Raw genomic sequence first — 263,418 nt, forward strand, 5'->3', positions numbered from 1 at the left:
GGTTCTCTCAGGCGCTCCACCAGGCTCCCAGAGGTGTTGTGTGGGGCTCTCCCAGGCGTTACTCGGGGCTCTCCCAGGCGCTCCACCGGGCTCCCCTAGGTGTTGTGTGGCGCTCTCCCGGGCCATGCGCTGGGCTCTCTCAGGCGCTCCACCGGGCTCCCCTAGGTGTTGTGTGGGGCTCTCCCAGGCGATGCAAGGGGCTCTCTCAGGCGATCCACCAGAATCCCCTAGGTATTGTGTGGGGCTCTCCCAGGAGATGCGCGGGGCTCTCTCAGGCGATCCACCAGGCTCCCCTAGGTGTTGTGTGTGCTTCTCCAAGGCGATGTGCGGGGCTCTCTCAGGCGATCCACCAGAATCCCCTAGGTATTGTGTGGGGCTCTCCCAGGAGATGCGCGGGTCTCTCTCAGGTGCTCCACAGGGCTCCCCTAGGTGCTGTGTGGGGCTCTCCCATGCGATGCACGGGGCTCTCTCAGGCGATCCACCAGGCTCCCCTAGGTATTGTGTGGGGCTCTCCCAGGAGATGCACGGGGCTCTCTCAGGCGATCCACCAGGCTCCCCTAGGTGTTGTGTGTGCTTCTCCAAGGCGATGTGCGGGGCTCTCTCAGGCGCTCGACCGGGCTCCACTACGTGTTGTGTGGGCCTCTCCATGGCTTTGCGCGGGGCTCTCTCAGGCACTCGACCGGGCTCCCCTAGGTGTTGTGTGGGCCTCTCCATGGCTATGCGCGGGGTTCGCTCAGGCGCTCCACCGGGCTCTCATAGGTGTTGTGGGGGCCTCTCCAAGGTGATGTGCGGGGCACTCTCGGGCGCTCCACCAGGCTCCCCTAGGTGTTGTGCGGGCCTCTCCAAGGTGATGTGCGGGGCACTCTCGGGCGCTCCACCGGGCTCCCCTAGGTGTTGTGTAGGGCTCTCCCAGGCGTTACGCGGGGCTCTCTCAGGGGCTCCACCAGGCTCACCTAGGTGTTCTGTGGCGCTCTCCCAAGTGATGCGCGGGGCTCTCTCAGGTGCTCCACCGGGCTCCCCTAGGTGTTGTGTGGGGCTCTCCCAACTGTTGCGCAACTGTCTCAGGTTCTTCACAGGGCTCCCCTCTGTGTTGTGTGTGCTTCTGCAAGGCGATGCGCTAGGCTCTCTCAGGAGCTCGACCGGGCTCTACTAAGTTTTGTGTGGGCCTCTCCATGGCTATGCACGGTGCTCTCTCAGGCGCTGGACCGGACTCCCCTAGGTGTTGTGTGGGCCTCTCCATGGCTATGCGCGGGGTTCTCTCAGGCGCTCCACCAGGCTCCCAGAGGTGTTGTGTGGGGCTCTCCCAGGCGTTACTCGGGGCTCTCCCAGGCGCTCCACCGGGCTCCCCTAGGTGTTGTGTGGCGCTCTCCCGGGCCATGCGCTGGGCTCTCTCAGGCGCTGCACCGGGCTCCCCTAGGTGTTGTGTGGGGCTCTCCCAGGCGATGCACGGGGCTCTCTCAGGCGATCCACCAGAATCCCCTAGGTATTGTGTGGGGCTCTCCCAGGAGATGCGCGGGGCTCTCTCAGGTGCTCCACAGGGCTCCCCTAGGTGCTGTGTGGGGCTCTCCCATGCGATGCACGGGGCTCTCTCAGGCGATCCACCAGGCTCCCCTAGGTATTGTGTGGGGCTCTCCCAGGAGATGCACGGGGCTCTCTCAGGCGATCCACCAGGCTCCCCTAGGTGTTGTGTGTGCTTCTCCAAGGCGATGTGCGGGGCTCTCTCAGGCGCTCGACCGGGCTCCACTACGTGTTGTGTGGGCCTCTCCATGGCTTTGCGCGGGGCTCTCTCAGGCACTCGACCGGGCTCCCCTAGGTGTTGTGTGGGCCTCTCCATGGCTATGCGCGGGGTTCGCTCAGGCGCTCCACCGGGCTCTCATAGGTGTTGTGGGGGCCTCTCCAAGGTGATGTGCGGGGCACTCTCGGGCGCTCCACCGGGCTCCCCTAGGTGTTGTGAGGGCCTCTCCAAGGTGATGTGCGGGGCACTCTCGGGCGCTCCACCGGGCTCCCCTAGGTGTTGTGTAGGGCTCTCCCAGGCGTTACGCGGGGCTCTCTCAGGGCCTCCACCAGGCTCACCTAGGTGTTCTGTGGCGCTCTTCCAGGCGATGCGCGGGGCTCTCCAAGGCAATATGCGGGGCTCTCTCAGTATCTACACCGGGATCCCCTAGATGTTGTATGTGCTTCTCCAAGGCAATGCGCGGGGTTCTCTCAGGCGATCGACCGGGCTCCCCTACGTGTTGTGTGGACCTCTCCATGGCTATGCATGGTGGTCTCTCAGGCGCTCAACCGGGCTCCCCTAGGTGTTGTGTGGGCCTCTCCATGGCTATGCGCGGTGTTCTCTCAGGCCCTCCCCCCGGCTTCTATAGGTGTTGTGTTGGCCTCTCCCAGGCGTTACGCGGGGCTCTCTCAGGAGATCCTCCGGGCTCCCCTAGGTGTTGTGTCCGGCTCTCTCAGACGATGCACGAGGCTCTCCGAGGCAATGTGCGCGGCTCTCTCAGGTTCTCCACCGGGCTCCCTTGGTGTGTTGTGTGCTTCTCCAAGGCGATGCGCGGTGCTCTTACAGGCGCTCGAACGGGCTCCCCAATGTGTTGTGTCGGCCTCTCCATGGCTATGCACGGTGCTCTCTCAGGCGCTCGACCGGACTCCCCTAGGTGTTGTGTGGGCCTCTCCATGGCTATGCGCGGGGTTCTCTCAGGCGCTCAACCGGGCTCCCATAGGTGTTGTGTTGGGCTCTCTCAACTGTTGCGCAGAGCTCTCTCAGGTTCTTCACCGGGCTCCCCTAGGTGTTGTGTGTGCTTCTCCAAGGCGAAGCGCAGGGCTTTCTCAGGTGCTCCAACGGGCTCCCCTAGGTGTGTGTGGGGCTTTCCCAACTGTTGCGCAGGGCTCTCTTAGGCGCTCCACTGGGCTCCCCTAGGTGTTGTGTGGGTCTCTCCCAGGCGTTGCGCAGGGCTCTCTCAGGAGATCCTCCAGGCTCCCCAAGGTGTTGTGTCGGGCTCTCCCAGGCGATGCACGGGGCTCTCCGAGGCAATGTGCACGGCTCTCTCAATTTCTCCACTGGGCTCCCCTAGGTTTTGTGTGTGCTTCTCCAAGGCGATGCGCGGGGCTCTCTCAGGCGCTTGACCGGGCTCCCCTACGTGTTGTGTGGGCCTCTCCATGGCTATGCGCGGGGTTCTCTCAGGTGCTCCACTGGGCTCCCATAGGTGTTGTGTGGGTCTCTCCCAGGCGTTGCGCAGGGCTCTCTCAGGAGATCCTCCGGGCTCCCCTAGGTGTTGTGTCGGGCTCTCCCAGGCGATGCACAGGGCTCTGCGAGGCAATGTGCGCGGCTCTCTCAGGTTCTCGACCGGGCTCCCCTAGGTTTTGTGTGTGCTTCTCCAAGGCGATGCGCGGGGCTCTCTCAGGCGCTTGACCGGGCTCCCCTACGTGTTGTGTGGGCCTCTCCATGGCTGTGCACGGTGCTCTCTCAGGCGCTTGACCGGGCTCCCCTACGTGTTGTGTGGGCCTCTCCATGGCTGTGCACGGTGCTCTCTCAGGCGCTCGACCGGACTCCCCTAGGTGTTGTGTGGGCCTCTCCATGGCTATGCGCGGGGTTCTCTCAGGCGCTCCACTGGGGTCCCATAGGTGTTGTGCTGGCTCTCCCAGGCGTTGCGCGGGGCTCTCTCAGGAGATCCTCCGGGCTCCCCTAGGTGTTGTGTCCGGCTCTCCCAGACGATGCACGAGGATATCCGAGGCAATGTGCGCGGCTCTCTCAGGTTCTCCTCCGGGCTCCCTTAGGTGTTGTGTGTACTTCTCCAAGGCAATGCGCAGGGCTCTTACAGGCGCTCGACCGAGCTCCCCTATGTGTTGTGTGGGCCTCTCCATGGCTATGCGCGGTGCTCTCTCAGGCGCTGGACCGGACTCCCCTAGGTGTTGTGTAGGGCTCTCCCAAGCGATGCGCGGGGCTCTCCGGGGCGATGTGCGGGGCTTTCTCAGGTGCTCCAACGGGCTCCCCTAGGTGTGTGTGGGGCTTTCCCCACTGTAGCGCAGGGCTCTCTTAGGCGCTCCACTGGGCTCCCCTAGGTGTAGTGTGGGTCTCTCCCAGGCGTTGCGCAGGGCTCTCTCAGGAGATCTTCCGGGCTCCCCTAGGTGTTGTGTCGGGCTCTCCCAGGCGATGCACAGGGCTCTGCGAGGCAATGTGCGCGGCTCTCTCAGGTTCTCAACCGGGCTCCCCTAGGTTTTGTGTGTGCTTCTCCAAGGCGATGCGCGGGGCTCTCTCAGGCGCTTGACCGGGCTCCCCTACGTGTTGTGTGGGCCTCTCCATGGCTATGCGTGGTGGTCTCTCAGGCGCTCAACCGGGCTCCCCTAGGTGTTGTGTGGGCCTCTCCATGGCTATGCGCGGGGTTCTCTCAGGCGATCGACCGGACTCCCCTACGTGTTGTGTGGGCCTCTCCATGGCTATGCGTGGTGGTCTCACAGGCGCTCAACCGGGCTCCCCTACGTGTTGTGTGGGCCTCTCCATGGCTATGCGCGGGGTTCTCTCAGGCCCTCCACCCGGCTTCCATAGGTGTTGTGTTGGCCTCTCCCAGGCGTTACGCGGGGCTCTCTCAGGAGCTCCACCAGGCACCCCTAGGTGTTCTGTGGCGCTCTCCCAAGTGATGCGCGGGGCTCTCTCAGGTGCTCCACCGGGCTCCCCTAGGTGTTGTGTGGGGCTCTCCCAGGCGATGCACAGGGCTCTGCGAGGCAATGTGCGCGGCTCTCTCACCCTGGGGATGCTCTCTCTCTCTCTGAGCTCTGTCCTCTACACTGAGTCAACACCAGGGATCATCTCCCGCTCCCAACTCCTCACCCCATTCACCTTCCATTCTTAAGATGTCCACCCCACCAGCCACCCAACGCACACTTCCTCTTTCGTTCTCTGTGAGGCTCACTGCTTCGGTGTCCTGGATAAAGTGCAGAAGCTTACACAGGAGGGTCAGCCCTTACCTGTGGTGGACGCAGAGTGCACCGGAATTCATGGAGTAGCCAGGAGGCCCGAGGGTGTGAGGACGTAGACCTGGACCAGTACAGGTTCTCCACTGATCAAGGGGTTCATCTGTGTTGCCCAACAAAGAAGAGTGGGTGTAATAAGAACTTCTGAAAAACACTATAGTCTTTCAATGTGTAGCTCAGGTTGGCTCTCCCCAAGCCCCTGCCAGGTTCTTGCTATGGGAGCCTGTCCCCCATGACAGAGCTTCCAGGTCAACCCTTCCGTGGCTGACGGGGGTTGCAGGTCTGAGGTCCTCCCGGAGAGGCTGTGCTCTATTGTGCCCAGGAGACACCTGCCGTTGTGCCTCAGTTGTGTGCCTCAGAGTGGCTGAGGATTGAGGATGGCGTCCTTCTCTGTGTCCTCACGTGTTCGTCCCTCTGTCCTAATCTTCTCTTCTCAAAGGGATGCCGGTCACATGGATAAGGACCCACCCTAAGGACCTCATCCTAACTCGATCTTCCACAAAGACCTGTTTCTGAGTAAGGTGCATCGCAGGTGGGGAGGGTCAGGGCTGCAAGTTCTGTTGGGGACTCCGTTCAGCCCCTAACGGCGGGTTTGCCTATGTGCCAGATTATAACCCGTTATCTTCATTGTCTTTTGACCCGTATCTCAGCGCTGTTTGGGCCCCGAGCCTTTGTCCAGTGGTCGTGCTGAACTCCTATCTGCTTTATGGCCCAGCAAGGATTTCGGGTCACCTGTACTTCCTGGCAACACCTGGCGTGGACATACCCCTCCTCTCGGAGCTCAGGGTTTAGTCTGTGCTGCTCGTCCCCACTGGCCATACGACGTGGACATGGGATGGGTTCCCTGGCTCCCCAGGGCCCTGGCTGCCTTTGGAACACACTTGTCAGTCCACTTTTCCACCCTAGGAACCCCGCACCAGCGACACCCTGGAGGGAAGAGAGCAGGTGACTATGGGCCCTGCTCTCTGCCTCCTGCCGCTGCCACCAGGAGGAGAGGCTATCAGTGCGAGGAGGGCCTGGCCTGGCCTGGCCTGGGGCCCTCTGCACTGTCTGTTTGCCAACATGGGTTATTGCAAGGGGACCTTCCAGCCTGTTCTCAGAACAGCTCCTGCAAACACTAAGGACTAGTTGGTGGCTCCCGATTTGTAATCAAAGGGTAACCAGGAGCACCCTTCCTTTTCCTGTTTATGATTGCCCCTGAAAGTAATAGCAAGGAACTTGAGGCTGTGGCAGCTACAACGTAGCCCTTCCATTCCAAGGACTCAGCACCACCCCCCCTCAGTGAAGGTCACTGAGTGAGACCAGCCAGGTCATTTTGGGGAAAACGTGACCAAATTTCTCTCAGTAATCACTGCTGTGGGTGACCAGTGAGTGGAGCAACTGGCTTGGACCTGATTGAGTGCTGAGAGCCGGCCGAGGCATTTGGTCAAACAAGCAGACATGTTTGTGTCCAAGGGAGCTATGGAACAGTTTAGTCCACTTCATGTGGGTGAGACACAACCCCCAAATCCTAGGATCTTTTCCCCTGGAAGCCTCACCCACTTGTTCCAGAGAAACCAGTTCCAGGAGATGGCATATCCATAGCCCTGCACTTTTGAAAGGGCTTGGGAAATTGGCCATAGGTAGCTCTGCAGAGCTTACCAGGTAGGCCCAGGTCAGGTGCCCTGGCATTGCCAATTTTAAGTTGAGTGTCTAAGTGTGTAGAATGCTATCTCCTCAGTCCCTGGCAGTGTTCTAGTTTTGCAGCCAAGTATAGGTGCTTTTACTCTCTCTCTCTCTCTCTCTCTCTCTCTTCTGAAAGATTTTACTTATTTATTTTTCAGAGAGAAGGAAGGAAATCGAGCACTTACAATGACATGGATGAACCTAGAAGACATGCTAAGTGAACTCAGACACAGAAGGACAAATACTGCATGATGTATATGCACATGCTCAAACTCATCAAGTTATACATATTAAAGATGTGCAGGTTTTGCATATCAATTATACTTCAATAAAGCTGTAAGAAGTTTATGAAAGAGATTTACAGGCACCCTGTGGGAAAGGAATACTTTCCCCCATGTGCTGAAATAAAAGGAAGTTTTATCTGCAGAGAGATGTCTGACCTAGAGAGAGATCTGGGAATACTTAGTGATATAAAGTCAAGCGCACAGATGGGAGCATTCAGAAAAACGTGTGAAGTGGGAGTAGTGCTGTGTGAAGGAAGAGATGAGGGAAGACTCTTTAAGAAAAGTGAAGAGGGAAAAATTTGCAGAAGCATCTGAGAACAACTGGAGAGGCAGATGGAGGATCCTGGAAGAAGCCGTGTCAGAAAGTAAGGTGACAAGAGGGTTTGGCTTTGGGTGGTGGGCACACAGTGCAATACACAGGTCTTGTATCATTGAAATGTACACGCGAAGCCTATATGATCCTATTTACTAGTGTTACCCCAGTAAATTTAATAAAAGTAAAAATGAAATAAAGTAAAAATTCAGTAAGGTGTAGGCAAAACAAGAGACTGCATGAGAATAGAGTTAGTGATGAACCAGTTCACACCAGAGGCCTGTGAGGGAAACTTCTGGGTTGGGTCCTGTGGCAGGGCAGGACACTGCGTAAAATCTACCACCCGAAACCGTCTGTCACCAAGGGCAAAGGAGACCCCAACAGGCCGAGGGACAAGATGTCCTCATATGCCTTCATTATACAAACTCACTGGGAAGAGCACACGGAGAAACAACACCCAGGCTCCTCCAGGAATTTCGCTGAATTCTCCAAGAAGTGTTCAGAGACATGGAAGACCATGTGTGCAAAAGAAAAGTCAAAGTTGGAAGATATGGCAAAGAGTGACAAAGCACACTGCGACAGGGAGAGGACAGATTTCTATCCTCCCCCAGTTGATACGGGGGAAAAAAGATCCCAGTGCTCTTACAAGGCCTCTATCTGCCTTCTTTCTAGTTTTCTGTGAGTATCACCTAGAGATAAAAGGTGGATTATCCAATGGAAATAATGAAAAAGAATTGGTTGAAATGTGGTCTGAGCAGTCAGCCAAAGATAAGCAGCTGTAAGAACAAAGCAGCTAAGCTGCAGGAGAAAATGTGAAAAGGATATTGCCGCACACCATGCCAAGGGCCAAAGTGAAGTGGGAATGAAGGGCCCTGGCAGACCCACAGGTTTAAAGAAGAAGGAACCAGAGGATGAAGCGAAGTAAGAAGAGAAAGATGATGGAAAGGATGAAGATGAAGAATAAATGACTGTCCTGTACAGATGTGCCTGGAGTATTATGTGTTTTCTCAGGCAATTGTTTTGCTGAGAATGTAAAATCAAGCACAGCTTCATATTAGTTTCAGTAGAAAACCTGCATAAATTTTGGTATAGCTTGTAAGATTATTTGTAGGGGAAAGACATTTGAAAAAAATGCAGGTTGCACCCTGTCTGGTGTGGCTTAGTGGATTGAGCACTGGCCTGCAAACTGAAAGGTCACCTGTTCGATTCGCAGTCGAGGCACATGCCTGGGTTGTGGGCCAGGTCCCCCATTGGGGGTGTGCGAGAGGCAAAGGATCAATGTTTCTCTCACCCATTGGTGTTTTCCTGCCCCTCATTCTTCCTCCCTTCCCCTCTCTCTACAATAAACAAATCAATATAATCTTTAAAATAACAAAAATGCAGATTATAGCTTTCTGAGGGACTATTAAATACAGTTAGATTTTAAGGCTTCTGATGTTAATTTAAGTGTTTCCAATTATTGAGTGTTTTTTCTAATTTCTTTTTTCTTTACTTTTAAAATTATATTTTATTGTTTATGCTATTACAGTTCTCCCAAATTTTTGCCACCTGTCCCCTCCACCCCACCACACAGACTCCTTCAGAAAATCCCCACACTGTTGTCCAAGTCCATTGGTCCCACATACATCTTCTTTAGTTACTCTATTTCCTGTGCTATACTTTATATGTCCATGACTGTTCTGTAACTACCAATTTGCACTTCATAATTCCCTCACCTTTTCCAGCCAACACCCATAATGCCCCCACCCCCTTTCCATCCCTTCCATCTGGCAACCATCAAAACGTTCTCTCTATCTATGTTCTCTTTCTGTTCTGCTTGTTTGCTTACTTTGTTTCTTAGGTTCAATTGTTGATAGATATGTTGTTATTGTTTCTTTTTTCTTCTTGCTGTTCTGATGGTGTGTTTGTGTGTGTGTGTGTGTTTATTTGTTTGGCTTTTGCTTCCTTGCATTCCAAATCATTGATTTGATCTCAGCTTCATCCACTCAACTGTTGCTTCAATGTAAATTGTTCTTTGTTTCAATTAGTGTATCCTTCAGTCCCGACTGGATCTTTTCTACGCTGTTGAGGTTTTCACTAAGCTCCTTGAGCCTCCTTATAACCAACGTTTTGAATTCTGCACCTGATAGACTGCTTTTCTCTATTTAGTTTCGTTTTCCTTTTCCTCGAGTTTTGTCCTCTTCTTTCATTTGGGGCACGTTTCTTTGTCTGTTCTTTTTGGCAGCTTTCCTGTGTTTGTTTTTATGTGTTAGGCATAGCTACTATGTCTCCCAGGCTTGATGGAGTGGCTTAATATAGTAGGTGTCCTATTGGGTCCAGTGGCACGTCCTCCCCTATTACCCAAGCTGGGTACTCAAGGTACATCCACTGTGTGGGCTGTGTACACCCTACTGTTGTAGTTGAACGTTGATTGGTGTTGGCACGTCCAGCGTCAGCCACTGCCTGTGTTCTGTCTGGGGCCACACAACACTTGCCACAAAGTGATCTGCAGATGGTTGCTACTTGTGCTGGGCTTGGAGGTGACCAGTGGAGGCCAAGCAGTGAACAAAGGCTGACTGTTGCTAATGCCGGGCCTGGGGCAACTTAGCAAGAGGTATGGGGCTCACTGAGGCCAGATGCTGCTTGTTTGAGAGAATATAAAAAAGTCTGAAGCGTGAGCCAAGATAAGCCACTCATAAGGGCAAGCCATTGGAGACAGCTTGGTGGGCCTAAAAGTTGGGTGGTGCAGGTCCTCACAGAACAACCAGTGCGGGGCGACAGTGTTAGCCAGGCTGGTGGAGTCTCAGATATGGTCCCCATCTGCCAGCTCTGTCACTCTGTTGGGGGAGGGTTCAGAAAAGAAAAAAACAGCCTCCGCCAGTACTTTTGTGTGGGAGGAAGCTGACTCCCGCTCTCACCCTGACGCTGGATAATTCTATTCCTTCCCATATGTCTCTGATGCCTTTCAATCTGCTGAAGGTCAGAGGGAGGAAGTTCGAGTAAGTCTGTGCATGGGTCATTTAGGAGGAACTTCCTGGGACTCCAGAAGTTTCTCTCTTCCACACCTCAATCCCTGCTGGTTTTTACAGCCAGAGTCACAGGGACTTTGCTTCTTGACACTGGAATCCAGGGCCAGGGCAGGGGGACTGGTTTGGCGCTAGGACCCCTTGTTCCTGAGATATCCCTCCCAATTCTTATCTGCTACATGTGGATGTGGAATTAGCCTGTTCCTGGTTTGTTACCCTTGCTACCAGTCTTGATGTGATTTCTTCTTTAATTTCATAATTGTAGGACTTCCACTCAGCTCAATTTCTGATGGTTGTGAATGATGGTTGTTCTATAGTTTAGTTGTAATTTTGATGTACTTTGGATGTGATTGTGAGAGGAGGCAAACCAGTTTCTCTCCATTGCCATCTTGACCACATTTCATCTTTGTTCTTCCTGTAACATCAACAGAGCTGCTCCAGTTACAATGACTCTTCTCACGCTATCCATAGCACTTCAGGATGAGGTTTCCAGCTATGTGCTTGTCTCGAAACTTATGTTTGACTGCTTTTTGGAACATGCCCATCTTCTTTAATTTCTTGATTTGAGTATAGGGGCACAGTAAATTCATAGGAATTAGTATCAATGGTAAGTTTTGGGCTTTTTAGAATGTTGCATTGTGTTTAAAAAATGGTAATAAAATTATGTATATTAGCCCTGACCGATGTGGCTCAGTGGGTGGGCAATGTTCTGAAAAGTGGAAGGTTGCCAATGCCATTCCTGGTCAAGACACACGCCTAGGTTGTGGGTTCAGTCACTGGCCAGTGCGTGTACAAGATGCAACCTATTGATGTTTCTCTCTCACACCAATATTTCTTTCCCTCTCTTTGTCCTTCCCTTCCTCCCTCTCTCTATAAATATATATATATATATATATGTACATATATATTTTATAAAATAATATACATAAAAAAGAAAGGTGTATAGCAAGTTTCAAGGTGAGAAAGTGCCAATGGTACTCGAGGCTGCAGAGATCCCAAGGCGAAAGCCTAAATAGAATCTATTGAAGGATTAGCTGTAAAGTTAATTATGGTGATGACTGCACATTTCCGTGAATTCACTAGAATCATTGACTTGTGCACTGGAAATGGGTGAATTTAATTCATTTTATGGTATGTAATTTATACCTCCAAAAAGTTGCTTAATGTCATTTTTAATTTAAAAAACTTGCAAATTCTGTAGCACTTTAATAACTACATGGAAAAAATGTCTCCGAACACATAATGCATTCTGTTAAACTGATAACCTAAAAATATACAGGCAAAATATAAACGCCTTTAGAATATGATATAGGAGAACAACTTCACGCCCTCAGGTTCAGAAAAGCATAATTATCTAGCAAGGAACAACCTCATAATCGTGTTTCTTCAACTAGGGAGAAGAAATGGAGCAAAGGCCACAAACAAATCATTCCCGGCGAAGGAAAATAAATGTGATAGGATTCCCAGTTTACACAGAACGTGGAGTGAAACAAAGTCCCTCTGTGTGGCCTCACCAGAAGCAAAAGCTGGTCTTCATCCGCAACAACAGATTCACAGTGGAGACCACAGACTACAGCTAAGTAATATAGACACTGTGCCTTTGTAGAACATCCTCATCTATATAGTCAAAGCTTAACAGGTGTCAACATCTGAACTCTTTACTGGTGGCTTTAAGGCAAAATGGGTAAGATGGGTCTCAAAATCTACCAAAGGAAGGACACATTGCCCTGAATAACTAAATCATAATAAATTCTAAAATTATCCTAACAGAAGTAACAAACAACAACCTTGCAAGAGTAAGATTGGAAGAAAGCTCACTTCAATAAGTGGCGGGCAGTGATGGGGTAAAAAGAACAGAGCAAACAATCTGAGTAAATCTCAGAGAAGGAAGTTCAGAAGGTTGTTGGTCTAGAAGCATGGCTGAAGGAAAAGGTGGAAGGATGTGGAAGGAGCTAAGAAGGAAAAGATAAGCGCCAACGAAGGAGCAGGGTACTCAGTTTGCACTTCACTTTCATAAGCAGTACTGCAAGCAGAGGTTAGAAATGCCTCTGTGAATACACACAGGCTGTCTTTTCAGAGTAAGACATACTTACTGGCCCTTGTCTACTAATCAAAGTCTACGTACCTTAAAATCTCAAGTCCAAGTTTAAAATCCCTGACCTCTCCAGGCAGAGCTCGGCTCCTCCCCACACAGCTAGGCAAACTTTGAAATATCACGATTAGCCTTCATCACATCACACTGAATGAACTTTATGTGTTTATGTCTCTTCTCCTACTAGACTGGAAGCTCCTTCTGACAAGGACAGTATATCATTTCACGCTAGCATCTATTACAGACCCCAGCACAAAGGAGGTGCTCAGGAAATACTTGCTGCACGAATGACCGGGACTACACTGAGAAATGGTGGCTATAACAGGCAGCAGAGAGCAGTCAGAGGAAAAATCAAACAGAGTGAAACCATTGAGGAAACTGCTACAAAATTCCAGGGTAGAAGTAATGAGGAGCTGACCCCAGACAATGACTGGAAAACAAGAAAAGTGACTCAAAGACATGGATGACAACAAAGAGAAGTAGATGATGATGACAAGGGTCAAAGTCTTTGTTCCTGGAAAACCACTTATTCAAAATTTGTTGGGAATTTCCTTGGTGTAATATACTATAATAGGCATTAGGAATGCACTAATACTTGAAAGTAAAATTTAAAATGACCTCGATTTTTTAAATAGTATTGCCAATCAGGTCTCTAAGGAATTAAATTTAGAAGAAAAAGTAGTGGGATATTTTAAAGGAAATGAGCTTTGCACAGCAAACTATGGTCACTGATTATTAAAGTAACCAGAAATTGAAGTAACTCTCAGCCTTTGAGAAACTGACTAATGGTACATGTCTCCTAAGCTTCCCTACTCAGACTCATGGAGTCTCTGGCAGCTGGGCTATAGCATGGGGAGATATGACACCCCAACTGCCCAGGACACTAGCTAATTTTCTCTGCCCAAGAACGCTGCAGCTGCCTACTGTAGGCTTTCCATGTAGGAGTAGAACTTCCAGGCACACCTCTGGGCGGGTGTGACCGACCCCTGCGGCCCCTTGACCGACTGTCTGTGTCATTGAGGTGCATAGGTGTGAAACCGTGATGGTCCTCACATGTAAACGTGTATACAAGCATATGCCAGATATATCGTGGTTTTGTACCGTGGCAGCCACATACAGTGAACGTCACAATAAAGTGAGTGACCTACATTTTTTCATTTCTAGGTGCTTATAAAAATTATATTTACAATATGCTGTAGTTTGCTAAGTGTCAAATAACAGTGTGTCTAAGAGTGATGTATATGCCTTAGTATAAATATGCTTTATTGCAAAAAATGCTAACCACCATCCGAGCCTTCAGCAAGTCATAATCTTTTTGATGGTGGAGGCTCTTTCTTTGACGTTGATGGCTGCTGGCTGATCAGGTGGTGACTGCTGAAGGCCGCGGTGGCTATAGAAGTTTCTTAAGATACAACCATAACGTTCTTCTCTGCATCCACTGACTCTTCCTTTCGTGAACAGTTTCCCTGTAGCGTAAGATTCTGTTTCACAGTGTTTTACCCACAAGAGAACTTCTTTGAACATGAGTCAATCCTCTCAAACCTGCTGCTGCTTTATTCGCTAAGTTGGTGTAATATTCTAACATCCTTGCCTTCATTTCAGCAATCTTCACAGCCTCTTCACTAGTAGATTCCATCTCAAGAATAGAAACTCTTTGCTAATCTATAAGAAAGAACTCCTCGTCTGTTGAAGTTTTATCATGAAATTGTAGCAATTCACTCACATCTTTAGGCCTGACTTCTGGTTGTAATTCTCTTGCTGTTTCCACCACACTTGCAGTTACGTCCTCCACTGAAGTGCTGAACCCTCAAAGTCACCCGAGAGTCTTAGAATCAAGTTCTCCCAAACTCCTGTTAATGTTGCTATTTTGACTTCTTTTCTTGAACCATGAAGGTTCTTAATGACAGCTAGAATGGTGAATTTTGTCCAGAAGGTTTCGATTGACTTTGCCGAGACCCGTCAGAGGTATCCTATGGCAGCTAAAGCCTTACGAAATCTGTTTGTGAAATACTAAGACTTGAGAGTTGAAATTGCTCCTTGACCCATGGGTACAGAATGGGTGTTGTGTTAGTAGGCATGAAGACGACATTCCTAAGAGCTTTTGGATGACCAGGTGCACTTTCAATAAAAGAAATATTTTCTCCTGAGCTGTAGTTCTCAACATGGGCTTGAGAAAGATGTGCTCTCATTCAGGCTTTATTGGTCATCTATAGAGCACAGGTGAAGTAGATTTAGCATATTCTCAAGGGCCCGAGGATTTTCCAAATGGTAGATGATCAAAGCTTGGACTTAAAGTCACTGGCTACATGAGCCCCTAATAAGAGGCTCAGCCTATACTTGGAAGCTTTGAAGCCAGGCATTGATCTTCTCCTGTCTAGCTATAAAAGTCCCAATATAGAGCCTATTTGATCTCCACCAAAAATCTATTGTTTAACATAATCCCCTTCCATGGTTATCTTAAAGACCCCAAACAGCCACAGCAATCTTGAGGAAGAAGAATACAGGAGGAGGAATCACAATACTTGATATCAAACTATACTACAAGGCCATGGTAATCAGAATAGTTCTGGTGCTGGTGTACGAACAGACATATAGATCAATGGATCAGAATAGAGAGCCCAGAATTAAACCCAGGTCTATATGGTCAACTAATATCTGACAAAGGGGGAAGGAACATACGATGGGGTGAAAAGAGCCTCTTCAACAACTGGTGCTGGGAGAACTGGACGGGGACATGCAAAAAAATGAAACTAGACCACCAACTTACACCATACACCAGAATCAACTCAAGATGGATCAAAGACTTAAATGCAAGCTGTGACACCGTACAAGTCCTAGAGGAAAACATAGGCAGGAAAAATTTAGATATCCCACATAGCAATATGTTCACCAATAGATCTCCTAAGGCAAGGGAAATAAAGAAAAGAATAAACAAATGGGATTACATCAAACTAAAGAGTTTCTGCTCAGCAAGAGAAAACATCAGCAAGACGAAAAGGGAACCAACTGTATGGGAAAACATACAGCAATTCAAAAGAACCTATGCACCCCTGTGGTCATAGCAGCACTATTTACAATAGCCAAGTGCTGGAAACCACCTAAGTGCCCATCTGTAGGTGAATGGATCAGAAATCTGTGGTACATTTACACAACGGAATACTATGCAGCAGAAAGAAAGAACTCCCACCATTTGCTACAACATGGGAGAGATTAGAGAGGATTATGCTTAGCGAAATAAGCCAGGCAACGAAAGACAAATACCGTAGGGATATCACCTGATACAGGAGACTAATGAACAACACAAACAAGAGAGCAAACTAGAGCCAGAGCCGAGTAAACGAGGAGCTGACTAACAGTTACAAGGTGGGAAGGGGGAGGGAGAAAAGGAGGGTAAGAACGGGAAGGGTCTAGTTGAGGAACATGTCGAAATGACCCACGGACATGTACAACGAGGTGGTGATGGACTGTGGGAGAAGGGGCGGGCCTGGGGGAAGCAATGGGGAAAAAAGTGGGACAACTGTAATATAAAGCAATTTAAAAAGACGATTGTTTAAAAATAATAAATAAATAAAACAGTGGTCTTAGCTGGATAACCTACTACAGCTCCTGGCTGCTTCAATGTGCACTTTGATGTTAAGGAGACGGCTTCTTTCCTTAAACCTGATGAGCCAAACTCTGCTAGCTTCTGCCTTTCTTCTGAAGCTTCATTGAAGGTAATTTGGGCTCTGCTCTGGGTTAGGCTTTGGCTTAAGAGAATGTTGTGGCTAGTTTGATCTTCAGGCCATCATAACTTTCTCCTTATCAGCAATAAGGCTGTTTTGCTTTCTTATCATTTGTGTGTTCACTGGGGTAGCACTTTTCCTTTTCCTCGAGAACTTCTGCTTTGCCTTCACAGCTTGGCTAATTTTTTGGTGGAGGAGGCCTAGCATTTAGCCTGTCTTGGCTTTTGACATGCCTTTTTTGCTAAGGTCAATTAATCCGAGCTTCTGATTTCAGCTAAGAGACCTGTCACTCTCTCTTTCGTTCGAACACTTAGACGTCATTGTCAGGTTATTTATTGGCATAAATTCAACATTGCTGTGTCTTGGGAAGTAACGAGGCTAAACATGGGACAGTCGGTGAAACAGTCAGAACACACACAACATTTATCAAGTAAGTGTGTGGTTTTATATGAGTAGAGTTTGTGGCCCTGAAAGAATTACAGTAGTTACCTCAGAGATCACTGATTACAGATCACAATAACAAATACAGTAACTATGAAAACATTTGAAATAGTGTGTGAGCAATATGTGATGCAGAGACAAAAAGTGAGCAAATGCTATTGGAAAAACAGTGCTGAGAGACTTGCTCAGGACACAAGTTTGCCACACTCTTTCACTTTATACAGAAAAATGCAGTATCTGTGAAGGTCAATAAAGCAGAGTGCAATGAGATGAGGTGATGTCTGCACTTAATTTCAGTTTGAACGCCAGGGTTCTTGGAACTGCACAGTAATGATTTTAACGTTGATGAGGAAAAATCAATATGTGAAGAAACTGTCACAATAAAATAAAAAATCTTCAGAGGTGGGGCTCGCCTACCAGATATCCAAGGTAGCTGAATAAAGCCCTGTCACCCAAACAGCACTGTGCTGCTGTGGGACATGGAGAGCTGAGACAGACACCTGTGTCTGGAGGCAGAAGTGAGCCAGGTGTCACCAGGAACTGGGAGTGTCAGGAGGGGTGGCCTTTCATTTTACAAGGAAGGCCAACATGCTGGCCAATAGTGATGTTGCGACCCTATAACCTTAGCTCCTAGCTCAGTGAATGAGAAAATAAATTCAAGATGACTTGGAAATAAAAATATAAAGAAAGCAAATAAGAATGTTGAACTCAGCAAGGACTATGGAGGTTATTTGTATAACCTTGGAGTAAGAAACACTGTTCAAAGGAAGATGTGAAGTATGGAGGTATTTTTCTCATCTCAGAGTAAGAAAGACTATTTAAAGCAAGGCAGTTTAGGAAGAGAATAGAGCTAATTCCCAAATAAAAGAACTCTGGTAGTGTTACAATTGCCCTACATGCAGATGACGTCGGGCTGTGATCTGTTTACTGTGAAGACAAATGAAATACAAAAGATTAATAGAAGTTGTTGACATTGAGCTTGTGTTACCCGAAATTCCAGTCCATTGGTAGCTGATTTTGAACAGTACCTCAGAGGCTCCTGGGCCCAGGGAAAGGACCTCACTGTGGGGACAGCACGCATCCCCCCAACTCTGGTGCCCTGTGCTCCTGTGTTTTCCCATCTCCCTTCTGCAAACAACTGGCAGTGGGATTGCTGGTTCATGGGCTTTCCAGGTGGGGTAATTTTACTTTCCCACTAGCAATGTGGGAGGCTTCCAATCTCCCAGAGCTTCGCCAACGCTTGGTACTGTTGGCCCTTTTGATTTGAGCCTCTCCTGGTCTATAGTGGCACCGCCCGCTGTCCATCTGCATCCCCCTCGTGCAAGGTCATTGGTCATCCTTTCACGTGCTCATTAGCCACCCACAGCAGTGAACAGTCTGTTCAAATCTTCTGCCCATGTCAAAAACGTGGTCATTTTTCTCACAATTGAGTTTAGAAACTTCTTTATGTGTTCTGGATACCAGTATAGATTGGTAACTACTTTATTTCTGTCTGTGGCTTCTGTTTTCATTTTTCTAAGGGGAACCTTTGGCGGGGCCTGTGTTTGTAGCGTTGATGAGGAGCAGCTCAAGCAACGGACCTCAGGGAGTCAGCCCTGCTGGCATGACCCCAAGCAGCGTGAGTGTAGAAATGATGCAACACAAGCATGCTCATCTCACACACCGACAGAGACATGCACGGCATCACACACATACCGTGTTCATTTACACACACAGAGGACCATGCCCACACAGAAGCAAAATTCTCTGACTGAGTGGTCCTAGCCACAAGGTGACCTTGGGATTGAATAACAGGAAGGAGGCAGCACGGGGGCATCAGTACCTGTGGTTTTCCTTGTTGTAAGGGACCTCACAGTGCTCCTCTGTGAGGCACCTGGCCTCTGTTGTTCACGGCCTGTGTGTCGTACTCATAGGTGCTCAACCCTTTTGACACTAAAAAGGAGAAAGAAGACAAAGCGCAGTTACAAACCATCCACTGTGCCCATGACTCAGCCCCTCAAGGCTCCACCTCAGGGTGTCAGGGGATGGATCCTCATCCACAATACTGGGGAGCTGCTGGATGGCTACTCCAGGGCCCACCTGGCCCTGGGGCAGCAGCCAGCAGCTGCTCACACACAGCCGAGGCTTGTTCCGCCCATTCCCTCAGGGGCCGCACTGCCTAGCTCACAGCCCATGAAGTGAACATGGACCTCTGACTAGTGCTGTGCGCCGCATGCTATTTATTGAGCTGAGACGCTGGCACCACCGTGCGGCAGGGATGCTCGCCCAGGTCCGGGAGCTCCATGGAGCTGAACCTCAACCTCTTCCCTGGGCAGTCTTCATAAGTGCTTTGGCTTGGGTTGTGTTTGGACCTGACTTATCTTTCTCCGTTAACTCCATTGGCTCTCAGTGCGTTCTTCCGCATTGACGCTGAACGTGAGTCACTGTGGCAGGATATATGCTTGCACTTGTGTATATTCCAGTGGAAATATTCATCCCTTTGCGTGGGTTTCCCCAATTACCATCAAAATCAGCTTGTAGGCATGCCCTGTGTGTCTCCCAGAGCTCACACTTATTGGGAGTATGTTTTACGTAAAACATTTAACTCTGACATAATGATAAAGTAGGGAAGGCGCAGCACAGAACTTGAAACTTCACAGGTGAGGACCTTAGAAGCCAGAGTGCGAAGTGCTTGCATTAAAAGGAGGCCCACCAGTTTTTTCCTCCAACATCAGCTAGAGGTAATTTATAGAATCCTGCTCTTCCTCAATATCGCCCATGACGCTTCCTCTTCCATTTTCCATGAACGAGGTTTTCTTGACACCTCTGCCTGGGCACTCTCCACGTCGCCCACATCCCTAGGGGTTCTCAGCCTCGCCAACAATTTCATTCACTCCCACTTATGTTCTGAAGGTTCATCAGGATGTTCCTGTCAGAAACTTCAAAATGAGCATCCAACTGCCAACAGCTTCCCACGTGTTCCCAGGAGTGCCCACCGCCGGGCATCCTTCCTTGCCTTGTGTACTCCATCCTCGTCCTTCGGAGTGGGGCTTGTCCTAGCGACTTTCAGAAAAGGCAATGGGCCGTCCCTTCCATGATTGGGCCAGAGGGGCTTCTTCCGTCCTGCTGCCCTCTCTCTCAGCCTCATTTGGTCACTGCCATGTTCCCAGATTCTCGACATGTGGGGACAGGCACGGGACAAGGATCGGATGGAAGCCACTGGCCAACAACTCACAAGGGCTGACCCTGCCGACAACCTGATGGTGAGCCCTGAGTGGGTCCTACCCAGGCAGATGCGACCAGAGGCCCCACTAGCACCATGACAGAGCCTCACCAACCATCCATGGCCAAAGGACCCAGCTCAGCTCTGCTGGACTCCTGACTCACAGCACTGGGAGGTAATAATGTGTGTGTTTTTCGGTGGCTGCGATTTACTGTAAATAATGTCCCAGCTCTCCTGGGTGCCCCACTTGCAATGAGCGTGGCACCAATACCCTCTTGGCTACTCAAACTGAAGTCCCCAGGTGGCCATCCTGTACATGTTCAGTTCTCTTGTCCCTGTAAACTAATCACCTGTGTCCTGAATGGCTGCTGCAGGTGCCAGGCGTAGCTTGCCTGCCCAGTGTGTACCTCCAGGCTACTGCACACCCTGCTAAGGGGCGCTCTTTTCAAAATGTGTCCTTGACCCCATCCCCCATCTGCTCTACCCACCCCCACCAGTGCGCTCCGCAGCGTTGGGAAGAGCCTTGGCCAACAGCGCTTCGGGCACTGTCTCTGTGCACTCCTCTGTCTCAGCTGGGGTTGTCCCCGCACTCGAGCTCCTTCTCTCAGAGGCTACAGGCAATAACCATCCCGATTTCCCAAGAAAGGCTTCACAGTGTCAGGGAAGCCATGCCCTTCCCTATTCAAGGATACGATGGAGCCTGCCACATGCCCCTGCCGTGTGGACATGAAAAAACTAACAGGTCTCCTGAAGAGAGTCTGGCTAGTGGTACCTTGTCATGGTGTGGAATGTTTTCATTGTTAGGATTGCTGATCAGCGCTTTTCTCAATCACCCTGCTCTCTTTCCATGGTCTTCTCATCTTGCTTCATAGGTCTTTGTTATCCCTCTGAACATGTTAACCCGCTACTGTTTAATGTCTGTCATGTTTTCTGCAGTTCTGGGAACAGAACTTGCCCTGCCACCACTCAGGATGTCGGTTTGTCCTTTGGGCATGGAGCTCATTTCTGGCCATCTGAGGGACAGCCTGCCTCAGGACACATGTAAACGTGAGGGGGCAAAGACTGGGCAACGTGGACTAGGGGCTTGGGGGCACGTACCTAGGTAAAGGTGCAGAATGAACAGCCTCCCTATTGGCAGGAGGATGATGAGGTCCAACACTAGCACGATCGCCCCAATTATAGCCAACACTATGGTCTTGGCCTTTGGATGAAAAGAGAGCAGAAACCACAGCCACGTGTTCTGACTGCCAACGTCTGTGGAGACAAGAAAGACATACAGAATTTGCACTGGTTGTTATGGCAGGACCTCCCTTCACGTAAGCACCATGGGATAGAGCTGGTAGGGTGAAGGGAATGCCAGCCTGACAGACCACCTTCCTGCCCAGGTGGGTACCTACCTGCCCAGGTGATTACCTCCCTGCCCAGTGACCACATCCCTGCCCAGGTGAGTACCTGCCTGCTCCAGTGACCACCTCTCTGCCCAGATGATCCCTTTCTCTTTTCCCAGACCACATCTTTACTGAGGTGACAAGCTTCCTGGCCAGGTAAGCTTCTTCTCCTCACCCACATGACCACCTCCTTACGAAGGTGAGCACCTCTCTACCTACATGAGCATCTCTCCAAAGAGGTGAGCCCTTCCTCCTCACCCAGGTGTGTGCCATGCCACCTAAATGCCTTTGCACACCCTTCTCTCAGCAGTGCTATCATGATCACTCTCTATGGATCCAGTAGGTGAGGCTGGGAGAGGGTGACTCTGTCTAGGTCACATAGACTGACCCTCTGTCTGAGCCCCAACACCCTCCTGGTCCTGCAAGCCTACAAGCCTGCAGCACCCAGGCCCCGTCCATTCTGCCCCAGCCACTCTCAAGTAGCACTGGAAGGCTGTCATCACCACCCACGAACATTTCTATCATATGGTCCTCTGTGATGCTCCTGACCACACTGCTTCCAAAAATTAAGTGTGAGAAAAATCTTGAAGGCTCATGTGGGTGAAGTAGTGAAGACTGATTCCAGGAGAAGTAGGCTGGAGGGAGAGGCTAAGACACACGAGAAACCAGAGGGGAAGCAAACCAGAAAGAAGCGGCACGCACTTCCATAGTGGGGGTCTGTGTGGAGCATACCTGGGTTCACAAGTTGGTGGATAAAAGAGCCCAAGACTATTGCCACCATGCACAGCAACCAGGCTACTGTGGAGAGAAGAAGACTGAAGAACCACCTGTGGGAAGGGCAGACATGGCTCAGAGCTGGTGACAGTGGCCCTGAGAGCACAGTGACCGGCGCCTGTACGTCCTCACGAAGTAAGGGGCCCGGCCTCCCAGGACAAGTACCTAAGCATCCCTAAGGCACGGGCTACCCTGAGTACCCTGAATGCTGCTCTGGGTGCGTGGCATAGCTCAGGCCTTGGTTCTCCTGCTCTCTGTCCTTTGAGCATTTTCCCCAGCGCTCTAGAGGACATCACTGGTGCATGGCCACTGAGGACCACACCTGCAGTCTTATATCGCCTCACGGCATGGAACCAGGATCCCATTGAATCCCCACAAGGGAGCTGCAAGGAGGGGGCCACCCCCAGCTCACAAAGCTAAACTGACTCAGAGATGGGTGTTATCTCCCAAGCTGCCTGGGCCCACCAAGAACTTTGGCTCAAGATTCCACGGTGTCCCCAGCCCCCTGCCCACGGCCAGTTTGCTTTTCCCTGCTCCCACTTATTCCTGCCAGGACAGCCTTGGTCCCCACCTCACCCCTCTTCAGCTCTGGAATTATGCGAAAGGAGCCTTTGGGGCTCAGCCTGGACTCAGGTGGGGACCACTGCGGTGGAACAGATTCCCTGTGAGAACAGCAGTGATCCTATCAGGGGCCCGGGAGGGACTTGAAAGCCAGGGCAGTGCCATGGAGGGCAGCCAGCCGGTGCGCGGCCTCCCCAGCTGCTCTCAGTCCCAGCAGGCCAGCCCGCAAACCTGCACGCTCTGTGCCTGCCAACGGCACATGCTTGGGAGGCTCATGTACGCATCAGGGCCCTGCGCTCTGACCTCACAGAGGAAGCCCCTCCTGCCCATGGCTGCTTGCTCCTGGCACGCACCCCGGCCCACATCCTCTGTGCTCGGGGCCTGGTCGCCCCGGCGGGCAGAGAGCAGGGGGACCCAGGCCAGCTGGTCAAAACTCAACAACCCAGTCTGTGTTATGTGTACAGAGGCCGCTCCTGTACATTCCTAAGGAGGGTCGCCAGCTATATACTTTGCGAGGACACATTCACAGCATGTCCAAGGTCTGCACCATAAAACATGTTTTGGAAGACAAGGAGACAGGGAGACCCTGAGGGCATCCATGCTGAACAATGAAACACAGCCCACTGTTGCCCTTGGTGCCCACTCTAACCCACCAGGCCCCCAGCCCACAGACCTCTGCCCTTCAGGACCCTCCTTTGCCTACCCTTTCACCCCCTCCCAGCCATTCACCAGTAATTCCTGCTCCCGATGCAGGTGTTCATCCACTCGCAGTGATGGTCAAACCCAGCGATGCATTTCTTGCAGGCAAAGCAGTGTTGGGCTTTTGCGCTCCTGGAAGGAAAAATTTGGGAGAAGCAGCCTGTCAGCAACCTGTGCAGATAAAGGAGGGGCTCAGAGCCCCCTCAGTCTAGAGTGACAGGAAGACGCAGCAGCAGCCCCAGAGAGAACCAGTGCCCCTGGGGTGGGGGCGCCGTCCCTCAGCCACCCCTGCCACACTGAGCCAGGGTTTGAGGCCTGGAGTCTAAGCTAGGATCCCGCCCTGAGCCACTGGGCCTCCCTCTCATGCCACCCACTATGTCCCCAAAGCCCCTAAGCACCCCAGGTAGTTCACCAGGCCTGTGATCTGGTGGGGACAGGCACTCCTCTGAGACACCCCAAGAAAACAAGTGCTCTTCTGCTCCTAGATCCGCTGGGGGCGGGGGAGGGGGTCTGTGTGCCTGAGGGTCACATCAGCAGTCAGCTGCATGAAAGCAGCCCCTGCTTCTAGGGAAACAGCACCACAGTGTCCCCCACAAGTGGCTGGAGAGTTAAATTTGGTAACCCACCCAGTGGGTACAGGCCCCACGTCCAGCACTCACACTTTCACTTGACACATGGCGCAGTACAGTCCTTCGATGTCATGACTGTGTTTTTTTCTATCAAACACGGGGAGCAATTCTTTAGAGATGTTTTTTTTTCCTTGCTGCCTCTTCTGCGGGATCGGTGGAAACACAGATGACGTATGTCGTCACATAGCACAAGAAAATTGTGCCAGTAACCTTCGGGCGGGTGGGTCAAGGAATAACAGCCCTGGACTTGGTCACTACCTCAAAAGTGGTCCTGGCTCTGGTGTTAGTCCTGAAGATGTGGGCCGAGCCGGTGGCAGGTACCGAGGACAGCCTCTCTTGCCCCTCATTCTCCCTCCAGGAAGGACAAGGCAGAGCCTGCTAGTGGGGCTTTCCAATGGAGCCCTAGTCCCCCAAGAGGCATCAGTTTGGTACCTGTTGCTGTGGCTCCCAGCGCTTCAGGAAGGGAAAGGCCTGGGTGCACAGATGGGTACCAAGCTGCAATCTGGAGGCTGTGTAGGTGCGTTATGGGTGCATGAACAGGTGGGTTGCTAGAAGGGGCCTGCTCCTGGGCAGCAGGTGAGGCTGGGACTGAGCCGTGTGGCCCAAACCTTTGCTCCAGTGTCTATACTTAGCTCCCAAACCAGAACACTACCAGGGACTGAGGAGACAGTGTTCCACACACTCAGACCCTCAACTTAAAATTGGCACCTGGCCTGGGCCTGCCAGGTAAGCTCTGCAGAGTTACCTGTGGCCAATTTCCCAAACCCTTCCAAAACTGCAAGGCTACGGACTTGCTATCTCCTGGAACTAGTCCTTTTGGAACCAGCAGGTGAGGCTTCCAGGGGGAAAAGATTCTAGGAGTTTTGGGTATTGTCCCAACCACATGAAGTGGACTAAACTGAGCATAGCCCCCTTGGACATGAAGATGTCTGCCTGTTTGGCCAAATGCCTTGGCCGGTACTCAGCACTCGATCACGTCCAAGTCAGTCCCTCCACTCGCTGGTCACCCACAGCAAGGACTGCTGAGAGAAATTTGGTCACGTTTTCCCCAAAATGACCTGGCTGGTCTCACTCAGTAACCTTCACTGAGGGGGGCTGAGGCCCTGAAATGGAAAGGCTACATCGTAGCTGCCACAGCCTCAAGTTCCCTGCTATTACTTTCAGGGGCAATCATAAACAGGAAAAGGAAGGGGGCTCCTGGTCACCCTTCGATTACACATCAGGAGCCGCCTGGCAAGTCCTTAGTGTTTGCAGGAGCTGTTCTGAGAACAGGCTGGAAGGTCCCCTTGCAATAATCCGTGTTGGCAAACAGACAGTGCAGAGGGTCCCAGGCCAGGCCAGGCCCTCCTCGCACTGTTAGCCTCTCCTCCTGGTGGCAGCAGCAGGAGGCAGAGAGCAGGGCCCATAGTCACCTGCTCTCTTCCCTCCAGGGTGTCGCTGGTGTGGGGTTCCCAGGGTGGAAAAGTGGACCGACACGTGTGTTCCAAAGGCAGCCGGGGCCCCGGACAGCCAGGAAACGCATCCTGTATCGTCCTCATAGGACCAGTGGGGACGGGCAGCACAGACTGAGCCCTGAGCTCCCAGGGGTGGGGGATGGTCACGGCAGGTGTGGGCAGGGAGTGCAGGTGACCCGAAATCCTTGCTGGACCATAAAGCAGATAGGACAAAGACTCGGAGCCCAAACAGGGCTGAGGTATGAGTCAAAAGAGAATGAGGATAATGGCCTCTAATCTGGCACATAGGCAAACCCACAGTTCGGGGCTGAACTGAGTCCCCAACAGAGCTTGCAGCCATGATCCTCTGGGCCTCGATGCATCTAATTCAGAAACAGGTCTTTGTGGAAGTTCAAGCTAGGGCGAGGCCCTTAGCGTGGGTCGTTATCCAAGTGAATTGTGTCCTTTTGAGAAGAGAAGACTAGCACAGAGGGATGAATGAAAGAATATGTGGGGACACAGAGAAGGACGCCGTCCTCAAGCCAAGAGACACCTGAGGCCACTAGGGCTGGGAATGAGGAGCTGGTCCTCCCCTGGAGGCCTCAGAGGGTTGTGGCCCTGCCCACACCTTGATTTCAGACTCCGGTGGGGCCACTTCTGGGGAACTGACAGAATACACTTATTTGTTTAAGCGGCTCAGTCTGCGGTACTTGTTCCAGCAGCAGCCAGGGGAAACTCACACACGGTCCATTGTGCTGCTAAGGGGGAGGGTGGGGAGGCATGCTGGCACCCACAGGCCTAGCTGGGATGGAGCTGGTGCTGCAAGAGCATCACGCAAGACACACAAGAAAACCTCAGGCCGCCCTGAGACAAGAAGTACAAAGGCAGGAGTGTCCTGGGCACAATAACACAGCCTCTCCTGGAGGACCTCAGACCTGCAACCCCCGTCAGCCAGGGGAGGGCTGGCCTGGAAGCTCTGTCATGGGGGACAGGCTCCCATAGCAAGCACCTGGCAGGGCCTTAGGGAGAGCAAACTTGAACTGTACCTTAAAAGGCTACAGTGTTTTGTTTTGTTTTTTAAGTTCTTATTAAACCCACTCTTCTTAGTTGGGCAACACAGATTGATCCCTTGATCATCGAGAAAGCAGCGGTGGGTCAGTTCCCGCCTCCTTCCTGTGTCTGAAGCTCTCTACCCACCTCACAGGGGCACCCTTGCTTCCCCGTGAAGCAAAGCTAGGTGTGCTCTCTCTGCACCCACTGTGGGTGAGAGCTGACACTCCTATGTGAGCACGAGCACTTGCACTTTATCCAGGACACAGAAATACTGAGCCTCACAGAGAATAAAAGGGAAGGTGAATGTTAGGTAGCTGATGAAGGGGACATCTTGAGAATGGGCGGTGAATGGGGTGAGAAGTTGGGAGTGGGAGACTACCGCTGGGGTTGACTCAGCATAGAAGACAGAGCTCAGAGGGAGAGCATCTTCAGGATATACCTGGAGCCCCCTCTGCTGGAGGAGTCCTTGTGAAGCCCCTTCCCACTCAGGACAACAGGCATGTGCTGCCCCAGTAAAAGGATACTCCGCAGGTGATGTACTTCCACTGACTAGGCAGCAAGGGAATAAAAATGCAATACATCGCCAAGGCCAAGATCAGGGACATGGCCCAAGATAACACCTGGTATTTGTTGAGGGGCTTCGACCAGCCGTTCACTCTGGACAAGCGAGGTGGCATTGTCTGCTTTGCCCTGCTGGTCACAGGTTCTGGGAGGACCGGTCTCTGGCTCCTGCCACAGCAGTGCATCTGCAAGACCAAAAGGGGGAGCATGGCAGTCCGTGGACCTCCTTCGAAGGGGCACCCACATGCCTGAACCCTTGGTGTGGGCAAGAGCCAGTTCCTCATGGCCTGTGGCAGCCTGCACTGATGCCGAGGATGGCTAAAGCCTAGATCCACAGCGTGGCCCAGGGCATGGCCTGCTAGGAGGGGCTGAATAAACATGTCTGGGGCTTGCTTATAATGCACATGGACTCGTCAGAAGACCTATCGGTCTGGGGGTGGGGGGGGATGGTGGGTCAGCACCGGGCCCTCACCCTTGAAAAATACGGATAATGTAAGAAAAGCAAACTGCAGGTGTGATGAGGGGATGCTCTTATTTGAATGAAATCCTCCCTGAGAATTCTCCCTGTTGGTAACTGTTAAAACAGAACCAGAGACCACGTTTCCAGAGAGTTCTGTGTTAATTATTCTGTGGGGACAGGCAAAGCCTGTGATCTCTGGCTACCCTGCTATCTTCCAGGGAGAGCAGCTGGGAGCAAACAGTGGCTCCTTCTGGCCAGTGAGGTGGCAAGGGTCACCTGTTGATGAGGAAACTGCAGAGCATTAGAGGGTGTGGGAGAGGGGGTGAGTGATATCCAGAGCTGCTACAGGTAGACTTTTAGGAAACTTGGCCTGGCCACATTATGTTGTCCAGAGCCCTTCATAGTCCATTCAGAATAAAGTGCACAGGAAATGTAATTGATACTGAAAAAAATTCTAAGAGTCTTTTTTATGAGTTGTGAAATCCCTTAGGAATTTCCTAACAGCTCATACTGGCTGCTGTCCACTGCTTTGGTCACCCACTCTGGTTCTCCGGGTGTGACACCAGGTGGACATTGGGCCACAGTGGTCCCGAACTTACTCATCTGTAGGGTCCAATGGGGCAATGAACAGGATGCAAGAGAAGAAACAAAGAAAAACGTGAAGAAAGTGTGTCTGTACTTCAAGTAGATTTAAGATTTCTACACAAAGTGTGTTCCGGGAGCTGGACAAGAATGAGATTGCTTACAATAGATGGATAGCTATAAGTTGTAACTGATCTGCGTTTTTGTACAATTTAAAACAGAGTAGTTCTTCAAGTTCTGAGAGTCTTTAGATCCTAAAGTAGAAGCAGCGAAACTATCACTAAAGCATGAGAGCAAACTGAAAGATCTTGAAATATATGAGGCTGAAAGTGCCCAGAAAAGGTTCATGCCAACGAATCTGAAGACTGGCCACAGGAGTGAGCAAATGAATCTACAGGTCTGTCTGAATCAAATCTCTGAGAAAAGTCGGAACAATGCCTGTTGACAGAGCTCTGAGTCTGGCCAACTGTCAGCAGGCACCTTGGTCAGCAAGGTGACACAGGCCGGGGGCCAGGCATACACTTACCCATGGATGTTTACGACACGTATCTGCAAGCACAGACAGAAGTCCAAAGCTCTCCCAGGCGATGCGCGGGGCTCTCTCAGGCGCTTCACGGGGCTCCCCAAGATTTTGTGTGGGGCTCTCCCAGGCGATGCGCGGGGCTCTCTCAGGCGCTTCACCGGGCTCCCCAAGGTTTTGTGTGGGGCTCTCCCAGGCGATGCGCGGGGCTCTCTCAGGCGCTTCACGGGGCTCCCCAAGGTTTTGTGTGGGGCTCTCCCAGGCGATGCGCGGGGCTCTCTCAGGCGCTTCACGGGGCTCCCCAAGATTTTGTGTGGGGCTCTCCCAGGCGATGCGCGGGGCTCTCTCAGGCGCTTCACGGGGCTCCCCAAGGTTTTGTGTGGGGCTCTCCCAGGCGATGCGCGGGGCTCTCTCAGGCGCTCCACCCGGCTCCCCAAGGTTTTGTGTGGGGCTCTCCCAGGCGATGCGCGGGGCTCTCTCAGGCGCTCCACCCGGCTCCCCAAGGTTTTGTGTGGGGCTCTCCCAGGCGATGCGCGGGGCTCTCTCAGGCGCTCCACCGGGCTCCCCAAGCTGTTGTGTGGGGCTCTCCCAGGCGATGCGTGGGGCTCTCTCAGGCGCTGCACCGGGCTCCCCAAGATTTTGTGTGGGGCTCTCCCAGGCATTGCGCGGGGCTCTCTCAGGCGCTCCACCGGGCTCCCCAAGCTGTTGTGTGGGGCTCTCCCAGGCTTTGCGCGAGGCTCTCCCAGGCGCTCCTCCGGGCTCCTTAAAGTCTGGAGTGGGGCTCTGGAAGGTACTGGGTATGGCTTCGCACAGTGCTGTCTGGGGCTCTTCCTGGCACTGCTCAGATCTCTCTGGGGTGTTGGGCGGGGCTCTCCCAGGTGCTGCTTCTAGCTCCGGATTGCATTGCCTGGGGCTCTGGCAGGCACTACTGGGTTCTCTCACAGGTTGCATGGTGGTATCCGGTGCTCACACAGGGGGCCGGGTCGTCCCAAGCTGCTCCAGCTCTCCCAGGTGCTGTGCTGGGATTTCCCGGGTTCTGCAGAGGGCCATGGGGTCTAAAAGGGTTCTTTCGGATAAAGGGGCTGGATTGCCCTCCCCTGCCCTAAGGAAGGTGCTGCACACCCTCACCTCACTCCTCCCCTTTCAGCAGGGTCTGCACTCATCTCCATTAGTAAAGACCAAGTGCTGTTCTCACCCAGTTTTTAAACATCTGTGCAAAAGGGAACGTGTGCATTACCTAGTCCAAATTCTCACCTTTGGGGAGATCGGTTACAAAACAACAACCGGTACCAAATACCTGGCTGTCGAGAAATGTGGCACTTCCTGCTTCCTTCTGGGTTGGAATGGGCACAATTAAAGTGGGCTACCTGTGAGCACCCCCACTGTCTCCCTGTGTGGGCAACGTGCTTCGTCTGGGGACACCCCATCCCACAACCAAAGGGAGTCCCTCCAGGGGTAACAGAGACATCCACCTCCAGCCACCCACCCACCCATCCCATTGTGAGGACCATCTGCTCGGGGCCAGGCCTTCTGGGAAATATCACTTCCCATTGGAGATTCGGCTGTCCCCCAGCAGCTCCACACTTAAGAGAAGTGAAACAATAGTGCTATCCCATCTGCCAATGGCACACAGTTCTTCACGCTTCTTAAGGGGAGGTGTGCTGCTGAGGACCCCACGGCTGAGACAGACCAGGTTCCCTCACCCAGCCAGAAAGCAGATGCCAACAGGCTCATTCCCTGTCACTGAGTCCTCTTCCCAGCACCACCGTGCAGCCAAACTGGTCAGACGCCAGCAGTGAAAGCCAGCGAAAGCGCTCTCCTCCCCTGTTCCACCTGACACATGGCTTTAATGCTGCCGTCGGCTGTGAACACACACACACACACACACACACACACACACACACATTACACCACACCCACATCACAAGCACAACACACAACCCATGCACAGCACACACTGACATCCCCCCACACCACATGTCACACACATGCACAAAACACAGCTGCACAGGCACTACACGCATACACACCACACACCACTCCTTGGCACCCTTACGACACCATGACCTGTGTGCAAACATTACTAAACTGTCGTCAGACACAGACCCTGATGTATATGAATCATGATTTGGCTCCGTGTCCTGCTGGGTCTTTCCAGACCTCCAGCGCCAAACCTCCTAGTCCCCTGCTGAGAAGAGAAGAAGTGAAGCTCCTACCTCCACACTCTTCTTTTTTCAGCTATCAAAGATGTCCTGACTGAACAAAAAAGCATACACACTCTCGCTCAGCACAGGCCAAACTGAGGAGGATCCGTGCAACCAGGACCTCAGAACCTCCCTGGTTGACACGGCAACAACAAAGCCCCAGGTACCTCATAATGTCCAGTCTTCTGGACACGCCCATTGGCAGCTGAGTTGGGGGATGGTGATCTGAAGCAGACCCCGCGGAGACCCCGAGGATGATGTGCAAGGGTGGGCTGGTGGGCAACACCAGCCTTCACCATCTGCCCGTGGGTCCATTTTACGTGGTCCTCACTTTTACCTAGAATGCTTCTTATCATGATACAGCCCCTCGGTGACACAAAGGTCAGCTCATGGCCCTCCCTGACCTCCTTGCTTTAACAGCTCAGTGTGGCCAAGGGGTCAATCCCAACTCTCCTCATCACACTTGACCCAGTCAGTTCTTTGTGCTCCAGAAGCCAAGACTCACATCCTTGCCAGGGTGTGGGCGCCTCTGGGTCAGACCTGGGGACTGCGGCACAAGCACAGCTGCCTGAGCCTGATGGCCCTGCAGGCTGCCTTCTTTGTGGCCACACAAGTGCCATGGCAGAAGGACAAAGGTCAGGGAGTGAGGGACACATGAACGCCAGGTGCCGACTGGGGAGTCAGGTGCCAGGGAGGCCTTTCAATGGCAACCAAAAGGCCCCTGGGAACCAGCTTGTCCCTAGCCACGTTTTCTCCTGGCTGGTTGAACTGCCTTCACTTGAATAGCAAGATTCCAGTAATAGGTCCACAAACATTGCTGAGTGCCTCTTGTGCAGCAGGTCCTGTTGTTCCTCTTTTCCCTAGTGCCCAGATTCCCCTGCAGGCCCAAGTTGCCACCTGGCCCAGTTCTGTGGATGTGGCCCATCTTCTGAGCCCTTTTCAAAAGAGCCAGGATGTGTGAATGCTTCTGGGAGCCTATGAAGGAGAAAAGGTTTTCCTTAGAAGAACTTCTTTAGCAGTTGAGTGCTAAAGCTACCGCACGTGCTCTGCATGCCACAAGAACTTTTCTCTGCTTAGGAGACCGTCTCATGGCTCCTGTGGAGAGGGTCGGGGGCTTGACACACGGTCTCCACCTGGGAGCTCTGACAGGTAGTATGCTTGCAGAATTCTCTTTTCTGCCCACTGTTAACCCTCCTGCCCTACCGGTATACTAGGCAAAAACGGCCTCGGTTTTCTCAACTGGAAGGTGGTAATAACAGCGACCTCATAAGTGATGCTATGAGAATTAAAGGAGGTCACGTTTCAAAGAGCTGAGCACAGTGTTGACACACGGGAAGGTCTCACTAGATGTCAGCTTTTATTATGCTGTGGGTGATGATCAGGATGAAAGGCATGGGCTGGCCCACAGAGACTTAAGAAGAAAAGTTGATCATCTCAGTGAAATAACTGATTGATCGAGTAAGGGGAAACACATCAGCTCAGGCGGTTATCTGAACGAGTATAGATCAGAAAGAAGCCTGCACTTTGACATTTTAGCTTGTCGGCCTGCGGTGGCTTGTTTTACAGACTGAACGGTTGATGGGAAGGTCGTCTGCCCCACACAGAGGAGCACAGTGTACCCCTCTACAAAGCCCACACTTAGCCACCAATAAGGACAGAAAGTGATGACAGTGCCTAGTCCACTGACCCACTCAGATGGAAGGAGGATTCTTGCACAAATCACTGTAATTCCTCAAGCTGGAAATTTGACCAAGGAGTCAGAAGATTCCGGAAGGGCCTCTGCTTCTCAGCCCATGGCAGCCAGGTTGGATTTCACACAGGGTACCAGTCTAAGCTTCTGCCGTGGCACAGGCTGACACGTTGCTCCTGTCCCAATTCAGGGAACCATTCGTGACTCCTGATGCACCAGCCCCTCTCCCTGCAGCGTCTTGGTACGAGTTCCCTCCCCCCAGGGCTAGCCAACGAAAAACGTATAACCAACAGTTATTAAACGTGCACTAGGTGTCAGTTGCTGTGTTATACATCATGGCAGCGCCCCTGTGAGGCACATATATTTATTATCCTTCTTTTCTCTCTGTTTTACACAGAAGGAGGCCAGGCAGTGATATTTGGGTAAATTGTCCAAGATCCCATTTTGTAAGTGAGAAAATGCAAACCCAAGCTCCATGGCTCCAAAAGCCACATTCCTCACTGCTGGATAATGGAGAATCAGCAGAACTCAGTCCACATACTTCTCTTAGGGTTAGGATCCGTATTATAGTTAACAGATTAAATAAGTGCCTGTGTGGTATGACTTGAAAGATAGAAATGGCTCTTTATGTGAAATAAATAAACAACAACTGATATGTGCATATTTCCTACAGTACCTATATTGCTCATTTCTTTAGATCAACATCTTAAGATGCTTTGCAATGCCATCTGCTCAGGAAGGGAATGAGATCTATCAAACATGCACTAGGTGTCAGGTAACTGTGCCAAGGGTTCTCTGGTGATTCTTGAGCACATCAGAGTTTGAGAATTTCTGCCTTAGGGGATGTCTCCATACTCTCTGCTTCGGCCACCTTGCCTTGTAAATGACCCAAACACAATCTGTTCTTGTTGTGGAACAAGTGCGAGAACCAAACGGTCGGAGACAACCAAATTAGAATTTAAAGAGCCTTTATTAGCTGGCCAGTGACTGCCCACCCGTCCACAAGCCGGACTTAGGTGGACAGCCCCGACCTTAGGCATTGGGGGGCTTACAAAGCATTTCAGGTGCATTCTTGTTCCTGCAGGTGCAGAATCTTGGACAGAAATACAGCTTGTATAGACAAAAATTTTCCACTATTCCCCACGTTATTGCTCAAAGGAATAGGTCACTGCTCAAAGGAATAACAGTTAGCCTAAGTTCCTTGTTCTGCTTGGTCGGAGCATGCAACCGCGGGGGTCTGGTTCCCAGGACCCAAGTTCAGCTGATTACCCTACTGGCTGGACATCTAAGAAATACCCTTTAACAGTTCTCATTCCTGAATTAAATACTCACTCTTACGCTAGCTCTAACACAGCAATTTTACACCAGTATGCCATGTTGCACAGTGGTGTGCCACAAGGATTTTTAAAATATGCAATACCTGACTCTTTAGTCAGGGGTCTGACCTCTTCCCTTTTTGGTAGTCAAATTAAAAAAAAAAATGACAGGAGCCAACACAACAAGAGCCATTCAGTGTAAATGAATCAAAATTATACTTAGATTTTGTCAGATGAGCAAAAATAGGTTTTGGTGTGCCACACGATTTTCCTAAGTATGTATACCATGAGATGAAAAAGGTTGAAAATCACTGCTCTAGCCAGCAGCCTCAAAATTTAAAAAAAAAGTTTTTCAATCCAAACCAGACTACCTCTGACTGCTTTATTCTAGTCAGCATTAGCACTGTCTCTCTATCACTTGGATTGGAAAACACAGTCACCGTGAATGCACCCTTCGACTTGAGAGAACCAATTAAGTCTTGTCGATTCTGCCTTTGGAATGCTCCCGCAACAGCCTTCCTCTGCTTTCCCCTACTGTGGTTTCATCTTTGTTCAAGAGCTCATCCCAACACCTTTGTTCCCCACCCTGCCCACCACCAGCACCACTGGGGCTGGGGCGGGCTCTTGTCTGGTCTCCCAGTCTCTCCTTTTCTTTGCCCCTCTCCACAGCACTACAGCTCCGATCACACCGTTGCTCTGAAGGTAGGAAGGCAGCCCTCCCCCCAAGTGCTCTGTCCCTGAGGCCGTCCACAGCGTGGCTCTAACTTCCCCCTATACCATCTTCTCTGACTCCCAGGGAAGCCCTGACTCTTCTTTTCCCCATCAAAGCTCATGCAGTTCTCTCCTTTTGGAATGTTCTTTCCATTCTTTTCACATACACATGTGAAACCTTCCCAAAGGCACACTTTCACCAGGGTTCTTGTTGATCACACTTCAGCAGCTCTGTGCCAGGACAGAAAGCAGGCAGGCTTGGGGACAGGGCATCTAAACCTGAACCTAAGCATCCACTTAGCAGCAGATGAGTAGTAACTAAGAAGCCAACTCTCCTTGTTAAAATGGAGTGGTAGGTAACAATACGGAAAATGGGTATTGGGCTGACTCGGGGGCCAGAGAGACGGGTGTTTGAATGTCAGCTCTGCCTTTTGCTGGGGACATGACCAGTCAGAGTCTCTGGACTCTGACTTGATTTTCTCATCTGCAAAAATGGAAATAATATTTCTTCGGGAGAATTTTAGTGAGCAGCAGAATTAACAAATATAAAGTGCTCAGTACATGACCCTTGACAATGGTATTGATTATTGTGTATTTAGGAGCTCTTCCCATCCTATGAAACATTATACAAATCAGCCTTTTGCACCTCCCTTAATGAGTCATTTGTTTACTTATTTATTTGTGCCTTTCTCCCGACTTACTGGACGATTGTCTTTTTTCTTGACTAGGATAATGTCTGTGATACAGACGTAAGCACAGTTTCCTCTCATAAAAAGGCAAAAACACTAGTAAAGAAAAAATGGACAATCGTACTTCATCAAAGTTAAACTCATTTGCTCTAGAATGTCACCATTACAAAACATAAAAACATAAGTCACAGGCTGGATTAACATATTAGCAAAGTGTTCTTGTATGCAGAGTACAGAAGAAACTTTCAAAATTTAACAATAAAGAGAAACAACCTGATTTCTGAAATGGGGATAAAATCTGAACAAACACTTCACCAGAAACTATAACTGGATAGGCAAATAGCACAGGAAAGGATGTTCAGATCGTTGGACATTAATTAGGTAAACACGAAGTCAAACCACAATAGTTACAACTGCACACGCACTGGAATGGCTCCTACCAAAACGATGACCAACACCGGCTGTTCCAAACATGGAAGAACTAGAAGTCCTCATTGGAACAAAGTTTGGCGCTTCCTCAAAAAATGAAATAGATATTTATCAATACACCAGCAACCCCATTCCTGATTCATTGCAAAGAGTGAAAATAAAGGTACAGATGTCACCAGAGTTGGGAGAACGGGGGCTGTCCCCAAACTGAGGTCCCTTTCCAGGACACAGGACACTCGGAAGTACCAGTGCTCCAAATCAACTAAAAATTGGCTTGCGCTTAGGTAAGATATGCCCAGTGTCAACGACTTCCTTTCCAATTTGGTGAATGATCACTTACTCCCCCTCCCGCATACATGAAAGAAATGAGAAGCCCAGTTTACCAACACCGTGAAAAGTTTGTTAGCTTACCACGCCATGATCTACCTCCCCACCACTATCTGGGTAATCCTAAAAATCTCCTCCCTGCCAAACACAGGCCCTCTCTGGCCTTGGTCTGCTCCTGACCTACAGAGTCCCATGGCAGCACCCTCCCTGCCCCTTCTTGTTCAGACGTCTCTCACTGTTTACTGACCCCCCTGTCAGGGTGAGGCTCCTGGCGATATGTGGCCAAGGCTTAAAATGGGACTTGAGTCTACTTCCGGGTAGCTGATTCAGCAGCTGAGTTCTGGTAACAGACTCAGCAGTATAACCAGTGACATAACTACTTCTGGTGACTGATGTCATGTTAGGCTAGAAGCCACCTTTGTGTATGTAACAAGTGGATACTCATGGCACTCTAGAGTAGGTGCGACAGTGGGCCGCCAGCACTCTTGGCCACGCCACACCAATAAAGCATACAAAACCTCCCAAAGCCTCCACGGAAGGTTTGATTCACAGCCGGACCAGAGCCCACCTAGCTGCTATTGAGGGGCGTCGGACCCGACAGACACCTGGTGACATTCCTAATTCTCATGTCCTCTATTGAATTATGTCTGACATGAAAATGCAAATAAGTTCATCAACAAATAATTTTTTGACCCCCCGTTCTGTGCTAGGTTCTTGGCTAAATGCGGAGAAAACACAGGGAATGACATATGTATGCTCCCAACAGAAGAAAGTAGGAAGAGAGGAGGAACAAAAGAAAGGAAGGATGAATTCGATGGCAATATTTCTGTTCTTTACTTGCCTTCTTTGCTCCCTTCAGTCATTTTCAGGACTCATCATGGAGGATGGAAATAGCACAGACTTATGCTTCGTATTTGTATTTGATGTGTCCACGGGCATAAAGAGGATCACTGGCCTTAATGGCAGTTCATTTCAGTAAATGAAAATCCAGTTGAAACAATGATGGGACCAAGCTGCTAAATAAGCTAGCAGGGATTAATGCTGTTCCCCATTTGCAGAAACAAAGTGTCTGATCCAAGTAGGTATAGTTTTACCATTGCATACTTTATAGGATATTACTGAAAGATCTCGAGTATTTAGGCTGAAGTAAGACAGTTAAGATACACTTGGAAACTTTATTCAGACCTTTGGTCCTCTGTTTATAGATGACAAACTTGCAAGAATGAATGAAAGCTACAGACATGGTCTTACTGTTAAGAACTTTCGAGCAACCAAAGTTATAGAAAGAAGAAATAGGTTGGCCTGGTGATTGGAGTAAATCCAATGACCTCTATCATTGGAAGTGATGAAGAAGAGGATCGACAGACACACCTGTCAAGGATGATCTGGAAGCAATAATTCTATTGGCTGGCAGGTGAATTAGATGACACTTGGTAATTTACTCAAGCTCAAGAGTCCCATACCATTGGATTCCGATAAGTATTAGACGGTTTCCCTGCACATGGGTAGACATTTCAATGATAAATTATTAAAACTTTGAAAAACATGTCTAATCACAGCGTTACATAAAAAATAAACTCAGAATTTATTTTAAAAGTATGCACTTTGGTAGAGTATTTAACAGACACCAAATTTTCATTGTAATTCACATATTACATGGTAGAAACACCAAAAAAAATTCATAAGTCGAATTATTTTAACCACAGAAAAGTAACACACGTGCTTTCTATGGCTGTTGAATACTATCTCTTTCACTGCATTCCATCCTGCCTCCATTATTCTTTTGTTTCTTTTTTGTTTTATTTCCTAAAACTATTTTCATTATAAGTAAGTACAATGATAACTTTTGTTAAAGTCTTGCTTTTCAGCACTTGGAATTTGAGTGCTTGTTCTGATGCACTCCAAGGAACTCTTTCATTCATCTTTACTTCCTGTCTTTCACTGTTGCTAATAAAAGCTTAAGGCTAAAATAGTCTTCCTTCAGAGATGCACATGAACATACTTAATGTGGTTTTTGTCCCTAAAAGTAAGTGGGTAATCAAAATGATGTGATATAAATTTTGTGCATGTACCTCTCCATATTATTTCCCCCCCACAATGACTTTTCAACTATTTAAAGTTTTGAATTTAAGAGCTTATGAGACTATTTTTATCATAGATATTAATTTGTTAATAAAATGTCTTGTATGTAATATAAATGTCATTGGAATCCCATAAAAAGTATGGCTAGCTTTCCACTTAATGCTGTAAGTAAAATTAATTTAATTTTCAGGGGTGGGAGGGTTGATTCCTGGCATCTTTCATCCTCCCTGGCTAGCTACCTGTTTCTGTGATACCTGTGGCCTGTCCGTTTCTTTCTTTATGCAGGTGTGCCAGAGCAAATGACCACTAAAATCCCCCAGTGGATATCCTGGTAGTAGACCTGAATAGCCTCCAAAGGCTTTTCCTGGATTGAGCCATGATGAGGATCCAATGACCCAAGCAGGCTTCCTACTATTTAATCCTCTCCCTCTCTACCTGCAGCCATTTTTTCTTACTTTTGAATTACTGTCCAGGCTCTCTCAAAACCCTGCTGCTTAGATTCAGTGACTGAAGCTTCATTTGGAAAGATATATGTAGAACTTACGTGTCATGGTAAAAGAACAAAACATTGATTTATTTTATTTTATTTTGTTTCTTGCATTTTCAGCTTTCTTATTTCTGAGACACGTGAATTATTACACATTCAACAAGTTAAGCTTACTTTTTAAGAAAGTACATTTATTTTTTTAACTTAAATAACATTTTCTTTTATCCTTGGGTCTCCGATAAAAATATTACTATTTTCCAAGGAAACAGACTGCCACTAATTTCAGAGTGTTTTAGAATTATAGATTAAAAATAATATAAATATGTGATTTGTATTTACTAACAGGTTAAGCCAACAGAGAACAGCTTTTTCAAACACTGCAAAGTAGATTTCCTTACAATGTGATTTTGTTTTCTCTTTTTCTCTCTTCCTTACTAATTAAGGACTCAGCCAAAGCACTTTACCAAGAGAAAAAGAACATATTCAAAAAGGTTTCGTTGACATACACAAGCAGGATGAATGGTCTCTATTAATTCCTGAAAGGTTTTAAAAGCTTTCTTCTTTCACTGGTACACAGTGGGGTTTATCAGCTCAGTTATATTTTTTATTACTTTTATGATCTTCACCCGATGATAAGTTGATTTTTGAGACAGAGAGAGAGAGAGAGAGAGAGAGAGAGAGAGAGAGAGAAAGAGAGAGAGAGAGAGAGAGAGAGAGAGAGAGAGGGAGACATCAATGTGACAGAGAAGAGAGAAACACAGATCGGTTGCCTCCCATACAGGCACCCGGATAAGTGTTCGAGCCTGCAACTTACGTATGTGCCTGACCCGGGATAGAACTCACAACATTGTGATGTAGGCATGATGCTCCAACCAACTGAGCTACCCGGCCAGGGCTATCAGCTCAGTTATTGACAGTCTTCCCCTCAGTCTTCGCATGAAATACACAGGATTGTCTTGAAAAGTCCAAGCCCAGTTGAGAAACTCAGAAATGTAGGAAATTCCTGCCCTTTGGGTGGAAGGCTTCATTGTTTCTTTCAACTCTCACTTCTCCTTAAAAATATTTTTTTCTAAGTAGGAAGTTGGCTCATGTGATTTTCACTTAAGTTTCTGGGATGTTTATCTCTACAGTGATGCTCATTCTGAGTACTACATGAAATGGCAATAATTATATGTATTTTTTTCTAGCTTGGGATACGAGGTGTCTTACATTTTTGGTGTATGACTCTTCAAGTCAGGATTCTCTCACTTCGAATGAAGAGCTCTATTTCAGAGCACTGTTGGAATGTAGACAACCATCCGGGGATTGTCAGTTAGGCACCCTGGTAATTAGCTCTCTTGTTATTTTCCATGGGATAAAAAGGCAACATGAAAGAGTATTTTTGCTACCAGCATCTGTCTTTTTGCAGCTACCCTTGAACCTGTGATGGGGAAGGGAAGAGCAATGCAGATTGCAAGGTGAAACTCAGAGAAGATTCCAAATCACTGTGGACAGTAGACAGAGGCACCACAGTGTTGCTATTAAGAATAGACCTTGGAGGCCAGGATCTTGGATTCAAGTTTAAATAATGCTCAGTAACTGTATGACTTGGGAAGTTGCATAACATCTTTGCACTTCAGGTTCACTGTCCCCATCTAGAAAAGAAAGGTTGTTTGAGGTTTATGTAAATGAGGGTTGTGTGTGGGTATATATATCTACATAGATGTAAAATATCCAATTAGTGTTTTTTAAGTAACAAAGACCAAAGAAAGGACGGGACATATTTTTCTAAGCTGTGTTTTGCTGAGCTGAAATATGAAATATCAGATATTTATAAATGACAGCCTTGGTTCCCACACCGTCCCCCCTCCACCTACCTGCTTGCAGCTGCCTTGGGTGCATCAACCCAAGCTCTGTTTGGCTTTGATCAGCCCTCAGACTCACAGCTGCGAGATAACGACTGAATTCAATAGTTTCTTTTTTCTTCCCCCTATAAAACAGCCCCCTCCTTCCCTAGGACCCCGGAGTCGGGCCATTCGCAGCACGGCTTCCTCCCCGCTTGCTAATTTCCCTCAGTAAACTTCTTTTCTTCTGCTCGCTGCGTCCTCATGGTTCTCTCAGTGCCATCATTCTTACAATAATAAAATGTGGAAAGTTCATTACACTGAGTCACTGAAATGTTGAAATGAGTTATCAACCTTACCGTAGCCTTTGAATAACAGGAACTTCTGTATGCACTGTTAACATGAAAAACTAAGAAAGTTGTATTTTTCTTTGGATTAATATATATGTATCACCTTAAGATATATATGAATACAAGGAACTAGTATAAATAACCCATGGACATGGACAACAGGGTAGGGGGGAGCAATAGGGGGAGAATTGGACAACTGTAATAGAACAACAATACAAATATTTTAAAAAATGATTTGTATAGACATATTTACTTAAGATTCTATCTCTCTACTTAAGATATATTTGATATATGATTATTCAAGATATATATGGATCGTCGTCGGCAGCCGTCCGTCTCGAGAGACGATGGTGTAGCTTCTTGAGAGTCTATCTGCACTGCCGAGAATGGCTGTGCAGTCCGATTCGGGAGTGACAATCCCTGCCGCACTTGGTACAGGTGAAGGCAGATGGCTGTTGTTGCTGCTGCTGACGCTGCTTCCGCCTCGATCTTTTCTGGACCGCCTCCTCGTTGCGCGCAGCCTCTGCACGTGATGTACCTTGCCTGACCGCGAGCCTCCAGGCTAGGCGGTCGTCTGCTTGAACTTCCCATGTGTTGAGATTGATGGAGCATTGTGTCATGTCCTTTTTGCAGATGTCTTTGAACCGCAGTTTTGGGCGCCCTGTCATCCTCTTGCCTTCTGCTAGCTCGCCGTAGAGGAGGTCTTTGGGGATACGGCCTGCATCCATTCTTTTGACATGGCCGAGCCACCTGAGGCGTCTCTCGCTAAGAACTGCATGCAAACTGCTCATATTGGCTCGCTTCAGCACCTCGGTGTTGGGGACCTTATCCTGCCAGGCGACATGCAGGACGCGTCGCAGGCACCTCATGTGGAAGCTGTTGAGTTTCCTTTCGTGCCTTGCGTAGGTGGTCCACGTCTCGCTGCCATAGAGGAGAGTGCTGAGTACACAGGCTTGGTAGATGTGCAGTCTGGTTTTCTCAGTGAGGCTGGAATTGTTCCACGCTCGCCGGTTCAGCCTGGCCATAACTGTGGCTGCCCTGGCGATTCTCCGGTTGACCTCCAAGTCGACTGACAGAGAGCTCGAGATGGTGGACCCGAGGTAAGTGAAGTCGTTGACAACCTCCAGGGTGTATCCGTCGATGGTGATGCATGGGGGAGTCCCCATGCCTTGAGCCATAACATTTGTCTTCGTCAGGCTGATGGCTAGTCCAAACTCCTTGCATGCGTGGGAAAGGCAAGTGACTAGCTGCTGGAGTCCCTCTTCGGAGTGTGATGTCAAAGCTGCGTCGTCGGCGAAGAGCATCTCACGGATGAGCACCTCTTTGACTTTGGTCTTGGCTCGTAGATGGGCCAGGTTGTAGAGCTTGCCATCGGATCTGGTGTGAATGAAGACACCCTCGCTGCAGTCCTTAAAGGCGTATTGGAGGAGCATGGAGAAGAAGATTCCGAACAGCGTAGGCGCGAGGACGCAGCCCTGCTTTACTCCGCTGCTGACTGGGAAGGCCTCAGAGGTTGCGCCGTTGTAGGACACCGTGCTGTGCATGTTGTCGTGAAAGAACATGACCACAGCAAGCAGATGTGGTGGACAGCCAATCTTCCGTAGCAAGCTGAAGAGTCCGCTTCGACTGACCAGATCAAACGCCTTCGTGAGGTCAATAAAGGCGAGGTAGAGTGGTTTATGCTGCTCGTGACACTTCTCCTGCAGCTGGCGTAGGGAGAAGATCATGTCCACTGTTGAGCGGCCAGCTCTGAAGCCACACTGGGACTCTGGGTAGACGCGGGAAGCAAGGGTCTGCAGGCGGGCAAGAGCGACCCGGGCGAATACTTTGCTGACGACGCTGAGGAGAGAGATGCCCCGGTAGTTGTTGCAGTCGCTGCGGTCTCCTTTGTTCTTGTACATGGTGATAATGTTGGCGTCTCTCATATCCTGGGGGATGTAACCCTCCTTCCAGCAGAGACAGAGTAGATGGTGGAGCGGCTGTAGCAGGACTGGTTTCCCGCTCTTTAGGATTTCTGGAGGGATTCCATCGCTTCCTGGTGCTTTCCCGCAAGCGAGGCGGTCGATGGCTTTGCCGAGCTCTGCCGCAGTAGGTGGGGTGTCTAGCTCCTCCATGACTGGTAGGTCTGGGATGGCTTTAAGAGCAGTGTCTGTTACGGTGTTCTTCGTTGCGTACAGCTCGAGGTAGTGCTCGGTCCACCGCCGCATTTGCTGTTCCTGGTCAGTGATGACCTCACCTGTCTTGGACTTAAGGGGGGCGATCTTGGAGGGGATTGGGCCTGTTGCCTTCTTGATACCCTCATACATTCCTCGTGCGTTGCCTATATCGGCGGCTTCCTGAATGCTTCTGCACAGGTTTAGCCAATAGGTGTTGGCACAGTGGCGCGCGGTCTTCTGGACTTTGTTCCTGGCAGCCCGTAGAGCTTGAAGTGTACTGGGAGTGGGCGTGACCTTGTAAGCCAGTAGGGCCTTCCTCTTAGCCTCGATCACGGGTTCCATTTCTTCCCAGTGAGCCTCGTACCAGTCAGCGTTCTTCCGCTCTTTCTTCCCGTAAGCAATAATGGCGGAGTTGTATATGGCGTCGCGGAGACGTGGCCAATTGGATTCGATAATGTCATCTGCCGCCACTCCCTCGCCGAGTGCATCTTCCATCTTGTTGATGAATTGCTGGGTCTTAACTGGGTTGCTGGCACAACTGGTGTTGATGCGTGGGCGACCCTTCATCTTGGAGTGGTGCAACCTCTTCGGCATTATGCGCACCTTGCTTACCACGAGGGCATGGTCCGTGTCGCAGTCTGCACTGTGGTAGCTGCGGGTGAGGAGGGTGCTGCCAATATCCGTTCTTCTGGTGATGACGAGGTCAAGCTGGTGCCAATGACGGGAGCGGGGGTGCCTCCATGACACCTGGTGGATCTCTTTGCACTTGAAGAATGTGTTTGTCACGCACAGGCCGTGGTGACACAAAAGCTCAAGCAGTCGCTGACCATTCTCATTGATCTTTCCTCTCCCAAAGTTTCCAAGGCAGGTGGGCCAGGCCATGTGGTCGGCTCCTACTCTTGCGTTGAAGTCTCCAAGGAGATAGAGAGCGTTACTTCTGGGAATCTTGGATAACGCTTCGTCCAGTGCATGGTAGAACTGTTCTTTCTCTTCGGTGGTGGCGCAGAGGGTTGGGGCATACGCGCTAAGAATGCTGACTGGGCCGAAAGTTGTTGACAATCGGAGGGTAAGTAATCTCTCTGTGCCTCCTGTGGGTGGCTCTATGGAGTTAACAAGCGTGTTCTTCACAGCGAACCCAACACCGTGCTGTCTTGGTTGGTCCGGAGACTTCCCTTGCCAGTAGAAGGTGTAGTTGGTTTCTCTGATAGTTCCGTTGTCGGCCAACCGGGTCTCCTGTAGAGCCGCAATGTCGATGTTTAGTCGTGCCAGTTCCCTATCGATGACAGCGGTTTTCCTGGCACCCTTGATCCACGGAAGGTCTGCAGTAAGTCCGGGGCACATGGTCCTGATGTTCCAGCTAGCGAGGCGAAGAGCCGGAGGCTTCTTTCTTGTTGTTTGCTTGGAATTAACTGGTGCGGGTGTTTTGTGGCCCACTTTTCGAGAGGCGCCTCTCTGATCCCCACGCACCCAGTGGGGCAGGCGAGCCATGACGAGACGGTAGCTGTCCAATGAGGTGCGATGACCTCTCCCACCGTCAGAGGAGACCCCTGGCGCTCGTTTCCTTCGCCAATCGGATGAGCTTATAACCGGTATCTGTCTCCTCCCGTGTTGAGTCGACATCTTGCGATGACGCTGGAGTGTCCTCTCAAGTGAAACTGAAGCTACAGAGCCTGGGCAGGGTGATATGGAGGGTCTGCTGTTGCCCATGCAGCAGACCCCCCCTCTCTTCGCAGCTGAAGGGTCCAAGGGAAAGACAAAGTCAATACAGCTTGGCTTCAGGTGCGCCGCAGGAGTTGCCGGTGTTGACTACAATGTCAAACCGCCTTAGGGACTCCGGCTCCGGATTTTCTGTCGGTGTTTACTCCCTTAGCCTTTCCCCTGAAGAGGTATGCCGCAAGGCAGCGGAGGTTTTTTGGGGTCAGAGTTTTCCTTCTCTGATTTTAGAGATGTCCTTCCTCTTTCCTCCTTTACAGTCTTGAGGGCAGCATTTACAGGCTAAAATAGAAAACTGGCAGTGTAACCTTCTAAGCAGATACTACCAATACCCTGCTTGGGTATACTCACCCAACAATAAACATCTCTTAAATGTCCTCCAAGTGCCATGCCTCGAATTAGTAAATGGCAGTGCAATGGCAGCCAAACATTTGGATCAGTTTCACTAAGTAAACCACCAACACAAGTAGGTTTTTAAAACAATAGAATAGTGTCTCATTTTATTAAAAATAATAACTATTTTTAAGCAACTTACCAGCAACACTGAATAAAAACATGACTGTGTTTCCCACTGTTTCAACTGCTCCTCAGCTGGCTTTAACACAGCAGTATCCTGACTGGTGGCCTGAGTTAAGACTTGAAGAACAACAGTGCTGGCACTATTGAGATCCATGGAAACCAATTGGCTCAGTCCGAATAGCCCGGCTCTCCAGCTTCCACTGTCCAACACGAAGTGGCGTCGGTTGGTCCCGCGCCCCACGCTTGCAAGTCCACGCGCCGCCGCCCACTGATGCCGAAAGCGGCTTCTAGGAACGCGCCATGTTCTGAGTCGCAGCTCTAAACGATGCGGACGCTAGAATATCGCGTCACAGACATCCACAGCAATAAAAAAGATCAAAATACTGATACACAAAACAACACAAATGAATCTCAAAAAGCATTACGCTAAGTGAAAGAAGCAAAGCATAAAAGTCTACATGAAGTTCTAGAAAATGCAAAATTATAGAGACAGAAAGTAGATCACTGGTTGCCTTGGGCTATGGGGCTAGAGGAAAGGATGATACAACAAGACACAGGATAATTTTTAGGGAGATGGAAATGCTTTAATCTTGATTCAATAGTAGTTATGCTACCGAAAAGCAATTTGGGGTCCTGCTGCCTGCCGCCACCCTCTAGGCAAAATTCCAGAAGCAAAGGTTTGGTGATAAAGAAAGTCTATCCAGTCACAGCTTCAATTACTTAAGCCTATCAATTAAGGCTAAACTCTAACACCTGGGCCCTGCTATCATTTCCCCCTGTTTTAATCACCTTATTTCTATAGGGCTAGTTACAAACTAAAACAGCATAAAATACAAAAACTACACAACTTTGGAAGAATGACAGGCTTCTGCCTCATAGCCTGTTCCCTCTAGAACACCCAAAGAATAAACCAGGGACCCTCTGCCAGGCCAGCCCAATCCTTTAGAAAAATAGGAAGCCCCACACTTTGTTCTTCCACAGAGACACGAACTTAACAATATACTGTCTAAAACGCTTTAAGAGAACTCCAGAAACCAGTTAAAAAGTCATAATATCCCAGGAAAGTGCAAAGCCAAAACCAGCTACATTAAAATGGTTAAAAAAATTATTTCACCCATGAGAGCCCCTCCCCTAAGCCAGCACAGAAACAACCTTAAAGAAATGAAGACCTAATAATTATGAGACAAAAATAAAAATGACCATCTTAAATAAGTTCAATGAACTTCGAGAGAAAACAGACAACTAAGGAAAATCAGGAAAATGATGCATGAACAAAATGAAAATATCTTAAAAAACAGAACTTCAGGAATTGAAGAATATAATAATTCAATTAAAATATTCACTAGGAGGACTTCTGGCCAAGATGGAGGCATAGACAGACATGCGGCGTCTCCCTCCACAGCTAAGAAGGAATACAATTACCTCAAAACTAGAAACAACCATAAGTTCCAGAAAATCAAAGTGCATGGAAGTCCAGCAAACAAAGATATAACCTGCAACCAGGACCACCCTATTCAGCTGCACATTTTAGAAGGAATCAACAGCAAGTTAAATGAAGCAGATGATCAAATCAATGAATTAGAGGACAAGATAACAGTAAGCACTCAAGCACTTTGCTTGATATATGGATACAGACATATATTTCCTTCATATTTTACCTATAATATTATAGAGTAGTTCTTGGAAGGTGGTGCTACTTGTGTATAACCTTTTATTAGAGCATCTTACTGTTTCTATATCTGAACTACTAATGAGTACTTAAATTGATTGATCTGATGGCTCTTTCTTTTCCTGCTTTGTCTTTGAAGGTTCAAAGTTATAACAAAACCTCCCTTGTAAGAGGTTGAGTAAACACAAAATGAGAAGCCCTAAAGCAAGGTGCTGAGTTAACAGACAGGATCATCACTCCTGGAATATACATACAAGCTCTCTGTAGAACTTGCAGAGGGACTTACGGGCTTTTGTTTTAGAGTGATATTCTAGGGACTGGCCGGATGAAAGCCCTCATAACAACTGCCTCTCACAGCCTACTACTAAAACAGTGGTCTTGTAAATACACGTAATCTCTTATAAATCAAAACGCTAGAACGTGAGCTTCATAAGGACACAGGATTTGTCTGCCTTGGGTCACTACCATATCTGCAGAGTGTAGGCGAGTGCCTAGCAAATAGGTGCTCAGTAACCAGTTCCTGAATGAACTGAGCAAATGGAAACCTTGACCTTTCCTTTAAATACGATTATCCCTAAGAGTTAAACAAACAAGCAAAAAGTAGCGGGCTTTTCCACTTCCCTACAGATTTCTGACCCTGAGGATGCTGGTAAGCAGGGTTGGAGAGCAGCCAGTGAAGAGCATGAGTGCCAACAGGCACAGGTAGCCGGTATTTCAGGAGTCATGGATTTGGTTAAGGACTCACAGGAAATGTGTGGTGTGGAGCGGTGCTGTGCTTAACTCAGAGTCATGCCCACGTGTCACATCTGCATTACAGATATTTTGTTCAGCATCTGCCTAATGTTAGTGTCTGTACTTACACTTTTGTCTCCCCACGGTTTATAGGAATCTTTTACCCATGACCAAGTACCACAAAGTGACACTTTTACTCTCTGCAAACATTTTAGCTTACTATTAACAGCTTTGACTGACTGAACAAATCAGGTGGGGTTGATTATATAGCATTATGTATCATTATAACTTAGCTCATACCCTGAGATAGTGGATTAAAATAATATAGTATTCACACAATTATATCTGACCGAAAACTAAAAACATACCTGTTGCTATTGCTATAGCAAACATCTTTTAGAGAAAAGAAGGAAGTTCCCTTTTATAGCACAGGGAAGCTAATAATTCATTTGTACACACTGTATGTTTTCCTAATTATCTTTATGTGAAAGCTGAGAAGTTATTAGTCATCCTTGGCTGAGCAAGACTCAATTCTATTTGTCTTTATACATTTCATAACAACAGCAAACAACCTTGAAGCATAGGCATTGATTAGACATACTTTCTTAAAATGGTCCACGTTGTCTCATTTAATTTTGGAGCTTCCGGGAATTAATAAGGAGTCATCAAAAAGCTATCAGTGATTTATAATTGGAATTACACATCAGGCTTGGCCCAAGAACTCCGTGTGAGCCCAAAAGGAAAAAGAAAAATGTTTATAAGCGAGCCATGGCAAAAAGACATGGAAAACACGTGTCTGTATTCACAGAAAATAATTCGGGCTAATACAAATAGGATGAACACTCAAGTTCACTTTATTCCAAGGAACTGTTTTTACTCTTGAAGCTCCATGTAGAAAGGGCCATTAGGATTAAGACACTTGTGAGGATGGTATGATTTTGCTTGGCCCTTGGACATGTGAGGCAAACATTTTACATTATTACACAGTATCAAGCATTTAGAGCCATAGACTGACACGGACACTTGGCATTTAAGGCTAACCCACTTTGGAAAGCGATCATTTCCAGGATGGAGATCAAGTACTTTACATAGTGTCACCTGTCAGAATTGCTCGAAAAGATTTATTTAAAAATTGATTCACAGAATAGTTTCACATTTGTCAGTTTCTTTTTACTTCGTGTGCTAGATGGGAGGCACTTTAAGTGTTGGTAACTGTAGTTTCAGAGGTACAAGACACTGACTCTCAGCAGGCATTGATAAATATAGCAAGGAGCTGAAGTGAAATTGGATTCAAAAACAAGTAAACACACTATTAAACCAGGAAATTGCACTAAACCTTGTACAAGTCACAGGTCTCTGATTTGAAGAATTTTCTCACAGGGTGAAATAAAATAGCAGCTATCACCCCCCTGCCCCCGTCACATTACCCCCATGCCCAAATGAGGTACTCCCACGGTTCTTCGATGTTAAGATAGAATGGTTTTGCTGCTCTTTGGGCTTGCAAGGCTTTTAAAATACTGGCCACTTGGGATTTTCAGTTGTGTTTCAAGTATATTTCAAAGTATTATATGATGCATAGGTTCCAAATAGTCAGAAAAACTAAAATATCGAATGAAATATGTGTGTTGGAAGAGTTTAGTGGAACATAAAAATTAAAATGCTAAAAGATAAATAAGCCACTCCATTTGTAATGTGTAAAAATAAATTGCATTGTTGGTGGGAATCCGGAGACTTTTTTTTCTTTTCCTTTTTCCTTTTAGTCCATTGGTATGTACTTCACCCACAACAACACGTTGGGAGAGTAGGTCCTGGTACACACTAAGGAATATCCAGCCAGGTAAATACATCAGGGTGATGAGGCCCATGAAATTGAGCGGGTAGTGAGAATAGTCCCAGGGACAAGCGCCTCACGTGCTCTCCCACAGTATGTGAAGGTCCCATAGATAGGCACCCACTTGCAGGTGCTCCAGCCTCACTGTAGTGAAGGTGCAAATAGAGCTTTTCCGCCACGAAGCTGCAGCCGCCATACATAAAGAATGACCAGAGCGATGTGTGGCCACTGGTTGCCCCCTCCCTCTTCCCTAGCAAGTTAAACAAGGTGAAGAAAATCTCATCCATAAAGCCGTGCATTCCGTAAAAAAGAAAGTAGAGCAGGTCTGGCAGACCCTTGCTGGGGGCTCCTTCGCTGCAGGGGGAAGGGGGCGCTAACGTTTTTCTTGTTGTTGTTTGTTTTTACCGCCGGCGCTCTGCCCCAGGGACTCGGGTGCCAGGAGGGGCGGGCGAGGGCCGCGCCCAGTCGCTGCTCCTGCAGCTGCCGTCCCTACCGCAAATGCAGAAAGCGCTTCAGGAACACTTGGGAATGGTAGAGCGCCACTGTGGACCGCAACAGCAGGTCCAGCACCCCTGGCGCCACGGGGCCCCGCAGCCCGTTGCACAGACTGAGCAGCAGCGCTTGGCCCGCCAGGGTCTGCAGAACCACGTGCGCTGAGGGTTGGAGGAGGAAAGGGAAGACCAAGGCGCTGCGGCAGTGCCGCTGCTGTAGGTACACCCTCTCCGGAGTGAGGAGGGTGAGCAAGTGCAGAAGGCAGCGGTGGGGGGAGAACAGGCCCAGCATTTGTAGCGCGGGGCTCCCAGCGAAGAGTCGCGCGGAGGACAGGAGCGCCTCCAGGGTGATTGTGTGCTTCCCGCATTAGTACAGTCGCACCCAGGCAGGCATCTCCGCGCCCTCCACCGCAGCCTCAGCCATGGACAGCGGCTGGGGGCGGTGGGCCCCAGGCTCGCCTTCCGCCCGCTGGAGGCCGCCGGCCGCCGCAGCGCGCCGCTCACGTGTGCAAGACCCTCGCAGTCCGCGTCGCCGCCCGCCGAGGGCTCCGACACTCACCGCGGCGCCCGACGCCACGCCTCCGCCGCCGGGAGCGCAGAGCTGCGCAGCCGAGGAGCCCAGGAGTCCAGCCCCGTGCCGCCTCCCAGCCGCTGCCGGGGTGCGTGCACATAGTCCCGTGTGCTCCTCACCTTAAAGGTGAAGGAGAATTTCAGAGAGGTGCAGGGCCGCCTGTAGTCACATGTACGTGACTCTGCCACTCCCAATCCTCAGAGCACTGCATGCTGCCTGCAGTCAGAAAAAGAGGGTGGTGGTGAAGCAAACACAGGGAGAAGAGAGTGACATTGTGCCCTATCCCGGGGAAGTCAGGGGAGGGCAGACAGGCAGGAGCTGAGAAGGAGACAGGGAGGCAAGAGGCAGCTCTGGGCAGCTGTCCAGGACCAGCTGCTTCCCACTCTTGGCCAGGCAGCTGGAGCTGGCTCTCGGGCCAGCTTGAGGCCTTGAGCAGGCTGAGGCTCCTGGGCCAGGGGTGGGCCCTGAGTCAATCCTTCCTGGCTGTGTGAGGTTGTGAGAAGCTGCTTTTTCTCCCTGAGTCTGTGTCCTCGACTGTCACACAGGAAGGTGCCTTGCCTCACTGCCCCACTAGACTGAGGAGCTAAGTGCAATCGATGACTTAGGGACAATGTTCTGAAAAGAGAAATTCTGGTTTGGACACCAGCTCTTCCAAATCCAGTTCTTCCTCCTCAACTTCAGGAGTGCTCCACGCCATACTTGACAAGGCTCCACACCTCCTGCCCAGAGTTCAGACACTTTGGCTCGGCACTTGGGGCTCCTGGAAGGGTGGACCCACTTCTCTCCATGACCCAATTTCCCAGCACCCACCCTCATCTACGGGAGCACGTATTGTCAGTGGGGGTCAATGGGGTAACACAGTCTACCCTTGGTGTTTCAGAGTGGGGGCTTCTTGAGGGCCAGTTCCACACTGCCACATCTGACAACCTGTTCTGGGACACAAAAGTTAAACCCGAGGGAGGACAACCCACTCAGGATCACACATGCTGATGTTGCCCTGACAAAGGTGGTGGCGCACTGGGCAGACCGGCACTGGGCTGGGAATCCGGCTGTGTTCTTGGGGTGTGCCCCATCCCTCCGGGAACATGAGGCTGAGCAGGCGAGGGCCATGCCCGTGAGGCCAAACCCTCCTGCCTCCTCTGGCAGCACTCTGAATCTCTGACCTCAGAGTGAGCTTCCTTTTGCAGCTCCCCTCCCCAAGGTAAAGGAGGGCCAGATTCAGCCCTGGGCAAGGTCACCAAATTCAGCCCTATAGAGTGCCTAGTCATTTCTAGTGCTATGCCCCTGCCTTTTGTTTTCTAAAGAAATGAAACTACTGAACCTATATGTGTCAGCCACTAGGTTAGTCATATCATCTCAGCTGAAGCCTCAGAATCTACTATAATTGATGTTCTACTTACTGTTACAAAACTGAGGTTCAGGGGGGTCTAATGGCTTGCTCAAGGTCACAGTGCAGAGAAGCGGCAGTGCCAGAACTTGAACTCCTGTCTGACTACAAAGTTCAGGATTTTTTCCTGTGTTGTGCTATTTATGGTAAGGTGGCAGGCCTTCCTCAACTAGACACTCTTCCCTGGCCCCAAATGCCCTGCATGCCAGGCCAGTGACTTTTAATGCCATGGAGTGCTGAGCATGGTGCAGAGATGAGGAGACAAGAGTCCTGCCTAGTCATGTCTGATGCTGCTGGGTGCTGGGCCTGGGCCACCAGCCTTTTTCAGGATAGCCGTGCCCATGCAACGCCCTTGACCTGGCTTGTCTGTAGGCTCTTGTCTGTGATCCCAAGGGCTCAGCCACGATATAGTAGGGAAGAAGGAGGGTGGGAACACTTCCCTGAGGGCCCTTGGAGGACACATGGTAGAATGAGGCTGGCAATGGAGCCAGGCCCCCTATCCACCAGCTGGTGCCCTCAAGAAGGTTGTAGATGTCCTGCTGATGTTCTTACAGCTCTGGCTCCAGGATGAAAGAGGTGTTCCCCATTGCGCCTTCCCTAACCTCAGCTCCTCAAGGCTCCAAATCTACCCTCCTGGTATTTGCAGGGAGGTGCAGACAGGTGCAGGGCCAATGGCATGCCAGAGAGAGCCAGACAGAGCTAGATGAGCCCTTAAGGACCACCTGGCACAGGGATGGCAGGACTGTGGCATGCTGGACACCACCCCCACCTCTTGCACCCATGGCAGGTGTGGCTAATCAATCGCCACACTTCCTGCTGAGTCTGGACATGCCTTGCCCGTCCTCCACACATACTTCTGCGCAGCCATTCTGAATCGCCTGTTATGGACACATGAGAAGAAAACTTCTGGGCAGCCCTTCTTGGAAAGGGGAGTAAATAGAGGCCCAGAGAGGAGAGGGCTTAGCCTCAGGTCATCAGCCAGTCAAGGTCTAAGCAGAGATTTGCATGCAGACTTCCCAACTTCTGACTTTGTGCTCATTCCCCTGAATGTCACTCAGAGCCAGGCTCCTCGAGTTGAGAGCCCACATACGGACCACTCAGGCGAGCCAGCCATGCCGTAACAACGTCATGTCACAGCCTGACAGCAGCTTGCAGACAAGTTTGCAGACGAGAAAACGGGCTCAGAGTGCGTGGTGCTTTCTTTATGTGGAACCCAGGGCAGCAGCCGTTTCTCCTGAGTCTGGGCTTTTATTTTTGCTAACTGGGTTTTTGCCTTCTCCATTAGTTAATTGCTATGAACTGTCAGATCTTTAAAACATTTCTCAAAACAATAAAAAATTAGAGAAACAAAAAAGATCAGAGAGTAGACAAGCTAAAAGTGGAAGATGAAAATACACAGTTTTCATGGCTTTGATCTGGAAGGGACCTGCGGATGTGCTTAGGTCTGTTTACAGACGAGGAAACAGAGGATCGGGGCAAGGGTGGGGTGGCTGGAGACCAGAGTGCTGAAGTCCCCATTGTCGGTCAGAGGTGGGGGGAGAGGCGCTGGGTAGGCAGTGAGGTGGGGGGACGTGAGGGTCCACACTCCAGCTGCCTTGAACTTCTCTGCTCTCTCTGCCACTAATTGCATCTAGACACACAGTGCAGATGCCTGCCCAGGCTAGCCTGTGGCCACAGACAGCAAGATGCAGCGGGCCTGCCCTGGGGAGCTCCCAGAAGCCTGGAGGTCGGAGTGGGGGTGGAGGGTGTAGCACAGGGTGACTGTGGCAAGGGTGCCAAGCATGATAGGTGTAGGGGCTCTGCTCCCGCTGGGAAACCTCTGCCATTGCCCTTGTAGAAGTCTTACGAGGTCCCCGTGGATGTGTGCGGAGATTTTCACCATCTCAGCTGGGCTCAGGCAGGCGCACTGACCCCACTAGCCTCACCATCCTTTCTCCGGAAGCTCCTCTGTGCAGGGGTGGGGTGGGGGGTGTTCAGGTGGATCTGTTGCTCATCACCCTGCCTATCATCTGGTCTGCACTGGGAAAGTCTCTGGATGTGAGGTTACGCGGGGACTGAGTTACCCCTATTCCAGGCTCAGAGTGGACGTCTCATTCCTGAAAACCTCCAGGGATAAGCTAGGCACCCCACAGGCAACCTGAAAATACTTCCTGATGTCTAGGAAGACAAAAGTTCACACTAGGTGCTCCAGAGCCACATGCTGACTTGGTGCTCTAACTGTGCAAAGCATTTCACAGTTTAGAAAGCACATAACCTCATTTGACCCTTTATCACCTCATTTTACACAGGCAGTATGGCTTAGCGGTTAAGGATACCAGGCTCCCTGGCTTCAAATTCTGACTCTGCTACTTGCCAGCTTCTGTACTTGGGATAAAACGCTGCCCTCTGCATGCCTCAGGCCCCGCATACGTAAACCACTAAGTGAGGCAGTGAATGGGAGGTATTCATTGGCTCTATACAGGACCCAGGCGGGCCTTATCATCTCCATCACAGGCAGGAGGAAACTGGGCAGAGAGGAGCTGGTGCTTGTTGAAGGGAGAGGAAGGGACTTAAAAGCAACCATCTAGACACTAAGATCTTTAACCTTTTAAAGAAAAAAAGACTATATCTAAAACTTATTTTTTTAAACAGTGCAACAACATCTTAGGCAGAAGCTCCATTTATCAGCAATGAAAGGGGCCATGAGGCTGCCTGTTGCACTCACCCTCACACAGGTGCCTCTGGGCTCAATGCCAGGCCTCTGAGGCCTTGGGTGGCTGAGGCAGGGGTTCTGTACCCAGCAGCCAGAGTGCCAGGTTGAGGAGCTGGAGGGAGTTGTCCTGGTGGCAAAGGACTACCGTGGAAAGTTCCAGAAGGAAGGAGGGCTAAGGTTGGAGCTTCAGGATGTGTGATCTGAGCTATGCTCCTCCAGTGCAGCAGCCTGGATGCCCAGTGATGTCTATCCAGGTGGGCAGTGTCACTGATGAAGGCTGGGAGACCAGACAGGAACCATTGCCCCTTGTGGGCAAAAGGACGGCAATGGCCGGGACATCCCGGAAGAGGCTGCCTGAGGTTAGATCCTCCCTCAACAAAGGCATCTCTGGTCAGATCTGTTGGGGGAAAGCTGCAGATTCTACTCTTCTCCTGGAGATTACTAAAGTACCCTCACCTGTGAAGGGCCTTAAAGAATCCAGTTTTCCCTCCAAAGTTAATCGATCGCAAAACACTTTTCCCCCACCACTGAACACATTTTAAATCCCATAGAACTAGTTTTCCCAAAATTCATTTGGAGAAATTCAGACCTAAGGGGAACAGCTACAGGGTGGAGAGGCTGGACATCAGGGAGAGAGGCGCAGAGGAAGCTGGGCTGGCTGGCAGGCTGGGACAGGGCTCCCAGGCAGGGTGGGGGGCCAGACACTGAAGTGTCTGCAGGAAGAGAAGCCACAGGGCACCCTCACGAACATCTGAAAACCCTTCCGACCGGGATTGGGGCTCTGGATTCTGAATCCAATATCATGGCCAGCTTCATGAAGCCACCTAGATATACCTGCCCAGCCAGGAGGAGCCTACCTGCCTGAGGGCCCCCTCAGCTTTGTGCCCCAAGCAGGGCTTGCCCAGGCCACTTGCTGAAAAGGCAAAGACCAGAGTTGGAAGGTCCAATGAGCTGCTTGAGGCACAGACTGGGTTAGAATCACTTCAAAGGCCCACCCAGCTTGAGGCAGGACTAGAAGAGGCTGCAGGGGAGGGACTCCTGCCAGACCCAGGTCACTGAGTGATCATGGCACTCAGCCCCTCTACTCTCTGGCCCTGGTGAAATGAGAGGCTGGGTCAGATGATTCCTAAGGCATTTTCTAGCTTTAATGCTCTGGCAGGAGGCTGGGGGAGAAAGGATTAAACAAAAATGTAAGATGACAACCCTGACTTCCAGAAGCCTGAAATCCAGGTGACAAGCTGTTCCAATGCACCTGTTGGCAGTGTCCACCACGGGGCTAGACCGGGGCTGGGCTGAGGACATCCCCACAGACTTTCTGGAGGAGGAGGGGTGGAGTCAGGCCCTGAACCGGGAGGTTTGGCCCCAGGGATGGTGTGGCTAGGCAGAGGGCCAACACTTGGGAATGGGCTGGGATGGGGCAGGGAATGTCAGGCTTATTTTGGAAATAAAACTACATGCCCAGGGCGCTTCTGACCAGTCCTGGCCAATCAGCCTGGCAGGGTGGCATTAGGGTCTTTCTTAAAGGAGAAGGTATTGAAGTGAAGCAGAATGTTCACAATCCATCTGCCTTTTAATTAACTTGCCCTGCTGTCTTAAGTGATTCCCTGCTTAGGCTCATTCTTTTGAAAATTCCAAGGTGCTATTTCTGACCTGTGATGTACTATTGCCCTACGTCTCTATAAGCAGTGTTTTAGCTTAAGGGGCAGTTGCATATTAATTACAAAGTTAATTATGTGCTGTATAATCATGTTGTAATTCATTAGTTTACTCTACACTCTGAGAGCCTCATGCTAATAACAGGATCTGACAGAGGGTCTCAGGAATCACCAAGAAATTTCCATTGACAGTCCAGAATGAGGTTGAAAAGGACTTGAGACCCCATCAAGATACTTCCTTGGAACCCATTTGCTTGACCTGAGGCCAGGTCCTTGTGCCCCTCAGGCTGTCAGGGTGCTGGACCCCAGCTGCCTGGGGCTCTAACAGCACACAGCCTGGAGCACGAGCTGCCTGCAAACCCTGGTCTACTGAGGACAGTGGAAAACCCAGCTGGGTCTTGTTTTTTCCCCCACTGAAGTTCAGGGACAGGAACAGAATTTGTTTAAAATTACTTACGGAACAGAGAGTCAGTTCTAGGTGAAAAATAACTGCTCATATCACTAACATGGATGGCCCTGGGAACACTGACCGAGTGGCAGACCTGGAAGGGGCCTCAAGAAGATGCAGGTCTGAGGCTGTTCAGATGAGGAGACCCAGGCCCAAGGGAGGGGGAAGGGCGTATCTAGGATTTAGATCAAAGTCTCTTTACATTCTTTTCCTTCTCTATTTCATCCCCCGAAGCATCCAGGGATCTGAAAGGGAACACTGGTCATGTTTCTCTCCCCTCTTTCCTGTTTTGTTTTGTCTCCTAACAAAATAACCCATGGGACAATCTCCTTAGATTAACTAACTCCTTAGATTAAATACAGTAAGTCCTTAGACAATCTCAGCCCCACTGAGGCCAAGCGGCCTGGTCTGTGAACTGAGGTGAGAGCTCCCTCCCTCCTTGCGCAGCATCAGATGATGGATGGGAAGGAAATGCAGGTACTCCAGACTCTGCCCACATCTGGAGTGCCCAGGGGATTCTTTCCTAGAATCATCTCTTTCTTCCCAGGCTATATGTTGTCAGCCACTGAGGAATCCCCTATGAGCCTGCAATGGCACTTAAAAGTCAGTGTGAGTCCAGACAGGCTTGCTGCAAACTCCCTCCTGTTACTCTGCAAATCTGTGGGTCCAATTTCAAGCCTTCATTGTGTGAGGGGATACAAAGGCTGTAACCTACTCCTGGACGTAACGATATGATGGCTGAGACCCTCTGCTTTCCAAATATAAACCTGCTTGTCTTATTTCTGCTGACAGCTGAATGAAAAAAAAAATTGTGGAAGTCCTTCCCCTTCTGACTCTAGTCAACAAGAGGAGAGAAGGACTCAGAGCCCCAGCTGGCATGGGAGGAAGATAAATAAGAAAAAAACAAAACATGTCCTTGTGCTACAGTGGAATGTTTAAAAAAGAGGTGGAAAGCACAAGGTCAGGGGCAGATTTCATTTTCTATAATTTCAGCAGGCTCAGGGAGGAGGCAGGATGCTGCCGACTCAACAGTTTCAGGGGAATCACTTTTGGAGGGAACTCATTTTGGGGGGAGGGGGTGCTTCTTAACAGCCAAACACTGTGGTTTCTTTCCTGGGAACACTTTGGTTTCCCTGGCAACAGAGAAGTCCAGCCTCCAAAGTTCTGCTCAAAGACCAAGGCCTGGCCTGGGATGCTCCCAACAATTAACCATGGCCAAGGCTTCACCATCCTGCTCGCACAGGCAGTGAGCTGGGGGGAAGAGGTGCAAAAATGTCGGCTCTGCAAAAATATGGGCACCGGTCCCTGTCTCTTCCCCCTCACTGCCCCCCGCTCCACTTGTGCAAGCAGCTACTCATTCCCAGATCACCATTTTGCAGGGCTTTATGGTTGAGCAGGTAAAAATGCCAGACAACACCTTGGAAGCAAGTCTGTGTCTGACAGCACCTGAGGACCCTAAGGGAGCAGGAAAGGCTCTGGCTTAGGGAGCTGATGGACTAGCAAGGCCCGGTCTCGTGTCCAGTATGCTTCAGCCTTGTATGGCTAGCATAGGGGAACTTTATCGGGTGAGAGCAGGTCTGAATTTCTGAAGTCATCTTCCTCCGTCCAGCCTTGCTCCAGAAGTGCCTTTTTAGAGCCCATTTTTTTTAAAAAAAGATCTTATTTATTTTTAGAGGGTAAGAAAGTGAGGGAGAAAGACAGGAGAGAGAAACTGATGTGTGAGACACCTAGATCGGTTGCCTCTCGTGAGCCCCCAACTGGGGATCTGGCCCATAACCCAGGCAAGTGCCCTGACTTGGAATCAAACCGAATAACTTTCTGTTTGCAGGTCAGCACTCGATCCACTGAGCCACACTAGCCAGGGCTTGAGCCCATTTTTCCAAAGAGAAATATTTAAATGTCTGGGAAGATACCTTTTATGCATCAGGTATGGGAGGAAATGGGAAAAAGAGAGCAGAGGGGATAAAGCGCAGACCCGCGATGGCATGTGCAGAGCACTTACCTGGCACTGGGCACTGTGCTACATGCTCTGCAGACATTATCTCATTTAACTTGCTCTCTAGTTGCCAGCTGCAGCAGGGGCCATTATCCCTTGCTGGATGGAGTTGAGGGGTTAAGTGACCCACCCAAGGTTATCCAGTAAGGGAGTGGCAGAGCTGTGAGCCACACTTGCCAGTCTCAGAGCCCTGTTCTGAGAGGGGTAAAAGGAGTGACAGAGTCAGGAAGAGGAGAAATGGACTGGAAAGTCGTTTACTTCCCTAGTAGCAAAAGGGAGACCGAGGTTCCCGGAAATTCCCCTCCACAGAGCTCCCCATCTAAACATTCCCGAGGAAGACAGGCTGTAGAGCAGAGCTACCTGGAGGCTCCCAACCAGAGGCACATAGAGCTCTGGCTGATGTGCCCTGGGGGTCTGATACTGCATCCTTTATGAGCTTTATCTCCTTTAAAGCCCAGAACAGCCCTCCAAAGTAGGTAGTAATAATACATTTTACAGATGAACAACTGGGGGCTCAGCAGCATGTCCAAGTTCACACAACTAGCAAGAGGCAGAGCTGGGCCTCAGTCTTATGCCAAAGTCTGCGTAGTCTTAAATAATGATGATGATAGGCAAACCTTCCCGAGCTCTAAGTGCCTGTATTATTTTCAGCACACTTTGCATATTAACTTACTTTGTTCTCTCAACCATTCTATGATGTAATGCTATAATTAACTCCATTTTACAAAAGGGGAAACTGAGGCACAGAGCTCTGTAAGCAATATGGCCAAGGGCACACAGCTAGTATACTCTAGGGCCAAGTTTGGGCCCAGGCAGGCAAGCACTTGAGCCATACTTATAACCCGTAGGATGAGCTACTTCTTTAATTACTAGGACAGCCTGCCTCCCAGGCTTGAGTCCTTGATTCCGGATGGCTCTGGAGTCCCATCAGTTGGGTTTTTCCCTTCCTTGAGCTCAGGAAGAGCCCTGGGGAGCTCCCTCTCCCTCCATGGAAAACATCAGGTAGGCCCTAGACTGCATTTCCATGGGTGTGTGTGTGTATGAGTGTGCCAGTGTGCACGCCTTAGGCCTATGCTGCATCCGGAGTGTGTGTGCAGCTGATTTATAACCCTTAGAGAAAACAGAATTGCAAATCTCACCCACAAATCTTCCCTGTCAAGGTACTTTTGACAGGCAGACATGCTGTGAATTCCCACGAGCAGGCAGGCCTCCACTCAGCCTTGGCTCCCTCACGCTCCCGCCTCCAGGACTGAGCCGTGGGGACCAGGCCACGCATGGCTCTGCTGAGGTCCTCTCGTGATCAGCAGCCTGGCCAGCTCAGCCCAGGAAGTGGCTACCAACTTAGGGGGTACTGGTCCTGTTCATCAGAAATGCTGGCTCCTGAGTGACCGGGCCCTGGGGAAATTCATGAGACACAGGTAACCCATCCCTCCCCAAGGGTCCCACCACACTGCTAGCCCCACATTTCGGTCCTCACTGCTCAGCTGGTGGGGAACAGGGCCCGTTGCCATCTACAGAACTGAACAGGAGGACACTAGCAAATATCTATTGCACATGTGCAGTGTACCTCGTCTATACTCAATATTTTAGTTTGTCTCATGTCATCAGCATGTCAGTGCTCAGAAGCAAGACTTAAGAAAGATTATGTTCCTGGGGCCCTGGATCTGAACATGGGCAGCATGATTATAGAGCCCGGGCTGGGGACTACTCTACCCTTAAATCCTCAAACTCCACCGAGGGACCTTCAGCCCCGTTCCTCACACACACACACACACACACACACACACACGCACGCACGCACGCACGCACGCACACTAACTCCCTTTCCCTGAGAAGGCACAATGGGAAGGCCCTTTTGGGTGTGGTTGGGGCCACTCCATCTCAATTTCCACAGCTGTGAACATGGGAGATGTTTCTGGTTTCTGAAGACTTAGAACCAGTGCTGCCATGCTGAGGCTGGTTCGCACCATCCCTGCCAAACCCAGCCTCAGGGGGTGCTGTGATGACAGAGCAGGAAAGGGACATGTGCTCTCTCCCCCAAACCTCACCCTGAAGGGCCTTCCCAGCACCTGGTGTAGTGGCTGTACCACACCCTCTGGAAAGCGGCACCCAGCACCGAGGTCCTCTTGGAGGTCTGTGATAGCCAAGCCAATTCCCCTGCTGCCCCATTTCTTTAGATGGGAGGGTGGGTGAGGGCAGGGCAAGAAGGAGGCTGACACTCTGGGAAGTGACAAGGGCAGCACTAGGCCACAGTCTAGGCTCTGCCCTAACCTGCTGTGTGAGCCAGGCCAGTCCACTGCCCTTCCTGGGTTGTCTTTTCTTTCTAGAAAATAGATTGGGCTTGACGGCAGGATTATTGAGAGGACTGAGTTAAATGAGCACAAGAGAGCCCTCAACCCTTCTGAGAGGTGTGCACATGCACACACACACACACACACACAGCATGTGTACACAGGCACACACATATACTTGCACACACAGAGCTGGGATGGCATCAGGTCACAGGAGACCCCCAGAGTACTCGGCACCATGCTGCACTTCCCACGAGGTATCTCTCTGGCCTGGCATCAGGGTCAGAGTCCTGCTTCCCCCTCCTCCAGCTCAGACTCCCTCAGCCCCAAACCTATAATCACAGGCAGGGAAAATGACACCTTGACCAGCAGCCACCCCCAGCTGATGGGCGGTGAGCTGGGCGGTGGCTATGGCGGTGACTGGAAGTCAGGCCTGGGACACAGAGCTGCCGAGTCAGGGGAGGTCAATGGCGGGGGACAGAAGCATGAGGACTGTGGGCTTTGGGGTGGGCAGACGATGAATGAGAGGGAAGAGGGGAGGGGTGGGCATGAGGGCCAGGGCTGGTCTGAGGCTGGCTCTCTGCAGGACAAGTCCCAGAGAGGGTCAGCAAGGGTCATGACCCTGGAACCAGAAGCACAGGGCCCGAGACCCTGAGACAGGCTGGCCTGGCCCCTGGAGGAAGTGGGACAAGCACTGCCCTCAGTTTGCGGTTTGGGAAGCTGCAAATACACTGAGTCCAGGGAGACTGGGGCAGGGCCTGGGCCTCTGCATTTTAGTTTCGTTTCGTTTAGTTTAGTTCTTTAATTTTAGGGAGAGGGGAAGGGAGGGAGAAAAAGGGAGAGAAACATCAATGTGAGAGAAACATCCATTGGTTGCTTCTTGTACGTCCCCTGATGACAGGCCGAACCAGCAACCCGGGCATGAGCCCTGGCCGGGAGTTGAATGGGGCAGGGCAGGGACTCTGTACTTTAGAATGAGCCCAGGGCATGGTAGGTGGCTGCTGGGGATGGCAGGAAGGCGCTGGGGTTTCTCCCACCTGTGCTGCTGTCCCCTCAGCCCCACCTCCATTTGGCATGAGGGCAAGGCCATGGCAGCGCCATGGACACTCTGACCACATCTGCCAAGCTCTGCTGCTCACTGTTGGTCTCCTCAGAGGCACATGGCCCATTGGTGGGTGGGGCTGCAGGTCTGCCCCTGTTTACTAAGGCCGGGTCAGCAAGGCTAGGGGTAGCCTGTGAGCACTCCTCCTGGGCCCTCCCCACCAAGGGCAGCTGAGTAGGAGCTAAAACCCACCCCTGAACTTCCTGGGCTCTCCATCCAGGGCCACGTGGACCCTCGGCCCATCTCAGTGGGGAAATAAAGGCATGGTCTCCTGGCAAAGGGACATCCCGCTCCAGGCCCTGCTGCCCTGACTCTCCATGGCCTCGGGACAAGTCACAGGCACTCTCTTGGCCTGGCTTTCCTCATCTGAAACAGGAAACAAGAGGAGACTCAATTGTGGTGATGTGCAGACAGCGAGGGGGGAACATTCAGGGTAGACGGAGTGGCTGCAACAGAAGCTATAGGGTGAGAAAGCAGCTGCGCCCATGCCCGTTGGGCTGGCCAGGAGGGTGGGCTTGAGGCTGGGTCTGGAGTTAGGGTTGGGTCAAGGTTGAAATTATAGTTGGGGACAGTGCTGGGTTTCTCGGACTGGCACCGTTTAGAAGTAATGTGTCCTGTGGGCACTGAGCAGGGGCTCTTGGCTGCTGCCTCAATGTCTCTGGATCACACACAGGGACCACTCAGACGGAGGCAGCAGTGTTTGCTTGGGGCCGCCATTGGACAGGTGGACAAGGAGCCAGTCAGTGGAAGTTGCGGCCTGCCTGCTTCTCTCTGCCCAGGGATGGTGATCTGAAGCCAGGGGGCCCGGCGTGAGGGCAGGTGGCATGAGTGGCAGTTGTTCCAGAGGCTTGTCTGCTCAGTGTGCCTGCTCACCCGCTGCCCAGTCCCTACTTGCCATGGCCTCACCAGCCCCTTCCCTGCCCCCCTCATGGGCCAGAGATGGCTGTCACCGTGGCAACCCCGCTCATTCCGTCCAGGATAATGAAGCCAATGTGTTTTTCATTTCCATGAGCTGGAGTGAGCAGAGTGGGGGAGGGGGCTCTTCCCTCTCGGCCCCGCCTCTGGAGGAAGAGGCAGGCTGGAGAGAGAGTGTGGGATCTAGCCAGTGGAGCCACACACGCTAGTGGAAAAGGGGTGAGACCTAAAGCCACCAAGCTCTTGCCCCCCCACAGCAACGATGTGGCTAGACAATGCCAGCTAAAACAGACAACACAAAGACCAGGAGAGGCAAATGGGGCTCCATTTCTAACTGTGTGACGTTGGGTTAGTGACTCCATCTCTCTGGTCTCACATCAATACAACCAAGTTCGCCAAGCATTTATTGGGTCTCTCCTGAGTGTTAGGCCTTCTGCCGTCTCTGGAGATCTAGACCAGATCCAGACAGAGCCCCTGTTTTCCAGAAGCCCACAGGTTCTCAGGAGAAGGAGCCTGTACTCAGTACATTTCTCAGCTATAAAAAAAATGAGGTCAGTAACTCTTACCTGTTGCTGCCGATCTTTGAATTACTATTGGGAGGTTTATATGAAAGTGTGCATGTGAACGTGCCCGGTGCACACAGTAGGTGCTTTATAAGTGCTAGCCTTTCTTTTCTTCATTCTGGGTGTATGGCTTGTAGCACAGAGAAAGCACATGTCTCAGAAGTTCTCATGCGTGAGTGAGCAGTCGCTGCTGCCCTAACGTCTGTCGTTCCTCCCTGTGTCTGGATAGAGACATGCTCATTTTGGCTGGCGGTGAAACTGAGGCCTAAGCAGGGCTGGGCTGGGCTGGGCTGGGCAGAGGCCGGGTGACAGAGTGGTGGCCTTCGGCCAGCCTATCTGTGGCAGGGCTTGTCTTCAGCCCAGACAGGGAAGAGCAGGCCCGTCTGGGAAACCCAGGGCCCACGGTCGCTGCCCTCACACCCCTGCCCCCAACCCTTCTCCGAGGGCAGGGCACCAAAGGCACTCACGCAGAAAGCCCTGGCCTGTCTCTCCCCAGTAATTCAATCACCTTGGAGGCCAGTGGCCCTCTCTCCTGGCTGGGCTGACAGATGAGAGACGGAGGGAAAAAAAACACATGCAGGGGAGAGGGGGTGGGAGACCAGGGAAGCCGACATGGAAAAATCAGAGCAGGGTTTGAAAAATGAAGAAATAAACCTGCCAGGAGGGAGACAGCCTCGACCCGTCCTCCATAAAGCTGTCTTAGGGCCACCAAGGACGTTGGCAGGTGGGGGAGGCCGGAGATGGCTCCTCCTGGGACCCCAGTCGCCCCCCCCAGCTGAGCTCCAGTCTCTGCCTGGTAAGGGGTTGGGGAGGAGGGAGGCTTAGAGGGCTTGTGGGTTAAAAGGGGGCAGGACTGTGGGAGGTGCAACCACGGGGCAAACAGGGCCAGGAGAGGCCTCCTGTCCCAGTGACACACTGAAACCCGCACACAGTAGGCACTTGGTGTTGGACTGCATCACAGGGTCTGCAGGCAGCGAGCGGAACCTCTGGAGCAGGCTGACTAAACACAAGGACTCAGAGAGAGCCCATTCACCTACCTGACCATTTCCCAAAGGGAAGACGGGCCGGACAGGTCCAAAGTCATGGGGCAAATCAGAGCCACCTGAGTTGTCCAGCTAGGGGTCCAGGTAAGACCACCTTCACCATGAACTATAGGGTTGGGCTCCTCTCCCCCCATGTCTCTACCCTAACAGTGCCACATCACAACCAGCCCAGGCCAGGGGCCAATAAGAATTATGCTTTCTAGGAACATTGACTGACTCTGAAACCTGCTCATAACCTAAGAACAAAAGAGAAGGAAAGAAAATTATAAAGTGACCAGAAAGAAATACATCAGAATGTTGACCAGGATGACCTCTGGGTTGGAGGATTCTGGGCAGATGTTATTTTTCTTCTTTCAACTTTCCTGTGACTTCCAGACTTCCTACAACAAGCATGCGCTACTATTACAATAAGGAAAAAGGGACATTATCAGAGTTTAAAAGAAATAAGTCACTCTCACCAAATGCTACTTGTGCTAGGTTCTCTACTCACAGGACACAGTCAAAGAAACAGGCTGGATTATGAAGCCCCGTCACGGAGGCACAAATGCCCACCCACAAGAACCTCCCTCTGTGGCCTGCAGAGCCTGTGAGGTCACTCCAGGCAGGAAGGAGGGGATCAGGGCTCCCCTGACTTTGCTGTGTGACTTTAGGTGAGTCCTGCACCTCTCTGTGCACTGATATTCTCCTCTTGCCCTTCTCACCTCACAAGATGGGTGCTGAGGACTCACGGGTCTGGGTTTCAACTAAACTTGGGAAACTACATGGATTAGGGTTCAGGGCTTCTCTGGAGGGACACTGTCTGGGAAGAGGGGGCAGCTGAGGTACCTCCAAAGACCAGGCAGGCTGAGGCAGGGCAGGGGAGTGGCTAAACAGCGCCAGGAGGCCAGGGGCCAGCTTTCATTCCCTGTTTACAGTGGAAACACAAATTTGAAAAGGCTTCACTTTTCCACTGTTTTTGTGGCGGTGCTGTGGGGAGCAGGGCTTCCCGAGAGTGAGGCCAGCTTTCCAAGGCCACAGCGAGTCCAGCCGTGCACTGGCCTCCGACAGGAAACACCATGTTTTCAATTTACGGGTCCCTGCCAGGCATATTGAGCAGCCCGAGCTCCACCAGCCTGGCTGTGCAGGGAGAGAGCAGTTCCAGGTCTGGCTGCAGCTGGGAAGCTGAGGCAGGCCTGGTGGAGCTCCAGGACCCCAGAGGGACCCTGTAGGATACTGAGGAGACTTGGCCCTGGGCAGTGGTGCCTGGCGCAGTCTATATGGTTTTGCAGCAGCTGAAGCGCCTGGTGACTCCTCTCTACAAACTCCACTTCCTTGCCTCCTGGCTCCCATATCAGTGAGTCCTACTCTCTTTCTGGACAGAAGGGATACCGAGGTCCACAGAGAGAAGAGGCCCCCAATGCCACCAAATTATTAGTGAATAAAGAACAATCTCAACCCAGATTGACGGGTCCCAGCTGAGCCCCCTAGCAAAGTGGGCCTCCCCTGCCTTCCCCATGGTAGTGACGACAGCTGACCTCCACCACACACCTACGGCCCAGGCACCTCCCTTGCACTGAAGCCACAGAACAAGCCCAGGAACTGTCTGATCTTCATCTTACAGATGACTGAAAGTGATACCTAGAGGTTTAAGAAATTCACTAGGGTCATTCGGCTGGTGACCATGGCGCTGGGAGTCCTGGACTGTACCACAAAGCTGCCCCTCTCCAACCCCCCTTCCTGGTGCTGCTCTTGGCTCTGTTCCTTGGTGTTTGGAGCTGCCCTTGTCCAGGCTGGCAGAAAGCCTCGCTACCATGCAGGCTCTGCCAGCAACTCCCACCATTGGGTGCTTCTGGAAATTCCCAGTGAACTGAGTGATGCCTGCAGCAGGGTGTTCATTCAGCCAGCGGACACGGAAGGACTTGGGCTACGCTGATGGGCAGGAGGCTGTGCTCTGGCACTGAGGAGAAGCTCGGGCTGTTGCCGCACCTCCCCACTGCACAAAGGGCGAGGCCTCGTAGTTCTAATGACCTGTGCTTCTCTTGCCCACTGCTAGAACATCAGCTCCACGAGGACAGACCTGGTCTCCTGCTCACTGAGGTATCCCAAATACTTGGAAACATGCCAGTAGCCAGTAGGTGCTAAGCAAACATCTGCGAATGACTAAGGGGTGGTGCTTGGGGAGGGGTGCTGTCTTCACACGATGGGTTTGAAGAGACCTGGAATCCCTGCCCATTAGCCACATTACTACCATGTTTCCAGGGGAGGAGACGACCCCATCCCACGGCCCCATCATGGCTTCCAGCCCAGGCCCCATCTGCACAGAGCTCTCCTGATGCCCCGCTTCTCCCTTTCTAGGACTCACTGAGGTCCAGCACTAAACAAAGGGTGTGTTTTCAGGGATCAAAATCCCTTGCTTGTTTGTTTGTTTTTCCATGCACTGTCCCCTCCCTGCTTTTTTCTGTCCAGGGCATTCCTGTTTCCAAATGGGAGCCACTTTCTAGGTGGGGGATGGCCGGGCTCACACTGGCTCCCTGCAGTCCTGTGAGCTGGGCCAGTGCAGACATGGACACAGAGTCCTCTCATCAAAGACAACACCAGGGCTGCCAAGGAGGTGGGTGCCCAGGGCTCCAGCCCCAGGCTGCCCTCCTGCTGGCTGGCCTGCGGGGAGCCACACTATGTCCTCAGAATTGGGAGGAACCTGTGCCCTGCCTAGTCCACGGACGGCAGAGGTGCTGTGTATGCATGTGTGTACATGTAGGGGAATGGGAAGAGGGACACACATACTCACATACAGGCATGCAAACACATATGCACACACCCTAGAGAGGGAAAATAAGGGATTGGGGGGCGGGGAGGGAAAAGAAAGAGCATAGGAGACAAACTAGCACTGAGATGGACTTAGAAGAAGGCTCAGAGACAGAGAGCATCTGTGAAAAGGGCGCCCGCTGGAGTGGTGCAGTGCACCTGCCCTGAGTGGGACAAACGCAAGAGAGTCGCAGAAGGGGGCAGACCAAAGAGATCCATGAAAGAGACCCAGAGAGTGAAAGGATGAGCATGAGAGGGGGGCCACAAGGACAGGCAGGTGAGCCAGAGAGCAAGAGAGAGGCAGACAGGCAGACCGAGTGCAGGTGGCAGCAGGGCAGACAGCACATTGCAGGTGTGGCAGCTCGGGCCCCGGTGGGCTTTTCTGGGAAGACTTCCTGCTACCAGGGGTCTCCTTCCTTGTCTGGATGCTGCGAGGACCGCATGTAGGAACTGAGAAAGATGGGCTGCCGAGTCCCACGGGGCACCCCCCCCCCCTTGCCCTTCACCCTCCAAGCCCTAGGAAGGTGTCCCGGGTGCAGCCCAGCAGCCCTTCCCCTCTCATTTCCCTCCTCCCCTTGCCTCCAGCTCAAGCCTGGAGAGCGGCCAGGGGAGGGGAGTCAGACAGAGCAGGAGGTGGTCAGGTGCACAGAAGCTGCTGCTCCACCCCTCCAATGACCTGGGCCTCTTTGCATGAGCCCTTCTTCCCATTTCTGGGCCTCAGTTCACTCCCTCAAGGGGAGCTGGGGTGTGATGGTTCCTTAGCTCTCCCAACCCCTAACACCCTGTGTCTCCAGAATTTCACATTCAGCCAGGGTCTTGGGTGTGCTCTGTGCTCTCTGTGTCCTCTCCACCTGCCCCCAATTCTGAATGACCTCTTTGAACTCCTCCAAACCCCAGGTCCATTGTGCTTACATTTGAAAGCCCAGATTTATAAAAAGTCATCTCAGCTACAAAGGGGCTCCCTGAGAGGAGCACCCCTTCCCTGACAGCACCCAGGGGATGGGTCCCTACCTGCCCACATTCAGTCTCTCCTCTGACATGCTGATTTCCATGAAAGCCCAGTGAGAGATGAAGCGGTTGCGTCTTTCTATAGATCAAAATCTTCACTGGCTCCCATCAAATAGAGGTGCAATCCACCATGGGACTGCATCACATGCTCTTCCTCCTACTCGCCTCTCTGGGGCCAACAGCTGGGTGGCTGGGGACTGCCCTGTGTTCACTCGCACTCTTCCATCCACTTTATCCCATCCTTTCCCTGCCCCTCTCAGTGGGAGCTCTGTGTCCCAGGCAGCCCTGCAGCCCAGCCCACCTGCTCTTGAGAACTGTGCACAGTGGCAAAAGCTCTGGGACACATCCTGATACGGGCAGACTTAACCCATGGCTGTGCTGGTCACTCCAACGCCACCAGCTGAATCTGGAGAATGCTCCTACTACATGCCTAATCCTCTTAGGCTCCAGAGAGGAGGCTCTATTCTCTTCATTTTAGGATAAAGGGGAAGAACATTTGAGAAGTCAGGTGACCTGGTGTTACCCAGCTCAGAACCTGAAAAGTACAGACCAGGTCTTTGGGAGACAAAGCTAATGTGCTTCCAGGAAACCTCCTCTGACCTCCCTGGTTAGTAAGGAGGTTCTCTCCCTGCAACAGCTGAAGTGTGTGCTCGGTGCCTTAGGTCTGGCGGAGGTCTAAAGCTTGAAAGTCAGATGAATCTGGGTTTAAATTTTGGCCCCACCTCTCAGCAGCTGTGTGACCGTGGGCTTGCTACTTAACGTCTCTGTTCCACGGTTAACTTACTTGCAAAATAGGCTCTATGAAGATTAAATTAGATGATACATATAAAGTACATTAACACAGGCATGCATCCAAGGGTCCTGGCCTAGGTCACACTCTGCCCTAAAGCTGTGACTTTTCCTATCTCACCCTGGCCCCACTCAAATCTTGAAATCCTCTGTGTGCCAATCTTCTATCAGCCTCCTCCAGGAAGCTTTCCATAATCCCCACTCCCCAGGGACTCCTCCTCAACCTCAACACTTCCTCTGGCCCCAGAGGCACTGGGTACCACTAATCCTGTTCCCTGCATGCAAGTCTTGGCATAGAATGTGCACTACCTGAGGGCTGGCAAAGAATCTTCTGCTTCCTTGTTTCCCAAAGAGCTGAGCGCAGACGCAGACAAATAGTGGGTGCTTACTAAATACTGCCTTACTGATGGCAGATAGAGTGTGGGGAGGAGGAACTGGCTTGTGCAGAGGCCTGGGCCCTGTATCAGGTGCTAAGGGTGCATGAAAGACTCAGCTGGGCTTCCAGCCCAGGGAAGAGACAGAGCCGCCCACCCTTAGGCTTGCTGTGCAAGAAGGATGCCAGTGGGCGGAGGAGATTTGGTCCCTTGTGGGAGTGAGGGTGCAGCCCGGGCTGAGAGCCCAGGCCCTGATAATCATCCCAGGCCAGGGTTGAAGGCCCCAGCAGTGAAGAGTTCCTTCCCGGTCACCCGCCAGGGCCCAGCCGCCTCAAGCGAGGTCATATTAGGACAGGGCCGCTTTTTCACCTCTGCTTATTAACTCTCTTGAGAGCCAGTGAGTGGGAAATGGGAGGGAGCCAGGGAGTGAGAGCCTTTTCATTTTGGGAGCACGTTGCCCTCTGTGTGGATATTCCTGGAAAACTTCCATGGGGGCTGACCTGGCTCGGGGAGGACCCGGGAGCCTAGCGGTGTCTGCTGATTTTGGCTGAGAGTCTGGGTCAAAAGGCCCCTGAGTTCAGGGGCAGGTGGTCCCTTGGTCCCTGTCCTGAGGGTGCCCTGTCTCTTCTCAGGGGCTGCAGAGGCTGGTTTAAGGCTCAGGTCGGGGGTGGGGGTGGGGGGACTACCCGTCCCAGACGGACTGTCCAAGGAGAGGAGTGGCACAGCCCAGAGGCCAGACTGTAAGCCAAGCGGCACGGGCTCTAGGCCTGTGCCCCACTGTCTCCATGAGTGACCTGGGAAGGCATGTGCTACCCTGGACCTCGGTTTCCCCACCTATAAAAAAGAAGGGGCTTCACAGGGCCATCCTCCAGTTCCGACATGCCAGGCTTCCGACATGCCAGTGCGTTAACTAATAAGGCTCCGTGGCCCCTCAGAGGAGTCAGTCGAGTGCACTCCACCCTGCCTCCCCTGGCTGGCTCCAGGTGAGTGCTCCACCTCAGCTTGCAGAGGCAACCTCAGATCCGAGTGGACCTGGAAGAATCCTGCTGACCTCAGGCCTCCTGGAAGGCCCAGGGGAACCACCACTAAATGCCGAGTCACACACAAGGAACAACTTCTCTGTCCCTGGGGCTCTCTGCCTGGCAGGCGCTGCTGACCTGAACGCTCTGTGGCCGGAAGGGTGGGGGCTGAACCTCCAGATCTGCCTCAGGGAGCCTGGCAAAGGAGACACCAGGGAATGTCCTGCTGATATTCATGGTATTTTTAAAATGATTTTTATTATTTTTATGTTCCATTATTGTTAGAGCATTAACTGAACTCCATGGGAATGAAGACAAATATCATGGAGTTTTAAGAGCAGAAGAGCCCTTACAGATCATCTAAACCCCCGGTTTACTGATGAGGAAACTGAGCCACAGAGAGTGACAGGCTTTTCCAAATTCACCCCGAGAGGTTATGACCCAGTACATGGCCCTGTCTCTAGGCCAGCTCCCTGTTGCAGGCCCCAGGGTGTCCCAGGCTAGCCCAAGCACAGGTATCATATGGAGCATGGGTAGACATTCAGAGCCCTGGGCTTGACTCCAGACCCAGAGAGTCAGCCTCTAGGGAAGGGTCCTGGGAACCTGCATTTAGGTGAGTGCCCAGGTGGCCTGCGCATATTGTGTCTCTCTCTATCTTGAAGTGTCATCCAGAAAGTTCCCACATAAGAGCTGTGAAGAGGACCCAAGAGGCCAGATTCTGTGCGGCGGGAAGTATCTGGGTAGCAGAGCTTATGACGCCGCCTTCAAGAAGATGCCCCAGGGCTGAGGGCACTGATCTACTGTTAAGAGAGAAGACTGGCACAGCTAGTGCCACATTCCATGCCCACAGCACCCCTTACAGGCGGGCAGGCTTCTTCCCACTTTACAGATGAGGAAACTGAGGGTCTCAGAGATGAAGTCAGTTATCTAGACTTGCCCTGTTGATAAGACAGCAGAGTGGGCATTTGAACCGCAAACGGACTATCCCTAAACCCACGCCTTAACCACATATCACCCTGTATCCTTTACCACACTGAAATTTACACCCGTGACCTGTGGTGGTGAGCTCTCCAGCCGGGGAGGTGAGCAAGCAGCAGTTAGAGGAGTCCTGGTGGGCATGAGGTGACCTTGATCAGCCCTCCTGGAGCTGGGACTGAGAACAGGCTGAGCTGGCTAAGGGATACAAGGGTGCTCTTTGTGTTTCTTCTGCACACAGAGAAAAACGTTCCAGATTATTTACAGGTTCTAGTTCATCAAAGTCTTCTGGGCTCAATCCTTGGCCGCCCTGGAGCTGTGGGCCAGAGGATGGCTCGGCTACTCAGCTAAGAGGGCAGGGGCTCAAGGGCCTGGCCCCACACACAGTTACGAGGGCCTGGGGGGTGGGGTGGGGGCAGGGCTGAGCGAGCTCACCAAGCCACCCAGCAAGAGCTGTCATAGGTTAGACTGTCCCGCTGGAGTATGGGCCAGACGAAGGGGCACCATGAGAGCATTCCACAGGGCTAAGAGGCAGAGCTGTTCCCACAGGCTCCAAAAGAGGTCCCCAAAGATGCCTCAGGGAAGCGGTGGAGGGTCTCCAACAGCTGGGAGGCAAGATGTGCTGCTTCCCAAATTGGAACCGAAGAACGGTGGCGAGCACTTAACAGGGAAGACAGATGGGAAGGAAAGGCTTCCACAGATTCCCATTAACCAACTCTGGAGGCAGGGGCAGGTATGTGTGGTGTGGTTGTGGTGGTGCGTGTGCAGTTCCCATAACCCAGGGGGCTCTAGAGCATTCCCTGGGGGCACAGTCCACCCAATAGTCAGGATGGACTGACCCCTGTGGGACCACACTGAGGTCACTGTCTCCTCCCTATGCCCGCAATGGCCACAGCCCAGAACTGAGACACCTCACAGGTGGACCTGATGCCTAGGGAGTGGGGGCTGAGAGAGCAGATTGTGCCATGCAGTGCTTGACACTTTCTCACAGAGCCTGTGTATGGCCTCAGATTCCTTCTTAAAACAGTCTGCTCAGCACATTAAGAACTGACATGCCACATAAAACCTTGCCATCCCCACGGAAGGCTGAGGGCACATACCATTAGCACCAGCATGCCAGGCACTGTGCTGAGGACATGGTTCAGAGCCTGCCGGAACCTTCAAGAGGCTTACAATCTATCCGAGGAGAGAGCAGGCAGCTGGCTTAGAGGAGCAGAGACAAAGAAAGGCTGAAGGAGGGGATGGCTGGGTCTCACTGGGCTAGCTCAGTGCATACAAGCTCTGCAGCCCCCATACACTGGGAGGAGGCAGCCCCTTGGAGGGGGCTCCTCCTGAGGCTGTGGCATTAGCCCTGCCTGCGGCGGGCATTCGTGGAGTGAGGACAAGGCCAGCACCAGCACCTTCTGTGACTTCCCACTGTCCTGCCTGAGCAGAGGCAAATGAGTCAATAGGGAGGCAGCAAGGGCGGCAGAAGGGGCTGTGGAGAACAGAGAGGAAAACTGGCTCTGGGGGGTGTGGCGGGGGAATGCCTCTGGAGGGGCTGTTCCACTGCTGGCCTGACTCCCGAGAAGCACCTCGTCTCTGGGAGCCCCTTCAGGCAGCCCCCACCCTGGGGGAAACCACTTTGGCCACCTCTACAATCTAGACTGCATCCTGGATGATGTGAGGGGAGTGGAGGCCATGGGCCCACCCTTCATGGGAGGGGCTGGGCACTGCCATCCTCAGAGCCTCTGTATCCTAGGCGGTTTGCTGGCTGTTAGGAAGCTGAGAGTGAGCAGGGGCAGGAATGATTCCGTGTGGCACAGCCTGTGACAGCCACGTTGGTCTGGGCGATTTGGGGATTGGGTGGAGAAGCCCTGGAGCACTGGAATCCACTGTGGGGTGGGGGGTGGGGGCAATGGAGGGTTGTTTGCTTTGATACTAGCTACAGTCCTGCCTGCCTTGATTTACCTTTCTGACCAGTGGGGTATGCCTCCGTTCCTTATTTTGGAGTGCAGCGCAGAAGCAGCCTTGCCTACAAAGAGCGTACCCGCTCTGCAAACTCTCATCTGCGAGATTGCCTCCCCAGCCTCCGTGTCCCCACGTGCAAAGGAGAACCCTGGGCCCTCCAAGGCTGTGCTGCCCAGTGCAGCAGCCAGGAGCCACATGTGATGACCGAACACCAGAGTCTGCCACGTGGTGACCATGTCAAATTAACACCAGGTTTCTAAGACTCAGTAGGAGAAGAGCTTGTAAAGTAGCCAATATGTTATCATTCCAATACATAATACAAACTATAAGATGATACGGCTGTCTGATGAGCACTTTGAAGGGCATGAGGGCATAGGGAAGGGCTGGGTTCAGGAGACTTCAGGGAGGAAACAACCGGGGCCTCTGAGAGGTGGAGGCTGCGGGTGCGCTGTGGGGCCCCACGGGGACAGAGGCCACGGCTGACCTTGTGGAGGAGGTGCGGCTTGAGGAAGGCTCCAGAGGTCCAAGGCATGTGGCGGCAGCAGCAGGGTGGGGAGCTTTTCACGCAGGAGGAAGTGCAGGAGCAAAGGTGCCCGGGTGGGCATATGTGCTAAAGACAGGGGTGGGGGCAGAGTGCTGCTGTCGCCCAGGTCACGGACAGATGCTAGTGTGCGATCTGGCCGTGGAAGGAGGTGGGCCCAGATGGTGGCAGCTGCAGTGCCAGGCTGAGGTGGCTGGGTACACAGCAGGCACTCCAGGAAGACTGGTCGGCCAGGGACTGGGACCCAGGGAGCTCCCAAAACAGCAACCAGGGGAATGGCGTGGTTCTTGGCTGCCAGCTCCCACCGCCCCCCTCACGGATCACGGAGACTTCCTGCCTGCTGGTCTCCAGGAGCCGCACCTCCACCACTGTCTCCTTCTCCCCCAGCGAGGACAATTCATTTATTCACGAGCGTGCACCCACTCCCGTCAGGCAGCCAGCTTCTGGACACCTCACTTGTAATTATAGCAGGAATTTCATTAGCGCTAGAGGGAAACCGGGTTTCCAAGCCCTCGTTAGTGGATGCTGTCCCCTCACCCTCCCCTGCTCCAGCCCATGGCCAGCGACCCGCATTCCCAGGACAGCACGGGGCAACGACAACAGCAGGTGTCTGGTAGCCAGGAGATCAGGCCCCGTCCTGAGCCGTCGGTGTGGTGGGTCCCTGGGGATGAGATAGTGCCCATCCCCAGCACTTGGCAACACCTAGTACACAGTTTCGAAGCAGCTCAAAGTGTGGGGTGCTGCCTTGAACACATCCAAAAAGCTGGGTGGGGGGAGCTGTGTGTTGGCCAGAGCTGGATAAACAAGCGAAGGGCGGCAGGTTGGGCGCTTAGCAGGTCTCAGGTTTGCTGAGTCCTGGTCACGATGGAGGTGATGACAGAGCAGATATGCTGCTTGGACACCTGGCAAGGAGTGAGTCCGAGGGAAAGGAGAGAGGAAGTGAGAAGGTGCCAGGACTCAGGAAGACATTCCAGGGAGGGGTGTGAGAGGAGCCTCAGGCGTTACAGGACAGGGAGAGGTGGCTGAGCTGAGAGGAGGCAGAGCAGTGGGCCCACCCAGACACTTAGGCCAGGCACTCGGGGGTTGGGCGTCCAGGGCAGGAGGCATGGGCCTCTAAGTGCTATCTCCTTCCATGACTGTGGGAAGCTGCCAAAATGGCCAGCGCTCTCGACCGAGGCGTGCTTCGCCTCCTGGGTCCCTCAGGAGCTTCTCTTGTCCCACCACAGTCAACTCTGCCATGGTCAGTGGGACAGGGCCCCGCTGGCCAGCCTGAATGTGAGGTCTGAGCCAAGCCTTGTGTAGAGATAGACTGAAGTGCTAGGGTCTTGATGGGAGCTGCACATGGGGAATGGGAAGGGTGGCACTCACATATAGGTGGGCACTCTCCTTCCCTTGCATACTCACATATATTTACACTCACATCTTCACATTCATTGATGGCACATACCAGCAAACACACACACATCCTTGCCCACCCTCCTTGTCGCCAAGGAAACAAGCACCAAAGCATCTGACTGCTACCCGGGCAAACTCACATTTCAGCCGCTTCCTCTAGGCTAATGAGGGGGCCTTTGGGAAGGGGCTCTGAAGCGGAGAGGTTCCCCTCTCTGCCAGGCCAGTCTTTCAAGGTCCATCTTAGAGAGCCTCATGCACTCTCCCAGGCTCGGGAATACCCTGAGTCCCTCAAATCTGCTGCCTGAGTGCCCTACGCAGTCCCAGCCCTGGCTTGCATACTTTTTAGTGATGAGGAACTCACTACCTGTCCAGAAAACAGCTAAAAAAAAAAAAAAAAAATCCCCAGACAGCTCAGACACTTGGAAAGCTAAACCTGAGGATGTAGGGGAGATAGCGTGGTTGCCACTGAGGGGCTTGAGTTGTTGGCCAGTCCACCGGGCAAGACTGCCTTTTCATCATTAGTTTGGAAAGTGACAGAGCTGAGCTATCACCTTGATTGTCACTCCGAATTATAACAGAACTAGAGAAAAGATGCCCTTCAGCCAAATACCACCTTCTTGGCGTTTGATAGCTAACTAGGATTCAAGATAATCTTTCATTCACTCACTCAATTAATAAATATCAATTAGGCACCTACCATGTGCCAGGCACTAGTATGTGGTAGCAAACAAGCATAATCATTTAATATTCTGTCCTAGTCTGACGTCTGCCCTTCACCCATTTAACAAGTGGCAAAGCTGAGTCCAGGGAAAGGCAGTGACTTGCTCAAAGCCTCATGGGAGCCAGTGGTCCTGCGTGGAGCCTCAAGGCTGCTGCTGCAGGCCCTGACCATCTGCCAGCCTCAGGGAAAAAGGGAGAAGGCCACTCACTTGCCAGTCCCGTTCCCAGCGTTTCTAAGACACCAAGGTATTGATTACCAGCCTCGCCTTTCCTTTTCTTTTTCTACCAAGGCTTTCTGTTTCTTTCTTTCTTTCTTTTTTTAAAGAATGCACTCCAAGCCACTCGTATGATTAATTACCAGCTGCCTAATGCTCCACCACTGGCAATTTCTGGAAGGGGAACGAATTACCTTGAAAAACATCCAAAAAGAGAACCCACCATGAAGGAGAATTTCAAAGGTCACCTCACAATTAGCAGTGGGTTCCCACAGCCTTATTGAGTTGCCAGCAGGCCCTCTGGGGAGGGGCAGGCTGCCAGCTTTCAGGGGCCACCCTCTGGCTCTGAGGGCAGCCCAACCTGAAGGTCTGTGCAAAGGCTACAAGGCAGAAATGGAGGTGGTTTCCTGAGCACCTGCTGAGAATGTGCCCCGTGGTTGCACCCCTGGCCTCTCAGGCATCCTGTGATGCTTAATTCCAAGGGACCACGGTTCAAATCCCTACTTCACCACTTACAGCTCTATGGGTTCCTTAACCACCTTGGGCCTCTGGAGCATGAGGCATGAAACACACCTCCTCAGAGGAACTGTGGGGAGAAATGTGTATCTAAGATGCGTAGTGCCTAGTACGCAGTAGACTCTCACTAAGCTGTAACATTTGAAAATATGCCAGGCTTCTAAGCATCCTCACAACAGCCCTCTCAGCTATGTTGGTATAATTATCCTCATTTTAAGGTGATAACTGACTGTCCTAGAAGGGAAAGGACTAACCCAAGGACACGCAGCTGACAGCAGAAAGGAAGACCAAGTCCTGTTGCCTGGTTCCAGAGCCAGAGTGAAGTGAGGAGAATGCCCAGGGACTGCCTGGCCCTGCCTCTCAGCACCTGGGGGCAGTTGGGGCTGAGGAGAGAAGCCAAGGGCAGCACGGAGAATACTAGGCAAGGCCTCGTGCCCCAGCAAAGACTCTGGCTCCCCCAGCCGGGCCCCAGAACCTTGGTACAGAGGGCCCTGGCCCAAGTGAGTATCTCTGTGAAGGCTTCTCATTTCTGGGTTGGGAGTCGCAGAGAGGGATCACACAAGTCACCCTCTGGCACAAGGCCACATGTGATCAGCCCAGAAGTGCCACTTCGTGATAAGACACACTGGTGTCTAGGCCCAGGGCCTGCCTGCGAGGCTCAGCCTCAGGGCCTCAGGAGCTCCCTGGCGGCCCATGCCCCCAGCTCAGACTAGAGGGCCAGTGTGTGTCCATCTTGGCATCTGTTGGTCCTCAGGAAGGAGGGGATAATGGAAACAGACATGTGGGAAGAAGGAAGGCCCAGCATCCTTGAGGAAAACAATGACATATCCGGAGAATTTACTGTGTGCTAGCTGTGCCTGTGCACCTGTGGGAGCAGGTGCTGCGATCCCAATCCTTCTTTTGTAGACAGGAAACGGAGGCACAGAGAAATGGCACAAGGTCATGGGTAAGTGGCAGAGCTAGGATCTGAATGCAGGTACTCCAGAGATGTGCCAGTGCTCATGTGCACACCTCAGTGTGTTTGCGGGAGAGGAGAGCACGGGGCAGGCACAGCACCCTTTCTATGAACAGGCTTCTGCTCGCCCAGGTCGCCTCCTGCGTGGCTGCCACGTTGCTCAGTGCATGAGGCCCAAGCGCCATGGAGTTCAGGGTGGTACAGACAGGGCTGCTGTGCTAAGGCTGGGAACACCAAACCGGCCCCTCTCCCTGGGCGTACCCCCTCACCGCCTGCCCTGGCAGCCTCTCTAGAGAAAGACTAGGCCTATGAGGCCCCTAGGGGCCCTTTCAGGGGCAGACAAGGTCTTAGCAGGATGGCTGCACCCGATTCTGCCTGTGAGGGCTGAGGCCCCAGTCAAAGGCGCAGTGTGCTAGGGTCAGTATGTATCCCCGACTCGGGACACAACTGTCCCTCCCCCAAGCATCGGGCCAAGCCTCCCCTGCCAGCTCAGCTGCACACCTACCTCAGTGGCCTGAGAATCACCAGCGTCCCACGTGCCGGTCAGCAGTTTGCGGTGCCTCTGTCTCACTCCAGCTCCAGCCTGCTGCAAGGAGAATGGGTGGTCAGCAGGTCCACTCTTGGCTCAGGCCCTGGAATGGGGCATGCTGCCACAGCCCACCCACCCACCCACCTGCTGGACAGTTCACACTGCTGGAAAAACGGAATCATCCCCATTTCACAGGTGGGGAATCTGAAGGACCAAGAGGAAAAGGGTTATAATGATGGGGTGCCCAGATGCAAACAGGCCCTTGACACCCTAGATCTGGCAGTTATTGGCTATGTGATTGTGAATATGGTCCTGACCACTCTGGGTTTCAGTTTCCTCACCTGTCAAATGGGATCACAATATCTCTCTCAGGGATTCTGGGATGATGTAAGGATACTTGGTGACAGAAGCACTAGGCATTCATTCATTCACTCAAGAAACATTTAACAAACACCAGAGCTGTGAACAGGGTAGTGGTACCTCCCTGAAAATGAGTAACGAATCAAATAATACATAATAAGAGTGGTGTCTGCCAGAAATAATGAGTACAGGGACTATGCAGCATAAACTTAAGGTTCAGGGGGGCCTCTATGGGGAAGTCAAGTTGAAGGATCAGCCAGAGAAAGGCAGGTCAAGATGCATGGAACAGCATTTCCAGCAGAGGGAACAGTATATGTGGAGACTCTGGGGGAAAAAGTGTGGCCTGGCGGAGGACTACTTGAGAGGAGGTGGTGTGGTGGGTGCACTGGGTATGAAGAAGCACAGACACCCTTTTTCCCCTAATGGCTTGGGCTTCAAGGAGGTAATGGGGCTGTAAGGATATGGTTACCTTTGCTATATGGGGTCCAGCTGGCCCGTCTTCTCCATAGGCCCCTATGACTCCCTCCCCCCACTATCCACGGGGTCCCCTGGCAATCTAGGAGGAGCAGACCCAAAGGCCTGGCTATGGGGCGGGAACCACAGAGCCCTCGTTTGAGTCCCAATTGCAAAGGCGCCCTGCTGGGTGGCTCCAGCCAGTCACCACGTTCCTCATACCTTCGTGCCCTCTAGAAATGGGAAACGTGACAGCTCAGAAAGAGGCCGGTGGCCAATAGTGGGAGAGGGAGTACGTACACCATGTTAAACGTGGGCTCCCACATGTCCCAGGGTGCTGGTGGAGGCCTTAGACCCAGGTCACACCTCACTGTGCAGCAGGCAGGGCTGCCAGCCAGGGAGAGAAGCGGGCTCCCCTCTGTAAGAGGTACCACAGCCTGGCGTTGGAGATGTGAGCTCAGGAATAAAAATGATCTGGTTCAAGTCTTGGTTTCATCTTCTTACCAAGTGGGTGGCTTTGGGCAAGTTTCTGCAACCTTTCTGTGCCTCAGTTTCCTCATTTGTGGGAAGGGATGTAGGGATGATAAGGGACCTCCTTCAGAGTGGTATACACTGTATTGGGTATATGGCTGCAGGACATGCAGGTAGCTTTCCAGAGGTGCCAGCTGAAGAATGAATTACCTGGCCGGGGCTGGCACTGGGCTCTACGGCGTGCTGGGTCCCTGAGCCCCAAGCTCCCAAAGCTGCCATCCCCACCTCAGCCCAGAAGAGTTGTCTCTGTGTCTTGACCCTTTGGCCCTGGCAGTCCCCAAACTCTGCTCACAGTGGGAACACAAGTGGCCCTTGGGTTCACCAACTCCTGTCTCCCATTTCACAGAGGAGGAAATCGAGGCCTGGAGAGGGGCAGTGACTACAGCGTCACACAGCAAGTCAGCGGCTGCGGCAGAGATAGAATCTGCCTCCTGTTGCCCTTCTGCCCCCAGCTCAGGGCTTTCCTAAAGGGCTGGCCGGCAGACCCGTTGACAAAGAGAAAATAATTATTTTGGCAGCTGAGACAGAAGCCAGAGCCGCAAAGTGCTCACTCACTCTGTGAGCATTGTCCAGGCCTCAAGGAATGACGCCCGCCCATCCTGCCTCTCAGAGATGATCCAGCTCACGGCGTACACGTGCGCCTCGCTGTTCCCAGCCGCCCAGCTCTCTGGTGTGGGCTTGTGCAAAGGGACAGACAGACCTGGCCAAGGTCACATAGTGAGGGCACCAAGATATGAGTTCGGGCCCTGGTGGGGGACTGACCCCCTTTCTTATGGGCCTGCACTGGATCCCCACCTGGGAAAGACAGCGGAGTAGGATGCTGGCTTTTTTTTTTTTTTTTTTGAGTTATATAGTGGGTTATGCCTAGGATGTTTCTTTAACCATTGGTAAAATGCTATGAGGCAGAAACTAAGCTAGATTCTCCAAACTATGTTTGAGACCCAGAGAGCTCCCATAATTTCCTAAGCAAGCTGAAAGGTAATAAGGACAGAGCCCTGACATAAACAGGTAGCCTGCCCTACTCATACTCTGCCCACTAAGACGACTGGCCAGGAAGCCCACACCCTGCCCAACTCTGGAGCTGTTCAGCAGTGCTGCTCAGAACCAGTGCTAGGGACCCAGGCTTCCCTGTCCCCATGCTGGGAACCCCCTCACACTGGGTGCCCAGTCAGGTGGGAGTGGCAGTGGGGGACTCAGGCCTGGTTCAAGCTGTGAACACAGAGGCAGTATCTTCCATCCCTACCCTCAGTGACCACACCTCGTGCGGCTTTGCCACCCAGTGAGACCAAGAAGAGACAGTGGGATGAACCAGGTATCCTGTTCCGAGCCTGACCAGACAGACCACGGCTATAAGCAATGCGGATCCACTGTAGGGAAGTGTTCTCTGCTTAAAAGACACTTGGTGCCATGAAGTGGCTGTAGCCTGAGCCTCAGGGTCCAGTGGGGGTGGTGGGGCCACCCAGTTTCCCCTTGGGATGGTGCCCCACTAAGCAGAAGGTCTTGTGGGCATCCTCATCTCAGGATTCTCACTTTGGGGGTGGGTGGAGGAGTGAGGCCCTGACTGCAAGGCAGCTTGTGACTGAGGGCAGGACAAGCAGCGTGCAGACCGCAGGCTGAAACCTGCTTTCACTCTCACTGAGTGTCTGGAACTTCCAGGGCAGGGCAAGGCAGTAATGGGTACCCACTCTGCAGAGCAAGACAGGGTCTGGGACATGGCAGAGGGCACTTGGATTAGAGACTGTTGCACCGCCCAACCACACCCACCCTCCAATCCCCTCCAGATCCAGGGATCCCTAGGGAAGAGCAGAGTATGGGCTTGGGTGGAGGCACCAGGCCAAGCCGACTAGGGCTGGGGCTTGCCCAGAGAGAGGCAGGGCTGATCCCAGATTCCTGGAGGACAGCAGTGCTTACATCACAGGGTTCCCAGGATGTGGGCACCATGAAGGCTCTGTGCCTGTCACTCTAACCTCCAGCTAAGTGACTAGTTTTGCTCTGCAGCTGCCAAGAGCCGGGAGCCCACATTCTGGGCTGGAGCCCTGGCCCTGTCTTCAGTGGTGAGGTCGAGGGAAAGGGTGGGTAGAGCTGGGTTGGAATCCCTACTTGCGCTTTATTGCTGGGTGAGCTTGAACAAGTCATCAGCATCTCTGAGTCCCCATTTTTGCTCTAAACAAGGACTAGTCATTCCCCCAACTATTCACCCACTAGGGGAGCCTCTAGGCTGCCTCACAGAGCCTGACCTTGACCTACCCACAGGCAACTGGGGGCAGGGCTTAGACTACCCCAGTGTGATCCATACGGCATGGGGCTACACTGATGGCATCTGTCAGAGTTCAGGGCTCCCGTCACCTCCTGCTAAATCGTACAGATGTGCCCCTCGTGCTGTGGTGACTGTGAGGGCTTAACAAGACTTCAGGTGTGTAGATACAGGTGCCACGGGTTAAGGAACAGGTCAGGGAATGGTGGCTGTTAAAGTTAGGGGGAGGGGTAACTGCTCAAGGTCATCAGTGGCCAACTATGGGCCAGAACCCTGGTCATGTGAGCACCCAAACCAGATCTAACCTGCCACTCCCCTGGCTGAGCTGACCTGAACCAGTTCCGGCCACTCTGACCCTCCTCACTGAACTGGAGCGGCAGCTGTTCTAACCCCCATCTTACAGATGGACCAGGCAGCTGCTGATCAGGGTCACACAGCCAGGAGCCCTGTCGCTGGCCCCGCACAGCAAGGGTGGCCTCAGACCCAGCTCCCAAGCTCTCTGGCGTGACATGGGCTCTCCCACCTGAAGCCGCCCCTTACGTGACCCTGGAGCAGGCCCTGTCCTCCCTTGGCGGCCAGTGCTGGCTCCAGGAGCAAGGCAAATATTTACTCCGATGGTTATCCAGACCGCGCTGGCCGCCCTGCCTCCCGCATTCCTGGAATACATGCTCCCTGACCTCACCGTGCTAGGGAGGTGGCGGGAGGCATCCAGACGGGGGTCAGAGCCAGACCGAGGAGTGTCCTGGGCCTGGTGGAAGCCGGTGTGGCAGTGGGGAAGAGGCAACACCGATGCTACCTATGGGCCTCCTTCAGGCAGCTCCTCACACCTGCTACTTACTCAGTCACACACACAGACACAGCCCTTGTGCCCACGGAGTGACCAGCTCAGCCTGCCACACACTCGGCAATTCTCCCACTTGCCAGGGCTCTTCCTTCTCAACCCCAGCCTTGCTCCACACTCAGCACAACCCTGTCACCAGGGAGCTGTCAAGTCCACTTTACAGATGAAGAAACTGCCCAGCAAAGACCAGAGATCACAGAGCCGGAAGTGGTAGAATGTGCACTGCTTCACCCCAAACTGCACTATCAACAGCGCTGTGGGACTCATCAGCTCCAACCTTCCATGCCCAAAGGACCTCTTCCTCCAGGCTGCCTTCCTGGATAGCCCCCTACGCCGAGTGATTTTTCTCTTTTCTGAATTGACAGAATATTTGATAGTGTTTCTTTCATTCTCATTGCATAATCAAAATTGAGTGTCTGGTTATCTCTCCAGCTGTGAGACCCTCGTCATACTCACTCCAGGCACAGTCGAATTGTGCTCAGGGGCTTGGGTAGCACTGAATGCTGAGGGGAGGACTGAAATCTCGAGTCTTTCCACCAAAAAACAGGAGCTGCAGTTGGCCTCAAGGAACAGATAAGAAAAGATCCCCCGTGAGTTGGTCGTTTGGGGTTGAAGGACCCTCCTGGGCAGAACTGCATGAGAATCATGAGGTGCCCTTGGTTCAGTGATCCTGTCTGAACACTTGCCCACTCCCAGGCCCGGGGAAGCCCAGTACGTCAGGGCCCAGCCCCCTGCTATATGCCCCTGGGTTTCCCCCCTGCCTCTCTCTTCAGAAAGGCAGACTAGCAGGGTTTGGCTGAGCTGTTGGGGACACATGGAATGCCAGGCTGAAGTGTGGGCCTGGCACATCTGCTGCTGGGCCCTCAGGGATGCCTCCAGGTGGAAAAAGCAAACCAGTGCAAACCAGGGCCATACCCAGACACAAGGGGGTCCCCAGAGAGCAGCTGTTGGGGAAGGGTAGGGGCGCCCAGAACTGTCCTCTCTATCCACCTAACATCTCTGGGACTTTGTTTCCTCATTCTGAAAACAGGGGCTAGAAACTAATTTCTAGGGGGTTCATTCCCTCCCTCCCTCCATCCATTCCCTTCTTCAACAACTAATGACAGTGCCTACTATCTGCCAGAGGAGGGAAAGGAGGAGAAGAAAGAAATTGAGGATGGGTAGGTGAAGGAAATGAAGGCAGGAACCAAAGGCCAACCTGAACACTTGCCCAGCCTGTGTGTGGGTGGGAAATTCTAGGCGTGAGTGCTGGAGGGTGTGCCCAGCTCAGCCTGGCAGCAAAACGGGGGCCAGGGGCATCATCGTCTTGGGCAGAGTCTCTCATGCAGGAGGGCAACCCTCCTGGGCAAAGGTCCAAAGGCTTGGCAGGAGAAAAGCTTTGCGCTGAAAAAAGAATTCTATGTGGCATTAGTGAGCAGGGGACAGCTGCATTTACAAGGCAGGGACACATGCAGACATATCCCTGGGGCCCCTCCAAGGCTTCGCCCCATGCCCAATCGTGATTTGCTGTATTTTCAAGGCCGTGTTGGAGTGGTACCTGCTCCAGAGACGCTGTCAGGCCTGAAAGTCCTTGTTTACTCAGTGGGCATCACCCACCCAAGGAATCAAGCCCACCCATCCTGTCTCTCAGGTGCTCGGGCTCATGGTGCATACCTGTGCGCCTTGCCCCCACCAAGCCATCTCAGCCCCTTGGTATTGGGCTTGTGCAAAGGGGAAAATGAGATCAGAGAGAGGAAGTGTCCTACCTAAGCTCACAGGGCAATAAGTAGTGGCAACAGGATTTGAACTCAGCCCCAGCTGGGCATTAGATCTCCTTTGCTGTGAATCCGCATCATAGTTCCTTCTACACAGGAAAGGGAGATGGACCAGGAGGCTCACTTCTTCCTGGAAGACTTCCCTGACTGCCCTGGTCAACACCTCCTAACCAGAAGACTTTGTGGCTCAGGCTTGTGGGCCACTCACATGAGAGGAAGAGAAAAGGCTCTCCCCTTTCTCCAAATCATCAAATGAACAATTTCTCCTCTAATCAAGGGTGAGGGCACACATGGATTGATGGTGCACAGTGTGGCTTCAGGTTCTTATATGCCAGAGCTGGGGCCTCAGCTCTGTCACTTACTGATGTATGTAATGCTGGGCAATAAACTTAGTCTCTCTGGGCCTCAGCGTCCTCATCTGTAAAATGAATATAGCAAGAGGCCCTACTCTCCAGAATTGTAAGGACTTAACCGTATTATCCCTACACTGCACTTGCACAGGAATTGCTCAACAAATAAGGACTATCACTATTATCGCTGGCTTAGGTTTGCTACCAATTGCAAACTTGGGGCTTTGTGTGGGGTAGAGGCACTGGAACCCTTATAACAGATACGAAGAAAGATCTAGGACTCTGGGAAGATGAGTCCTAGCTTCAGGCCCCTTCTGGAGCCAACTAAGAAGCAGGCTGAGTGGATCTGCTTCCAGAGATGGGCTTCAGGAGGGCCACCTACTCCCAGAAGAGGGGCCCCCAGTCCCTTCCCACAGCAAGGCCAAGGGACTGAGTGCCCTCTAGGTGCAAGCTCTGGGCTAGGTGCTCCTTTCCACACCCACCCTCTCATCAGGCCCCAAGGGGTGGGCACAGCCTGCCCTTTACCTGGGGCCAGTGTCATGCTCAGAGGGGCATAGCTGGAGTTGGCCAAACCAAGGCCACTAGCACGCACCTGGGCATTTGCCATTCCCAATGACAATGATCGAAACTGAATTTTCTGCCAATGGTCCCATGCTAGGGGCCTTGTCTCTCACCTCTGGCCATTCTGATTGCGGTCCCTGGCGCCTGTCACCTGGCCCTGCACTGCCCATCTGAAGGCTGCCCTGGAGAAACAGCCCCGATCCCAGGTCTCCTGCAGCGTTAATGGGGCCTGGCAGAGGATCTCAGCTGAGTCCTTGAAGGTACTGAGTCTAATTCTGCCACCTTACGGAGGGGGTCGGGGGGGGGGGGGGGCATAAGTCTGGAGAAGGACAGGGATGGGCCCAAGGCCAGGATGAGAGCCCAAGTTGGCTCTGGTGTTGGCGGTTGGGTCGAGGAGCAAGTCACCTGTCCCTCCGGGTCTGTTTCCTCATCTGGGGCTACACTGGCCGGAGAATTGCCTGAGCTGACATCACGCCAATGATTAGTACACGGCTGGCTGTACCACCATCGGCTGCCAGCTCCATGGGGCTGCATGGACTCTGGGCCCTGTGCTCCCTCCACTTGAGGAGGCAGGTGGGACAGTCGAGAGGCTGAAGGGCACAGCACTCCCCATGGCACATGCAAACCGCCTAGCACCAAGTGTTCCCAAGGACCCCATTCCTCGGCCAGTGGCCAGTCCCCTGGCGGTCACCCTCTCCAAACAGGCAGCCCCCTGGGATTCTGGCCACAGTGGGCCAGGCCAGTCTGCAGTGATAGCCAAGGCCCAGATTTACAGATGCTGGACAAAGGAAAGTACTGTTCTTGCTAGCGGGAGGTGGTGGGTCTGAGCACGGCACTAATGGCACCCAGGCCTGAATGAAATCCGGATTCTGCTGCTTGCAAACTGCGTGACCACAGCCAGGTCCCTGTGCTTCCCCCAGTGCAGTCTACTCATTGGTGCAACAGGGAGGGAGAAGGTCCAATTGGGGCAAGTGCCCCGGAGAAGCCAGAACACGGGAGCTCCTCTTGTTGGAAGGAAAGCCAGCTCTCCCGCCACGGCCAGCCCCCTGATGGATAGCTGCCTGTTGTCCGCAGCACCCAGCACAGGGCTTGCAGATACGAGCCCCCGCGATGTTTGCTGGATGAACGAATGAGCAGTGATGGGAGGTGTGGTGTGGAAACAGATTTAGATTGTTGGACACAGCAGCTGACACTGGCACAGGCCTTCCCACCTCCGTACCAGGCCCAGCTCTGACAAACACTATTTTTATAGTTTACCCATTTAGTCTCCACAGCAGTTGTAAAGTAACGATGTTACCCATTTCACAGGGGAGAAAACAGAGGCTCAGAGCCATGAAGTCACTTGACCAGTGTGAGAAAGTGGCAGAGCTGGATTGTGTGCAGGCCCTGGGCTCCAGAACCCATTTGCTGGTACAAAGGGGGACCCCCTGGAGAGCAGCCCCTCAGAGGCCATGTAGACCTGACAGTTCCCACAGGGCTGCAGGCCCTGCCCCCAGGGTCTGATTTAGCTGGTCTGGGTGGGCTCCCTTTCAAAGCTGCCCTGGCGCCCATGTGCAGCAGGGGCTGAGAACCCCTGGCCAGCCCATCTCCACTTTCAATGAGGAAACAAACTGTGGTTCAGAGTGGGAGGGCACATGCTCAAGGTCTCCCTGCATGTTTGGGGGTGGGGCTTGAGACCTGAAATGCAGTCCCCTGCCTTGTCTGTCCTGGGCTTTAAGCTCTTGGAAACTGCACTGTCACCCCGGCCCAGCAGCCCACAGGCGCAGATGTGGGCAGGAAGACTGAGGCAGACAGGCACAGGGAAGCGAGAACAGCACGTAGCCAGATGACGCACGGGCCCAGCAATTCCTGACTCACGGCCACCCATCCTGTGACTCCACCTACCACCAATGTCTCCACTCTGGCTCACACCCCACAGCCCACTGCAGCCACCAGTCACTCCCATTTAGAACCAGAAAGCCACAGAGGGAGGAAAAAGCAGTGGGGCCCCACCCAGGGCAGTGTGGGAAACCCAGACAACCCTGAGCCAGGGGTTGGGGGAGGGGGACAACTCCAGGACACGCAGAGGAAGTGACATTAGTGCTGACCCCTGCCCCTCCCTATAGTACCTACACACTCCCAGCCTGTGCTAGCTACCTACCCTGTGGACCACCAGTCTACAGGAGGAAAACTGAGGCCTGCTGACACTATCTGGGCCCCACACCTGGATGAGCATGCCAGGCTTCCCTGTTTCCAGTTCATCTCCCTGAGGACGTATTACTCCTCTGTCCAAGAACCTTCGATGGTTCCCACTGTCTATGAGGTCTAGTTCTAACTCTTCAGCCTCACATTTAAGGACCCAGGCTGACTCCAACCTATAACCTTTCCCTCCATGTCTGGGCCTCAACCTCTGCATCCCTGCTGTGTGGAGCGCCTCCGTCCTTGTGGCCTGATACACTGGAAGGGAAATGAACATCCACTGAGCAGCCACAGGGGTTCAGGCACTGTTCTCAGGATCTCAGAGACTCCTCACAGATCCTTATGACAGTAGCTCGAAAGGCCCATAGGACAGATGCAGAAGCTGAAGCTCAGATGGGTGATATGTGCAAGGCCCCCGGAGGCTGAGCTGACGTCCCTGAGCTGAGCTCAGGGTGGCACTGACTCTATGTTAAGCATCCAATGTCACAGCGACTTGGGTGTACTCACCTTGGTGTCCAGACTCTCCCTTGGGCCCCTTTTGGTAAGCAGCTGATACCCTGAACTTTGGCCCCTTAGCTGACGCTAAGCTGGGTTTGCGCTGGGGGCCACCCAGCTAGGGGAGGTCTCATGAAACAGAGAAGCAGAGCAGTGTGGGGGCCAAGAGCACTGACTCTGGGGCCAGCTGGTCAGTGCAAAACCCAGTGTAACCACCTGGGGCAGGCTGAGTCACCTCTCTATACCTCAGTTTTCTCCTCTGGAATGGGGACAACAGGAGCAGTGATCTCTTGGGGTCGCTGCAATGACGACCACGAACTTTTGTAGACAAAGTACGAGAGCAGCGCTTCCACAGGGTGCAATGGAAGCATTTGTTGGGTTAAGTATTATTACCCTGTTCCTCCCTGCACCTTAGGCTCAACACCACAACTAAAGGAACATGCAAGGCCTCAGAGCACCTACTAGGAGGGAGGAGGGGGAGTTGAGGGTGGCAGAAGAGCCTGCCCTTCAGCACTGCCCCCTCTCCGTGTCCAGACCACACGGCTGCAAACCTGACCACACACCTGATCAGAGCGAAAGATCTACAATGCTCTACTTCCCAGCTCCTGGGACGAGGGAGCAGGGAGGAAGGAGAAGGGAGGGCTCCTTCCTGCCAGCTTTGTGCCTGTGTTGTCAGAGATGGGATGACCCAGAGAGGGGCCATGCCAGCATCATCCCGTCTCCCATGGGAAAGCCACCCATGTATCTCTCTCCCTGCTTGGGGTTTCATCATAGACAAAGTGCCCTTGGCCGGGCTGGAGACAAACATGTCTGGGATATGTGACAGGAGTCTGGGCAGTTAATTCTAAATCTGGTTGTCTTGATAGGCTACAAAATTCAAAATTCATCTCCCCTAAACCCTTTTCCCCAGGGGATGCTCACAGCTGGGCAGAGCTTCTTCTTCTGCCCTTTCTTTCTATAGGTGAGGCCCAGAGTGGATGAGTCACTTGCCCAAAGGACCAGTAAGCTTGTGGTGGATGCTAGACCAAAAACCCTGGTTTCTGGGCTCCCAGGCCTAGCCCCACTACGAGGTTTCTCTTTTCAGGCCCCTAAAGGTGACTGACTGTCTGGGAGAAGATAAGTCACCAGTATGTGTGGGGCGAGGAATGGGCGTGGGCCCAGAGCTTCCACCTACAGGAGGGGGTCAGAACAGGTCAGAGCCAGGGCAGCCCAGAGCTGAGGTCCAGCTTCCTCTCTCAAGAGGGCATGATTCCTGGCAGCAGATCCCACGGGAAAGAGTAGAAGCACCACCCTTGGGGACATAGGGTGGGACAGGGGTGCCTGGGCAGGGTTTCCTGCTGTGGGGGCGGTGGCCACTTACTGAGGCTGAGTGACCTGTGTGACTGTGGCCCTGGGGCCAGGCCAGCATTGGGTTTCACCTCATCCCTGGCTCGGACCCAGGCCACCCTGAGTCCCATCCTCCAGGCCTGCCCTGGCTTCCTGTCCCACAGGCTCCACCCAGCCCAGCAGATAGGGAGGGCCCTGTGGAGGCTGCCTCAGAAGTGCCAAAGTTTTCTGGAGCGGGAGTGGGCAGGCTGCCCTGGCCTGCTTGGTGACCTTTGGCCTCTGACCTCTAGACCTCCAGCTATTTGTTTTCCAACAAGAGGCCTTGACAGAAGTAGCACTGGCATTTTTTCCTAGGAGCTCACAACTCTAGCCACGGCTGAGCAGGGCTCAGCCCTCCACCCTCCACGATCAGTCGGATCGCCGCCTCCCCAGCTCCGGTCAGAAGGGCAGTATCATTTCTGAGCCATGTCGACAGGACTAGGACAAGGGGAGAAGCTGACGTGGAACAAAATTCAGGCCTCCAAGGCAGAACTCGCTAGGGATCAAAGATGAGCGGCAGCTTGGCACCTCATGCAAGGTGTTGCATCCTAGCCAAGCAGCACAACCCCCACTCTAGGGACGAGCTGATATCAAGCACTCAGAGCAAGACCCCTTCAGCCCACCCCAGCTTTCTGTGCCTGGATCCTTAAAGTGCCAGGGGTCTGGGTGAGGTGGAAGCTCGGCCCACCACGCTGTGGGGCCACCCATGGTCCCCGGGTGAACCCAGCTCATTCTCTGTGCCTCGGGAACTGGGGGTTCACCTGACCATCAGTGGGGATACACTGGGAGTGGAGAGTTTGGTGGCCTGGCCCAGTGAGGGGGAGAGGTATGAACAGAGGCCCTGAGACCCCACTCTCACCCCTCCTGGTTTCCTAGGGCACAGGCTATAGGAGGTTGTGGCATCTCGGGTCTCTCTGAAAGCTGCTCTGCAAACAGGTATCTCAGAAAGCCAATAGGCCAGGGAGAGGAGGACCCTTTCAGCCGTCAGTGCGTCCACCATGGACAAAGCCTCTTATAGCTCAGTTTGGGGGAGGAGTGCAGATGGGAGGTGGTTTGGGACTGAATGGGCTGGCCTTGCCTGAGATCACCCCAGGGACAGGGACAGGGACAGTGTTGGGATCTAGGTCTCCTGCCTGTATCATGGGCAGCTCAAGGTCCTTCCCCTGAAGGCCATCAGCCAAGCTCACTGCAGTCCTTGGGCAGTCACAGGGCACACCTGTCCATACCTGTCCATGATACACCAATCAAACATGCCCTACTGGGGCTGTCTGCAGATTCAGCTTGATGCTCTGCTCGGAGGCAGCGAAGCTTGAGAGGGATGCAGTCAGCAAGGCTAAATGCCTAAGGTCTGTGGGTCTGCAGTGAGCAGAGTGGGAGACAGAAGCCAGACTTCAGCCCTGCTGCGCAGCCAGGGCACCTGTTCCCAAGAAGAGTTTCTAAGACAGTCATGTGCGGTATTGAGTCTCTTGACCCTGGGGGCATGCAAACCAAGTCCAGGACACAGAAGCCTAGGCCCCATTCTGGGACTCTCACCTAGCAGCTTTTTAGCCACCCCAGGCCAGAATCCACATTTAGTTTTGAGTGGCAGGATGGCTGGCCTATGTCCCCAGCTCAACAACTGGCCACTCTATCTCCACCCCCTTTCTGCATAGGAGTTTCCCAGCTCTAACAGCCTTGAGCTCATGAGCTCATAGGGCCCTTCCAGGTTGAACACCCTCAAAGTCTATCGCAAGAGAGACAAGGTCTTTCAATGCTCTCTGTGGCCCTGATGCTAGCTCTCTGTACCCCTCACCCTGGGTATCTGGTGTGCTCAGACACCAGCCCAACTGGGGAAAAGTATGCCTAAGCTTCCCAAGAACCCAGGGCAGCCTGTGGGGCTTGTTGAAACCTGATCCCCACCCAATGGCTGCCCGTCTCCTGGGTCTCACCTAAGCCTGGACCCTCAGCCCACCTGGAGATGCTGTTTGATGTCTGCTTGGCGGTGAGCATCTCCAGGGCCAGGGATGTGTCTTTTACTGAGCACAGGCCTGGCTCAGACTTGGCTGCCGAGAAGTGTTTGTCAAAGAAGGGGAGAGGGAAGAAGCGTGAAGGGAGGGGGACAAACAGACACATGGATGCACACGGGCTCTCAGATGCATGGCCCACAAAGGCTGCTACAGCCATCCTCCTCCTCCAGGCCCCAGGGGCCATTGTGCCCTGTATAGCTAAGCCATCTCATACAGGTCAGGTAAACCTGCAGGAAGGCGGAAGGAAGCCCTACCTTTTCCGCTGAGGTTCTGCTGCTCAGATGGGCTTCGAGAAGGCCCCTAACCCCTAGGTGTCTCTGCACTCTGCCCATATCTGCTTTGGAAGGCTGGCTGCAGCCCCCACCTCTCTGGAGAAAGGGGACCCTAGCCCCAGCTGCTCAGTCTACAGTGGACTCACCCTTGCCTGTTGTCCCCTGTCCAGTTCTGAGGCTTCACCCTCCGGAAATGCTTTATGACTAGGGTCTTTGCTCTGTGAAAAATGCTCATGCCCATCCAACAGGAGGAAATTATGTCACAGGTATGGGGGTTCCACAGAAGTTCTGGAAGCACTGTGTTCTGACTACTCCCCTGCCCACCTCAGGTCCTGGCACACAGTAGGTAGGCGCTGGATCTGTTGAATTAACCAGTGGCTTGCCGGATGCACTTGGGGAGGCCTGACTTGGGCTCTGCCGCTGAGGGGCCAGGACTCAGCAGCCACTCCAGGGGACACGACACACAGTGACCATGTCCACACGTGCCCCTCTCTCTGGCCAGGGCTCTGCCTCTTCGAGCTTCTCCTGGACAGAGAGTGCCTGCCCTCTCTGTTTCAGGGCTGGGAGGGTTCTCTGTAGTCAGCAAATCTAATACCTTTTCTTGACAGATGGAGGTGGGGGAAATTGAGGGCGGGCAGAGGATCAGAGCAGGGCCATTCCCAGGCTAGGCCTCCTCACACCAAACCCAGAGGCCTAAAAACTGCAGGACCTGACTCAGGGCTGTCCTCTGTCCCGGGGATCCTTATGTCCACCACCCACACAAGTGCAGCCCCTTGCCCTGGCTCCATGTCTTTGCCACCTGGCTGCAGCCACCTGAACTGCTTACTTAAAAACAAGCAGGGAAAGTGGCCACATGACTGGCTAAGGTTTCCTAGACCAGGGACACACAGATACACACACGCACACACACACACACGCAAATACGCGCTCGTGCGCGCACACACGCACATGCACACGCGCACACGCACACGCGCGCGCACACACATCACGCGCGCGCGCACACACACGCCCGCACACACACGCACATACGCGCGCGTGCGCGCACACATGCACACGCACACGCACACGCACACCATGCGCAGCCACTCACTGCAGGTCAGGTCGTCATGTGGCCCAGAAGGGCAGGGACTGGGCCAGCTCAGGTTTCATGTCTCTGAAGGACAGGTGACTGGCCTGCCTTTCCTCACCCAAAAGAATGCCTTCTCCAAACACTTGTTTTCTGCTTCCTGGAGGTGCCAGGGACATGCTGGATGGGAATCGAGGGGGGTGGGGGAGAAGCACACACCTCCTGGCCCTCTGTCCGGTGCTTTCCTTCTGCCCGCCCTCCCAACCCAGAGGGCAGTTACCTGCTGGGAAACTGTGGAGGCCCAGCGGCTGTGACGGCAGGGAGAATCGCAGAGCTGGTGCTTGGATGTGGGGCAGGCGGGGAGCTGAGGCTTTGTCTCTGAGTGAGACAGGGACAGACCTGTCAAGACCTCATACCCGGAATGGGGGTTTTACAGCTGAACACCACGGCCCGGCCCTGGGGGCGTCCAGGGGATGAGAAAGGGTGGGGAAGGGGGCTTCATCCAACTTCGCAGGAACAGGTTTGCCTTTGGTCTGATGTCTGAGAAAGGTCTGTGGGCCAGGGTCTTGAGGACTCTTCTAGCTTTGGGGGGCAGGGGAAGGGTTGTGCCTCAGATGCCTCCACAAAATGGCAGGCCTGTCATCACAGCCCGGACTGAGACTGGCCCACTCAGGGAGAAGCACGCCACATATCGTGACAGGCAGGGCTGAGACCTGCCCGGTTCCAGGGGACCACTGCCACCAGTTCTATGGGGGTCTGAACCGGCTTCCATCCTGCCCTGGCTTCAGGCCTGATCCCTAGGACCCTAGCAGCACAGCGATTCACTGCAGAGGCACCGCGGGCAGTCCTCAGAGAAATGAGGGGCATGGCCAAGAGTTCTCAAATAAAAACCAGTTCCAGCCAGGCCTCTGCTAGCTCCTTCTTCTTACGTTATCTCATTAAATTCTCACCACAACCCAACGAGGTAGGTAATGTTGTCACCCCATTTTATGGATGAGAGATCAGCAACCTGAAGGCCACAGGGTCGGTGAGGGGTGGGTCAGGATCTGCACCCACAAAGTCCACCTCATCCACATTCGTAACCAGTGCCCAGTGCGCAGGCCCCTGCGCAGGCCCATCCTCTACAGAGCTCTCGGCCAGGCTTCCAAAGGCTAGACCCAGGTTCTCCAGGGACACACACACAGCAACCCCACCTCCCATCCTCCATCTGTCCCATGTAGCCCACGCACACTGGAAAGCCCCTGCACGTGGTTTCTGTGAAGGGCTCTAGGGTGGAAGAGGAAGAGGTGGAGAAATAAGGGAGAAGAAAATGTGGGAAAGGGGCGAGCATAGGGTACAAACAGAGAGAGAGAGAGAGAGAGAGAGAGAGAGAGCTATGGTGGGGTGAGAGAGGGTGGAGAGACAGGAGAAAAACAGAACTAGAAGAGCAAGAGGGAAGGAGAAATAGAGAAAGATGGGAGGTGACCCTGGGAAAAAGGGAAGGAAAGAAGGAGGGGGGACAGGAGGAAGGGAAGAAGCAAAGCCAGAGAGCAGAGGCAAACAGAAGGGGAAGAAGGAGCAGCTGGGTGAGAGAAGGAAGGAAGGAGAGGAGACAGGAGGAGAGGAGAAGGGAAATGATCTATAGGGAAGGGGCGGGGGATGAAGGAAGCAGGAACAAAGGAGAAAGACAGACAGGCAGGGGGTGTGGGGGAAGGAGAGGGCCTTGGCAAACCGAGAGAGATAGAGACAGACAGACAGACAGAGACAGACAGACACAGAGACAGACAGAGAGAAAGGCATACGCGCCCACCTAACATTAAATACCTAACAAGAGATGACAAATCAAATGGGAATTACTGCGGTAAAAACATAATTAGAAACTTGATTGAAGTTAAACAGGATTTACACAACACTGCAAATTAACTTTACACGGAAACTATTCACTGGGAAGGCAATGAAAAGCCATTTCGTCAGTAATCTATATTTAAACGATAGGCACAATGGAGCCTTCTGACGAGGAACTTGCCGCCTTCAACCTAAGGGAACGCCAGAGGCCAGGGGAGAACAGAGGGCAGTGGCTACTCCACGAGGAAGTGGGCGGGGTCCAGGACAGGACCTCCGGGCCTGCTAATGGGAGGTGGGGGTGGGTAGGCACAGGAAGCCAGATCAGATTCTGGAATAGGTTTCACCCTTAACTTGCTGTGTGGCCATGGCCAAGTTTCCTACCCTCTGTGGCCCTCTGTTTCGTCATCTACAAAATGAGGAAGCTGGAGAGGTGGTTTCCATGAAGGTGCCTGCGAGTGTGGATCCTGCAGAAGAGCCCAGGAGATGGTGCAGGGCAGCGGTAAGAGTGCTTGGGATTCGGACCGACCTGGTTCACAGCTCTACCCGGCCACTTATTAGCTGTGGCATCATGCCAGCTTCTTCCTCTCTGGCCCTGATTTACCCATCTGGTCAGTGGGGATAAGTCCACTCCTGCCCAGGCAGTGGGAGGGTTTAGAGAGAGATTGGGTGAGGACAGGCTTAAGGAAAAGGGAGTCTCAGGCACAGGATTACTTGTCTCATCTGCCTGGCACACTAATTAGATTACCCATGGCAGCCTGCCCTGGAGCCATGCTTCATCAGAGTGGCTTCCCATGGCTCCCCAGTCCCTGAAGCAGAGTCAGAGGCACATATCCTTGGGGGACTGGAGGGTCAGAAAGCCCTTGCTGGGCTCCACGCTGTCCTCAGTGTGGAGAAGTCCCCCAAGCCTTTGCCACATCCCAGCCCCATCAGGCCGCTTGGGCCCTGGGGCTGGACTGTGCCTACAAGCCCCTGGCGGTCTGCATGCTCTTCTCTACCTCCCATCCCACCTGGAGCACCACGTTGAGCACCTGCCCATCCTCAAGGCTCATTCAGGGACAGCGGTTCCCCTCTGCAGCCTCCCCTGACTGAGCCGCGGCCACTCTCTCCACTGAGAGCTGAGTGCTCTGTAGGAAACGCCACAGCCACACAAGTATGGGTGCCACCCCCCCCCACCCCAACACACACACCAAAGGCAGTGAGCTTGGCTGCTCTTCATGGTGAATGCTAGCAGGCAGCTCTGACACACAATCATAGTCCAGAAGTTTCCCGTTTCTTTAAGATAAAGGATATCCAGGCAGTGCCTGGAGATTGAATAAGAAGGTGTTGGGTGGCCTTTCCCCTGCAGGCAGCTACCCTTTGGAACCCAGTGTTTTTCACAAGCACTCCAGACAAGGGGGAGGTCTCAGGGACCCATGAGCTCCAGAGGGGAGGAAGGAAGTCAGGAGGGGTAGGTGAAGCTTCTCAAAAGAAAGTGCAAAGTATGTGCACATTGTGTTACAGAAACAGGGGTGTTCCAAAAACCCCTGAGTTTGCGGCTGGGGGGTGGGGAGAAGGAAGCAGCTTTTAGAAAGCTTCCACATGCCTGAGGCTGGTGGCTAGTGTCTTTTTTATGCAAAATGGCTTTAATGCATCCAAAGCCTCAGGTAGATGGGAGGGGTCTTGGACCAGGGGACGGTATGAAGGAAGCACACAGAGCCTGCATGAGGTTCTGTGAATGGTCAGAACTGGTTACCGCACCCACTGCATCAGAGGACGCAGTCAGGGATTTAAAAATAAGTGGCAGACATTTTCAGCGAGGCGGACTGTGCGGATTAAACTGGGGACGGGCTGACTATGCGGATTTAACTGGGACTGACGATGCAGTGTTAAGGAAGGGACGTACCTTGCTGCTTTGAAAAAGAAGAATCTCCATGTGGATTACAAAAGCACTAACTATACAGTTTACAAGGAGGCTGAGAATCCACGAGGTTCTGGATTAAAAGCCGGTGGACCCCATGACACAGACGAGGCCTCCCCAGTCAGGACTGAATGATTGGCAGCTACCGGTAAAGCTGAACTGTGTTTGGAAAGTAGGGAAACGGCATCTCTAAGTTTTCTAAAACTAGCTTGGTTTGGTAGGGGGAAGGCAAGGATATGTGTTTATGGGTGTTTTAAAGAACATAAGACTTAACAACGGAAATCCGCAAATAGCTAAATCTATATAACTGCTAAATAAATAATTCTTTTTCTTTTCACTAAACTCTGGTATTGAGAGTTATAATTTTGGCGGCGGGCAATCGGGCCCCTAACTAAAGAGCCCGTGGGTTCTGTTTCAATTGGAGCGGCCCAGGGGTTCTGTAACAATTGGGGCAAGAGGTTCATTCAGTTCAGCCCGAGGAGCGCCCACCAGCGTGGGCATGGGAAAATACACAGCTCAGCCAGGCACCCATGGGCCTTGGTCTCTGTGTGGCCAGGTGCAGAGGGGGAAGCTGGTCTGGCCCCTTCTCCCTCTCTACCACCTCTCTCCACACGTGCCTCATTTATTGAGGCTTCTGAGCTTTCGTCGATGCTGTTCGCTCTGCCGGATGCGCCGCCTTCCCTCTTTGCCAGCAAAATCTTCTTCATCCACAAAGAGCCCGCTGTCTCAGCTCTCCTCCTCCCTTCCTCTCTGGCTGCCCCTTTCCATCTGCTTACTACCCCCACCCCATCTTCTCTCCCTCCAGGGGCTGGATGTTGGTGACACAGACTCAGGCTGTGATCTGTTCCATCTCCACTGCCTCCCGAGGTGACCTCATGGCTTGCAACACTATCTATACATGACAGCTGCCCCGTATATATCTCCGGTCGAGACACACTCTGCCTCCCAGACACCCTCATCGATCCAATAGCCGACTCAACCTTTTCACTTGACAGTCTCAAAGCCACCTCAAACTTAAGTCTGAAAACAACTCCTCGGCTTCCTTCAGCCCTCCCCTGCTGTCGTCCTCGGCTGAGTAAATGACCATCTCTGCTCCCCAGTGGTTCCTGTCTCAAATCCAAGAGCCTCCCTCGACTCTCCCACTCTTCTCTCATCGTCTGCCTCTAATCGACCCACAAGCTTGTCTGCAAAGCCTTTACAATACGTTCAGACTCTGATGGATTCCCATGTCTTCCCCTACTACCCCTAGTCACCACCAGCCCTCCCTGGGTGTGATCCATAGCTTTCAAGCCATCTCCGGGCTCCACTCTACATGAGTGGGTCCCCCAGGATCCCTCTGCCTTCTCCTCCTACCCCTCACTTCACTCCAGCCACATGACTTCTCTGCTATATCCTTGAACACCCCAAGTGCACTCCAGCTCCCTCCCTTCTTGCATCCAGGTCTCTGTTCAAACGCCACCTTGTCAGAGGCCTTCCTTGACCATCCTTTGTCAAAGAACACTTTGGTCCACACTGTAGACTTGTTACTTTACTTGCCTAACTTCCCTTCTTAAAAGTTAGCATCACTTGACAAATATCCTATTTGGGGTATTTATTGTCCATGCCATGAGGAAAGGGAATTTTGTCAGTTTCACTTCCTGCCGTGTCTCCAAAACATCCAGCAGTTCCCAGCAAGGAGACTTTCTCAGTAAACATTTGGGGCATGAATAAATGAACAATGCCTCTTCCCCTGGGAAGTCTTCCCTGAATGCCTGCCTGCAAAGCCAGCACATGGCCCCTTCCCTGTGCAGGCACAGACACTTACACAAGCCTTGAGCACTGAAGTCATGGAACTGGGTCTGGCTCTGGAATCCTGTGTCCCCCTCCATCGCAGATTGCACCTTTTCAGGGCAGAGCTGGGTCTGATCCCTCTTTAAAATCCAGCCCTTAGGGTAGGCCTGGCCTGGTGTTAAGAGCAGTGAGTGTTTGATGTGTGAATCTGTGAGTAAATGGATGGTTGGAAGAATGGGCGGATGGGTAGATGAGTAGATGAATGAATGAGTGAGTAAATGGAAGAGTGACTGAATGGGAGGGTTGGACAGATGGCTAGATGGGTAGGTGAGTGGATAAATGATGAGTGGATGGACAGGTCCACCACAGGCAGAAAATAAAGACCAGTGGCTGCTTGGGATCAATAGGTGGAGGATGGGCCAGCCCAGTGTAGTGTAGTGAAAGCATAGAGAGCTGATATGGCAGATGGGAGACAGCCGAGCTGCTCTGATGTGGCCAGAGCTTGCTGTAGACCCCTGGCGAGCCCATTAACGTCCCCGAGCCTTGGTCGTGTGATCGAAAAATATGGATAATAATTCTTACGCAGAGCTGCCAGGGAAATCACTTTGGAGTTTCAAAAACTGCCTCAGCCACATCTCCAGTGAGACACCTCTCCAGCCAAGGCTGCTCTAGAAAGTCCTCTCTTCCCAAGCCCTGACTGGTCCTGCTGACCTGGTGGCCTTCATGCTATACTCACAAGGGTGAGGATCCCTGGCTGTGCCCCCAGAGTTCAACCCGGGCCAGGCTGCTAATAAGACTTAACTCCAAATAAAAATTAGGCCAAACCGATTCACAGAATCTTTGAGAACTGGGGGGACCCATTTTAGAGATGGACAAACTGAAGCACAGAAGCATTCCGTGCTAGCCGCACACATGGAATTACAGAGAAGCCCTGCAGCCTGGGTCAGGAAGGGTTTGGAGGACAGACTGACACCTTCGTCCCTGGCCAGATCTCAGGGGAAGAAGGCAGTGTGGCCTGGGCATCAGGCTGTCGGGGGTCTGGTGTTACCTTCCTAGGACTGGCAGCCGACAGATGGACCACGGCTCTTTCCACACCCCTCCCAGCATCAGTCTGATGCCAACGGCGTCTTCCTTGTCCTGGGTACACAGGGAGAGAGACAGACATGTGTGAGCGGCCGGGACGCAGACAGCAGTCCACTGTCTCCCAAACCTGTCCCCCACTGCTCGGCTAACCTTGCTGGCCTCTTGGGCCACTTAAGCACTCCCTGGGATGCCGGATTTACTGCAGTTTGCAGTACTTCAACAAGCAAGCCGACTCCTCCTAGAAGGACTCTTAAAATTTTTAAAAATATGTCTAAGTTTTGTTTCTTCTGGGGCTCAGGGGCTTTGTGTTGTCTTTCTCTTCCTGGTGAGAAAAGCAGAAAGCCATGGCCTTCCTGTGCAGCCCCCAGGCAGGGGGACAAGGAGAAGTTGTCCGGGTATTTTTAGCTGGGCCTGTGAGCCCCTGGCCATGTTCTCCTCTCTGGGCCATGCTTGGCTCCTGGGAATTATCGCTCACGAATGGCAGCCACTTCCAAAGCCACTCTTTGACCTCTGCCTGAATTCTTTCCTCATTATGAATTGCTCACCAGACCTCTGACCAACACTTGGAGCCATTTTATGTATGTGCACACCTCCTTGGCAAAACCAGCTTGCATTCCCCCCTCGTCTCTTCCTGCATGCACGGATAGACTTTTTGCTGACAACTGACAGAGGAGACCCAGAAACAGTTTAAAGTAGAGAAGAGCCCGTCATTACTTATTTGGTTTTCGTCAGACTTTAGGCCTCTCCTGTGCTCTTCATGACTCTTGGTCCTAGCTGAGTTCTAGCTGAGTCCTATCTGTATGATGACTTAATATTTATCTTTATGTCAACTCACCTTTTTTTTTTTTTTTTTTTTTAGCTCCAAGAAATCTGGTCTTGTCCAAAGCAGTCATGTCCATGAAATAATAGGTTTGATATGCTGGCTATATATTTCTAATCTACCTTAATAAAAATTTAACTAAGGAAACAAAAATATATGTTCATTCAGGTACTAATTTTAGAATCTTTTCACAGGTTACCAGAGTTATGAAGGCAGAGCTCTGGCAAGCTCACTATTGTTTATCGACCGTTTTCTTGTATAGAAGGAGAGAGAGAGTCATGGGGAGGGGCAGTTGGTTGACAGGACCCAAGAACTGGTTAGCAAATAAGGCCAAGGGAGCCCAGGGGGTCAGAGTCATGGCGTACTGGAGGTTTTTAATACGGTCCTTTCTTGCCAACCCTGGGCAAGACCATTCTTTTCCCCAGCATGAACTTTGCTGCGAGGATCTGGGCAAATGGGCACGGCCTTGTGAAGAATTTGGTTCCAGGATGGGGTGTGCCAGGCAGGGCTGCAGGCCATGCCGAGGCCTGGGGTCTAAGATGGCACCTCTCCCCAGTGTTCTCTGAGGCTTCCGGTGCCCCTCTGCCCCTTGCCAGGCTGTAGTTGGTCAGCAGGGGCTAGAAGTATAATCCCCTCTAGTTAGATTTGGAAGCATAGGACACATCCCGGGGCTCCACAATCTGAGCTCTTGGTCCTCAGCTCCTGAGGGCTCTCGAGTGGCCTCTGGCTCTCTGTGTGCCTGGGTCTTGCTGGGTGTGCCTTGGGGGGTAGATCCTGGTGATCCCCAGAGGCCCGCCTCGAAAGTCTTGGGCCTTCCTTGGCTTCTCTGACCTCTCCAACTCTGCCCACAGGTTGTAGACCCCGACTGGGCCCCTGGCTGAGTACCCGGGCTGCTTGCCCCTCCTGCTGAGAACAGGATGTGGGGATCAGGAGGTGAAGGAGAGTGTGGGGTCGGGGTGGGGAGTGGCCTCAGGAGCAGACTTCCTGAAGCCAGATCCCTTTACCACAGTCAATTGGGCCCAGGACGGCACAGCTGTGGGTTATAAATGTCCCCGTCAGAGCCCAGGGCAAGAGGCCTGCTGCCAGGGCCCAAGGCACCCACTCCTCTAGGAGCCTCCCCAGACAAGGGCCCCCCGCCTTCCCAAGTGCCCAGCCCTCACGATCTCGGGGCTCTCTTGACTCCTCTCTCTGAGTTTTGAGGCCGAGAGGCCAACACCACAACCCCCTACCCACTCCTCACCCTTCCAGGTGCGAATGCTGTGCTTCCAGCTACCTCGAGAGCTCTGAGGGCAAGGGCCATCCTGGGCCTCCACCCGGCACCAAACCCAGGGCTTGGCGCACAGCCAGCCACCCTGGTGACAGCCTCAGGGGCAACAGTTGCAACTCAGCAGCCTGCTTCCCACGGCCCCAACGGCCCCCTGTGCCTGCCCACTGGGGCACACACAGGTTAGGGCAGTGGGCAGGAGGAGGGGGACAGAGCTCTAGCTCACAGTGCAGGGACAGGGACCCCCCACACACCTTGGGTCTCCTTCAGGAGATCTCCTCTGAGAGTCCCACTCTCCTTGCCTGCCCTCCTCCGAGGTTCCTCGACTTGCGCTGTGGGGTGTGGACTGCAGTATGGGGGTGCTCAGAGGCAGGCCTGCACATAACATGGCTGTCTACAGGGAGAGAAGTTAGGTCCCTCCAGCCCCGAGGCCCAGGCCCTCCTCCTGCTGGGGCAAAAAGCAGGCAGGAAAGAGCCAGCCTACAAATGCACTAATGGTAACAGAAAATAAGCAAGGGGTGGTCCAGGTGGGCAGGGCCCGAAGCTTACACTACTTTGGAGGTCCTCTGTAGAACTATCCATAAAATTACAAACACATATTTAGAATGAGAAAATAAATGACAACAAATTCCCAGAGCCTTAGCAATCCAGGCCCCTTTAAACTGTTACCAGAAATGCTTACAGAGATGTACCTCATAGCAACCTGGTGCCCTCCCACCTAGAACCCTCTACAGCTGCCAGAGAAATTCCCACCTTCACTGGCACAGTGCAGGGGAGGGGCTTGGAGGCTGAAGCTCCATGGGTGCCCCAATACGTCCACCTCTAATCAATAAGAGTTTTAAAACTGATGACAAGAATAGTACCTAACATTAATGGATCTTTATCTGGTACCGTCTGCAGCACTTTACGTGAATCAGCTCATTTAATCTAACCACAACCTATCAGGTAGGTACTATACCCATTTGAACAGATGAAAATACAGACACAGAAAGGTTAAGAAAGCAGCCCAAGGTCACACAGCTAGGCTATGAACCCAGGTAGCCTGGCCTTGGTGCCGTTGGGGGCTCAGCCATTGCTCCTTGCTACTGCTCTGGAGGGCCCAGGAGAGCTTTCCCTCCCTTGGAGGCTCCAACAGCAGCAGCCACCAAGGGCAGACACGCAGGTAAGCCCTGTTCTGGTTAAACCATTCCTCCATTCCACACGAATGCTTACACACTGGCACCAAGATCCCGATAGTATACGGCCTTCTGCTTGCCTTACTCTGCACAGGGCATGCTGGGGTGCTCTCTACGGGCAGAAATAGGCATCAACTGGGCCAACCCAAAAGGGACCCCAGGTGGGGGGAGGGGGAGGGGCTTGCTGAAGCTCATGCAGCTTGCTGTCCAATTCTCATTTTACAGATAAGAAAAGGGTGGTTTGGAGAGGTGACTTGTCAAGGGTCACCCAGCAAGTGGTGACACCATGTGAGGTCTGAGGCTGGCCTCTGTAGGGGCGGGGCAGGTCACCAGCAGCCTGGGGGTGACCAAGGCCGGGTGCTGGTGGGCCAGGCTGGCCAGACCTCGGAGGGAGGAGGCACCCTGCCTTTTGGCCTCCTCGGAACAGCGCCTTTGTTTTCTCTCTTTGTTTTCCATCTGCCCAGCCCCCGCGGCCTTCCAGGCTTCCCCCGATTGTGTGCAGGGCGATAAAAGGGCGAATGAGCGGGAGATCTCTGGCGGCAGTGGGGTCACCTCGCACAGACACGGTGGCGGCGGGTGGGTGGCCGAGGGGGGCCCTGGGCGGGTTATCAGTTCACCACCAGCTGCATTGAGCGCTTCTCTGAGGGGCGCTTTGCACAAGGCCCTTAGACTCCTTCCAGGGTTGCATGACAGTCTCCCATTTACAGAGAAGGAGTCTGAAGTTCCAGAAAGTGCAGCCAGGCCCAGAACCCTAGCCTCTGATCTCTCTGGCTGTCTAGGTGACACCTGGCCTAGTCAAAGCCATTTTCCCTCTACATCTGGAACTGGCTGTTTTCAGACTGTTCAGGAAGACACAGAGAAAAGGGTCAGCCAGGGTCTCGAACACCAATGCCTGGGGAGCTGGGCCAGCCCAGGAGTGGCCGTGAAGTCACTCATCTGCACCGCATCACGTGGGGTGAGATGGAACAGTCTGACCTCCTGGATTCCCTAAAACACAGACCCATTGAAATGGTTTCTGAAGGCAAATGATTGATTCCCTTGTGGTGGGCTAATTCCTACTGATTGCAGGGCTGGGGAGAGAAGGGCATGACCCAGGGGCACTGTTGGCCTGGCTATGGGATGGTGCAGTGGTGACCTACAGGCCAGGCCAGGGACTGGCCAATCCTGCCCTCAGGTCCCTGCTGCCGACGCCTGGTCTCCTGACCTGATGTTCTCTGACCTTCCCTAAGTGTGTCCCCAACTTCAGTTACTAGATACTGTAAGCCACATCCTGTGTTCCCTCTAAATTATTTACACATTGTTATTTAAATCACTTTGAACCAATCACTTTCTTTTTACTTAACCAAAGCAATATCGTCTGCAAAATTGCAGATGTGAGGTATTGATTACATATTTTTTCCAATTCAGATGAAAATCCATCCTATTAAGATCTGGAGTTCACATCCTTGTGCATGTCCTCACAGTCCACAGTGCACAAGGCCCGGGGCTGGGCGCAGGCTGGTCCTGGGGAAGCTGGCCTAAGCTGCGGGAGCGAGGCTTGGTGAATGGGGTCAGGGGGCTGTGGAAGCAGAGCCCTGGGCTGGATGGGAAAATGGGAGGAGACTCCGGTTCCTAGAAGGGTCCAAGAGGGTTTGGTTTTTGCCAAGGGCTTAGACTGGGCTACCTCTTTCCTTCACTTGGGCTGGGATTTGGTCCAGATATTTCTCTTGCCGTTACCCCGAACATTCCCCCTGACCACAGCTCCGTACATTGAGAACCAGCACTGGAGGAGTAGCCCAGACGCATGGGTTGGGGGTCTGTCTCTTCCACTGTCTTACTGGAGGGTGGGGTGGGGGGATGCTGGATATCTCTGAGCCTCAGTTTCTCTACATCTGTACAAAAACAGTGAATGAGCCAAAGGTTCCTCCCATATCTGTCAGTCAGACTGCAGTCCTCCAAACCTCGGTGACATGCAGTGCTCCTGGTGACCCCTGAGTCTCAGAAAGACCCTCTAACAACCCAGGGGGACCTCCCTTGACCCTTCCCTCCGACACCTGATTGGGGGCCTTGAGCAGCATCTGAAGGCGAGAAGGGGAGACAGGACCATCCTGTGTGACAGCTATAAAATTAGATAATCAGCCAATCACCAGCAAATTAGCATCCCATCTTAACACAGAACAAATATAGTATTTATGCAAAAGTTGTTAGGAGTTTCTCTCTCTTTAATTAGCAGAAATCAACGCAAAATGAATGGTAATTAGGCAGATGATGGATTCGGCAGTACAATTATGCCTGCAGCAGTGCCCGAGTCCTTAAACGCTGCAGTACTCCGAGGAATCAGAGGAGCCTATTTATATAGTTTATTTATAAAACAAAGTTAGCAGGAACAGAGGGGCGAGGCCTGGGCAGTGCTGGGGGCGGGGTCTGGACTGCAGGGGCAGGGCCCTGGGAAGAGAGGGATCTTCAGTGGCCAATAAGTCAGGGGGTTGCTTAGCGCTGGGCTGTGACACTGCACCACCAAGGCCCCCACGTGTCTATTTCAGGCCCCGCTTGTGTCGCTGAGAATGGCCTCCCCGGCAGGAAGTAGGCTGGAGTGGTGCAGAGGGGCTGGAGCCGCTGTTCCAAGCACTCCTGTCTTTCTCTTTCCCTCTCCTGGTCCCCATTCCTCTCTTCTCTGCTGGCCCTGTTTCTTCACTGAGCACTTCTCTATGCTGCACTCGGAGGCATATTCTTCTAGAATATTCTCCCTTTCCTCTGGGCACTCAAAGGGAACCAGGTCTAGGAAGAGCGCACCCAAACAGTGGGATTAATGGTTAAGTTCCAGACCAGTGGAGCCCCTAGTGCAAGTATAGGGGCAGGAGTCCTGAGAGGAGGCGGCCCAAGAGTTGGGTTTTGAAGGATGTGTAGAAGTTTTCTGAGGTGGAAGCAGCAAAAGGACCTGCCTGTGCAAAGGCAGGCAGGTGGCAAATAGCATCCTGAGACTGCAGGAATGAGAGCCTCTGGGGTGTGGAGGCTGGAGAAATGAGCAGGGTCTCATTTCAATGGGTCCTGGATGCGAGGGTTAGGGTTTGGACTTGATCCTAGAAGCCGTGGAAAGGTCTAAACTGAGGGAATGGGGCACCCTTCCCACCCACAGCTCTTTTCTTAGCTTCCCCTCCCCCGGCCCCAGAACCAGGGAAAGGGCCTGGTGGACAGGCCGTTAGAGGCAGCTGGTGCAGCTCAGCAGAGCTTCAGGAGTGGAGCAGGGGGCTAACCTGATTAGGAGGGACAGGAGGTTTGTCTGTGGGGAAGGGAGGCAGGGTAACGGCTCCGAGGGTAAAGGGAAGAGGGGGCTCACTGGGACACTCTTGGGTCTCTTGAGTGAGGGGCCTATCTCCCCTAGAGCAGAGCCCCCTGCCCTGCCCTGCCCTGCTCCTGACTCTGACTGCTGGGGAAGCTTCACCAAGCCTGGGGGCAAGGGAGGCAGCAGTGCCTGGTTGACCCCTCCCTGCCCCCCCTTTCCGGCTCAAACCCCAGTTCTATCATTGCCAAGTGCTGTGACCTTGAAGAGCCACTCCCAGCTCCAGGCCACACATTCTTGTCTCCAAAACAAAGGCTTGAATGAGAATTCCTGAGAGGCAGGGGCAAATTCAGCCCACAGTCCTGTCCCCAGCCCGTATAGTTTTAAGGACATGGGTTATTACAACCTCTGTGACTTTTAGGGGTTCAGGTGAGGCAGGCACTCTGCAGTTTGCCATAGCCCCTGCCCAGCCCTCCTGCCTCACTCCAGCCTCCTTCCCAGGCTGTGTGGTGTGCTGCAGGCAGTGAGTCAAGACCCCTACGTGATGACCACCTAGGTCTTTCCACGTGACCATCTGGGCTTAGCAGACAAAGCTCAGGGGTGGGTCAAGGGGAGCAAAGAGGCTGGTTGGTAGTAAGAGGAGCTTCCTTCCCTGTCAGACAGACAGGAACACAAAGGCTGCACCCCGGGCCTGGAGAGCGTCTGGTCTCAGCACCAGCAGCTCTTCTGAGCCCTTGACTCAGGCTGCCCATCTCTAAAGTGGGAACAAAAACGCCTGCCCACCCAAGCCCTGGGGTCATTAGAAAGGTCAAACAAGGCCTTGCTCCTCACAGTGAGTGATCTGAAAGGCAAAGCACTGCCTAGTGGTTTAGCTAGTCTTGCCTTTGATCCCGGAGGCTGCAAGGATTTCACAAAGGGAACTTTTTCCCACTCCCCAGTGTGGAAGGCTCTAACCTTCTGAACCGCCCCTTTAAAAGAACAGTGTGACAGGCAGCCCCATCAAGGTCTAGAAATGAGAGCGTCTGTCACGCTCAGGATGTGCTCTGAACTTGTAAGGAAGACAAGCACCACTGCTCTGTTCTGTAAGTTGTGCTCCTGCCTTAGGCCAGAATCAATAAAAATCTCCACTATGATTGTTTCGCCAGCACAAGGGGCGGGGCCTCTTGCGATGACACCCCACCGCTGGCGGGCACTGCGGGTCTCCCTTTGTCAGGCAGCCTCAGCCCCCCTGCAGGCGGTGGTGACATGTGGGGTGAGGGTGGGGGATGGGTGGTGATGGGGCAGTGGGTGGCTGGTAAAAGGGGCCCTGCAGAAATGCTCTAAGTACCTCTCCAAAGACAACCCTGGTGCTGTTCATCAACTGGTTTTCAGGGCTGTGAAAAATCAATGGCATTTGGGCTGAAAACTCATCATTAGGACAGGAAAAGCTCTGCAGTGGGATTGATTGGTTTAAATATAATAACACAATTTAACAGAGAACTGTGGGGGTGGGGAAAGGACTGGGTCAAACAGAAGAGGGAGCAACAGCTCAAAGGACAGGGAGGCCCAACCCCAGTGCTGCCCTCTGCCCTTCCCAGCCTCATGCACCTCCCCCAAACCTCTTACTCCAGGAGGCCGGGGTGGGCGCGTGCTGTGACCCCGGCGCAAGGTGGCTCAGGTCTGGTTTCAAAATGTCCCTCAACAGCCTTCAGATGGGCCCACAGGCCTGGCTAGTCATTGCTGTGCTGTTCTTGGAAGCGACTTTGGCTCAGTGAACATTGTTTCAACCCAACAAACACATTAGGCACCTACTGTTCTCTAGGGACCTGTGAGAGGTCATGGGGGAAACGATAAATCCCAGCCCCAGCTCCACAGGCATTCCATGGGAACAGGGTGGATAAGGTAGGTGACAACCAGAGGCAAGGGAGGGCTGGCCTTCCTGGGGATTTCAGAAATATGGGAGAGGAGTGCTGGGAAAGGACAAGGGACAGAGAGGGGACACAGAGGGGCAGAAGTGGAGGGTCCGAATAGCCAGAAGGTGCCCATGTGGAGGAGAGGGTCCTCATTTTTTGGATATGGTACCAGCCTCCCTGATGATGATGGTGAGGATGAGAGCTGACTTCATCGATCCTCAAAATGTTCCAGGACCCTGGGAACACTAAACACGTGTCACTTCATTGAATCTCACCATCCTGTGAAGAGTGAACTGTTATTACCCACACTTCGCAAATGATACCACTGAGGCTCAGAGGGCTTAAGTGACTGTCTGAGGTCACACAGCTAGTAAGTGATGAAGCTAGGGTCAGATCCCAGAGTTTGTGCTCTAACCACTGAAAATCCTGCCCTCGTGGGGGCTTGGCCTCCCTGTAAGCTGGGGAGACAGACAGCTCCTGCCTTCCCCTCCAGGAGCTGGTATTGAGATGTACCGGACAGTTCAAGGACAAGTCTGAGGAATGGCGTAGAGTGGTCAGTGCATCCAGCTGGCATCCTGGCCACAGTGAGCACAGCGCTGAAGCCTAGGTGAGAATGGCACATGGGGCAGAGCTGGGTGGGCACTCAGGATACACGGCTACCTCACACACCACCTCTTCCATCCCGACCCCCACCTCTCCTGCCCCCAGGTAGGGGCGCCTGTGGAGAAAAGTGATGGGGTAGGTCCTGGAAAGGCATGCCTGGAGGGAAGAGACGCCCAGGCAGGGAGCAAGGGCCAGGAGAAGCCAGCCCTTGTGTGGGGGTAGGGACAGCAGACCCGAGTTCTGGGGCAGGACCGGCAGCTTTGGGCTGCCCCACTGAACTCAGGCACGCATTAACACCAGCCTCAGAATTCAGACTTTATTCCTGATGACAGTGGGGAAGCCAGGGAGGGTAGTGGAGGGCTGGGAAGGGCTTAGTCATGGAGAGGCAAGAAGATGGTAAGACCTAAATGCCAGCAGAGGGTGTGGGTGCTAAGCGGGACACAGAGCCAGAGATGCTTAAAGGCGTCCAGCCAACAACTGCCAGATGTGGTGGTGAGGGAGACAGAGGCCTCAAGCTCGACTCAGGCACCTACCCAGCTGCTTCACTGAGCCAGCGGTTGCCTGAGTCAATATGAATTGAGCAGGGCCCCAAGGAACACTGGGCCCCTCCCCCTAGGAAGTGCTGACCTGGGGGAGGACACTGCTGGCTAGCAGGCCGCCACTAAGTCCTTCTGTCCCTCTGCTGACCTTTTCCCTTTGTCAGCATTGCTTTCCATCCATGCACGGATGCACCGGAAGGGCCAGTGCAATCTCCCCAGGCTGCCTGAGCCAGGGCTGGGGGCGGGGCTCACTCTGCCTTCCCTCTTTTAAGGAAGTTTTCCAGAGTGTCTCTAGAAAGCAGGGAGCAGAGGTGCCAAAGCCCTCAGAGCAAATGAGGAGACTGAGGGCTGGTGAGGGGCAGCCTGGGACCCACCGGGCATGACCCATGCCCCTCGAGCTGGCAGAGGGGAAGGAGAAGAGAAGAGAGGCTGAGCAAAGGTGATGGGGCTGGAAGAGGAACCCATAGGATGTGGGAGGGGGCCCAGTCCAGAGTGCAGCAGCCAGCTCCGGAGCCAAGGAGGGGTCACGGTGTCCAGCGGGCTAAGGAGCGGAGCACGTCAACTGTCCTGGTGGGCTTGGAACCGAGAGGATTCTGCGATGTGGAACTTTCACCGCTAAAACCGGACAGTCCCAGGCAAGCCTGAATGGCTGGTCACCCTGGCAGGGCTGACTCTGAGATCTGGTTTTAGTTCTACCACTTTCAGACTGTGTGTGACTTCTCTGTGCCTCAGTTCCCTCATCTGGAACACAGAGCTTATAGGAGGACCTTGTGTATGGTTGCCATAAAGATTAAACAATGTATGTCAAGTGCTTAGCATCTGACACAGCATCTGATACTAATCATTCAGCAATCGGCAGGCGGTGGCTGTTGCTGCCACCAACTGCTGCTGTTACTGCTACACACACCCCGAGCGCTCACCCCGCGCCAGGCCCATTCTAAGTACTGCATGCACGCACCTAATTTAATCTCACAATGCTTTTGGGTCAGGGGTCATTATTATCCTCACTTTCAGATGGGGAAATTGAGGTGTGGAAGGCCTGAGACTCTGGCCCTGGTTCTCAGAGTGGGCAAGTCCAGAAAACAACTTTCACTTCCACTGGGCTAATAACCCCACAGCCGGGGGCATGTAGGCCAATGTTGACAGGATTCCGGTCACACTGCCCAGGGCAGGAACTGGACAAACACAGTGGGGCAGGGGTTGCAGGCCTCTCTGGGCAGACCTCCCCCTCCTAGTCCAAATACACCCACCAAATGTATTAGGCTTTTAGGGTCTATTTATACAGCAAGAGAAAGGAAAGCGCCCCCCAGAGATGCTCATGCCTCCTACTGCCCCATGGGCCCGGCTCTCAGGACCTGGCACTTCCTGCACATGACCTCATGTAATTCCTGCAATAACACCACAAGGTCAGTTGTGCTGCTCATCTCAAAGATTAGAATATAGAGGCTAAGATCGCACAGCTAGATCTCAACCTATCCAGCTCTAAAGTCTGGGTTCCCCTTGGCTGTGACAGGTGAACACGCAGTGTGAGGGCATGAGCCACGGCTTTACATCTGTGTTGGGCCTGGTACTGGACTCAAGGTGAGCACTAGGTAGCTCTGAGGATGAGGAGCACAGTCCCCTGTCCACTTAAGAGTCCAGGTAGCCCCAGAGAAACTCCGGCAGCTCAAGGGAGGGGCCCAAGTGCCCAGGGATAGGATGGCCAGCCTGGCAGGTGCTGCACCCAGGGAGAAAAGTGGGTGGGTGCCAGTGTTCAGACAGGAGCCCATTACCCCATACCTCGGGAGCTGGCAAGCCGTGCAGGGACCCTTCTCCAGTTTCAGGAGTTGAGCATGCAATGCCATAGCTGTCCCAACCTCTGGGAAGTCCTCAGCACAGGAATTGCACATTCACAAAGTAATCAGCTTCCAGCATCCAGGAGAAAGGTCGCTGAGGCAGGCGGGCTGGCGCTGGCTGGGCAGGGGCCCCAGGAAGCTGGGCCCAGTTATTTTTAGCACCTTGATTCAAGAGCGAGGAGGCCTTCCTCCACACCAGGTAACTGTCAGTGCCACTGGCGGACCCAGCTAATTAAGGTAGTTGGAGCCGAGGAGAAGAGACAGTGATTTGGCCATCTGCCCTCCAGGTCCTCGACCCCTTGCATTCTCTTCCCCCACCTCCTCTTCCCAAACCCTGGCCCCACCTGTCTGGGGGCCCCGGACAAGAAACACTGGCTCAGTTTCAAAAGGAGCTTGACCGGCAGCTTGGAATCCTGGGCTTGAGTCCTGGCTTGGCTGTGTGAACCTGGCCAAGTCTCCTATCTCCCTTCTCTGACTCTAGTTTCCTTCTCTGAAAAGTGGGCCCCTGCTAAGCCACTGATATGACGGTCGTGACAGGAGCTGGAGTCACAAAGAAGCTCTGCATGTGTGCAGCTTGCCCTTCGTGCTGTGGGGGAGGTTGCAGTGTTGTTCAAAAAAGGATCCTGGGCGTCCCGAGTGTCTCCTGGGCCAGCCTGGAGCAGACAGGGCCTGAGCTGGCTGCTGGGAGAATTTGCGCAATCCTAGATACTGGAAATCCAAGAGCTTGTGGCTTCCTGAAAGGAGCAAGTGATGGAGAGGCTGCCACGGGTTAGTGGAGGGAGGCTCAGCAAATACAATCTGGGCTGAGCCCAGAGCCAAGCGGGGGGCTACATGCCCAGGGGTACTTGGCACCCACAGGGCCCACAGCAGATCACAGGGCTCAAAGGGACGCCTCCTCTCGATTAGTCTCTGAGTCCAGCCACGTCCTTCCCTAGAAGCAGGACGGAGAGGGGAAGCCTACCCCAAACTCTCAGCTCTGAAGTCCCCTCGAAACTGGATCCTTAGCCCATAGGTGGGTCTGCCCCGGGGGCCTAAAATCCCTCCACCCTTGTTGGTGAGACTGCTGGCACACCAATGAGTTTGCGGTTACCCCTCCCCAGCCAGAGAGAAGCCCTGGGTCTAGCAGTGGTGTCCTGAGCCAGCTGCCTGACTCCTGGGGGAGGAGAAAAACCTAGAATCCTGGCAGCTGCCCCACACTCTCCCCAAAGGCAGACTTTCCACTGAGGCACTGCTCTGCTGTGGCTGCCCGGTGCCTGAAGCTCCAGGGAGATCCAAGGGAAACTGAAACAGGGAAGTAGGGCAGGGATCAACTCCGGCACTTTCAGCAAGTCAGAAGCAAAGTATATACTTCCTCCTTCTGCCATTTGGCCTCTAGGGGGCATCTCCAGCCTCATTCCTTCACTGTCCAGCCTCAGCCCCCACTGATCTGCCCCAGGCATGCCTGCCTCTGGGCCTTGGCCCTGAAGGTCCCTTTGCTTGTTGGAATGTGTTTCAGTTCAAAGTCACGTTCATTCTTCAGGGTCAGCTGAAGCTCCAACTCCTCCAGGAAGCCCTCCCTGCCCTCTAGTCACTCGGAGCATCCACACACTTGTCCCTGGTACCAAAGGTTGAATGAATGTGGATCGCCCCTGGTTTCCCAAGTCCGCTTTCCTTCTTCGTCCCCTTGCATCTTGTCAGCATTCAAAGCGGGCCCTGACTCTGGAGCATTCTCTCTGCCGTGGCCTCACTCAGCTCTCTGGGTAAACAGATGGGAAGAGAAGCCCTAATGGCAGTAGGCTCAGCAGGAGGTGGTGATTATAGCAGGCGGAATACAAACCAGGACAAACAGAGCCAGGTCTGAGCCTGCCTTGCCCTACGCAGTTCTCAGTCCCGGTTCTGGGCGGATCTCCAAAGACTCCCAGAGCTTCCCTGGCCATACTCTCTGAGGTCGCGGGTGCCCCTCTGGGGTCATTCCTCCCTTTTCGCAAACATCATGTCCCAAGGCTAGGTCACTACCGCTGCAAGTCTTGCACCCTGCCAGCAGCTACACCTGTCATGCATCCAAAGTAGTTTCAGTAGCAGTGAGCTCAGCTGAAATCCTGGAGCGCCACACTGGGAGGCACTGGGGTGTATCCTCCTATCTCTGAGCTTCAGTTTCCCCATCTTTACCAGGAGGGGTTGGGCCAGATAATTTCTAAAGACCATTCCTCCTAAAAGTGGCCAGGATGCTGTCATTCAAATAAAGATGCCGCCCTTGTAGCTCCACCCGGTGTCTGCTCCCTCCCTGCAACTTCACTGGGGCTTTGGAGCCAGGGACATAGGGTATGGGCGTGGCTGTCCTCAGACTCCAGCGCTCACTGAGTGCCTGGTGAGCAAGCACCAGCAGGAGGGAGAAGCAAGCACCCGGAGGTGAGTAACACTGGCAGAACCCTTCGAGGTGTAGTTTACCAATCCCAGCCTGTCCTGGGAAAGACACTTTGGTAGCCTGGAGTGCATATGCAGCCCTGCACACCTACACAGGTGATCACATACATCGGCGAGGATCCCCTTGGACCTCGGGAGACCCAGGGGAGGGACCCAGACCTGCCCCCCACCATGGGAAGGATTCCCCCTGCCTGGCCTGCTCTCCTCCTACACCTGCCATGATGATACTCCGTGTCCCTGAGCTGGATTCTGGGCCTTTCTGTCTCAATCACATCACTGAACAGATTCATCCATGTCTCCCTTCCAACCCAGGCAGGGGCACAAACGGTGGCAACAGAAGGTGGCACCTGAACTCCACCCTAGGTAACTTCACATCTCAGCATTGTGGAAGGCTGGCTTTTCTTCTGATAGAGAGCTCCATCCCCTGGTCCACAACAGACTCCAGAAGAGCCATGGTGCTGAAGAGGTGAGGGGAGGCCAGCTCTCTCCTCCCAGCCTTCACAGAGGAGCTGTTGCTGCTGCAGAGCCCATTTGGGCTCTCCACTCTCTGCAGGATCAAGGTAAAACTCTGAAGCACAGCCTCTGAGGCCCTCGGGAGCTACTTCAGCACCCGCGTCCAGCTGTGGCTGAACAAATCTTTCTCTCCAGCTAGACTCTTGATCCACCCCACCAACTTGTACAGAGACCCCAAGAAGACCCTACACCTCCACTCTACTGTGTGGGGATCTAGCCCCCTCCTCCAGGCAGTCTCCCCTGCCTGCATCCTCCAGCATCAGGGAAGAGCTGATCCTCCCGGCTCCTCCCTTTCACCTACTGATGGCATCCACCTAACATGTTCTACACTGGAGACTCTGTGACCTTTGCGTGAGCCTGGGGCTTTGCTCACCCAGGCCCTCAAATGCAGATTTACTGCCAGATGCCTAGCATAACAAATTCTGGCTGAGGAAGTGAATGGATCGCCCAGCAAACTCTGGTAGGTACTAAAGTGCTTGCCACAGACACTTCGATGTAGTGGGGAAAACCCGTATTTATAATGGTGTCAGATAAAATTAGGCTGAATTCCAACTGCACCAATAGCTCTGTGACCCTGCATACATTTCTTAACCTCTCTGTGCTTTGAGTTTCCTCATCTGCACAGTGGGGATACGCCCTCCCAAGCTTCTGAGTTGGTGGGGCCCTTGAGATCATTGTAGTTTGTGACCCCTAACCTGTCCCAACCCTTTGACCAATGAACAACTGTTCAAAGAGGGGCAGTGACTTGTCCAAGGTCATAAGGCAGGTCTGTAGCAGAACTACAGCTTGAAAGAAAGTCCTGCTCAGAGGGCCTGCTAGGACAGCAGCCCCATCCTGCTCACCCAGGCAGCGTTCTACCTCGGGCAGGAATGACCGGTGGTGGGCTGTAGACTATTTTCAGTTCCAGGCTGGGGTAGGGGTTTCAAGGTCAGGGCAGGCGGCAAAGCCTGGGGATGGAGGGGCTATAAGCAACAAATTCCAGGCAGGGAGAACGGGATGTGCATTCTCAGCTGGTGCTGAAGACTGACAGGCATGCCGCATGGGAACCCTGGAATCCCAGCTCTGCATAGCCAGAGCCAGGCTGTGAGCTGGGCTTGACATTCAAGGTCTTTGTAGCCAGCCCCAAACGTACCTTGTGCCCGTGTATCCCTGGAAGTCTGCTGACTGACAGCTGATGGCACATGTTGGCAGCATGAAGCCACCAACCAGGGGCTGGCCGGGCTGGCCAGAGAGTGTGGCCTTCACCTCATGTCCTGCCCACGGAGCTCTAATCACCAGTTGTTTGGGATGGCCTCAGATGAAACCCAAATCCAGCCTAATCCCAATCCCTGCTGTCCCCTACACCCTTTTTAAAATGGCAATCCAACCATGTCACTCCCCTGTGGGGCCACAGCCTTTGGAGCCAGCTTTATCACTCACCTTTGCCTGCTGGCCCACCATCAATCCATTCACATGGAGCACTAACCATGTTTCAGGCTCTGTGTGAGGATTTATATGGCATACTTCGCTGAATTCCTCATCTCTTAGTGAGGTAGGTCCTATTGTCCCTACTTTACAGATGAGGAAATGAGGCACAGAGAAGTTAAGCCACTATTCTGAAGTCACAAAGAAAGGAGTGGCAGAGGTGGGAAGAAACCACAAAGCCAGGGCGCAGAGTCGATACCCTGAGTCACGTCAGTGCCCTCAACGAGATACCCTTTCACTGTGTCCAGGCTTTGCTGGGGCCCTCTCACCTCTGCCTGACGTGAGATTCGCCCGAGTTTTGGAACCACATACGTTTGACTCCTGTCCGCCTGGCTGGGGAATGCGAGCCAAGTCATCTGCAGGGAGGAGTGGGCTGGGGGCTTATCTACTCCAGGCGGCCAGGCTTCTGGTTCCACCAGGCCCTCTTCTGCACCCCAGGCACCTCTGGGACCTCTCCTGGGCCAGTCGCTGGAGCTCTTTACCAGGAGAAAAGCCAGTCTTCCACAGTCACTGGGGCTTCAGTTAGGGTGGAAGTGCAGCCCCTCTGGGAAGGATGTCCAGGAGGTGACAGGTGAGTTGGGCACAGGAAGGTGAGGAGACATCTGCTAGGTTGACGTAGACGGAAAAGAAGGACCAAGAGGAGGGCCTGCCTCCGGTGAAATCCCAGAGAAGTGAAAGTTCATTCCCTGGCCCTTCCCCCTACCCGCAACAGTGGCCATCGGAAGCTCCTAGCATCTTAACCGGCTACATAATTTGCACTGCTTACCCCAAAGATTCCTGCTGCCCATGTTTCCAAAAGACCACACAAAGGACATTTAACAAATGGGTTTCAGAGAAGAAGTTACTAGATCTTGCCTAGTTAGTGGGTCCCGGAGAACAACCCACCTTTTTATGAAGGAAAAAACAAAAAAGGACACTCCTGCCTGTGAATTCTGGGTCGGGCTAAAACCCAGGTAAGCCAAGGAGCACTCTTGGGAACACCCTCCAACATGGAGGGGCCCTACGGGGAAGAGAGAGAGAAGGGAAGAGGAAGTCTTGAATCTGGGGCGCCGCTGCCCATCCCAGCTGTGAGGCCCACCCACTAAGAGCCTCTGTTTCCTCCCCTAGAAAGTGGGCCTGAAATGACCTATCCCTGAAGGAATCCCAGTGGAGAAAGGAGCACAAAGTTAGGTTTCCAATGACCTGGACAGGAGCTCAGCTCCAACATGAGTGAGCTGACATGCCTGAGGACCTTACCAACCGTCCCCGTGCCTCAGTTTCCTCATCTGGAAATTGTCTGGGGAGGCCTCCCTCTCAGGGTTCTCGGGGGTCTTTAGTGAGCTCATGTAGGTAATGTGCCAGTCCCCACGCAGGGACTCTGGTGCAGTTGGTGTAACAAAACTGGTGCCACAGACCCCAACTCGCCAGCAACCAACGGGGAAAGTGCAGATAACGTCGGTATGACACAGACACCACCAACTGGCCGTGCTCAAGACTCTGAGGGTGCCCAGGCTCCAGGGAGCTTGGATGGAGTCCCCAGGGGATGAGGAGCAAGAATCCGTGGACATTCCCCCAGCAACACGGAGACTGCCCCCACCCCACCCATAACCCACTTTCGTTCTTCTTGTAAAAATAATGGTTCCAATCTGTTAAAGCCCTGAAGAGCCCAGGAACTTTTCTTGGCACTACACATTGGTGGTTACTAGCCCTCACCTCCACCCTGTCCAGGAGGTGGGGGCAGGTGGCGACTGTTCCTGTTTTCAGATGAGGAAACTGAGGCCTGGAAAGGGCAAGAGCTTGTCCACGGTCACACAGCTGCCTCTCAAACACCCTCCCTGACATACACACAGAGGCAAGGCTCAACCTTGGCTCAGAGCTGCCCAGAGACCACGAGAGCTGCTGGAAGCTTTTGCAGGTGAGAAGCCAGCGACCCCTGAACAGTTGCTTCTCCTTGGAACACATCACTCCTTGTGTGTGCACGTGAGCATGTCCCTGTGTGTGTAGGCAGGCCACGTATTATGAGAACTTGTGCCTGTATATCTGTGGGAAGCATCAAAAATAAATTAACGAACGTGTGTAAGCCTGTATGTGCATGCAAATCTATCTGTGTGCAAATGTGAATGTTTGTAACATGCCTGAGTGATGTCTGTGTCTATATGCACACGAGGGAGTATCTTTTTGCACACATGACCGCTCATGTGTGTGTGTGTGTGTGCATGCACATCGGTTTACTCTTAGCATGCACAGACAGGTTTACAAGCACACATGTGTCTGTGTGCTTAAGTATGCTGTGTACATGTATTCACAGACACAGGTATGACTGTGGGTTTGGCGAAGCCTTGGGACTTGTACGTGTGTCTGTACTTCTAGATGAGAACATCATGCCCATGTATAACTAGGCCATCCATATCATCCTCTTCCTCATGAAAATCTCAGTCCTCTCAGAGATGTTCTGGACTACAACCTGGCCCACCTCCTCCAAGAAGCCTTCCTGGATTTTAGGCTTTCACACTCACTCACAACTCAAGCATTTATCCCATTCCTCCTGTCCCCACACTGCCCCGAAACTAGCCAATTGCAAATCCTGCCAACTTTCCTGCCTTGGTCTCTTGTGATTCTCATTCCTTATCCATGACAATTTCTCTGGCCCTAGCTGAGGCCTCTGACCTCTCACTGGGAACTTGGGACAGTTCCACTAGTCTCCCTGCTTCCAGCTGGGGACTTGCCAATGGCTTTTTCAATGCAGGCACTTTCGGTAGGTCACTACCTAACTTAGAACCCTCCACGGCTCCCCACTGCCCCCAGGGTTTAATTCCCCAGCCTGGCACTTGTGGCCCTTTACAATCCTCCCATCACCTGGCCAACCTCATTCCCCACCCTGCAAGGCTCTCCCACCCATCCCCAGTCCTGTCTCTCCACAATGCTACTTACTTTTGGGTCACCTCCCACAGAGAGCCCCCCTCTGACCTGTGAACACTGTCCCCTCCACATCTGTTGTAATCTCCCTGCTTCTCTCCTAGAACACATAATGGGACACCAGGGCCTGCACCCCAGGGCCTGACATCAGGCCTGGCATGCAGCAAGTGCTTAATGCAAGCTTGGGAAACTGAACTTGGGAGGCAGAGGGAGAGAGAGCCTCATCCAGCCAACATAACCCTTCTCTAGAAGGATCCCTGGTACCGCTTCAGGGTCCCCAAGCCAGGCCTGCTTCATGTCACACCACACCCTTATCCAGGCAACCAGTAGCCACTGTCACTTCATAAAAGCGCCCTCCCTTTGCCTTGAGTTGGGTCAGGATCCACAACTTCTGAAGACACCCACAATCACCTCAATTCTTACCCCCAGAAGAGGCCAGCAGAGGCAAAGTCCAGGGACAGAATAGTCCAGGGCTTAGGGACTGGTGCACTGGAGCCACACAGACCTGGAATTGACCCCCATGGGGGCTCAGCCAGGTGTGTGACCTTGGGTAAGTCATTTCCCCACCACAAGCCTCAGTTTTCCTGCCTATACAGTGGGGATGATAACGGCACCTAATTCACAAGATTGTTTCGAAGATGGAAAAGTCAATAACTATACGGTATCTAGCACAGGACCTTTCATAGCGTTATATGCTCAGAATGTTAGAGAACGTCACGATTAGCATACTCACGCATGAGAGGAGAGAACTGAGGCTCCCAGCTGCGGAGGGAGAGGGCTACCTGAGGCTACACTGGGAGTTGGCAACAGAATCTAACAAAATGTCCAGGTCCGAGCCAGGCACACTCCCCTCCACTGTCTGGCTCCCTCTGAGAGGAGGAGGCCAAGAAAGAAGTGAAAACAGAAATAAGACCCTTCCTCTAATTCCTCGGTGATGACAGTTTAGCTCCTGCATTTCCAGGCCCCGAAATGGCACCAGCCGCCCAGCTGGGCCCCCCACCAGCAGACACACAATGTGAGGGACCAGTGCATGATGCTTACCTGCTAAGGCCTCTGCCAAAGGTCAGGACTTGAGGCTGCTGAAAGTGTCAAGAAAAGGAGGCAGGGGTGAGGAGGAGGGGCTCAGCAGTCCAACTTGGCCAAGCACAGCGAAGTCCTGCGGAGACAGGAGAGGGCACAGTGAGCTCTAAGTCTGACCCTGCGGGCGGTCCGCAGCCCCCTTCAAAGACCTCTAGGTCCCACCCATACAGGCCCCTTCTGGCCATCTCCTGGAAGGCCGAGCTGGCTCACAGAAGTGGAGTCACCCTAGAAACTGGATGCTGCTCCCCAAGCCCCCAAGTGGAGGCCCATCTACAGAACTTCGTGCTAAAGCCCGGAACCAGCCCAGCAGTGTACCCTGTAGCCCAAGCAGCAGCCAAGCCAGCACAACCCAGTGCAATGCTGCAGTGAGCCCAGTCACATAGGCCTTCAGCCCTGGGATGGGGCTCTGCCCAGAGCCCTGTCCCCACACTTGTGTCTTTCAAAGCCCCCCTTGCGTTTGAGACTGCTCAGACACCTCTGTGGAACCCCCTCTGACCTGCCCCTCCTTTCCTGTTCATCCCCCAGCAGCTTGGGGCCTGGCTGATCACATCTCCTCCAGCTTTCTAGAGGCTGGTGCCCTCCCTCCCTGGGCAAGCTGCTGGACAGCAGCAATGAAGCCTACTTTCTCTCTCTACCTTCTGAGGCCAGCAAGGCCATAGAAACCGCTTGATGTTATGGACGAATGAATGAATGAGTGAGTGAGTGACTGGTAAATGGTGCAGCAAAGCCACTCAGGGAACAAGCTGAACCAAGTTGGCTGACACGTGCCTGGAAATCAGGAAGCCTGGTGAGCTTTCCAAGGGCCTCCTGGTGCCAGTTCCCATTAGATTCTGAAATACGGGGTCACGTTAGTGAGAGGAAGGAGACTTGGTGAAGTGGATACTCTTGTCTGTCATTCTACAAACGAGGAAACTGAAGCCCTGAGAGGGGAAAAGTTTCCTCCCATGATCCTGCAGCAAGAGAGCGGCAAGGTTGGAAGTAGAACCCAAGTCTCCTGGCTTTGCCCACTGCCCAGAGCTGTCATGGATACAGGCTGCTATGGCAATCCTCCAGCTCCTGTGTCCTCATGTGTCAGCTCCTGTAGGCACCTAGCTTCCCTGCCTGTTGGCAGATCAGGCCAACCATGGAAGGCAGCTTCTGGGTAAAAGAGAGAAGGCAGTGGGAGGGCCCTGGGGTAGGATAAAGTCCACAGGAGAGCTCACACTGAGAATAGGGCCATCTGCTCCGATGGCCTTACTTCCCCCAGCCTGAAGAAAGGAGGCTAGGGAGGGCCAAGAGGGGACATTACAGGGGGCGCCAAGGTTAGAGATATCCCTCCGCCCATCTTCAGCCTGGGGACTTTTCTAAAACCCCCACTGACAACCTCACTCCCCTCCAAGAAGTCCTCTTGGACCTTTCAAACACTGCTGGTGGGGTGCACACCACTCACCACCTTGGGGAAGTTTGGAAGTATCTCCTACCCTGCGGTCTTTCGGTGACCCAGCACTTCCACCGCCACAGAAACATGGGTGGGTATGCGGTCAACCAAACAGGTGCGCCGGTATGTTCACAGCGGGGCTATTCACAGGGCCTAAAAAATGAAGCCTTTCCAAATAACCATCAACTATGGAATTAGATGAATTGATGATGTATGGCATGCAATGGAATATCACACAGCAGTAAGAATGAACAATTTGCAACTCTATCCAACAACAGAGATATATCTTACAAACCTAATGTTGATCAAAAAACACTCACGCAGTGGAGTCTATTCATCGCCCATGAATTGGGGCTGGCCTCAAGACTTGTTCTGACCAATGGGATCTGATAAAAGTGGCATTTTGTGACTTACAGAGACTAGGCCTCAAGAAGTCCTGCTGTTTCTGGCCTTGGCCCTCTTGGAACGCTGCTTGGCCACGGCAGGAAGCAGGTCCACCTTACTGGAGGGGCAGAGGAGAACTGAGGCCACCCAGCCGACAGCCAGCACCAACTGCCAGATGTGACTAAGGCCTTCTTCAACCTTCCAGTCTAGCCAGCCCTTCAGGTCACATGAGCCCAAGGGAAACCAGAGGACTGCCCAGGCAAACCACAGAATCGTAAGACATAGAATATACTGGTTCTTTGTTTTAAGCCACTAAGGTTTGGGGTGGTTGGGGGCAGCAATGGATAACTGATAGTAGGTTGTCGGAAGTCAGGATACTCATTATCCTTGAGGGGGTAGCAGAGACTGGAAGGGAGTACATAAGGGGGTCTAGGGGGCCTGGAATGTTCTATTTCTTGATCTGTGTGATAGATACGTGAGTGTGCTCATTGCATGACACTTTGTCAAACTGCACTTAAGATATGCACACTTTTCTGATTGGAGGTAATACTTTAATAGAAACTAAAAACAAACAAATCTTCTGTGGCTCTGCTTGCCTAGTGTACCAGATTCAGCTCCGCCTTGGCCTTCCTGCTTCACTTAACTCTTCTCTGCACACTCATAGTGCGGCTTCACACCTTCCCACCTGGGGTGCTCTTCTTCCTCCTATAGTGCTTCAAGCCTGAGGGCAGGTGGCACCTCCTCCTGGAAGCCTTCCCCGAGCAACTCAGGCCTTGCCCAGGTGTCCGTATTCATAGAGCTCTCCTTCTGAGGCTGGGTCTTCCTGAGTATGGGGTTCAGTCTTTCCCTTCTGTCTCCCCAGCTCTTGGAGCCCTCAAAACACGGGCCCTGTCAGGGATAGATGGCATTCCTCCTCCTCTCCCCTTAGTGTTGAAACTGATGATCAGAGTAGGATTGGGGGTGTGAAGGGAAGGGGGCTGGTCATCATAAGTCTCATTCATAGGCCAGCCCTTCCCTGGATCTGGGCTTCTCCCAAATAGATCGAGGGTAGGGATAAACTTCAGGTTTCAAAGAGGGTCTACAGAGTGGGGAAGGACTTCAGGGTCCTCTGTTTTACAGTGGACGATGACACTCATAAAATGTGTCCCAAGCCTTTCCTCTTAATTATCTATTAAAACAAAACAGCAAGCCTACCTAGCAGTCAGCTCTGCAGCTCTGCCAAAGCAAAGCAAATGGCCAGGCAAAGCAAAAGACAGCTATGATTCCTGGCAGACGGGCATCGGCTCTGCCTGAAACCCTCCAACCTGCATCAGCGCCTCCAACCTCCATCAGCGCCGAGCCAGAAGGAGGGGGCCCTCCCTTGCCCCACTTCTGCATCTCTCATGTGACTGGGGTGGGGGCTCAACTGACCCCCTGCACCAGGGCCTCGGGCCTGGATACCCTTCTCTGGGCCCCCTGTCCCATCTTTGTAGAGCCAGCTCTGTCCTCAATGGATGGGTGACCTTGGGGGAACCCCCTGTCACCTTAGTTCCCCCACTGTCATCTGAGAGATTTGGCTTAGTTAACAGTCTCTGATGAGGCACATCTTACTGTCTTGTGGGAGGACTGGCCCCATAGGCCAAGGCAGTTCCGAGGCCCAGCGCTCTTTCTGCCTCCCTCAGGGTCCTCACTGTGCTGCCACGGTGCCTAATAACAAACAGTGCGCCCATATGCCCACTGCAGTCCACTGGGGTAGGGGGTGGGTGGGAAAGGCCACAGCACCATGTCACCTGCCTGCCGCTGGGAAGGGACACCTAGGCCTGGAGAGGACAGTTCCTCCCCACACCCTCAGGCATTTTCTGTTACTCAGCGCCCTTTGCTAAGAAAGGAAGCTCCTTGCCCAACAAAGAGGCACAGATACCCCAGGAGAGGCAGTCTCTCCTGTAGGAGAGGTAACTCCATGTACATAAGGGCAGCTGGATGGGTCCAGTCTTCCGCAAGTGGGTGTGCTGTCTCACAGGTTACGAGCACCCCTTCCCCAGAGGCATGCAAACAAAGGGGATCGGCTATGTGGTGCTATAAGCATCAAAACTGGAGCTGGCCTCTAGATTTCCCCAACTCCTCTGATGATAAGAATCACGTGGGCTGCTTGTTAAACCCATAGCTTCCCAGGCCTCTCCCCTGAGAATGGAAGTCTGTGGGTCTGGAATGCAGCCCAGAAATTTAAATTTTTAGTAAGTCCTCCCAGGTGATCCTTTGCATCTGGAAAGTTAGGGGACGCACTGGCAGATGACCTTCCAGGTCCCTTTGGGGCCCGAGATCAGGGATTCTGAGACCCCACTGCACACCACCCCTGCCACATTGGGAAGAGACACCAGCAGCAAACTAACTGCATCATTAAAATAAAAACGATTTGAAAGCTTTAGAAGGGGCAAAGACGTCAGGGGGAGGAGGATTCTCTCCCCATGGTGGTACCAGCAGCAGCTCCTTCCTAGCCCCCCACCCCCACCCTAGGCCCCCCAGAGTCATCCAGAAGAGCTCAGCATTGGGGGGAGGGCGGATGTGCGCTGACAGCTGTTCAGCTGCTGCTCAGTGAGACCGGAAAAGCAATTATCTTGCTCTTAGCAGAGAGGCACTGGCTTTTACCCGCCCCCTCTCCTTCCCCCCTTCACACACACACCACCACCACCACCATTCTCCCCCCTCCCCCCAACATACTGCTGGCTGGCTCTGAACCCGCCTGCCCCCACCCCCAGCCTCCAGAGTCCTCTGACTTACTCAGCTTCCATCCTCAGAGCACATTTCATTTAGCCTGCTAAACCGGAGACGGCAAAATGGGTGCTATTTCTTAAAAACATACAGAGAGCGTATTAAATTATTGATAGCCATTAAACAGGGGGAAAAAAATTAAACAGCTCTCAGCTCTTAACAATCATTCATGCAGTTTCCACTGGGGTGTTTTCTGGAGAGTGATCACACGGCAACCCAGGCAGCTGGCTCCAGCGGCAAGGAAGGCACTGGCTGGATGAACTGGGGAGGGGGCCGCCGCAGCCCCCAGCGATTACCCAGGCCACCAAGGCTGAGAAGGGGCTCTGGTGCAGGGAGGTCGGCCTCTCTGTTTGCAAACTCCCCCCTTCCCCACATAATTAACGAATGGACATCAACACTGCCTTTGGGAACCCACCCACCCCAGCCTTAATTAAATCCAGCCTGCTTTTATTGAGTATCTACTATGTATCAGGCACGTGGCATACAGAGCACTCACACAGGTAAATGTGGGAGCCCTTTGCAGAAAAATGTGATTACACACACTGTAACAGGAGTCCTAATGAAAATCCACAGAGGCTGGCTCAAAGGAAAAGGGGATGGCAGGAGGAGGGGCTTCCAAGGAAGGCTTCACAAAAGAGGCAATTCTTGGGTAAATTCTTGTCCAGAGGACAAGTTTGCAAGGGCACTCCAGCAAAGTGGTCCAGGTTTAGCCCCAGAAAAGGCACAGCAGCCTAGCTGTGCGGTGGGTCCCAACGCTCCTTCTTGTCCACGTCAGTCACTGACCGTGTGGGGTTAGGAGCAGGGTATAGTAAATGCAGCAGGGAGCTGATTGTCACCTCAGCCTCTCCTCCAGGCACTGGTCAAATCCAGGCCAGGGTAGGGATGCACTCCAGTGTGGACAAGCAGGAGGCTGGGGTTCACCCCAGCTGCCCAGGGCAGCCGTACCTCCACTCCCCGCACAGCAGATCTATTTCCTGGCTCTGACTCAGGACACCTAAGCCAGCATGACGCAGACCATGGAGGCTGCAGGGCTGGGACACTGCTGGTCTCCTGGCCACAGACAGGCCTGGCAGAGCTGCCATAGGGGGACAGGCTCTCTCCTGCCCTGAACTGTGCCAAGGACCCGAAAACCAGGGCTGCGGGAGCCAGAGGACATCCGATCCCACCCCACCCTCCACTTGGGGACTGTCCACAACCAGGGGCCATCTGAGGCTCTGAGGCCAGGCTGAGGGGCTGGCTGCTGAGGGGAACAAACGGACCGAGTCCATGCCTGCCCCCGCCGCCCCCCACCCCACCCCCCCCCGGCACACAGGGAGAGTGCCACATTGTTGAATGTCTTTCAGAAGCTCTAGCTTCTCAGGAGCAGGGAGCTGGGAAGAGGCCCTGCCAAGTGTTGATAGCACCCTCAGCAGAGAAAGCTGCTGTCACAGGGAAACATTCTGGGGAGAGTGGTTGTTTACCACCAACAACACCTGGGACTGTCAAGAAATAATCAGAAGAAATTAAATTTGCAAAGTGGAAGATATAACAGAAGCCCTATCCCCAAGCCCCTGGACATTTTGACCTGGAGGATCAGGCTGCTCTATTTTGCCTGGTTTGGGGAAATGTTCTTACATTTCAGGGGTGGGGGTGGGGGGATATGTATATCACCAGCCAGGTTCGGGAGACAGGGGCCCTGGGCTGTGCCTCTCTGGGCCCGTCTGCTCACTTGCACATGATAAGACCAGGCTTACCTTACAGCACAGGGGTGTGTGGCCACGGTCTGCCAGGAACATGCAGCTCCTCAAGGCTGCCTCAGCACCCCTGCCAGTCACCCAAGGACTTGGACCTGGGTAAGTGTGAAAGTCGTCAGCCTTCCTGCTGCCTCTGCGCAGCCCTGTGCTCCCCCCAGGGCACTGGGCTCTGCTGAGTCCCTGTCAACCCTCACCTGGATTGCTGCCGGACCCTTTCCCTCTAGTCCGCCTCCACTCAGGTACAGGGACCTGTGCAGGGCTAGGGCCTGTGCCGGCACAGAGCAGGCTGTCAAGGAAGGTGAGCTGACCCACAGAATCAAGACAAAAATGGACAATGACCCCGAACCCAGATCAAACACACCTGCTGAGGTGCCAGCCCTGACTCCCCACTGGCAGCACCTCCCACTGTCAAATTTCCAAGGCCTCTAAACCCTTCACCTGTGAGTTGAGTCCATACTCCTGGAAGTCTCTCACACCCTCTAGACTCCAGCCACACCACAGCGAACTTAACGTTCCTGAACAACCTCCTCTGGACTTTCTTTCATGCCCCAGAGCCTTTGCAGGTGTGACTACTTTTTCTAACCAGCCAAGTCCCGCTCTGGGTCAATCTCTATTCCCCACCGCGCTTTGTAACTGCTGCCACCCTTTTCACATTATACTAGACTGGACTCTGTTCACATCTGCTCTGAACTAAATGGGGGCAGGGGGCGGAGGCATCCCAAATATGAACAGGGTTCCTTCCCTCAGCACTTGGTACACAGGGTCAGAGAGGGGCCTCTAACTCTACTACACTCAAACCAACCACCCCAGCCCCCTGGCCTGCAGCCCAGAATTAGTTCCTCTTAACGGCTAACCTGCGTTGCTCCTGCTTTAATTTTAAAAACCATTCCTTGGAGAGTGGGTGAGATGTTCTCAGCCAAGTGAAATAGAGACTGTACTCTTGTAGCTCCTGGAACTGAGGGAAAGGGCAGGCTTAGGAACTTCCAGGCAAAGGCTAGCAGAAATTGGCCACCAATGAACCGTTAACTCTCGAGTCGAGAGCTCCGAGGGGCTAGTGCCAAGGTCTCAGGCTCTGGCCTGTGTGGGCCACTTGGCCTCGCTTGGCTCAGGCTGAGTGTGGCCCCGCCCTCCGCAGGCCATCTGCTTCACCCCACAGCCACTGGGCATGGAGAGGCAAGGCTGTCTGTGCCCGAAGAGCCCAGATGTCTTACGGGAGAGGCCATGCCTTTCCCTAGGAATGACTCCAAACCTTTGCCTGCACACTTCTGTCCTGGAATGCTGTCCCTTCCAGCAAGCTAAATCCCCTCGTCCTTCCAGCCCAGCCTGCCTCTCTTCCCTGCCCATCTGGGCCCCCACTGGCCCCCACACTTCTGAGCCCTTACAGCCTAGACTGTGTCTGCCTGCCCTGGCTTGGGCACCAGGGCTTCACTTCTTCAGCGAAGCCCCTGCCAGGATGGGGACTTGGCACGTCTTCTGGACCCTGACAGTCGGCATGAGGCAGGGCACAGACCAGAGAGCACACAAGTGATGGGGCTGCTCTTGGGCTCAGTCTGCAGCCAGCAGGAGGAAGCACCTAGGCTTGTAGTGGGGTCTCTGTAAGGCCTCACCTTCTCAGATGCCATCACATTCCCTTCGGGGGCTCATTTTGGGCCTCAGGCCAGCTGAAATGCAGTTGTGGCGGGGGCAGAGGTGACTGCTGGCTGGCCTCCTACTGGGTGGCCAGGTGGCTTTGCTGGGGCCTGGCACCCTGATTCCCAGGAGCTAGCAGAGGTCAGCACTGACCACCTCCTTCCCCAGGGTGCCATCCTGCAGGTGGGAGTGCAATTTCCCCACAGCCCCTCTGAGCTGCCCCAAAGATTCTTCTTGGGAGGGGACTGATGGAAACGAGGTCTGGAGACACAGGTAACATTGTCATGTGATGGTAATACAGTGTAGACTGTGCAGTCACCTGTGCTGCACACAGTGTCCACCTGCATGACAAGAAGACTGGCAAAACCACTAGCAAGTACTGCTGACGCGAATGGTTGCTTTGTGTCCAATGCTGTGCTAAATGCAATACACGAGTCCCATGCACCCTTCTGCCACACCACAAGGCACATTCTACTGGTACGCTCTCTTGAAGGATGAGGAAGCCACAGTCCCTAAAGGTGCCGAGGAAGACGAAGTGACCCACCCACGTCCCAAGGCATCTGGGGCTTCAGGTGAAAACCTCTGACCTGGGTCCCCACCCGCCACCCACTCCCACGTGCCTAGAGCCCCTTGTCTCATGTTCTCAGAGCTGAAACAGGCATGGTGGGCCGCTCCCTTCCGCTTTCACAGAGCCCTTTTCTCATCTGACCCTCAAAAGAGCCCAGTGAGGATCATCGTTACCATTTTCCAGACAGGAAACTATGGCCTGATGGAGAAAGAGCCTTGATTTATCTAGCAGCTTATATACTCCTTTATTGCTCACCAAGCCCACAAGGCGGCCACTGTTAAAAACATTGTGCAGGTGGAAAAGGACTGAAAATGGGAGAGGCAGAGGGAGCTGCCACACTCTGGCGACAGAGCCTGGGTTTGTGCCCAAATCTGTCTGACTCTCGATGGGGCTTCCCCCATAATACAGGGCTGTCCCCAAGGCTGGGTACATTAAGTGCAGGCTCGTGGACATGGTGAGGAGAAATGGCTCAGGAGCACAGCACTGGGCTGGGCTGGGCCGGGCACTGTGTCCCTCCATCCCAGCCTCCCTCTATGGGGATGGGCCAGAGATGTTCTGAGGACGAGCCCACCATCCCACTTCCCTGCAGGACTCCTGGGCCAGGGAACTCTGCACTCAATTACCATAGCAGAGTCCTACTGATGAGCTTACTACTGGTCAGGCCGGGATGTCTCAGCCAGCCACACAGCTCACCATGTGTGTGAGTGTATGGGCGTGTGAGTGGACGGCGTCCATCTGAGGAGAACACGATGAGGTGGTGGCTGCCTGCACGTACCTGTTACACCCTCACACAGACACTCACATGCACACACACTCACACAGACGCATGCATTCGCCTCACCAGTGTATGCAGGCACACACATGTGTTCATCAGGCACACGTGCTCATCCGCACACATGCTTACACCCAGAACAGCACACGCCTGCAGTTGGGGTACTTGGGGACCGCTGAGCAGGGAAGGGACGTGGACAGCTCTGATGCACGCACGCACACACACAGGGCCCAGGAGAGTGGGCGAGGGCAGCAGGTGGGCAAGCAGCCATCTGCAGAACTGTGCGTGGCTGTGCTCACAGGGTCAGGTCCGTCCAGAACAGACCCATCAATCAAGAAGCTGCCTGCTACAAGCATTAAATCATCCCTAGGATGCAGCCCTTAGAACGAAGAAGGAGCCAGCATCCGGTCCAGGCCCACGGTCTGCGTGGGGGTGGAAGGGTACCTGGTAATTAGCAGCCACTCCACACAAGGCTCCCTCGCTTTCCTCAGCCCCCAATCAGATCCCTCTCCTGCTCTCTCACTAGTTCCTGCTTCCCTCTGGCCTTTCCAATCTACTTCCCTCTGTTCTCACCTGAGACCCCAGGGATGGTGCATGCAATCAAGCACCAAGACCAGGCACATCACAGAACCTGCGGCGCTCTGCCCCTTTCTCAATGGGGGGGGGGGGGGAAGTGGGTTAAAACCCTGGCACCCATACCCTCTTCTCGAAGAAACAAGCCTCCAACCCGGAGCCGCTTCATGGGTGTATAACCTGTGTAGCTGCACAGGGCCTCATACTTTGAAGTGCCCCCTCTCCCTCCACTTGACTTAATGCTCAATTGTTTCCATTTTGTAATTCTTAAGTGATTTTTAACAAGGGGTTCCACATTTTCATTTTGCACTGGCCTTTGAAAATTATGTAGACAATCTTGCTCAAATCTGTTACTTGTATAATATAGTCATATCATAGTTTAGCTCTCGCCAAAGTTCTAAGCAGGGGCTGCTAATGCTGGTGCCCGCAGGACCAGGTATTGAAGGGGGAATGATTGTAGCAGTTAAGTCAGGAAAACAAGCCACCGCCCCAGGGGCAGTCAGTACTTGGCTCCGCTAAGTGTTGTCATGTGGGAATGCAGGCCTAGGGTAGCCAGATCTTGCAATTTTTAAAGGAATGCTACAGATGTACTTTTTAAAAAATGAAATCATCGTATTTTAAAATATTGGCTCAATTACGAAAAATACCCTCTGTGTGGGCCAAACAAAACAGCTGCTTGCCCATTCCTTGGCCACCAGTTTATGACCTTGGCTCTGAATTTCAAAAACAAAAGCATGTCTTAGTTTTCCTCCCCGTTTCTCAACAACCTGACAAATTTTTCTTTCCTCCTCTAGAACACACAAGTACAGCTGACTGACCCTTGAAAAACATGGATCCACTTATATGTGGGTTTTTTTTCAATAAATATTGTAAATGTATTTTCTCTTAATAATTTTCTTAATAACATTTTCTTTTCTCTAGCTTGCTTTATTATAAGAATACAGTATAGAAAATATGTGTTGCTCTACTGTTTATGTTACTGGTGAGGTTTCCAGGCAACCATAGGCTATTAGTGTTTATGTTTTGAAGGAGTCAAAAATTATGTCCTAATTTTCAACTGTGCAGAGGGTTGGCGGCCCGAAAACTCTTGCATTGTTCAAGAGTCAACTATTGTTAACTCACAGGTGATACAGAGAAATGGAGAAGCCAGGCCTTAGGAACAAAAATGCCTGCCTCCAGGGGAAGAAAAAAATTTATTTATTTTGGGTAGACCAACAACAATGAAAATAAACCACAAGGTATTTCTCAATAAGTAATCTTATATATTAAACTATTCCTAAATTTCCCACTTTCAGTTATTAATATTTTTGATCAGGCACGGGGATTGAATATATAAATAAAATATACTTAGGGATGCTAAGGAATGAGTGGAGTTCAATATCTTCTTGGTGTGATGGTCAGCACCTGGTATATCCCTTCTCTACTAAGAGGTCCGGGGTGGTTCTGTTACCCTAAAGGGATTAGGAGGCAGTTCCTCTCTTCCAGATTCTCATGGGTATACTCAGGCTATAGAACTTGGGAACTCATAGGTTCGTTCCTCAGGAATCAATTTAAGTGAGTGAAGGAAAATCAATGAATTATGAACCCTTTCAGGATATTTCTAAACAGCAAAATGCAAAGTCATTCCCCCATAGGACACTCTTCCCCAGCCCCATCCTACCACTTTTCCCATAGTTCCTATAGATGTAAGGCTTATTTTTAAATCATTTCTCTACTTTCCATGTACCTGCGTTGCAAATTTTTCCATTCTATTCATTAAATTAGAAGAAATGTTCCAGACATTCTAAGACTCTAAGATTTCTTTCCTGGCCAAATTCCCTTCTGGCAGGACTGCTGTGTATTCCAGTGTATGAGAATGTGCACTGCACAAGTTCACAGAGTGTCATTCCTACTGTCATTAATGGGGAATGGCCCCTCCTGGAGTTGAGTGCAGTCCAACTTACACAGCTGTACCTGTTGCCATTCCTCTTGACAACAGCCTTAGACCTAAGGATAGAGACAGTGACTTCACGGGTGACTATATAGTTTCTGACATAGGTACATTGCAACATCTAATCATGTTCCTTTTGCATTAAAAAATCTTTAATTCCTCTTCAATGTCTTCAGGATTAACTCTATCACCAATGGATTCTAAACGGGAGATCAAATTTAATCAGAATCACTTGGATGAGTTTAAAAAAGTAGATTCTTAGAGCTGAAGACTGAAGATTCCAGCTTGAGAGATATAGGGGAGGACGCAGGAGTCAGTGTTTTAGAATGCAGCTCCCATGTTCTGTCCTACCCTGGGTAATTCTGGTGCACAGCCTATTTAGGAAACACCTGTTGACCTCCACCATGGACTACAACGCTTTACCACTGGGCATGCAAGCTGCGAGATGGGAGCAACTTGGATGGGTTCCAAAGTGTCCTCAACCATACCTCAACATGTGACATTATCAATAATTAAGAAATACAGACTTCAATTCTGAGAAGATGGAGTATATATACTTTCTCCTGTTCCTTCCCACTAAGTGCAACTAAAAGCTCAACATTATGTAAAGAACATAAGATGACTGAGAGCTGAAGAGAGGGAGGAGGACCAGGTAGGGCTCTCAGAACCTAAAGAGCAAAACAGTGGGGACTTCCCTGGGATCTCCTTTGACCTTGCATATCCCAGACTGGGCACTGTATACACTGGCAATCCAGAATTGCCAATGGGCTCAGACAAAGACAAAAAAAAAAAAAAAAAAAAAAAAAATCAATAAAACCGTGCTCTCAAAAGTCAAAGAACCAGGGAAGGAACGGTCTAACAAAAGGAAACTTTTAGAGAGTAATAGCTCTACTAACGAGGCCCACCAGTTAGCTGGAGCATAAGAGTTAGGTCAGGGAAGGAGAGGTGGGAGTCACTTTCAAAAGTTAAGGCTACTGGAATGGATGAGATAGCTAGAACAGAAACTTGGGAACACTCACAGGGTTACCAGCCTTTAGTTTACAATTAAACCTCTTGGGAGCTTTTAAAAGGTGAAAGATTTATGCAATTTGAAGAGAAACCAGAGTATATACTTGGGAGCTCAAAAACAACAACAAACCACATGCCAACTGCCCTGGAAGATTCTCAGGTTCTTCCTGTATTTGCTCATAATGAACAGATGATTCTAAAGTGCAATTGATGTTGAAAGCTGTTAAAGGGTTGGAGAGAAAAAAAAAAATCACAGACTCGCCGTAAACAGGAAAATGACTTTGAAGCAAGCTTTCAGGATGCCCACCAAAGGGCAGATTAATGGATTCTAGAGTGGTCAACAGCACCAAAGCTGCAATATGGGGAGGAGGTCAAAGACTCAGAGAATGGTCTTTCTGGAACAAGGAAACAGAGAAGTATTTCTAAATGTTGTAGTAATACTAAAACAAATTGGGAAAGTAAATATTAGTATCTTGTTTTAAAGGCAAAAAAGAGTTCAGAACTATCACAGAAAAGAGAGTAAAGGAATTTCACAATAACTTCAGAGCTATCTGAACACTCTCCCTCATGATTTTACTCAGGGAGACAACAGGTGTCTATGAAGTCAATCTATTTTTAAAATGAGAGTACAAAATAAGTCAGAAAGCAACACTGAGATGCAAATCTAATTTATATAATTAAGAACATTATAAAAATATTAGGAAATGAACAAATCACAACTCAATGTTTACTACCTTATGTTTCTTGACATCCTGGTATTCTTTCTTATAATTTTAGTTCTTGACTAGTAATTTCCCTTTAAATATTTTTATAATTTGATATATTCTGAAAATACAGTATGAAAGCATCTCCTTTTAAAATGAAAACAGGTTCAAGAATTTCTGGTTTAGATGGAGGACAGACAAAATCATGAGTACAGAGAATGTTTTGATGGTTGCCAGATGGGAGGGGGCTTTGGGGGGAATAAATGAAGAGGTGAGGGGGTGAAGTACAAATTGGTAGTTACAGAAAAGCCATGGAATATACAGTATAGGAAATGGAGTTGCCAAAGAATTTACAAACATATCGATGGACAAGAACAAAGATGTGGGGATTGCCTGAGGGAAGGGGGTTGCTGGGTGGAGGAAGGCAAAGAGGGAAAAATGGGGACACCTATAATAGTATAATCAATAAAATACAACTTAAAAAATGAAAATAAATGGGAAAACAGTAACATGCACGCAAAATGGCCTGTTTTCTACTGCTTCCACATTTTTATTTAACTTGGTCCTGTCACAACTCCTACAGTCAATATGCAATTATTATATAGAATGGAAGCCCTCAGAAAATAAGTGACTTGCCCAAGGACCTCCAACACCTGTGTAGCAGTCAAAACTCAAACCCAAGCCTTCTGATTCCTTGCAATTTTCCACACCACATTTGTTCCATTAAGATCCTGGTGTCTTATCATTTCTGAACAGACTTAATGAGAAACTATGCTCACTGTTATGGAGACTGTGCCAGCGACAACCTCTGGTTTATGAAAATAAAGAGAAAAGACAGTTCAAATATTTTATAGTGAACAAAAAGGGCATCAGTTGTTTTATTCACAAGGTTAAAAGAGAAAAAAATAATTGTCATTGGACTCCAGGGCAACAGGCAAACTCTGACATGCCTTTAAAGGCTGAAGTTTTCAAAGTTAAAAATAAGTAAAATGTTGCTATGACTTTTATTCAAATATTCCTAATGTTCAGGTTCTCTTGAAGGGGTAGTACAGTTCTCCTGCTTTGCAGCAGAAATTAAAACTTTAAAAAATCATAACGTTATTTTTGTAACAAATTTCTATGATTTAAGGATCGTACTGAACAAACATTATATACAGCTATTTTAAAAAGGTATTTGTTTATAAGATGGGTGTCTCTAAAATATAGAGATAAATTAAATCTTGCTTTTCTGAATGTCTGATACACTCAACAAAAATACTCTTATAAAGAGCAGCTTTATAATAATTAGTAGAAACTATTCTACCAAAGACACTTTAGAACCAAATCTTAGTAATCTTCAGGGAAGACAGTAGCACTGATTCCTGGATCATCATCATTTTCAAGTTCTTTATCATTTTCTTTAGTAATACATGTGTCATGTGCTTTTTCTTGGTTTCTTTTTTTCTTATGAGAATATAAATTATTTTTCTCGTTGACGTTCTCTTTGTGATGTGACTTAGTAATAGTTTGTCTTTCCAAAGCATGTTGTAGGCAGTTGTAAAACCTGGAAAGAAATAAGTACTATCATTATATCAGTGTCTTGAAACCAAATGACTGAAATACACCTAGAACTTAAAAATTATATAAATTTGATGTCTCACATTAACCTTAAAATATGAAACGACTCAAACAACTAATATGCTTCTTGCTTTTATTATTGTTTAATTAGGGGAAAGCTGTGTTTTCACTTAAGAACAGTCCTAAAAACTGGGTTGGAATCACCTCTTGACAATTTCTATTGTACCTCAATTTCTATTCCACATGTAGGTGTCAAACAAGGAAAGTAAAAAAAAAAAAAAAAAGTTTTCTTTATAAAAAAATCATACATGTAATAGCTCATTTTAGAGAATTTAAAAATATATGAAATTACAAATACAGATCTTCTATATAACTACCTAGAAATAGTCACTCAATATTTTTATTCTTTCCAGTTTATTAATGTATTCTGAATTAATGTATTTATATGTGCACACATGTCTTTAATGCAATTGTGATATTACATACACATTTTCCACTGGTATTTCAAATTTAATATTTCTTGAAAATATTTTCTACATTATCAAATGATCTACAAATAACACTTTTTAATCATAATATTGCATCATCATCTACATTGGTCGTAATTTATTTTCAAATTTTCCCTAATATAAACAATGTGACAAACATTTTTGAAAATAATGTGATCTAAATTTCTAGCTTTCTTTAGGATACCTAGACATGCAATTCCATGGTTAAATGGTATAAACATTTTAAGGTTCTTGAAAAATACTGTTTTCCAGAATGGATGTTTAAAATACATGCTTCTAACAGCAATACTTGAGAGATCACCTCACCCACATGTTAAGTATTACCATCAAAAATGTGTTATTTGGAAGGTGACCATGGTATCTTATTTCAATTTTCATCTCTTTGAATTTTATTTACTGTGAAGTGTTCTTTTCCTTACTCATTTTTCTACTGGAGTTTTAGTGTTAATTTTGTGGTACAATTAATATGTTCTGTCATGGCTCCATGTGCCATGAAAGTGCTGGTCTTGAAATCTTAAGGTCTTTGATAATGAAGCATCATCCAGTGACATCCTTTTTTTTTTTTTTTACTTCTACATCATATTTTTTATTAGTCCTCAGTACAACTGAGGACTTGCGTGCAACAGTCTTATAAGTTGCCTTTCATTTTTCCTTATGCTCTATGTTTTCAACTTACATCTCTTTTGCATTCTTTTGCTTCCAACCTGCTTATTTATAGCATTTTTTCTTTGAAACAGCATATTACTAAGGCTTGTTTTTTCCCCCCAAATTTAGACATTTTCTGTTTTTAATTGGAATGTGTATGTAGTCCACTTAAATGTGGCATAATTGGTATGGTTGGATTTAAGTCTACCATCATGCTATTTTTTTCCTCTCTTATTTTCTCCCTTTTCCTTTAACCCACTAATTTTAATGTCCTAGCTCCACTGTTTTGTTTTCTTATAAAACTTGCAGGGTTTTTTTTTTTTTCTTGATGTATCATAGTTTTAATTAAGATGTACTTTACTCAGCTTAAAAATCACCATTTTAAAGTGTACATGTCGCTGTTTCTTAGTATATTTATTATGTTGTATAGCCATTACCACTGTCTTTATTCCAGCACATTTACCTTCCCCTGAAAAGAACTCCAGTACCTCTTGGGTCCAAATTACCCTTCCTGTACCCTGCAGTGCCTGCTCTACTTTTGTCCTGGATTCTCTTATTCTCTATTTGCTTTTGTAGCTAAAATTTTCGTAGTGGTGGTTGTAGGTATTACAAGATAAATCCTTAATTTATCAACTATATTTAGAATCACTATTGTCTAGTTGAGATAAAAATGTGTGAAATTTACCATAATATAATTTATGCCCCCTTCTGTCTTTTGTAATGAAAAATACAGTCATCTATAGTATGTTACATGTATTTCTAAAAAATCATTGCATTGTATAAAATTGGGCACTACAAACCACACAAATGTATTTTAAAGGTCATATGGAAGAGAATATTTATAAAAGTAATAAGAAATGTATTTGAAATAAGAGAGCGGTGAAGGTAGTCGTAGTCCTAACAGACACCTAACTGTAAAGCTATAATAATTACTATCGTATGGTGTGAACACAGGAATGGCTGAATACATCAGTGGGATAGAATGGCCAGTTTAAATATAGACCCATGTATATACATTCATGAATTTCACTTATGGTGAACTTGGCAATGCAAATCAATTTGCAAAAGATCAAATTGTTTCATAAACACTTCTGGTAAAATTTCGTATTTTTTATATCATATATAAGAATTTAAACTTCGGGTGGAGAGTATTTAAAAAAAAAAAAAAAACAATTAATATGTTCTCCCTGAAAATTGCGCTTCATTTCTTTTCTCCTCCCACATCAACAGCTAACAAGAATCTCTGCCTGACACAGTAGCCTTCGGCATGTGTTTGAAGGCATCAAGGTGACACGGTGTGTCGCATGTGCTTCATACCTGCATTGTACTGGGAATGCTGGGCTGGCTAATTCCAAACTCCCTGACCCTGATTTATTCATTTAGAAAATTGGGTATTATCCTGTACTTAGCTGGGTTGTCAGAGGGCAGAGGCAATATATGTAAGTACCTAGCGTAGTGCCTGGCACAGTTCTCTCTAACGACTATTTTTATAAATTATAAACTCCATGAGACCAAAGACCTCCATTTCTCTTGTTTTCTGTTATATTCATAGCATGCAGTACGATGCTGACACACTCACTAAGAATATGCCAACTAAGTGAAAAAAACAACTACTGAGCAAAAAAGGTCCTGAATTAGAATGGTCTGGAGGCTGAGACTTCTTGCCATTGTAGGGATCTTGTCATGCTTATATATCCTATTATAATTTGAGACTATGACAGGAAATTCTTGACATCTACAGAACAGATTGCCATTTGGACCAATTTTCTTTTTTTAATGCAATGAACAGGTTTACTTCTATTTGCAAAGGCTCTAAAACTTCCCCCCAAAACCCAAGACATCTACCTATTCCCAAATACTCCACACAATTCTAACACATACTTAACATGATTACTACACATCCTTTCCCTATTGCGGGAACATACACACTCATCGCTCTACACGCTGACATCCAGCACCGTGCCTGATGTATAATGCGTGCGTATAGACATTTCTTCAATGAGTAAACCTCAGAGGGAGGTATAATAAAAAGGCAAAACTGTACAGTAAGAGATACAAGCAAAAGGCTTTGAAAAATATTAACTGACATGCAATTTTTTAAACCCTGTTCCATGTTAATGACCTCTTCGTGTAATGCGCCCTGTACATTGGTAACTGAAACTTGGCTCTTCCACAAAGATACCATCTGCCCTGTGTTCCTCTTAAGTGGAGACTGCTTATTCTTTCATATCCCACTTACCACAGGGTTGAGAGATGAGGTCAGAATGTAATTGGCTCACCAAGACTTTGCTAAGACTAACCTCCTAAACCCGTGTCCCTACACCTGTCCCTCATGTCATCTATCAAAATTGTTCAGTCCCTTGTATTTATGAAACCTTCTACACTGGGTATGATCTTTCTCTCTAGTCTTACAATCATCCTGGATGACTTCAAGGACTGGTTTTATTCTTATCTTCCAAACTGCTTACTTAGAATAGCTTTAAAAAATGATCCAATGATTCATTTTATCTCAAACATGAATCCAAGTATGCCACACAATGTGTGAAGAGCCCTTTGCTGATCACAATAGGCTACCCATCCTAAGCAACTTCATCTTCTATCGTTCTCCACCCAGTCCTGCCCTTTAGACTCAGGTAGACAAATCTTTTGTTTCTGGATTATGCTCTATTCGTAGAAAATTACAGATGAGACCAAATTGCTCTTGTAGGAACACAAAATAAATAACTTATGTAAAATATCACATACACAAAAAGGTAATTAAAGAGGAATAGGTGGCTTGCTTTAATCTTTCAGTAAAGAATGTAAGAATTCAAACCTGCATCCTTGGGGTACTACAAAACAACTGGTAAATGGAAGAGACTCTTTTGTACTCAAAACCAAGAAAACGACAAATACTTTCTCCTTTTCCTTTTTTAAGGGAACTTTTAAAAAGTCCATTGAGAAACTATCGTATACATTAAGTCAGAAATTTGTTTTCCAATTGCATGTTCTCCTCTCATTCTATGACCCTTTACACAGCATTCTGAAGTCCAAATCTCAAAGGGTAATTTTCTCAGCTCTCACGGGCAACACAAAGAGCTTGGGGTGCATTCAGGTAACTGTTTCTTTTCTCCCCTCCAGAGAAACTCAAATTGTCTTTCACCTCGGCAGTCAAGATCATCATGCCACAGGGCAACTTGTACTCAGTTCTCTTGATGAGAGAACTTTTCAGGTCAGCACTGTGAAGATGAATTCTTGTTTTTCAGGTCCATTACAGGACCCCTTACAATAGAAAGCTTATATTTCTTTGACTTCTGACATAGGAAGGAAAATTTGATAAAATCTAAGCAGAATTTCATACCCTTTTAGGCTCCCATTATTCACAGATAACAAAGAAGGCTATTTTCGTATATTACGCATTTAGATTTTAACTAAGCTCTAGCGTTTTTATTTTAAAACGTGTGTGATAGTCTGTCTCTGGGGCTGGGAACAGAGCTAAGAGACATGGTCTGTGCCCTCAAGGAGCTCAGGCTCTAATGAGCGCTGCAGAGCTGTAATGACACATTCAACCTGCAAGGAGAAAGGCAAGATAAAGTGGGAGCACACTGGGGCACTCTGCTCCAGGTGATCGTGAAAAGCTCTTGGGAAAACCCCAATGCCTGGGTTCAATTGCCAGAATGAAAGGAAAGCTGGCTGGATGAGGTATTATGAAAGGAAAAATGAGGGGAGGGGATATCTAGGGAGGATTATCAGAATATAAAACATGTATTTTCACTTTACATTATTTACCTTTTTGATTTTCAGTATATAGGGAAAGGTGTAACTTATTTGCCTGCTTTAGTTCCCTTTTTAAAAATAAGACTAGCAACTCTGAGGAGTCTAAGACATCTGTTATCCTTGACTTCTACTTCTCTTCTACCATTTCTAATCTGTTGCCATTTTGGTTCATATTCTGTAATATCACTCTTGTTCATCTTGTTACTCAGGGTCCTGTTACTTTTTACATGGACTATGTAACCAGAGCCTAATCTTGCTCACTCCATGTCTAAGCTGTCTTACATGTGTTCCAGAATAATCATTTTAAGGCTTTGATGGAAAAAGTCAGTTAACTAAATTTAGTAAATGTTTATTAACCATGTTCTGGTGCCAGACACAGAAAGTAATGATTAATAAGAAACCGTCTCTACCTTCGCGGAACTCAATATATCTCCCTTTATTGTTTATGATTAATTCTATAAACATCTACCGGTTTTCTACCATGAGGCAGACACTATGTAAGGCGTTAGGAGAAGATAAAGGAGAAGAGATATTTAAAGTGTGTATGTGTTCTATTTTCAATGTGACCACATTATAGTGGAAAAAAATTACACATGTGAATAAATAATTGCAAGGCAATATGATTCATATTTCTGTTTTGCACTGAGTCATAAACTTTAATGATACTGGTAAGTGGTAATATGAATCTGAACCAAGGAAATGGCTATGGGGTTGAGACTAGGTTAGGAAAGATATTAAGGAAAGACTGATGGGGTATTTTAGTTACATATGTTCAACTGGTTAATGGACATATGGGCCCATGACTTGGAAGACCTACCAGTATACAGGGAAGTAGCTGAAGCTATGGGCCAGGAATAGAATCCTGGAGAACAATATTTAACTAACAGATAGAACAGTAATAGAAATCCAGAAGGAAGATAAAAAGGAAGGGAAACAGGAAGGAAAGCAGCAGTGATATATTAATCATTATTTTCTGTGCCTGGCACAAGAAAATTCTTATCAACTGGTATATAAAAAATGTTCAATGTCACTAATCATCAAAGAAGTGCAAATCAAAACCAAAATGAGATGTCACCTCACATCTGTCACGACGGCCATTAAAAGAAAAAGAAAAAGAAAAAAGAAAAGACAAGTGCTGGTGAGGACACTGAGAAAAGAAAACCTTTGCTCACTGCTGGTGGGAATGTAAAATGGTACAGTTCCTGTGGAAAACAGTATAGCAGTTCTTAAGAAAAACAGAATTACCAGATGATCCTGCAATCCCACTTCTGGGTATACACCAAAAGAACTGAAAGCAGGACTCAAACAGGCATCTGTACACCCATGTTCATGGCAGTATTCCTCACAATAGCTAACAGGTGAAAAAAAATCCAAACGTCCATTGACAGATGTATAGATAAGCAAAATGTGGTATATAAATACAATGAAATATTATTCAACATTAAAAAGAAACAAAATTCTGATACATGCTACAACATGGATTAATGTTGAATACATTATGCTTAGTGAAATAAGCCAGACACAAAAGAAAAAATATTGTATGTTTCCACTTTCATGAGGTACCTAGAATCGCCAAATTCATAGAAAGCAAAAACAGAATAGTAATTTCTAGGGACTTAGGAGTTTGGGGACTGGGGAAGTATTGTTTAATGGGTACAGAGTTTTAATTTGGGATGATGAAAAGGTTCTGGAGATGGATAATGGTGATGGGTGGTTACTGAGTGTACTCAATGTCACTGAACTGTACATTTAAAAATGCTCAAAATAGTAAGTTTGTTATGTATATTGAACTACAAAAAAGTAATAATAACAACAAAAACAACAACAAAAAACCAACCACTGGAAATAGATTCATTTACCTTTCCTCTCCAATTTGCTTCATTTTTACCAACAATATTATGTACCAATATATTCAGCCATTTCATTCTGTACTTTATTGAACATTTATTTTCTTATTGCACCGTTGGTGAAAAGAACATGAGTACTTTCACTGCACTCATAGCCAAATGGTGGTCTTACCTGACTCAAGTCAGTCCTGACTGCCTATAAACAGAATCAAAGACAGTCTTCCTCTTGTAATTAATAAGTAGATTTCCAAATTTTCCTTTTACCTAGAAATTATTAGGTATAAAATTATCTTACTCTTTCCACTAAGAAGTGGGTTCGGGAATTGGTTGACACAAACAAGACCTTTCTTCTATTGAAAATATTTTACCGCCTGGCTTTGATTTTTCATATGTGCAGGAAAATTCTCATTTGGACCTTGACTTTTAAAAATTCTCTTATTATAACTATTTTAATTGTGAAATTTTGGTCCTATGACAAACCAATTTTAGTAGTCAGTGTCTGATTGCAGAATTCATCACCTCCAGTATTTACTATTTTTTCACTTTTCAACATCAGAAGAGTAACTCTCTGCTTTTGGCTGAAAGTACAGCTGTTTCCAAAGGAGCTCCCTAATTTGTATAGCCTTTCTGACACTTTTACCCTTCTTTAATTTTTCACTGATTTTATGTGATGAGCATGGCTCCCTTGATAGCAGCATACACACTATAATCTCAAAACATATCTTTGAGTCAATGGATTTAAAGCATAATTTGATTTTGTAGTTGGCTGTGGCTCAATTAACTTCACCAGGTGTATAGTTACTTGATCTTGGGCTATATTTATAACCTTGCTGAAATTCAACTAAGGAAACAGAAAAACTGATTTGCTTGCTACCTCCTATGTTTTAACAAACAACTTAATTGGAATACTATATAACAAATGTAAACTTTAGGAATGGTACCAATAAGTATGTACATATAGTTCAAACTCTATCGTCTGGTGGAGTGGCTAGATGCTCTTCAGTTGCTTGCTTGAAATCAACACTTTAGAATGTTTCCTCTTGGCTTTCTTCAACCACGGGTCTGCTAGAAAAATAAGCTCTAATGCCCTAAGACATCCATTGTATACGATAAATTAACTTCTCTTCAATGTATCTGGAATGGTACCATTGTTGGGAGAACTGAGACAGTCACTTGAATAATTTTGTAAATTCTGTTGTTCAGATAAGGAGCCCTGGTTGAGAAAGCCTGGACAGTGATACTGATGTTATTACTGGTTTATTCTCTATGTCATTGAAGAAGGGGAAGGGCTATCCTCTCTTGAGAATCCATGCCAGTGCTAATCATTATACTAATGATACTGAATGTATATTAAAATTGTTAAGATAAATATTTACCCCTGCCTAGAAATAAGAAAAATGAAGCCAAGACATTTGAGTAACTTGTAGTAGAACCTGGATTTGAATTCCAGTCTAGCTCTGGAGCCCAGTTCTACCTCTTCCCACCATGGTCACTGCTGCCATTGGCACTTCTGGCCTTAGCTGCTTAAATTCATTCATTCATTCATTCATTCATTCTAGGTGTTAAAGAATTCTAAGCAGACAAAATTTGCATTTTACAGACAGGATTCTGACAGTGATAATAAGAATGGCTTAGGAGGGAGACACGCTAGAAGCATTCTACACTGAGACAAGCTAATACTGCAGTTAAGGATGGGGGGAGAAGAATGATTCCACAGTCACTTGGGCAGAGATTGACTGGTTAAGAGGTGGCCAAGCGGGTAGGGAGAAGGGAAAAAGGAAATTATAAATGATGTCAAGTTGGCCATCACCACTTGAATAACTCAGACATGTAGACCTTATTGGTGGTAAGTCAGTGGCATTATCTTTATATAAGAAAAGCAACGTAACAGTCACTTCTTTATATCAAAAACTATGCTTAGAAAAGAGTTGAAAAAAGAAAGCACTGTAAGAGTTTTTATCTACCATGAGGTAAAATTTAAGAACAGAAGAAGTATAAATGTGAATTAATAGCCATGATCCCTATTACTTGGACAATTCTGGCAATTCTAGATCTAATCCATGATAATAGATGGGTATTAAACTCACCAGAGGTGTAAAATATTTACCAGGCTAAAATTAACCAGTCTATCCTCCTCAAAAGGAGATTCTAGGTAGTCTGGTGTCCAGTAGATCACATCCAGGGGGCAACGTGCACCTCTTCCACAGCTGCCTTCACCTCGCTCAGTTACAGTCCCGTGGCTACTGAGCTCTCGCACCCGAGTGACTGTGCTCTCCTTTATGTCTGTTGCCAACAGCCGTTTGTCTCGCTGTCCCCCATGGAGCTTATGCTCCATTTACTACCCATTATAGTCTGGCCCACTTTCCTCTATTACTCTGATCATCTTTTTATTATTCATGATAAAAATACTACAAACAGAAAAGCAATTAGGAATATAAGTTAAAGATGGTGTGTATTAATATTTTCAAGGATGATTTAGGCATATTAAAATAACATGGAAATATCCAATTAATATACCTTTCAATTCTCTTCTCGTTTTCTGACATTTTTTGATTTGCTATCTTTAATAGGAAGTCAATATAATCCTCTGTCACCATCAGTTTTCCCTTATGGCTTAATGGCACTTCGAAGCCATGTGTGCTCCGAAGCCATGTGTGCTCCAGACAGCCTACAAGAAAAAGACAGTTCAGATACGATGACTTACGTACTAGAGACACTAAACATCACTAAAGAAAACTCCTAGTCAGGGTTGTGTTTAAACATAGTTCAGTTCATGACAGCATTTAGGTTAATGCTTTGATATAATTTAGCTAAACACAGTGGATTTTCACATCATATAGTCATTTCTAAAGAAAGCCACTCTATACATTGTGTTTTAGAGAAACTGATAATATCAAAGAATCCAATAACTAACAGTTTCAATCTCACTAAAGCTTAGGAAGCTTTAACACACTCTTTAAAAAAAGAAAGAAATGAAATCTCAACATAAACTTCAAGGGAAAATCAAAATGGACTGGATTTGAAAGAGTCTCTTAGTGCTGCTTGAGCACAGTTTGGTTACAAGGATAAACCACAAAGTGGCTGTTTTTTCAGCACTTTAGGGCCAATCTTAGTAACTCTGTTGATGAAACAGTCAACAGGTTACAAGTAAATCCAAACACTGGATATGGATTAAGAACAACAAAAACTATTATGAGGAATAAAAAGTAATTCAGTGAAAATTTACTGAGCATCTGTAATGTAGGCCCTATTGTAAGGTATGAAGATACAGGATGAATATAACATGGTCCCTTCAGAAGCTTACACTTTAGAACAGGAAATTATCAGTGAGCAAAAAATTATAACACAAACACAAAACATTAAGGAAATGTAGAAGAGGTACAACTAATTGAGACAGGCGTCAGCTTTATGGGAAAGGCAGCATTTGAGTTGGGATTTTAAAGGGTAAGTGCAATTTTACCAGATGTAAAAATGGGGGAGAAACAACTTATCTACAGTCATGAAGACATGAAAGAGCATGACACATTTGGGAAACAACTAAGTTTTCTATCTCGCTGGAGTGTAAGTATGCTAGCAGGAGATTAGCACAAATAAGGTAGATGGTAAGGCCTTAAATATCAGGGAAAATATCTGGTGACCCTGACTTTTCAAAAGGGGGGATTCTAACAGTATTGCTTGGAGGACCTGAAGATGGACAGCGGGAAGACCAGTCAGGAGACCACTGTAAAGACTGAGGCGAGGGAGGACAAGGGCTTAAGTAGAGGCAGTGACAGAGGGCTTGGTGAGGTGGACTCAGGTGTGAGAAATTAGAGGAAGATATGAAAGGACTTAAAGTAAGTGCACATGGAAGGCAAAGCAAAGAAAGGTAGAAGGATGGATGGCTCTGTTCTTGCTGGGCCACCAAATGCAGTGCGGAATGAGATGGGGACACAAACCAGTACCATGAGGTTTGCTTTTCCATTCAGTCATGCTTTACAGGGGTTTTCTTTTGCAAGCCGCTTCTATTTGTCAAACAGGCTCTTGGTAAAAAGAAGTAGAAAATAGCAAAGTCTAGGGAGCTAGAATGGAGGACAATCTGAAATTAATTCAGGAGCAAATACATGCCATGACAAAAAGTAAATACAATCAGTATACAGTATTCCCTCACTTTTCGCAGGTATTATGTTCTAGACCTCCCCACGACAGGTGAAAATCCACGAAGTAGGAACCTTATATTTATTTTAGCATTCATATATATTTTAAGGCTTTATAAACCCTTCCCACACACTTATAAACCATTCCCAGTCCCTTATTAACCTTTTCCACACTTTTATAAACACTACTTACATTCTTAAACATATTCTACACTCTTAAACCTATGTAACTTTAACAACATACGTATACAGTACCGCAAAATCCCACAACATAGCGAAAAATCCGTGATAAATAATTAAATATAATATTTTTAAAAATCCTGTGACACAGTGAGGCCGCAATAAGTGAACCACGATATAGAGAGGGACTACTGTATACTGTAGCAAATCAGATCAGGGCAAAATCACTACGGAGTGGCTTGGCCAGGAAAACTCAGAGAGGATGTGGAACTGAGGAGCCTTAGAGATAATTCAGTCCAGAAGTAAGCATACTTTTTCTGAGAAAGGAGAGATAGTAAACATTTTCATACAGTATGTCACAGCTACTTAACTTTGCCACCGTAACACAAAAGCAACCTTAGGCAGTAATTAAGCAAATGTGTGTAGTAGAATCTGGCCCCACTGTGGGCTGCACTTGGCCCTAGGGCAGTAGTTTGCTGAACTCCTGATATGGCTGGGAAAATTCAGACCCTGAGAGATTAAGGAGCTTGCCCAAGTTCATATAGCATAGCCAGGGGCCAGACAGTATTAGTATAGAGGACTTTAGCCTCCGTATCTGAGACTCCTTCCATGACACCATGGTGCTTATTAATTTAGGATTATGTAGAATAAGAAGGGCACAGAGGATGAGGTTAAAAGTGGAGATTACGATACTATAAAATAAGACCTCAAACATACATCTAACAGCTCTCGACTTTGCCCACTCTGAACTTTGCCTGGTAGAAAAATACAAGTCACTGCAGGTTTTTCAGCAAGGGAATGGCAAGAAGATCGGAGTAAGGAGAGACAAAAGGCAGGAGTCTAGGTAGAAGTGTAAGTTATTTCAATAACCTGGATAGCTTCATGCTCAAAGAACTCTTTGCCAAAAGGTATCTTACCAACATAGTCTTTCCTCTCTTTCCCACCGTTATGCCAGAGTTCCTGAAACAAGACTCTACTGTCACTGAATGCTGAAAGAAAATAAATTTGTTAAATTCTGATAATCTATCTAATCAGATAAACTGTTAAACTCTACAAACTGCAGAAGCACATACAATCCCAAACCTGTAATTAAATTAAAACTAGTTGATTAAACTAACACATTAATTTTTGGTAGGTGTTTTAAAGCTCAATTAAATCTATCCACATACCTATAATTTCAAGTATAATTACAAAGTTTTACCAGAATTCGTGCATCTTGCTACTGCTGACACTGCACATGAAGGACAAGGGGTTCAAATTTCAAAATGGCACCACCGTTCACATTTTTCAGAGCTACAATCTAAGTAAAGGAAAAGCGTTAGGATCAGACACAAATACGTGATCCTCCTCTTTGGTGACACTTTGATATGTAACTTCAGTTTTCCCCAGGAACTTTTACTCGTTCAGCACCCTTTTTCTGAAAAAATCTTTTTACTGCTTTTCTGGTCTTCTTTCTCCAAAAACTTATTAATCTGCTTATTCTTTTAAAAGACGTGATTTCTAATTCTCCCATATACCTTCAATGTCATTCTTTCCAACAATGTTTAAAAAGTGACTACTATATTTAATTTCATAACAGATTTTTCATTAAGGAATATGGTATGGAAAAACTATACCAGAAGGTCTGTTTAAATACTCCATTGTTCGATTAAGGTTCGAGACACAAGCATTATTAGGTATGAGCTAGAATTTATATAAGGTAGTTGTTATTTCTGTATGCCTAACACCCCTGGACAGCAGACTCCCTCCTTCATTCTGTTTCATTTTCATGGGACTGTAAATCATGACCCTGTCAACTCATCATTTCCACTATAATAATATCGAAGATGCCAAGTGCCTAGGTCTGATCAAGAACAGCATTCCATTCTATTGGCGAGAATACCTGATCTCAGAGGGAGGACACCTAACTAGCAGTTTATCCAGAGTCCTTCTTTGGGAATGATACATAGATCTTTGGGGTTGATGGTAGCTACCTTTCCTGCCACAAAGATAATCCACAGCAGAAGAGAGTAAGGGCAAATATGCAGAGAACTAGTTTCCAAACAAGGGGATGGATGCTGAATGAGTCCTCTGAAGACAACATTTGAGCACCTGAATCAGTAATGTAAGTGCTTGACTAATACACACTTGTATTAGCTCAACTAAACATTTCAGTTTAGGAAACTAAACAATCCAGCACAGATAAATACATTTTCAAGAAGCAATCCAGGTATGTAACGGATAATTTATTTACATCAACATGCCTATATAGATAGGGCTAATCCTTTACTCCTGGCTCCCTTTCTCCCTTTTCTTTCTATAATTTGTACCAGGTTGCAGAGTTATAAAATGGCAGAAATGAAATTTAATCTTTGGACCCAATGTGTCCAATGTCCATGAACTCTTTGCTATAACCAAGAGGATGTGTTTTGTTGAGCAGCCGTAGTAATGCTCGCATACGTATTTCTACTTTTAGGTCCTACAACTCTCCTTAGGCTTTATGAATAATATTCACCCACTATAATTATGAACATATATCACCTTGAATTGTCAATTGTTTTCATCTGTATTTAAAGTGACTGTGAATTAAAAAGCTTATTTCTGTAAGTTTATATATAAAAACTTACCACATCATCTTTTATACAAGGTTTGTGTGTAACCAGTAGCCAGCAACAGTTTTGTTTCTGAACCTCAAAGCCATCTGTACTCTAAAATAAAAAATAGCATAATTTAATTTAATCATATATTTATAAAACTATTAAGTACAATGTATACTATATGGTAGGCTTTCTTAAATTAATAATCCCAAGTGGTGATTTTTAAGTATTACTGAGAAAAATTCAAAAGGCTTTTGGGTAACATTAACCAAAAACAAAAATGAAACCAAAATGTTTAAAATAGAAAGAAAAATAGCATGTGATTTTACTTACATGTGGAATTTAAAGAACAAAATAAACAGCAGACTGGTGGTTGCCAGAGGGGAAGGGGAGTTGGGGGATTGGGTATGAGGTGAAGGGATTAAGTACCAATTTGTAGCTACAAAATAGTCCTAGGGTGTAAAGTACAGCATAGGGAATATACTCAATAATATTGCAATAATTATGTATAGTGCCAGATGGTTACTGGAAATATCAGGGGGAACACTTTGTAAAGTATATCATTGTCTAACCACTAAGCTGTGCACCTGAAACTAACACAAAAATAATACTAAAAGTAATCTATAATTGAAAAATAATAATAAATAAATTAAAAATTTTTTAAATGTGTTTACCAAGGTAAAAAAACGTAATATTGTCTAAAATATGGTCGTGCTTTTGTCAGGAGGAAAGAATTTACTCAAGGGGTTGAACACTAGCAGGCTCTGAGTTGTCCCGGAGCTGTTTTACTTAGCACAATGTTAAAAAACAAAACAAAACAATTGAATTACTTCTGTAAAAAAGCACTGCTGTCACAATCCCTACCGCTTTTCACTGTCACCTGAGCTGTTCACACCTTTATAATATGTCCCTGGTTTCTAGAGGCATAAATCTGTGACCTCTTCATTAGACTTTACATGTAGTTCCAAAGGGCAAAGCTGGAACTAAAAGATCAAAATTTCAACAACGCAAATATTTAACATCGGATTCTTTGTTTATTAACCGGAAGGAGTGTTTATTTGTAGAGTTCTATTACATACTTTGGGTATACACAGGTCCTACCCTTAAGGATAATTGAAAAAAGAAGCAGGAAACCACATGCACTTTTAAATCACTGTGCTTCTACAAAGTAACTATTCACACAGTGGGTACACAGGAGACTTTGCTATTTGGCCTCAGTAATGGGAAGAGCTGAGCTTGTCCTCAATAACTGGTTTGTTTTCATTCAGTAACCTCAGTGGCTTTTGTATCTGATTTTATGCTGGGTGCTCTAAATTGTAGAACCAAATGTGTAGCCCACTTCTAGATTTAGAATCTCGTTGTATGTTTTAGGAATTAATGTCATCATTGGCTTCATCTAATTGATACTCCCTTTATCCAGATATTCCCATTCTTAATTCTTCTTCTTATATTGCCTTTTTGTAAATGCATCCAAATCCTTCCTGAGATAAGGCAAGGTGAAAATAAATATAATACCAGGTATGAGTAATACATAAAATAAAAAGAGGTTCAGAAAACAACCTAAGGCAGTTCAGAAGAAGCAGTTATTACTTCCAAATGTGTTTTTGTGTTCAGGTGGGAGGGGAGTTTTGGTAGTCATGCCTTATGTATATGCAGAGGTGGTAGAAAACAATTCAGGAAAAATAAACATGAGCTAAGGCAGGTAAAAATAAGATAAAAAAAGGGAATATTTCACTTTTAGCAAATAAAAATGAAGAGAAAGAGCAGGAAACAGGGTTGAAAGGTATAGTACTAGAGTTGGAGTCTGGATATTCTGATGTTAAAAAAACGTGTAACAAAAGATTTCTGCGTAAGCCCTGGCCGGCTAGCTCAGTTGGTTAGAGCATCAACCCGATACGCCAACGTTGCAGGTTTGATCTCTCAGTCAGGGCACATACAAGAATCAACCAATGAATGCATCAATGGATCAACAGACTGATGTTTCTGTCTCTCTCTCTCTCTCTCTCTCTCTCTCAAATCAATAAAATATTAAAAAAAAAAAAAAGACTTCTGCATAGATGAGTGACATTGACAGAGTTGTGCTTTAGAAAGGTAAATCTATTAACAACGTGTAACATGGTTTGGGGTAGAGATTCATAGTTTAGTGACCTTTTAGGAAACTACTGCAGAAATCCTCTTAAGTAGTAGAAATGGGGGAAGAAAGACAGCAAGCTCAGCAAGAGTCCCAGTGCTCAAAAGACAACAGAAGCAATGTAAAAACAGGCCCTCTGAACCAGAGAGATCAGTGAGGGACCTGAAAAAAGAGCGAAGGCGTGTGTTGTCTTTCATGCTCTGAATTCAGTGCTGATGCTAAAATCAAAAAACAGCTAGCTTTTTCTGTGCTCTTAATATGGGCCAGGCACAACACTAGATGTTTCAAATAAATTACCTTATTTTCTCTACACCAGCGATTTTCAACCCTTTACATCTCATGGCACACAAATTATTAAAATTCTGCAGCACACCAAAACTGCTGATCTAACAAAAAATAGATATTTTGATTCATTCACATTGGACTGCTATTGTTTTATTGACTGTTGTCGTTTTTTAATTTGACAATCAAAGGGAAAAGAGGTCAGTTTTAAAAATTCTTGCGGCGCACCAGTAAGCCTTCCGCAGTACACCCCCTCGAAAATCCCTGCTCTATACAAAATCCCTACAAAGCTTATACTCTTTTGTTATCCTCAGCTCATGAAACAGGGAGGGGGTGAGCTCAGATAACTGTCCTGAAGTCACAAAGCCAGTAATTCCCATAACTGGGTTAGAATCTAAGCCGTATCACTTCAAAGCCCGAGGGCTTGACCACTAGCTCACACTATACTACCGTGCTGTACTTTCTCGGCCTAATGTAAGAATTATAAGAGCTGTAATAATGGAGTGGGCCGCTAGGAGGCAGTAAACACCTTAACCGTGGTGACGTTAAATCAGGTATGAAGGATTTGGTAGAGCGCTAGAAGCCTCCAGCTTCGCCAGGCTGGAAAGTTTCTCAAGTCCCTTAGTATTCAGAAAATCAGATTCTTTAGCCCTTGAAACTCAGAATCATTCCCAGGCCTGCGGCCTTAGCAGAATTATCAGGCTAGACCTACAGAATCAGAATGTGTACTTGAAAAGATACCCAAGTGATTAATAGACACATTCAAGTCTCTCCACCCTCTTAAGTTGCCAAAAATAAAGAAATCGAGACCACCCACCAGAAGGACAAACACAAACAGGCTGCACTGGGGTGCTGCAGTGGGTGGACACAGAGCTCCTGGTATTCCCACTACAAGGCAGGCGCTGGACGGGCTCAAAGGAGGCTCACCCCGTCTAGGAGGATGATACGGCCAGAGCAGGAACTGGTGGTAAAAAACTGTTCTCGCCCATTCAGGAGCTGCACAATCTCAGCCACATCCTCGTCCACACTGCCCTTGCGGCGGAGGTCCGCTTTGCTCAGACACTGCGCCTCCCATCTCCTGAACTCGGCTCCACAGTCCATGTGAAGAGGAATTCGGCGTCTGTACTTCCACAATAGTCCTCGCGTTCCCCTGGGGGTAGCCATATTGGAACGAGTGGTGCCGAGAAGGTCCAAACTTTCTCACTTCCTCGTCATTACGAACTCGGAGATTCTCGCGCTGTGTCCTGGGGGCTGGGAGAGGCTGGAGGGCAAGGCGGAGCCAGCGAATACTGAAGACGGCAAGGCCCGCCCCATTTTTTTGTGAAATCTGTGGGAACCTTCGCAGATTTCGATTTCCCAGTCTCGGACATGGTAAGTGGTTTTAGAACAGTCCCCGAGATGTTCCAGATGTGCTCTTCCGAGCCTAGTCCGGACTGAAACGAGCTCGATTTTGGCGGCGCCCCTGCCTGCGCGCTGTACCAGTGAGTGAGGTGCTCCTGGGCACCCTCTTTCTCCTTTAGGGGCCGTAAGCTTCTCCTCCGTAAATTACCTGGGGAGTTGTATCTGCCTGGCCTGAGTTCCCAGCCTTGGTTTCCAGTAGGATGTGCGTCTCGGCCCCACACCGCGGGAAGCCCCTTGGCATTGCCCCTGCACCTCCTCTTGCCCCACCCGCTTGCTTTTCCGGGCGCCCAGGCCTGGGCTTGGGGATTCTTGCGGCCGCGCGGCCATTTGCTGCGTTCCCCTGCCCGCCGCCCACCTGTGGGAGCTGGTTTGTCTTCGGTTCCTTGCAACTACAGGGGTCCCCTGAGTTCTTTCTAACCGGCCTTCCTCCTGCTTTGCGATCAGATTTGCCATCTTTTAGAACTGTGTAGAGTTTTTTTTTTTGTTTGTTTGTTTTTTTAACCTTTCCTTCTTAGAATAATCTTCAAAGAAAAAAGAAAATGTTACAAAACACCCAGTTAACACATCGTTGGATGTTTACACAGTTCCTCTGTTCCTCCAGGACACACCTCTGACCAGGGAAGGTGTGTTAATCATTGAACCGGTTTAAGGTTCGGCCTGTTTGTCCGCAGCTGGTGGGAATGGCTGTGTGAATGCCTGGTCAGCAGCAACAAATCCCACCGAGCTCTGCTCCCCACCGCTGGTGAGCAGATTGCCCAGTTCCACCCAATGTTTGCCTCAGAGAACCTGGAGGGTTTTATCTAGTCAATAACTCTGCCACCCTCTCTTACCAGAAGTGGGCGCTGAGATCCAGCCCTGCGAGCAACCTGATGAGGTCACAAGCCATGACGATACTTATCCTTGGCTACTTTTTATTTTTTTAATTTCTTTTGGATTAGGAATAATAAAATGCGTACGTGAATCATTCTTGATCAACAGCACATTATATGATTAATTTTCTTTCCAAGTTTTAATTTTTTTATTTCTTGCCTAAAATTTTAATTTAATTTTACTTTTGTTTTTCTCTCCTAACGTACCTTTGCTCTGACTTTGTAAATTGATCTGTGCATTTCGTGTTAAAGTAAATTTCTGATATTTTCTCTATTCCTTTAATTTTCATTTAAACCTAATAGATTCAAGTGTAACATGGAAAAGATCACTATTTCAGAAAGAATTTTATTTTTACTTTTTAAGATTTTATTCATTTTTGGAGGGAGGGGAAGGAAGAGAGGAGAGAAACAGCAGTGTGTGGCTGCCTCTTGTGCACCCCCAGCTAGGGACCTGGCCAGTAACCCAGGCACATGCCCTGACTGGGAATCGAATAGGTGACCCTTTGGTTCGCAGGCTGGCTGGCGCTCAGTCCACTGAGCCACACCAGCCAGGGCCAGGAAGAATTTTAAATTCTGAATTTTCTAGATTTGCAAAGTATGGTTGACAACCTTTTGTAGGTTAAAAAGTAAAATAAAAATTTTAAACCAAGTTACTCTTGTTGAAAAATTTTAAAAGTTTATATTTGATAAATAGAAAACCATATTTGAAGTACAGTTTAATTTACAAAAAACACAAGCAATGTGACAGGACTGCTGACTGCACATGTTTTACTCTGAATAATGGAGCTTACTACATGCTAGGTGTACTATGACACACACATCATGGGCTGCTGTTAATCTTCATGAGGATCCTATTGTAGGGAGCATTGGCCCCATATTACAGATAAGGAAATTATTAGTTTTCCTAATAGAATAATGCTCTGTATATTTCTACTGGATCCTCTAACTTATGGGCATTTGACATATTTCAAATTGTAAGCAGATGCCTTGATCGTAAAATATGCAACCCTACCTGAAGGTTAGTTGAATTTCATATTTCTAACTGTCTAACTGTCTCACTATTACTGTGCTAAAGTACATTCCTAAGAAATTATGGGTCCTCTCTGCCAACATTTCAAAGGGTGAGCTGAAAAGGATTGTACAGGAAGGAAATAAAATCACACAATGACATTTAGAGTGTAGCACTTGGGTTCTAGCTTTGCTTCTGTGTGACCTTGATGAGTCTCTTAACCTCTTAGAATGTTTTCTCATCCATAAAATGGATGGTGACTTTATTTCCACTTCTGCACACAGTTTTAATAACTGTTGCTTCTTTGCCTATTGTGAAAATAAGTATATCAGCGGGTGTGAAAGATGTGCTTTTTAGAAGAAACCAGGTATTGCAGGGGCTTAGGAATTACCATAATTACTATTCGTGTGTTGTGTTTTTTATTCTTTTTATTATACCTTCTGACACAGTACCTGTATTATGAAGCAGATTATGATCCTGTGGGTAGCTGAGGGGGTTCAAAGGCAAGGAGTACAGACTGGAGCCTGATCAATCATAATGGCAAAAGCTCAGTGGGAAATAAGATCTCCAGAAACAAAGTAGAAGGCAGAGCTGTCAAGGTCATGCCTATCTCCTTACAGGCACCACAGGATAATGTAGTAGTTTTGGACCAGGCAGGATATCTTCTAAATCCAGCATTAAGCACAAGTCTCTTCCTTACTTTGTTCTTTTCTCCCAATTTAGCAAATGTCAAAATGTAGGGGGAAAAATGTACGTACTAGATATTTTTGACATTCTATTTCAGGGCAATTGTGTTTTTATTATTGCTACAGTTTTTTGAGGATGATAGTGATGTCTGTTGGTGAACAGATAGGTGCGAATGCTTGAAAGACACGAATAGGTATGAAGTGGGTAGATACTGAACATGGAAATAGAGCTCTAAACCTTACATGATGTGTGCGTACATGTGTGAGAGAATGAGGACTGCATGGGAGCTGGGGAGAGGCTGAGGCCCTTTGTGTTCTCTGAGGCTAGCACAGCACCTTCCTTATAGTTAATGTTCAAAAAAAATGTGTGTTGAATGAATAACAACCAATATTTGGTATTAACATTTTATTTAAATCATTCTCTAGACTGAACTCCTTGGTGCTAAGGACTTGTTTTTAAAACCAGATTCGTGGAAACATTGTTACGTTAAATCAAAGAAGATTATACAGTTATAGAATCGAGAATATTTTAATGAGTTTATGGTAACAGTTATCTCATGGATGGGTGGGACAAATGGGTTTGGGGATAGGTACTGGAGGCTTCAGTTATATCAATAATATTTTAGGTTTTTAAAATGTTAAGATTTGTTAAAGGTGGGTGGCAGATAAATGTGTTTATCATATTCTTTGTATTTATGTATTTGAAATAATTAATAACAAAAAAAGATCTATTTATCTCATGTTAATGAAATTTATATTAGCTCCTAAAATTTCCAAGATGTTGCAGCCCAAGCGTACACAAAAGGACACCTACAATATTCATTTTGTTAGACCTATCCAGATGTTTTTGTTTGCATGTTTGATTCCCTGTTGAAGGCATTGAATGGCTACAGGAAACAATATGAAGTATTTTGCTTTGTAGCTGAAGGATTTGTAAGATGAAAGGTTTTAAACATGAAATGAGATCAGTGTAAGCTTGTGATTTAAATTGTCATTTGAAAAATTGTTTGATCTGACCCTCCAGGGGAAAAATACATAGTAATAGCCTAGCTGCAATAGGACAATACATTAATTTTTTTTTCCCTCAGTCTCTAGATCACCATGGCGACTGGACAGAAGTTGATGAGAGCTATTAGAGTTTTTGAATTTGGTGGACCAGAAGTGCTGAAATTTCAGTCGGATGTTGCAGTACCAATTCCAAAAGACCATCAGGTGGAAATAATTACTTAAAAACAGGCAATAATTACAGAGTATGAGTCTCTAGCACATCAAATTAATATTAAAAAGAAGCAGACTCATAGTGATTGTAAAGATAGTTAAAGACAAATTTTACACTGCTTATGAGCTCTGACAAAGATAACATAATTCTAATAACAAGTGAAGTAGATCTAAGAAAAGAAATAATGTGGCGTTTTAAGAATTTTTTGAAGTTGAGAATCATCGATGCAGTGCAGTAGGATTTTTTTTAAATGGAGTCATAAGTAGTTGTGAATAGTTATTCTATTATAAATTTTCCTGATTTTTATTTTGTGGACATCAGGAAAACAATTTTCTTCTCCATACCGGCTTTTCGTATATGAATTAAGAGAGTTTAAATGTAGAGCTTAATCATTTCATTTCCAGTGACTTTAACAATACGTATACATTTTCAATAAAACTTATGTATTGTTATTACTGCAGTTGCCATGGCTCCTGAGTCTTAATTTCCTTAGCAAACTTTATGAGCGTTTTCACAATTTGGCCATAACCTATCTTTATATATTTATTTCTTATCACTCTTTTTCAATAGACTGTGCTATAGTAGCATCAAGCTTTATCCAGTTTCTCCATGAGGCCCTTTTGTTCCTTCTGTCTTTGCACGAAATTGTCCTTTAACTTGAAATATAAGTTTTCTCCAAATCCCACAGAATTTCAGCTCATCCATTAAGGCCTAGTACGAATACCACTTCTTTTTAAATGCCTTTCTTTACTCTTACAGCAGAAGTAATTCTGTGTTAATTGAGGTAAAATAAGCTTCTGTAGTAGAAGTAACCTTAAAATATCAATAAATCAACAATAGAAAATTATTTCTTATTCACTAGATTCCAGAATTCGAAAATGTTAGTTGGTAGCTCTCCTCCAGCACTGGCTCAGGGACCCAGGTGTCCTCCAGCATGAGGCTCTGCCACTTTCAATGCCTGTCTTCTGAGGTCACATGAAAGGGCAGAAGCAGTGTGGATTGCCTCAGAAGGCCTTTATGGGACAGGCCTGGAAGTGGCTCTCATCACTTTTGTTCAGAGTCCCTTGGCTAGAACTCAATCCTTTGGCTACTCATAACTGTAAATGAGCCAGGAAACAATAGTTCTTTCCTCTATACCCAGGAGGAGGAAATAGATTTGATGAGCACAGAAAGGTCTCTGCCACACATCTCAAGTATTTCCATCACTATTTTCTCAAAATGTTTTTCATTTGGCACATAAACCATTCTGCCTTACATTTTTATTTAAATGTGGATTTGGAAAACAGGAAGGTGAGCTCATTGAAGGCAAGGTTTTTCCCCTTCATTTTTATAGTACCCATAACACAGGGGAACAAATTTTAACATAATTCCTCTTGAGTTAGATTTTTCAGCTATTTAGACTTAAATAGGCTTGCTGATTTCAAAACTGCAGTTAGTTTTCTTCTATCACGTCAAGTTTTTCTTTACAGCTTATCTTAATGCAACCACTCTAGGCTGGATGGAGCCTGGATCGAGGGAAGCACTAGTGCCATCCTATTGGCTGAGAGCAAACCTCCCTTGAGTCAGGGGGAGAGAGGATGACCTTGGAAACCAGCGACAGGTTCATACTTGTCTAGGCTATTCAATTACACATTAGACAGTGTGGTGAGAGGTTGTGTGCTGCTCTATACAGTAAATCATATTCCAAAGTGTAGTCCGAGTTCTAGTCTGTATACAGTAGTCCCTCTCTATATCGCAGTTCACTTATTGTGGCCTCACTGTATCACAGGATTTTTAAAATTATATTTAATTATTTATCGTGGATTTTTTGCTATATCATGGGATTTTGTGGTGCTGTCTACATATGTTGTTAAAGTTACGTAGGTTTAAGAGTGTAGAATATGTTTAAGAACATTAGTGTTTATAAAAGTGTGGAAAAGGTTAATAAGGGAGTGGGAAAGGTTAATAAGGGATTGGGAATTGTTTATAAGTGTGTGGGAAGGGTTTATAAAGCCTTAAAATATGTATAAATACTAAAATAAATGTAAGGGTCCTACTTCGTGGATTTTCACCTATCGCGGGGGTGGTCTAGAACATAATACCCACAATAAGTAAAATACAGTGAATACTGTATTTTAAAGTAAAACTTGGTGATCAAAATAAGTCTTGGGCCCCTCACAAGGTATGCAAGCTGTGTGTTGAGAGTTTACAGATGTGCACAAAGGGAACACATGATAAATTGCCATTTGGTATACCTATGGTTTGGCAAGAGCCCAGAGATCATTCAAGTGACTGTTACTTTTGTATACTGAAAACGTCAGGATATACCAAGAAAAATAAATGTAAAATAGAGTATCCTAGTCTACCATCAGCTGTACACCTAGTGCCTCATTCAGCTGAAATCCCAGTGCCAGTTTTCATTGAACCCACCTCTTTCGAAAAACAGGAGTATGGTGAAGAACTAAGTGACAGCAACGATGATGATTTTGAAATTGAAGATGACCAAGTTCGTAAGGGATTTGATCAGCATGAGTTGAATGATTTGGCACGAGATTTGGAACTATCTAAAAAGGCCTCAGAACTCCTAGCATCAAGACTATATGAGAAAAACTTGCGTGAAAAAGGAGCGAAGGCATCCTACTTTCGATCAAGAGAAAGTGCATTTCTTCAGTACTTTTGAAGTGACGGTGGCTTTGTGTATTGCCATAACATACGTGGTTTAATGGAGGAACTGGGAATTCCAACCTAGAACGCAACTGAATGGCCACTGTTCGTCGACAGCTCGAAGAGGAGCTTGAAGTGTGTCCTCCTCCACAACGGCAATTTACTTGGTGCAGTCCCAACTGGCCATTTAGTCTGTTTTCGTGAAGAATATGAAGATAGAAAGAGAGTCTTTGGTCTTTTGCTATATCACAAGCACAATTGGATCATCTGTGTTGACCTTAAAATGGTCTGCTTCCTTCTCGGTCAGCAACGCGGATACACCGAGTATCCCTGTTTTCTGTGTATGTGGGACAGCAGAGTTCGGGGGACGCATTGGGTGGAGTCGAATTGGCCTCCAAGATCTGACCTCAAACCTGGTGATCCAAACATTCTACATGAGCCACTTGACAGAGAGAACATTATATTCCCACCTCCGCACATAAAACTGGGTCTCATGAAGCAATTTGTTAAAGCTTTGTCAACTGAAGGAGACTGTTTCAAGTATCTCATTTTGTCATTTCCTAGCCTGTCGTTTGAAAAGATAAAATACCTTAATATGTACGTTTGGTAGCAGAACTTTACTACTTGTACACAATTTGACTTACAGTAACAATATAGCCTCTATATGAATAAAATAACTCTCTAAGTAAAGAGTATACTTGGGTCATTTTTTTAAAATTTTCATTTGTATATACATTTTGTATGATTTTTGGGACAGAGGGAGGGTATCCTGTACCTTAAAAAGTTGAAATGATAGAAAGAAACTGGAGTCATTTTTGGATTCAGATGTCAAAAGTTGATAAGAAACAAGTGTCAGATCTAAACGAAAATTGTGTTCCCCAGTGTAATCATTACAGTCCTAGCATAATGTCTGAATGCTCTGTGTAAACTAATACATTGTCATTGCAGGTTCTAATCAAAGTTCATGCATGTGGTGTAAACCCAGTGGCCACATATATTCGCTCTGGTACTTATAGTAGAAAACCACTCTTACCCTGTACTCCTGGCTCGGATGTGGCTGGGGTAATAGAAGCTGTTGGAGATGATGTACCTGCTTTCAAGGTATTACACTTTTAATTATTTCTATGTTAGCTTAATATTTTCTTAAAATATTTTAACATAGTTTTAAAATGTGTCTGTATTTAAGTATTACGCAATTTCTGCCACTTGGGGGTCTCCTCTAGTAATAAAGAAATTACCTTTGATCCAGAGGCCTTGTTTATTTGCATTGTTGGGAATAAGTGCAGGATCATTTCTATATCTTCACATCCCCAACAGAATTAAATGGTGAGCCTTTTAACAGTAATATGTAAGGAAAGAAAATTATATTACTTCCTAACTCTTGATAATACACAAACAAACATTTATGTTTTTTAAATCCTCACCCGAGGACATGCTTATTGATTTTAGAGAGAGGGGAAGGGAGGGAGAGAGAGAAGGAGAGAAACATCAATGTGGGAGAGAGACATCGATCAATTGCCTCTTGTATGTGCCCCATCTGAGGACCAAACCAGCAACCTAGACATGTGCCCTGACTGGGAATTGAACCTAGGACCCTTCGGATGACGCTGCAGCCAACTGAGCCATACTGGTCCGGGCACAAACCAACACAATTTTTAATACTTTTAATAAATTTAGCTTCACAAAGTAAAGGGAATGTAATTTTTTTGGAATTATAAGTAAAAATGAAAAAAATGCAAGGTCACTATATATTTTCTGAGCTGTGACTCAGACAGAACAAGGTGATAGAGTCAATGAAAATGTTATGATCAGGACTCTTACTATTTATATACCAAAAGACTTTTAAATATGGAGAATATACTCATGTTCTAGCATCTTTCCTCATAATTCCTTGACCTGCTCAACTCTGGTCCCTCATTTATCCAAAATTGGACTGAGACAGAGATGATTAACATGGCCCCTGAACAGGAAGACAGGCAAATTCCTATAGCTTTCCACTCCTCAGCCCATAGCAACCTGGCTTCTGCCCCCATCGCTCCACTGAAATGATTCTTGCTAATGTCACTAATGGCATCTATATTGCTGGAGTTAATGGGCCCTTTTATGTCATTATCTCTCTTGACTTTTCTGTGACATTTGACACTCTCAGTCACTTAGTTTTTCTTAAAAAAAAAAAAAAAAAAAAAAAAAAAAACTTTTTTCTGCAGCTTCTGTGACATCATTTCTCCCGTTCTTTTCCTCCCCCTTCCTTTCTGGGCATCCTTTTCCAAGCCTCTTTTTCTCGGGATGCTCCTCAGCGCTCCCAGTCCCTCCTTACACCTCTGTTTTATATTGTATACCTTCCTCATGATGATTTCATGTACATCCGTATTTTCCATTATTACATGGATATCTTCTGCTTAGAATTTTCTTTTCTTATATAAAAATTTCTAAATATTTTATTGAAGCAGTATTTTAAGCCCAACCAAATATTAATCACATAAAAGAACCATTTCCTAATCTTACATAAGCAACGCATTGAGTCTCTTATGTAGTTAACATTTTCCTAATATTTAGGCTCTTTTTCTTTCTAAAGAATTTATTTTTAATTATTTTTTGTATTAGATGAACATTTAACTTTTTTTCTATGACAGGTGACATTCAATATTTTATATTAGTTTCAGCAATATAGTATAGTGGTTAGACATTTATATAATTTACAAAATGATTCCCATGGTAAGTCTAGTTACTAAGCTCGGCGGCCACGTTTTAATGGCTAGTGGCAATTTAAAATTCAAATTTAACTTGAAAAACAAAGACAAAAAACAGTTCCTTAGTCAAACTAGCAATGTTACCACTGCTCACTAGCCCCATGCGGAGATAGGATGGTGTCCATCGTCACAGAAAGCAGTGCTGGAGAGACAGGACCCACTGGTCAACCTCCAAAACTTCTTACTCCGTGTTTAAAAACTGAGCTTGTCTCTTCGCACTTCATCTCTGCTCTTCTCTCGTGTGACTGCCTTGGTGACCTCTGGGGGCTTGAGGCTTATCTCGTCACTCTCCCTCCTCCGTTCTTCCTTATTAGAACTGTTTTCTCTCTCCTTCTCTCCTTCCATTTCAACTCTCTGTAGATTAGGTTAGCTTTCCTAGGTCCTTACCTGGACTTCTATAATAGACACTTGTACCTTACCACTCTCCCCTCCCCCCTTACTCCTTGAATCTCTCCTTGCTCTGTAGGAGGTGTTTTCTAAAATGTAATTCTGATAGTTTTACAATTAATTCTTGCATTCATTTTGTGTAGATTTCAAGATATTGTTGCAATTGCTTATGTTACAAAAGAAGACTATTTTAAAATATTCTCTCTCTCCCATTTTTCCATTTGTATCTCCTATTCCTTCTCTCCCTGCAGTTTAGTGATAACTTTTTGTTCTTCCCTCCATAACTCATGCTCTTTTATCTCTGTCTTTGTTCATATTGATTCTTCTGCTTGGCAGAATTAAACTGAAACTTACAAATATGGATTCAAGGGATTTGACACTCCAGCTTTCATTTCTTTTCTTTTTATCTCTTGAAAATATTACATTCCATACATTAGTCTATTTATTCTTTGGGAATGAATGCTGGCTTTTTTTTTTCCTGCCACTATTCCTTTACTTACTTAGTTTTCTTCACCCAAAATGACTTTTCAATTCTAGTTTTCAAATCTCCTATTCTTCAAGACCTACCTCAAATATTAACTTCTCAATGAAAGTATTCTTGATTCTCTTAACTTAGAAATAATTTCTTTATTTTTCTTGTATCTATCTTTAATGGCTCATCACGTTTACCTTGCTTTGTAATTATTTCCATGTTATTTCTCTTTTCCTAGACTTAAGGATGCTTGATGTTAAAGGGAATGTCTTGCTTACTAATATCTTTCACAGAACTCAAAGAAATGCTTTCTGTATAGTGGATTCTTAGTAAATGTTTGAATTATACTAAAATTAATGCGTCTTGTTTTTAAACTATAAAAGCACGCTTGATCTTAACCTAGTTATACTTGACCATTTACAGGGGACACTGAAGCAGCGATGCTTGTCTCTTACTCGTAGATGCCTTTTGAATGTTGTTTGTCTACACCCCATCTACACCCCACCATATAGTGCTGTTAGTTTTTCATATCTCTTCATTATAGGACAAATTTAAGTATACTGAGCATTATTGTCTTAATGTTTTGCTTATTCCAAGGAATGCTTTCTTTTTTTTTCAAGGGAGAGAAGTTAGGGCAGGCGATGGCAGTGGGCAGCCTCATTCCCCTAGTGTGCAGGTCGCATCAGGCAGCCCCACGATGCTTATACAGAGCCTTGTCTCACCCTCAGTTATGCTCTGCTCTTGAGCAGTAAGGGCTGCACAGACGTTTATTGAGAGATTGCTGTTTCTGGTGCTGGGACAAATGCTGAAGCCAGTCCCAGCTCCTCCTGCTGTTAGGATCCAGGCACAGAGTCCTGCCTTTTGGTGTAAACATGAAAAATGAAGGAAATGTAGGGGTGAAGAAATCTGTGGAGAGGATTTAGAGCAGGTAATTGCTGTGTGGAAGAAACCTTACTTTCTTTTTAATCCTCACCCAAAGATATGGGGTTTTGTTTGTTTGTTTGTTTGGGTTTTGTTTTTTGGTTTGTTTTCTGTTTGTTTGTTTTTTAGAGAGAGAGGAAAAGGGGGTAGAGAAAGAGAGAGAGACATTGATTTGAGAGAGAAACATTGACAGATTGCCTTCCCAATGAGCCCAACTGGGGATTGAACCTGCAACCTTTTGGCATATGGGACTACACTAACCAACTGAGCCATCTGGCCAGGGCGAAACCTTACATTTTATTTTTTCTCCCTAGTATTTTGGGCAAAAGTGATTTTATTAACTGCCATTTACTAACTTCTTGATCTGAGCAAATTACTGAATTTCTTTTTGCCTCAATTTTATTATTTGTATTGTGGGATTAATTCTAAAGTAGCGATAATAAAACTACTTACCTCTTAAGCTGTTATGAAGATCAAATTATATAATATTCATAAGATACTTACTGCAGTGCCTAGCACAATACACTTTCAATAAAGGTTCGTTATCATTTTCATCATTATACCATTCTGGAGGTTTGCTTTCCTTTGCTTTTTTCTATTTCTCATAATTTTTCTTCTCACTGGTTCCCATTAATAAAATACTTAAAAGTATTTAGTAGTTTAAAGTTATTTTTACGAGACCCTAAGATGTAGAAAACTATATAAATGCTTATTTCTTGTTATAAAGTTTGCATTAAAAAGGATTTCAGCTCAGGGTGATCACTTCATAAGTTATATAAATATCTAATCACTATGTTGTACATCTGAAACTACTATAGTATTGTATTATACTGTATCTGAGGAAAAAGTTCAAAAGCATCATAAAATAAGATTATACCCATTTTAATGTCACTTTTAATCTCTGACACACATATGAATGTATTGCTTCCCCCAGAAAGGTGACAGAGTTTTCACTACCAGCACGATCTCTGGGGGCTCCGCAGAGTTTGCTGTCATAGCCGATGACACTGTTTACACACTGCCAGAAAAACTGGACTTTAAACAAGGAGCTGCTCTGGGTGTCCCATATTTTACTGCGTATCGAGCTCTGCTCCACAGGTAATAACACTATCAACTAAATAGCCAACAACAAAGGAGGGCAGTGTTAATTGCTTTTTTCCCTACCATCTGTCTGTCATTTTGGGGTACCGTTTTGTTACCGTTAAGCTTTTATGAAGTGGAAACTGCTAATTTGAGAGATTGTTCTAATCACCATGGATACAAAAAAGAGCAAAACACTGTCTTTGTGTTCAAGATGCTCACAGTCTAGTAAGGGAAGCGGACCTAGGAGTAATAACAGTTATATACAATGTGGAAAGTACAGTGGTAGAGATGTGCATAGAGATTTATGAGATCACAAGGGATGTGCCTGTGGTGATGAGGTAGGTCTTCCTGGCAAGGTGTAAAGGCTTGGACTATGTTAAAGCTATATTTGAAAACAATCAGAGGGAATTAGATTGGGAAGGGAGCTGGGAGTGGAGAGGGCATTCTTGACAATGGGAGTAGCTAGTGTGTGTGTGGGGGGGAAGCATGGTATCCGTGGAGAGCTAGAACAATCTGGTTTTGTTGGATAGAAGATTTTTAAGGCGAAGAGTGGCAAAGAATAGATAATCTCTCAATATATGTTAGCTGTCATCACCACATATGTAGGTTTCCGATTGTGAAAGCTAGATTATAGAGCTCTAACATTGTTCTGTAAGGGATTGGGGGGGTCATGAAGTTTTATTCAGGACAGTAATATTGTCCTATTTGTGTTCTGTTGATACCACTTACCAGTTCTGTGAAAGATGGACTTGACCACAGGAATGGAAGAGATGGGAGTGTCTTATAGGCGTATCATATGGGCAAAATACTTCTTGTCCAGAGCAAGGGTCATAGAAGAAGAAGTGGAGAGGAAAGGACAACTATTTAGGGTGTAAAATTGGGAATATTTGGTGACTGCATGTGGAGAATTAGGTAAAGGAAAAGCTTAAGAATACAGACATCCTAATTGACAAGTCCAACAGACTATTGGATGAAAGAGTTGTAAGATTGAAGGCTAGAGGAATACATTTGGGGATATCAACATGTGGGTGAGAACTGATAAGATGAAAGTGATTGAAATCCCTCAGGGAGTGAGAGGAAGAGTGGAACGAGAATAGAACTTTAGTGAAAACCAACATGTATTGGTGTGGTCAGAAGTAGGGGACAGAGGCTCAATAAAACCAAAAGGAGTGTATTACAAGACCAAGAGAGTCTAGAAGTCATGGTGTTTGTTAAACACCTGTTTAGCTCATGGGCTTTGAAGACAGGAAGACCTGGGTTGGAGTACTGTCTTCACCTACCACTAGCTATATGAGCTTGGTCAAGTTACTGCCCTGTCTCAGCTTCAGTTTACTGATTTGAAAAACTAATAGCATCTACCTCATAGGGGTGTGGCAAAAATTAAATGAGGTAATGCATACCTCTTAGTATAGAGCCTGGCACAGAGTAAGTACTCAATTAGTGTTGATAGTGTTAGGGGTAGTAGTTGGTTTTGCTACTAAGGAGGGAGGCTAACTGTCAAATGCAGCAGTGAGGTGTATTTGGAAAAAAAATAACAGTTGGGCTCAGCAATTAGGAGATCATTGGTGACTTTAGTCATATTGTTTTCAGGGGAGTGATGGGACAGAAGCTGATTGAGTGGGTTGAAGAAGGAAGGGCAAATTGATTCCTGAATGGAGACTACTCTTCCAAAAAGTTGGGGGAGACCAACAGGAAGGAGTAGAAGAGTACTTGAGGAGAGTGTAGGAACAGAAGGATTTGGGGAAGGAAGGACAAGACTTGAACATGTTTACAGTTGAGAAAGGATCTAGCAGAGAGGGAGGGGTGGCATATGGAACAGGATCCTGCATAAGGCAAGATGGAAAGGACTTAGGACATCAGTAGAGCGATTGGCTTCAAATATTGGAAGGATAGCTTATCCATCAAACCTAGAGGATATAAAGATGGTATAATTATGGAAAGCATATGGGTAGAGAGGTACAGTATTGAAGGAACTTATATGTGATTATCTCAGGCAAAGTAGCACCAAAATGCACATTGTTGTGTGATTTTTTTTCTAGTCTTAGCCAAATTATTTAGGAAGTTAGGTTTTAACATTGGTTCAGGGCTGTAGTATTGGTGGCAAAACAGAACAGTGCAAAGGAAATGGAAATACTGGAGAGAAAGAGAAGAGAAGTTGGGGTAATCTTCCAGGGGCCCAGGCTGATGAGGGAAGGGGGTAAGGCCAAGAGCAGCAAGTGGGCAGAAATAGATCAATCGAGAGACAGCAATCTCTGTGAAGTTGAAGGAAAGGTTTTGATAGAATATGAGTTTACAGAGCTAGGGTAGGAGATTGTTGTCATAATATTGGTTACTATCACCTGGTAGTTTTCAGGTAGAATGGTTGGAGGTGGTTACTAGGTTTAGCCCTGAGAGAGAGTGACTAATACGGAGGAGAGTTCAGGAATGGTGATGTAAGGCTTTCTCCCTGGTGAATGCTAAAATCTCCTAGATTGGGCTTATCTTTGGGGTGGAAGAAAAACCTATGTGCCAGATACTATTCTTCATTGACTAGGAGGAAGCAAGCAAGGGGCAACAGCTTGGAAGGCCAAGCCAAGTGCACAAGCTCCTACTGTGACCCCCAGGGAACTAAGAAAAACAAACAAACAAAAAATCTGATAGGGTCTGGAGACTCAGGGAAGAATTTCAGTTAATTCCAAAGGCAATCTGCTGGCAGAATTCCTTCTTGTCCCAGAAGAAGGTAGTCTTTTGCTCTTAAGGCTTTCAACTGATTAGATGAGGCCCATCTGTATTAAGGAAGGCAATCTGTTTTACTCAGAGTCTACCGATTCAAATGCTACTCTTATCTAAGAAACACCTTCAACAGAAACATTGAGATCAGAATAACGTTTGACCAAACTCTGGCACTCCAGCCCAGCCAAGCTGACATAAAATTAACCATCACAGTGACTCCACACAAGGTTAGAAGGATCAGAGTAGTGGGGATCCGGCAGAGGGTTAGCCTGTTTTTTTTTCTCTACCTGCCACAGGCCCAGGGATTTAGGAGAATGTGCTCCCAAGTGTTTGAGGGGTTGTTTATAAGATGTTTTTTCAAATTCATTGAGAAGTGTTTCATAGGCCACAATATAACATTAGTCATCCTGTTGCCTTACATTGTATTTTACCTTTTAAAATGTCAAAGTTTATCATTTGAGACCCTCTGTTTAATTCACTACCCTCAATCCCCTTATCCCAAGCAGGAGGGTTAGTTTCATTTACTGCTCATAACTGCCATTTGTCCGCTGTTGGCACACAGCCTTGAGCAGGACTCCAGATTACTGTGTTTTCACTCCCAGACTGAACATCATGTCATGGGCGCCCAGCCCTGTTGTTTTAGGAAGTAAGAGCTCCTGTCTGGGAGTAAGATCTGGATCACACAACAGCTGCTGGCTTGTGATATTAGCACTTGGCCAGCTGGAATAATGAAGGATCCCCTATGTGCTGGCTGCACAATCCTTGTTTTCAGTATATTAGAAAAGTAGTGGTATGAACCAGAAGTAAAAAAACACGGATGTCATTTCACCAGAAAATCTAGACATTTTAGGGCTGACACGGGAACCTTTGTGAGAGGATTTATCGTATCTCTTACTCTCTTATCATTGCTGACTGAGCATTGTTTTCTGAAACGAGAGCTTACAGGCTAGTGCAACGTGATGTCTGAAGGCATGGGAAAGTAAAAATGTTCTCTGAAAGAGTCTGTCTCCGATGTTTACTTGCGCAGTGCTCTGTGCCACAGAATAAAGACTGGCTCTCATGGACTGTTCTGAGATGCTTTCTGTGGGAATCAGTGAGGAACTCCAGTTCCTCTAGCTTCAGCAGGTCCACTTACCCTCCCTGCATGGACCGCATCCTGCAGCAGGGAGCACCATGAGTGATCGTGGCATCCAGCACAGTGCCTGGCGCATAATAGACTCTAATAACACTGGGAAGCACAGTTTTTGTTGAGTTAGATCTGACACTTGTTTTGTACTAACTTTTGGCATCCGAATCCAAAAATGACCAAGTTTTTCTCTATCACATCAACTTTTTAAGGTACAGGATACCCTCCCTTTATCCCCCAAATCATACAAAATGTACACACAAAAGAAAATAAAGAAAAATTACCTGAATATACTGTTTATTTAGAGTTATTTTATTCATATAGAGCCTACATATTGTTATTGTAAGTCAAATTGTGTACAAGTAGTAAAGTTCTGCTACCAAACATACATATTAAGGTATTTTATCTTTTCAAACGACAGGCTAGGAAATGACAAAATGAGATACTTGAAACAGTCTCCTTCAGTTGACAAAGCTTTAACAAATTGCTTCATGAGACCCAGTTTTATGTGCAGAGGTGGGAATATAATGTTCTTTCTGCCAATAAGTGGCTCATGTAGAATGTTTGGATCATGAGGTTTGAGGTCATATCTTGGAGGCCGATTTGACTCCACCCAATGCTTCTCATGAGCTCTGCTGTCCCACATACACAGAAAACAGGGATACTCGGTGTATCCGCGTTGCTGACCGAGAAGGAAGCAGACCATTTTAAGGTCAACACAGATGATCCAATTGTGCTTGTGATATAGCAAAAGACCAAAGACTCTCTTTCTATCTTCATATTCTTCACGAAAACAGACTAAATGGCCAGTTGGGACTGCACCAAGTAAATTGCCGTTGTGGAGGAGGACACACTTCAAGCTCCTCTTCGAGCTGTCGACGAACAGTCGCCATTCAGTTGCGTTCTAGGTTGGAATTCCCAGTTCCTCCATTAAACCACGTATGTTATGGCAATACACAAAGCCACCGTCACTTCGAAAGTACTGCAGAAATACACTTTCTCTTGACTGAAAGAAGGGTACCTTCACTCCTTTTTCAATCAAGTTTTTCTCATGAGTCTTGATGCTAGGAGTTCTGAAGCCTTTTTGCGTAGTCCCAAATCTCGTGCCAAATCATTCAACTCATGCTGATCGAATTCCTTACGAACTCAGTTATCTTCAATTTCAAAATCATCATCGTTGCTGTCACTTAGTTCTTCACCATACTCCTGTTTTTCGAAAGAGGTGGGTTCAATGAAAACTGGCACTGGGATTTCAGTTGAATGAGGCACTGGGCCTATAGCTGATGGTAGACTAGGATGCTCTATTTTACATTTATTTTTCTTGGTATATCCTGACGTTTTCACTATACAAAAGTAACAGTCACTTGAATGATCTCTGGGCTCTTGCCAAACCATAGGTATACCAAATGGCAATTTATCATGTGTTCCCTTCGTCCACATCCATAAACTCGTGACACTGTTCGCACACCTTGTGAGGGGCCCAAGACTTATCTTGATCACCAAGTTTTACTTTAAGATATGCAAAATAGGCTTGCCTGACAAATGCATTGATGTTTGTCCTTTGACTGGCAATGGTGAAACTGCCATAGATATAACAAAATGAATCAGGGTTGTTTAGGCACTTACTATGAGCAACAGCAGAGGCAGACATGATCTGAAGGAAAGGAAGTAAGTACGTATGTAAATAAAATAATAAATTCTGCAACTCCCTGTATACAGACAAGAACTTGGACTACACTTCAGAATACGATTCACTATATAGAGCAGCACACAACCTCTCACCACAGTGTCTCGTGTGTAACTGAATAGCCTAGACAAGTATGAACCTGTCGCTGGTCTCCAAGGTCATCCCCCACCCCTCCCCACTCGAGGGAGGTTTGCTCTCAGCCAATAGGATGGCACTAGTGCTTCCCTCGATCCAGGCTCGATCCAGCCTAGAGTGGTTGCATAAAATAAGCTGTACAGAAAAAACTTGACGTGATAGAAGAAAACTATCTGCAGTTTTGAAATCAGCATGCCTATTTAAGTCTAAAACAGCTGAAAAATCGAACTCAAGAGGAATTATGTTAAAAATTGTTCTCCTGTGTAATCATTTGTTGAATGAATTGAAGTTTTCTTTTATCTGTGGTTCTGAAGAATCATTTTTTGATTCTCTGGAGCCTGTAGAATATCTCACCATGAGTTTCTTCTTTGGATAAGTGTTAGCTGGACTAAGGGTAGAATTTCCTTGAGAATAATTTAAATTATGTCGGCTTAATTAGCTTTACAGTGAGATGATGAACCTATGCTTTCTTTTGCAGCGCTCGTGTGAAGGCTGGAGAAAGTGTTCTGGTTCATGGGGCTAGCGGAGGAGTAAGTATTTTTTTAAGTTTATTTTTAAATGGGCTTTCATTTGTGGGTTTCACATTTAAGTCAGTTTTAAAAGTCAAATTTATAAATATAATCAAGGGTGCTTTTTTCCTCTATGTAGTAAAGCTTCTTTAAGTTCTGTCTTCTGAAGGCAATTCCTTGTCATTAGTTTAGCACTTCTTCATGAATAAATTCAACAGATTACCCCATCAAAAATGTATCTATATTAGCTTTTCACCCATATTGAGTGTGGACCAAGATAAACTGGCTTTGTTTTTGCCTTCAAGCGGCATATGTTATAAGAATATTCATTTAGAATTTTAAACCACTTTTTAAGGTGAATATTAATTCCATATTTTCTTACATAAAGAACGAAGGTTCATTATAGCTTTACATACATTGCCCCAGACAGCACTGCAGAGCAACACTGATCTCATCGTCCTTTTTACCTCCCCCACCCCCACACTGCCTGCCTGCTGTGCTTTGATGACATTCATGGAGTGCAAAGTATACAGCTGTTTTCTTAACACCACAACCCTTGGTTTAAATGGTAATGGAAGGTGGGCCGGGGGATTACTCAGAACTTATAAAATAAACCCTTTAACAAAGTCACCCAATGCAGGGCTGTTAGAAACTTCTTCAAGAAACTGGCTGTCTCTCTTCCTCTGAGGAGCTTACAGGAAAATTTAGAGCTCTGAGGTCAGAATTTACCAAGAAATCCATATGACCTTTATCCTGCATGTAGATTGGTTAGAAATTTTGGATACACTAAGGCCAGATGGCTCCCCTTGAGGAAGATGGTTAACCCTTTCGGAACACTACGTATTCTGGACAGTAGGTTGTCTCTGGAATAATGAGTGGCATTCTGAATATGTGAACTTACCTTTAAAAGTGGCCAGGTACTAGAAATTTTGGATACACTAAGGCCAGATGGCCCACCTTGAGGAAGATGGTTAACCCTTTCAGAACACTACATATTCTGGGCAGTAGGTTGTCTCTGGAATAATGAGTGGCATTCTGAATATGTGAACTTACCTTTAAAGGTGGCCAGGTACTACAGAGAATTCAGTCCATTGTGTCTGTTAATGTTGCATAGATGAATCACAGGGTTTCACACCCAGCTTCCTGTGTACCTCAAAGAGATCAATTCTGAAAGATTTCACAGATCAGACTCTTTACTGAAAAGACACCAGAATTGTCCTTATGGGGCCTGAGAGAATATGACAAATATACCTTGTCAAGTACTCCCATTGTTTACCTTCACCAAAGAGGCTATTTTGGGGTTAAATTATATTTAACTCTAAATAACTACAGTCTCTGTCAAACATACATTTATTTAAACTGCTTTGGCATTCAGAGAGCTAACCTTGTACTCTGAAATTTCAATAGGAAGGAGAGAGAAAATCTCTATTCCCTTTATTTACCGTCTTGTAAAAAGCTCAGTCACTTCACCATGATTTTTTTTTAAAGGCAAAATCCACACTGTTCCCCGAGCTGGCTGAGTCTGTTAAACCCTCAGCTGGCAGGGATAGCCCAGCAATCTGGCGTGTGAAACGCTTCTGATCCTCCCTGCCCTGTCTGAGGGAAACAGTGCTGGGCTTTTCTTGCTTCTGTTTGTACGTTCTGTTCTCATTTAATTCAAGTTCCTTTGGGATTATGTTGTGTATTTAAACTGATGCAGAATTTATGAACACGGGTATTATTCAGATCTGTTGGCGGGGAGTGCCCTGTTATAGTGTCAGCAAAATAAGTAGAAGGAAAGTGGTAGACATACCTATTGAGGGAATGTGGCTAGTATAATTGTTGACAAGAATAGAATAAACAGGGCCTTTAAAATATTTATTGAGTGTCTGAATGAAGTAGTTAGAGCATAAGAGGATATATTTACATTAGTTTTTAGGTTAAATGCGGTTTTATTAAAAGCCTTTTTAACTGAAATTTTTAATTGAAAATTAAAGTAGTAACAATTGATTGTGCTAACCCCATAGTGTATTATATTTCATGTATTCTCACTCAACAAACAGTGCATTCCATGTAGTTTTGGTTAAATCAAATTCCTTTCATAACCCAATTGAGTTCAGGCTTATTATGCCTTTAAGGTCTATCCAAGGCCTGGGAGTTTGTGATACTGTTACATTTGATTAGGTTCTATCATCATTTTTCATTTTACTCCTTTTTTATCACGCCCAATCCATGATGATTTTGCCTTCCCCTAAATCAGTTGTTATCAATAAGGGATGATTTTCTAGCATCCGTCTTCCTTGTTCACAGGCAGTGGAGTGTCTATGGACATTTGTTTATTGAATCTGGGTGGAGGGTTCTGCCATCTCGTGGGCAGCAGTGAGATATTCTGCAGAACATCCTTCCAGGCACAGAATAGCCGCACAACAAAGGATTATCCAGCCCAAGACGTCAGTAGTGCCCGGTTTAAGAAACGCTCTAAATGCATGTGACACTCATCTGTACCATTCGTTTGGCATTGACTCAAACATGTATGGCTTACTAATTGTATTTTAAATAATTGCTTGTATCTATATTTCTAAAACATTTTTATTTATTCTTTATATTGTATTAAACACATTTTTTTCTGGCAACCCAATAGCTTGTTTTGTTTATTTATTTATTTATTTAATCTAATCCCATGGTTATACCATCTGGAAACTGATAAGCCTCAGATTTATTATTTCCAGCTCTAAACTCTTTCGAGTCCATTCCCATTTTGAGCTGATTGCTGAACATCACCTGTTAGGTGAGTAATATACAACTAAGCCCGTTCAAAGTGAATTCTTGGTGCTTTCACAAACTTGATCCTCTCTAATCTTCTTTATCCCATTAATCTACCTAGTCAATCTCCAAGGACCTAGGAAACATCCTTAGTTTTTCTCTTTTCCTCACATGCCACAATCTGTGAGGAAGGCCCTTCAGTTTACCTTTAAATTTTATCTGTATTAGTTGTTATTCTTTCCAGTGCGGACACCTCAGTCCAAGCCAGCTTCACCTCTTATCTAGACGATTACATCACCTGCTGACTGGTTTTCCTACTCTTATTTCCCTGTAACCCTCTCTTCTGCCTCTCATATAATTCGGATGTTCTTTTTAAAGACTAAATCGGATCGGATCTGATTTAAGCTCTCTGGTAGTTCTGCATGGTTCTTTAATGTAATTCAAACGTTTACCTGCGAGGCCATGAGTGCCTTGGCCTCTATGTGCCCCTCTGGCTTCTTCTTCCACTTCTCCCGTGTGCCCCTCAAGCCACATTGCCCCCCTTTCTTTTGAACACCCTAAGCTCATTCTCACTTCACCAGGTTAGTCATCACCATTCTTCCTACAACATTCCCCATGTGGCTTCCCAGACCTTCATGTGGCTTGTCCCTCACTTCATTTGGGTCTCCTCTCTTCAGCGCAGCTTTCCCTGATGACCTAACTAACCCCTTTCCCAATCTCTTTCTAACCCAATAGGCTGTTTTATTTTCATATTTTTTATTTTCTGAATTTACTTTGTTCAGGCTTTTGTTTATCATGTTCCCCCATCTTTAGAATGTCAGTTTCTTGCATGAAGTACCATGTCTCGCACATAGTAAATACTTTATGGATGTTTATCATACAGGTAAATAAATTAATTTGCCCATATACCTGTCTCTTCCACTTAAATGATAGAGGCCTTACATCTGTTATGTAGTATTTTTTTTATATGTTCAGTTAAAGTATGAAGTCAGTGAACATATTTTGATCATCTTTAAACTCTGTACCTTTGCACAAAGTAGATGCTAAGTAAACATATTGATGCAGTGGTTAAAACTCAAGCTCTGCACTCTGATTTGGTCCAGCTTGTTTCCATCTCTGTATCCTGGGCAAGTTACTTACATTTTATAGGTTTCACTTTTTTTAAGTGTAGAATAGGGGCAATAATCATATCTGCTTCATAGGCGTCTTGTGAGGATGAAGTAAACTGACGCATAGAAATTATTTAAGTGTGGAACTTGGCACAGTATAAATGCTCAATAAAGGTAGCTGTTGTTCTTACCTCTTCATTTAAACTTGAAGTTTCTTAACAATAGGGTAGGAATTAGAAGAATTTTAAGTTCACTATATGTATTTAATAAATGTTTACAAGGATACAAAGAATCTTAAAACTACTGGGTTAAGAGAACCAACTAACAGTAGCCAGATGAGAGAGGGATTGGGGAGCTGGGTGAAAAAGGTGAAGGGATTAAGAAGTACAAATTGGTAGTTACAAAGTAGTCACAGGGATGTGAAGTACACCACAGGCAGTATGAGGTCTGTGCAGAAAAAACCTAATCATTGTTAACCCATTGTTGTCGGGACACGTAAAATTACATTTTTTGCAAATTGTGCACAGAGTGCCTTTATCTTTCATAATAATGATGAAGAATACATTCTAAGATCAGAAAATCAAAGTTTTATAAAAATATTCGAAGTAGTTTTTAATTTATAGTGATTTTACGTAACGACAAAATTTGCACGCATATTTCAAAAAATCGCCACTCCCACCATAATGCGTTGGCACTAAACACCTGAATACAATGTGTTAATATAACGGGACCAGTTTGTGTGACATCAGTGCAACCTGGCAGCCAAAGAGAGTGCACTGGAATGCACATGTGTGAACAAGGACAACTTCACTGTACTAGTTAGTGGGAGCGGTAGACGCATTGGAGTGAGCATGTGTACTGTGTGGCTATCACATTCAAAATGAGCAAGGAGAGCAACAGATCTGCATCGAATTTTGTGTTAAGTTTGAACATTCTTCTGCGGAAACTATTCGAATGATTCAGAAGGCCATAGCTATGGGCAACTGGTGATTGTCAGCTTCATCATGACAACACCCTTGCTCATGCATCATGTCTTGTGCAGAGATTTTTGTCGAAACATCAAATCACCCAGGTGACTCAGCCCCCCTACAGCTCAAATTTGGCACCTTGAGACTTCTGGCTATTCCCAGAACTAAAATGACCTTTGAAAGGGAAGAGATTTCAGACCTTCGATGAGATTCAGGAAAATACGATGGGGCAGGTGACGGCGACTGTGTGAGGTCCCAAGGTGCCTACTTTGAAGCAAACTGAGTTATCATTGTTCTATGTGCAATGTTTCTTGTATCATCTTCAATAAATGTCTTTTTCATATTACATGGCTCGATACTTTCTGGACAGACCTTGTATAGCCCATAATATTGTAATAACTAGGTATGGTGCCAGGTAAGTACATCTATAAACTTGTTGGGGAGATGACTTTATAAATTATTATAATGTTTTACCACTATGCTGTATGCCTGAAGCTAATATAAAATATTGGATTGGCCCTAAAGTTTGTTTGTTTGTTTTTTGTAAGATGGTTCTAGTAGCACTTTGTTGTCTTTAACTTCATTTGAAACAATTTTGTTAAATTGTATCATAACGGCTGCCCTATCAGCTTGCATTTAAAAAAAATCAAAATTGGTGAATTTTTGTGTAGCCATTTTTATAATGAAAATGTAAGAAAATAAGCAAGGTGAGAGACTCTTAGTCTTTCTTGTTAAGATTTAGCCATCTTCAGAATCGCTGAGGTTTGGTAAACATCTTTTTGCATCTTCTTGCTCCTGGAAATGTAGTTGACCACAGAGGTTCCAAGCACCAACTTTCTGTTGGTTTTCAGTACTCCTTCTCAGGACTTGCAGGCTGTTGGCGCTTGTTTTTGAGCAGGTTGCAGCTCTGGGGGACTCCAACCAGGAAGGCAGGACAAGGCAGGGCATGCTGTGCTGACATGACTGGGAATGTGACCGACTGAGCTGGTGTTGGAGAAAACCAGAGAAATACGAGCTGTCACTTCTCCAGAAAGCCAAGTGGAAATTTTAGCAATGAATTACTTGGCAAATATTACTGATGAATAGTCATTTTATCCATGTGGGGGTGAGGAGGAAATCTTCTCTTTTTCTTTCTTCATTTTTATATAGTTTCCCTAATTCTATTCATATGGAGAGAAATTTCAAGAAATGAGAACCAAATCCCTAGAAAGATTAAAACTAGACATGGAGTTACACGCTGACTTATACAAAAATCAAATCCATACATGGGAATAAAATAGTCTAAATTATGGTGAGATGTAAGAAAAAAATAAAACAATTTCCCAGACAACAATAGCATCAGATGCCCAGTGAGACCAGGTGCCCATGTGTCAATGCCAGTGGTTCCCAACCTTTTTGGCACCAGGGACCAGTTTTTCCACTGACGAAGGGGGTGGGGCCAGAGGAGAGCTTCACTTGCTGGTTGCTGCTCACCTCCTGCTGTGGACCAGGTGGAGGGGCAGAAGGAGGTGGAGACAGGAGGCAGAGCTCAGATGAGCTTCCCTCCTGGGCTGGTCCCTAACAAGCCATGGAGCTCACCAGCAGAGAGGAAGGGCTATTTTGAGCGGTGTGTTTCCCTGTGTTTCCATGTGTTAGGCCTTGAATGGGAAGATGATGATCCTTGGGATACTTCTTTGGATTTGAGAATACATCAGAAATTTTCCAGTTCAGGGTACTGAGTCCCAAGGTCACAGAGCTCATTGTTGAGCTGAGCTGCAGGGCCCAGGCTCCCAGCCGGTGCCAGTTCAGCTGCCATACCCTCAGGCCTCCCATTCCCACCCCTTCTGGCACCAGACAACCAGACCCATGTCCTCGAAAATCTAACACCGTACAGCCAACGTAGACATGAATATGTTTTCCTTGTTGGTCTCTTTAAATTATGAACTTCCTGCTTGTTGGTAAAAAATCGATTTATATACAGAGTTGTTACAGAAACAGGGGAGTCCAAAAAGAAACCCCAGAGTTTGCGGCTGGGAGATAGGGAGCAGGAAGCAGCTTTCAGGATGCCCTTGCATGCCTGGAGCTAGTGGCTGGAAACATTGTTGCAAAGATCTGCTTTACTTCCAAGACTCAGGAAGATGGAAGGGATCTTGGACTGTGGGCTGGTACGGAAGAAGCAGACAGAGCCTACATAGGGTTCTGTGAATGGTCAGGACGGTTTTGCAACACCCACTGCGTGATAGGATGGAGGGAGAGAGAGGAGGCAGGGAGGAAGAGAGGAGCTGCGGATATTTTTGGGCTGGCTCTGGCTCTAGGAGGCTCTCTCTCTGGCCCTCACGCCCTCACTCTCTGGCTCTTGTGGGCTCCCTCCACGTGGCTTGGAGAAGGGGTCTCCAGGCTGCTTAAAGAAGAAGCTCTCGCCAGGCGGTTTTGAGAAGGAGAGGAGATCCCCGAGGTTTACAGGAAGAAGGCAGTTTGCAAGGAGGCTGAGAATCAAGGCAGTCCTGCATTGAGAGCTGGAGGGCACCACAGCACAGAAAGGACCTCCCCAATCCGAACTGAGTGATTGGCAGCTACTGGTAAAGCTGAACTGTGCCTAGGAAGTAGGGAAACGGTGTTTCTGACTTTCCTAAGACTGGCCAGGTCTGGGAGGGAGAGGCAGGACTATGTGTAAACAAACAATTCTTTATCTTTTCACCAAACTCTGGTATTGAGAGTTATAATTCTGGCGGCGGGCAATCGGGCCCCTAACTTAACAGCCCGTGGGTTCTGTTTCAATCGGAGCAGCCCAGGGGTCCTGTTATAGAGTTAGATAAAGCAAAAGGTGAAGTCGCCCATTTGGTTTAAAACACACATTGATCTCATTTGATCACCATGGAAGCCCAGGGCGGTGATGGTGTTATCCTGTCTCAGACACAGGTGAGCGCTTAGAAACCGGCAGCCCCGGCAGAGTGCCGCGGACCTGGACTCAAACCCAGGCTGCCAGATGTGAGCCCAGTGCTCTTTCGGTTCCAGCTTTCAATGCACGGGGAAGGGCTTATGGGGAGAGCACTCAGACAACCAGAGCCTCTTCCTGGGGGAGAGAGGAGCCTCTTGGCTTCCATAGGTCAAGTCAGCACGTGTGGCTCCAGTGCAGATTGGCATTGGCCCCTTACTGTGTGTGGCAGAGCTCCAGATGGGCACCAGAGTGCACTTCTGGGGTGCAGAGTATTCTCATAAAGTGTGGGGGAGACAGGGCAGTAGTCTGGAGATTGGTGTAAGCCTCAAACTTCAAAACCTTACCCCTCCTGCATGTTTCTCTTACTGTTTTCATTTTCAGAATTCATGAGGTCCAATGGATTTTGTTTAGCCAATACAGAAACTATCATTATTGACCACAGTATACTAAACGGAAAAGAGCAGCCAGCGCCTGGGTGTGGATCCGACAGAGCATTTGTAAGTATCCTGACTCGAATGCAGTTTTACAGACGGGATCCTGGGGCCACCAGCCAGTGCCAGGGGCTAGGGTTCACTGCCATGCAGAGCTCCGTAGGCCAGAATGATGTGGCCAGAATCACCCAGCCGACCTGCCTGTATTCAGACATTGACTTAAAGAGTTTGCTTTTTCTGGAGGACAGTAAGACCTTGGTTCATAAATCTTGTGGGAACAAAATTCCTTTGCCTCAGTGGCTGGCTGTGATGGGCCATCGAGGAGATGTGGCCAGGCTTCAGGGTCTGGTCTGTGCTGGGCTCTCGGCTGTACAGGGGCCACAAGCCTCCTTGATCACAGGGCCTGGTCTCCTGGGGTGGGGAGAAGTGTCACCTGCATGTTGACCTCACAGCACAGGCCTAGAAATTCTCCAGACTCCCAGGTGGCTGCAGCTGGGCCCAGGGGGGCTGCTCTGAAGAGAGGGAGGATGTGTCTGATTAGTGAAAGCAGGAAAGCCAGAAACTCCACTTCTCCTTTCTTCCTCTCTCTTGTAACAGAACTTTGACCATTCTAAGTGCTCTAAGGCAGCGCAATACCTGGGGCCGCCTCGAGTCACAGCCACCTTCATCCTTGTGCTCTGGCCATCTCCTTAGGAATTATGGGGCAGCAGTCTGAGGGGGCATCATAGCTTGGCTTCTGTTGACTGTCAGGGCTAAGCCCAGTGCTCTTCTGGTGTGTGAGTGGCAGGAAGTTATTTAACCTCTCCTGGCTTCTCTTAATCTTTAAAGTGGGACCATTATGGTTTTGCAGTGTCTGTTGTGTAGACGTCAGGTAATAATTGCGAAATGCCTGGCTTAGGAGCCCCCGAGGTAGCTCTGGGTGTGCAGTCTCCCTGAGGGCATGTGAGAAGCACATTCCATGGGTGGAGGGAGCTCTCAGCACCCCAGGTCCCGGCCCGTCCACTCTGCTGAAAATACAAATGGACTAGGGCAGACCCACATGCTGAAACACACATCTGGGCTAGTTGACTGCAGGACAAAGTGTGACCCCAGCATGTGTCTCCTCTACAGGTCCCCTACTCAGTGACTAAGCCCCATGGATAGGCTCAAGCCAGCAGCTCTCACTTGCTTAGTTTCTTAGGTAGATGGCCCAAGAACTCTTCACAGTGATGTCATGAAATGCTGGTATAAAAGGGCCGACTGGTGAGGCCGAAGGGGGCCTTCCTCTGAAATACCATTGGCTTCTTCATGCCTTGCCATGACACATGCAGGGGATTGAACCTGCCGTATGTGTCCATGGATAGTGCATTAGTTCATGACCTGGGGGTGCTCCATGCTAATGCAGGCTGACACCGTGGGGTGCGAGATCAGTGCATATTAAACGAATGGTGAAAAGGAGTGGTCCTTTGGAGTGTCTGGCTAGGGCTTGTCATGGTGGTGACCCTCCCTCATAATCCGTTGCTGCAGGGTCCTAGCCTCTGGCTCCATCTGGAGAGGCCTTGAGAGTCCTTCTGCACCCTGGCAGGAGGCCAGATGTCAAAAGTTAGTTCAACTGTGAAGAGTTTTGCTGAGGAGAAACACACAGAAAGCAAGGATGGTACCGTGAGTCTCCCAGCTCTCCCAGAGATTTGCATGGACGGGGATGACTCAGCCTTTATATGTGGCCAGCTGTCCAGGACACCTGGCTGTCAGGGAAAGAAAGCAAAGGAAATCTGTGATCCCAGGAAAGCTTAAAGCTTAACAAAGAAATGTGCACCACCAGGCGGCTCAGGGGAGCATTAGAAGGGCTTGCCAGATGTTTGTTTAGGTGCCTCATCTAGGGCAGTGTAGCTGAGCTAAAGGTGTGCTGCCATCTGTCTCTTGGGAGCAGTCTGTTTTCACACTCCATGGGGCTGTCAGGCAGGTGGTGTGTGGTGACTCTAAGGTAAGGAGGACGCAGAGAGGTGATATTTGAGTAGTTAGAGGCTTTTCCACCTGGCCGCAGCTGTCCTCAGCAATACTTGAGGGAGACCATTTGGCCCTGAGGTTGTGAATTCAGTGATGTCGGACCTGCCTGTTAGGAGTGTACCATGGAGCCTAGTAGTCTGTCCCCACTTGTCCCTGGAGAGGGCAGGTACCAGCACCCAGGACCAGACACCCACTGCACTCAGGTGATGAGTGGGTGTGTCTGATGGGGATGTGAGTCATCCTCTGCCTGGTGACCATCCTAGTTGGCTGGAGGGGTTGCCAATCTCCCAGGAAATTCACTGAAAAGGATGTACCTGGACATACCAATATTCTCATGAATAAGGATGTATATATGGAATCAGGCCCTTATCGATATGTAGGAGTTTTTTTTTGTTTTTTTGTTTTTTTTTGGGGGGGGAGAGCGCGAACGCAGTCCCCCACTACCACAAATTATGCAGTCGAGTTTCCCACATTTGGGGAAATCGCAGGGGTCAGCACACCCGGAGTGCAATGAGCGAGCCTCACCCTGGGGAAACCACCTTCTTGATCATGGTATCTCCCCTGCCAGGTAAGTATGATATGTAGGAGTTTTTTATGTGTGAAAGATATGTGGTTCTTTTTTTAAGTATGTTTCTTGATTATGCTATTACAGTGGTTCCAATTTCTTTTCCCTTTGCTTCTTCCCTCTGCCCAGTACCGCCCTTCCACCCAGCAATCCCATCCCCCTTAATTCATGTCAATGGGTTGTGCATAAAGTTCTTTGGCTTCACCCCTTCCTGTACTATTCTTAACATCCCCCTGTCTTACCAATTATACTTCTTTCTTTGTGGTATATTTTACTGATTATGCTGTTACAGTTGTCCCAATTTCTTTTCTGTTTGCTCCCCTCCACTCAGTAACCCTCTCCCCTCCAGCAATCTTAGCCCCCGTAGTTCATGTCCATGGGTCCTGCATATAAGTTCTTTGGCTTCACCCTTTCCTGTACTATTCTTAACATCCTGGTGTCTATTTTGTATCTACCAGTTACGCTTCTTAATGCCCGCATCATTTCCCCCTTCCTACCCGAAACCTCTCCCAGCTGATAACCCTCCCAATGTTCCCCATACCTATGATTCTGTTTCTGTTCTGTTCTGTTGCTTATTTTTTGTTTTTGAGATTCAGTTGTTGATAGTTGTGGGTTTGTTGTCATGTTAATGTTCATATTTTGATCTTCTTTTTCTTAAACAAATCTCTTTAACATTTCATATAATAATGGCTTGGTGTTGATGAACTCCTTCCGCTTTGGTTCTGCCGCTCCTACTTGCCTGGATGAGTGTTTATTCTTTATTTCTTTGTTTGTTGGATTTCCATGCAGCTCGATTTTCTGGTACTTCTGGTTTTTGATCTTTTTTTTGTTTGTTTTTTGTTTTAGTTTTGAGGTAGCTGTATTCCTTCTTCACTGTGGAGGGAGATGCAGCGTATCTACCTATGCCTCCATCTTGGCCAGAACTCTGTAGTTCTTTTTATGAAGGAAATTTACTTTTGTATCACTGAGTTTTTGCTACATAACAGAAACCCCAAACTCAGCGACTGAATAGCTATTTATGTAGCTCCTAGTTCTGTGGGTCCACAGTGTGGATTAGGCTTACCCAGGTTACTCTGCTATTTGGGCTCATGCTTGGCTGATCCTGGCTGGGCTCCCAGGGGAGAGCTGGTATAGGGGAGCTCAGTGGATGGCGCACTGCCTGTTCCACGCGCCCTCTCCTGCTCCAGCTCGCTCGCCTGGGCTCCTTCACACTGCAGCTCAGGACTTCACGGGCAGGAAGAGGACCACCCCGGTGTACAAGTGCTTTTCAAGTCTATTCCCATCGTATCAGTTACTGTCCCACTGGCTTAAGCCAATGGCTTGAGTCATCTGAGAAGACACTATGAAGAGCATGAACACAGGGATGTATAAACAATTTGGGTCCATTATTGCAATCAATGCACTATATTCCCTAAAGGCCTAATTTTAGTTCTCTATTTTAAGTATTTGGGGTTATCACTCTAGACCCTTTACTAATAAAGCAAGGTACTGTGCTAGGTAGGGAAACTATAAGTTATGGTTCCCAGGCCTTTGATTGGGTTTGAAGCAGCTGTTCACACACAGAAATGAGTAAGATGTTGTCTTAGTCCTGAGTAAACATCAGTAGTATGTGAAAAAAAAAAAAGAAGAAGAAGAAAGCCTGAAGGAAAAATAAAGAGAAGGAGGAGATAGTTAAGAAGAAAAAGCGGGAGAAGAAAGAAAAGTTATTACAGTAAAGTAAAGATAAAAAGAAGGGGTGTTAAGGACCAACTGCCTGGAAGGGCATTTGAAGGTTCCCTGTAACCATTGTAGAATGAACTCCTGACTATCTGAGTCTCTGGTTAGTTCAAGATAGTGGTCAGCTCACAAACCTTGTGAGCTTTAAGTCCAGTTGTAGGGCAGGATACCTAAACCCGTGTGGTCTTTATTCTGTAGTCTGTCTGCTTTCCCTCCAAGCTCAGATTTTAACATTAGAGTTCTGTGGTCCAGGAGCTTCTTTCTTAGTATATCTCTAAATTTAAATATTTTATTGTTTATGCTCTTACCATTGTCTGAATATTTCCCCCTTTGTCCCTCTCCACCCAGCCTGTTCCCCTCTCCTAAAGTCAATCCCCACTCCGTTATCCATGCTCGTGGGTCACTTATGTATGTTGTTGGTCTAATCCCTTCACCTTCTTTCACCCGGTACCCACCTCCCTCTTCCCATCTTGCAGCTGCCAGTCTGTTCCATGTTTCTATGCCTCTAGTTCTATTTTGCTCTTTAGTTTATTTTGTTCATTAGGTTCCACTTATAAGTGAGATCATATGGTATTTGTCTTTCACCTACTGGCTTATTTCACTTAGCATAATAGTCTCCAGTTCCATCCATGCTTTCACAAAAGGTAAGAATTTGTACTTTTTTACTGCTGTGTAGTATTCCATTGTGTAAATGTACCACACTTTTACTTTCATTTTTTAATTTCTTTTTTTATTGTTGTTCTATTACAGTTGTCCCAATTTTTCCATATTGCTCTCCACTGACCCCCCCACTCCCACCCTGTTGTCCATGGGTCCTTTATACTTGTTCCTTGACAACATCCTTCCCCTTCCTTTCCCTGTTATCCCCCTCCCCTCTCGCCTCAGGTCACTGTCAGTGTGTTCCTTATTTCCACGTCTCCACTTCTATTCTGCTCATTTGTTTGTTTTGTTCATTAGTTCCCACCTATACGTGAGATTGTATGGTATTTGTCTCTCACTGCCTGGCTTATTTCACTTAGCATAATACTCTCCAGTTCCACCCACGCTGCTGCAAAAGGTAAGAATTCCTTCTTTCTTTTTGCTGCATAGGATTCCACTGTGTAAATGTACCAGTTTTCTGATCCACTTATTTACTGATGGGAACTTAGGCTGTCTCCAGCATTGGCTATTGTAAACAACGCTGCTATGAACATTGGGATGCGTAGGTTCTTTTGAATTGGTGTTTCAGATTCTTCGGGTATAATCACAGCAGTGGGATCTCGGGGTGAAAAGGCACTTCCATTTTTAATTTCTTTAGAAAACTCCAAAACCTGTATCAAGCTGCATTCCCACCAACAGTGCACGAGGGTTTCCTTTTCTCCACGTCTTTGTCAATACTTGTTTGTTGATTACTGATGATAACCATTTTGACAGGTGTAAAGTGATATCTCGTGGAGGTTTGAAGTTGCATTACTCTGATGATTAGTGACATTAAACATATTTCCATATGTCTGGTGGTATTGAAAATGGGAAACTTCATCTTAACTGTCTGAATGGGGGCTAGAGTTTGAGGAGGAAGAGTGGAAGTTTTTAAGAGCCTTCTCTTAACCTAAAGGGCTTTCAACATTTTAAACAGTGGGTAGAACCAAGTCATTAAAATTTTGTGCTTAAAAATAAAAGGTAAATCCTATGTGTCTCAGACAAGGCATAATAACCGTTTCAAATTAAAAGGTATTTATACCTACCCTGGCCACTTGGCTCAGTTGGTTGGTGTGTCATTCAATGCACCAAAAGCTTGCTGGTTTGAATCCCGGTTCGGGCATATGCCTAGGCAGTGGGTTCAATCTCCCATTGGGGTATGTGCAAAAGGCGTGTTTCTCTCTGACATTGATGTCGCCCCCCTCCCCCCCCCAAAAAAACAACACAATGGAAATGTGCTCAGGTGAGGATTTAAAAAATAAATGAATGAAAATGTGCTTATGCATGATAAATGTTCCCCTAAATAAGCTTCATAGTTTCTTTATATAAGGAAAAATTCAGTATGTGTTTTTATTATAGCAGGCTTTTATCAGAATCAAATTAAATTATACTTGTGTATTTAAGAAAGATTTCTACTCCAGGGCACACAAAGAAATAACCACTCTTACAAGACTAACTGCAGTCGCATAAAATAACCTTTGGCCTTCAGTACACATACATGAGGGGGTGGAGATTTATTAATTTGTAGGTCATTTTCCTGTCTTAAGAAAGGGTGCTGAGAGAACATTGGAATGACCCCAGGAGGACAAGTAAATCTGAAATTCATGCCTTCGGTGAGCAGTTTGTAAATGCAGTCATTACTGCTCTTAGGAGCAACCCACTGGGGGCCCGGTAGGACAGTGTCTGAGGCTAAGTCACATTTGGATTCAGGTGAAGCCCAGCCATGCTGGGTGCTACCCAAGCTCTTGGCACATGCCTTTCCCTTGTGCACCACAGTCTTTAGTCTTGAGATGGTGCCTGTGCGCTTGTATTTGCCACATTTCCCACTAAATCTTTTGCCTTTGGCCTATTAGCTGATCCCTAAAGGCATTCGAATCTGTGACTCCTGATACTGAACAACAAAAGGAGAAATTCTGCACAGTTTTGCCCAGGCCGATGTCATATACTAAGAGGGAAATGAACTTAACATTCCTATTGGCTGTGATCCTAGTAACAAATAATGAGAAGCTGCAAACTTATCTGGAAGACTTAACCACTCTGCCTAACATACTTTGTGTATAACTAGCCTTGTTTGTTTGTTTGTTTGTTTGTTTGTTTGTTTCCCTTAAGCTAATTTAGTCCTATGGGCTTTGATAAGCTATGGGAATACTAATGTTCAATTGAAAAATTCATCCTTTCTACCTTGTCCAGTGCTGCATATTACACTAGAGAATAGAAGTGACTCCAATGAAATATCTGCCCTTAGAGTTCATAGTCCGGTCAAGTAGACGAAGAAACATTTAGTTATAATAGAAATATTGACAACAGCTTACCAAGAAAACTTTTCTAAAGGAGGGGATGCCTGAGCTTAGTTATGGTGAGTGAGAAATTCTCCAAATAGACAGGAACCTTGTTCAAGGAAATTCCAGAAGTAAACACCATTCTAATGGAAGTCCCCACTCCTTCAACAAGTATTCCTTGAGGGCCTCTCCTGTGCCTGGCATTGCCCCGGGGTCCGGAATAAAATGGTGAAGGAAACAGAAGAGGTCTCTGCTCCCAAGGAGCTTGTGACCAGTGGACATCACCTAGCCAGAAAACAGACAGTCATCACATCCTGTAAGAACGTGCTGTTTCCGTTCCCTGTTACACATGTCAGCAGTCACTCACGTCATCGACGTGGGGCCCTGAATGTGAGTGGGGAGGCCACCAGTTGTTCCTGAATCAGCTCATGACATCAGTCTGCTGTTTCTGGCTTGAGAAAAAATAACGAAGACAATTAAAATGACATTGGTAAGTGTGAATAATTATACTTTCAGAGTATATTTTACGTTTTTTTCTCCTTGGGGTAACAAAGGGCTATATCCCTGTGTCTTAGGGTCCAGAATCCGAGAAGTCAGAACATCTAGGAGATAGCCACATATATGCATAGGATTTGGCATTAGGGTCGTGGGAGTGATCAAGCAGCCTCCGTAAGGCCGTTGTCACCATGTCTGAAGTTGAAGCCTGAAGTCCACAGGGCAGGGAGGGAGGATGGATGTAGAGTGGGGAGATCAAGAGAAAACCAGAACCAGCATGAGCTCGCCCACACAGACAGACTGAAGAAAGCCGGCAGTCTGTTGTCTCCAGTCTTGGTGATGAGTGTCCTGCAGAAGCCAGGGTCTGTGTCACAGAACTAGGCGCACCCCTGGCCTGTGTCACAGAGCTGCACATACACCGGGTCCAGGAGGGGAGCTGATGGAGGGTGAGGAAGGGCAGAGCAGTCCCAGGCCAAGGTGCTGCCCCACAACATGGAGTCTAGTTGGCAGGTGGGCAGCAACTCATACTCGCTACTGAGTGGCAGCCTTATTACTCGGCCTTCCAAATCTCCCACTGAACCCTCTGTGGCCCGTTCTATCCAGAAATATAAAAGAGCAGGGATTCTGAGATAGGTAGTTCAGCCTGAATAAGTTGACATATTGTAAATCCACCATATCCTGTTATGTAATGACAGAGCTCCATAGCACGTTTGAGAAACATCTAGCAGTAAAGAGAAGTCTTAGGGTGATGGGTAGGAGATGAGGCTGAATGCCAGGCTGACAGAGCCATCACGGTATTCAGCAGGGGAATGATGTGCTAGATGGGTGTTGTGGATGGATAACCTGTAGTTATTCGGGGAAATTTAAGCTAGATCATATAGGAGACTCCTCTGAGAGTTGCCACAAAACTTGGAAGGGGGAAGTGTGAAACTTAAGAGTCTAAGCTCAGGGAGAGCAGTGGATGGGGTTGCCATGAGCTCAGGAAGGAAGGTTCTGGACTGGGCTGGCAGGGGAAGCAGAGGCTAAGAGTCAGCTGTGGGCATATTCAGTCTAAGGAGTGTGCACCATCCCCAGCTGGTACTTGTCTGATGGGCAGGTGCGAACATACTGCCTGAAGTATAGAAGAGATGCTTAGAGGTAGAGCAGGCAGTCTGTGGCCCGAAGCATGGGAAGGATGGCCGAGCAGGAAGCTAAAAAGCAACAACCCTGGGCTCCACTTACAACTTAAAGCTACTAGTCACCAGCCCTGGATAAGCTCCTTCTTGGCTGCTGCTTACAGGAACCAGGGTTGGGGAGGGATGGGACCCCTCTTTGATTTGGCTGCTACAATCTGTTACACGTGATCAACTATAACACTATAACAGATACAGTTAATTCACATTTCTCCAATTCTCCATTAGGGCTGGGAATTAGTCTAATATCTTTAGCCCAGATTAGTCTTCTTTCCATATCCCCTTGCAGTACTATTTTGATTAGGAGATTAGTTATTTTTGTTTCCCCAAAAGAAAATAATTACTTTTCTGCCTGATAATGAGAGTCATTCAAGATATATACAAGGGTATTCACTGCAGACTTATTAGAAACAATAATTTAAAATTACCTGAATGTTCATCAATAGAAAATTGAATGTAGAAATTATAAACTAGAAAATAAGTAGATTAATATGTATGACTTAGGAAGGAATCCTACTTTATTGCTGAGGGAACAAAGCAAGAATATGCATATGTTTAGTATATGATTTATGTTACTCAGAAGTACGCATATGTATACTTATACAAACATTTGTATTCATTCTTCTGTAAGTATGGACACAAATGCCTAGAAGAACATACACCAAACTGTAAAGAGGTAGTTTTCCTGGATCGTAGATAAGGGGGAGGGTTAAGAGTGTGGAAAATTTAACTCTTTACATTATAAATGTTATGCTGTTTGAGTCTATTACACAAAAGTAATTATCTTGGACTAAATTCTAAAATTATAGAACAGCCTAAGATAGAAACTAAATTCATCTAAAATGTTACCAAACAGAAACAACCACAGTTGACATGTTGATGAGTATCTTCTAGAATCTTGACCTTTCCTATGTACACATATACGCACAAACTCTCATTATTTGTAACACCCTCTCTCCTTGTTCTCTCATTGATCAACTCTTTCTTTCTTTAAAATTGTATGTATTGATTTTAGAGAGAGCAAGGAAGGGGAGAGAGAGGGAGAGAGATTTATTGTTCCACTTACTTATGCATTCATTGGTTGCTGCTTGTATGTGCCCTGAGTGGGGATCGAAACGCAACCTTGGTGTATCAGGTTGATACCCTAACCAGCTGAGCTACGTCACCAGGGCTTCATTGGTCAACTATTTCTGATCCTCTTCTTCCAGCTTTGTCTCCCTTACTTAACTTCAATACATTAGGTTTTTGTCATGGGACTTCTCTTTACACTTAGTCCCTAAAATCACCTCATCCAGTCTTAAGGTCATCCTTCTTCCATGACTTTCAGTTTCAGATATCCAGTTACCCACCCGACAACTCCATTTAGATGCGGAAGTTTCAAAATGAAGGTACTTTGTAAATCAAACTTTTAATATCTATTCACATCCTCCCCCTCCCCTTACCAATAAAAACACACCTTTCCTGATCTTCACTAGCTCCTTAAACGATAGCGATTTCCACCACGTTGCTCAGACCCCTTAATCCTTCCTTTCCCCCCTCCTTCCACATCTGACCTATCAACAATGCTCCCAGCTGCACCACCAGTTACCCGCCTCAACCCATTTCCCACCCCAACACACACACAAACGACCTTGGAGATAGTCCCTTTACTTTTACCCCTTTCACCTCAGTTGGAATAAAATCCAGTTTCCTAACCACGGTCCCTAAGGCCCTAGATGACCACCAGCAAGGCCTCATGCCCCTGCCCCCAACCTCAGCTGAGACTACTCTGCCCTCACTCCTTCTGTTTGGCTCTCACTGAATTTCTAGAACATTCTAAGCTGCTTATGGCCTCAGACATCTGTCTTGGCCTTTCCCTCTGAAATGCTCTTTCCCACTGTTCTCACTGCTGTCTCCACTCATCCTTCAAGCTTTTGCTCAAATAGCACTTCCTTGGAGAGATTTGACTTGGCTCTCGTCCTTCCACACTATGAGTCTCTCTCTCACACTTTGTCCTTCCTAGCACTAAGCGCGATCATGAATTCTAATCTGTTTACTTGCTTACTTACCATCTGTCTCTTCTACTAAAATGTACACTCTATGAGGTCAAGGACCCTGAATATAGATCTGTCCCCAGCATCCAAGACAGTACCTGGCACCTAACAGATCCAATCACTTATTGAGAGAACGAACATTCACATCCCCATCTAACATTGAAAGCAAATGGGATCATGTTACCTCTGCTGCTGTGCAACAAGCGTTTACATTTTACTCACTTCTAAATGTCTTCGCAAGTCAGATGGATGTAACCAAAATCTTGCTTTTTAATGGGTGCATGGCAGGTCATGTGAAGGTATCGATCTATTTAACCAAACTCTAGCTGGGCATGTAGGCACGCTGCAATCTCCCCCGACTAGATGTGTTTTCAATATATATATTGTACATATTATTGAACATTCCAATTTCATCTTTAAGATAATTTCTAAGAAGTGGAATTGCTCGATCAAAAATTACAAAGCACAACTTTGGATACTGAAGGTATTTTTAAAAATCATCCATTTTATTCGCTCTTCCATAAAATGAAACAAAACACACGGCTTTTTATAACTACTACACCCTTTAAGGGAAACAGATTATTATCAAAAATGTTTTGGGATGTGGCCTATTCAGGGAATCTAGTTCAGACCCCTACATTGAAGAAAACGTCAACTTGATGTCTGTGTAAAAAGCCTCATTATTAAATGCCGTGGGAATGAACAAAACAATATTCAGAGACTGCAACTGCTGTCTTTAAAGTGACTGTATCCAAGAAGAGAGTAGTTGGTGGTTGTTGGACACATTGCATATTATTTACTCTGTGGGCCTCGCAGCACTGGCTGAAAGCTCACGGGGTGGTAGCCCCACGAGTGGCTGGAGCACCCAGGGAAGAGTTGGGGCTCACAGTGGAAAATTTATAAACGTCCTCCTTTAGAAATCTCTCCAAGTGTGATAATTATATAAACTTCCTCCGTTAGAAATCCCTCCTTTCAGTCTCAATTCCCTCTTTGCCTTAAGAGCAACCAAGAGACAGCCATCCTCCTCCACATTCTCACTTGACGCTGCGGGGACAGCCCCTCCCCTGCCTCAGCCTATTGACCTTCCCCACGGTCGCAGGGTCGTCCTGTCCAACCCCTACAATTCAGCCCGTCAGCAGCAGACTCCCTGATGTCCGCAGCCTCGTCCGAGATGAAAATATCTCCCTGCCTCCTTATCTTCACAACATGTGGTGACTTCTGAAGGTACCACCTCCCTTGAATCCTTCCTTCAAATAAGCTTTTTCCCCCGATTATCCTATCACTTCATGACAAGAGGGAGAGGCCGGTGTTCTCCTTACTCCCCATTGCCTCACACAGCTCATTGCCCCCTCCCTTGTGGAAACTGCCCTGCTGAGTTTACACCAGCCATCTGACTATGCTCTCACCACCCCGGGCCCTTTGTTCACTTGGTTCCTGCCAGCCTTAATAACAATCGCAACAGCTTCACGAGGGCCCATCTTCATGCTTTGGCTCCTCAGTTCTCTGACGCCTCACGCCACACAGTGTTTTCCATTATTTCACCGCAGCCGTGCACTGATTTTGATATCGACACAAACTTCTCACCTCTGAAATCTTTATCCTCAACGTCCCACTTTCTGCCCATACCTTCCTGGCCTTCCCAGGCAGCTGCCCCCCTTCCTCCACTGTCACAATTTCTGGTCCTGCAGAGACTGCCAGTTCGTTGACCCTATGGTATAGACTGAATGTGCCCCCGCCCTAATTCATGTGCTGACTCCCTCCCCCTCCTTGTGATGTTGTTAGAAAGTAGAGCTTTTAGGAGCTAGTTAGAAGTGAACAAGGTCATGTTGTGACAGGGTAGTAAGAAGCTGGCACAATTCCTGGGCAAGTGAAATGGGGGAACTGAGACCAAAAAATTAAACAAGGCCAAACAGTTTGAGCAACTTGCAGCCAGCTGGTGAATCGCAAGATCTTGTCTCCCCTGACCAAGGGCACTTGAAAGCAAATAGTCCATACCTCTCCTCCCTAACCAAAGAGCACATAGCTGAAATCTCCCTGGTCCGGGAAATAGGGAACAGAGACCCAATTAATGTCACGCGTGCCAGCTAACCCCAAGGACAGATGAAGTCAGGAACAAATAACAAAATCCCCACTAAAAGCCAGGCAGACTCAAGATAACAGTAACAGACCAAAGAATGTTCCCAAATCCCCCTCTGTGCTCATTTGGACACATCAGCATATTAAATATGCACTTGGAAAGCCAATGAATATTCTGATGGAAACCTCCCCTAAGATTCTCACCCACATGAAAAAGATAAAAGCCCTCAGACAAAAGACTCAGCGAGGGCTCACTCTAGACCATGCCCATGCCCCTTCCAGGGCAGGGCCTTCTTATTTGCTCTTGAACTCTAAGGGACCCCCCCAGGAGGCTTACAGCCAGGGAAGAAGTGGGCAGCAGCAGCTAAACCCAGGCTTACTTCCTGATCCTGTCTCCAAGTTCTCCTGGTGTCTGGCTTCCCAGTAAGCTAAAAGTAGCTCCAACTTGGCTCACTTCTTTTTTTTTAACTATTTTTTATTGATTATGCTGTTACAGTTGTCCCAGTTGTCCCCTTCTGCCCACCTCCACCCAGTACCACCCTTCCCTCCAGCAACACCCCCCTTAGTTCATGTCCATGGGTCGTGCATGTAAGTAAGGTCTTTGGCGTCTCCATTTCCTATACTATTCTTGACATCCCCTGTCTGCTTTGAGCCTACCAACTCTGCTTCTGAGTCCCTGCACCATTTTCTTCATTCTCTCCCTTCCCCTGCCCAGCTGATAACCCTCGAAATGATCCCCATACCTATGATTCTCTGTGTTCTGGTTGTGTGCTCAGTTTGTTTTTGTCTTTGTTTTTGTTTTTTGAGATTCAGTTGTTATTGGTTGTAAGTTTGTAGTCATTTGAAGGTTTATAGTTTTGAACTTCTTTTTCTTAACTAAGTCCCTTTAACATTTCATGTATTAATGGCTTGGTGATGATGAACTCCTTTCGCTTGACCTTGTCTGGGAAGCACTTATCTGCCCTTCCATTCTAAATGATAGCTTTGCTGGCTAGAGTCGTCTTGGTTGTAGGTCCTTGCTTTCCATGACTTTGAATAGTTCTTGTCAGTCCTTTCTTGCCTGCAAGTTTCTTTTGAGAAATCAGCTGATAGTCTTATAAGAACTCCGTTGTAGGTGACTGTGTGCTTTTCTCTTGCTGCTTTTTAGAATCTCCCTTTATCTTTAAACTTTTGCATCTTAATCATGATATGTCTTGGTGTGGTCAACTTGTTTGGGACCTGGTGCTTCCTGGACTTGTATGTCGATTTCTTTCACCAAATTAGGGAAATTTCCTTTCACTATTTTTTTCCACTAATTTTTAATTTCTTGCTCTTCCTTTTCTCCTTCTGGCACTCCTATGATTTGAATTTTGGTATGTTTATAGTTGTCCCAGAGGTTCCTAATCCTCTCCTCGTGTTTTTGCATTGTTGTTTCTTCTTTCTGTTCTGGTCGAAAGTTTATTAATTCCTCACGTTCCAAATCACTGATTTGAATCCCATTTCCTTCCCTTCACTGTCGATTCCCTGTATATATTTCTTTATTTCATTTAATGTAACCTTCATATCTTTCTTTCTTTTATTGCCATATCAACAAGTTCTCTGAGCATCCTTATCACCAGTGTTTTGAACTCTGAATCTGATAGGTTGACTATCTCTGTTTTGTTCATTTCTTTTTCTGGAGTTTTGTCCTGTTCTTTCACTTGGGCCTTATTTCTTTGCCTCCTCAATTTGGCAGCCTCCCTGTGTATGTTTGTGTGTATTAAGTAGAGCTGCTTTTACTCCCTGTCTTAAGAGCATGGCCGATTATCCAAGGCTCCTATAAGTTGTGTGGGGGAGAGCCTTAGGTAATTTTCAGGGCGGGGCAACCCGCTTCACTGCTTTGTGGTCGGGGCTCAAAGAGGGGACAATGCCACAGCCTGGTTTCTGGCAATTTTCCCGATACTCGCCCCCTTTCCAGTGACTTTACCCACTTCCCATATGCATTTGTTGCCCTTCGAGTTGCTGTGCTGGTGTTTGCATACATTCTAAGACCATGCAGGCCTTGGGCACTTGGGGAAGGACAATGTTCCCAGAGCACAAGGGTCTCCAAGGCCCACAGGTAAAGGAATCAAGTCCCTAGTGGCTGACAAAACCAGCAGGAAGAGGGGAAAGGAGAGTGCAGTATTTCCACACTCTCCACTCTTTAACAATATCCGCCAGAATCCCCTTCGCAGTGCAAGTAGATAGCAAGGTATATCCCTCCATCCAGTCAGCTCCCTAACCTGACGCATGAGCCCTACATGATTCTTTCTGCTAAGATGTGCAGCATTGCCCTGCTTGTCAGTCCTCCCGTGCTTCCCAAGTACTCCCCCATTTCCTGGGCAGGGGTGAGGGGTGGTGTGGGGGAGTAGGTCTCTCTGTTACGAAGAGGCAGGAGGAGTCTTTTAGTGAAATGGAGATATATTAATTGTGTACAGTTAAGTAGCAAAATCTGGCTATAAGCATAGTATACACAGTCTGACAAAATGTTATATGCATAAAATACTACCAAGACATCATATACCAAAATGTTCGCAGTTGTAGTTTCTTCTTAAAGTTTTATATTGTATGTTTCACATATAGATCTATGATTCATTTTGAATTATCTTCAGTATCAGATATGAGGTGTGGGCCAAGACTACCTTTTTACGTGAATGCACAGTTATCTCAACACAGTTTATTTTGAAGCTGTTTATATACCTTTGTCAATATTTTATTGACTATATTTATGTAGGTCTATTTCTGGAATCCCTATTCTAATTCATTGTTCTATCTGTTTATCTTCAGGCCAATACTACAATGTCTTAATTACCATAGATTGATAGTAATTCTTGAAATCAGGTAGTGTGAGTTTTCCAACTTTATTCTTATCATCTGTGTATTTTATTTATGTTTTTAATTTAAATACTTTGTTGTTTATGCTATTACAGTTGTCCCAATTTTTCCCCCTCTGCTTTCCTCCACCCAGGCCGCACAACTGCCACAGTCAATCCCCACACTGTCGCTTGTGTCCACGGGTCATTCATTCATTCATATTCTTTGACTAATCCCTTCACCTTCTATTGACCAGTCCCCACCTCCTCCCACCCCACCCTCCCTTTTACAGCTGTCACTCTGTTCCATGTTTCTTTGCCTCTGGTTCTATTTTGCTCATTAGTTGATTTTGTTCAAGTGATTCTACTTATAAGTGAGACCATATTTGTCTTTCACCAAATGGCTTATTTCACTAAAATGATAGTCTCCAGTTCCATCCATGCTGCTGCAAAAGGTAAGAATTCCCTCCTTATTACTGCTGTGTAGTATTGCATTGTCTAAATGTACCCGTTTTGTTGTTGTTGTTGTTTGTTTTTGTTTGTTTGTTTTTAATGCACTCATATACTGATGGGTACTTAGGCTGTTTCCAAATCTTGGCTATTGTAAATAGCACTGCTACGAATATAGAGGTACATATATTGTTTTGAATTGATGTTTCAGGATTCTTACGTCTCTATATTTTTGTTGTGCTGGACTATTTCAGATATTAGGTATTTTATAGACATTATTACATTTCTCTCCTTACATTTTATGACGCAATAGCATCGCCAGCCACTGTAATCCTTAATATCATTAACACTAATTCCTTATTATCCTTGAATTCTTGGTTGCTCTTCTTATTTCTAGGGTCAATTACCTTTAATACTTCTTGTTTCTTTCTCCCATTAAGATTTCTGCCATCTTTAAAGAAGAAAACAATACAACAAAACCAAGTCACTTGCCGTGCCCACCACACCTCTTCTTATCATTTCTTGTCCCACGCTATATATGCGATTCACATAAAACATCACAGAGTCTCCGCTAAGCCTTTACCCCAAAGAATGCAGAAAGAGAATGTATTTTCTGATAATACATGTTCTAATTTCACCACAACAAAATAACTGGGCTATCTTGTATTTCCTCATATTTTGTTCTTGAATAAAATTCAGTGCATTGAAATGTTCAAAATCAAATCCAAATTTTATCTCTGAATTGCTTCATGGTCCTAAACGTATTCTCTTGGCATCCAACTAAACTTTTTATGAGAATTATACTTCCCATGAATCCTGGTCTCAAACTAATAAATCACAAAAAAAAGACTCTGAAGATATCGAGTCAATGACAGATGCACCTGAATGTGAGTGTAGCTTTAGGGGGGGAAAAATCCACACTGTAACTAATCACAGTCTATTTCCTTCTATTATCCCATGTCACAGTCACAAAGGACAAGCACATAGAACAAGGCTCCTTTAAAAGGTCAAAAGAATCCATGTACCCACAATAAAAGAATGATCAGAAGTACACTAAATCATATTGCAGTTACAAAAGGGACTGGGGAAATTTTCTCAGTCTTGTTAATGTGCTCAAGAGGCCCAAAGTAAGATGAGAGAAAAGGAAACAAAGAGGAGAGAAAGGAAAATTGAGCAGATGTGCATTAAGAAGTTATTTTTTGAAATGTGCAAGGTGTTCCTCTGAGTGCCAGCTATCTGGAAGACTAGTCACAATGTCCTAGGGAAATTGCCTTCCACCTGTGCGTAGAGTCATTCATACGGGGGAATGCTCCAAGGTGTTCTACTTCTTAAAAATGTATCAGGTAGAAAGCACAGACAAATTTGGGTCATCCTTCCACCCCCAGAGACATCTCAGACAAGAGTTTGACTCAAGAATCATATTCTGCCATAAATCTGACTTGGCTCCTATAGTAACAGAGTGATATTTGTGGAATATTTACTATGTCCTGGGCATTTAAGAATAATGCATATATTGATTCATTTCATCTTCACAAAACCAATCCTAAAATGTGGACTTTGTGATTATTCCCATTGTAAACCTCAAGAAGGAATATATCTGCCAAGAAGGACTCCTCAAGGTTAAGTGGACATAAATTCATAACTAGAGTCTAGCAGCCGTTGCCAACAGAGAGAGGCCTCTCACTCTTCATTTCAGGGAAAGGCCACAGACAGAGAATTTAACCTCCTCCACTGTGCTTGTGCCACCTCATAAGGAGTTCCTGGTATTGCATTTCAACAGGTGGACTGAGACCTGCCCCATCCCATTGGAACTGGGAAGCTATGTCGTCATTTGCATCTATACTGACCAATTGGAGTGGCTCAATAACGACCAGTCAGGATGCACAGTTCTGACCAATCAACACTATGCTCTTGAGACGAATTAGAACTGGGTGAATTGGACTTCTAATTTGCATAAAAATGGACCAGTCAGGAACCAGGGTAGAAACTTTGTGGCGAGTGGGATGCAGCTACACTTTTGGTTTCCACCTGAGGCTGCATTCCCCTGGTTTGCAAACTGTTCACTTGGATAAAGTTTCTTCTCTTTCTGCATCCCAGATTTGGGACTTTTCTGACACTAGTTCACAGATGAGGAAACTGAGCTCCTGAAGCTACCAAAGTCAGCCAGCTAGAGTGTAGCAGTGCTGAACTTCTTAGGCATAAGACCTGAGTTCTGGTAATCCAGGTCTAGTTTTAGCAAAGCCCCCACTGTAACTGCTGGTGTCAGGGGCTGCTTAAACCCCAATCAATCTGCTGTCCCAGCATAACTGCTGACACCAGTGAAGTCCTGTGTCCTTCAGAGATATCTTAGCCTGCTGGCAATGCCCAAGTCCCTCAAAGATATCATTGCCGCCAGCAAGAAGTTAGTAACTTTTCTGTTTTAGTAAGCCTCTCTGTTGTCGGAGCCAACTCCCCCAAAGCCAACAACAGAGAGTCCCTTCAACCCCCTTCTCCCTTACCCTTTAAAAACCCCTGCCTTTCTCTTGTTGGCCGTGGGCTCCTTAGGGTCTCAGCCCGCCTGTCGCAGCCAGCCGAATAAATCTTTTAGACTCATGGCCTGTTCTCCTGTCATTTCTCCTCTCACTCTTGCTGTACCTACCAGCTCTAAAAGCAGAGCACACAACTGTGATGGAATACCATCACTGTCTCCCTTAGTTTTCAGACATTCTCCAGCAGCAAATGATCAGATTCTATATAAATGTGCACACGTGCACGTGTGTGTGCACACACACAACCCCGCATGGCAATTTTCCTTGACTGTACAGGGAGTATTAATGTGATCAATAAACATGGTCTCGCACAGTCCCCCAGCTTTCTCCTATTCGAGGTAGCCACCATCATCTTGTGCCTGGCCTGGCACAGACAGATTCAGTTCCACCATGAGTCCTAGGGCTCTGTCTTTCCCTCCACCCAGAAGGCTGGCCTCTCCTCTCTAGCTAAATTTTGCCTTTCTCATGGCCTTGCTGCAAACCCAGGTCTCCTGAGCAACTTTCCCTGTTACTTCTGGCTAACATTAACTCCTCTTTCCCTATCCTGGTACTCAAAGTAATCACTTCATTCCAACATGAACCACAGTGAGCTATCTTGCAAACTACTTACTTCAAGCAAAAGTCAAGCTCCATAGATAAAGTTGCTGTTTTTCTTAAAGAACATTTTCATTGTTACATATAGCACATATATAGAAAAACATAAAAGATGTATCCTTAATATGTTACTTAATACGTTATTATAAGCAAACATCCTAGCCAACATCCAAGAGAAAGATGGGGCATAGCAGGGAGGAAAGGTGTTCCAGGTGGAAGTGACAACAGGAACACAGGCTTGAGGCAGGGGAGCTGGGTGTGAGTGGTTTGGACTGAACATCATGTTCCTGGAGGTGCTGAGTCTGTGGCTGGCTCTCCAGACAAGAGACCTGGGAGTTGGTCACACAAGGTCTCATGCAAAGGGCCCCACACTTGGTTTAATGCTCTGCTGTCACTATCCTGAATTTTTAATACTTTTTGATAATTTTCATATAAGAAATCTCTCATTTTAATTTCGTACTGTGCTCTGCAAATTATGTAGCTGGTGCTGGTTGGCCTTGCCTTTGCAGTAGAAGTGGTTGGTTCTCTTTCCATGCTGGTCTTTAGGTGGCCTATTCTGGTGCCTTGATCGTCCAAACTTCTCCAACTACAGGCCTAACATAAACAAGATAAAACCAAGAGAGAGAGAAAAGAGAGAGAGACAGAGACAGAGAGAAAACTTTTCTATTTCCCTCTGCTTCTGCCCTGGCCCAACAGGCCCCAGGTGCCCAGGACCTTTCCTCTACTTATCATAGAATCCAGGGCTTTCATCTTGAACTGGGAGTGGCCCTTCTCTCTTCTGGGAACTTTTAAATGCATGTGCATATTGCTCACATTTTCATTTTGGGGTAGCAGTGGTCTCTGGCCCAGTGAGGACTGCAGGAGTTCAAGGAGAATAACTGTTATCTGAGAGCTGCTGTGTAGGGCTTGGGTATGCAATATCCTCTGACCTCCGTGGAGGGGAGGTTACAGCTTAGCCAATGACCTTCATTACTTCTCTGTTGCCACGTTTTCACAGTACCCTAACAGAGACCAGGACTAAATCCTTGCCCTTGGGGAAGCACTTTGAGAAACATGGGGACATTCCTTAACCTGCCTCACGGCAGGCCATTGTCATCCCAGACACAGGTGATTGTAATGAAACCTACCCAGGTGCCTCCAATGAATATGCTTAAGCTTCTTCTGAGACCTACATCACTGTTCCTATGCCCATGCAGGTCTAAAACGCAATACCCTGAAAAGAACTTTGAGCTACAGGGTATGAGGTGAGGGACTGAAGCCCTTAGAAATGAAACTTCCATCACCTGGAGCCCCCTTCATCACTACAAGTTTTCATTTAGTGGGGTTTTCAGCAGATTTGGAGCCCTATTCTTAGCATCATCATTTGTTCATGCAATCATTTAGTCAGTTATTGCTTCATTCACGTGGCCATCTACCCATTCATTGCTCTATTCAACCAACATTGATTGACATCTGGTGTACCTCAGACACTTTGCTAGGCAGGGAAGAAGACAAGAGAAATACCATCCATGGCTCTGCCCTCAAGCAGTTCGTAGTCAGGTAGGATACGGTCTCAAGGTCTGGACAGTTCTAAATTTTATTACTAAATGTTATTCTTGTTAAATGTTAAAAGGTAGCACAGTATTTTGCAGACCAGCTGTTATTAGGATGAGCTTGACAGGAACTCATCTAGACAAATGTAGACATTTGTCTCTCTCAGGTTCTTCACCGGGCTCCCCTAGATGTTGTGTGTGCTTCTCCAAGGCGATGCGCAGGGCTTTCTCAGGTGCTCCAACGGGCTCCCCTAGGTGTGTGTGGGGCTTTCCCAACTGTTGCGCAGGGCTCTCATAGGCGCTCCACTGGGCTCCCCTAGGTGTTGTGTGGGTCTCTCCCAGGCTTTGCGCAGGGCTCTCTCAGGAGATCCTCCAGGCTCCCCAAGGTGTTGTGTCGGGCTCTCCCAGGCGATGCACGGGGCTCTCCGAGGCAATGTGCACGGCTCTCTCAATTTCTCCACCGGGCTCCCCTAGGTTTTGTGTGTGCTTCTCCAAGGCGATGCGCGGGGCTCTCTCAGGCGCTTGACCGGGCTCCCCTACGTGTTGTGTGGGCCTCTCCATGGCTATGCGCAGGGTTCTCTCAGGTGCTCCACCGGGCTCCCATAGGTGTTGTTTGGGTCTCTCCCAGGCGTTGCCCAGGGCTCTCTCAGGCGCTCCTCCGGGCTCCCCTAGGTGTTGTGTCGGGCTCTCCCAGGCGATGCACAGGGCTCTGCGAGGCAATGTGCGCGGCTCTCTCAGGTTCTCGACCGAGCTCCCCTAGGTTTTGTGTGTGCTTCTCCAAGGCGATGCGCGGGGCTCTCTCAGGCCATCGACCGGGCTCCCCTACGTGTTGTGTGGGCCTCTCCATGGCTATGCGTGGTGGTCTCTCAGGCGCTCAACCGGGCTCCCCTAGGTGTTGTGTGGGCCTCTCCATGGCTATGCGCGGGGTTCTCTCAGGCGATCGACCGGGCTCCCCTACGTGTTGTGTGGGCCTCTCCATGGCTATGCGTGGTGGTCTCTCAGGCGCTCAACCGGGCTCCCCTAGGTGTTGTGTGGGCCTCTCCATGGCTATGCGCGGGGTTCTCTCAGGCCCTTCACCCGGCTTCCATAGGTGTTGTGTTGGCCTCTCCCAGGCGTTACGCGGGGCTCTCTCAGGAGCTCCACCAGGCACCCCTAGGTGTTCTGTGGGGCTCTCCCAACTGTTGCGCAATGCTGTCTCAGGTTCTCCACCGGGCTCCCCTCGGTGTTGTGTGTGCTTCTGCAGGGCGATGCGCTAGGCTCTCTCAGGCGCTCGACCGGGCTCTCCTAAGTTTTGTGTGGGCCTCTCCATGGCTATGCACGGTGCTCTCTCAGGCGCTGGACCGGACTCCCCTAGGTGTTGTGTGGGCCTCTCCATGGCTATGCGCGGGGTTCTCTCAGGCGCTCCACCAGGCTCCCAGAGGTGTTGTGTGGGGCTCTCCCAGGCGTTACTCGGGGCTCTCCCAGGCGCTCCACCGGGCTCCCCTACGTGTTGTGTGGGCCTCTCCATGGCTATGCGCGGGGTTCTCTCAGGCCCTCCACCCGGCTTCCATAGGTGTTGTGTTGGCCTCTCCCAGGCGTTACGCAGGGCTCTCTCAGGAGCTCCACCAGGCACCCCTAGGTGTTCTGTGGTGCTCTCCCAAGTGATGCGCGGGGCTCTCTCAGGTGCTCCACCGGGCTCCCCTAGGTGTTGTGTGGGGCTCTCCCAACTGTTGCGCAATGCTGTCTCAGGTTCTCCACCGGCCTCCCTTGGTGTGTTGTGTGCTTCTCCAAGGCGATGCGCGGTGCTCTTACAGGCGCTCGAACGGGCTCCCGAATGTGTTGTGTGGGCCTCTCCATGGCTATGCACGGTGCTCTCTCAGGCGCTCGACCGGACTCCCCTAGGTGTTGTGTGGGCCTCTCCATGGCTATGCGCGGGGTTCTCTCAGGCGCTCCACCAGGCTCCCAGAGGTGTTGTGTGGGGCTCTCCCAGGCGTTACTCGGGGCTCTCCCAGGCGCTCCACCGGGCTCCCCTAGGTGTTGTGTGGGGCTCTCCCAGGAGATGCGTGGGGCTCTCTCAGGTGCTCCACAGGGCTCCCCTAGGTGCTGTGTGGGGCTCTCCCATGCGATGCACGGGGCTCTCTCAGGCGATCCACCAGGCTCCCCTAGGTATTGTGTGGGGCTCTCCCAGGAGATGCACGGGGCTCTCTCAGGCGATCCACCAGGCTCCCCTAGGTGTTGTGTGTGCTTCTCCAAGGCGATGTGCGGGGCTCTCTCAGGCGCTCGACCGGGCTCCCCTACGTGTTGTGTGGGCCTCTCCATGGCTTTGCGCGGGGCTCTCTCAGGCACTCGACCGGGCTCCCCTAGGTGTTGTGTGGGCCTCTCCATGGCTATGCGCGGGGTTCGCTCAGGCGCTCCACCAGGCTCTCATAGGTGTTGTGGGGGCCTCTCCAAGGTGATGTGCGGGGCACTCACGGGCGCTCCACCGGGCGCCCATAGGTGTTGTGCTGGCCTCTCCAAGGTGATGTGCGGGGCACTCTCGGGCGCTCCACCGGGCTCCCCTAGGTGTTGTGTAGGGCTCTCCCAGACGTTACGCGGGGCTCTCTCAGGGCCTCCACCAGGCTCACCTAGGTGTTCTGTGGCGCTCTTCCAGGCGATGCGCGGGGCTCTCCAAGGCAATGTGCGGGGCTCTCTCAGGCTCTTCACCGGGATCCCCTGGGTGTTGTGTGTGCTTCTCCAAGGCGATGCGCGGGGCTCTCTCAGGCCATCGACCGGGCTCCCCTACGTGTTGTGTGGGCCTCTCCATGGCTATGCGTGGTGCTCTCTCAGGCGCTCGACTGGGCTCCCCTAGGTGTTTTGTGGGCCTCTCCATGGCTATGCGTGGGGTTCTCTCAGGCCCTCCACCCGGCTTCCATAGGTGTTGTGTTGGGCTCTCCCAGGCGTTGCGCGGGGCTCTCTCAGGGGCTCCACCAGGCTCACCTATGTGTTGTGAGGGCCTCTCCATGGCTATGCGCGGGGTTCGCTCAGGCGCTCCACCAGGCTCTCATAGGTGTTGTGGGGGCCTCTCCAAGGTGATGTGCGGGGCACTCACGGGCGCTCCACCGGGCGCCCATAGGTGTTGTGCGGGCCTCTCCCAGGCGATGCACGGGACTCTCTCAGGCGATCCACCAGAATCCCCTAGGTATTGTGTGGGGCTCTCCCAGGAGATATGCGGGGCTCTCTCAGGTGCTCCACAGGGCTCCCCTAGGTGTTGTGTGGGGCTCTCCCATGCGATGCACGGGGCTCTCTCAGGCGATCCACCAGGCTCCCCTAGGTATTGTGTGGGGCTCTCCCAGGAGATGCACGGGGCTCTCTCAGGCGATCCACCAGGCTCCCCTAGGTGTTGTGTGTGCTTCTCCAAGGCGATGTGCGGGGCTCTCTCAGGCGCTCGACCGGGCTCCCCTACGTGTTGTGTGGGCCTCTCCATGCCTTTGCGCGGGGTTCTCTCAGGCACTCGACCGGGCTCCCCTAGGTGTTGTGTGGGCCTCTCCATGGCTATGCGCGGGGTTCGCTCAGGCGCTCCACCAGGCTCTCATAGGTGTTGTGGGGGCCTCTCCAAGGTGATGTGCGGGGCACTCACGGGCGCTCCACCGGGCGCCCATAGGTGTTGTGCTGGCCTCTCCAAGGTGATGTGCGGGGCACTCTCGGGCGCTCCACCGGGCTCCCCTAGGTGTTGTGTAGGGCTCTCCCAGGCGTTACGCGGGGCTCTCTCAGGGGCTCCACCAGGCTCACCTAGGTGTTCTGTGGCGCTCTTCCAGGTGATGCGCGGGGCTCTCCAAGGCAATGTGCGGGGCTCTCTCAGGCTCTTCACCGGGATCCCCTGGGTGTTGTGTGTGCTTCTCCAAGGCGATGCGCGGGGCTCTCTCAGGCCATCGACCGGGCTCTCCTAAGTTTTGTGTGGGCCTCTCCATGGCTATGCACGGTGCTCTGTCAGGCGCTGGACCGGACTCCCCTAGGTGTTGTGTGGGCCTCTCCATGGCTATGCGCGGGGTTCTCTCAGGCGCTCCACCAGGCTCCCAGAGGTGTTGTGTGGGGCTCTCCCAGGCGTTACTCGGGGCTCTCCCAGGCGCTCCACCGGGCTCCCCTAGGTGTTGTGTGGCGCTCTCCCGGGCCATGCGCTGGGCTCTCTCAGGCGCTCCACCGGGCTCCCCTAGGTGTTGTGTGGGGCTCTCCCAGGCGATGCAAGGGGCTCTCTCAGGCGATCCACCAGAATCCCCTAGGTATTGTGTGGGGCTCTCCCAGGAGATGCGCGGGGCTCTCTCAGGCGATCCACCAAGCTCCCCTAGGTGTTGTGTGTGCTTCTCCAAGGCGATGTGCGGGGCTCTCTCAGGCGATCCACCAGAATCCCCTAGGTATTGTGTGGGGCTCTCCCAGGAGATGCGCGGGTCTCTCTCAGGTGCTCCACAGGGCTCCCCTAGGTGCTGTGTGGGGCTCTCCCATGCGATGCACGGGGCTCTCTCAGGCGATCCACCAGGCTCCCCTAGGTATTGTGTGGGGCTCTCCCAGGAGATGCACGGGGCTCTCTCAGGCGATCCACCAGGCTCCCCTAGGTGTTGTGTGTGCTTCTCCAAGGCGATGTGCGGGGCTCTCTCAGGCGCTCGACCGGGCTCCACTACGTGTTGTGTGGGCCTCTCCATGGCTTTGCGCGGGGCTCTCTCAGGCACTCGACCGGGCTCCCCTAGGTGTTGTGTGGGCCTCTCCATGGCTATGCGCGGGGTTCGCTCAGGCGCTCCACCGGGCTCTCATAGGTGTTGTGGGGGCCTCTCCAAGGTGATGTGCGGGGCACTCTCGGGCGCTCCACCAGGCTCCCCTAGGTGTTGTGCGGGCCTCTCCAAGGTGATGTGCGGGGCACTCTCGGGCGCTCCACCGGGCTCCCCTAGGTGTTGTGTAGGGCTCTCCCAGGCGTTACGCGGGGCTCTCTCAGGGGCTCCACCAGGCTCACCTAGGTGTTCTGTGGCGCTCTCCCAAGTGATGCGCGGGGCTCTCTCAGGTGCTCCACCGGGCTCCCCTAGGTGTTGTGTGGGGCTCTCCCAACTGTTGCGCAACTGTCTCAGGTTCTTCACAGGGCTCCCCTCTGTGTTGTGTGTGCTTCTGCAAGGCGATGCGCTAGGCTCTCTCAGGAGCTCGACCGGGCTCTACTAAGTTTTGTGTGGGCCTCTCCATGGCTATGCACGGTGCTCTCTCAGGCGCTGGACCGGACTCCCCTAGGTGTTGTGTGGGCCTCTCCATGGCTATGCGCGGGGTTCTCTCAGGCGCTCCACCAGGCTCCCAGAGGTGTTGTGTGGGGCTCTCCCAGGCGTTACTCGGGGCTCTCCCAGGCGCTCCACCGGGCTCCCCTAGGTGTTGTGTGGCGCTCTCCCGGGCCATGCGCTGGGCTCTCTCAGGCGCTCCACTGGGCTCCCCTAGGTGTTGTGTGGGGCTCTCCCAGGCGATGCACGGGGCTCTCTCAGGCGATCCACCAGAATCCCCTAGGTATTGTGTGGGGCTCTCCCAGGAGATGCGCGGGGCTCTCTCAGGTGCTCCACAGGGCTCCCCTAGGTGCTGTGTGGGGCTCTCCCATGCGATGCACGGGGCTCTCTCAGGCGATCCACCAGGCTCCCCTAGGTATTGTGTGGGGCTCTCCCAGGAGATGCACGGGGCTCTCTCAGGCGATCCACCAGGCTCCCCTAGGTGTTGTGTGTGCTTCTCCAAGGCGATGTGCGGGGCTCTCTCAGGCGCTCGACCGGGCTCCCCTACGTGTTGTGTGGGCCTCTCCATGGCTTTGCGCGGGGCTCTCTCAGGCACTCGACCGGGCTCCCCTAGGTGTTGTGTGGGCCTCTCCATGGCTATGCGCGGGGTTCGCTCAGGCGCTCCACCAGGCTCTCATAGGTGTTGTGGGGGCCTCTCCAAGGTGATGTGCGGGGCACTCACGGGCGCTCCACCGGGCGCCCATAGGTGTTGTGCTGGCCTCTCCAAGGTGATGTGCGGGGCACTCTCGGGCGCTCCACCGGGCTCCCCTAGGTGTTGTGCGGGCCTCTCCCAGGCGATGCACGGGACTCTCTCAGGCGATCCACCAGAATCCCCTAGGTATTGTGTGGGGCTCTCCCAGGAGATATGCGGGGCTCTCTCAGGTGCTCCACAGGGCTCCCCTAGGTGTTGTGTGGGGCTCTCCCATGCGATGCACGGGGCTCTCTCAGGCGATCCACCAGGCTCCCCTAGGTATTGTGTGGGGCTCTCCCAGGAGATGCACGGGGTTCTCTCAGGCGATCGACCGGGCTCCCCTACGTGTTGTGTGGGCCTCTCCATGGCTATGCGTGGTGGTCTCTCAGGCGCTCAACCGGGCTCCCCTAGGTGTTGTGTGGGCCTCTCCATGGCTATGCGCGGGGTTCTCTCAGGCCCTTCACCCGGCTTCCATAGGTGTTGTGTTGGCCTCTCCCAGGCGTTACGCGGGGCTCTCTCAGGAGCTCCACCAGGCACCCCTAGGTGTTCTGTGGGGCTCTCCCAACTGTTGCGCAATGCTGTCTCAGGTTCTCCACCGGGCTCCCCTCGGTGTTGTGTGTGCTTCTGCAGGGCGATGCGCTAGGCTCTCTCAGGCGCTCGACCGGGCTCTCCTAAGTTTTGTGTGGGCCTCTCCATGGCTATGCACGGTGCTCTCTCAGGCGCTGGACCGGACTCCCCTAGGTGTTGTGTGGGCCTCTCCATGGCTATGCGCGGGGTTCTCTCAGGCGCTCCACCAGGCTCCCAGAGGTGTTGTGTGGGGCTCTCCCAGGCGTTACTCGGGGCTCTCCCAGGCGCTCCACCGGGCTCCCCTACGTGTTGTGTGGGCCTCTCCATGGCTATGCGCGGGGTTCTCTCAGGCCCTCCACCCGGCTTCCATAGGTGTTGTGTTGGCCTCTCCCAGGCGTTACGCAGGGCTCTCTCAGGAGCTCCACCAGGCACCCCTAGGTGTTCTGTGGTGCTCTCCCAAGTGATGCGCGGGGCTCTCTCAGGTGCTCCACCGGGCTCCCCTAGGTGTTGTGTGGGGCTCTCCCAACTGTTGCGCAATGCTGTCTCAGGTTCTCCACCGGCCTCCCTTGGTGTGTTGTGTGCTTCTCCAAGGCGATGCGCGGTGCTCTTACAGGCGCTCGAACGGGCTCCCGAATGTGTTGTGTGGGCCTCTCCATGGCTATGCACGGTGCTCTCTCAGGCGCTCGACCGGACTCCCCTAGGTGTTGTGTGGGCCTCTCCATGGCTATGCGCGGGGTTCTCTCAGGCGCTCCACCAGGCTCCCAGAGGTGTTGTGTGGGGCTCTCCCAGGCGTTACTCGGGGCTCTCCCAGGCGCTCCACCGGGCTCCCCTAGGTGTTGTGTGGGGCTCTCCCAGGAGATGCGTGGGGCTCTCTCAGGTGCTCCACAGGGCTCCCCTAGGTGCTGTGTGGGGCTCTCCCATGCGATGCACGGGGCTCTCTCAGGCGATCCACCAGGCTCCCCTAGGTATTGTGTGGGGCTCTCCCAGGAGATGCACGGGGCTCTCTCAGGCGATCCACCAGGCTCCCCTAGGTGTTGTGTGTGCTTCTCCAAGGCGATGTGCGGGGCTCTCTCAGGCGCTCGACCGGGCTCCCCTACGTGTTGTGTGGGCCTCTCCATGGCTTTGCGCGGGGCTCTCTCAGGCACTCGACCGGGCTCCCCTAGGTGTTGTGTGGGCCTCTCCATGGCTATGCGCGGGGTTCGCTCAGGCGCTCCACCAGGCTCTCATAGGTGTTGTGGGGGCCTCTCCAAGGTGATGTGCGGGGCACTCACGGGCGCTCCACCGGGCGCCCATAGGTGTTGTGCTGGCCTCTCCAAGGTGATGTGCGGGGCACTCTCGGGCGCTCCACCGGGCTCCCCTAGGTGTTGTGTAGGGCTCTCCCAGACGTTACGCGGGGCTCTCTCAGGGCCTCCACCAGGCTCACCTAGGTGTTCTGTGGCGCTCTTCCAGGCGATGCGCGGGGCTCTCCAAGGCAATGTGCGGGGCTCTCTCAGGCTCTTCACCGGGATCCCCTGGGTGTTGTGTGTGCTTCTCCAAGGCGATGCGCGGGGCTCTCTCAGGCCATCGACCGGGCTCCCCTACGTGTTGTGTGGGCCTCTCCATGGCTATGCGTGGTGCTCTCTCAGGCGCTCGACTGGGCTCCCCTAGGTGTTTTGTGGGCCTCTCCATGGCTATGCGTGGGGTTCTCTCAGGCCCTCCACCCGGCTTCCATAGGTGTTGTGTTGGGCTCTCCCAGGCGTTGCGCGGGGCTCTCTCAGGGGCTCCACCAGGCTCACCTATGTGTTGTGAGGGCCTCTCCATGGCTATGCGCGGGGTTCGCTCAGGCGCTCCACCAGGCTCTCATAGGTGTTGTGGGGGCCTCTCCAAGGTGATGTGCGGGGCACTCACGGGCGCTCCACCGGGCGCCCATAGGTGTTGTGCGGGCCTCTCCCAGGCGATGCACGGGACTCTCTCAGGCGATCCACCAGAATCCCCTAGGTATTGTGTGGGGCTCTCCCAGGAGATATGCGGGGCTCTCTCAGGTGCTCCACAGGGCTCCCCTAGGTGTTGTGTGGGGCTCTCCCATGCGATGCACGGGGCTCTCTCAGGCGATCCACCAGGCTCCCCTAGGTATTGTGTGGGGCTCTCCCAGGAGATGCACGGGGCTCTCTCAGGCGATCCACCAGGCTCCCCTAGGTGTTGTGTGTGCTTCTCCAAGGCGATGTGCGGGGCTCTCTCAGGCGCTCGACCGGGCTCCCCTACGTGTTGTGTGGGCCTCTCCATGCCTTTGCGCGGGGTTCTCTCAGGCACTCGACCGGGCTCCCCTAGGTGTTGTGTGGGCCTCTCCATGGCTATGCGCGGGGTTCGCTCAGGCGCTCCACCAGGCTCTCATAGGTGTTGTGGGGGCCTCTCCAAGGTGATGTGCGGGGCACTCACGGGCGCTCCACCGGGCGCCCATAGGTGTTGTGCTGGCCTCTCCAAGGTGATGTGCGGGGCACTCTCGGGCGCTCCACCGGGCTCCCCTAGGTGTTGTGTAGGGCTCTCCCAGGCGTTACGCGGGGCTCTCTCAGGGGCTCCACCAGGCTCACCTAGGTGTTCTGTGGCGCTCTTCCAGGTGATGCGCGGGGCTCTCCAAGGCAATGTGCGGGGCTCTCTCAGGCTCTTCACCGGGATCCCCTGGGTGTTGTGTGTGCTTCTCCAAGGCGATGCGCGGGGCTCTCTCAGGCCATCGACCGGGCTCTCCTAAGTTTTGTGTGGGCCTCTCCATGGCTATGCACGGTGCTCTGTCAGGCGCTGGACCGGACTCCCCTAGGTGTTGTGTGGGCCTCTCCATGGCTATGCGCGGGGTTCTCTCAGGCGCTCCACCAGGCTCCCAGAGGTGTTGTGTGGGGCTCTCCCAGGCGTTACTCGGGGCTCTCCCAGGCGCTCCACCGGGCTCCCCTAGGTGTTGTGTGGCGCTCTCCCGGGCCATGCGCTGGGCTCTCTCAGGCGCTCCACCGGGCTCCCCTAGGTGTTGTGTGGGGCTCTCCCAGGCGATGCAAGGGGCTCTCTCAGGCGATCCACCAGAATCCCCTAGGTATTGTGTGGGGCTCTCCCAGGAGATGCGCGGGGCTCTCTCAGGCGATCCACCAAGCTCCCCTAGGTGTTGTGTGTGCTTCTCCAAGGCGATGTGCGGGGCTCTCTCAGGCGATCCACCAGAATCCCCTAGGTATTGTGTGGGGCTCTCCCAGGAGATGCGCGGGTCTCTCTCAGGTGCTCCACAGGGCTCCCCTAGGTGCTGTGTGGGGCTCTCCCATGCGATGCACGGGGCTCTCTCAGGCGATCCACCAGGCTCCCCTAGGTATTGTGTGGGGCTCTCCCAGGAGATGCACGGGGCTCTCTCAGGCGATCCACCAGGCTCCCCTAGGTGTTGTGTGTGCTTCTCCAAGGCGATGTGCGGGGCTCTCTCAGGCGCTCGACCGGGCTCCACTACGTGTTGTGTGGGCCTCTCCATGGCTTTGCGCGGGGCTCTCTCAGGCACTCGACCGGGCTCCCCTAGGTGTTGTGTGGGCCTCTCCATGGCTATGCGCGGGGTTCGCTCAGGCGCTCCACCGGGCTCTCATAGGTGTTGTGGGGGCCTCTCCAAGGTGATGTGCGGGGCACTCTCGGGCGCTCCACCAGGCTCCCCTAGGTGTTGTGCGGGCCTCTCCAAGGTGATGTGCGGGGCACTCTCGGGCGCTCCACCGGGCTCCCCTAGGTGTTGTGTAGGGCTCTCCCAGGCGTTACGCGGGGCTCTCTCAGGGGCTCCACCAGGCTCACCTAGGTGTTCTGTGGCGCTCTCCCAAGTGATGCGCGGGGCTCTCTCAGGTGCTCCACCGGGCTCCCCTAGGTGTTGTGTGGGGCTCTCCCAACTGTTGCGCAACTGTCTCAGGTTCTTCACAGGGCTCCCCTCTGTGTTGTGTGTGCTTCTGCAAGGCGATGCGCTAGGCTCTCTCAGGAGCTCGACCGGGCTCTACTAAGTTTTGTGTGGGCCTCTCCATGGCTATGCACGGTGCTCTCTCAGGCGCTGGACCGGACTCCCCTAGGTGTTGTGTGGGCCTCTCCATGGCTATGCGCGGGGTTCTCTCAGGCGCTCCACCAGGCTCCCAGAGGTGTTGTGTGGGGCTCTCCCAGGCGTTACTCGGGGCTCTCCCAGGCGCTCCACCGGGCTCCCCTAGGTGTTGTGTGGCGCTCTCCCGGGCCATGCGCTGGGCTCTCTCAGGCGCTGCACCGGGCTCCCCTAGGTGTTGTGTGGGGCTCTCCCAGGCGATGCACGGGGCTCTCTCAGGCGATCCACCAGAATCCCCTAGGTATTGTGTGGGGCTCTCCCAGGAGATGCGCGGGGCTCTCTCAGGTGCTCCACAGGGCTCCCCTAGGTGCTGTGTGGGGCTCTCCCATGCGATGCACGGGGCTCTCTCAGGCGATCCACCAGGCTCCCCTAGGTATTGTGTGGGGCTCTCCCAGGAGATGCACGGGGCTCTCTCAGGCGATCCACCAGGCTCCCCTAGGTGTTGTGTGTGCTTCTCCAAGGCGATGTGCGGGGCTCTCTCAGGCGCTCGACCGGGCTCCACTACGTGTTGTGTGGGCCTCTCCATGGCTTTGCGCGGGGCTCTCTCAGGCACTCGACCGGGCTCCCCTAGGTGTTGTGTGGGCCTCTCCATGGCTATGCGCGGGGTTCGCTCAGGCGCTCCACCGGGCTCTCATAGGTGTTGTGGGGGCCTCTCCAAGGTGATGTGCGGGGCACTCTCGGGCGCTCCACCGGGCTCCCCTAGGTGTTGTGAGGGCCTCTCCAAGGTGATGTGCGGGGCACTCTCGGGCGCTCCACCGGGCTCCCCTAGGTGTTGTGTAGGGCTCTCCCAGGCGTTACGCGGGGCTCTCTCAGGGCCTCCACCAGGCTCACCTAGGTGTTCTGTGGCGCTCTTCCAGGCGATGCGCGGGGCTCTCCAAGGCAATATGCGGGGCTCTCTCAGTATCTACACCGGGATCCCCTAGATGTTGTATGTGCTTCTCCAAGGCAATGCGCGGGGTTCTCTCAGGCGATCGACCGGGCTCCCCTACGTGTTGTGTGGACCTCTCCATGGCTATGCATGGTGGTCTCTCAGGCGCTCAACCGGGCTCCCCTAGGTGTTGTGTGGGCCTCTCCATGGCTATGCGCGGTGTTCTCTCAGGCCCTCCCCCCGGCTTCTATAGGTGTTGTGTTGGCCTCTCCCAGGCGTTACGCGGGGCTCTCTCAGGAGATCCTCCGGGCTCCCCTAGGTGTTGTGTCCGGCTCTCTCAGACGATGCACGAGGCTCTCCGAGGCAATGTGCGCGGCTCTCTCAGGTTCTCCACCGGGCTCCCTTGGTGTGTTGTGTGCTTCTCCAAGGCGATGCGCGGTGCTCTTACAGGCGCTCGAACGGGCTCCCCAATGTGTTGTGTCGGCCTCTCCATGGCTATGCACGGTGCTCTCTCAGGCGCTCGACCGGACTCCCCTAGGTGTTGTGTGGGCCTCTCCATGGCTATGCGCGGGGTTCTCTCAGGCGCTCAACCGGGCTCCCATAGGTGTTGTGTTGGGCTCTCTCAACTGTTGCGCAGAGCTCTCTCAGGTTCTTCACCGGGCTCCCCTAGGTGTTGTGTGTGCTTCTCCAAGGCGAAGCGCAGGGCTTTCTCAGGTGCTCCAACGGGCTCCCCTAGGTGTGTGTGGGGCTTTCCCAACTGTTGCGCAGGGCTCTCTTAGGCGCTCCACTGGGCTCCCCTAGGTGTTGTGTGGGTCTCTCCCAGGCGTTGCGCAGGGCTCTCTCAGGAGATCCTCCAGGCTCCCCAAGGTGTTGTGTCGGGCTCTCCCAGGCGATGCACGGGGCTCTCCGAGGCAATGTGCACGGCTCTCTCAATTTCTCCACTGGGCTCCCCTAGGTTTTGTGTGTGCTTCTCCAAGGCGATGCGCGGGGCTCTCTCAGGCGCTTGACCGGGCTCCCCTACGTGTTGTGTGGGCCTCTCCATGGCTATGCGCGGGGTTCTCTCAGGTGCTCCACTGGGCTCCCATAGGTGTTGTGTGGGTCTCTCCCAGGCGTTGCGCAGGGCTCTCTCAGGAGATCCTCCGGGCTCCCCTAGGTGTTGTGTCGGGCTCTCCCAGGCGATGCACAGGGCTCTGCGAGGCAATGTGCGCGGCTCTCTCAGGTTCTCGACCGGGCTCCCCTAGGTTTTGTGTGTGCTTCTCCAAGGCGATGCGCGGGGCTCTCTCAGGCGCTTGACCGGGCTCCCCTACGTGTTGTGTGGGCCTCTCCATGGCTGTGCACGGTGCTCTCTCAGGCGCTTGACCGGGCTCCCCTACGTGTTGTGTGGGCCTCTCCATGGCTGTGCACGGTGCTCTCTCAGGCGCTCGACCGGACTCCCCTAGGTGTTGTGTGGGCCTCTCCATGGCTATGCGTGGTGGTCTCTCAGGCGCTCAACCGGGCTCCCCTAGGTGTTGTGTGGGCCTCTCCATGGCTATGCGCGGGGTTCTCTCAGGCCCTTCACCCGGCTTCCATAGGTGTTGTGTTGGCCTCTCCCAGGCGTTACGCGGGGCTCTCTCAGGAGCTCCACCAGGCACCCCTAGGTGTTCTGTGGGGCTCTCCCAACTGTTGCGCAATGCTGTCTCAGGTTCTCCACCGGGCTCCCCTCGGTGTTGTGTGTGCTTCTGCAGGGCGATGCGCTAGGCTCTCTCAGGCGCTCGACCGGGCTCTCCTAAGTTTTGTGTGGGCCTCTCCATGGCTATGCACGGTGCTCTCTCAGGCGCTGGACCGGACTCCCCTAGGTGTTGTGTGGGCCTCTCCATGGCTATGCGCGGGGTTCTCTCAGGCGCTCCACCGGGCTCCCCTAGGTGTTGTGTGGGGCTCTCCCAGGCGATGCAAGGGGCTCTCTCAGGCGATCCACCAGAATCCCCTAGGTATTGTGTGGGGCTCTCCCAGGAGATGCGCGGGGCTCTCTCAGGCGATCCACCAAGCTCCCCTAGGTGTTGTGTGTGCTTCTCCAAGGCGATGTGCGGGGCTCTCTCAGGCGATCCACCAGAATCCCCTAGGTATTGTGTGGGGCTCTCCCAGGAGATGCGCGGGTCTCTCTCAGGTGCTCCACAGGGCTCCCCTAGGTGCTGTGTGGGGCTCTCCCATGCGATGCACGGGGCTCTCTCAGGCGATCCACCAGGCTCCCCTAGGTATTGTGTGGGGCTCTCCCAGGAGATGCACGGGGCTCTCTCAGGCGATCCACCAGGCTCCCCTAGGTGTTGTGTGTGCTTCTCCAAGGCGATGTGCGGGGCTCTCTCAGGCGCTCGACCGGGCTCCACTACGTGTTGTGTGGGCCTCTCCATGGCTTTGCGCGGGGCTCTCTCAGGCACTCGACCGGGCTCCCCTAGGTGTTGTGTGGGCCTCTCCATGGCTATGCGCGGGGTTCGCTCAGGCGCTCCACCGGGCTCCCCTAGGTGTTGTGTGGGGCTCTCCCAGGCGATGCAAGGGGCTCTCTCAGGCGATCCACCAGAATCCCCTAGGTATTGTGTGGGGCTCTCCCAGGAGATGCGCGGGGCTCTCTCAGGCGATCCACCAAGCTCCCCTAGGTGTTGTGTGTGCTTCTCCAAGGCGATGTGCGGGGCTCTCTCAGGCGATCCACCAGAATCCCCTAGGTATTGTGTGGGGCTCTCCCAGGAGATGCGCGGGTCTCTCTCAGGTGCTCCACAGGGCTCCCCTAGGTGCTGTGTGGGGCTCTCCCATGCGATGCACGGGGCTCTCTCAGGCGATCCACCAGGCTCCCCTAGGTATTGTGTGGGGCTCTCCCAGGAGATGCACGGGGCTCTCTCAGGCGATCCACCAGGCTCCCCTAGGTGTTGTGTGTGCTTCTCCAAGGCGATGTGCGGGGCTCTCTCAGGCGCTCGACCGGGCTCCACTACGTGTTGTGTGGGCCTCTCCATGGCTTTGCGCGGGGCTCTCTCAGGCACTCGACCGGGCTCCCCTAGGTGTTGTGTGGGCCTCTCCATGGCTATGCGCGGGGTTCGCTCAGGCGCTCCACCGGGCTCTCATAGGTGTTGTGGGGGCCTCTCCAAGGTGATGTGCGGGGCACTCTCGGGCGCTCCACCGGGCTCCCCTAGGTGTTGTGTAGGGCTCTCCCAGGCGTTACGCGGGGCTCTCTCAGGGGCTCCACCAGGCTCACCTAGGTGTTCTGTGGCGCTCTTCCAGGCGATGCGCGGGGCTCTCCAAGGCAATGTGCGGGGCTCTCTCAGGCTCTTCACCGGGATCCCCTGGGTGTTGTGTGTGCTTCTCCAAGGCGATGCGCGGGGCTCTCTCAGGCCATCGACCGGGCTCTCCTAAGTTTTGTGTGGGCCTCTCCATGGCTATGCACGGTGCTCTGTCAGGCGCTGGACCGGACTCCCCTAGGTGTTGTGTGGGCCTCTCCATGGCTATGCGCGGGGTTCTCTCAGGCGCTCCACCAGGCTCCCAGAGGTGTTGTGTGGGGCTCTCCCAGGCGTTACTCGGGGCTCTCCCAGGCGCTCCACCGGGCTCCCCTAGGTGTTGTGTGGCGCTCTCCCGGGCCATGCGCTGGGCTCTCTCAGGCGCTCCACCGGGCTCCCCTAGGTGTTGTGTGGGGCTCTCCCAGGCGATGCAAGGGGCTCTCTCAGGCGATCCACCAGAATCCCCTAGGTATTGTGTGGGGCTCTCCCAGGAGATGCGCGGGGCTCTCTCAGGCGATCCACCAAGCTCCCCTAGGTGTTGTGTGTGCTTCTCCAAGGCGATGTGCGGGGCTCTCTCAGGCGATCCACCAGAATCCCCTAGGTATTGTGTGGGGCTCTCCCAGGAGATGCGCGGGTCTCTCTCAGGTGCTCCACAGGGCTCCCCTAGGTGCTGTGTGGGGCTCTCCCATGCGATGCACGGGGCTCTCTCAGGCGATCCACCAGGCTCCCCTAGGTATTGTGTGGGGCTCTCCCAGGAGATGCACGGGGCTCTCTCAGGCGATCCACCAGGCTCCCCTAGGTGTTGTGTGTGCTTCTCCAAGGCGATGTGCGGGGCTCTCTCAGGCGCTCGACCGGGCTCCACTATGTGTTGTGTGGGCCTCTCCATGGCTTTGCGCGGGGCTCTCTCAGGCACTCGACCGGGCTCCCCTAGGTGTTGTGTGGGCCTCTCCATGGCTATGCGCGGGGTTCGCTCAGGCGCTCCACCGGGCTCTCATAGGTGTTGTGGGGGCCTCTCCAAGGTGATGTGCGGGGCACTCTCGGGCGCTCCACCAGGCTCCCCTAGGTGTTGTGCGGGCCTCTCCAAGGTGATGTGCGGGGCACTCTCGGGCGCTCCACCGGGCTCCCCTAGGTGTTGTGTAGGGCTCTCCCAGGCGTTACGCGGGGCTCTCTCAGGGGCTCCACCAGGCTCACCTAGGTGTTCTGTGGCGCTCTCCCAAGTGATGCGCGGGGCTCTCTCAGGTGCTCCACCGGGCTCCCCTAGGTGTTGTGTGGGGCTCTCCCAACTGTTGCGCAACTGTCTCAGGTTCTTCACAGGGCTCCCCTCTGTGTTGTGTGTGCTTCTGCAAGGCGATGCGCTAGGCTCTCTCAGGAGCTCGACCGGGCTCTACTAAGTTTTGTGTGGGCCTCTCCATGGCTATGCACGGTGCTCTCTCAGGCGCTGGACCGGACTCCCCTAGGTGTTGTGTGGGCCTCTCCATGGCTATGCGCGGGGTTCTCTCAGGCGCTCCACCAGGCTCCCAGAGGTGTTGTGTGGGGCTCTCCCAGGCGTTACTCGGGGCTCTCCCAGGCGCTCCACCGGGCTCCCCTAGGTGTTGTGTGGCGCTCTCCCGGGCCATGCGCTGGGCTCTCTCAGGCGCTCCACTGGGCTCCCCTAGGTGTTGTGTGGGGCTCTCCCAGGCGATGCACGGGGCTCTCTCAGGCGATCCACCAGAATCCCCTAGGTATTGTGTGGGGCTCTCCCAGGAGATGCGCGGGGCTCTCTCAGGTGCTCCACAGGGCTCCCCTAGGTGCTGTGTGGGGCTCTCCCATGCGATGCACGGGGCTCTCTCAGGCGATCCACCAGGCTCCCCTAGGTATTGTGTGGGGCTCTCCCAGGAGATGCACGGGGCTCTCTCAGGCGATCCACCAGGCTCCCCTAGGTGTTGTGTGTGCTTCTCCAAGGCGATGTGCGGGGCTCTCTCAGGCGCTCGACCGGGCTCCCCTACGTGTTGTGTGGGCCTCTCCATGGCTTTGCGCGGGGCTCTCTCAGGCACTCGACCGGGCTCCCCTAGGTGTTGTGTGGGCCTCTCCATGGCTATGCGCGGGGTTCGCTCAGGCGCTCCACCAGGCTCTCATAGGTGTTGTGGGGGCCTCTCCAAGGTGATGTGCGGGGCACTCACGGGCGCTCCACCGGGCGCCCATAGGTGTTGTGCTGGCCTCTCCAAGGTGATGTGCGGGGCACTCTCGGGCGCTCCACCGGGCTCCCCTAGGTGTTGTGCGGGCCTCTCCCAGGCGATGCACGGGACTCTCTCAGGCGATCCACCAGAATCCCCTAGGTATTGTGTGGGGCTCTCCCAGGAGATATGCGGGGCTCTCTCAGGTGCTCCACAGGGCTCCCCTAGGTGTTGTGTGGGGCTCTCCCATGCGATGCACGGGGCTCTCTCAGGCGATCCACCAGGCTCCCCTAGGTATTGTGTGGGGCTCTCCCAGGAGATGCACGGGGCTCTCTCAGGCGATCCACCAAGCTCCCCTAGGTGTTGTGTGTGCTTCTCCAAGGCGATGTGCGGGGCTCTCTCAGGCGCTCGACCGGGCTCCCCTACGTGTTGTGTGGGCCTCTCCATGCCTTTGCGCGGGGCTCTCTCAGGCACTCGACCGGGCTCCCCTAGGTGTTGTGTGGGCCTCTCCATGGCTATGCGCGGGGTTCGCTCAGGCGCTCCACCAGGCTCTCATAGGTGTTGTGGGGGCCTCTCCAAGGTGATGTGCGGGGCACTCACGGGCGCTCCACCGGGCGCCCATAGGTGTTGTGCTGGCCTCTCCAAGGTGATGTGCGGGGCACTCTCGGGCGCTCCACCGGGCTCCCCTAGGTGTTGTGTAGGGCTCTCCCAGGCGTTACGCGGGGCTCTCTCAGGGGCTCCACCAGGCTCACCTAGGTGTTCTGTGGCGCTCTTCCAGGCGATGCGCGGGGCTCTCCAAGGCAATGTGCGGGGCTCTCTCAGGCTCTTCACCGGGATCCCCTGGGTGTTGTGTGTGCTTCTCCAAGGCGATGCGCGGGGCTCTCTCAGGCCATCGACCGGGCTCTCCTAAGTTTTGTGTGGGCCTCTCCATGGCTATGCACGGTGCTCTGTCAGGCGCTGGACCGGACTCCCCTAGGTGTTGTGTGGGCCTCTCCATGGCTATGCGCGGGGTTCTCTCAGGCGCTCCACCAGGCTCCCAGAGGTGTTGTGTGGGGCTCTCCCAGGCGTTACTCGGGGCTCTCCCAGGCGCTCCACTGGGCTCCCCTAGGTGTTGTGTGGCGCTCTCCCGGGCCATGCGCTGGGCTCTCTCAGGCGCTCCACCGGGCTCCCCTAGGTGTTGTGTGGGGCTCTCCCAGGCGATGCAAGGGGCTCTCTCAGGCGATCCACCAGAATCCCCTAGGTATTGTGTGGGGCTCTCCCAGGAGATGCGCGGGGCTCTCTCAGGCGATCCACCAAGCTCCCCTAGGTGTTGTGTGTGCTTCTCCAAGGCGATGTGCGGGGCTCTCTCAGGCGATCCACCAGAATCCCCTAGGTATTGTGTGGGGCTCTCCCAGGAGATGCGCGGGTCTCTCTCAGGTGCTCCACAGGGCTCCCCTAGGTGCTGTGTGGGGCTCTCCCATGCGATGCACGGGGCTCTCTCAGGCGATCCACCAGGCTCCCCTAGGTATTGTGTGGGGCTCTCCCAGGAGATGCACGGGGCTCTCTCAGGCGATCCACCAGGCTCCCCTAGGTGTTGTGTGTGCTTCTCCAAGGCGATGTGCGGGGCTCTCTCAGGCGCTCGACCGGGCTCCACTATGTGTTGTGTGGGCCTCTCCATGGCTTTGCGCGGGGCTCTCTCAGGCACTCGACCGGGCTCCCCTAGGTTTTGTGTGGGCCTCTCCATGGCTATGCGCGGGGTTCGCTCAGGCGCTCCACCGGGCTCTCATAGGTGTTGTGGGGGCCTCTCCAAGGTGATGTGCGGGGCACTCTCGGGCGCTCCACCAGGCTCCCCTAGGTGTTGTGCGGGCCTCTCCAAGGTGATGTGCGGGGCACTCTCGGGCGCTCCACCAGGCTCCCCTAGGTGTTGTGCGGGCCTCTCCAAGGTGATGTGCGGGGCACTCTCGGGCGCTCCACCGGGCTCCCCTAGGTGTTGTGTAGGGCTCTCCCAGGCGTTACGCGGGGCTCTCTCAGGGGCTCCACCAGGCTCACCTAGGTGTTCTGTGGCGCTCTCCCAAGTGATGCGCGGGGCTCTCTCAGGTGCTCCACCGGGCTCCCCTAGGTGTTGTGTGGGGCTCTCCCAACTGTTGCGCAACTGTCTCAGGTTCTTCACAGGGCTCCCCTCTGTGTTGTGTGTGCTTCTGCAAGGCGATGCGCTAGGCTCTCTCAGGAGCTCGACCGGGCTCTACTAAGTTTTGTGTGGGCCTCTCCATGGCTATGCACGGTGCTCTCTCAGGCGCTGGACCGGACTCCCCTAGGTGTTGTGTGGGCCTCTCCATGGCTATGCGCGGGGTTCTCTCAGGCGCTCCACCAGGCTCCCAGAGGTGTTGTGTGGGGCTCTCCCAGGCGTTACTCGGGGCTCTCCCAGGCGCTCCACCGGGCTCCCCTAGGTGTTGTGTGGCGCTCTCCCGGGCCATGCGCTGGGCTCTCTCAGGCGCTCCACTGGGCTCCCCTAGGTGTTGTGTGGGGCTCTCCCAGGCGATGCACGGGGCTCTCTCAGGCGATCCACCAGAATCCCCTAGGTATTGTGTGGGGCTCTCCCAGGAGATGCGCGGGGCTCTCTCAGGTGCTCCACAGGGCTCCCCTAGGTGCTGTGTGGGGCTCTCCCATGCGATGCACGGGGCTCTCTCAGGCGATCCACCAGGCTCCCCTAGGTATTGTGTGGGGCTCTCCCAGGAGATGCACGGGGCTCTCTCAGGCGATCCACCAGGCTCCCCTAGGTGTTGTGTGTGCTTCTCCAAGGCGATGTGCGGGGCTCTCTCAGGCGCTCGACCGGGCTCCCCTACGTGTTGTGTGGGCCTCTCCATGGCTTTGCGCGGGGCTCTCTCAGGCACTCGACCGGGCTCCCCTAGGTGTTGTGTGGGCCTCTCCATGGCTATGCGCGGGGTTCGCTCAGGCGCTCCACCAGGCTCTCATAGGTGTTGTGGGGGCCTCTCCAAGGTGATGTGCGGGGCACTCACGGGCGCTCCACCGGGCGCCCATAGGTGTTGTGCTGGCCTCTCCAAGGTGATGTGCGGGGCACTCTCGGGCGCTCCACCGGGCTCCCCTAGGTGTTGTGTAGGGCTCTCCCAGGCGTTACGCGGGGCTCTCTCAGGGGCTCCACCAGGCTCACCTAGGTGTTCTGTGGCGCTCTTCCAGGCGATGCGCGGGGCTCTCCAAGGCAATGTGCGGGGCTCTCTCAGGCTCTTCACCGGGATCCCCTGGGTGTTGTGTGTGCTTCTCCAAGGCGATGCGCGGGGCTCTCTCAGGCCATCGACCGGGCTCTCCTAAGTTTTGTGTGGGCCTCTCCATGGCTATGCACGGTGCTCTGTCAGGCGCTGGACCGGACTCCCCTAGGTGTTGTGTGGGCCTCTCCATGGCTATGCGCGGGGTTCTCTCAGGCGCTCCACCAGGCTCCCAGAGGTGTTGTGTGGGGCTCTCCCAGGCGTTACTCGGGGCTCTCCCAGGCGCTCCACCGGGCTCCCCTAGGTGTTGTGTGGCGCTCTCCCGGGCCATGCGCTGGGCTCTCTCAGGCGCTCCACCGGGCTCCCCTAGGTGTTGTGTGGGGCTCTCCCAGGCGATGCAAGGGGCTCTCTCAGGCGATCCACCAGAATCCCCTAGGTATTGTGTGGGGCTCTCCCAGGAGATGCGCGGGGCTCTCTCAGGCGATCCACCAAGCTCCCCTAGGTGTTGTGTGTGCTTCTCCAAGGCGATGTGCGGGGCTCTCTCAGGCGATCCACCAGAATCCCCTAGGTATTGTGTGGGGCTCTCCCAGGAGATGCGCGGGTCTCTCTCAGGTGCTCCACAGGGCTCCCCTAGGTGCTGTGTGGGGCTCTCCCATGCGATGCACGGGGCTCTCTCAGGCGATCCACCAGGCTCCCCTAGGTATTGTGTGGGGCTCTCCCAGGAGATGCACGGGGCTCTCTCAGGCGATCCACCAGGCTCCCCTAGGTGTTGTGTGTGCTTCTCCAAGGCGATGTGCGGGGCTCTCTCAGGCGCTCGACCGGGCTCCACTACGTGTTGTGTGGGCCTCTCCATGGCTTTGCGCGGGGCTCTCTCAGGCACTCGACCGGGCTCCCCTAGGTGTTGTGTGGGCCTCTCCATGGCTATGCGCGGGGTTCGCTCAGGCGCTCCACCGGGCTCTCATAGGTGTTGTGGGGGCCTCTCCAAGGTGATGTGCGGGGCACTCTCGGGCGCTCCACCAGGCTCCCCTAGGTGTTGTGCGGGCCTCTCCAAGGTGATGTGCGGGGCACTCTCGGGCGCTCCACCGGGCTCCCCTAGGTGTTGTGTAGGGCTCTCCCAGGCGTTACGCGGGGCTCTCTCAGGGGCTCCACCAGGCTCACCTAGGTGTTCTGTGGCGCTCTCCCAAGTGATGCGCGGGGCTCTCTCAGGTGCTCCACCGGGCTCCCCTAGGTGTTGTGTGGGGCTCTCCCAACTGTTGCGCAACTGTCTCAGGTTCTTCACAGGGCTCCCCTCTGTGTTGTGTGTGCTTCTGCAAGGCGATGCGCTAGGCTCTCTCAGGAGCTCGACCGGGCTCTACTAAGTTTTGTGTGGGCCTCTCCATGGCTATGCACGGTGCTCTCTCAGGCGCTGGACCGGACTCCCCTAGGTGTTGTGTGGGCCTCTCCATGGCTATGCGCGGGGTTCTCTCAGGCGCTCCACCAGGCTCCCAGAGGTGTTGTGTGGGGCTCTCCCAGGCGTTACTCGGGGCTCTCCCAGGCGCTCCATCGGGCTCCCCTAGGTGTTGTGTGGCGCTCTCCCGGGCCATGCGCTGGGCTCTCTCAGGCGCTCCACCGGGCTCCCCTAGGTGTTGTGTGGGGCTCTCCCAGGCGATGCACGGGGCTCTCTCAGGCGATCCACCAGAATCCCCTAGGTATTGTGTGGGGCTCTCCCAGGAGATGCGCGGGGCTCTCTCAGGTGCTCCACAGGGCTCCCCTAGGTGCTGTGTGGGGCTCTCCCATGCGATGCACGGGGCTCTCTCAGGCGATCCACCAGGCTCCCCTAGGTATTGTGTGGGGCTCTCCCAGGAGATGCACGGGGCTCTCTCAGGCGATCCACCAGGCTCCCCTAGGTGTTGTGTGTGCTTCTCCAAGGCGATGTGCGGGGCTCTCTCAGGCGCTCGACCGGGCTCCACTACGTGTTGTGTGGGCCTCTCCATGGCTTTGCGCGGGGCTCTCTCAGGCACTCGACCGGGCTCCCCTAGGTGTTGTGTGGGCCTCTCCATGGCTATGCGCGGGGTTCGCTCAGGCGCTCCACCGGGCTCTCATAGGTGTTGTGGGGGCCTCTCCAAGGTGATGTGCGGGGCACTCTCGGGCGCTCCACCGGGCTCCCCTAGGTGTTGTGAGGGCCTCTCCAAGGTGATGTGCGGGGCACTCTCGGGCGCTCCACCGGGCTCCCCTAGGTGTTGTGTAGGGCTCTCCCAGGCGTTACGCGGGGCTCTCTCAGGGCCTCCACCAGGCTCACCTAGGTGTTCTGTGGCGCTCTTCCAGGCGATGCGCGGGGCTCTCCAAGGCAATATGCGGGGCTCTCTCAGTATCTACACCGGGATCCCCTAGATGTTGTATGTGCTTCTCCAAGGCAATGCGCGGGGTTCTCTCAGGCGATCGACCGGGCTCCCCTACGTGTTGTGTGGACCTCTCCATGGCTATGCATGGTGGTCTCTCAGGCGCTCAACCGGGCTCCCCTAGGTGTTGTGTGGGCCTCTCCATGGCTATGCGCGGGGTTCTCTCAGGCCCTCCCCCCGGCTTCTATAGGTGTTGTGTTGGCCTCTCCCAGGCGTTACGCGGGGCTCTCTCAGGAGATCCTCCGGGCTCCCCTAGGTGTTGTGTCCGGCTCTCTCAGACGATGCACGAGGCTCTCCGAGGCAATGTTCGCGGCTCTCTCAGGTTCTCCACCGGGCTCCCTTGGTGTGTTGTGTGCTTCTCCAAGGCGATGCGCGGTGCTCTTACAGGCGCTCGAACGGGCTCCCCAATGTGTTGTGTCGGCCTCTCCATGGCTATGCACGGTGCTCTCTCAGGCGCTCGACCGGACTCCCCTAGGTGTTGTGTGGGCCTCTCCATGGCTATGCGCGGGGTTCTCTCAGGCGCTCAACCGGGCTCCCATAGGTGTTGTGTTGGGCTCTCTCAACTGTTGCGCAGAGCTCTCTCAGGTTCTTCACCGGGCTCCCCTAGGTGTTGTGTGTGCTTCTCCAAGGCGAAGCGCAGGGCTTTCTCAGGTGCTCCAACGGGCTCCCCTAGGTGTGTGTGGGGCTTTCCCAACTGTTGCGCAGGGCTCTCTTAGGCGCTCCACTGGGCTCCCCTAGGTGTTGTGTGGGTCTCTCCCAGGCGTTGCGCAGGGCTCTCTCAGGAGATCCTCCAGGCTCCCCAAGGTGTTGTGTCGGGCTCTCCCAGGCGATGCACGGGGCTCTCCGAGGCAATGTGCACGGCTCTCTCAATTTCTCCACTGGGCTCCCCTAGGTTTTGTGTGTGCTTCTCCAAGGCGATGCGCGGGGCTCTCTCAGGCGCTTGACCGGGCTCCCCTACGTGTTGTGTGGGCCTCTCCATGGCTATGCGCGGGGTTCTCTCAGGTGCTCCACTGGGCTCCCATAGGTGTTGTGTGGGTCTCTCCCAGGCGTTGCGCAGGGCTCTCTCAGGAGATCCTCCGGGCTCCCCTAGGTGTTGTGTCGGGCTCTCCCAGGCGATGCACAGGGCTCTGCGAGGCAATGTGCGCGGCTCTCTCAGGTTCTCGACCGGGCTCCCCTAGGTTTTGTGTGTGCTTCTCCAAGGCGATGCGCGGGGCTCTCTCAGGCGCTTGACCGGGCTCCCCTACGTGTTGTGTGGGCCTCTCCATGGCTGTGCACGGTGCTCTCTCAGGCGCTTGACCGGGCTCCCCTACGTGTTGTGTGGGCCTCTCCATGGCTGTGCACGGTGCTCTCTCAGGCGCTCGACCGGACTCCCCTAGGTGTTGTGTGGGCCTCTCCATGGCTATGCGCGGGGTTCTCTCAGGCGCTCCACTGGGGTCCCATAGGTGTTGTGCTGGCTCTCCCAGGCGTTGCGCGGGGCTCTCTCAGGAGATCCTCCGGGCTCCCCTAGGTGTTGTGTCCGGCTCTCCCAGACGATGCACGAGGATATCCGAGGCAATGTGCGCGGCTCTCTCAGGTTCTCCTCCGGGCTCCCTTAGGTGTTGTGTGTACTTCTCCAAGGCAATGCGCAGGGCTCTTACAGGCGCTCGACCGAGCTCCCCTATGTGTTGTGTGGGCCTCTCCATGGCTATGCGCGGTGCTCTCTCAGGCGCTGGACCGGACTCCCCTAGGTGTTGTGTAGGGCTCTCCCAAGCGATGCGCGGGGCTCTCCGGGGCGATGTGCGGGGCTTTCTCAGGTGCTCCAACGGGCTCCCCTAGGTGTGTGTGGGGCTTTCCCCACTGTAGCGCAGGGCTCTCTTAGGCGCTCCACTGGGCTCCCCTAGGTGTAGTGTGGGTCTCTCCCAGGCGTTGCGCAGGGCTCTCTCAGGAGATCTTCCGGGCTCCCCTAGGTGTTGTGTCGGGCTCTCCCAGGCGATGCACAGGGCTCTGCGAGGCAATGTGCGCGGCTCTCTCAGGTTCTCAACCGGGCTCCCCTAGGTTTTGTGTGTGCTTCTCCAAGGCGATGCGCGGGGCTCTCTCAGGCGCTTGACCGGGCTCCCCTACGTGTTGTGTGGGCCTCTCCATGGCTATGCGTGGTGGTCTCTCAGGCGCTCAACCGGGCTCCCCTAGGTGTTGTGTGGGCCTCTCCATGGCTATGCGCGGGGTTCTCTCAGGCGATCGACCGGACTCCCCTACGTGTTGTGTGGGCCTCTCCATGGCTATGCGTGGTGGTCTCACAGGCGCTCAACCGGGCTCCCCTACGTGTTGTGTGGGCCTCTCCATGGCTATGCGCGGGGTTCTCTCAGGCCCTCCACCCGACTTCCATAGGTGTTGTGTTGGCCTCTCCCAGGCGTTACGCGGGGCTCTCTCAGGAGCTCCACCAGGCACCCCTAGGTGTTCTGTGGCGCTCTCCCAAGTGATGCGCGGGGCTCTCTCAGGTGCTCCACCGGGCTCCCCTAGGTGTTGTGTGGGGCTCTCCCAGGCGATGCACAGGGCTCTGCGAGGCAATGTGCGCGGCTCTCTCACCCTGGGGATGCTCTCTCTCTCTCTGAGCTCTGTCCTCTACACTGAGTCAACACCAGGGATCATCTCCCGCTCCCAACTCCTCACCCTATTCACCTTCCATTCTTAAGATGTCCACCCCACCAGCCACCCAACGCACACTTCCTCTTTCGTTCTCTGTGAGGCTCACTGCTTCGGTGTCCTGGATAAAGTGCAGAAGCTTACACAGGAGGGTCAGCCCTTACCTGTGGTGGATGCAGAGTGCGCCGGAATTCATGGAGTAGCCAGGAGGCCCGAGGGTGTGAGGACGTAGACCTGGACCAGTACAGGTTCTCCACTGATCAAGGGGTTCATCTGTGTTGCCCAACAAAGAAGAGTGGGTGTAATAAGAACTTCTGAAAAACACTATAGTCTTTCAATGTGTAGCTCAGGTTGGCTCTCCCCAAGCCCCTGCCAGGTTCTTGCTATGGGAGCCTGTCCCCCATGACAGAGCTTCCAGGTCAACCCTTCCGTGGCTGACGGGGGTTGCAGGTCTGAGGTCCTCCCGGAGAGGCTGTGCTCTATTGTGCCCAGGAGACACCTGCCGTTGTGCCTCAGTTGTGTGCCTCAGAGTGGCTGAGGATTGAGGATGGCGTCCTTCTCTGTGTCCTCACGTGTTCGTCCCTCTGTCCTAATCTTCTCTTCTCAAAGGGATGCCGGTCACATGGATAAGGACCCACCCTAAGGACCTCATCCTAACTCGATCTTCCACAAAGACCTGTTTCTGAGTAAGGTGCATCGCAGGTGGGGAGGGTCAGGGCTGCAAGTTCTGTTGGGGACTCCGTTCAGCCCCTAACGGCGGGTTTGCCTATGTGCCGGATTATAACCCGTTATCTTCATTGTCTTTTGACCCGTATCTCAGCGCTGTTTGGGCCCCGAGCCTTTGTCCAGTGGTCGTGCTGAACTCCTATCTGCTTTATGGCCCAGCAAGGATTTCGGGTCACCTGTACTTCCTGGCAACACCTGGCGTGGACATACCCCTCCTCTCGGAGCTCAGGGCTTAGTCTGTGCTGCTCGTCCCCACTGGCCATACGACGTGGACATGGGATGGGTTCCCTGGCTCCCCAGGGCCCTGGCTGCCTTTGGAACACACTTGTCAGTCCACTTTTCCACCCTAGGAACCCCGCACCAGCGACACCCTGGAGGGAAGAGAGCAGGTGACTATGGGCCCTGCTCTCTGCCTCCTGCCGCTGCCACCAGGAGGAGAGGCTATCAGTGCGAGGAGGGCCTGGCCTGGCCTGGCCTGGGGCCCTCTGCACTGTCTGTTTGCCAACATGGGTTATTGCAAGGGGACCTTCCAGCCTGTTCTCAGAACAGCTCCTGCAAACACTAAGGACTAGTTGGTGGCTCCCGATTTGTAATCAAAGGGTAACCAGGAGCACCCTTCCTTTTCCTGTTTATGATTGCCCCTGAAAGTAATAGCAAGGAACTTGAGGCTGTGGCAGCTACAACGTAGCCCTTCCATTCCAAGGACTCAGCACCACCCCCCCTCAGTGAAGGTCACTGAGTGAGACCAGCCAGGTCATTTTGGGGAAAACGTGACCAAATTTCTCTCAGTAATCACTGCTGTGGGTGACCAGTGAGTGGAGCAACTGGCTTGGACCTGATTGAGTGCTGAGAGCCGGCCGAGGCATTTGGTCAAACAAGCAGACATGTTTGTGTCCAAGGGAGCTATGGAACAGTTTAGTCCACTTCATGTGGGTGAGACACAACCCCCAAATCCTAGGATCTTTTCCCCTGGAAGCCTCACCCACTTGTTCCAGAGAAACCAGTTCCAGGAGATGGCATATCCATAGCCCTGCACTTTTGAAAGGGCTTGGGAAATTGGCCATAGGTAGCTCTGCAGAGCTTACCAGGTAGGCCCAGGTCAGGTGCCCTGGCATTGCCAATTTTAAGTTGAGTGTCTAAGTGTGTAGAATGCTATCTCCTCAGTCCCTGGCAGTGTTCTAGTTTTGCAGCCAAGTATAGGTGCTTTTACTCTCTCTCTCTCTCTCTCTCTCTCTCTCTCTCTCTCTCTCTCTCTCTTCTGAAAGATTTTACTTATTTATTTTTCAGAGAGAAGGAAGGAAATCGAGCACTTACAATGACATGGATGAACCTAGAAGACATGCTAAGTGAACTCAGACACAGAAGGACAAATACTGCATGATGTATATGCACATGCTCAAACTCATCAAGTTATACATATTAAAGATGTGCAGGTTTTGCATATCAATTATACTTCAATAAAGCTGTAAGAAGTTTATGAAAGAGATTTACAGGCACCCTGTGGGAAAGGAATACTTTCCCCCATGTGCTGAAATAAAAGGAAGTTTTATCTGCAGAGAGATGTCTGACCTAGAGAGAGATCTGGGAATACTTAGTGATATAAAGTCAAGCGCACAGATGGGAGCATTCAGAAAAACGTGTGAAGTGGGAGTAGTGCTGGGTGAAGGAAGAGATGAGGGAAGACTCTTTAAGAAAAGTGAAGAGGGAAAAATTTGCAGAAGCATCTGAGAACAACTGGAGAGGCAGATGGAGGATCCTGGAAGAAGCCGTGTCAGAAAGTAAGGTGACAAGAGGGTTTGGCTTTGGGTGGTGGGCACACAGTGCAATACACAGGTCTTGTATCATTGAAATGTACACGCGAAGCCTATATGATCCTATTTACTAGTGTTACCCCAGTAAATTTAATAAAAGTAAAAATGAAATAAAGTAAAAATTCAGTAAGGTGTAGGCAAAACAAGAGATTGCATGAGAATAGAGTTAGTGATGAACCAGTTCACACCAGAGGCCTGTGAGGGAAACTTCTGGGTTGGGTCCTGTGGCAGGGCAGGACACTGCGTAAAATCTACCACCCGAAACCGTCTGTCACCAAGGGCAAAGGAGACCCCAACAGGCCGAGGGACAAGATGTCCTCATATGCCTTCATTATACAAACTCACTGGGAAGAGCACACGGAGAAACAACACCCAGGCTCCTCCAGGAATTTCGCTGAATTCTCCAAGAAGTGTTCAGAGACATGGAAGACCATGTGTGCAAAAGAAAAGTCAAAGTTGGAAGATATGGCAAAGAGTGACAAAGCACACTGCGACAGGGAGAGGACAGATTTCTATCCTCCCCCAGTTGATACGGGGGAAAAAAGATCCCAGTGCTCTTACAAGGCCTCTATCTGCCTTCTTTCTAGTTTTCTGTGAGTATCACCTAGAGATAAAAGGTGGATTATCCAATGGAAATAATGAAAAAGAATTGGTTGAAATGTGGTCTGAGCAGTCAGCCAAAGATAAGCAGCTGTAAGAACAAAGCAGCTAAGCTGCAGGAGAAAATGTGAAAAGGATATTGCCGCACACCATGCCAAGGGCCAAAGTGAAGTGGGAATGAAGGGCCCTGGCAGACCCACAGGTTTAAAGAAGAAGGAACCAGAGGATGAAGCGAAGTAAGAAGAGAAAGATGATGGAAAGGATGAAGATGAAGAATAAATGACTGTCCTGTACAGATGTGCCTGGAGTATTATGTGTTTTCTCAGGCAATTGTTTTGCTGAGAATGTAAAATCAAGCACAGCTTCATATTAGTTTCAGTAGAAAACCTGCATAAATTTTGGTATAGCTTGTAAGATTATTTGTAGGGGAAAGACATTTGAAAAAAATGCAGGTTGCACCCTGTCTGGTGTGGCTTAGTGGATTGAGCACTGGCCTGCAAACTGAAAGGTCACCTGTTCGATTCCCAGTCGAGGCACATGCCTGGGTTGTGGGCCAGGTCCCCCATTGGGGGTGTGCGAGAGGCAAAGGATCAATGTTTCTCTCACCCATTGGTGTTTTCCTGCCCCTCATTCTTCCTCCCTTCCCCTCTCTCTACAATAAACAAATCAATATAATCTTTAAAATAACAAAAATGCAGATTATAGCTTTCTGAGGGACTATTAAATACAGTTAGATTTTAAGGCTTCTGATGTTAATTTAAGTGTTTCCAATTATTGAGTGTTTTTTCTAATTTCTTTTTTCTTTACTTTTAAAATTATATTTTATTGTTTATGCTATTACAGTTCTCCCAAATTTTTGCCACCTGTCCCCTCCACCCCACCACACAGACTCCTTCAGAAAATCCCCACACTGTTGTCCAAGTCCATTGGTCCCACATACATCTTCTTTAGTTACTCTATTTCCTGTGCTATACTTTATATGTCCATGACTGTTCTGTAACTACCAATTTGCACTTCATAATTCCCTCACCTTTTCCAGCCAACACCCATAATGCCCCCACCCCCTTTCCATCCCTTCCGTCTGGCAACCATCAAAACGTTCTCTCTATCTATGTTCTCTTTCTGTTCTGCTTGTTTGCTTACTTTGTTTCTTAGGTTCAATTGTTGATAGATATGTTGTTATTGTTTCTTTTTTCTTCTTGCTGTTCTGATGGTGTGTTTGTGTGTGTGTGTGTGTTTATTTGTTTGGCTTTTGCTTCCTTGCATTCCAAATCATTGATTTGATTCTCAGCTTCATCCACTCAACTGTTGCTTCAATGTAAATTGTTCTTTGTTTCAATTAGTGTATCCTTCAGTCCCGACTGGATCTTTTCTACGCTGTTGAGGTTTTCACTAAGCTCCTTGAGCCTCCTTATAACCAACGTTTTGAATTCTGCACCTGATAGACTGCTTTTCTCTATTTAGTTTCGTTTTCCTTTTCCTCGAGTTTTGTCCTCTTCTTTCATTTGGGGCACGTTTCTTTGTCTGTTCTTTTTGGCAGCTTTCCTGTGTTTGTTTTTATGTGTTAGGCATAGCTACTATGTCTCCCAGGCTTGATGGAGTGGCTTAATATAGTAGGTGTCCTATTGGGTCCAGTGGCACGTCCTCCCCTATTACCCAAGCTGGGTACTCAAGGTACATCCACTGTGTGGGCTGTGTACACCCTACTGTTGTAGTTGAACGTTGATTGGTGTTGGCACGTCCAGCGTCAGCCACTGCCTGTGTTCTGTCTGGGGCCACACAACACTTGCCACAAAGTGATCTGCAGATGGTTGCTACTTGTGCTGGGCTTGGAGGTGACCAGTGGAGGCCAAGCAGTGAACAAAGGCTGACTGTTGCTAATGCCGGGCCTGGGGCAACTTAGCAAGAGGTATGGGGCTCACTGAGGCCAGATGCTGCTTGTTTGAGAGAATATAAAAAAGTCTGAAGCGTGAGCCAAGATAAGCCACTCATAAGGGCAAGCCATTGGAGACAGCTTGGTGGGCCTAAAAGTTGGGTGGTGCAGGTCCTCACAGAACAACCAGTGCGGGGCGACAGTGTTAGCCAGGCTGGTGGAGTCTCAGATATGGTCCCCATCTGCCAGCTCTGTCACTCTGTTGGGGGAGGGTTCAGAAAAGAAAAAAACAGCCTCCGCCAGTACTTTTGTGTGGGAGGAAGCTGACTCCCGCTCTCACCCTGACGCTGGATAATTCTATTCCTTCCCATATGTCTCTGATGCCTTTCAATCTGCTGGAGGTCAGAGGGAGGAAGTTCGAGTAAGTCTGTGCATGGGTCATTTAGGAGGAACTTCCTGGGACTCCAGAAGTTTCTCTCTTCCACACCTCAATCCCTGCTGGTTTTTACAGCCAGAGTCACAGGGACTTTGCTTCTTGACACTGGAATCCAGGGCCAGGGCAGGGGGACTGGTTTGGCGCTAGGACCCCTTGTTCCTGAGATATCCCTCCCAATTCTTATCTGCTACATGTGGATGTGGAATTAGCCTGTTCCTGGTTTGTTACCCTTGCTACCAGTCTTGATGTGATTTCTTCTTTAATTTCATAATTGTAGGACTTCCACTCAGCTCAATTTCTGATGGTTGTGAATGATGGTTGTTCTATAGTTTAGTTGTAATTTTGATGTACTTTGGATGTGATTGTGAGAGGAGGCAAACCAGTTTCTCTCCATTGCCATCTTGACCACATTTCATCTTTGTTCTTCCTGTAACATCAACAGAGCTGCTCCAGTTACAATGACTCTTCTCACGCTATCCATAGCACTTCAGGATGAGGTTTCCAGCTATGTGCTTGTCTCGAAACTTATGTTTGACTGCTTTTTGGAACATGCCCATCTTCTTTAATTTCTTGATTTGAGTATAGGGGCACAGTAAATTCATAGGAATTAGTATCAATGGTAAGTTTTGGGCTTTTTAGAATGTTGCATTGTGTTTAAAAAATGGTAATAAAATTATGTATATTAGCCCTGACCGATGTGGCTCAGTGGGTGGGCAATGTTCTGAAAAGTGGAAGGTTGCCAATGCCATTCCTGGTCAAGACACACGCCTAGGTTGTGGGTTCAGTCACTGGCCAGTGCGTGTACAAGATGCAACCTATTGATGTTTCTCTCTCACACCAATATTTCTTTCCCTCTCTTTGTCCTTCCCTTCCTCCCTCTCTCTATAAATATATATATATATGTACATATATATTTTATAAAATAATATACATAAAAAAGAAAGGTGTATAGCAAGTTTCAAGGTGAGAAAGTGCCAATGGTACTCGAGGCTGCAGAGATCCCAAGGCGAAAGCCTAAATAGAATCTATTGAAGGATTAGCTGTAAAGTTAATTATGGTGATGACTGCACATTTCCGTGAATTCACTAGAATCATTGACTTGTGCACTGGAAATGGGTGAATTTAATTCATTTTATGGTATGTAATTTATACCTCCAAAAAGTTGCTTAATGTCATTTTTAATTTAAAAAACTTGCAAATTCTGTAGCACTTTAATAACTACATGGAAAAAATGTCTCCGAACACATAATGCATTCTGTTAAACTGATAACCTAAAAATATACAGGCAAAATATAAACGCCTTTAGAATATGATATAGGAGAACAACTTCACGCCCTCAGGTTCAGAAAAGCATAATTATCTAGCAAGGAACAACCTCATAATCGTGTTTCTTCAACTAGGGAGAAGAAATGGAGCAAAGGCCACAAACAAATCATTCCCGGCGAAGGAAAATAAATGTGATAGGATTCCCAGTTTACACAGAACGTGGAGTGAAACAAAGTCCCTCTGTGTGGCCTCACCAGAAGCAAAAGCTGGTCTTCATCCGCAACAACAGATTCACAGTGGAGACCACAGACTACAGCTAAGTAATATAGACACTGTGCCTTTGTAGAACATCCTCATCTATATAGTCAAAGCTTAACAGGTGTCAACATCTGAACTCTTTACTGGTGGCTTTAAGGCAAAATGGGTAAGATGGGTCTCAAAATCTACCAAAGGAAGGACACATTGCCCTGAATAACTAAATCATAATAAATTCTAAAATTATCCTAACAGAAGTAACAAACAACAACCTTGCAAGAGTAAGATTGGAAGAAAGCTCACTTCAATAAGTGGCGGGCAGTGATGGGGTAAAAAGAACAGAGCAAACAATCTGAGTAAATCTCAGAGAAGGAAGTTCAGAAGGTTGTTGGTCTAGAAGCATGGCTGAAGGAAAAGGTGGAAGGATGTGGAAGGAGCTAAGAAGGAAAAGATAAGCGCCAACGAAGGAGCAGGGTACTCAGTTTGCACTTCACTTTCATAAGCAGTACTGCAAGCAGAGGTTAGAAATGCCTCTGTGAATACACACAGGCTGTCTTTTCAGAGTAAGACATACTTACTGGCCCTTGTCTACTAATCAAAGTCTACGTACCTTAAAATCTCAAGTCCAAGTTTAAAATCCCTGACCTCTCCAGGCAGAGCTCGGCTCCTCCCCACACAGCTAGGCAAACTTTGAAATATCACGATTAGCCTTCATCACATCACACTGAATGAACTTTATGTGTTTATGTCTCTTCTCCTACTAGACTGGAAGCTCCTTCTGACAAGGACAGTATATCATTTCACGCTAGCATCTATTACAGACCCCAGCACAAAGGAGGTGCTCAGGAAATACTTGCTGCGCGAATGACCGGGACTACACTGAGAAATGGTGGCTATAACAGGCAGCAGAGAGCAGTCAGAGGAAAAATCAAACAGAGTGAAACCATTGAGGAAACTGCTACAAAATTCCAGGGTAGAAGTAATGAGGAGCTGACCCCAGACAATGACTGGAAAACAAGAAAAGCGACTCAAAGACATGGATGACAACAAAGAGAAGTAGATGATGATGACAAGGGTCAAAGTCTTTGTTCCTGGAAAACCACTTATTCAAAATTTGTTGGGAATTTCCTTGGTGTAATATACTATAATAGGCATTAGGAATGCACTAATACTTGAAAGTAAAATTTAAAATGACCTCGATTTTTTAAATAGTATTGCCAATCAGGTCTCTAAGGAATTAAATTTAGAAGAAAAAGTAGTGGGATATTTTAAAGGAAATGAGCTTTGCACAGCAAACTATGGTCACTGATTATTAAAGTAACCAGAAATTGAAGTAACTCTCAGCCTTTGAGAAACTGACTAATGGTACATGTCTCCTAAGCTTCCCTACTCAGACTCATGGAGTCTCTGGCAGCTGGGCTATAGCATGGGGAGATATGACACCCCAACTGCCCAGGACACTAGCTAATTTTCTCTGCCCAAGAACGCTGCAGCTGCCTACTGTAGGCTTTCCATGTAGGAGTAGAACTTCCAGGCACACCTCTGGGCGGGTGTGACCGACCCCTGCGGCCCCTTGACCGACTGTCTGTGTCATTGAGGTGCATAGGTGTGAAACCGTGATGGTCCTCACATGTAAACGTGTATACAAGCATATGCCAGATATATCGTGGTTTTGTACCGTGGCAGCCACATACAGTGAACGTCACAATAAAGTGAGTGACCTACATTTTTTCATTTCTAGGTGCTTATAAAAATTATATTTACAATATGCTGTAGTTTGCTAAGTGTCAAATAACAGTGTGTCTAAGAGTGATGTATATGCCTTAGTATAAATATGCTTTATTGCAAAAAATGCTAACCACCATCCGAGCCTTCAGCAAGTCATAATCTTTTTGATGGTGGAGGCTCTTTCTTTGACGTTGATGGCTGCTGGCTGATCAGGTGGTGACTGCTGAAGGCCGCGGTGGCTATAGAAGTTTCTTAAGATACAACCATAACGTTCTTCTCTGCATCCACTGACTCTTCCTTTCGTGAACAGTTTCCCTGTAGCGTAAGATTCTGTTTCACAGTGTTTTACCCACAAGAGAACTTCTTTGAACATGAGTCAATCCTCTCAAACCTGCTGCTGCTTTATTCGCTAAGTTGGTGTAATATTCTAACATCCTTGCCTTCATTTCAGCAATCTTCACAGCCTCTTCACTAGTAGATTCCATCTCAAGAATAGAAACTCTTTGCTAATCTATAAGAAAGAACTCCTCGTCTGTTGAAGTTTTATCATGAAATTGTAGCAATTCACTCACATCTTTAGGCCTGACTTCTGGTTGTAATTCTCTTGCTATTTCCACCACACTTGCAGTTACGTCCTCCACTGAAGTGCTGAACCCTCAAAGTCACCCGAGAGTCTTAGAATCAAGTTCTCCCAAACTCCTGTTAATGTTGCTATTTTGACTTCTTTTCTTGAACCATGAAGGTTCTTAATGACAGCTAGAATGGTGAATTTTGTCCAGAAGGTTTCGATTGACTTTGCCGAGACCCGTCAGAGGTATCCTATGGCAGCTAAAGCCTTACGAAATCTGTTTGTGAAATACTAAGACTTGAGAGTTGAAATTGCTCCTTGACCCATGGGTACAGAATGGGTGTTGTGTTAGTAGGCATGAAGACGACATTCCTAAGAGCTTTTGGATGACCAGGTGCACTTTCAATAAAAGAAATATTTTCTCCTGAGCTGTAGTTCTCAACATGGGCTTGAGAAAGATGTGCTCTCATTCAGGCTTTATTGGTCATCTATAGAGCACAGGTGAAGTAGATTTAGCATATTCTCAAGGGCCCGAGGATTTTCCAAATGGTAGATGATCAAAGCTTGGACTTAAAGTCACTGGCTACATGAGCCCCTAATAAGAGGCTCAGCCTATACTTGGAAGCTTTGAAGCCAGGCATTGATCTTCTCCTGTCTAGCTATAAAAGTCCCAATATAGAGCCTATTTGATCTCCACCAAAAATCTATTGTTTAACATAATCCCCTTCCATGGTTATCTTAAAGACCCCAAACAGCCACAGCAATCTTGAGGAAGAAGAATACAGGAGGAGGAATCACAATACTTGATATCAAACTATACTACAAGGCCATGGTAATCAGAATAGTTCTGGTGCTGGTGTACGAACAGACATATAGATCAATGGATCAGAATAGAGAGCCCAGAATTAAACCCAGGTCTATATGGTCAACTAATATCTGACAAAGGGGGAAGGAACATACGATGGGGTGAAAAGAGCCTCTTCAACAACTGGTGCTGGGAGAACTGGACGGGGACATGCAAAAAAATGAAACTAGACCACCAACTTACACCATACACCAGAATCAACTCAAGATGGATCAAAGACTTAAATGCAAGCTGTGACACCGTACAAGTCCTAGAGGAAAACATAGGCAGGAAAAATTTAGATATCCCACATAGCAATATGTTCACCAATAGATCTCCTAAGGCAAGGGAAATAAAGAAAAGAATAAACAAATGGGATTACATCAAACTAAAGAGTTTCTGCTCAGCAAGAGAAAACATCAGCAAGACGAAAAGGGAACCAACTGTATGGGAAAACATACAGCAATTCAAAAGAACCTATGCACCCCTGTGGTCATAGCAGCACTATTTACAATAGCCAAGTGCTGGAAACCACCTAAGTGCCCATCTGTAGGTGAATGGATCAGAAATCTGTGGTACATTTACACAACGGAATACTATGCAGCAGAAAGAAAGAACTCCCACCATTTGCTACAACATGGGAGAGATTAGAGAGGATTATGCTTAGCGAAATAAGCCAGGCAACGAAAGACAAATACCGTAGGGATATCACCTGATACAGGAGACTAATGAACAACACAAACAAGAGAGCAAACTAGAGCCAGAGCCGAGTAAACGAGGAGCTGACTAACAGTTACAAGGTGGGAAGGGGGAGGGAGAAAAGGAGGGTAAGAACGGGAAGGGTCTAGTTGAGGAACATGTAGAAATGACCCACGGACATGTACAACGAGGTGGTGATGGACTGTGGGAGAAGGGGCGGGCCTGGGGGAAGCAATGGGGAAAAAAGTGGGACAACTGTAATATAAAGCAATTTAAAAAGACGATTGTTTAAAAATAATAAATAAATAAAACAGTGGTCTTAGCTGGATAACCTACTACAGCTCCTGGCTGCTTCAATGTGCACTTTGATGTTAAGGAGACGGCTTCTTTCCTTAAACCTGATGAGCCAAACTCTGCTAGCTTCTGCCTTTCTTCTGAAGCTTCATTGAAGGTAATTTGGGCTCTGCTCTGGGTTAGGCTTTGGCTTAAGAGAATGTTGTGGCTAGTTTGATCTTCAGGCCATCATAACTTTCTCCTTATCAGCAATAAGGCTGTTTTGCTTTCTTATCATTTGTGTGTTCACTGGGGTAGCACTTTTCCTTTTCCTCGAGAACTTCTGCTTTGCCTTCACAGCTTGGCTAATTTTTTGGTGGAGGAGGCCTAGCATTTAGCCTGTCTTGGCTTTTGACATGCCTTTTTTGCTAAGGTCAATTAATCCGAGCTTCTGATTTCAGCTAAGAGACCTGTCACTCTCTCTTTCGTTCGAACACTTAGACGTCATTGTCAGGTTATTTATTGGCATAAATTCAACATTGCTGTGTCTTGGGAAGTAACGAGGCTAAACATGGGACAGTCGGTGAAACAGTCAGAACACACACAACATTTATCAAGTAAGTGTGTGGTTTTATATGAGTAGAGTTTGTGGCCCTGAAAGAATTACAGTAGTTACCTCAGAGATCACTGATTACAGATCACAATAACAAATACAGTAACTATGAAAACATTTGAAATAGTGTGTGAGCAATATGTGATGCAGAGACAAAAAGTGAGCAAATGCTATTGGAAAAACAGTGCTGAGAGACTTGCTCAGGACACAAGTTTGCCACACTCTTTCACTTTATACAGAAAAATGCAGTATCTGTGAAGGTCAATAAAGCAGAGTGCAATGAGATGAGGTGATGTCTGCACTTAATTTCAGTTTGAACGCCAGGGTTCTTGGAACTGCACAGTAATGATTTTAACGTTGATGAGGAAAAATCAATATGTGAAGAAACTGTCACAATAAAATAAAAAATCTTCAGAGGTGGGGCTCGCCTACCAGATATCCAAGGTAGCTGAATAAAGCCCTGTCACCCAAACAGCACTGTGCTGCTGTGGGACATGGAGAGCTGAGACAGACACCTGTGTCTGGAGGCAGAAGTGAGCCAGGTGTCACCAGGAACTGGGAGTGTCAGGAGGGGTGGCCTTTCATTTTACAAGGAAGGCCAACATGCTGGCCAATAGTGATGTTGCGACCCTATAACCTTAGCTCCTAGCTCAGTGAATGAGAAAATAAATTCAAGATGACTTGGAAATAAAAATATAAAGAAAGCAAATAAGAATGTTGAACTCAGCAAGGACTATGGAGGTTATTTGTATAACCTTGGAGTAAGAAACACTGTTCAAAGGAAGATGTGAAGTATGGAGGTATTTTTCTCATCTCAGAGTAAGAAAGACTATTTAAAGCAAGGCAGTTTAGGAAGAGAATAGAGCTAATTCCCAAATAAAAGAACTCTGGTAGTGTTACAATTGCCCTACATGCAGATGACGTCGGGCTGTGATCTGTTTACTGTGAAGACAAATGAAATACAAAAGATTAATAGAAGTTGTTGACATTGAGCTTGTGTTACCCGAAATTCCAGTCCATTGGTAGCTGATTTTGAACAGTACCTCAGAGGCTCCTGGGCCCAGGGAAAGGACCTCACTGTGGGGACAGCACGCATCCCCCCAACTCTGGTGCCCTGTGCTCCTGTGTTTTCCCATCTCCCTTCTGCAAACAACTGGCAGTGGGATTGCTGGTTCATGGGCTTTCCAGGTGGGGTAATTTTACTTTCCCACTAGCAATGTGGGAGGCTTCCAATCTCCCAGAGCTTCGCCAACGCTTGGTACTGTTGGCCCTTTTGATTTGAGCCTCTCCTGGTCTATAGTGGCACCGCCCGCTGTCCATCTGCATCCCCCTCGTGCAAGGTCATTGGTCATCCTTTCACGTGCTCATTAGCCACCCACAGCAGTGAACAGTCTGTTCAAATCTTCTGCCCATGTCAAAAACGTGGTCATTTTTCTCACAATTGAGTTTAGAAACTTCTTTATGTGTTCTGGATACCAGTATAGATTGGTAACTACTTTATTTCTGTCTGTGGCTTCTGTTTTCATTTTTCTAAGGGGAACCTTTGGCGGGGCCTGTGTTTGTAGCGTTGATGAGGAGCAGCTCAAGCAACGGACCTCAGGGAGTCAGCCCTGCTGGCATGACCCCAAGCAGCGTGAGTGTAGAAATGATGCAACACAAGCATGCTCATCTCACACACCGACAGAGACATGCACGGCATCACATACATACCGTGTTCATTTACACACACAGAGGACCATGCCCACACAGAAGCAAAATTCTCTGACTGAGTGGTCCTAGCCACAAGGTGACCTTGGGATTGAATAACAGGAAGGAGGCAGCACGGGGGCATCAGTACCTGTGGTTTTCCTTGTTGTAAGGGACCTCACAGTGCTCCTCTGTGAGGCACCTGGCCTCTGTTGTTCACGGCCTGTGTGTCGTACTCATAGGTGCTCAACCCTTTTGACACTAAAAAGGAGAAAGAAGACAAAGCGCAGTTACAAACCATCCACTGTGCCCATGACTCAGCCCCTCAAGGCTCCACCTCAGGGTGTCAGGGGATGGATCCTCATCCACAATACTGGGGAGCTGCTGGATGGCTACTCCAGGGCCCACCTGGCCCTGGGGCAGCAGCCAGCAGCTGCTCACACACAGCCGAGGCTTGTTCCGCCCATTCCCTCAGGGGCCGCACTGCCTAGCTCACAGCCCACGAAGTGAACATGGACCTCTGACTAGTGCTGTGCGCCGCATGCTATTTATTGAGCTGAGACGCTGGCACCACCGTGCGGCAGGGATGCTCGCCCAGGTCCGGGAGCTCCATGGAGCTGAACCTCAACCTCTTCCCTGGGCAGTCTTCATAAGTGCTTTGGCTTGGGTTGTGTTTGGACCTGACTTATCTTTCTCCGTTAACTCCATTGGCTCTCAGTGCGTTCTTCCGCATTGACGCTGAACGTGAGTCACTGTGGCAGGATATATGCTTGCACTTGTGTATATTCCAGTGGAAATATTCATCCCTTTGCATGGGTTTCCCCAATTACCATCAAAATCAGCTTGTAGGCATGCCCTGTGTGTCTCCCAGAGCTCACACTTATTGGGAGTATGTTTTACGTAAAACATTTAACTCTGACATAATGATAAAGTAGGGAAGGCGCAGCACAGAACTTGAAACTTCACAGGTGAGGACCTTAGAAGCCAGAGTGCGAAGTGCTTGCATTAAAAGGAGGCCCACCAGTTTTTTCCTCCAACATCAGCTAGAGGTAATTTATAGAATCCTGCTCTTCCTCAATATCGCCCATGACGCTTCCTCTTCCATTTTCCATGAACGAGGTTTTCTTGACACCTCTGCCTGGGCACTCTCCACGTCGCCCACATCCCTAGGGGTTCTCAGCCTCGCCAACAATTTCATTCACTCCCACTTATGTTCTGAAGGTTCATCAGGATGTTCCTGTCAGAAACTTCAAAATGAGCATCCAACTGCCAACAGCTTCCCACGTGTTCCCAGGAGTGCCCACCGCCGGGCATCCTTCCTTGCCTTGTGTACTCCATCCTCGTCCTTCGGAGTGGGGCTTGTCCTAGCGACTTTCAGAAAAGGCAATGGGCCGTCCCTTCCATGATTGGGCCAGAGGGGCTTCTTCCGTCCTGCTGCCCTCTCTCTCAGCCTCATTTGGTCACTGCCATGTTCCCAGATTCTCGACATGTGGGGACAGGCACGGGACAAGGATCGGATGGAAGCCACTGGCCAACAACTCACAAGGGCTGACCCTGCCGGCAACCTGATGGTGAGCCCTGAGTGGGTCCTACCCAGGCAGATGCGACCAGAGGCCCCACTAGCACCATGACAGAGCCTCACCAACCATCCATGGCCAAAGGACCCAGCTCAGCTCTGCTGGACTCCTGACTCACAGCACTGGGAGGTAATAATGTGTGTGTTTTTCGGTGGCTGCGATTTACTGTAAATAATGTCCCAGCTCTCCTGGGTGCCCCACTTGCAATGAGCGTGGCACCAATACCCTCTTGGCTACTCAAACTGAAGTCCCCAGGTGGCCATCCTGTACATGTTCAGTTCTCTTGTCCCTGTAAACTAATCACCTGTGTCCTGAATGGCTGCTGCAGGTGCCAGGCGTAGCTTGCCTGCCCAGTGTGTACCTCCAGGCTACTGCACACCCTGCTAAGGGGCGCTCTTTTCAAAATGTGTCCTTGACCCCATCCCCCATCTGCTCTACCCACCCCCACCAGTGCGCTCCGCAGCGTTGGGAAGAGCCTTGGCCAACAGCGCTTCGGGCACTGTCTCTGTGCACTCCTCTGTCTCAGCTGGGGTTGTCCCCGCACTCGAGCTCCTTCTCTCAGAGGCTACAGGCAATAACCATCCCGATTTCCCAAGAAAGGCTTCACAGTGTCAGGGAAGCCATGCCCTTCCCTATTCAAGGATACGATGGAGCCTGCCACATGCCCCTGCCGTGTGGACATGAAAAAACTAACAGGTCTCCTGAAGAGAGTCTGGCTAGTGGTACCTTGTCATGGTGTGGAATGTTTTCATTGTTAGGATTGCTGATCAGCGCTTTTCTCAATCACCCTGCTCTCTTTCCATGGTCTTCTCATCTTGCTTCATAGGTCTTTGTTATCCCTCTGAACATGTTAACCCGCTACTGTTTAATGTCTGTCATGTTTTCTGCAGTTCTGGGAACAGAACTTGCCCTGCCACCACTCAGGATGTCGGTTTGTCCTTTGGGCATGGAGCTCATTTCTGGCCATCTGAGGGGCAGCCTGCCTCAGGACACATGTAAACGTGAGGGGGCAAAGACTGGGCAACGTGGACTAGGGGCTTGGGGGCACGTACCTAGGTAAAGGTGCAGAATGAACAGCCTCCCTATTGGCAGGAGGATGATGAGGTCCAACACTAGCACGATCGCCCCAATTATAGCCAACACTATGGTCTTGGCCTTTGGATGAAAAGAGAGCAGAAACCACAGCCACGTGTTCTGACTGCCAACGTCTGTGGAGACAAGAAAGACATACAGAATTTGCACTGGTTGTTATGGCAGGACCTCCCTTCACGTAAGCACCATGGGATAGAGCTGGTAGGGTGAAGGGAATGCCAGCCTGACAGACCACCTTCCTGCCCAGGTGGGTACCTACCTGCCCAGGTGATTACCTCCCTGCCCAGTGACCACATCCCTGCCCAGGTGAGTACCTGCCTGCTCCAGTGACCACCTCTCTGCCCAGATGATCCCTTTCTCTTTTCCCAGACCACATCTTTACTGAGGTGACAAGCTTCCTGGCCAGGTAAGCTTCTTCTCCTCACCCACATGACCACCTCCTTACGAAGGTGAGCACCTCTCTACCTACATGAGCATCTCTCCAAAGAGGTGAGCCCTTCCTCCTCACCCAGGTGTGTGCCATGCCACCTAAATGCCTTTGCACACCCTTCTCTCAGCAGTGCTATCATGATCACTCTCTATGGATCCAGTAGGTGAGGCTGGGAGAGGGTGACTCTGTCTAGGTCACATAGACTGACCCTCTGTCTGAGCCCCAACACCCTCCTGGTCCTGCAAGCCTACAAGCCTGCAGCACCCAGGCCCCGTCCATTCTGCCCCAGCCACTCTCAAGTAGCACTGGAAGGCTGTCATCACCACCCACGAACATTTCTATCATATGGTCCTCTGTGATGCTCCTGACCACACTGCTTCCAAAAATTAAGTGTGAGAAAAATCTTGAAGGCTCATGTGGGTGAAGTAGTGAAGACTGATTCCAGGAGAAGTAGGCTGGAGGGAGAGGCTAAGACACACGAGAAACCAGAGGGGAAGCAAACCAGAAAGCAGCGGCACGCACTTCCATAGTGGGGGCCTGTGTGGAGCATACCTGGGTTCACAAGTTGGTGGATAAAAGAGCCCAAGACTATTGCCACCATGCACAGCAACCAGGCTACTGTGGAGAGAAGAAGACTGAAGAACCACCTGTGGGAAGGGCAGACATGGCTCAGAGCTGGTGACAGTGGCCCTGAGAGCACAGTGACCGGCGCCTGTACGTCCTCACGAAGTAAGGGGCCCGGCCTCCCAGGACAAGTACCTAAGCATCCCTAAGGCACGGGCTACCCTGAGTACCCTGAATGCTGCTCTGGGTGCGTGGCATAGCTCAGGCCTTGGTTCTCCTGCTCTCTGTCCTTTGAGCATTTTCCCCAGCGCTCTAGAGGACATCACTGGTGCATGGCCACTGAGGACCACACCTGCAGTCTTATATCGCCTCACGGCATGGAACCAGGATCCCATTGAATCCCCACAAGGGAGCTGCAAGGAGGGGGCCACCCCCAGCTCACAAAGCTAAACTGACTCAGAGATGGGTGTTATCTCCCAAGCTGCCTGGGCCCACCAAGAACTTTGGCTCAAGATTCCACGGTGTCCCCAGCCCCCTGCCCACGGCCAGTTTGCTTTTCCCTGCTCCCACTTATTCCTGCCAGGACAGCCTTGGTCCCCACCTCACCCCTCTTCAGCTCTGGAATTATGCGAAAGGAGCCTTTGGGGCTCAGCCTGGACTCAGGTGGGGACCACTGCGGTGGAACAGATTCCCTGTGAGAACAGCAGTGATCCTATCAGGGGCCCGGGAGGGACTTGAAAGCCAGGGCAGTGCCATGGAGGGCAGCCAGCCGGTGCGCGGCCTCCCCAGCTGCTCTCAGTCCCAGCAGGCCAGCCCGCAAACCTGCACGCTCTGTGCCTGCCAACGGCACACGCTTGGGAGGCTCATGTACGCATCAGGGCCCTGCGCTCTGACCTCACAGAGGAAGCCCCTCCTGCCCATGGCTGCTTGCTCCTGGCACGCACCCCGGCCCACATCCTCTGTGCTCGGGGCCTGGTCGCCCCGGCGGGCAGAGAGCAGGGGGACCCAGGCCAGCTGGTCAAAACTCAACAACCCAGTCTGTGTTATGTGTACAGAGGCCGCTCCTGTACATTCCTAAGGAGGGTCGCCAGCTATATACTTTGCGAGGACACATTCACAGCATGTCCAAGGTCTGCACCATAAAACATGTTTTGGAAGACAAGGAGACAGGGAGACCCTGAGGGCATCCATGCTGAACAATGAAACACAGCCCACTGTTGCCCTTGGTGCCCACTCTAACCCACCAGGCCCCCAGCCCACAGACCTCTGCCCTTCAGGACCCTCCTTTGCCTACCCTTTCACCCCCTCCCAGCCATTCACCAGTAATTCCTGCTCCCGATGCAGGTGTTCATCCACTCGCAGTGATGGTCAAACCCAGCGATGCATTTCTTGCAGGCAAAGCAGTGTTGGGCTTTTGCGCTCCTGGAAGGAAAAATTTGGGAGAAGCAGCCTGTCAGCAACCTGTGCAGATAAAGGAGGGGCTCAGAGCCCCCTCAGTCTAGAGTGACAGGAAGACGCAGCAGCAGCCCCAGAGAGAACCAGTGCCCCTGGGGTGGGGGCGCCGTCCCTCAGCCACCCCTGCCACACTGAGCCAGGGTTTGAGGCCTGGAGTCTAAGCTAGGATCCCGCCCTGAGCCACTGGGCCTCCCTCTCATGCCACCCACTATGTCCCCAAAGCCCCTAAGCACCCCAGGTAGTTCACCAGGCCTGTGATCTGGTGGGGACAGGCACTCCTCTGAGACACCCCAAGAAAACAAGTGCTCTTCTGCTCCTAGATCCGCTGGGGGCGGGGGAGGGGGTCTGTGTGCCTGAGGGTCACATCAGCAGTCAGCTGCATGAAAGCAGCCCCTGCTTCTAGGGAAACAGCACCACAGTGTCCCCCACAAGTGGCTGGAGAGTTAAATTTGGTAACCCACCCAGTGGGTACAGGCCCCACGTCCAGCACTCACACTTTCACTTGACACATGGCGCAGTACAGTCCTTCGATGTCATGACTGTGTTTTTTTCTATCAAACACGGGGAGCAATTCTTTAGAGATGTTTTTTTTTCCTTGCTGCCTCTTCTGCGGGATCGGTGGAAACACAGATGACGTATGTCGTCACATAGCACAAGAAAATTGTGCCAGTAACCTTCGGGCGGGTGGGTCAAGGAATAACAGCCCTGGACTTGGTCACTACCTCAAAAGTGGTCCTGGCTCTGGTGTTAGTCCTGAAGATGTGGGCCCAGCCGGTGGCAGGTACCGAGGACAGCCTCTCTTGCCCCTCATTCTCCCTCCAGGAAGGACAAGGCAGAGCCTGCTAGTGGGGCTTTCCAATGGAGCCCTAGTCCCCCAAGAGGCATCAGTTTGGTACCTGTTGCTGTGGCTCCCAGCGCTTCAGGAAGGGAAAGGCCTGGGTGCACAGACGGGTACCAAGCTGCAATCTGGAGGCTGTGTAGGTGCGTTATGGGTGCATGAACAGGTGGTTTGCTAGAAGGGGCCTGCTCCTGGGCAGCAGGTGAGGCTGGGACTGAGCCGTGTGGCCCAAACCTTTGCTCCAGTGTCTATACTTAGCTCCCAAACCAGAACACTACCAGGGACTGAGGAGACAGTGTTCCACACACTCAGACCCTCAACTTAAAATTGGCACCTGGCCTGGGCCTGCCAGGTAAGCTCTGCAGAGTTACCTGTGGCCAATTTCCCAAACCCTTCCAAAACTGCAAGGCTACGGACTTGCTATCTCCTGGAACTAGTCCTTTTGGAACCAGCAGGTGAGGCTTCCAGGGGGAAAAGATTCTAGGAGTTTTGGGTATTGTCCCAACCACATGAAGTGGACTAAACTGAGCATAGCCCCCTTGGACATGAAGATGTCTGCCTGTTTGGCCAAATGCCTTGGCCGGTACTCAGCACTCGATCACGTCCAAGTCAGTCCCTCCACTCGCTGGTCACCCACAGCAAGGACTGCTGAGAGAAATTTGGTCACGTTTTCCCCAAAATGACCTGGCTGGTCTCACTCAGTGACCTTCACTGAGGGGGGCTGAGGCCCTGAAATGGAAAGGCTACATCGTAGCTGCCACAGCCTCAAGTTCCCTGCTATTACTTTCAGGGGCAATCATAAACAGGAAAAGGAAGGGGGCTCCTGGTCACCCTTCGATTACACATCAGGAGCCGCCTGGCAAGTCCTTAGTGTTTGCAGGAGCTGTTCTGAGAACAGGCTGGAAGGTCCCCTTGCAATAATCCGTGTTGGCAAACAGACAGTGCAGAGGGTCCCAGGCCAGGCCAGGCCCTCCTCGCACTGTTAGCCTCTCCTCCTGGTGGCAGCAGCAGGAGGCAGAGAGCAGGGCCCATAGTCACCTGCTCTCTTCCCTCCAGGGTGTCGCTGGTGTGGGGTTCCCAGGGTGGAAAAGTGGACCGACACGTGTGTTCCAAAGGCAGCCGGGGCCCCGGACAGCCAGGAAACGCATCCTGTATCGTCCTCATAGGACCAGTGGGGACGGGCAGCACAGACTGAGCCCTGAGCTCCCAGGGGTGGGGGATGGTCACGGCAGGTGTGGGCAGGGAGTGCAGGTGACCCGAAATCCTTGCTGGACCATAAAGCAGATAGGACAAAGACTCGGAGCCCAAACAGGGCTGAGGTATGAGTCAAAAGAGAATGAGGATAATGGCCTCTAATCTGGCACATAGGCAAACCCACAGTTCGGGGCTGAACTGAGTCCCCAACAGAGCTTGCAGCCATGATCCTCTGGGCCTCGATGCATCTAATTCAGAAACAGGTCTTTGTGGAAGTTCAAGCTAGGGCGAGGCCCTTAGCGTGGGTCGTTATCCAAGTGAATTGTGTCCTTTTGAGAAGAGAAGACTAGCACAGAGGGATGAATGAAAGAATATGTGGGGACACAGAGAAGGACGCCGTCCTCAAGCCAAGAGACACCTGAGGCCACTAGGGCTGGGAATGAGGAGCTGGTCCTCCCCTGGAGGCCTCAGAGGGTTGTGGCCCTGCCCACACCTTGATTTCAGACTCCGGTGGGGCCACTTCTGGGGAACTGACAGAATACACTTATTTGTTTAAGCGGCTCAGTCTGCGGTACTTGTTCCAGCAGCAGCCAGGGGAAACTCACACACGGTCCATTGTGCTGCTAAGGGGGAGGGTGGGGAGGCATGCTGGCACCCACAGGCCTAGCTGGGATGGAGCTGGTGCTGCAAGAGCATCACGCAAGACACACAAGAAAACCTCAGGCCGCCCTGAGACAAGAAGTACAAAGGCAGGAGTGTCCTGGGCACAATAACACAGCCTCTCCTGGAGGACCTCAGACCTGCAACCCCCGTCAGCCAGGGGAGGGCTGGCCTGGAAGCTCTGTCATGGGGGACAGGCTCCCATAGCAAGCACCTGGCAGGGCCTTAGGGAGAGCAAACTTGAACTGTACCTTAAAAGGCTACAGTGTTTTGTTTTGTTTTTTAAGTTCTTATTAAACCCACTCTTCTTAGTTGGGCAACACAGATTGATCCCTTGATCATCGAGAAAGCAGCGGTGGGTCAGTTCCCGCCTCCTTCCTGTGTCTGAAGCTCTCTACCCACCTCACAGGGGCACCCTTGCTTCCCCGTGAAGCAAAGCTAGGTGTGCTCTCTCTGCACCCACTGTGGGTGAGAGCTGACACTCCTATGTGAGCACGAGCACTTGCACTTTATCCAGGACACAGAAATACTGAGCCTCACAGAGAATAAAAGGGAAGGTGAATGTTAGGTAGCTGATGAAGGGGACATCTTGAGAATGGGCGGTGAATGGGGTGAGAAGTTGGGAGTGGGAGACTACCGCTGGGGTTGACTCAGCATAGAAGACAGAGCTCAGAGGGAGAGCATCTTCAGGATATACCTGGAGCCCCCTCTGCTGGAGGAGTCCTTGTGAAGCCCCTTCCCACTCAGGACAACAGGCATGTGCTGCCCCAGTAAAAGGATACTCCGCAGGTGATGTACTTCCACTGACTAGGCAGCAAGGGAATAAAAATGCAATACATCGCCAAGGCCAAGATCAGGGACATGGCCCAAGATAACACCTGGTATTTGTTGAGGGGCTTCGACCAGCCGTTCACTCTGGACAAGCGAGGTGGCATTGTCTGCTTTGCCCTGCTGGTCACAGGTTCTGGGAGGACCGGTCTCTGGCTCCTGCCACAGCAGTGCATCTGCAAGACCAAAAGGGGGAGCATGGCAGTCCGTGGACCTCCTTCGAAGGGGCACCCACATGCCTGAACCCTTGGTGTGGGCAAGAGCCAGTTCCTCATGGCCTGTGGCAGCCTGCACTGATGCCGAGGATGGCTAAAGCCTAGATCCACAGCGTGGCCCAGGGCATGGCCTGCTAGGAGGGGCTGAATAAACATGTCTGGGGCTTGCTTATAATGCACATGGACTCGTCAGAAGACCTATCGGTCTGGGGGTGGGGGGGGATGGTGGGTCAGCACCGGGCCCTCACCCTTGAAAAATACGGATAATGTAAGAAAAGCAAACTGCAGGTGTGATGAGGGGATGCTCTTATTTGAATGAAATCCTCCCTGAGAATTCTCCCTGTTGGTAACTGTTAAAACAGAACCAGAGACCACGTTTCCAGAGAGTTCTGTGTTAATTATTCTGTGGGGACAGGCAAAGCCTGTGATCTCTGGCTACCCTGCTATCTTCCAGGGAGAGCAGCTGGGAGCAAACAGTGGCTCCTTCTGGCCAGTGAGGTGGCAAGGGTCACCTGTTGATGAGGAAACTGCAGAGCATTAGAGGGTGTGGGAGAGGGGGTGAGTGATATCCAGAGCTGCTACAGGTAGACTTTTAGGAAACTTGGCCTGGCCACATTATGTTGTCCAGAGCCCTTCATAGTCCATTCAGAATAAAGTGCACAGGAAATGTAATTGATACTGAAAAAAATTCTAAGAGTCTTTTTTATGAGTTGTGAAATCCCTTAGGAATTTCCTAACAGCTCATACTGGCTGCTGTCCACTGCTTTGGTCACCCACTCTGGTTCTCCGGGTGTGACACCAGGTGGACATTGGGCCACAGTGGTCCCGAACTTACTCATCTGTAGGGTCCAATGGGGCAATGAACAGGATGCAAGAGAAGAAACAAAGAAAAACGTGAAGAAAGTGTGTCTGTACTTCAAGTAGATTTAAGATTTCTACACAAAGTGTGTTCCGGGAGCTGGACAAGAATGAGATTGCTTACAATAGATGGATAGCTATAAGTTGTAACTGATCTGCGTTTTTGTACAATTTAAAACAGAGTAGTTCTTCAAGTTCTGAGAGTCTTTAGATCCTAAAGTAGAAGCAGCGAAACTATCACTAAAGCATGAGAGCAAACTGAAAGATCTTGAAATATATGAGGCTGAAAGTGCCCAGAAAAGGTTCATGCCAACGAATCTGAAGACTGGCCACAGGAGTGAGCAAATGAATCTACAGGTCTGTCTGAATCAAATCTCTGAGAAAAGTCGGAACAATGCCTGTTGACAGAGCTCTGAGTCTGGCCAACTGTCAGCAGGCACCTTGGTCAGCAAGGTGACACAGGCCGGGGGCCAGGCATACACTTACCCATGGATGTTTACGACACGTATCTGCAAGCACAGACAGAAGTCCAAAGCTCTCCCAGGCGATGCGCGGGGCTCTCTCAGGCGCTTCACGGGGCTCCCCAAGATTTTGTGTGGGGCTCTCCCAGGCGATGCGCGGGGCTCTCTCAGGCGCTTCACCGGGCTCCCCAAGGTTTTGTGTGGGGCTCTCCCAGGCGATGCGCGGGGCTCTCTCAGGCGCTTCACGGGGCTCCCCAAGGTTTTGTGTGGGGCTCTCCCAGGCGATGCGCGGGGCTCTCTCAGGCGCTTCACGGGGCTCCCCAAGATTTTGTGTGGGGCTCTCCCAGGCGATGCGCGGGGCTCTCTCAGGCGCTTCACGGGGCTCCCCAAGGTTTTGTGTGGGGCTCTCCCAGGCGATGCGCGGGGCTCTCTCAGGCGCTCCACCCAGCTCCCCAAGGTTTTGTGTGGGGCTCTCCCAGGCTTTGCGCGAGGCTCTCCCAGGCGCTCCTCCGGGCTCCTTAAAGTCTGGAGTGGGGCTCTGGAAGGTACTGGGTATGGCTTCGCACAGTGCTGTCTGGGGCTCTTCCTGGCACTGCTCAGATCTCTCTGGGGTGTTGGGCGGGGCTCTCCCAGGTGCTGCTTCTAGCTCCGGATTGCATTGCCTGGGGCTCTGGCAGGCACTACTGGGTTCTCTCACAGGTTGCATGGTGGTATCCGGTGCTCACACAGGGGGCCGGGTCGTCCCAAGCTGCTCCAGCTCTCCCAGGTGCTGTGCTGGGATTTCCCGGGTTCTGCAGAGGACCATGGGGTCTAAAAGGGTTCTTTCGGATAAAGGGGCTGGATTGCCCTCCCCTGCCCTAAGGAAGGTGCTGCACACCCTCACCTCACTCCTCCCCTTTCAGCAGGGTCTGCACTCATCTCCATTAGTAAAGACCAAGTGCTGTTCTCACCCAGTTTTTAAACATCTGTGCAAAAGGGAACGTGTGCATTACCTAGTCCAAATTCTCACCTTTGGGGAGATCGGTTACAAAACAACAACCGGTACCAAATACCTGGCTGTCGAGAAATGTGGCACTTCCTGCTTCCTTCTGGGTTGGAATGGGCACAATTAAAGTGGGCTACCTGTGAGCACCCCCACTGTCTCCCTGTGTGGGCAACGTGCTTCGTCTGGGGACACCCCATCCCACAACCAAAGGGAGTCCCTCCAGGGGTAACAGAGACATCCACCTCCAGCCACCCACCCACCCATCCCATTGTGAGGACCATCTGCTCGGGGCCAGGCCTTCTGGGAAATATCACTTCCCATTGGAGATTCGGCTGTCCCCCAGCAGCTCCACACTTAAGAGAAGTGAAACAATAGTGCTATCCCATCTGCCAATGGCACACAGTTCTTCACGCTTCTTAAGGGGAGGTGTGCTGCTGAGGACCCCACGGCTGAGACAGACCAGGTTCCCTCACCCAGCCAGAAAGCAGATGCCAACAGGCTCATTCCCTGTCACTGAGTCCTCTTCCCAGCACCACCGTGCAGCCAAACTGGTCAGACGCCAGCAGTGAAAGCCAGCGAAAGCGCTCTCCTCCCCTGTTCCACCTGACACATGGCTTTAATGCTGCCGTCGGCTGTGAACACACACACACACACACACACACACACACACATTACACCACACCCACATCACAAGCACAACACACAACCCATGCACAGCACACACTGACATCCCCCCACACCACATGTCACACACATGCACAAAACACAGCTGCACAGGCACTACACGCATACACACCACACACCACTCCTTGGCACCCTTACGACACCATGACCTGTGTGCAAACATTACTAAACTGTCGTCAGACACAGACCCTGATGTGTATGAATCATGATTTGGCTCCGTGTCCTGCTGGGTCTTTCCAGACCTCCAGCGCCAAACCTCCTAGTCCCCTGCTGAGAAGAGAAGAAGTGAAGCTCCTACCTCCACACTCTTCTTTTTTCAGCTATCAAAGATGTCCTGACTGAACAAAAAAGCATACACACTCTCGCTCAGCACAGGCCAAACTGAGGAGGATCCGTGCAACCAGGACCTCAGAACCTCCCTGGTTGACACGGCAACAACAAAGCCCCAGGTACCTCATAATGTCCAGTCTTCTGGACACGCCCATTGGCAGCTGAGTTGGGGGATGGTGATCTGAAGCAGACCCCGCGGAGACCCCGAGGATGATGTGCAAGGGTGGGCTGGTGGGCAACACCAGCCTTCACCATCTGCCCGTGGGTCCATTTTACGTGGTCCTCACTTTTACCTAGAATGCTTCTTATCATGATACAGCCCCTCGGTGACACAAAGGTCAGCTCATGGCCCTCCCTGACCTCCTTGCTTTAACAGCTCAGTGTGGCCAAGGGGTCAATCCCAACTCTCCTCATCACACTTGACCCAGTCAGTTCTTTGTGCTCCAGAAGCCAAGACTCACATCCTTGCCAGGGTGTGGGCGCCTCTGGGTCAGACCTGGGGACTGCGGCACAAGCACAGCTGCCTGAGCCTGATGGCCCTGCAGGCTGCCTTCTTTGTGGCCACACAAGTGCCACGGCAGAAGGACAAAGGTCAGGGAGTGAGGGACACATGAACGCCAGGTGCCGACTGGGGAGTCAGGTGCCAGGGAGGCCTTTTAATGGAAACCAAAAGGCCCCTGGGAACCAGCTTGTCCCTAGCCACGTTTTCTCCTGGCTGGTTGAACTGCCTTCACTTGAATAGCAAGATTCCAGTAATAGGTCCACAAACATTGCTGAGTGCCTCTTGTGCAGCAGGTCCTGTTGTTCCTCTTTTCCCTAGTGCCCAGATTCCCCTGCAGGCCCAAGTTGCCACCTGGCCCAGTTCTGTGGATGTGGCCCATCTTCTGAGCCCTTTTCAAAAGAGCCAGGATGTGTGAATGCTTCTGGGAGCCTATGAAGGAGAAAAGGTTTTCCTTAGAAGAACTTCTTTAGCAGTTGAGTGCTAAAGCTACCGCACGTGCTCTGCATGCCACAAGAACTTTTCTCTGCTTAGGAGACCGTCTCATGGCTCCTGTGGAGAGGGTCGGGGGCTTGACACACGGTCTCCACCTGGGAGCTCTGACAGGTAGTATGCTTGCAGAATTCTCTTTTCTGCCCACTGTTAACCCTCCTGCCCTACCGGTATACTAGGCAAAAACGGCCTCGGTTTTCTCAACTGGAAGGTGGTAATAACAGCGACCTCATAAGTGATGCTATGAGAATTAAAGGAGGTCACGTTTCAAAGAGCTGAGCACAGTGTTGACACACGGGAAGGTCTCACTAGATGTCAGCTTTTATTATGCTGTGGGTGATGATCAGGATGAAAGGCATGGGCTGGCCCACAGAGACTTAAGAAGAAAAGTTGATCATCTCAGTGAAATAACTGATTGATCGAGTAAGGGGAAACACATCAGCTCAGGCGGTTATCTGAACGAGTATAGATCAGAAAGAAGCCTGCACTTTGACATTTTAGCTTGTCGGCCTGCGGTGGCTTGTTTTACAGACTGAACGGTTGATGGGAAGGTCGTCTGCCCCACACAGAGGAGCACAGTGTACCCCTCTACAAAGCCCACACTTAGCCACCAATAAGGACAGAAAGTGATGACAGTGCCTAGTCCACTGACCCACTCAGATGGAAGGAGGATTCTTGCACAAATCACTGTAATTCCTCAAGCTGGAAATTTGACCAAGGAGTCAGAAGATTCCGGAAGGGCCTCTGCTTCTCAGCCCATGGCAGCCAGGTTGGATTTCACACAGGGTACCAGTCTAAGCTTCTGCCGTGGCACAGGCTGACACGTTGCTCCTGTCCCAATTCAGGGAACCATTCATGACTCCTGATGCACCAGCCCCTCTCCCTGCAGCGTCTTGGTACGAGTTCCCTCCCCCCAGGGCTAGCCAACGAAAAACGTATAACCAACAGTTATTAAACGTGCACTAGGTGTCAGTTGCTGTGTTATACATCATGGCAGCGCCCCTGTGAGGCACATATATTTATTATCCTTCTTTTCTCTCTGTTTTACACAGAAGGAGGCCAGGCAGTGATATTTGGGTAAATTGTCCAAGATCACATTTTGTAAGTGAGAAAATGCAAACCCAAGCTCCATGGCTCCAAAAGCCACATTCCTCACTGCTGGATAATGGAGAATCAGCAGAACTCAGTCCACATACTTCTCTTAGGGTTAGGATCCGTATTATAGTTAACAGATTAAATAAGTGCCTGTGTGGTATGACTTGAAAGATAGAAATGGCTCTTTATGTGAAATAAATAAACAACAACTGATATGTGCATATTTCCTACAGTACCTATATTGCTCATTTCTTTAGATCAACATCTTAAGATGCTTTGCAATGCCATCTGCTCAGGAAGGGAATGAGATCTATCAAACATGCACTAGGTGTCAGGTAACTGTGCCAAGGGTTCTCTGGTGATTCTTGAGCACATCGGAGTTTGAGAATTTCTGCCTTAGGGGATGTCTCCATACTCTCTGCTTCGGCCACCTTGCCTTGTAAATGACCCAAACACAATCTGTTCTTGTTGTGGAACAAGTGCGAGAACCAAACGGTCGGAGACAACCAAATTAGAATTTAAAGAGCCTTTATTAGCTGGCCAGTGACTGCCCACCCGTCCACAAGCCGGACTTGGGTGGACAGCCCCGACCGTAGGGATTGGGGGGTTTACAAAGCATTTCAGGTGCATTCTTGTTCCTGCAGGTGCAGGAACTTGGACAGAAATACAGCTTGCATAGACAAAAAATTTCCTCTATTCCCCAGGTCATTGCTCAAAGGAATAGGTCACTGCTCAAAGGAATAACAGTTAGCTTAAGTTCCTTGTTCTGCTTGGTTGGAGCCCGCAACCACGGGGGTCTGGTTTCCGAGACCCAAGTTCAGCTGATTACCCTACTGGCTGGACATCTAAGAAATACCCTTTAACAGTTCTCATTCCTGAATTAAACACTCACTCTTATGCTAGCTCTAACCCAGCAATTTTACACCAGTATGCCATGTGGCACAGGGTGTGCCGCAAGGATTTTTAAAATATGCAATACCTGACTCTTTAGTCAGGGGTCTGACCTCTTCCCTTTTTGGTAGTCAAATAAAAAAAAAAAAAAAATGACAAGAGCCAACACAACAAGAGCCATTCAGTGTCAATGAATCAAAATTATACTTACATTTTGTCAGATGAGCAAAAATAGGTTTTGGTGTGCCACACGGTTTTCCTAAGTATGTATACCATGAGATGAAAAAGGTTGAAAATCACTGCTCTAGCCAGCAGCCTCAAAATTAAAAAAAAAAAGTTTTTCAATCCAAACCAGACTACCTCTGACTGCTTTATTCTAGTCAGCATTAGCGCTGTCTCTCTATCACTTGGGTTGGAAAACACAGTCACCGTGAATGCACCCTTCGACTTGAGAGAACCAATTAAGTCTTGTCGATTCTGCCTTTGGAATGCTCCCGCAACAGCCTTCCTCTGCTTTCCCCTACTGTGGTTTCATCTTTGTTCAAGAGCTCATCCCAACACCTTTGTTCCCCACCCTGCCCACCACCAGCACCACTGGGGCTGGGACGGGCTCTTGTCTGGCCTCCCAGTCTCTCCTTATCTTTGCCCCTCTCCACAACACTACAGCTCCGATCACACCGTTGCTCTGAAGGTAGGAAGGCAGCCCACCCCCCAAGTGCTCTGTCCCTGAGGCCGTCCACAGCGTGGCTCTAACTTCCCCCTATACCATCTTCTCTGACTCCCAGGGAAGCCCTGACTCTTCTTTTCCCCATCAGAGCTCATGCAGTTCTCTCCTTTTGGAATGTTCTTTCCATTCTTTTCACATACACATGTGAAACCTTCCCAAAGGCACACTTTCACCAGGGTTCTTGTTGATCACACTTCAGCAGCTCTGTGCCAGGACAGAAAGCAGGCAGGCTTGGGGACAGGGCATCTGAGCCTGAACCTAAGCATCCACTTAGAAGCAGATGAGTACTAACTAAGAAGCCAACTGTCCTTGTTAAAATGGAGTGGTAGGTAACAATACGGAATAATGGGTATTGGGCTGACTCGGGGGCCAGTCCCCTGCCCCAGCCAAGGGGCAGATGGCACCAGTGGCTATTTCTGCCTCCTGCCAGCCACCTCCATCTTTGCAGCATGAATGGGAGGCCTGGCCTGAGCCCTCCATCGGACCCCGGCCCGTCTCTCCACAGGGATACCATGCGTGGCACTCTGTACCACCTGGTATTGCAGCGACCCTCCTGCTGTCCTAGAGAGAGAAGGCAGTAGAGGGGTGGAAGGGCTATCACCGAGGGTCCCAGGACAAGCGCAGGTTCTTCCACCTGAGGTCGGCCCTGGTCCCACAACCTTGACTTACCTTGGTTCTTGCTCAAAAACTCTGGTAGCAAGCCGCCTGAAATGAAATATGAAGAACTCAAGATAATAATAAAATCAATTGGACTGTTTCTTTAGTAATTCTAGAGACTGATGCACCGTTAATGTTGGTAATACAGTGCCTGTCAGATCACAAACTTCTCAATAAATGTGCAGCTGGCAAGCTCTGATAGAAATTGGAGGCGAGCAGAGAATGAGATTTGGGGCCTTTGATATATGGGGTGTCAGCATCGTGGTGAAGTTTTTATCAACTTCTGTCACTTGGGGCTTTTGTACTCCCTACATATGTGGTCTTCATGGCACCTCTCTGTGGCTCCCCAGATGCTAACTGCCCCCCGCCCCCCGGTAGTGTGAAGAAAAAGAGCTACTGGAGAGGCCTCAACATTCAGCCTGGAACCTTCTCTGGGGTTTGTTACCAAGAACTTCCCATGCAATGTGGTCGGGTTGATGGGCAAAGCCAGAGGCCTTTGGACCTTACCCCATGGGTCCCTCAGCTACTCCATAAGCATTTACTGAGTCCTTGCTGGGTCCAGGACCCCACTGGGCCCTGCTCCTGTGGGTTCTAGGGGCACGGGGTGTGGTCAAGGGGTCATTTCTACCTGAGGGTCAAGGGTCAAAGGAAAGTGGAAGGAGTCCTTGAACTAATGTAGCAGTCAGTGTTGCCCAGGTAGACCAGGGAGGAGCGCCTTTAGGGGCACTCCCAAGTCCAGAAGCACAAGGATCCTGGAGTTTATGGGGAAAGGAGGCATTCGGCAGGGCTACACCCCAACAGCAGTGGAGAGCAGGTAGGGTCCCTTGGAGGCAGCAGAGCGTGGTGCTTCGGGTGTGGGCTCTGGAGTCCGACTGCCGGGGCCAAAACCAAACTCCCGTGCTTACCGCCTGGACAACCTCAGAGAAGCAATTCAGCTTCTTCATCTGTAAAATGGGGGTTAGCGACAGAAACACCGACCTCAAGGGGATCTTGTGAGAATACAGGAATTCATGCTGGCACAGAGCTCAGACCAGGATCTTACCTGCTAGGAGCACCTGGCCTATATTGGAATTACTTTTGCAGTTATCTCAGTTAACCCTCCAGTGACCTGAGAACCGGACGGACGAGATGCAGAGAGGGGAACGCGTGGGACGTCCAACACACAGCTGGGAGGAAGCAGAGCCGGGGTTTGAGCCCAACTGCTGCTGAGGCCGCGGCCATGCACACTGGGCCTCGGGTGCCCGGGGAGAGGAAGTGGCGAGCAGACAAGCCCCATCCAACAGCCTTCCGGCGACTGGGCCTGCGAGGCCATGTCATTGGCAGGGAGAGTAATCAGCACAGTGGGCAATAGGCAGGCCTAGGTTTTGTTGGTGACTTCTGAGGGCTGGAAAAATTCTGAGACTCAGGACTTGAGTGTGGAACATCAGTTGGCTCCTGAGGTTTGGCAGTAGGTGGGTTCCCCGTGGCAGATGAGCAAACGGGAACCACTTTGTTAGCAAATCCCAGTGGTATGCTGGGTTTCAAATGCTGCTTCTGCCCCCTGCCAGGGAACAGGCCCTGAGGCCTCCTCGACACCCACCCCAGAGCCATGGCTTTGGAAACAGAGTGAGAGGGCCCCTGGGCTGTTTGGAGGACTGAGGGGGGGTGTGTGTGCAGGGGTGTATTCTGATGCAGCCATGGCTGCCATGGAAGTGGGCCTGCTGGGAGCCCGCCCTGAAGGCCTCAGGAGTTGGCTGTGCCCATGCTGGGAGGCCAGTGCTCCTTGGGGTCTCCTGGGCACAGGGTCCCCCCACCCCACTGGAGAAGGGGTCCCACCAGTTTGCCTTTAACGTGTCCCTCCCTCCCATGGCTTTATGGGAATCCCAGGATTTACTCATTGGTTCTTTATCTGTGTTTGTTTTGAAAGGAAGGCAGCGTTGCAAGGTCCCCTGGGGCCTCAGGAAAGAGGACGCAATCTTGTTAAACTGGGCCTGTGGAAAAGACAGAGGGGCCTGTCCTTGGAGCAAGCAGAAGTGGAGTCTGGGTCCAGGCCTACCCCACGCTCCCTCCAAGTCTCTTGAAGCCTCTGGGATCCCTAGAAGATCTCCAGGTCCTGAGCCTGGGACACTGGTACTTGTTCTTGGTTAGGGAGGGTGGCTGGTACCACATTTCACAGATGACTTGCCTCGGAGGTATCTCTTTCCATAACCCCCCCCCTCCTACCCTGGCTCGGGCTGTACCCCAAAGGAAAAGTCAGGGAATGCTCAGCAAAAAGGGGACAGCAGAGGGCATCAGGCCTGGGTAGGTAGGAGGCAAAGCCAGGGAATTGAGCGAGGGCCTGATCACATCTTAAAGGGCCTTACAAGTTATCATGCCTACGAGTTTATCCTTGACACAAGGTCAGCAGGAAAAGATTGGGGGATGAGTGGTAGCCAGATCAGATTTGTAGAATGATCGCCGTGGTGGCCACTTGAAGAATGTTCTCACAGAGCCCTGAGGATTCCTGCCACAGTCCAGGAGGGAGGGCATGAGGGTCAAGACTGGCAGGGACCTGGGCATGGGCACAGGGGGTTCAACAGAGGTGGGAGTAGTCTAAAGGGGCATGGGGTACTGTGATATCCTAGGGCAGGTAGTTCCAAGTGCTCTAGGGTGTCCTTGACCCTCAGTGTTTCTGCACCCAGAACCCCCCCGTAGCTTTTGTTTAACCATGAAAATGCCAGGTCTCTCCCCAGAATATCTGAGCCGGTGTATTTAGAAAGCCTTTTGAGCAGTGCAGGCCCAATGAGACTCACAGAGGCGAACATCGAGGGTCCTGAGAGGGCAGATACCTCTGTAGGAAGACAGTGGAACTGATTACAGATTGCAGAATCATGAAGGGATATGTGGGGGAACTGCAGGGGGTGGACTTTTGTCAGACAGAGGAGGGAAGACAGAGCTGTTAGCCTGAGAGTTAATTCAGCAGACAGTTACAGAGCCCCCTTCCTTTACTGGCTCTGTGGGTGATCAGGGCGTGGTTGCTTCCCTGGGGGAGCCACTGACCGCCTGATGAAGGGGGGTGCATGGCACTGTCAAAGTGCTGAGCTCACTCTGCAGGAGAAAGAGGCAACAGAGTCAGCCTCTGAGATGAGTGGGAATTCCCAGGCCGAGAAGTGAGAGAAGGGCACCCGAGGCAGGGAACACAGCCCCTACCAAAGGCTCATCACACCAGAGAACTGTTGTCCAAGGGGCACAGCCCTTCCATGGGGCCAGCAGGCATGGACGTCGTTCCCATCCAGGGGCAGCAAGTCAGCCAGGCCTCTCGAGTCAGAGAGGGAAAGCCAGGGGGGGCTGGGTCCCGGGAAGCCTGAGGTCCTCCCCGTGCTGGCCATTGTAGGTAAGGGAGAGAAGCCAGTGCTTGCCAGGCGCTACCTGCCCAGGGAGGGTGGCTGACTGAGGAGCCAGCTCTCTGGCAGCCTGTATGTTTCTTCCTGGCATGGCCACGTTGACGGGAGCCGTGGGGTTAGAGAACAGCCTGTTTGTCCAGGAGGAGGGGCTGTCTCCAGGCAGGCGACTGGCACCTGCCCCTCCAATGTTAAAGTCCATCTGAGTGAACCAGGGCAGGGAGGGGGGCAGGGGGCAGCTGACACCGACCCAGCAGGTGTGTCCTGTCATCCCAAACAAAGACAAGCCATAAGGCCCCAGTGGCCAGCACTGTTCCACCCCCAAACACACACACTGAGGAGACATGATGTAAAGAACAAGGCGTCAGTGATTGACTGCCAGTTACCACAACACAGAGAGGTAACTGAGGACCAGAGAGGGAAAGAGGCTTGCTCCAGGTTATATACAGAGGGAATTGGACCAGCGACTGGCTCCCAGCGTTCCTCATGGCACCTTAAATCTTTGGGATGAACTGGCCGTGCCCCCTCATGGCTCAAGATCTGGCTGCCTTCCCTGTAGCTCCTGCCTTACTGGCACGTCTGCTCCCCGGGAGGAGGAGCTGTCTGCCAGCAGTGAGGAATCTCGTGGAATCACAGCTCAGGCAGCTTTCTTTGCTCCCCTCCACCTAAAACCACCCAAGGACACAAACCCAGAAATCTTGGTCCTCGCCCATGTTGGGCCAGGCACTACTCAGCCAAGTAGAAGATACATGATGGGAATGTGGCCTTGGTGCAGCCCCGAACCCCTCCTGACAGAGAGGCAGAAACCCCAGCTCTGGAAGTGTGTACACATGGTTATTTTTAGTCCTTGGAGGGCTGTGGGCGCAGCAGCGTGACCCGTGACCCGCTTTTGGCTCAGCCCCTTCTTTCTACCCCATCAGAGAGAGGAGGCCTCCTTTGGCGCCTTGCTCCCCACCCCTCCCCAGCCCCCCAGTCTCGGGGCTGGGACAGGGAGTTCCGGGACCCTCTAGGAGAAGGAGCCCGGTGGGGGATCTCAGCAAGGCTGCCGGTGGCTGAAAGCTGAGGCCAAGACCAGATCACAAGGGGCAGGATGTGGTCTTCAGAGAGGTGACATTTCAAGCTGCAAGAGAAATAGTGGAGCCACACAATTTCATGCATTTTCCACGGACTTTTAGTTTCTTAATGCTTGTAACTTCCCTGGTCTTAGCATTAGGAGGTCGGGTCCACATGAATGTGCTGCCACATTCACCACTGTGTGCTCCTGGGTGTGTAGGGCACCCCTCAGCACCTCATCTGAGCCCTCACCCATGAAGTGGGATAATTCCCACCCTGGCTGGTGGGGGGCAGGGGCGAGCTAATGAGATCATGGGTGTTCACTCATTTGTTCATTCAACAAACACTTATGAGCACTGATTTTGTGCCAGACACTATTCTAACCAGTGGATAGAAAGCAAGGAGCCAGCCTAACGTCATCAGAGTAGGGGTGAGAGACAGATAATAAGTATCTACAAAAACAATAATCATCTTACAGTAAGTACATGCCATACAGGAATAGTATGGAGTGATGTGTTATGGAGTGACTGCGGTGAGAAGGGGGCATGTATTTTAGACAAGGACAATATGGAAGGACCCATTGAGAGGCTTAAATAAAACAGAGCCAGTGTGGTGCGGCGAGGAGATGGTAAGATGCAAAGGCCCTGGGGCAGGGAAACCAGTGGGGCAGGAAGGCAGTGATGGTGGTGGGGCAAGCAGCGTACTGGGTAGGGTGAGCGGGATCCAGATGCACAGGCCATGTGGGCTGTGAGGGATGCCTTGGGGAGCGCTATAAACAAGAAAAGATGTACTTTACAGCTACAGAGAAGAACAAGAAGGAAATGAGAGCGGGAGGCCAGTGAGGGGCTGTTGCTTTTGCCCAGGCAAAGGAGCTGGCAAGAGGTGGGCAGACCAAACACAGGAAGTCGGACCAACCGTGGAAGTGACAGATGGCTTGGCTAAGAGGGAGCGTCAGAATCAAGGATGGCTTCTTGACTTTTGGATTTGAGGCTTGGCTTGTGGTGTGGGCGGCGGGCGGTGGGGAGGGGTGTGCAGAGAGAACTTAATTCAGAAGGGGCCATTGAAGGGTGGACAGAGACCAGGATCTGGGGACAGAGGCTATTCTGGACACATGTAGTTGGGATATCTGTCAAAATTCAAATGGAGAGGGTTCTGAGGGGAGTGGCCACATGGTGAGTGCCAGGCACCAGTCTAGCACAGCTCTCCTCCAGGGGCTCCCTGCCGGCCTCAAGCCAGGCTGTGTGGGCAGGTGCTCCCTCCAGGCCTGGTCTGGGGTTTGTCCCAGAGCATCATGGATGAGCGCCTGCTGGTTCCTGGCTTGTAGGCAGGCGTGGTGGTCGGTGCCTGCAGCCTAGGTGCAGAGGGCAATGAAGGCTCTGCCAGAAAGGCTGGGCTGACTAGACCAGAGGCATCCTGCTGGGGAATGTTGGAACACCATATGCTGTTGGGACACCCTAGTCCTGGGAGCCACCACCAAGATCAACTTTGTAATTGTGAAGTAGCAAGGATGGCTTTTCGTATGTCTGGAGCAGGATGCCAAGGATAGAGGGGGTTGCAATATCTTTGGGATTTTAAACAACAAACCTGGTTCCCTTCATTTTGTCATCAGCCAGCTTTGTGATCCAGAACATATATCCTCTCCCCTCCCTGAGCCTTGGAATTCCCACCTGAAACACCTGGGTGAAGCAGAAGGTCCTTGGGGCCCTGCACTTACTGTACCTCCAGCTTGAAACACTGCATTCTGATGACAGAGGTTAGATATTGAGGGTCAGGTGTGAGAAAAGTCCTGGAGGCTGGGCAGTGGAGGCACCTTGCAGGAGGGCCGTGGGGAGCAGATGGCATAAGGACCACTCGAAGGATGGCCACAGGAAATGAGGTGGGCATTGCAGCCTGCCTTGGTGGGGTCAAAGGGACCAGCTTACCCTACAAGCAGCTGTGCCCTCGAAAAAAATCTCTTGGCTTGTTAAAGCCTCAGTTTTGCCATCTGCAAAATGGCAGTAATAAGCATCACTAACCTCAGAGGGATGAGGTTAGTAGCCAGAGGAGAGTGACTGGCTCCACTCTAGCTCGTAGAATGTCATCGCTTTCTGGAGGCTGCCTTCTGCTTGTCCCTCTGCAGTGTGCAGCTGGAATCCAAATATCAGGGCAGAGCTCTCTTGCTGTTGGGGCTTCCTGAGAGAGCCACAGTCTTGGAGCTGGGAGTCCTGCCAAACCCCACTCTGGAGGCAGTGAGCCTCGCCGTGGCCTTGGGGACAGGCCCATTGGCCGTGGCTTTCTGAGCCCCAGCCTCAGGTGCGAGTAGTAGCGGCAGTAGTGAGCACTCTGAAATCACACAAGTTTTGTGCTTTATTTCTCAAAGGAGAGCTGGCTTTGACTTCCTATCAGCAGTGATGTGGTTGCTGTGGTTGTGGTTGTGTTGTTGTTGCTGCTGGGGTGTGCGTGTGTTTTGACTGCTCTGGGCTTTAGAGCTGTGGTGGAAAGTGAGGAAAATAGCAGATGCTCTATCCATTTGCCACCAAACCATCTTGAAATGCTATAAATATTTTCTATAAAGACAAGCTTCCCCAGCCTGATGTGTTAGTTACCTCCTCCCTGAGAAAGTGATTCTTGAAAATTAAGACAAATAACCTCTTAAATCACAGTTGTTAACCTCAGGTGTAAAAACCGTTACCATGCCAGCCGTGGGTCAGAGAGAAACTCCACTCTTAAGTGACTCTGTGTGGCAGCCGAGCCGCAAAGGGAAGAACCTTTTGCTTAGTCAGAAGGCCCTAGTCAGAAGCCTAGCTCTGCCACTCACTGCTGTGTGATCTCAGGCTGGTGGGCTCACCTCTCTGAGCCTCTTGTTTCCTCATCTGTATAACAGAGACATGTCTCCTGCTACCTCGGGGAGACAGCGAGCATCACTGAGCTGTGCTGCGTTACTTAAAAGTACACAAAGTGACTCAGGGGTTCTTGCCCTGTATTAATCACGACTGAGCAAAGACCTCTGCCCCAGTCGCCTCTATCCTCTGGCTGTGTTGAGGACAGCATCCAGAGCCTGGGACACTTGCTGGTCTCCTTTTCAACAGAGAGAGCCCTTGGAGCCTCCGGCAGGCAGGCAGCAGAGAAATACCACTGTTTACTCTCCTGCATTTGTTGGTTTTCATAGTTAACTTCTATTCATGGTGAGTGAGTCTAATTTTGTATTTAAGGTAATAGGAGAAAGTTTTTTAAAAATAAATATTTTAGCAAAAACTCTGAATTGATTTCAAGAAAAATATTAAATAAATGACAGTCTAGCTAGCAGGAGGAAATGACAAAACCAGGAAGCCGGTTAGGGAACACGCGAGACTCTGCACACTGGGTTGTCCTTTTCTCTCCTGTTCACCACCGTGAATCTGCCTGTGAAGGAGTGGACAGGGAGGGGCTACTGGAAGGACATTTTGGTCCATTGTCTTCCGACGCCACAATACTCAGAGGTGACCACTACACCCCATAACACAAGGGGCTGTGGGCATCCCTCTGACAGGGTCCAGCCTCACTTCTGCCCAGTGCGGTTGATCCCTGGTGGGCTGTAGTAGTTGCTCCACTAAGATGAATGTCAGATACTATGAGTTTTGGATTGACAACCTGGAGTGCTGTTCAGAGAAGGAATCCCATGGTCACGTGTGAGAGCTAAAAGAGGGTACGGGGATTGGTTGGTAATGTCTACCATAGGTGTGGGAAGGAAGCTGGGTGACAGACCTGCCTTTTTGTCACTCGGGTGCTCCCCCAAGCCTGCGGCTCAATCCTGACTGCTTTGCACCACCAGTGCCAGGCATGGCATTCAGCCAGTGATGGAGCCAGAGCTCCTTGAGCGGCCCTGGCCTGTGATGCAGGGGGTGTTCCCCAACCAAGTACAGGCCCCAGATGATCAGCACCTGGCCCTGTGCTCACGAAGCCCATGAGCGTCTGTGCCCCCTCCCTACCATGGCTGGCCCAGGGCTGCACACGGGGCAGCTGCCCAGGAAATGTGCTGGTCAGACCCAAGAACAGTGGATGTGCCGCCAGGGTTTCAGGTCCCTCGTCCACTATTCCTGGGGTTCCTGTCACAGGAGGCATGCAGGCGTTCACTTTGGAAATCCTGGCTTCCATTACCCTCAGAGTGCTTACTCTACCATTGTCTTCATATCGGACCTGCAGAGCAGGCAGCCCTATTTGTCCTTATTTTACAGGTGAAGAAGCTGAGTCCCGGGATCGACCAGTGACTTGTTTGAGGTCACACAGCCAGGCAATACAAAGACCTAGCCTACTACGCCCCATGACATTTGTCTCTGGGCCAGATAGCCTGCTTTGCATTTCAACCACTTCCTGGCCATGTGACTTTGGCAAATCTGCCACCGCCCCCACCCCCGTGCCTCAGTTTCTCCATCTATGAAATGGGCATAAATATCACCAGGAGCTGTTGTAACAAATAACATGTTAACTGCCTGGCTCAGGGTGAGGGTTGAATTCAGCTTGGTCTCTGGGGGGAGGGACAGTGCAGGGGCTCCAGCCCATGCTGAGCGCTGAGGAATTGTAGAAGTGGGCCGACAAGAGCAGCTCACGGGCTGGTGACTGGGAGGTGAGAGGGAGACGTGCACAGCAAGAGAGAGCATTTCAGATGCACGGGAGAAGACGGCAGTGAGCCGGTCGCCATGGGATGGTGGGAGGGGGGACAGTCAGTCCCACTGCACGGATGGGCATTGGGAAAGGCTTCCCCCTCCTGGGGGCGGGGGCAGGGGCATTGGAACTGGGCTTGCTGAAGGCATGGGGGCCTGCCAGGCTGGGTGTACGGAGGTACAGAGCTTGAAATGGGGTGACCCCGCGGTCCAGTCCTAGCGTGCTGGTGCAGGGGGCTGGCCTGGCGCTGTGCTGGTGCAGGGGGCTGGCCTGGCGCTGGCAGATACCAGCATCCAGGACTTCTCTGGACAGAGGATAGATGGCTCCCATCGCCACCCTCTGTCAGCCCCTGCAGCTGAGTCCTCTGGGCTCCACTGTGGGGTGGAGAGAGGGCTGAGAAGTGGAAAGGCCAGTTGGTTTGTCCCAGTGGTAGGCAGTGAGATCTTGCCCGAGAGCTTTAGAACCGGTGTTCGTCTGTTGTTCATCGGGTGAAGCCAGCTCCCTGCCATCTGTCTGTCTGCCTGTCTGCCTGTCTTTCCTCTCTGTGTCTCTTTGTGCAGTGCAGTATAAACAGCCGCCTCCTTAACACAGAGACACCTTGAATCTGCTCGCAGGCCTGGCCTTAACACCCCAGCCCACCCGGAGTCCATTTATTCTGCTGCTGGGGCATGCGGCCCACGTGTAATGCACCTCGCTGCACCACAAGATACAGATGGTTGCATTATTTATAGTCATAATTAATTAGCATCCGTGGAAGATCTTTCGCCTGGGCAGCAGATCCTCAGGACAAGCAGCCCCAGGAGGTCCCTTTGTAGTCCCCGCTTACAGAAGGGGGATGGCAGACAGGAACAGAGGTGACTCACAGGAGATGAAGCCGGGTGTG

General features: G+C 50.2%; 2 protein-coding genes, 7 long non-coding RNA genes, 1 other non-coding gene and 1 pseudogene across 17 annotated transcripts in view; 5 read left to right on the plus strand and 6 right to left on the minus strand.

The window, feature by feature from the left end:
* LOC150002000 (uncharacterized) overlaps positions 1 to 13,470 on the plus strand; it is a 127,648-nt gene extending 114,178 nt beyond the window's left edge. The window contains exons 1-3 of one of the 3 annotated variants that reach the window (XR_016513077.1): positions 7,165 to 7,276; positions 11,624 to 11,809; positions 12,509 to 13,470. This is a non-coding gene — a long non-coding RNA (uncharacterized LOC150002000). Of the gene's footprint in view, positions 1 to 7,164; positions 7,277 to 11,623 lie in introns of those variants that run through there. The other 2 variants (XR_016513075.1, XR_016513076.1) reach the window with 2 other exon arrangements.
* A 6,696-nt stretch (positions 13,471 to 20,166) lies between these two features.
* Positions 20,167 to 143,239, minus strand: LOC150002005 (putative palmitoyltransferase ZDHHC11B). Its single transcript, XM_090286897.1, has 7 exons — positions 143,098 to 143,239; positions 26,748 to 26,969; positions 23,768 to 23,880; positions 23,139 to 23,240; positions 21,807 to 21,901; positions 20,785 to 20,940; positions 20,167 to 20,297 (listed from the first exon to the last, which is right to left on the minus strand). The coding sequence occupies exons 2-7, from the start codon at positions 26,967 to 26,969 to the stop codon at positions 20,167 to 20,169; spliced, it is 819 nt and encodes a 272-aa protein (XP_090143023.1). The 5' UTR covers positions 143,098 to 143,239.
* On the minus strand, positions 48,917 to 50,072 carry LOC150002006 (transmembrane protein 229A-like; annotated as a pseudogene).
* On the minus strand, positions 50,148 to 120,780 carry LOC150002007 (uncharacterized). 2 transcript variants are annotated; one of them, XR_016513070.1, is made up of 5 exons: positions 120,632 to 120,780; positions 118,762 to 118,876; positions 99,024 to 99,112; positions 61,900 to 62,073; positions 50,148 to 50,352 (listed from the first exon to the last, which is right to left on the minus strand). It is a non-coding gene; the product is annotated as an uncharacterized LOC150002007 (long non-coding RNA). The 2 variants fall into 2 exon arrangements; XR_016513069.1 differs by lacking the exon at positions 61,900 to 62,073.
* LOC150002008 (uncharacterized) lies at positions 112,760 to 113,913 on the plus strand. Its single transcript, XR_016512956.1, has 2 exons — positions 112,760 to 112,833; positions 113,161 to 113,913. It is a non-coding gene; the product is annotated as an uncharacterized LOC150002008 (long non-coding RNA).
* A 2,793-nt stretch (positions 143,240 to 146,032) lies between the features above and the next one.
* On the minus strand, positions 146,033 to 151,002 carry LOC150002009 (uncharacterized). The gene is made up of 3 exons (XR_016513080.1): positions 150,700 to 151,002; positions 147,500 to 147,580; positions 146,033 to 146,193 (listed from the first exon to the last, which is right to left on the minus strand). It is a non-coding gene; the product is annotated as an uncharacterized LOC150002009 (long non-coding RNA).
* An 800-nt stretch (positions 151,003 to 151,802) lies between these two features.
* Positions 151,803 to 177,693, plus strand: LOC150002010 (zeta-crystallin-like). Of its 3 annotated transcripts, none has more exons than XM_090287445.1 (6): positions 151,803 to 151,906; positions 154,943 to 155,059; positions 158,658 to 158,810; positions 163,174 to 163,337; positions 169,461 to 169,512; positions 171,781 to 172,097. In XM_090287445.1, the coding sequence occupies exons 2-6, from the start codon at positions 154,949 to 154,951 to the stop codon at positions 171,811 to 171,813; spliced, it is 513 nt and encodes a 170-aa protein (XP_090143571.1). In that variant the 5' UTR covers positions 151,803 to 151,906; positions 154,943 to 154,948; the 3' UTR covers positions 171,814 to 172,097. The 3 variants fall into 3 exon arrangements, with proteins under 3 accessions (XP_090143571.1, XP_090143572.1, XP_090143570.1); XM_090287446.1 differs by lacking the exons at positions 151,803 to 151,906; positions 171,781 to 172,097 and adding exons at positions 151,913 to 152,025; positions 177,609 to 177,693 and having other exon boundaries at positions 154,936 to 155,059; XM_090287444.1 differs by lacking the exon at positions 151,803 to 151,906 and adding an exon at positions 151,913 to 152,025 and having other exon boundaries at positions 154,936 to 155,059.
* Positions 177,694 to 180,056: 2,363 nt separating this feature from the next.
* LOC150002011 (U1 spliceosomal RNA) lies at positions 180,057 to 180,220 on the minus strand. Its single transcript, XR_016513255.1, has one exon. It is a non-coding gene; the product is annotated as a U1 spliceosomal RNA (small nuclear RNA).
* A 13,286-nt stretch (positions 180,221 to 193,506) lies between these two features.
* On the plus strand, positions 193,507 to 194,641 carry LOC150002012 (uncharacterized). Its single transcript, XR_016513084.1, has 2 exons — positions 193,507 to 193,923; positions 194,359 to 194,641. It is a non-coding gene; the product is annotated as an uncharacterized LOC150002012 (long non-coding RNA).
* Positions 194,642 to 224,222: 29,581 nt separating this feature from the next.
* Positions 224,223 to 232,286, plus strand: LOC150002013 (uncharacterized). 3 transcript variants are annotated; one of them, XR_016513086.1, is made up of 4 exons: positions 224,223 to 224,279; positions 225,607 to 226,097; positions 230,440 to 230,625; positions 231,325 to 232,286. It is a non-coding gene; the product is annotated as an uncharacterized LOC150002013 (long non-coding RNA). The 3 variants fall into 3 exon arrangements; XR_016513087.1 differs by having other exon boundaries at positions 225,607 to 226,102; positions 230,440 to 232,286; XR_016513085.1 differs by having other exon boundaries at positions 230,440 to 232,286.
* A 7,320-nt stretch (positions 232,287 to 239,606) lies between these two features.
* On the minus strand, positions 239,607 to 242,022 carry LOC150002014 (uncharacterized). Its single transcript, XR_016512957.1, has 3 exons — positions 241,955 to 242,022; positions 240,623 to 240,717; positions 239,607 to 239,756 (listed from the first exon to the last, which is right to left on the minus strand). It is a non-coding gene; the product is annotated as an uncharacterized LOC150002014 (long non-coding RNA).
* Positions 242,023 to 263,418: the final 21,396 nt, after the last annotated feature.

This window comes from Furipterus horrens, unplaced genomic scaffold, assembly GCF_987537825.1.
Source record: "Furipterus horrens unplaced genomic scaffold, mFurHor1.1.pri manual_scaffold_9, whole genome shotgun sequence".
In the NCBI taxonomy this organism is placed as follows: domain Eukaryota; kingdom Metazoa; phylum Chordata; class Mammalia; order Chiroptera; family Furipteridae; genus Furipterus; species Furipterus horrens.

Excerpts from the sequence above, each read along its gene's own strand:
- LOC150002010 (XM_090287445.1), top strand. The coding sequence starts at position 154,949 with ATGGCGACTGGACAGAAGTTGATGAGAGCTATTAGAGTTTTTGAATTT. Across the intron at positions 155,060-158,657 it reads CAATTCCAAAAGACCATCAG|GTTCTAATCAAAGTTCATGC; the intron begins GTGGAAATAATT and ends TTGTCATTGCAG. Across the intron at positions 158,811-163,173 it reads ATGATGTACCTGCTTTCAAG|AAAGGTGACAGAGTTTTCAC; the intron begins GTATTACACTTT and ends TGCTTCCCCCAG.
- LOC150002005 (XM_090286897.1), bottom strand. The coding sequence starts at position 26,969 with ATGCACTGCTGTGGCAGGAGCCAGAGACCGGTCCTCCCAGAACCTGTG. Across the intron at positions 20,941-21,806 it reads CCACCAACTTGTGAACCCAG|ACGTTGGCAGTCAGAACACG; the intron begins GTATGCTCCACA and ends TTGTCTCCACAG. Across the intron at positions 20,298-20,784 it reads CATTCTGCACCTTTACCTAG|CCTCTGAGAGAAGGAGCTCG; the intron begins GTACGTGCCCCC and ends TATTGCCTGTAG.